The sequence below is a fragment of the Eptesicus fuscus genome, chromosome 1 (assembly GCF_027574615.1).
Source record: "Eptesicus fuscus isolate TK198812 chromosome 1, DD_ASM_mEF_20220401, whole genome shotgun sequence".
Lineage (NCBI taxonomy): Eukaryota > Metazoa > Chordata > Mammalia > Chiroptera > Vespertilionidae > Eptesicus > Eptesicus fuscus.
Genome location: NC_072473.1, coordinates 102831956 through 103120313, shown reverse-complemented (window position 1 = coordinate 103120313; position 288358 = coordinate 102831956). Strand labels below are relative to the sequence as shown.

The window sequence follows — 288358 nt, the reverse complement described above, 5'->3', positions numbered from 1 at the left end:
TTGTCCTTTCTCCATCTCCACCCCCAAACCTTCACTTAATTTTATCTTGAACTGTCTATTTGATTGCAAGTCATCTCAAATCCTTTTTTATATAAAGTATAAAGGAAAAAATAAAATAACAGTCAATAATTCACTGGCCTTGCTTGCTTTCTTAAAGATCTATATCAGCCTTCCTTCATGATGACACTTTGGTTATCTAAAAGCAGCTTAACTTGTGAGGTTGTAAGTAACAATTAATCAATCGATTATTTGGACATGGGAATTTCTGGAGAACTATCCTGATTAACCATCTGTCCCCAGCTAGCAGCAATCTCTGAAAATAGAGTTGTACTGCTTAGAGAACTAATTATGTGCCCCCAAAGGTTGTGTCAGATTATAGGAATTGACATGGACCAAGTAGCAACCCTATCATTAAATGCCTGAGTTTAAAAAATTCATTGAATTTACCTTTTCAAGTAATCTGAACTAAAATCATTGAATATTTTAACTATACCTATATCCAAAAGGATTAAGCATGTTTAACACCTGTGACTAATTGTAGATAAATAAATGGATGGGGGGCGGGAGGAGTAAAGGTTGGTCATTTGTGAAATTTTCTCTTAAAGCCCTGTTAACACATGCAGAAATGTGAAGAAACTTCAGCTGAAAATGACTGAATTGATTTAATGAGAAAGAAAAAGTAGCCAAAGCATAGGCTACTCAGTCAATTTTCAGTTAGGTAAATGGGAGCTGGAGAACAAGAAGAAACCCTAAGAGCAGTGGGAAAGAATAGATCAGGTCTACCTCTTCAGTGTCTTTGTATGTGTCATTCTTCCCACCTGGAAAACCCTTCCTACAATGTTCACACCCACAGTGGTTCTATCACTATTGCTCATTAACTATTCCCTATTTTTAATTGAATTTATTGGGGTTACAATGGTTAATAAAATTATATAGATTTCAGGTGTACAATTCTATAATACATCATCTGTATTTTGCATTGTGTGTTCACTACCCTAAGTCATGTCTCCTTCCATCACCATTTATCCCCCCTCTACTCTCTCCTACCTCCAGTATCCCCATTTCCTTCTGGTAATAATCATACTGTTGTCAGCCTGTAAGGTTTTAGAACCAGCAATTCATCTTTTGGGAATTTATATGAAGAAACCCAAAACACCAATTCGAAATAATATGTTAACCCCTATGTTTATTGCAGCATTGTTTACAATAGCCAAGATTTGGAATAACCCAAGTGTCCATCCGTAGATGAGTGGATAAAAAAGCTATGGTTCAATGTAATACTATGCAGCAGTAAAAAGAAGGATCTCTTTCCCTTTGAGACAGCATGAAGGTACCTGTAGAGTATTATGCTAAGTGAAATAAGCCAGTTAGAGAAAGACAAGTACCATATGACCTCACTTATATGTAGAATCTAAGGAACAAAATAAACTAATGAATTGGAGACAGATTCATGGATACAGTTAACTGACAGCTGTCAGAGGGGAAGGGGAGGGGCTGGGTGAAAAGGGTGAAGGAATTAAGAGGAAAAAAACCCTACCTCATACACAAACTCTTTCCTATTTCATTCCTCATTTTCTTAGTGGTGACCCATTCCTTTTGCGATTAAAAGACAGCGTTCTCATTGGTTAGAGCACTGGTGGCCCACACACTGGAAGGTTGCAGGTTCGATTCCCAGTCAAGGGCACATACCTCAGTTGCAAGTTCGATCCCCAGCCCTGGTATGGGTGCATGTGGGAAGCAACCAATCTATGTGTCTCTCTCACATTGATGTTTCTTTCTGTCTGTCTGTCTCTCTCCTCCTCGTCCCCCTCCCACTCTCTCTAAAAAATCAATTGAGGAGAAAAAATGGCGACTGAATAGAGTCGTGTTTGGAGTCTGGTTCTGGGGCGGAGAGTAGGAGCAGCAGAGGTTCGCAGGGGGAGTGTATGTTGGCAAGCCAAGGGACAACTAAACTCCAGGAGAAGGCGGGGGAGTGCTGGGCAGGGTTCCCCTGACCGTGCAGCACCCACAGGGGCTAGGTCCCCTCCCGGAGCTGCGGGCTCACTGGGCACCTCGCCATCTTGCAAGGAAAAGAGGATTTTATTGGAAACTTGACTTTCCACGACAACTGCAAACACTGAACAGCTGCAAGCACCAGAACACGGGTCCCCTATCGGCACAAACATTCGGATTCAAAGGAACTCTTCACTGCACCACGGAAAGGTCAGATTTCGCCTGAAATAAGGTGTGGTTTCTAATCCCCACGGTGGGTGAGAGAAACACGCAAGCCGCAGGACCGGCAGGAACCGGGAGGTCTGTGCCTAGAAAAATCATCGGCAGTTGGAACTGCCGTGATCCGTGAATGTGGAAGGGGGTCCTCTGAGCAGCTAACAGAAGTGACCTCTTAAAAGCAACTCATTTTAATCTGACGAGGAGGGTCAGACTAAGAATTTTCAAAGGAGTGCAGGCTCCTTAGTCTGGCGCACAGACCCGCTGTCCGCACACTTGGGCTCTTTCCGACTCTGATTACTAAGCCCAATACATAGGAAAACCCAGGTGGAAAAACCCTGAAAGACTGCAGGGGGAAGTTGTTTTTTCGGAACCTGGGGAGCAGAGCTGGGTGTGACCATCGGAGAGGCAGCTCTGAGGCGCACACCTCCACAAACCGGTAGTGAGTGCCATAGAGGGGGGAAAAAAAAAGCTAGAGAGGCCCAGAAGTCAATTCAGAAACACTGCCACCCAGGGGCTGAAACGCTATTGTCTCTGGTGTAATCAAAAATAAATACGAGAAATTAAGACACAGCTGGCTTAAAAAGCAGGACTGGCTTACAACACTGAGGAGCAGTGGAACGAAGCTGAACTGAAATACTGCCCAGACTGGGAAACAGGCATACCAAACAGAATAATAGAGGAAGTGAAGGACAGCTGCTACTGCACATTTTAGTCTTCCTATTTTTTAATTTTAAATTCTTTTTTCAATTTTTTAAAATTGTTTATTCTAATTTTTTATTTTCATTTTTTGCATCTTTTACTTAAGAAACTAATTTTTTTTCTTTTTCCTCACTTGATTTTCACCTTTTTAATTATTACATTTTTATTTTCAATCAGCATTATTATTACTACTAGAGGCCCGGTGCACGAAATTCGCGCACAGAGGGGGGTTGTCCCTCAGCCCAGCCTGTACCCTCTCCAATATGGGACCCCTGGAGGGATGTCCAACTGCCCGTTTACAGGCAGTCGGACATCCCTCTCACAATCCAGGACTGTTGGCTCCCAACTGCTTGCCTGCCTGCCTTCCTGATTGCCCTTAACTGCTTCTGCCTGCCAGCCTGATCACCCCCTAACCACTCTGCTGCCAGCCTGTTTGCCCCCAACTTCCCTCCTCTGCTGGCCTGGTCACCCCTAACTGCCCTCTCCTGCAGGGTTGATCACCTCCAACTGCCCTCCCTTGCAGGCTTGGTCCCTCTCAACTGCCCTCCCTTGCAGGCAGGGTGCCTCCCAACTGTCCTCCCTTGCAGGCTGGGTGCCTCCCAACTGCCCTCTCCTGCTGGCCATCTTGTGATGGCCATCTTGTGTCCACATGGGGACAGGATCTTTGATCACATGGGGGCAGCTATATTGTGTGTTGCAGTGATGATCAATCTGCATATTACTCTTTTATTAGATAGGATAGAGGCCTGGTACAGGGGTGGGGGCCAGCTGGTTTGCCGTGAAGGGCATCCCGGATCAGGCAGGGGTTCCCTTGGGGTGTAGGGCGGCCTGAGCGAGGGGCCTGTGGTGGTTTGCAGGCCGGCCACGTCCCCTGGCAACCCAAGCAGAGGCCCTGGTATCTGGAATTTATTTTCCTTCTACAATTGAAACTTTGTAGCCTGGATCGGAGCCAAGCCTGGGGCTCCCTCACATTTGTGTTGGGTTTATAATTGAAACTTTGTTGCCTTAAGCGGGTGGGCCCGGCCAGGGTGTGCAGAAAGCTTTGCTTCCCCTGTTGCCGGCAGCAACCCTGGCCTGCTCTCTCAAGCTCCATTCTGCCGCCATTTGTTTGAATTTGTTTACCTTCTATAATTGAAACTTTGTAGCTTGAGTGGAGGCTTAGGCCTGGCAAGGGCAGGTGGAAAGCTTGGCTTCCTCTGTTACCTAGGAAACCTTGCTCTCTGTGGCTGAAGCCATCTTGGTTTGGGTTAATTTGCATACTCGCTCTGATTGGATGGTGGGCATGGATTGTGTGTGTGTCGGAGGTATGGTCAATTTGCATATTTGTCTAATATTAGATAGGATAACTATACTTTTTCTTTTAATGTCATTTGATTTTCTCTTTCTTTTATTTTGGGATTAGTGTCCTACATTCTATTTGCATCTTTCCCTTACAATCGTTTTACCCTATCTCAACGCTAACATTATGCCATCACTCTCCTCCTAACCTTTCCCCTTTTGGTCTCCTGTTTATCTTAACCCTTTCTAGCTTTAGATTTTCCCTACTTTTTCAGTTTACCCTCTGCTAAAATTTCACCATACTTATATATCTAATTCCCAACCCCCTGCTCCAAATCCATACAAACCTCTCTCTATGCTACCTAAAAAAAATTATTTTTCTCTCTGGCCTTTTGTTGTTGTTTGCTTGAATGTTGATTAGATTGAATTTTTATGCTTTTTTATGAGATTGTTTTGATTATTCTTTTTGTTTGTTTGGTTGGTTCTTTTGTTTGCTTTGTTTTTGTTTGTTTTTTACTTTTGTTTTCCCTTGCCTCACTTGATATTAGCTGCTGTTGCAGTTTGTATTAATCTCCAGGCTCGTGTTGCTGGAATTTGCTGGGAATAGTGGTTGTTCTAGTGGAGTTTACTCCCCATATATATAGTTTGTTCCCCTTTTCTCTCTTAGTATTGTTTTTGTCTCTCTTACTTTTCTTTTCTTTTCTTTTTTTTTCTGCTCTTTTCCCAAGTTCAGATTCACACTCTTTTTTTTTTGTTGTTCTTTCTTTTTACTCTCCCTCTTCCACTCCTATTCCCTAATTTGTCTTTCTCTGGTGGTTACCTTTATTGGAGGTTATTAATATCGTGAATACAATTCTGTTCAGTGCCTTGTCTGTTGTGCCTGGTTGTGTTGTATTTTGTACCTTTAAATCAATGCCGGAGAGAGAGAGATCTATATAACCAGACATCCGGAGAAGAGAGACCATGGGGAGACAAAGAAATAGCCCCCACAGGAAAGAGAAGCAGGCATCACCAGAAAAGGAAGTAAACGATTTAGAGGCAAACAACCTATCAGAGAAAGAATTCAGAGAAATGGTCATAAGGTGGCTGAAAAGGATGGAAGACAAATTCGACAATATGAGTAAGAACCAAGAAGAAATGAAGAAGAACCAAGAAGAAATGAAAAATGACATCGCTGCTGTAAAGAACTCAATAGAAAGCATCAAGAGTAGACTAGAAGAAGCAGAGGACCTGCATAAGTGAGCTAGAAGACAAGATGGAAAAAAATACACAATTACAACAGCTTCTAGAAACAAAAATTAGAAAGCTTGAGGAGAGCGTAAGGGAACTTCGGGACAACACAAAACAAAACAACATCAGGATAATAGGGGTGCCAGAAGGAAAGGAAACTGAGCAAGGAATAGAAAACCTGTTTGAAGAAATAATAACAGAAAACTTCCCTGATATAGGGAAGAAAAAACTCACACAAATCCAAGAAGCTCACAGAGTTCCAAGCAAAATGAACCCCAAAAGACCGACGCCAAGGCACATTATAGTTAAGTTGGCAAACACCAACGACAAAGTAAGAATCTTACAAGCGGCCAGAGAGAGACAGACAGTTACATACAAAGGAACCCCCATCAGACTAGCAACTGATTTCTCAACAGAAACTCATCAGGCCAGAAGGGAATGGAATGAAATATACCAAGTCATGCAAAGGAAGGGTCTAAATCCAAGAATACTGTACCCAGCAAGGCTATCAATCAAAATTGAAGGTGAAATCTGGAGCTTCACAGACAAAAAAGGACTAAGGGAGTTTATCACCACCAAACCAGCAATGAAAGAAATGCTAAAGGGTCTGCTGTAAAAAAAAAAAAAAGAAAAAAGAAAGAAAGAAATAGGAAGCAAAGAAGGAACACAGGGGTATAGAATAAAAATGGCGTCAAATAAGTACCTATCAATAATAACTTAAATGTAAATGGATTGAATGCCCCAATCAAAAGACACAGGGTAACAGACTGGATAAGAAAACAAAACCCAGATATCTGCTGTCTACAGGAAACCCACCTCAAAAAAAAGGATGCATACAGACTGAGAGTAAAGGGCTGGAAAAAGGTTTTCCAGGCAAATGGAAATGAAAAAAAAGCTGGGGTTGCAATACTTATATCTGACAAATTAGATCTCAAAGTGAAGGACATAACAAGAGATAATGAAGGCCACTTCATAATACTAAAGGGAGAAATCCAACAAGAAGAAATAACTCTGGTAAACATATATGCACCCAATACAGGAGCACCAAGATACATTAAAAAACTCCTGGAAGATATCAAAGGAGAGATTGACAGTAATACAATCATAGTAGGAGACTTCAATACCCCACTATCACCATTGGACAAATCCTCTAAACAAAAAATCAGCAAAGAAACATCAATCCTAAATGACTCACTAGAACAGATGGAATTAATCGACATCTTCAGAACATTTCACCCCAAAGCCACAGAATATACATTCTTCTCAAGTGCACATGGGTCATTTTCAAAGATAGACCATATGTTAGGACATAGGCAAAGTCTCTCCAAATTCAAGAAGATAGAAATCATATCAAGTATCTTCTCAGATCACAGTGGCATAAAACTGGAAATCAACTACAATAAAAACAACCCAAAGAAATCAAACACTTGGAGACTAAACAGCATTCTATTAAACCATGACTGGGTTACCAAAGACATCAAGGAAGAAATAAAAAACATCATGGCAACAAACGACAATGAAAACACAACAATCCAAAATCTATGGGACACAGCGAAAGCAGTCCTGAGAGGGAAGTTCATAGCTCTACAAGCCTACTGCAAAAAAACAAGAAACAATGGTAATAAATTACCTAACCCAACAACTCAAAGAGTTAGAGAGAGAGCAACAAGATAAGCCCAGTGTAAGCAGAAGGAAAGAAATAATAAAGATCAGAGTGGAGATAAACGACATAGAGACCAAAGAAACAATACAAAAGATCAACAAAACCAAGAGCTGGTTCTTTGAAAGGATAAACAAGATTGATGAACCTCTAGCCAGGCTCACCAAGAAGCAAAGAGAGAGGACCCAAATAAACAAAATCAGAAATGAAAGAGGTGAAATAACAACAGACCCCGATGAAATACAAAGGATTGTTACAAAATACTACGAACAACTCTATTCCAACAAACTGGACAACCTAGAGGAAATGGACATATTCCTAGACAAATACAACCTTCCAAAACTCAATCAGGAAGAATCTAAACAACTCAACAGGCCAGTAACTATGGAAGAAATTGAAGCAGTCATCAAAAAGCTTCCGGCAAACAAAAGCCCAGGACCAGACGGCTTCACAGGAGAGTTTTACCAAACTTTCAAGGAAGAACTAAAACCTATCCTCCTCAGACTATTCCAAAAAATGCAAGAGGAAGGAACACTTCCAGGCTCCTTCTATGAAGCAAGCATCACCCTAATACCAAAACCAGATAAAGACAACACAATGAAAGAGAATTATAAGCCAATATCCCTCATGAACATAGATGCCAAAATCCTCAACAAAATCCTAGCAAATCGGCTCCAGCAATACATCAGAAAGATCATACATCATGACCAAGTAGGATTTATCCCAGGAATGCAAGGATGGTACAATATCCGCAAATCAATAAACGTGATACATCACATAAACAAATTGAGAGATAAAAATCACATAATCATATCAATAGATGCAGAAAAAGCATTTGACAAAATCCAACACCCTTTCTTGATAAAAACTCTCAACAAGGTGGGAATAGAAGGCTCATAACTCAACATAATAAAAGCTATTTATGATAAACCCACAGCAAACATCATACTCAATGGGCAAAAACTAAAACCATTTCCCCTAAGAACAGGAGCAAGACAGGGATGCCCACTCTCACCACTCCTGTTTGACATAGTACTGGAAGTATTAGCTATCGCAATTAGGCAAGAAGAAGAAATAAGAGGCATCCAAATTGGAAAAGAAGAAGTGAAGCTGTCCTTATTTGCAGATGACATGATATTGTACATAAAAAACCCAAAAGATTCCATAAAAAAACTAATAGACTTAATAAATGAATTCGGCAATGTAGCAGGATACAAAATTAACGCCAAGAAATCTATGGCATTTCTATACACCAATAGTGAACTTACAGAAAGAGAGACTAAAAAAGCAATCCCATTTACCATCGCACCAAAAAAATTAAGATACCTAGGAATAAACTTAACTAAGGAGGTAAAAGACCTATACGCAGAAAACTACAGGACACTGAAAAAAGAGATAGAGGAAGACGTAAACAGATGGAAGAACATACCATGTTCATGGATTGGTAGAATCAACATCATTAAAATGTCCATACTACCCAAAGCAATCTACAGATTCAATTCACTCCCCATCAAAATACCAACAGCATATTTCACAGACCTAGAAAGAACTCTCCAAAAATTCATCTGGAATAAAAAAAGACCCTGAATAGCCACAGCAATCCTGAGAAAGAAGAATAAAGTAGGAGGGATCTCAATACCAGATTTCAAGCTGTATTACAAAGCCACTGTTCTCAAAACAGCCTGGTACAGGCACAAGAACAGACATATTGATCAATGGAACAGAATAGGGAATCCAGAAATTGACCCAAACCACTATGCTCAATTAATATTTGACAAAGCAGGCATGAACATACAATGGAGTCAAGATAGTCTCTTCAATAAATGGTGTTGGGAAAATTGGACAGATACATGCAAAAAACTGAAACTAGATCACCAACTTACACCATACACAAAAATAAACTCAAAATGGATACAGGACTTAAACATAAGACGGGAAACCATAAAAATACTAGAGAAATCCACAGGCAACAAAATCTCAGACATATGCCAAAAGAACTTCTTCACTGACACTGCCCCTAGGGAAATGGAAGCTAAAGAGAAAATTAACAAATGGGACTACATCAAAATAAAAAGCTTTTTTACAGCAAAAGAAACCATCAACAAAACAACAAGAAAGCCCACTGCATGGGAGAACATATTTGCAAATGCTATCACTGATAAAGGTTTAATCTCCAACATCTACAGGCAGCTTATGCAACTTAATAAAAGGAAGATAAATGATCCAATAAAAAAAATGGGCAACGGACCTTAACAGAATATTTTCAAAAGAAGAGAGAAGGAAGGCCAAGAGACACATGAAAACATGTTCAAAGTCAGTTATTATCTGAGAGATGCAAATCAAAACAACAATGAGGTACCATCTCACACCTGTCAGAATGGCTATCATCAACAAATCAACAAACAACAAGTGTTGGCAAGGATGTGGAAAAAAAGGAACCCTCGTGCACTGCTGGTGGGAATGCAGACTGGTGCAGCCACTGTGGAGAACAGTATGGAGTTTCCTCAAAAAACTGAAAATGGAACACCCATTTGACCCAGTAATCCCACTCCTGGGAATATATCCGAAGAAACTAGAAACACCAATCAGAAAGGATATATGCACCACTATGTTCATAGCAGAACAATTTACAATAGCTAAGATTTGGAAACAGCCTAGGTGCCCATCAGCAGATGACTGGATCAGAAAACTGTGGTACATCTACACAATGGAATACTATGATGCCATAAAAAAGAAGGAATTCTTCATTTGCAGCAACCTGGATGGAAGTGGAGAACATTATGCTAAGTGAAATAAGCCAGTCAATGAAAGAAAAATACCACATGATCTCACTCATTTATGGATAATAAAGAACATTATAAACTGATGAACAAAAAGATAGATACAGAGACAGTAAAGCATCAAACAGACTTTCAAATTACAGGGGGAAAGTTAGGGAGAGGTGGGGGAGATAAGAAATCAATCAAAGTGCTTATATGCATGCATATAAGCATAAACAATGGATGCAAAACTCGGGGGGGTGAGGGCATGTATGGGTGTGGGGTTGGGGGGGCAATGGTAAGATATGTACACATATAATACCTCAATAAAAAAAATGTCAAAAAATAAAAAAAAATAATAAATAAATAAATAAATAAATAAATAAATAAATAAATAAATAAATTGAAAGAATATCCTTGGGTGAGGATTAACAAAACAATACAAAAGAAGACAGGAAGGGAACATAGAAATCAAGACAAAGAAATGCAGTGTTGGGAATAAGGAAATGGAGGTCAAGTGCAGTTGAGCTTTGACATGGTTTTCCCTGGCTGGTGATGGGTTATACTGAGATGTGTAAGGAGGTCTTCAGTCCAGTTTGGCTCCTACAGTGGAGGAGCATATTAAGGGATGGCAGAGGTAAATGAGGTGAAATTATCTTGTCTGGTTCCAGAAGCATCTGGTGTGGCCCAAGAGCTCGAGCATAATGTCATTATGGAAGAAGAGAGCCAGGAGTAGACCAAAAAAATCTTAACTCTGTGTATGTGAGAGAAGAGACAGAGATGGCTCCCAGAGGTTAACTCTTTCCATTATGCCCCCATAAATAGTTTGCTAGATTTTGCAAATAAATATATAGGACCCCCAATTAAATTTTAATTTCAAATAAACAATAACTGGTTTTAGCATAAGTAAACCCCAAATATGGAATGGGACATACTTTTACTAAAATAATTGCTGTTTATTTGAAATTTAAATTTATCTGGGCAACCCTACTGAGGAGTGTTTAAGAACTTGAGTATTGGAGTCAAACAGAACTGGATTTGAAAACAGCTCCACTGGGCAAGTCACTTAATTTTGTGTGTATTTGCCTCCGTTTCCTCACATGTAAATTGGGAACAATAATAGGCCTACTGTGAAGACAGTAGTTACTCAGAGAACATTAGTTTGTTATTATCCAGAAGCCTATCAAGGGATACAATAACTGGATCAGAAAGGTGGTAGTAAACAACTTGCTCAGCTTTGATTGTGACCTTTATACAAATGAGGCCCAGAAGCAATATCTCTAACAAACTCTTCCTCCACTGGCTGCTGATAGACCAACTTCCACAGCATCTCAGACTGTCCAAGGCAAATACAGTATCTTCTCAGATGATAACTCCTCAAGACAACTGTGTCTGTTCACAGAATCATCCTTCTCCTGGGCTCAAAATCTATGAGTCATCTCTGCCATTTCCTCTTCCATGACCCCACATCTAATATATTTGGTTGAATTAACTACTTTCAGTTTGCATGTTAATTTCCTTTCAATACTGTAAGACTATGAAATTCTGACTTGGTGTTATAACCATGCTCTTCTTGGTACACACACATGCTGCTTATTTGATCAATACTTCTTTTAGAAGCAGGAAATATTTTTATTGATTTTGGTATAAATGCCATAGCCATGGCTTCCTTCATATAAGAAAACAATAATGTGAACCTTGGTTATTGGGAAGGTCACAGACCTTGGATCTGAGCTAAAGGCCTCCATTTTATAAATATATATCACAGACTTAAAACCTCTTCTACATTCTTAACCACTTCAGGCATGTTTCTACACAACCTGATCGAATTGCTTTTGCAACCGTACCCTACGCCTACACAGAATATCTGCCAGTTCATAGACATACCTTTCATTTTCTACCTCCATGTTTCTTTGATTTTTGTTCTCCTTCAAATTCACATTTTGGAGCTCTACATCAAGTGATATAACATACCTTAAATCATCTCATTTATTGCTCATACCCAATCTGTGAAGTGATTGTTATCACCATCTTCATGTTATACATGAGGAAACAGGCTGAGAAGTTTAGTGACTTAATCAAAGACACATGCTACTGAATTTCAGGTTTTGGATCTGAACTCAAATTCCCCCACCTAAATCCCATATTCTTTCCACTACACCACACAGCTTTCCTTGGATACAAAGTGCCTTCAACTGTACCCCATTCCAAATATTAATCTACGAAAATGCCTTTTTATAGTCTCCTTCAAATACTAGCTCCATAAAGTCTTCACTGATAACCGAATCCAAAAATGAGCTCTTGTTATACTGATTTCTTTAGCATGTCCTCTGCCCATTCAGTCATTCAATGAACAACTGCGTAACTACTGTGTGCTAGCTTCCACAGGACATGACACAGAAGAGACACTAACTTCTCATGGGTCATATATTTTTATGGTTTATATAATAAAATCATAGAATGATAGTTTTAAATTTCATGTCATTTAAAATCCTTATTTTATAGATCAGTAAACTCATACACATGAAGTTCAGTGTCAGGCCTTCATAAGCAGAGCCCAGACTAAAGGGCTCCATCTACACTTCTCATCAACATTGTATCCATGATTTTTTTTTATTAATAGCTGTCAGCAACTTGAGGACAAGAACTGTGTGTGAATCATCTTTGTATCTCCTTTAGCATTAGCACAGCCATTCCAAAAGCAAGTAGAATATATGATAATGGTGGCAAATAGGACAGATAGATTATCTACACCCTTAGATCCCAAATGGGCAAAAGAGCTAGATATTTAACATTTATAAAACTTGTTACAATTCAAAGTATTCCCCACATTTCTCAGCAAGGGAGTTTTCACAAATAATGGATATATATACTGCAGAACTAAGCTTGTGGAATCACATATTTAAAAAAAATAGAAAATGTTGTTTTCTATAATAACCTATAATTGTTCATTGTTTCTCCATTAATTCAATTCCTAAAATTACAAATAGCATATTATTACCTAAACGTATCTGAAAGCTATATACCTATTAACTTCAATCACGAAGAAGTCACCTTAAATGGAAAAAGAAGAAGAAAATTCCTCTGAGTAGCCAAAATAGATTTTATGAAGTATAGGAACTAAAGAAATATATTACATTGAATCTTTGTTTGTTCATTCCACAGTGGCTCAATGTTCACCCTTTCCCTGTGCAATGAGCTCACTCTGGGATTCTTAAGACTTAGTTTGGGCACATTTCAGACATATAATTTTCATATCCTGTAGGCAATGTAAAGCAGCAAACAGAAGGTATAAAAGGTTGGCCTGAAGTAGGCTATTTCATCCCACTCTCATAGTTCACTGTAATTCCAACAGCCACAGGAATATGCCATAAATGCTAAAGAATGGACACAATGCAATGTCAGTCTGTCGGTTATGGTATTTCATAACATCTGTGAACTTTGTTATATATAAACACACTGTGCAAGAGAACTTGGGTTCCTTCTTAGCAGCAGCCAGACTACAGTGGCCAAAGTCAGAAATTGTTCATTTATCTTTCTGTATTTTAAAAAACAGAATCATTATTTTTGTGTAAGTGAGGGCACTAAATTGCTACCCACCTTTAAATTTTTCAGCTTGTGAACAATCTCTGTGTGGATTATTTTTTTTACCAGCAGGGGCAGGTTAAAACAAGGAAGTAGTAAAAACGTCCAAGTCTTCACTAGAGGGGCTGAGCCTTTTAGAATGTGATTTTAGTGGCAAGGTCTCATTTAGAAAGGTCTGGAAATAGTGTCTAACATTTAGGAAAATGTTAAACTTAGGAAACACAAGTGACAAAAAGGAAACACACCCTACAGGACTGGCCCTTGCACAGTGGCTTCAAGAACTGAGAGAGAAACTCGGCAATGTCTGTACCACTGCACACTGACAACAAATATTTTTTGCCATGAAATCATACACGGCATATGTTCATAATAAGAAGACATCTACAGATCAACTCAGAGAGAGCTGATTGCTTATTCTTTGTTGCAATGAAACTGATGTCTTAAAAGCATTCATTGTTTTTGTGTGGAAATCATCATAGGTAAATCTAAGTCTTTGGCCAGATCAGGGAATGGGCAGAGGACAGCCAACTCCCCACTGCAGCTGCCACTGAGATCCAGAAAAGATGGGTGTGAGGGCTTGAAGGAACATACCATACCACTTAGTATTCTCCCAGGAAGCTGAATAAACAACAAACTATGAATGAAGCTCACCTTTTTCGCCCATCCCCAAAACCCCTCCCTTCTGATAGCTATCAATCTGTTCTCTGTATCCATGAGTCTGTCTCCACCTTGTTAGTTTATTTTGTCTACATGTAAGTGAAATCATATAGTACTTGTCTTTGATACCTTGTATTTTAATTTCAAATGAACAAGGCATAATTTTTAGTATTCATATGTCCAAAATAGTTTTATCTTTCTGTATTTAAAAGACAAAATCATTACCTGTTGGGATATCGTTATACTAAGTATATATATATATATATATATATATATATATATATATATATATATATATATTCATGGTTTATCTGAAATTTGAATTCAACTGGGTGTCCTGTATTGCTATTTGCTAAATCTGGCAATCCCACTGGGGCAGAAATGACAAATATTTTAAGAATTTCACTCTGAGGTTGTTTAGCTGTACTTATGTGGTAGGCAGTTAGACAGGCTTGACAAAGGAAGGATAATGAGCCAGGTACAGAAGATCACCAGGGCAGAAAGTCTTGGGTGTCTAGCAAAGGACAATTGTTGGGTGGAACCTCGCCACCAGGGTGACCTTTCTTCCCCTAGCATATCACTGGTCATGTGGTTTAGACCTCCTGACCTTTTTCTCCCTAAAGATACGATTCTAGGCCTCAGCTGTATTTCAGCTCCTGGCCCAGAAAAGCAGCAAAACCAGACAAGTGGCACCAAAGCTGGCCTCAGGATCAGCTGCATTGAATAATGACCCCCTGTCCTGGCACCAACCAATAAATCAGTGGACACTACAACCCTGAAAAGGACACACCTGGAAAGCTGCTGAATATTCTATTGAGATCTACCCCTGGGATTGCCCCTAATATCCCCACTCTTAAAACCCTTAACACAGAGGACCCTGCACGCTCTCCCTCCTGGGAGAACGCCAGTGCCTTTCCCTTCCCCATCCCCCCCTAGATGTGTTACCATTACCTTCCTCACTCCCAAGCTCCAAGGACCCTTTCTTTACCTCTACAACTTCTTTTCTAAGCCAATTTCTTCTACCTCGGCGATTTTCCAAATAAATGTTCTCATAGTTTGAGTCTGGGCTCTGAATTCTTTCTTAGCTGAAACTCAAATACGGAGGTTGCTGAACCCAGGTCTGGCCCAACCCCACCAGTCTAACATCTGGTGCCATTTCTGCCGCCTACAACACTAGGGTGTGAACCCCTTCAGGGCTGCCACTAACCTATACCAGTTTGAGTTAATTATTAAAAGATGCCCCTTTCTTACAGGACCAAGCAAGGGTACAAGGCAGAGTGGCTCATAGGCTCAATATCTGCCCCCATTTTCTTCTCAATCCTGCCTCCTTTCCATGTCTTCAAACTTCAGCAAAGAAGACTACACACAGCCCCAGGTCAAAGGTATGAGGAACTGTAAAGTCCTGACCCCCACCCCTGAACACACACCCAGTGCAGGACTTATGTGAAAAAATGCAGGAAAAGAGAAGCATGATGATTTCAGGGGATAAGCCTCAAAGCAATGATCAAATGGCCACATAGAATTCAGATGTAACTAACTGTCAAGAATCCCCAGATATTGGAAGGAGTCTAGGCTGCCCACTTTGTATTGAGGGAACTAGAGTCTATTATAAATGCCAGGGTAAAATTCAGTGATGGGACAATTTGGGCATATGAACATGGTTATATAACTAAACAGGGATGCAGAAGAGTGATGAGGATTTAGAGATCAGGAAGAAAGAGGAACTCCTACTCAGACTTTAAGACAGGCCAACTGTTATATACATGCTCTGTAAAACTTTTCCTAAAGGCTCTAGGCAGAATTCATTCCTTCTTCTTTGTGCTCCATTATTTCTGACACAAACCTCTATTAAGCCACAGGGAAAGAAACAATCAGAATATAAAGTGCAACTCTCTCTCTCCAACTAGATTATGAATTTGAATGTGTCGATGTAAGAAATGTCCAAACCTGTAGAGAATTTTTATGAATTCATTAGAACCAAACTGATAACATATGCTGGGAAGCAAGATCTCATATACTCCAGAGAATAACAGTTTTGCAGATTCTTTTATGCATTTGAATTTAAGGATTTAAGGAGGAAATTTAAGGAAAGTTATAAGGTTGGGAAAAGCAAGGCAGGGATTGGATTACATGATAATTTAAAAAATTATGTGCTTTCTTGAGGGAGTTTAAAATTTATTTCAAAAGTGTGTTAACACAGATACGTAGAAACAATGGACAGCTTGCTTAAGGCAAAGATAAACCTTTTTAAAAAATGTTTATTATTAATAGTATTACAGATGTCTCCCATTTTCTCCTCCCTTTACCCCCCTCCCAGCCCTTACCCACTCCCCAGGTCTTCACTACCCTATTGCCCATGTCCATGGGCTATGCATATATATATATATATATATATATATATATATATATATATATGGCTAATATGCAAATAGACCAGAACAACTGAACAACCAGTCACTATGATGTGCACTGACCACCAGGGGGCACGTGCAGAACATAGCAGGCATTGGCAACAGGCAGCAGAGTGCAGAACAAGGCAGTCATTGGTGGAGCAGGTGAGCAGGGGTGCCAGACCAAAGTGGGGTACTGGTTGCTGTCATTGGGGCAGGCCTCTGGTGATTACTGAAAATTCTTTGCTCCTGTGCACTGTGGTCCCGTCTGGCACTCACACCTACTGCTGGTGCCAGCCCCACTCACACCCGCTGCTAGCACCGGAGCTGCCGCTCGCACCCATTGCCAGCATCCAGTGCCAGCCCCAGCCGCTTGGCGCCGTCAGCGGGTGCGAGCAGCGGCTGCGAGCAGCGGGTGCTGGCCCCGATCACCCCTCAGGGCTTCTCCACCTCCCACTGCTCCTGAGGAGTGATAGAGGTAGCATCTGCCACTGGCACCCACTGATGGTGCCAGCCCCAATCACTTCACACCATCAGCGGGTGTGAGCAGGGCTGGCTCCATCAGCAGGTGGGAGCAGCGGCAGCAGGAGCGGGGCTGCTGGCAGACAGGGGACCAGGGGCTGTGGCAGGAGGGGCCGTATGGGGGCATGGAGGATGGGCCAAGACCCACCCCTGTGCCAACTGCAGCTTTTCGACCCACAGTTCATTTCAAGTTGCACAAATTCATGCACTGGGCTCCTAGTAAGTATGCAAGTTCTTTGGTTTATCTCTTCTTGTCCCCCCACATCAAAGTATGTCAATCTGTTCTGTGCCTCCCTGCTTCGGGTCTTATTTTGTTGGTCAACTCATTTTGTTCATTAGATTCCACAAATAAATGAGATCATGTGATATTTGTCTTTCTCAGTTTGGCTTATTTCACTTAGCATAATATTTTCCAGGTCCATCCATGCTGTCCAAAGGGTAAGAGATCCCTCTTCTTATAGCTGTATAGTATTCCATTGTGTAAATGCCCCACAGCTTTTTTATCCATTAATCTACCGATGTGCACTTGAGCTATTTCCAAATCTTAGCTATTGTAAATAACACTGCTATGAACATAGGGGTGCATATATTCTTTCTGATTGGTGTTTTGGGGTTTTTAGGCTATATTCCCAGAAGTGAGATCGCTGGGTCAAACGGAAGTTCCATTTTTAATTTTTTGAGGAAACTCCATATTATTTTCCATAGTGGCTACATGAAAAAAAATGCTCAAAGTCACTAATCATCAGAGAAATGCAAATTAAAACCACAATGAGATATCACTTCACACCTGTCAGAATAGCTACCATCAAAAAGTCCACAAACAACAAGTGCTGCTGACAAGGATGTGGAGAAAAGGGAACACTAGTTCACTGCTGTTGGGAATGCAGAAAGGTAAACCTTTTATTAAAAAGTTTTATACCTGGAACATGACTACCCACCATACCAGGTTAGGAATTTATGATCAGATAACCTTCTGAGGTTACTTTCCATAGAACTTATTTTCCTCCACAAAAGGGAGCAAATATGTTACCCCAAAATATGCTTCTTTGGCAGAAGCACTATTTTTTTTCTAGACACTTGGTCTATTTTATTTTTTTAATTTTATTTTTCAATTGCAGTTTACATTGAATATTGTATTAGTTTCAAATGTATAGCATAGTGGTTATGTAGTAGGAAGTTACTCAGATATGAGCAGAGCAAGAATAATGGGCCAATTACAGAAGTTCACCAAGGAAGAAAGACCTAGGTGCCTAGCAATGAGCAGAACTGAGAAAACAATAACCTCACCCCCAGGGTAATCTTTCCTCCCCTGGCATATCTCTGGTTATGCAGTTTGGAGCCTCCCCTGACCTTTCCTCCAGTGGCATGTTGCTGGTCATGCAGTAGACTCCCTTGGAGGAGGAACCAGGGGTTCCTCCTATTCAATCCCTTGGACAACCACTCCTTTAATCATTAACCCGTAGGGATAACATCTAGGCCTCAGTTGTGTTTCAGCTCCAGGCCCAGAAAAGCAGCAAAACCAGACAAGCAATGCCATGGATGACATCAGGACCAGCTGCAATGACTAATGACTTCCCCTGCCCTGGTACTAGCCAATCAGTGGAGATTACAACCCTGAGAGGACATACCTGGAAAGCTGCTGAATATCCTATCGGGATCCTTCTCTGACACCCCCAGATAAATACTCTCAAGACAGAGGACCCAGTGTGTCTCTCTCTATGGAGCATAGCCACACCTTGCCCCACCTCCTTCTCTCAGGCGCCTTTTCCTGGCCACTCTCTTTCTCCTAAGTTCCAAGGGCCCTTCTTTTGCCTCTGTAACTTGTTTCCTGAGCTCATTTTTTTCCCCTACTGCTCACTTATTCTACCTCTGTGATTCTCTAAATAATTTTCTCTTATAGTTTTGATATCAGTGTTATTAATCCAGTTATTAATTAATTAACAGGAAAGGAGCAAAGGGAAGGTCAGATAATATGGGCATGCCATTTGTGCCAGAAAGCTGCAGTTTAACACTCCCCAGGTCTGTTCCCTGCAAATCCTGAGAGAAGGGACTGGACAAAGAAAGCATAGATACATAACCTATAAAGTCTAGGTGATGTAAAGAAGGTAATTACCTATCAATCACACTTGGGAGCAGGTCATTGGCCAGAATAGATGTGCCTTCTGCAAGGGCATGAAATCTGAGATACATGAGCTCCTGCACAAAAGGAGTTTTCTCTCTTAACCCTCTAGCTCTCTTGGGATTCTTGTTGCAGGGGGTGTACTCTCATGCTCTGCACATGCCCAATTGTCCCACAGCCATGTGGATCCCACACAATGGACTAATGGATTACAACTAGCCTGATGCTCTGCCAGACCCAGCTTCACTATGGGATGGAAACTGGACACTGGCTTTGGTTGTAGCTCTAATGGATCCATAGCTTCACATTTCCCATGATTGGTTTCAGGGAAATGGGACTTTGCAAACCAAGGGATATAACTCTATGCAAATACAAATCACTCATTCTCCCATCCAAATCTTAGAAAATTATTTTTTTATTTTTTTTACCCTCACCTGAGGATATTTTTACCATTGATTTTTGAGAGAGAGAGAGAGAGAGAGAGAGAGAGAGAGAGAGAGAGAGAGAGAGACATGATGCAAGAGAGACACATTGACTGGTTGCCTCACACACGTGCCCCCACTGGGGTGGGGGATTGAACCTGCAACCAAAGTATGTGCCCTTGAATGGAAATTGAACCCCAAACCAGTGGTCGGCAAACTCATTAGTCAACAGAGCCAAATATCAACAGTAAAACGATTGAAATTTCTTTTGAGAGCCAAATTTTTTAAACTTAAACTTCTTCTAATGCCACTTCTTCAAAATAGACTCGCTGAGGCCGTGGTATTTTGTGGAAGAGCCACACTCCAGGAGCCAAAGAGCCGCATGTGGCTTGCGAGCCGCAGTTTGCCGACCACGGCCACAAACCCTTCAGTCTGCAGGCTGACACTCTGACCACTGAGCAAAACTAGTCAGGGCTAAAAAATTCTTTTTCTCAAGATATCATAAGAACCCCACTCCCACTAACAACAGAGAAATTCCACCCTAACAAATTCTCCCATAACAGTTTGAGTCTTGGCTCTGAATTCTTTTGGGGGCAGAACTCAAGTACCAAGATTGCTGAAAAAAGATCTGGTCTGACTCCACTGGTCTAATACCAGGTGCCTTTTCACTGCCTACAATGAGACATTTATAACACTTATGAGGTGATCCCTATCCCTCTACCCCATAAGTTTAGTACCCACCTGGCATCATACATATTTACTACAATATTATTGACTATATTTCCTATGACTATTTTGTAACTGCCAATTTGTACTTCTTAACCCCTTACCTATGAGTTTATTTCTTGTTTATTTTTAGATTCTACATGTAAGTGAAATCATATGGTATTTGCCTTTCTCTGTCTGACTTATTTCACTTAGCATAATACCTTCTAGGTCCATCCATGTTGTAACAAATGTCATATGGCTGAGTATTATTCCATTGTATATATGTACCACTTCTTTATTTAATCATCTACGGATGTGTGATAGGCAGTTAGACAGACATGAGCAGAGCAAGGACAATGGACCAGGTAAAGAAGGTCACCAGGGTGGAAAGCTCCAGGTGCTTAGCAGAGAACAACTGTAGGGTAGGGTGGGACCTTGCCCCCAGCCTGACCTTTCCTCCTCTAGCATATCACTAGTCATGTAGTTTGGATCCCCTGGTCCAGTGGTCAGCAAATTCATTAGTCAACAGAGCCAAATATCAACAGTACAAATTTCTTTTGAGAGCCAAATTTTTTAAACTTAAACTTCTTCTAACACCACTTCTTCAAAATAGACTCGCCCAGGCCATGGCATTTTGTGGAAGAGCCACACTCAAGGGGCCAAATAGCCGCATGTGGCTCGCGAGCCACAGTTTGCCAACCATGGCTCTGGTCTTTCCTCCCTAGAAATAACATATAGGCCTCAGTGTATTTCAGCTTCAGTCTCACATAAGCAATAAAACCAGCCTCGGCTGACCTCAGGACCAGCTGCATTGAATAATGAACCTTTGCCCTGGCACCTACCAATCAATCAGTGGAGACCTAGACCCTGAAAGGACACACCTGGAAAGCTGCTGAATATTCAATTGAGATGTTCCCCCTGGGACCTCCCCTAAACTCTCCAACCTTAGGATGAAGGACCTAGAGCTCTCTCCCTCCAGGGAGCATGACTGTGGCTTTCCCTTTCCCTTCCCTTTCCTCCTCCCCCAGTCATAGTAGCATTACCTTCCTCACTCCCAAGCTCCAAGGGCCCTTCCTTTACCTCTATAACTTGTTTCCTAAGCCCATTTATTCTATGAATTACTTCTACCTCTGTGATTTTATAAATAAATGTTCTCTTATAGTTTGAACCTTTACTCTGAATTCTTTCCTAGCCAGAACTCAAATACCGAGGTTGCTGAACCCAGCTCCAGTCTGAACCCATAGGTCTAACCCTACCAGTCTAACACCTGGTGCCTTCCCACTGGCTACAACAAATGGACACTTAGGTTGTTTCCATATCTTGGTTATTGTAAATAATGCTTCAATGAACATAGAGATGCATGTATCTTTTCGAATTTTAGATTTCTTCAGATAAATACCCAGAAGTGAGATTTGTTAGTTATATGGTAGTTCTGGTTTTAGTTTTTTGAGGAACCCTCATACTGTTTTCCAAAGTGGCTGCACCAATTTGCAAGGCAGAAGCTTTGAAAACCAGTAAAATATGTTATGTAGATTAAATCCTTGCACATTTGTTCCCCATGTCCATAGAAAACAAAAGAAAAGCGTAGACATCTCAAATGCAAGATGAGCGAAATAGGCTAATCACAAGGAAGAACGGAAACAACTGGGTAATTATCCTATGATATGGACTGTTTAAATAGAAAAAATAGTTTTTAATTTAGTTTAGTCAGTTTAGTATGGTCCTACCTCAAGGTCCCTTGCTGATGTAGAATCCTGTTTTTCATGACATTGAATTATAAGTGTGATAGAATCAATAGCATTACTATTTTTCTAATCCAATAAAATAGATCACTATTCAAATTATAATGCTATAACCATGGCCAGGAGAACTGACATTTTGGGAACGTGCATAAGAAAATACAGCCCCGGGGAGGAACCAACATTGCGGCATAGGTAAACACCTGTACTTGCTGCCTCTCACAACCACATCAAAATTACAACTAAAATACAGAACAACTATCATCCAGAACTGCGGGAAAGCTGGCTGAGTGGAAGTTCTACAACTAGAGGTAAAGAAGAAAGCTCTTTGAGACTGGTAGGAAGTGTGGAGGTGCGGAACAGGCTGGTACACGGGTGCACTGCTTTTTTAATCAGGAGGGAGATACAAGCTCCCACTTACTCTGAGCTCCAGTGCCAGGCAAGACTCTGGGGGACACAGACACATACAGGGAGAAACTGAACTGTCTGGCATCGGAACAGGTATGGGAGGGAAGCTTTCTTTCAGATGGAGGTGTTCACAGTGGTCATTTTTCCTGCACTGGGATCTCTCTGGTGCAGGGCTGACTGGCAGCCATTGCTGTTTGCTCCACCCAGGAGATTCCCTGAGACCATGCCCCACCCAATTTACAAACCCCCCCCCCCCCCCGCAAGCTGTGCACAGCAACTTTGGCATATGAATGGCCTGTCCTTTCTCAGCCTAAAACCTGTCAAACAGGCAGCAGCAGCAGTAGCAACAGCCTGCCTTGCTACAAAGCTGGGCCTCGTCTGGGTACTTTCAAACCCAGTACAAGGAGGAATCTTCAGATCTCTCTGTAGCTCCTGCTGGGTGGCCCCAGGCAGTGGCTGACTTTGCACCTACTTGGAGATCCAAGAGCCAGTGTACCCAGTGGTCAGTGTGAGACCATACCAGATTACAACTCTTCACATCCGTAAGTGATACACTCAAGGGGCAGACTCAGTGAGCACCAAAGCCCCACTGAAGCAAGTCCTGCACAGCAGCTCTTCCATTGTAGTTGCAGCTGGTCCTCACAGCCAATTGGCCTGGAGGTCAATTCCTCCCAGTGATACCAATAGCAATGAAAGCTTAACTACAACAAGACTGTGCACACAGCCCACAAAGGGATGCACCAAGAGTGTCCACTTCAGGTGACTGGGGAGGCTGAGCCACTGGGCCCTATAGGATGCCAACCACAAAAGGCCACTCTATCAACTCAAGGAGACTTACAAGCTACACAAGACATAGAAACAAACACAGGGAAGCAGCCAAAATGTGGAGACAAAGAAAATCTCACAAATGAAAGAAATGGATGAAAGCAAAATACTGGATATAGAGTTCAAAACCACAGTTATAAGGTTACTCAAGAATCTTTTAGAAACCTCTGAGGAACTTAGTGAGCCCGTCAAGGATCTCAGTGAGAATGCAAAAAACAAAAAATGGAAAAGGACCAATCAGAAATTAAGCATACATTGACTGAAATAAAGAATAATATACAGAGATTCAACAATAGACTAGAGGATCCCAAGAATCAAGTCAAAGATTTGAAGTATGAGGAAGCAAAAGACACCCAACCAGAAAAGCAAAAAGAGAAAAGAACCCAAAAATATGAAGACAGTGTAAGGAGCCTCCTGGGGCAACTTCAAGTGTACCAAAATCCAAATTATGGGGGTGCCAGAAACTGATTACACAAATAGCTGCAAGGAAAGGTGGTGAGTGTAGAGGTGGGGAGAGTATAGGGATTTATGAGAATCTATGAAAATGGGAACTACACTAATCTTTTGGGTATCTCCATTTATTTTTTTAATTTAATAAATCTTTATTGTTTAGATTATTACAATTGTTTCTCTCCCCCCCCCATAGCTCCCCTCCACCCGGTTCCCACCCCACCCTCTGTCCTTACCTCCCCGCCACTGTCCTCATCCATAGGTGTACACTTTTTGTCCAGTCTCTTCCCTCACCCCCATACCACTTTCCCTTTGAGAATTGTCAGTCCACTCCCCTTCTATGCCCCTGATTCTGTTATATTCACCAGTTTATTCTGTTCATCAGATTTTTTATTCACTTGATTTTTAGATTCACTTGTTGAGAGATATGTTTTTGTTGTCACTTTGTTGTTCATAATTTTTATCTTTACCTTTTTCTTCTTCTTCCTCTTCTTGCCACTCCCTTCTGGCCTACATAGTTTCTGTTGAGAAATCAGCTGACAGTTGTATGCGTACTCCCTTGTATGTAACTAACTGTTTTTCTCTTGCTGCTTTTAAGATTCTCTCTTTATCTTTTGCCCTTGGCATTTTAATTATGTGTCTTGGTGTGGTCCTCCTTGGATTCCTTTTGTTTGGGGTTCTGTGCACTTCCTGGACTTGTAAGACTATTTCTTTCACCAGGTGGGGAAAGTTTTCTGTCATTATTTCTTCAAATAGGTTTTCAGTATCTTGCTTTCTCTCTCCCCCATAATTCGGATGTTGGTACACTTAAGGTTGTCCCAGAGGCTCCTTATACTATCTTCAAATTTTTGGATTCTTTTTGCTTTTCTGGATGAGTGTTATTTGCTTCTTTGTATTTCAAATCTTTGACTTGATTCTTGTGGTCCTCTAGTCTGCTGTTGGGTCTCTGTATAATATTTTTTATTTCAGTCAGTGTATGTTTAATTTCTACTTGGTCCTTTTTTATATCCTCAAGGGTCTCGCTAAATTTATTGGCCTTTTCTAGAAAATTCTTGAAAAACCTTATAACCGTGGTTTTGAACTGTATATCCAGTCATTTGCTTTCCTCCATTTCTTTCATTTGTGATCTGTTTCTTTGTCTCCGCATTTTTGCTGCTTCCCTGAGTTGGTAGAGTAGCTTTGTGTGGTGGGTGTCCTATAGGGCACAGTGGCTCAGCCTCCCCAGTTACCTGAGGTAGACACTCTTGGTACACCCCTTTGTGGACTGTGTGCTCAGCCTTGTTGAAGTTAAGTCTTCATTGTTGTTGGTATCACTGGGAGGATTTGACCTCCAGGCCAATTGGTTGTGAGGATCAGCTGTGTCTATGCTGGAAGAACTTCTGTGCTGGAGACACTCTTATGAGACAAGACTTGCAAAATTGCAAAAGCCTCTGTGCTCAGCTTGAATGGGGCGGAGTTTCAGGGCAGAGCAGACAGCCTTGGTTTCCCGTCAGCCCTGCCCTATGAGGCCCCTGCGTCTCAGTGTCCCTTGCTAATCACTGCAAGCACCTCTGAGAGAAAGCTGCCAGACAGTCCAGTTTCTCCCAAAATGAGTCGGGGTTCCCAGAAACTTGCCCGGAACTGGAGTTCAGCACAGTCAGGAGCTTCCATCTCCCTTCTGCTTTAGAAAGCCAGCCACGCACTCAGCCACCCATGCATTCAGCAGTCAGTCCTCTCTGAGCGCGCGCGTGCCTCTGGACCTCTGCCTTCCGCAGCTCCCGAGTCTCAGTGTGCTTTCTCTTTTCCTGACAGTCCAGATTTCCCCTGAATAAGTCTGGTTTCCCAGAGTCTCGCCCGGGACTGGAGTTCAGTGCACTCGGGGGCTTCCGTCTCCCTCCCGCTTTAGAAAGCCAGCCGTGCACTCAGCCACCCGTGCACACAGCCGCCCATCCTCTCCGCGTGCACGTCTCCATACCTCAGCCTTTTGCAGCTCCTCTGAGTCTCAATGTGCTTTCCTTTTTTCTTCTAGTTGTAGAATTTCCACTCAGCCAGCTTTCCTGCGGTTCTGGATGGTGTCCGTTTTGTCTCTTATTTGTAGTTTTCATATTGTTGTGCAAGGCAGCAGTTTAGGTGTTTACCTATGCCGCCATTTGATTTCTCTCCTGGGTGTCACCATTTAGATGTTCAACCAGCACCACAAACCCAACATATTCAAAATCAAGCAAATCTCCACTTTCAAATCAATGACTTCAGGTGACTTCTCTATTTCTATGAGTGAGTCTATTCAGCAACTCACCCAAGCTTACAAATTTTCTGTAATCTTCCACTTTCGAATCAATGACTCCAGGTGATTTCTCTATTTCTAGGAGTGACTCTATTCAACTAGTCACTTAAGCTTGCAAACTTGCTGTCATCTTTGTTTCTTCTATCCCTTAGTCCCAATAGTCAGTCAATCACCAACTCAGAGTCAATTTAGTTCTCCAATATGTCTGTCAGTCCTGTCTTCCCTATTCTTCTCCCACTGACACCAGAGTAGGCCAGACCCACATCATCTCTACCTAGACCAATGTAGTGGTCTAACCACCTTCCACACTTCCAAGGTATTCTATACAGTACTATCCAGCTAGCATTCATTTTTTAAATCCTTTATTGTTTAAAGTATTACATATGTCTCTTTCTTCCCAATTGACCTCTCCCCAGTCATTCCCACCCACCAGCACATTCCTCACCCCCCCCTACTATCTGTGTCCCATGGGTTATGCTTATATGCATGCACACAAGTCTCTCACTCCCTCACCCACTTTCCCTCTAAGGTTGGATGATCTGTTCGATGCTTCTATGTCTCTGGATTATTTTAGTTCATCAGTTTATGTTGTTTATTATATTAAATGAGTGAGATCATGTGATATTTATCTTTCTATGACTGGCTTATTTTGCTTAGCATAATGCTCTCCAGTTCCATCCATGCTGTTGCAAATGGTAAGAGTTCCTTCTTTTTTTCCCCCTTTATTGATTAAGGTATTACAAATGTGTCCTTACCCCCCATTATCTCCCCATCCCCCACTCATGCCCTCACCCCCTGGTGTCTGTGTCCATTGGTTAGGCTTATATGCATGCATACAAGTCCTTTGGATGATCTCTCCCCCTTAGTCCCACCCTACCCTTGCCTTCCCTCTGAGGTTTGAGCATCTGATCGATGCTTCTCTGCCTCTAGATCTATTTTTGTACATCAGTTTGTGTTGTTCATTATAGTCCACAAACGAGTGAGATCATGTGATATTTATCTTTCCTTGATTGGCTTATTTCACTTAGCATAATTCTCTCCAGCTCCATGCATGCTGTTACAAATGGTAGGATTCCCTTCCTTTTTACAGCAGCATAGTATTCCATTGCGTAGATGTGCCAAAGTTTTTTAATCCAATCATCTGCTGATTGGAACTTAAGCTGCTTCCAAATCTTAGCTATTGTAAATTGTGCTGCTATTAACATAGGGGTGCATATATCCTTTCTGACTGCTGTTTCTGGTTTTTTGGGGATATATTCCTAGAAGTGGTATTACTGGGTCAAATGGAAGTTCCATTTTTAGTTTTTTGAGGAAACTCCATACTGTTCTGCATAATGGCTGAACCAGTCTGCATTCCCACCAGCAATGCATAAGGGTTCCTTTTTCTCTGTATCCTCGCCAGCATTTGTCATTTGTTGATGATAGCCATTCTAACAGATGTGAGATGGTACCTCATTGTTGTTTTGATTTGCATCTCTCAGACGATTAGGGACATTGAGCATGTTTTCATGTCTCTTGGCCTTCCTTATGTCTTCTTTTGAAAAGTATCTATTGAGGTCCTTTGCCCATTTTTTATTGGATTGTTTGTCTTCCTTTTATCAATTTGTGTGAGTTCCCTGTAAATGTTGGAGATTAAACCCTTATCGGAGATATGGTTGGCAAAAATGTTCTCCCATGAAGTGTTGATGGTTTCTTTTGCTGTGCAGAAGCTTTCTATTTTGATGTAGTCCCATTTTTTTATTTTCCCTTTAGATTCCATTGCCCTAGGAGTGGTATTGGTGAAGAAATTGCTTAGGCATATGTCTGAGATTTTGTTGCCTTTGGATTCCTCTAATATTTTTATGTTTTCCCAACTTACGTTTAAGTTGGTGGTCTAGTTTCATTTTTTTGCATGTGTCTGACCAAATTTCCCAACAGCATTTATTGAAGAGAATGTCTTGACTCCATTGTATGTTCCTGCCTCCTTTGTCAAATATTAATTGGGCATAGTGGTTTGGATCGATTTCAGGGTTCTCTATTCTATTCCATTGATCTATATGCCTGTTCTTGTGCCAGTACCAGGCAGTTTTTTTAAAAAAATAAATCTTTATTGTTTAGATTATTACAGATGTTCCTCTTTTTTCACCCCACAGCTCCCCTCAACCTGGTTCCCCACCCCTCCACCCCATGCCTTTACCCCCCGCCACTGTCCTCATCCATAGGTGTAAGATTTTTGTCCAATCTCTTCCCACACCCCTCATTCCCCCTTCTCCCCGAGAATTATCAGTCCACTCCCCTTCTATGCCCCTGATTCTGTTATATTCTCCAGTTTATTCTGTTCAACAGATTTTTATTCACTTGATTTTTAGATTCACTTGTTGAGAGATATGTTTTTGTTGCCACTTTGTTGTTCATAATTTTTATCTTTACCTTTTTCTTCTTCTTTCTCTTCTTAAAGGATACCCTTCAGCATTTCATATAATCCAGGTTTGGTGGTGATGAGCTCCTTTAGTTTTTTTCTTGTCTGTGAAGCTCTTTATCTGACTTTTAATTATGAATGATAGCTTTGCTGGGTAGAGTAATCTTGGTTGTAGGTTCTTGCCATTCATCACTTTGAATATTTCTTGCCACTCCCTTCTGGCCTGCATAGTTTCTGTTGATAAATCAGCTGACAGTTGTATGGGTACTTCCTTGTATGTAACTAAACTGTTTTTCTCTTGCTGCTTTTAAGATTCTCTCTTTTTCTTTTTCCCTTGGCATTTTAATTGTGTGTTGGTGTGATCCTCTTTGGATTCCTCTTGTTTGGGGTTCTCTGTGCTTCCTGGACTTGTAAGTCTATTTCTATCACCAGGGAGGGGAAGTTTTCTGTCATTATTTCTTCAAATAGGTTTTTAATATCTTGCTCTCTCTCTTCTTCTGGCACCCCCATAATTCAGATGTTGGTAAGCTTGAAGTTGTCCCAGAGGTTCCTTACACTATCTTCAAATTTTTGGATTCTTTTTTATTTTTGCTTTTCCAGTTGGGTATTTTTTGCTTCCTCGTATTTCAAATCTTTGACTTGATTTTTCGGATCCTCTGATCTGTTGAATTTCTGTACATTATTCTTTATTTCAGACAGTGTATGCTTAATTTCTAACTGGTCCTTTTCAATTTTTTAATTTTTTATTTTTTTGGCATTCTCATTATGATCCTTGAAGGTCTCACTAAGTTCCTCAGAGGTTTCTAGAAGATTCTTGAGTAACCTTATAACTATGGTTTTGAACTCTATATCCAGTAGTTTGCTTTCCTCCATTTCTTTCATTCATGGCATGTTTCATTGTCTCCGCATTATGGCAGTTTCCCTGTGTTGATAGAGTGGCCTTGTGTGGTAGGTGTCCTATAGGGCCCAGTGGCTCAGCCTCCCCAATCACTTGAGGTGGACACTCTTGCTACACCCATTTGTGGGCTGGGTGCACAGTCTTTTTGTAGTTAAGCCTTTGTTGCTATTGGTATCACTGGGAGGAATTGACCTCCTGGCCACTTGGCTGTGAGGACCCGCTGTGTCGATAATGGAAGAACTGCTGTGCTGAAGACACCCTTATGGAGCAGGACTTGCTTAAGTGGGGCTTTGATGCTCACTGAGTCTGCCTCTTGAGTGTGTCACTTATGGATGTGAGGAGTTGCAATCTGATATCATCTCACACTGACCACTAGGTACCCTGGCTCCTAGATCTCCAAGGAGGTGCAAAGTCAACCATTGCCTGAGGCCATCCAGCAGGAACTACAGAGAGATCTGCAGATTTCTCCACTTTGTTTGGTCTTTGGAAGTTTTGGAGCTCTCTCACCCAGCTGCAGTTTGTTAGTTTAGGATGCGAAAGGACAAGCCATTCATATGCAAAAGCCACTGCGCACAGCTTCGGTGGGGTTGTAAATTGGGTGTGGCAGGGTCTCAGGGAGTCACCAGGGCAGAGCAAACAGCAATGGCTGCCAGTCAGCCATCTAAGCATCTCAGTGTCTCTGCGTCTCCGTGTCTCCTCATCCCCATGACCTGCAGCCCCACACAGTAACAATGATCTCTGCGAGCACCTCTGCAAAAAAGCCACCCTCACTTTCTGACCCAATGCCAGACAGTCCAGTTTCTCCTGGTAGGATTCTGGGTTCCCAGAGTCTCATGGAAACTGGAGTTCAGAGCAGTTGGGAGTTTAATAACAGGCACCCAGTTGCCATCCTGGTTCACGTGCCTCCATAACTCTGCTTTTCTGCACCTCTGCACCTCCTACCCAGTCTCAATGCACTTTTTTCTTTCCATCTAGTTGTAGAACTTCTACTCATCCAGTTTTCCCATGGTTCTGGATGATAGCCATTTTGTCTTTTAGTTGTAGTTTTGGTGTGGTTGTGAGAGGCAGCATGTACAGGTGTATACCTTATGCTGCCATCTTGGTTTCCAGTACCAGTCAGTTTGGAGTACAGTGGCTTTGTAATACATCTTGATATCTGGTATTGAGATCCCTCCTACTTTGTTCTTCTTTCTCAGGATCACTGCAGCTATTCAGGTTTTGTATTTTTTATTCCAGATGACTTTTTGGAGATTTCTTTCTAGATCTGTGAAATAAGCTGTTAATATTTTAATGGGGAGTATATTGAATCTATACACTGAGTGGACAGATTATTATGATCTCTGAATGCACAATAATCTGACCACTCAGTATATGTGTGTGTGTGTAGATATATAGATAGATATATAGATATATAGATATATAGATATATAGATATATAGATATATAGATATATAGATATATATAGATATATAGATATATAGATATATAGATATATAGATATATAGATATATAGATATATAGATATATAGATATATAGATATATAGATATATAGATATATAGATATATAGATATATATTAGAGGCCTGGTGCATGAATTCATGCATGATGGGTGGGGTCCGGCAAGCCTGGCCAGGGGAAGGGGACATGGGCGGTTGGCTGGCCAGCCTGCTGGTTGAACTCCTGGTCGAGTGAACAATTTGCATATTAGCCTTTTATTATATAGCATATACACTGAGTGGCCAGATTATTATGCGTTCAGAGATCATAATAATCTGACCACTCAGTATAGATTGCTTTGGGTAGTATGGACATTTTAATGATGTTGATTCTACCAATCCATGAACACGGTATGTTCTTCCATTTGTTTATTTCTTCCTCTATCTCTTTTTTCAATGACCTGTAGGTTTTCACGTACAGGTCTTTTACCTCCTTAGTTAAGTTTATTCCTAGGTATCTTAATTCTTTTTGTGCGATGGTAAATGAGATTGCTTTTTTAGTCTCTCTTTCTGTAAGTTCACTATTGGTGTATAGAAATGCCATAGATTTATTGGCATTAAATTTGTATCCTGTTACATTGCCAAATTCATTTATTAAGTCTACTAATTTTTTTGATGGAGTCTTTAGGGTTTTCTATGTACAGTATCATGTCATCTGTGAATAAGGACAGTTTTAATTCTTTTCCAATTTGGATGCCTTTTATTTCCTTTTCTTGTTTGATCACAATGGCTAGTACCTCCAGTACTATGTCAAACAGGAGTGGTGAGCGTGGGCATCCTTTCTTGTTCCTGTTCTTAGGGAAAATGGTTTTAGTTTTTGCCCATTGAGTATGATGTTGGCTGTAGGTTTTCCATATATGGCTTTTATTATGTTGAGGTTTGATCCTTCTATTCCCACCTTGCTGAGAGTTTTTATCAAGAGAGGGTACTGATTCTGATAAATGCTTTTTCTGCACAATTAATATGACTATGTGATTTTTATCTCTCAATTTGTTTATGTGATGTATCACGTTTATTGATTTGTGGATATTGTAACATCCTTGCATCCCCAGGATAAATCCTACTTAGTCATGGTGTATGATCTTTCTGATGCACTGCTGGATCTGATTTGCTATAATTTTGTTGAGGATTTTGGCATCTGTGTTCATAAGGGATATTGGCATGTAATTATCTTTCATTGTGTTTTCTTTATCTGGTTTTGGTATTAGGGTGATGCTGGCTTCATAGAATGAGCTTGGAAGTGTTCCTTCCTCTTGAATTTTTTTGAATAGTCTGAGGATAGGTTTTAGTTCTTCCTTGAATGTTTGGTAAAACTTCCCTGTGAAGCCTTCTGGCCCCGGGCTGTTGTTTGCTGGAAGCTTTTTGATGACTGCTTCAATTTCTTCCATAGTTATCAGCCAATTCAGGTTCTTAGATTCTTCCTGATTGAGTTTTGAAAGGTTATATTTTTCTAGGAATATGTCCATTTCCTCCAGGTTGTCTAGTTTGGTGGAATAGAGTTGTTCATAGTATTTTTTCATAATCCTTTGTATTTCTGTGGGGTCTGTTGTTATTTCGCCTCTTTCATTTCTGATTTTGTTTATTTGGGTCCTCTCTCTTTGCTTCTTAGTGAGCCTGGCTAGAGGTTCATCGATCTTATTTATCCTTTCAAAGAACCAGCTCTTGGTTTCATTGATCTTTTATATTGTTTTTTTTTTATCTCTATGTCATTTATTTCTGCTCTGAACTTTACTATTTCCTTCCTTCTGGATACTGTGGGCTTTTCTTGTTGCTCTCTTTCTAATTCTTTAAGTTGCAAGGATAGATAATTTATTACCATTTTTTCTTGTTTTTTGAGGTAGGCCTGTAGAGCTATGAACTTCCCTCTCAGGACTGCTTTTATTATGTCCCATAGACTTTGGATTGTTGTGTTTTCATTGTCATTTATTTCCAGAATGCTTTTTATTTCTTCTTTGATCTCTTTGGTAACCAATCATTGTTTAATAGCATGCTCTTTAGCCTCCAAGTGTTTGATTTTTTTCATTGTTTTTATTGTAGTTGGTTTCTAGTTTTATGCCATTGTTATCTGAGAAGATGTTTGTTATGATTTCTATCCCCTTGAATTTGAAGAGACTTTGCCTGTGTCTTAATATGTGGTCTATTTTTGAAAATGTCCCATGTGCACTGGAGAGGAATGTATATTCTGTAGCTTTGGGGTGAAATATTCTGAAGATGTCAATCTGATCTAGTTAGTCATTTAGGATTGCTGTTTCTTTGCCGATTTTTTGTTTAGAGGATTTATCTAGTGTTGTCAGTGGAGTTCCCTACTATGACTGTATTGCTATTGATCTCTCCCTTGATATCTTCCAGAAGTTGTTTTATGTATTTGGTTGCTCCTGTGTTGGGTGCATATATGTTTACTAAAGTTATATCTTCTTGTTGAATTGCTCCCTTTAGTATTATGTATTGGCCTTCCTTATCTATTGTTATGGCCTTTACTTTGAGGTCTATTTTGTCAGATATAAGTATTGCAACCCCAGCTTTTTTCTCATTTCCATTTGCCTGAAAAAATTTTTTCTATCCCTTTACTCTCAGTTTGTGTGAATCCTTTGTTCTGAGATGGGTCTCTTGCAGAGAGCAATTATATGGTTCTTGTACAGCTGGCATTCTAAGTAATAGCTGCCACAGCTGGCATTGGTGTGTACCCCAACATATCTTTCCAGCCTCATTTCTTGTCACTTTACTTTCTCCTACTTTACTGGCACTGTACCTTAAATATGACCCATATTTTTTTTCATCTTTCCTCATGCCTTTATTACTAAGATAAGATGCTTTTTATTTGCTGAGCACATGTAATGAAATACCCATCTCTAGACCCACCATACACTGAGTTTCTTACACTCAATACAGCTCAGTAAATATTTGTTGAATTGAAGTGTGTGGTATTCTATGTTTCATAAAGGGTATCATTAATCCTCAAATTAGGCCTTCAATATAGGTACTGCATTTGGCAGGTGTCTACTAATCTGACTCATACCCCAAAATACACAATTTCTCATGGTTGTCAGCCTTTGGATAACCTAAATGGACCAGGAAATGTGGAAAGAGCTATTTTAGAGCTTTAAGAGCATACCCCTTGCCCAGCAAAGCATACCAGGACATGCAGAAGAAGGCTGTATTCATGAAATTACTTTTGGCACCAGTTTCAACCCCCTGCATCTTGTTCCCCTCTCTACTTGCTCTCTTATGCTTATCTGGCTTCCAGCTAGTACTGCCCTTCTAGTGGGGTGACCTGTTTGATCAATCTTGTGGCTCTTGACCCTCCTGCTTTTCTAACCAGCTATAAATTCCTTTCTTCTTCCAGTCTAAGAACATTCTGAAACATTTCCAAGATACCATTACACTTTGTGTGAGCGCCTTAAGACTAGGAAAAACAGTGCCCTCCCTTTCCAGGAGGGAGCATATATTTAAGGAGCTATTTTCAAATTTTATTCTCAAGTTTGATAGAAATAACTGAAAACCTCTTGTCTTATTTTAGCATGAGCAGTGCAGCTTGCAGATGACTGGGTACACTACCTTCCATTAATTATTCCTGAAATCCTGGGTCCTGTTGTGGAGGCTGTCAGGATCAAAGTTTATTAGCCTTGTAGCAAAATCTCCTCTGAAACTACCATGTTTATTGACCACAGAGGGACTGTGCATTGATTTCCCCCATTGTGTGTGACGTTCTTATAACTTCCCAGCATAAAGCTCCTTGTTGGTACTTTTTCTAGACTGAAAGAGAAAGCATTATCTGCTTCCCCCCATTTTCACCTGCTGAAAATCCTGTCATACTTTTATGCTTCTGAGATGGGTGATAGAAAGGTTTTGTCTAAAGGGCTTCAGGACACTAATCCAGACAAATGGCAGATCTGGTATCAATGAGTTTGCTCTGCTTCTCTGTTTATAGTTGCTGAACAAAAAGTACGGGACCATGAGGAAAATATTTATACATTCATTCCACAAGTATCTAAGGAACTCAAACTATGTGCTAAGTGCAGGGAATCCAGAGGTTGCATCCCTCAAGTAGCTCAGTACAGGAGGTAAGAGCCAAACATCATTTCCTTTTTTATGATCATTCAAAGCATGCATTTCTCAGATTTGGGAGGACCCTATTCAACCTTTTCTCAACAACTACTGCCTTTTTTCCTGCAAGAGAAAATGAGAGTTTTGCTTAGGGAATTTTGCATGTAGAGCCATTGGGCAGATGATAAAAGATTTTCATGGCAGTGGTTTATTATAGCCCCCTCCCCCTTTTTTGCAGAGATTATTCAGCCTTAGTCAATATTCCATCCACTGGAGAATTTGTTTCATTTTTTTTATTTCCTTTGTCTTGTGGAAACACTCTCATCAGGTAACATGAACTTGAAAATGTCCCACTTCCACACATTGTGAGTAGAGAAGGGGTAGAAGGGAGGCCATGTTGCTAAAGAAATACAAGAGGCCAGTCCTGGGACCAGGCCCAGGCTGGCAAGTGAGGGGTCAGAGAAGCGTTCTTAGATGTGATATTTGAGCCAAATCTGAAGTATTGGAGGCACAGGAGAGGAGTGAATGAGGCTAAGAGGACTGTGGTAGAGGAAGGCCTCATTCCAGGCAGAGCAGACAGTAAAACAGTAAAAACAATGGCATTGGGGGAGGAACACAGCTCCAAAATTACTGAACCACTAGCAAGAGATAGGAGATGAAGCTGGCATAGTAGACTGAATTAGGTCACCAAAGAGCTAGCTTTACTTCCTTGGCAAATAAGAACAACATAATGTCTGTAAATGATCTACCTCTGGTATTTAGTAAATCTCTTCAGTGATTTGGGGAATGATTTCTCCCTCGTTGCTATAAAGAATTTCCCAAGTATCCTGGTTGCCCATGTTATTTTGTAGCCTCCTTAAATCACTGCAGATACAACAGGTCCTCAGATAATGTCTTGCTATAATGTTGTTGAGGTGCCATAGGAACCTAATTCTTGTTTATATCAATTAGCCTATGGGAAAACCTACTAATGACATTAAGTGAGGGCTTACCATATTTTAAATGGTGGTGAAAATCCCTGTGTATCCATTGAAAATACGGGGCCCTAGGAAGCCATTAAGACCCTTTTGTGAATGTAAAGTAACAAATGTCCAGTTGCCAAAGAAAACCAGAGGACAAGCTCTCCACTTGGACAAGATGACAGGTGTGGTCTATAATCAAAGGTCTCACAAATGAGAGCAAAGAGAAGCATAACAGGAAGGAAGAGGCCATTGAACTGGCAACAGAGGTCAGCATGGCTCTTTGAAGATGGTAAACAAAGTGATGTAAGGCTGAGGAGAGTCAGAGAGAAGATCCCAGACAGATGTTCATGTAGAAGGAACAGCCAATGGGATACATGGCACCTTGTAGCGTATATTAGTTTCTTGTGGCTGCTGTAATAAATTACCACAAATTTAAAACAACAGAAATTTATTTTCTCACAGTTCTAGAGGCCAGAATTTCAACAGGGGTATACTCCCTCAGGGGACTGTAAGGGTGACTCCTTTCTTGCCTCTTCCAGCTTCTCTTGGCTGTCAGCATTCCTTAGCTTATGGCCACATCATTCCAAAGTCTACTTCCATCTTCACATGGCTTTCTCCTCTATATCTGTGCCTTCTTCTCCTGACTTTTATAAATATACTTGTTATTGGATTTAGGGCCCACCAGAATAACCAGAATGATCTCATCTTGAGATCCTTAACTTAATTACATCTTCAAAGACTTTTTTCAAATAAGGTCACATTCATAGATTCCAGGGATTAGGACATGGACATATATTTTGGGGAGCCACCACCCACCCACTACAACAGTATACAAGGGGGAGAGGCATCCACTCTTTTTATGATTGTAAAGTAGATACATGTTCATTATCAAAGTATAAAGAGTATTTCTAAGCCAAAGAAAAACAAAACCCATCTTTAATTCCACAACCTAGGGACAGCCACTGTTAACAATATGAGAAATTATATTCCATATTTCTATAAATAAATATATATATATATATATATATATATATATATGGCTTCTATGTAATCTGCTATTTTCTAATTATTGATATATTGTGAACATCATCACATGGCATTAAATCTCTTTCAACAACAAAATTTTTACCAGCTGCATGACACACCACCACAAGGTTGTATCACAGTTTAATTAACCAGTTCTGTACTCTTTGGCATTTGGGCCATTCACAATTTTTCACTGTTATAAGTAACACTGAGATGAGAACATTCATGCCAAGAGTGTTGGGGAGGGGGGGAAATAGATCAACCAAAGGATTTGTATGCATGCATATAAGCACACCAATGGACACAAGACACTGGGGGGGGGGTGGAAATGAGGGCATGCGACAGGGGGTGGGGGAGGCTGGTGGTAGGTCAATGGGGAAAAAAAGGAGATATATGTACTAATATATGTAATACTTTAAACAATAAAAAATATTTAAAGAATAATAATAAAAAATAAAAGAATTGGGTTGTCATTGCTGAGCTATGGAGTGCACCTGTGCCACTGCAGTAGGAGAGGACACCTGGAAGCTTGCACCTAGTTCCTCCTGGACTTCGTCCCATGTGCCTTTTCCTTTTGATGATTGTAATCTGTATATTTCCACTGTAATAAACCATAACCATTAGTATAACAAAAACGTAAAAGAATTGGGTTGTATGATACAAAAGGATATTGACTGTGTATATCCGACATTCTGAGTTTTATAGAAAAACACACTGGACTGCACTGAATCAGGCCAGAGTTAGGCCAAGGATTTGGCCTGATGTTCAGAATCACTTTATTAATCTTCCTCTTTCTCAGAAATATGCCTCATTATTCAGCTTCATCTCCTGCCATCTCCTGCCTTATGCTTGTTATTTTCAAGTCTGAGGTAACACAACCTTTGCTTCTTTTTAAATCTTATTAATATTTTATTATTGCTTACCACCTCATCTAGCAAAGCAAACCTCATTATTCAGTGAAGTATAAATACAGCTTTTTATTTTTAGTCCCATAATAAAGCCTGAAATGAATAGCCCTAGAAAAATCTACCATGAGTATTTTCTTTCTCCACATGCACTGAGAAATATATATATTAGAATAAATTCAGGGTAGGAGAGGGATCATGGGTAAAATGAGTAGATACAGAGTTGTTTGTAAAAGCTACTGAGCCTCCTTAACAACCAGAAAAGATAGCCCTCAGATTATTGTGAAAAAGGGAAGTTTATGTTGGAATTACAACAAAGTCAATGCAAACCTATCTCATAGTCTAAACCTATCTAATAAAAGAGTAATATGCAAATTGACCACATCTCTGCTACACCCACAAGCCACGCCCACCAGCCAATCAGGAGCGAGTATGCAAATTAACCCAACCAAGATGGCTGTGTTCAAGGAGAGAGCAAGAGGCTTGGGTTGCCCCCGGCAATGGAGGAAGCCCAGCTTTCCGCCTGCCCTGGCAGGCCCAGGCCTCCGCTCAAGGCTACAAAGTTTCAATTATAGAAGATAAATAAATCCCAGCTACCAGAGCCCCCGCTTGGGTCGCTGGGGGGTGTGGCTGGCCTGCAAACCACCACAGGCCCCTCGCCCAGGCTGCCCCATGCCCCAAGGGAACCCCCACCCTGATCCAGGACACCCGTCAGGGCAAACCAGCCAGCCCCCACCCGTGCACCAGGCCTCTATCCTATCTAATCCTATCTAATGAAAGTATAATATGCAAATTGACCATCACTCCAACACACAAGATGGCTGCCCCCATGTGGTCAAAGATGCCTGCCCCCATGTGGACACAAGATGGCCACCACAAGATGGCCAGCAGGGGAGGGCAGTTGGGAGGAACCAGGTCTGCAAGGGAGGGTAGTTGTGGGCGATCAGGTCAGCAGGGGAGGGCAGTTGGGAGGGAGCAGGCCTGCAAGGGAGGGCAGTTGGGGGTGATCAACCCTGCAGGGGAGGGCAGTTAGGGGTGACCAGGCAGGCACAGGAGGGAAGTTGGAGGCGACCGGGCCTGCAGGGAAGGGCAGTTAGGGGGACCCAGGCCTGCAGGGTAGAGCAATTGGCGGGACCAGGTCTGCAGGGGAGGGCAGTTAGGGGTGACCAGGCCTGCAGGGAGGGCAGTTAGGGGCAAACAGGCTGGCAGGGGAGCAGTTAGGGATCAATCAGGCTGGCAGGGGAGTGGTTAGGGGGTGATCAAACTGGCAGGCAGAAGTGGTTAGGGCAATCAGGAAGGTAGGCAAGCGAGCAGTTGGGAGCCAGCAGTCCTGGGTTATGAGAAGGCATCCCTCGAGTGGTCCCAGATTGGAGAGGGTGCAGGCTGGGCTGAGAGACACACACCCCTGCGCATGAATTTAAACACCGGGCCTCTAGTAAAATTATAAAGAGCATCCAGACTGTTCTTCAAAGAAAATTAGTATTTGCTGAGGAAGCCCATTCTTCTTTTAATTTAAAGTTTATTTTTCAATTACAGTTTAGTATTATTTTGTATTAGTTTCAGGTGTACATCATAGTGGTTAGACAATCATATACCTTACCAAATGTTCCCACCAATATTTCCAGTACCCACTTGGCACCATACATAGTTATTATAATATTAGTGACCAGGCACCTGAAATCGCGTGCGTCCCAGAATCCCTCCTCTCATGCACCTCCCCATGCACACAGTCCCGCCCTCCTGCCCAGAAAGAGTCCCACGGCCACCGCCCCCACTGCCACCCCAGGAGGCGGGACCCAGAAACCTGCCCACAGCACTGGCAGGACCCAGAATCCCACCTGCACCTCCTGTCAAGTCCTCCAGAGTCAAGGCCCCACCCACCTGTTCATGCCTAGCCGCGCACGCTTAGCCGCGCACGCTTAGCCGCGCACGCTTAGCCGCGCATGCCTAGCCATGCACGCAGCCCCGCTCACCTGCATGCACCTTCTGGGCATGCAGCCTCCTGCTGATTAGTTGTTACGGTGTGAGGGAGTCACAACTATTAGCATATTAACTCTTTATTATATAGGATTATTGACTACATTTCCTGTACTGTACTTTACATCCCCATGACTATTTGTGACTACCAAATTGTACTTCTTTTTTAAATGCTTATTTCTTTTCATTAGAGTTTACATTCAATATTATTCTGTATTAGTTTCAGATGTATAGCATAATGGTTAAAAAGTCATATACTTTATAGAGTGGTCATCCAGTGTTTGAAGTACTACCCGAACCCATACATATGGTAGTTATCACAATATCATTGACTATATCTCCCTATGCTGTAATCTACATTTCTGTGACTATTCTGTAATTATCAGTTTGTACTACTTCATCCCTTCACCTTGATCACCCTGCCTCCAATCCCTCTCCTCTCTGGGAAATGTCAGTCTGTTCTCTGTATATATTCATCTGTTTCTATTTTATTTGTTTGTTTATTTTATTAATTAGATTCTACATATAAGTGATATCACATGGTATTTGTCTTTCTCTGACTGACTTATTTTACTGAGCATAATATCCTCTAGGTCCAGCCATGCTGTCATAAATGGCAATATTTCATTCTTTATTATGGCTAAGTAATATTCCATTGTATATATGTACCACACTTTGTTATCCACTCACCTATTGATAGGCGCTTGGGTTGCTTTGAGGAAGTCTATTCTTTTGAAGATCCAGCTTACTTTTTATTGCAAGTTCCTATCTACTTATATCTGTGATTTATAGGATTACTGCCATAGAAATTTGGCCCACAAAATGAACACTCTTTCTGGTTTGGAATTCTGCATTCTTAAAGTGAGAAACTGCTAAAATATTTAAAAACTTATAAAATAAGAACAGTCTTTTTAAAATTATATTTTTATTGATTTCAGAGAGGAAGGGAAAGGAAAAAGAGATAGAAACATTAATGAAGAGAGAATCATTGAACAGCTGCCTCTTGCATGCCCCACACTGAGGATTGAGCCTCCAACCCCGGACATGTGTCCTGACTGGGAATTGAATCATGACCTTCTGGTTCATAGATCGATGCTCAACCACTGAGCCATGCCAGCCAGGCAAAAATAAGGTCAGTCTTGATGTTATCTTTGCATCTGAGTAGCACAAGTAAACAATTCAAAACTGACAGCAATATGCAACACTGGTACATATATACAGTTTTTATTTTATTTTTTTTTTTTTAAATATATATTTTATTGACTTTTACAGAGAGGAAGGGTGAGGGAGAGAGAGTTAGAAATATTGATCAGCTGCCTCCTGCACGCCCCCCACTGGGGATGTGCCCGCAACCAAGGCACATGCCCTTGGCCGGAATCGAACCTGGGACCCTTGAGTCCGCAGGCCGATGCTCCATCCATTGAGCCAAACCGGTTAGGGCCATATATACAGTTTTTAAAAATATGATAAAAGTGCATTTTCATCACTCACTCAGGAAGACTCAAACGGTGATTTCCAAAGGGGTGTGTGTGTGTGTGTGTGTGTGTGTGTGTGTGTGTGTGTTTTCTAGACATGGAAGAGGGAGTTTTTGAGAACTTCAGAAAAACACATTTCAGTCCAAACAATCAATTCAATAGCAGTTTCTGCCATTTTGCAGACTCATATAGTTTATTGCTTTCCACACTGATCTTTGATACAACAGCATGAACACTTAGCCCTTGGATCAGCCAAGAATGCACTTTTAGATTTGTACCATTCAGCATTTTTTTCATCCATCAAATATTTACTATATCCACTATAAATGACCTCAAAATCTAATAGAAGAGGAAACACACAGCTGAAAGTGTATAGCCTGCTAAGTATAGTGATCAAGGTAAGAGCATGGAGGAAGAGCAAATACCTTCCCTGGCTAAGCCATATTCTCTCTTCCAGAGTCCTACCATTTCACTTGGTATCTCAGCTGACAATTCAATGCATAGACTCTTCCCAGCCTGATTATAGGACTAACATTTAGATTTTATTGCTATTGTGCTTACTGTATGATAAATATTTTACATGCATTATCTTATGTAATCCTCACAAACACCATATGAGGTGCATGCAAATTCTATTTCATGGTAGAGAAGATGAATAAATTGCCCAAGATTTCCAGCCCAGCTTGGCCTAACTCCAGAGCTCTGGCTTATTGCATCTCACAAAGCTGACTCTCCAATTTTAAAAAAAGAAAGTGACTAATGGGGTTAAAAACTACAGAGGGGTTGACCAGAGTAAGAAGGGGTCTTTGGATTTCATCATTAGGAAATCACATTTGTGCCCACCTTACTAGTGTCCTAGGGCTGCCATATCAAAGTACCACAAACTGAAGGTCTTAAATAATCATCTCCCAGTTCTGGAGGTTAGACATCTGAGATCAAGGTGTTAGGAGGGTTGGTTCCTTCTAAGGTCTATGACAGAAAATTTGTTCTATGTCCCTAAGGATACAAGCTTCTGGTATCCTTAGGCCTTCATTGGCTTGTAGATGGCCATCTTTTTCCTGTGTCTCTTCGCATTTTCTTCCCTCTGTGTGTGCCAGTTTCCGTGTCCAAATTTCCCCTTTTTTTAAGGACACCGGTTATATTGGATTAAGGCCCACCTTAATTATGTAATTTTGATAATCTCTATAAATACTCTATTTCTAAATTAGGTCACATTCTGAGATATGGGGTTATGAATTCAACATACTTATTTTGGAGGGTCACAATTCAACCCATAGCACACATTGAATGAGCACTTTCAGCTCAGTAGTAACTACAGAATGTAAGGAAGGGACACGGACTGTGATGTAAGGTCACAAGAACTGGCTGGGAGCTAGAGGAGGCTTGAGAACATTTTCCAGATTAGAGGAAAAACTCCAGGAGAACAAGAGTACTTCAGGAACTGTGGAGAGAAGATAACTGGTGGAGCAGAGTCTGGCAGGAAATAGAAGGGAGTGTGGATCCTCAGAAAGTATGTAGGATGCCACTTCTGAAACAAAGGAGGAGGGGAGAAATTTAAACAACTGATATTTATATGCATTTGTGGAGACATCTGCATCACCTCAACCCCAATCTCCCCAGGTTCTCTAGAAGCCTGCCTCATATTTCTTCAATAACTTACACTTATAGTTTTATAAGTGGAGGATGTGCTTTTTTTTATAGCCATTTGATTTGCAGCTCTATAATTGTTGGGTATTGCTTACCACTTGATAAAAAGTATCACAGGAACTTTCCCATAGTCATTTCTAGAAAAAGTGTTTGATTGAGTGAATAAATGAATGCATAAATATAAAGAGGAGTTGTTACATAAAATAATCAGGTCTTGTAGCACACTGATCTGCATGGGTGAGGATAAGCAGTGAAGCAAAGACTTGTGGGCAAAGGCATGGAGAAAGCACTGAGCAGGGTATCAACAAGGCACACACCTCTGCCAGAACACATGATGGAAAACATCCCTCCATTCTCATCTGCTCATATGCTAGTAACAGGACTCTAGAAACAACTGTGAAATCTGTCATCATCATTTCCTACTAAGGTGAGCAACAGGTACATGTGGACCTGAAAACCTCATCATACAATGAGCAGTTTGAAATAAAAGGATGCTTATTTCCTAAAACGTCCGTATTTTAACCCAGCTGTCAAAAGCTGAAGCTACTAGATAAGGGGCAAGTCTTACAAATTGGTGCAAGGTGGGCATTTTTTAAAATGGTTTGGCCTAATTCCAGAGCTCTGGTTTATTGAATCTCACCATGCTGACTCTCTCATTTTAAAAAGGAAAGTGACTAATAGGGTTAAAAAATACAGAGGGTATGACTAGAATGAGTAAGAAGGGGTCTTTGGATTTTGTCATTAGGAAACCATATCTGTGCCCATTGTACTGGTGTCCTAGGGCTGCCATAACAAAACAACACAAACTGGGGGGCTTAAACAACATAAATGTATTGTCTCCCAGTTCTGGAGGCATGGTAACTGGTCATACAGCAGAGTGCCAGTGATTCCAGCAGTGCTTCATGGAGTTGGCCCTAGTGTGCTGACCTGGGACTTGGTAAAGCATGGCTCTTGCCATCTCATCATGTTCGTTTCAGCAAGTTAAAAGAGCTCATTAAGGAAAGTTGAAATGTTTTCCCCTGGATCTTTAAGCAAATCAGTGCAAGGGTACAGAGTGTGACCAGAGGGGCCCCTGTCTCTCCTAATTATGAACATTGGCCATAAGAATATAACTCAAATCAGTGTCATTCCAATAAATTCAATTAAAAAATAAATAAATAAGAGCATAGCTCAGAAAGCAAGTATGACAGCATCACAAGTATTTTTCTCTCCCCAATTTCTCTTAGACTCATACACACTGTATATATTTATGGAAAGAGTTTATATATAGCTTACCTGCCTAAGAGCACTATTTATTCCTTATAAAACATGATATCTTATAATTGAGTACATCATCCATACTCATAATTCTCTAGTTTGAAATAAAAAGTTCTCAAAATCAGTTCCATATGTATGTTTTTGTGTGTGTATGTATCATAACCAAGAGAGCATTTTCTCAAGAGGGGACAAAACTTGATAAGCTTATCCCAAAAAGAAAATAAAGGTTTCAGAAAACCTGACAGGTTCAAACATTAAGCCCTTTCCTTTCAATGTATGACTCAAAGAATGTAATTTTTGAACATTTATATCAAATTACAAAAATTATTATGTAGTCCAACTGCTATACTGCCTATATATAATTCAAATATTCCCTTTTCATAGTAGGGTTCACATTAACAAACAAACCACAGAAACAATGCCTGTGGAGTAAGGCAGTCAGACGATTTACTGTTTTGCTGTCTTTTTGCCCTTCTCCTTTGGGGAGCTAAGAGGCAATTTCCATTGTCTCTATGCACTCTGGTTAACCATGGAAGAATGCTGAATTGAAGTCCAACTGTTGCTCATTCACGCCAGTTAAAGGGGCCTGTGCTTAAATATGCTCCAGGCCATCTTTCAGAAATGAGTCTTTCTGACCAAAATTCTCAGATGGGGAAAAGCACTGAAAATTAATTAGTACTATTCCTAGGTACCACTGAGGATGTTGCAGTGCCACTGCGCTTTAGCAAATCTCACCTGAGACTTGAAGGTATGTTTAGAAATTGTACCAGCTCACTGATTTTCTAAATTGATTCTTACAAATGACAGATTCTAGCAGACAAGTCCAGGGAAGGTAAAAGTTAAAGAACAAAGAACCAACAGTTGGGCTGAACTTTCAAGTCATAATGTACATGGCCTTGACCTTCTGCTTCAGAAGAGATTTGTACAGTAAGGATGGCTCTTCAAACAAGCAAGGATATGAAATCAGCCTCCAAGCTGTCACTTGTGACATGAAATTTAGTGGTGACAGAGGGCATAAATAGTTTAGCTTTTGGGTCCTCTTTTATGTGACCTAATGTTGAATGTGAGAAAAAATGATGTCAAATTTTCAAATGGTTGGTCTCTCTTGGCTCATCTCTATTCTACCATACCTTATCCCCAAAATTAGAAAAAAAGAAGAAATTGGCAATGTACTAAATTGACCTGTCATGATGATGGAGTGCAACAATGTCTTAATTATAACACACTACATACTCTAGAACAAAAAGTGGTTCTGTTATAATATTTGCTTTCACACATCTGTCACTGCCCAATATCTTTGCCATCTTGCAACAAAATATGAGGAAATTATCTACCACCAAATTTCAAAAAGAGTGAGGAGACCCCTTATATACAGTCAATTCTGAAGCCCCTCTCCTAAACCAATGGAGAGTGCAGGTCTAACAGAGTGTTGGGACTCCTGGAAACAAACTTTGTTCTGCATTTACTGTGTAAATCATAAACTTGGGGTTTCTCAGATCACCATACTGGCATCTCTATTTTAGTCTTCTCTGTTAGCTCTTCCCCATCTCTCTGACCTTTACATGTTAGAGAGCCCCAGGGCCCAGTCTTCAAATATCTTCCCTTATCTATTCTTACTCCTTTGGTGAGCTCATCTGTTTCATGTCTTTACATTTAAATTTCATCTGTATGCAGACAAATTACACACACACACACAGGATAGGGAAAAAATAGGTTTACAGTTGTTCATGTGGAAAATAATACAATAAATAAATAAATAATAGAAGAATAAACTGTGTTTCACATACTCACAACTGTAAACCTACCATATATATCATCTAAAGCCCAGCTGTGTATATGCTTAGTAGCTCCACTTGAATATTTAATAAGCATCTCAAATTTAACATGTCCAAAACCCAGACTTTTTTCCTAAAACCCACTCCTCTTCAATTTTTCCCATCTAATTGCTAACAATCCCATCCTTCCTGTTGTTTGGGCAAAATCCTTAGAGTCATCTGACTTCTCACACCCACACCCCATCTATAAGAAAATCCCATTAGTAATACCTTCAGAACACATCTAGAATCCTATTACTCTTACCTCCCTGGTCCAGCTGCCATCATTTCTGCCCTAGATTGCTGCAAAAGCTTCCTCACTGGTCTGCTTCTGCCCTGGATTCTTTAAACCTGTTTTCAGGCAGTGTGATCCAGTTAACACATGTCATCATATCACTTCCCTGTGCAAATCCTTCTACTGGCTTCCAACTTTTTCAAGTCCTTGCACTGGATTACAAGACCCTCCATGATCTGCTCCTCCGTGTGATCTATGACATTGTTTCCTACCATGTTCGGCCTCCCTTACTTAACTCCAAACACCTGGCATTTCACAAACCTAGCTACACATAGATCTATCTCAGGGTCCTTGCACTTGACGTTCTCCCTCTGCCTAGACTGTTCTCTTCCCCAGATATCTGCATGCACTATTCCTTGCCACCCAACTTCAAATGGCACCCTTTCCCATACACCACAGGTGTACTTCCTGCCCCCCTACATTCTTTTGTTTTATTCCATAGAAATTACTACCAACATACCATACATTTTATTTATTGTTTAATTCTGTCTCTCCTTACACTTGAATGTATATTGTATGAGATGAGAGATTTATTCTTTCTTGTCTGCTTCTCTGCTTTATTCTTAGGATATAGAACAGTACCTTGCACATAGTGGGTGCTCAATAAATATTATGTATATGGTTACATATTGGCTTCATAATTAGGCATCACCAGTAGTGGTTGGCACAGTTCGTCATATAACCTTGGGCTCAAGTTCTGTTTCAAGGCATTTTATCTCCATGTTGTTTTCTTAAATAAGCAATCATAAGAAATCATATGTACAGATGGCCAGAGCTCCCTGTCTTTCTGTCTCCTGGAGTGGAACTGGGGTCCAAGGGAGACAGGGTCAATGTGTGTGGCTTCTGGACTCTGAGGCCTGCCTCTTATGTGCAGGGATGTAACCACTGAGACAGCCATTGGTCTGCTGCTTGGATAACCCTCCATTCAGGATGTGCTGGATATGCTGCACAATGAGGTTGATAGCCACTAGATTATCTACACCTCTAGGAATTATCACATCTGCGTATTTTTTTGTAGGCAAGCAGAATTTCTCAAAGGCAGGTTTGACGAAAGTAAGGTACTGGGATAAAATCTGTTCCAGGTCCCTCCCTCTTTCACTTATGTCCCTTAATATTCTGTGGGAGAGCCTAGTGTCTGCATCTGTGTCCACAAAGATCTTTATCTGGAACAGGTCTCGCACCTCTTCAGAGTAAAAGGACAAAATGCCTTCAAGGAGGACCACATCCACAGAGTAGATGGTGACCATCTCCTCCTTCCAGGAATGGGAGTCAAAGTCGTACATGGAAATCTGCACGGTTTTCCCTTCAGTAATTTGAGAGTTTTGAGAATGAGTTCATTGTCAAAAGCATCCAATGGTCAAAATTGAACTGGCCTTTCAGGGCTTTGACCTTCTGCTCCAAGGTGAGGACCCGGTAGAAGCTGTCCTGGCTCAAGATGACCACCTGCTTCTGGCGGTAGTCCACCTTGTTCTGCCCCAAAAGCTGCACAATCTTCCCACAAACAGAGGACTTGCCACTAGCCGAGCCTCCGCTGATACCAATCAGGAAGGGCTTGAAGCCAAAGCCATTGGACTGCTGGTGGTTCTGTGAGGTCTGCTTGCTGTCCGCCACCATGGCTCACGCTGCCCCTCCTCCATGGCTGGTGCGTGGACGCACATGCCCTCGGATGCACATGCCCTCGAACGCACATGCACTCGAACGCACATGCCCTCACTAAATATTCTTTGAATAAATTAAAATTCCAAGGCAACTAGTTAATTCAAGAAAATAAGGTAAATATATTAAAGTAGCTAGATACTGAATAAAATGTTCATTCCAGCCAATTATTCGTGGAGTGTACATGTATATGCATATGCATATGCATATGCATATGTATGTATATGTGTGTATACACACACATTATATATATGGAGAGAGAGACAGACAGAGAGAAACAGAGAGAAAGAGACATAACCCACATCAGTTAGCAGTGAAACAAGAGACAGAAATGGGAATGGGGTGGCTAAGCAGAGAGGCTCCCAGCCCCTGGGGCCCCACCAAAGGTAAGGCCAATTTTGTCGGCCTAATGCTTTATAAAAATAACTTGCAAATTTATGAGGAAGTATTATTGAAAATTCAATAAGCCATTCAACCCCAGGCTAAATATTTTTTTTTCATTTTGTTCATAAAATGGCTATAATTAGTTATAGATATAAACAGAATTACCAAGTCTGATTATTTTTTATCTGATAGTTTATCATCAATAGAAAAAAACATACTAGACTCAATAGAAGGAAAATGATAGATGCTACAGAAAGAAAATGTGGTTTACTACAAATTAATAATCATGTTTGCTCTTTTTACTGTAAAGCCTTGCCACTCATTTCTGTCATTTGAGTAGGAAAGCTATCTTTGCAAAACAAAATTTTAAATTCAGGCACTTCATCTTAACCTACATTTTTTACTGTTTGAAAGTTTTCTTCCCAGGCATATTTTACTGTGACAGGATTTCTTAGATGAAAGCAGAGTTTAAGGTAGGTTACTATATATATCTAATTAAATATTTGAGACAATTGGTCTTCTGATCCAGCAAGAATTCAAAAATTTACTCATTAATTTATTTCTAGTAAAAGTGAAATGAGATGGTTTGAGCAGCAGAACAAAGAATAACTAACCTGGTCTGAACATAAACTCAGCTTCTGGTATAACAGAATGGGATGAAGGCAAGAACACTGCCCAGGACTTAAGAGTCTTGGTTTCCATACTTTTAAGGAAACTCTTTTCCCTGCCTATCTTAAAGGGTTGCTGTGAGACCCAAATATGAAAATGAAGGGGAGTGATCTCTTTCAAATTAAAAATCCTATCCACATATAAGCCAAAGTTCTAGAAGAACTAGAATGATCTTGCTTCTATTTGATTCCTAAGATGAGCAAAATTGAATTATTAAAATGTAGAAAATTTTGGTTCCCAAAGAAAATGAAATGCTTTAAAAAGCAAAAGCAAAAGCTGTGTTGATTCACTCAAAAATTCCTTTTATGTTTCATCTTCTATGATGTATTATCTTTGGAGGCAATATGATGCTTCTCTTCTAAAAATGCCACAGTTTTGAGGATAATAATTTAAGAATTTCAGACAATCCAATGAATTTCTCTTAGAATATCCCTTTTGAAAAATGACCAAGTATAAAGTATAAATCCTTTACCCACAATTTGTGTCATAACAATCGATACCAGAGCGGCTGGCTGACTTATAATTGGCTACATCCTACCAATATGGCTCTTGTTTCTAGAATGCAGGGGGGCAGAAACTACTTTTACAAGAATCATAGATACATATTGAAAGCCAGCTACTTATAAGCACTATTTCCTTATATGTCAAAAACCTTACTATCTAACTTGGGTAGAATGGCAACCTCTTTGCTTCCTTTTATCCATGTAGTCACATTATGCTATGCATTGTACTTCATTTTCCATGGGTTCCTTTTTTCATTTGCAGATTCTTACACAGAAAGAATGCCAAGTGATTATCATTGCACCCCCCAGTTTGAATTGATAAAGAGATTATGTATAACTTAACACATTTCTGCAGCTGAAATATGAAAGTGTTTACTTCACAAATCATCCACTGGTTTGCAACCTAAATCTCAAAACCATAAAATGAAAAAAGTCGAATCCTCTTGCTGTCTGAGCCCCAGTAAACCTGTATAAGTAGGTCAGTCACTACTTCAACATTCCGGCTCGGTAGCCTTTCATGATGCTTTTCTGCTGCCCTTTATTCAAAGGCAGGCAAAATGACTGATAATAGATACAAGTTTTAGCCTACACACTACTATGATATACAGTTGACAGGAATCAAAAAGGAAATAAAAGTACCATTTATTTTATCAAATGCCTATGATGTGACCAGTAATTTATAGACATTATCTCACTTAATTATTCATTCATTAATTTATTCCCAAATGACCTATAAAGGTCAGACAACCCAAAACAAGCACAGCAGACAACGTTCCTACCTTCATGTAGATTACAGTCAAGTTTAAAAAGACATTTAAAAATAATCACACCTTCTGCCACCAGGTAGAACATAATACATCACAACAAATAAATAATTCTGCTCTGATAACTAAATATGGATGTATCACAAAAATCATATTTTAAATGCATAATAGAGCTTCAATAACAATTACTAATAGATAAACTTTACTTTGAGAGAATATACAACCATTCCAAGCCCTGTGCTACAACAAAGAAATAAGGGAGTCCTTCAGCATGGATGGACCTGGAGATTGTTATGCTAAGAGAAATAAGCCAGTCAGAGAAATACAAATACCATATGATCTCACTTATATGTGGAATATGATGAACAAAATAACTGTTGAACAAAATAGAAAAAGATACATGGATACATAGAACAGACTGACAGCTCTCAGAGGGAAGAAAGGGGGGGGGGGAGCTGGATAAAAGAAGGTGAAGGGATTAGCCAAAGAACATATATGTATAACTCATGGACACAGACAACAGTGTGGTTATAGCCCAGAGGAAAAGGGGGTGAGGGCAGGTGGAGGTAGGCAAAGTGGGGATAAATGGGAACGGAAAGAGATATGTTTTGGGCGATGGGTGCAGATGATGTTTTATTGAGTTCTATACTTGAAATCTGTATGGTTTTGTGAACCAATGTCACCCCAATAAATTCAATTAAAAAATAAAGAAAGGAGTCCTTGAAACAGAAGAGGATCCTATAAAGAAATGTGGAAATGCAGAAAGGAAAGAAAAACATAAGAGTGAACTTATATGTGGGTAAATATATATAAATATTGACTTCTCAAAGTAATACCTAGTAAAATTTACATTAAATGACAATAATAACAATGACAATATAAAATGAAAGCAAGCAGAAGGAAGAAAATAACATATCAGGGCAGAAACCAATTAAATTAATAGCAAAACAATAGAGAAAATTTATGAAATAAAAAGCTGGTTCTTCAGAAAAATCAATAAAATTGATAAACCTCTAGCAATACAGATGGGGGGGGCAGGGAGAAAAGAAACAAATTGCCAATATCGGGAATGAAGTAGAGTAGTAGAGGCTATTATTACAGATCCTACAACCATCAAATAAGGAAATACTATAAAAAATATTATGCTTCTAAATTCATTAATTTGGAAGGAAAAAAACTCAAGTAAATTGAAGTTAATCTAAGTGGCTCTAAACCATGAAAGAAATTGAATTCATAATTAACAATTTCCCAAAAAGAAATCTCCACACCCATTTTGTTTCACTGGAGAATTCTAACAAACATATGAAGAATCAACTTTTCATAAATTGTTCCAGAAATTACAAGATGAAAAAGCATTTCCCAACTCATTTTAGAGCCCATTAGTATCATATACCAAAATGAGACAAAGAGTATAAAAAAGAAGGCTAGCGACCAACTATTATTCAGGAAATTACATGCAAAAATCCTCAGCCTCAAGGAAAAAAAAATATACTCAACTAAGTGTAATAATGCATAAATGAAAATATATAAATATTTTTATATATTCATAAATATTCATATATATTTATTAGAGGCCCGGTGCATGAAATTTGTGCATGGGCGGGGGGTGTCCCTTAGCCCAGCCTGCACCCTCTCCAATCAAGGACCCCTTGAGGGATGTCCGACTGCGGGCAGACATCCTTCTCACAATCCAGGACTGCTGGCTCCCAACTGCTTGCCTGCCTCTGCCTGATTGACCCTAACAACTTCTGACTGCCAGCCTGATCCCCCCTAACCACTCCCCTGCAAGCCTGATCGACACCTAACTGCTCCCCGGCCCGCCCGATAGCCCCTAACTGCCCTCCTCTGCTGTCCTGGGAAACCCTAACTGCCCTCCCCTGCCAGCCTGGTCTCCCCCAACTGCCCTCCCCTGCAGGTCTGGGTCCCCCCAACTGTCCTCCCCTGCAGGACTGGGTCCCCCCCAACTGCCCTCCCCTGCAGGCCTGGTCCCCCAAAACTGCCCTCCCCTGCAGGCCTGGGTCCCCCCCCAACTGCCCTCCCCTGCATGCCTGGGTTCCCCCTACTGCACTCCCCTGCAGGCCTTGTCCCCCCCAATTGCCCTCCCCTGCAGGCCAGGTCCCTCCCAACTGTCCTCCCCTGCTGGCCTGGTCTCCCCCAACTGCCCTCCTCTGCTGGCCCTGTCACCCCTAACTGCTCTCCCTACTGGCCTGATTGCCCACAACTGCCCTCCCCTGCAGGCCTTGCCCCCCCCCCCGCAACTGCCCTCCCCTGAAGGCCTGGTCTCCCCCAACTGCCCTCCCCTGCAGGCCTAGATTCCCCCTACTGCCCTCCCCTGCAATTCCTTGTCCCTCTCAACTGCCCTCCCCTGCAGGCCTGTTCCCCCCAACTGCCCTCCCCTGCAGGCATGGGTCCCCCCCGAATGTCCTCCCCTGCAGGCCTGGTCTACCCCAATTGCCCTCCTCTGCTGCCCAGTCACCCCTAACTGCCCTCCCTGCTTCCCTGATCACCCACAACTTCCCTCCCCTTCAGGCCTGGTCCCCCCCAACTGCCCTCCCCTGCATGCCTGGGTTCCCCCCTACTGCCCTCCCTTGCTAGCCTGGTCTCCCCCAACTGCCCTCCTCTGCTGGCCTGCTCACCCCTAACTGCCCACAACTGCCCTCCTCTGCAGACCATCTTGTGGCGGCCATCTGTGTCCACATGGGGGCAGCCATCTTTGATCACATGGGGGCGGCCCTCTTGTGTCTTGGAGTGATGGTCAATTTGCATATTACTCTTTTATTAGATAGGATATATATATATATATATATATATATATATATATATATATATATACTGAGTGGCCAGATTATTATGATCTCTGAACACATAATAATCTGGCCACTCAGTGTATATCCTATATAATAAAAGGCCAATATGCAAATTGTCCCCTCAACTAGGAGTTCAACCAGCAGGCAGACCAGCCAACTGCCCATGTCCCCTCCCCCTGGCCAGGCTTGCCGGACCCCACCCATGCACGAATTCATGCACCAGGCCTCCTGATATATATATATATATATATATATATATATATATATATATATATACTGAGTGGCCAGATTATTATGCATTCAGAGGTCATAATAATCTGGCCACTCAGTATATATATATATATAATCATGACCAAATGGGATTTTTTCTAGATATGCAAGGCTGGTTCAATATCCAATAATAAATTAATGTAATCCACATTATCAAGAAACTAAAGAAAGAAAAATCCTACGATTGCTATATAAATTGACAGAAAAATCAGAGCAAAAGTCAGTATTCATCCATGATAAAAAAAAAAATCTTAGCAAAGGGATATTACCTCAACTCAATAAAGAACATCTACAAAAATCCTACATCTAAATAATACTCGTTTGTAGAAAGCCTGCATGCTTTTCTCAAAAAGGTTAGGATACTAGATTTGATGAACAGTGGCATAGGTAAATGTCAATACTTGCTGCCTCCCACAACCACATCAAAATTACAACTAAAATACAGAACAATCATCATCCAGAACTGCTGGAAAGCTGGCTGAATGGAAGTCCTACAACTGGAGAAGTAAAGAATAAAGCACACTGAGATTGGTAGGAGGTGTGGAGGTGCTGAACGGGCTGGTCCAACACCCACATGGGCCGCTTTTTTAATCAGGAGGGAGATCATCTCTGTTGAGGCTTCCTGGAGGAGCAAGGGGTTCCAGCCTCACACCAGACCCCCAGCCTAGGGTCCCAGAGCAATCTTTAATTTCTTAATAATGTGGATTATACTCAAGAAGTCCCTACAGGCAGTAAGAACTACTGGCTGTAAAAAACAGTGCAGATTGGGGCTTAGTGACACAGAGGCTACTGGAAACCCAGCTGTTCCTCTTAAAAGACCAGCACCATGAACTGAACTTACAAAGTCCTGCTTCCTCTGAGCTCCAGCACCAGGGCAAGGCTTTGGGGGACACAGACATGTACGAGGAGGAACTGGATTGTCTAGCATCAGGCCAGGAACTTGGAGGTGGCTTTCTCTCAGACAGAGGAGCTCACAGAGTTCATTGTTCCTATGCTGGGATCTTCCTGGTCTCAGGACTGACTGGCAGCCATTTCTGTTTGCTCCATCTGGTGATTCCTTAAGATCCTGCCTCATCCAATTTACAATCCCACCCCCAAGCTGTGTGCAGCAGCTTTGCATATGAATGGCCTGTCCTTGCTCAGACTAAAACCTGTCAAACAAGCTGCAGCTGGGACAGGGAGCCCCAAACCTATCAATAAAATGCCCAACACCTGGCACCAGCACCAGCCTGCCTTGCTTCATAGCTGGGCTTCATCTGGGCACTTCCAAACTAGATACAAAGTGGAGGAATCTTCAGATCTCTCTGTAGCTCCTACTGGGTGGCCCCAGGCAGGGGCTAACTTTGCACCTCCCGGGAGACCCAAGAGCCAGTGTACCCAGTGGTCAGTGTCAGACCATACCAGATTACAAATCTACACATCCATTAGCGACACACTCAAGGAGCAGACGCAGTGAGCACCAAAGCCCCGCTGAAGCAAGTCTTGCTCTATAGGGGTGTCTCCTGTACAGCAGCTCTCCTACTGTAGTCACAGCTGGTCATCACAGCCAATTGGCCTGGAGGTCAATTCCTCCCAGTGACACCAATAGCAGTTAAGGCTCAACTACAACAAGACTATGCTCACAGCCCACAAAAGGCTGCACCTAGAGCTCGTAGCTCAGGTGATTGGGGAATCTGAGCCACTGGGCCCTATAGAACACCTACTATACAAGGCCACTCTATCAGCTCAAGGAGACATAACAGCTCTACCCAATACATAGAAACAAACAGAGGGAAGCAGCCAAAATGCAGAGACAAAGAAACATGTTACAAATGAAAGAAATGAAGAAAGCAAACTACTGGATATAGAATTCAAAACCACAGTTATAATGTTACTCAAGAATCTTCTAGAAACCTCCAAAAAAATAGAAAAGGAGTAGTCAGAAATTAAGCATACACTGACTGAAATTTATAATAATAAAAGTATAATATGCTAATTAGACCAGATGTCCTTCCAGAAGACCTTCCAGATGAAGCTGGGGTTGCGAGGGAAGCCTGGGTCCCAGGTACCTGCCAGTGGCTGGAGGGAAGTCTGGGTCCTAGGTGCTTGCTGGTGACTGGAGGGAAGCCTAGGTCCCAGATGCCAGAGGGAAGCTGGTGCTGGAAGCCAGGATAAGGAAAGCCTACTCTTGCATGAATTTCATTCATCACACCTCTAGTAAAGAATAATATACAGGGATTCAACAGTAAAGTAGAGGATTCTGAGAATCAAAGCAATGATTTGAAATACAAGGAAACAAAAAACACCCAACCAGAAGAGCAAAAAGAAAAAAAAAATCCAAAAGTATGAAGATAGTGTAAGGAGCCTCTGGGACAACTTCAAGCATACCAACATTCACATTATGGGGGTGCCAGAAGAAGAGAGAGAGCAAGATATTGAAACCTATTTGAAGAAATAATGACAGAAAACTTCCCCTACCTGGTGAAAGAATTAGACTTACAAGTCCAGGAAGCACAGAGAACCCCAAACAAGAGGAATCCAAAGAGGACCACATCAAGACATATCATAATTAAAATGCCAAGGGCAAAAGACAATGAAAGAATCTTAAAAGCTGCAAGAGAAAAGCAGTTAGTTACCTACAAGGGAATGCCCATATGATTGTCAGCTGATTTCTCAAGAGCAACTATGAAGGCCAGAAGGGAGTGGCAAGAAATATTCAGTTATGAATAGTAAGGACCTACAACCAAGATTACTCTACCCAGCAAAGCTATCATTCAGAATTGAAGGTCAGATAAAGAGCTTCACAGACAAGAAAAAGCTAAAGGAGTTCATCACCACCAAACCAGTATTATCTGAAATGTTGAAGGGTATCCTGTAAGAAGAGGAAGAAGAAGAAAAAGATAAAAAATATGAACAGCAAAATGGCAACAAATACATACCTATCAACAATTGAATCTAAAAATCAAAATAAACTAATAAGAAATCTAATGAACAGAATAAACTGGTGAATAAAATTGAATCAGAGGCATGGAAATGGAACGGACTGATGATTCTCAGAGGGAAGGCAGGGAAGCAATTAAACAAAATTTTATATGCATATATGCATTACCTATGGACACAGACAATAGGATGGTGAAGGCCTGGGGTGGGGTAGTAACTGGGAGGAGAGGGACAATGGGGGGAAAAAGAAGGACATCTGTAATAATCTCTACAATAAAGATTTAAAAATAATAAAGTAAAAATAGGAAAAAATAGACTAGGATCAAGGCAAGGATTTTCTTTAGCTCAGTACTGTGATTCAACCTAGTACCAGAAGCTCTAGAAACTACAGTAGGCAAAATGTATATATAAAGACATACAGACTAGAAATGAAGAAATAAAACTATACCTATTTGCAGATAGCATGAAATTGTAGATTTCTTCACAGAAAATTGCAAGAAATCTACAAAATGAGGAAAAAAACTCCTAGAACTATTAGGTTATTTCATCAACATCAGAAGATACAAAATCAATGCATAAAAATCAATTGCATTCCTATTTACTAATGATGAATATGTAAAAACAGAAATTAAAAATATAACAGCATTTACAATTACCCCAAAGAAAATAAAATAGGGGATTGGAAGATGGTGACCAGCAGGAAGGTAGGGAGAGAGAGAGTGTGAGAGAGTGAGGGAACCATAGAGGAAAGTGTAGACGTGTGTGGTGTGTGTGTGTATGAGCTAGGGACAGTTAGATTCTGCAGGTCTTCCAAGGGGCTGCCAAACCGGGCAGCCTTAGACAGCAGAGCCCTGCGAACAAAGCAGACACTTCTGGGCGGCCAGTGTGGGTACAGAGACCACGCCATCTTGAGAAACAGAGCTGCTTGAGACTAGGATCCTGGCCTCAGCACCACCCAGTTGCATCTCAGATGCAAACCAGGACCCTGCAGCCACTGACAACAGAGAACTGCGACCACAGCTTCAGACCAACAGACAACAAGAATCCAGACTTCCCGGCCACAGATTTCTGTGAGTCAAAGAGCCTATCCCCCTCCCCGCAGGATCGAGGATAGCGCCATAGTAACTGATAGGCCCGCCCCTCACTTGGGCTGCAGCACCCCTATGGGAATTTGAGCTTGGGAGCACATGCACGAACCACAGCGCTGCTACGGAAATTTGAGCCTGCGCATGCACAGAGACTGGAATCTGTTCCCCACAACGCAATCGGGCAACCAAACCCGAAGCTCACACAGGGCGGCAGTGCCACCTGACTTCGTTTCTGGGCAAGCGCTCACGGAAGTTTGCTTTCCTCAGCGCACATGGCAGTCTGTTTTCCACAGTGCACACAGAAGTCTGTTTTCCATAGTGCAGGCATGCCACAGTGCTACTGTGAAACCCAGTCCCCCATGGTGACCAGGACCCAGATTCTCCTGGCAAGAGGCAGAGCTGAGCACCACTGACTTGACTCTGTTTCTTACCATGTGCACCTGGGATCCCTGACTCACAGCGCATTCACACTAAGAGCCAGTGACTCCAATTCTTGGTGCATGCACACAAGGGGACCCTGATTCTCAGCGAAAAACTGCACAAGGCAACAGAGACTCGGATACTTGATTCTTGCTGCAGACACAGGGAAACTCTGACTCTTGGCACACGCTAGGGGACTCATTTTCAGCACACGCCAACAGCACAGTGCAGGCGGGGGTCCATGATTCTAGGTGTGCACACGAGACCACACTGAACACTGGTAACACTGACCCTGGGTGAGCCTGGTTCCCACCAACCAACGGTAGCCACACGTCCTAGTGTCGGAGCACTTCAGTGACACTCTGGTGGTGCGAAGCTCCCACAAAACAAGGCCCAGGTCCACGCAATTAGAAGTTTGAAGCTTCTGGTGATAGTCAGAATGGGGAGATGACACAATATCCAGAGGAAAGAAAATGAGGAGTCACCAAGAAAGGAAATTAGTGAAATTGAAGCATGCAACATGACCAAAATAGTATTCAGAGTAATGGTTGTGGAATTCATACATCAGATGGATGAGAAAATCAACAACTTCTGCAAGAATCAGGAAGAAATGAAAAGTGATATAGCTACAATCAAAAACACCATGGAAAGTTTCAACAGTAGACTAGAAGAAGCAGAGGACCAAATTAGTGAGTTAGAAGATCAGGTACAGAAACAAGCCCAATCTGAACAGAAACTGGAGAAAAAAATTAAAAAGCAGGAGGAAAGCCTAAGGGACCTTTGGGACAACATGAAATGAAGTAACATACATATAATAAGGCTGCCAGAGGACAAGAAGAGCAGCAAGGATTATAAAATCTATTTGAAGAAATAATGACAGAAAACTTCCCTGATATGGGAAAGAAAATAGTTACACAAGTACAGAAAGTCCCAAGCAGGATCAATCACAAAAGACCCACACCAAGACACATCATAATTTCAATGGCAAATATAAATGACAAAGAGAGAATCTTAAAGGTGGCAAGAGAGAGACAGAGGGTTACCTACAAAGGATCCCCCATCAGATTATCAAATGATTTCTCAACAGAAACACATCAAGCTAGAAGGGAATGGAAGGAGGTATACAAAGTGTTGCAAAGCAAAGGACTGAATCCAAGAATACTCTATCCAGCAAGACTATCAATCAAAATTGAAGGGGAAATCAGGATCTTCACAGACAAAAACAGGCTAAGGGAGTGTATCACCACCAAACCAGCAATGCAAGAAATGCTAAAGGGAATACTGTAAAAAAAAGAAATAAAAAGGTAAGAAGGAACACAGACACAAAAATAGATATGACTACAAACAAGTACCTTTCAGTAATAACTTTAAATGTAAATGGACTAAATGCTCCAATCAAAAGACATTGAGTTGCTGAATGGATAAAAAAAAACATGACCCATATGTATGCTCTCTATAAGAGACCCACCTCAGAATGAGAGACTCACACAGATTGAAAGTGAAGGGCTGGAAAAATATCTTTCAGGCAAACGGAAATGAAAAAAAAGCTGGGGTAGCAATACTTATATCTGACAAAATAGACCTCAAAGTGAAGGCAATAACAAGAAATAAGGAAGGTCACTTCATAATACTAAAGGGATCGATACAACAACAAGATATAACCCTGATAAACATATATGCACCCAACGCAGGAGCAACCAAGTACATAACAAAACACCTGGAAGATATCAAGGAAGAGATCAACAACAACACAATCATAGTAGGGGACTTTAATACACCACTGACATCACTGGATAAATCCTCTAGACAAAAAAAGAGCAAAGACACAGCAATCCTAAATGACTCACTAGATCAGATGGACTTAACTGACATCTTCAGAATATTGCATCCCAAAGCCACGGAATGTACGTTCTTCTCAAGTGCACATAGGACATTTTCAAAAATAGACCACATATTGGGTCACAAGCAAAGTCTCCCCAAATTCAAGAAGATTGAAATCATACCAAGCATCTTCTCAGACCACAATGCCATAAAATTAGAAATAAACTACAATAAAAACAATCCAAAAATCTCAAACACTTGGAAGCTGAATAGCATGCTATTAAATAATGACTGGGTTACCAATGAGATCAAAGAAGAAATTAAAAGCATCCTGGAAACTAATGACAACAAAAACACAACAATCCAAAATCTATGGGACACAATGAAAGCAGTCCTGAGAGGGAAGTTCATAGCTCTACAGGCCTACCTCAAAAAGCAAGAAAAAATGGTAGTAAATAATTTAACTCTACAACTCAAAGAATTAGAAAGAGAGCAACAAGAAAAGCCCAGTGTAAGCAGAAGGAAGGAGATAATAAAGATCAGAACAGAAATAAATGACATAAAGACCAAGATATATATATATATATATATATATACAAAATATCAATGAAACCAAGAGCTGGTTCTTTGAAAAGGATAAACAAGACTGATGAACCTCGAGCCAGGCTCACCAAGAAGCAAAGAGAGAGGACCCAAATAAACAAAATCAGAAATGATAGAGGCAAAATAACAACAGACCCCACAGAAATACAAAGGATCATTAAAAAATACTATGAACAATTCTACTCCAACAAACTAGACAACATGGAGGAAATGGCCATATTTCCATATCCTAGAAAAATACAACCTTCCAAAACTCAATCATGAAGATTCTAAAAATCTCAATAGGCTGATAACTATTGATGAAATTGAAGCAGTCATCAAAAAGCTCCCAGCAAACCAAAGCCTGGGGCCAGATGCCTTCACAAGGGAGTTATACCAAACATTCAAGGAAGAAATAAGACCTATCCTCCTCAGACTATTCCAAAAAATTCAAGGGGAAGGAACATTTCCAAGCTCATTCTATGAAGCCAGCATCACCCTAATACCAAAACCAGATAAAGACAACACAATGAAAGAGAATTATAGGCCAATATCCCTCATAAACATAGATAAGAAAATCCTCAACAAAATTCTAGCAAATCAGATGCAGCCATACATCAGAAAGATCATACACCATGACCAAGTAGTTTTTATCCCAGGGATGCTAAGATGGTACAATATCTGCAAATCAATAAACATGATACATCAAATAAACAAATTGAGAGATAAAAATCACATAATCATTTCAATTGATGCAGAAAAAGCATTTGACAAAATCCAACACCCTTTCTTGATAAAAACTCTCAGCAAGGTGGGAATAGAAGGATCATATCTCAACATAATAAAAGCCATATATGAAAAACCCACAGCCAAAATTACTCAATGGACAAAAACTAAAACCATTTCCCCTAAGAACAGGAACAAGACAGGGATGCCCACTTTCACCACTCCTGTTCAACATAGTACTGGAAGTACTAGCCATTGCGATCAGACAAGAAGAAGAAATAAAAGGCATCCAAATTGGAAAAGAAGAAGTAAAACTGTCCTTATTCACAGATGACATGATATTGTACATAGGAAACCCTAAAAACTCCATCAAAAAATTATTAGACTTAATAAATGAATTTGACAATGTAGCAGGATACAAAATTAATGCCAAGAAATCTATGGCATTTATTTACACCAATAGTGAACTTATAGAAAAAGAGACTAAAAAAGCAATCCCATTTACCATCACACCAAAAATATTAAGATACCTAGGAATAAACGTAACTAATAAGGTAAAAAAAACCTATATGCAAACAACTACAGGACACTGAAAAAAGAGATAGAGGAAGACATAAACAGATGGAAGAAAATACTGTGTTCCTAGAATGGTAGAAACAACATCATCAAAATGTCCATACTACCCAAAGCAATCTATAGATTCAATGCACTCCCCATTAAAATACCAATGGCATATTTCACAGACCTAGAACGAACTCTCCAAAAATTCATCTGGAATAAAAAAAGACCCCAAATATCTGCAGCAATCCTGAGAAAGAAGAACAAAGTACGTGGGATCTCAATACCAGATATCAAGCTGTATTACAAAGCCACTGTTCTTTTCTTTTTTAAAAAATATATTTTTTATTGATTTTTACAGGGAGGAAGGGAGAGGGATAGAGAGCTAGAAACATCGATGAGAGAGAAACATCGACCAGCTGCCTCCTGCACACCCCCCCCCTGGGGATGTGCCCGCAACCAAGGTACATGCCCTCGACCGGAATCGAACCTGGGACCTTCCAGTCCGCAGGCCGACGCTCTATCCACTGAGCCAAACCGGCCTCGGCAAGCCACTGTTCTTAAAACAGCCTAGTACTGGCACAAGAACAGATATATAGATCAATGGAAGAGAATAGAGAACCCAGAAATTGACCCAAACCACTATGGCCAATTAATATTTGACAAAGGAGGCATGAACATACAATGGAGTCAAGACAGTCTCTTCAATAAATGGTTTTGGGAAAATTGAACAGATACATGCAAAAAATGAAACTAGACCATCAACTTACACCATACACAAAAATAAACTCTAAATGGATAAAGGACTTAAACATAAGACGGGAAACCATAAAAATACTAGAAGAATCCACTAAGGCAGCAAAATCTCAGACATATGACAAAGGAACTTCTTCACTGATACTGCTCCTAGGGCAATGGAAACTAAAGAGAAAATAAACAAATGGGACTACATCAAAATAAAAAGCTTTTGCGCAGCAAAAGAAACCATCAACAAAACAACAAGAAAGCCCACTGCATGGGAGAACATATTTGCCAAGGTCATCACAGATAAGGGTTTAATCTCCAACATTTACAGGGAACTCATACAACTTAACAAAAGGAAGATAAACAATCCAATCAAAAAATGGACAAAAGACCTAAATAGACACTTTTCGAAGGAGGACAGAAGGAAGGCCAAGAGACATCTGAAAACATGCTCAAAGTCACTAATTATCTGAGAGCTTTAAATCAAAACAACAATGCGGTATCATCTCACACCTGTCAGAATGGCTATCATCAACAAATCAACAAATGACAAGTGTTGGCGAGGATGCAGAGAAAAAGGAACCCTTTGCACTGCTGGTGGGAATGTAGACTGGTGCAGCCACTGTGGAGTACAGTATGGAGTTTCCTCAAAAAACTGAAAATGGAACTCCCATTTGACCCAGTGATCCCACTTCTTGGAATATATCCCAAGAAACTAGAAACACCAATCAGAAAGGATATATGCACCCCTATGTTCATAGCAGCACAATTTACCAAAGCTAAGATTTGGAAACAGCCTAAGTGCCCATCAGTAGATGAGTGGTTTAAAAAACTGTGGTACATCTACACAATGGATTATGACGCTGCAGTAAAAAAGGAGTTCTTTCCATTTGCAACAGCATGAATGGAACTCGAGAGCATTATGCTAAGTGAAATAAGCCAGTCAGAGAAAGATAAATACCACATGATGTCACTCATTTGTGGAATATAATGAACAACATAAACTGATGAACAGAGACAGATCTGGAGACAGAGAAGCATTGATCAGATTGCCAAAACTCAGAGGGAAGATAGGGGAGGGTGGGGGAAAGGAGGAGAGATCAACCAAAGGACTTGTATGCATGAATATAAGCCTAACCAATGGACACGAACACCAGGGGGGTGAGGGCATGAGTCGGGGGGGTGGGGTTGGGGGGTTAATGGAGGGATAAGGACACATATGCAATTCCTTAATCAATAAAGAAATTTAAACAAACAACAAAAAAAAGAAAATAGTTAGGTATACACCTACCAAAATATTTATAAGATCTACTAGCTGTACCCGGCCACGCGTTGCTGTGGCTCAGTCTGGTTAAATGGAAAAGAAAGAAGAGAGAAAGTGCATGTTTCTAATATGTTTAATTTCACAATGCTTGTGGGTATAAAATATTTTTTGTTGTTCCATTGTCTGTGCACATATAGATATTGTCTGGTTTGCCGACTCTAGAACACTCAACATATAATTGTCCATGTGAGAAGCAATCCGTGTCTAGATCTAAACCGTACAATTCTAAAGATTGGCCCAGAGCTTTGTTGATGGTGATTGCAAAGGCCAATTGAATTGGGAATTGCAATCTCTTAAATTGAAATGGCATATCCGTTGGAATCAGGAATGCGAGGAATGAGAACATCTTCACCTTTAAAAGGTCCTGTCAAGATTGTTGCTTCTACGACATTGCTCATTAATTTTTTTACTGCAAGCTGCAAGCCGTTGCAAAGCTTTGGCTGGTTGATATTTTGCAACATGATAATTGGCACACCGATTTTCAATTGCAGTACGTGCGGTGGCATCCCTGGCAGATCGAGTGAATTCAAAAATTCTGTTGGATAATTAACCACTTCATCTGCTTCCACAACAGTGTTGACAGACTTGTGTGTGACTGCCTCGCTTTGAATGTTAGATTGAATAATATTGTTAAATTCATAGACGTCTTTGTTTTTGGCCTCAAGAATAGCTCGTTCACTCAGCCAATAGTGATTCTTATAATTGGCTTGAATATTGGAAAATACTTTTTCAACTAATTCTTCTTTTGACGTCACTAAATTGCAGAAGTTATGAGGCAATGAAATTCATCCTGAGGTCAGACCAACCGGCACCTTTCTGTTCCCAGTTTCCAGCAATTGATGTGAGAATATCTCAGCTGATCGATCATTTTGCAGCTGGACATGCATATTTGTAATTAATTTTAACATCTTTACGTGTTGCCACAAAGTAGAGTATTTCAGGCAAGCATTTATTTCATCCGCTGGTGTCGATCAAAGAATTACAGGTAATGTTTGTCAGAAATCTCCTGCAAGCAATATTAATGGGTTCCCAAATGGTCTGATGTTTCCACGCAAATCTTGCAATGATCGATCAAGAGCCTTGAGCGATTTTTTGTGTGCCATTGTGCATTCATCCCAAACAATAAGTTTGCATTTCTGCAATACTTTTGCCATGTCGGATGCTTTTGAAATATTGCACGTGGGAGTTTCAATGAATTGCATGTTCAATGGCAATTTCAAAGCAGAATGAGCAGTTCTTCCACCTGGTAGCAATGTCCAGACGACGCAAGAGCTAAGGCTATGTCATTTTGGGATCAAATTGCTGCCAGAATCAATCTAATTAGGAACATTTTCCAGTTCCTACTGGCGCATCTAAGAAGATTTCTCCAACCCCATTATTGAAAGTTTGCATTATTTGATCGTAAATGCCTTTTTGCTCAAGCGTTAGCTTAAGAATTTTTGATTGCACATACGACAAAAGATCACCCATATTGTAATTTTGTTCACAACGCAATTCTACATCGAACGAAGCAGCAGCAGATAGATTCAGTGATGGCATTCCCAATTGATTGAGAACTTTATTCGTGATTTCTAAGCACAAATCTTCAATCATTATCAACATTTAAATGGAATAAAATTAGAAATTTGGAAATCGTAAATGGATTATAAATCGGAAACATTGAAATTGAATTGTAAAATATTTAGTATAGCGTTTGTTGCTTTTACATCCAACAGATGGCGCTGTTTTTCAAAAAAAGCATGTTTTTACCTGTCACAGGTGTGACATCTGTATAATAGTAAGTATAAGGTATAAAAAACACGCACGTATTCAAATGCAACGTTGTGTCAACATTTCAAAGCAATCGGTGAAGAACTTTCGGAGATTTAAGATTTTGAACAAACAAACATTTACATTTTTATTTATATAGATATGCTGAAAGTTACAAAATGCTCATGAAAGAAATAAAAAACCTAAGTAAATATAGAGAATATACATGTCCATACCATGGAAATGGACTGAAAAACTCACATAGTGAAGATGTCAATTCCTCCAAATGCATATACAGGTTTAACACAATCTCTATCAAAACCAAGATTTATTTGTAGCTACAGACAAAATTATTTAAAAATTTATATGGAAAGTTATGGGCCCTGGAATATTTAAAGCAATCTTGCCATGGAATATTAAAGTGGGAGGAATAACTCTAACTGATAAAAATCCTTACTATATAGCTATTGTAATCAAGACAGTGTGGCATTGACAGAGGGATAAACACATACAGCAATGGAGCAGAATAAACAACCTAGAAATATACCCAAACCAATCTACTCAACTGATTTGTGAAGAAATTGCACAAGCAATTCAACAGAGGAAGGACAGTATTTTTAAAAAATTGTGCTGGAGGAATCAGACATCCATAGGTAACAAAAATGAAGCTCAACTTAAACCTCATAACTTATACAAAAATTAACTCAAAATGGAGCATGGGTATCAATCTAAAACTGTAAAATATTTTAATAGGAAAATGCTTCAGAATTAACGTTAGTAGAAGACTTCTAAATGTAACACTAAAGGTGTGATCCATTTTTTAAAAATGATAAATTAAACTACTAGTATATAAAAATTCAAAATATTGCCTCTGTGAAAGACCCAGTTAAGAAGATTAAAAGACAAGCTGCAGCCTTGGAGACAATATTTGCAAACCATATAACTGACAAAGGACTCATATCTGCAATATATAAAGAACTCTAAAAATCCAACAATAAAAAATCAAACAGTCTAATTTGAAAATAATCAAAAGACATGAACAGACATTTCACTGAATAGGATACACAGATGTTTAATAAGTAAATTATAAGGTGTTCAACCTCATTAGCCATTAGAAAATTACAAATTAAAACACAATGAATTATTGCTAACCACCTATCAGAATGTCTAAAATAAAAAATAATGACAATACCAAATGCTTTCAATGAACAAGAAACTGGATCTCTTATCCATTGCTGGTGGGAATGTAAAGTGTCATAGCCATTTTGGAAAACAGATTGGAACTTCATTTAAACAACATTCAACTACCATATGATCCAGAAATTACATTCCCAAGCATTTATCTCAGAAAATTAAAAAATCACATACACATAGAAACCTGTAAATTAATGTTCATAGCACATTACTGAAATAGAAAAAAATGGAAATGATCAAAATGTCCCTCAAGCCTGGCCGGCATGGCTGAGTAGTTGAGCATTGATCTATGGACCAAGAGGTCATGGTTCAAGTCCCAGTCAGGGCACATGCCCAGGTTGCAAGCTCTATTCCCAGTAGGGGGCATCAGGAGGCAGCTGATCAATGATTCTCTCTCATCATTGATGTTTCTACCTCTCTCCCTCTCCCTTCTTCTCTGTAATCAATAAAAATATATATTTTTAAAAGTCCCTCAGTAGGTCACTAGTTAAACAGTGATACATTCACACTGTAGAATACTACTCAGCTATAACAAAGGAATTAGCCAATCTTATAAGGTCACATACTCTATGATTCCATGTTCACATTCTCAATATAGAGACTGAAAACTGATTAGTAGTGCCAGGAGTTGGGAATAATTAGAAGGTGAAAGTGGTGTGTGATTATAAAATAGTAGCACAAGGAAGATCTTTGTGGTGAAAAAATTGTTCTGTATGTTGATTTTAGTGGTGGTTACATAAATCTACATGTGATAAAATCATTTAGCATTTGTACACATATATCAATGTCCATTACCTGGTTTTTATATTATACTACATTTATATAAGACTAGAAGCCTGGTGCACAAAATTCGTGCACTGGGGGGGGGGGGTCCCTCAGCCCAGCCTGCCCCCTCTAACAGTCTGGAAACCCTCAGGGGATGTTCTACTGATGTTTTAGGCCTGCTCTCCACAGGGAGTGGGCCTAAGCCGCAGTCTGGCCTCCTTCTGCAGGAAGCAACTGGGCTGATCAGGGGAAGGCGCCACCCCATCACCCCGCTGCTGCTGCCACTGCGGGCTGTCACAGACAATAACGAGGGAATATGCTCATTGACTGCCATGCCCTCAAAGATGGTGGTGCCCACAGCCACAAGATGGCAGCACCCAGTGCCCTCAGCCCCACTGGGATGGCAGGCGCATGGCAAGGCCGGGCCCACCTGCCTCCGGAGTCCCCCAGTCCCCTCAGCCCCTCAGCCACCCAGGACTGGCCCGAGGTGCAAGCAAGCCTCAGATGACAGCTGCCCAGCCAGCGCCCCACATGTTGGCTGCCCAGCTGCCTAGTGCCAGCCTGGGATGCAGGCAAGCCTCGGATATTGGCTGCATAGCCACCCAGGGCTGCCTGAGGTGCAGGCAAACCTCAGATGGCAGCTGCCCAGCTGCCCAGGGACGCCCGAGGCTCAGGTAACCAGGGCCAGCCAAGGCTTGTGCTGCTGGCAGTGGCAGCAGCAGAGGTGTGATGGGGTGTAGCCTTCCCCTGATCACTGGGTCGCCTCCCACTCCTAAGGGCTCCTGGACTGTGAGAGGAGGCAGGCCGGGCTGAGGGACCTCCCCCTCCAGTGCATGAATATATATATATATATATATATATATATATATATATATATACACACACTAGGGGCCCAGTGCACAAAATTTGTGCACTGGGGGGGGGGCGTCTCTCAGCCCGGCCTGCCCCCTCTCACAAACCAGAGCCCTCAGGGGATGTCTTACTGACGACTTAGGCCTGCTCTGTGGGAGGCAACTGGGCTGATCAGGGGAAGGCGCCAGCCCATCACCCTGCTGCTGCAGCCACTGCCAGCCACCACAGCTGCCAAGGTGTTTTCATCAACACGGACTCCAGTCCCTTCACCATGAAAAAATGACAACTTTCTTTAGGCATTTTCAAGATGTGTCTTTCATAGGATATGACCTTCCTTCCTTTCTTCCTTCCTTCCTTTTCTTTCTTTCTTTTCTTTCTTTCTTTCTTTCTTTCTTTCTTTCTTTCTTTCTTTCTTTCTTTCTTTCTTTCTTTCTTTCTTTCTTTCTTTCTTTCTCCTCACCTGAGGATATGTTTCCATTGATTTTTAGAGAGTGTGGAAGAGAGAGGGAGAGACAGAGAGAAACATCAATGTGAGAGGGACACTTTGAATGGTTGCCTGCTGCATGAGCCCTGACCTGGCCCCCGGCCAGGGAGGAGCCTGTAATCTAGGTACATGGTCTTGATCAGAATCAAACCCAGACCCTGTGGTCAGCAGGCCGAGGCTCTATCCACTGAGCCAAACCGGCTAGGGTAGGATATGACATTTCTTAGCTCCTCCAGCAGTGGACCAGTGTCCCAGCCTAATTTGCATATTACGTCTTTATATCTATAGAGATGTAAACATTGGGAATAACTGGGTGAATGGTATATGGGAACCATCTGTACTGCTTTTGCAATTTCCTGATTGCAAAACAAAACTTTGGAAGTTAAGTTTCCCATATTTTTTCTAATTTTAATAAAATTACCAAACCATAGATCCAAGAATCTCAATGAACCCCAAGAATACCTTGGCTCATTATAGTTAAACTAGAGGCCTGGTGCACGAAATTCATGCACGGAATGGGGGGTGTCCCTCAGCTCAGGCTGCACCCTCTCCAATATGGGACCCCTTGAGGGATGTCCAACTGCCTGTTTAGGCCTGATCCCGGTGGGACAGTCGGACATCCATCTCACAATCCAGGACTGCTGGCTCCTACCTGCTCGCCTGCCTGCCTTCCTGATTGCCCCTAAACGCTTCTTCCTGCCAGCCTGATCACCGCCTAACCACTCCCCTGCCAACCTGATTGATGCCTATCTGCTCCCCTGCCAGCCTGTTTGCCCCTAACTGCCCTCCTCTGCAGGCCTGGTCACCCTTAACTGCCCTCCCCTGCAGGCCTGGGTCACCCGTAACTGCCCTTCCCTGCAGGCCTGGTCCCTCCCAATTGTCTTCCCCTGCTGGCCTGATCGTCCACAACTGCCCTCCCTTGCAGACCTGGTCCCTCCCAACTGCCTTCCCCTGCTGGTCATCTTGTGGTGGCCATCTTGTGTCCACATGGGGGCAGGATCTTTGACGACATGGGGGCAGCCATCTTGTGTGTTGGAGTGATGGTCAATCTGCATATTACTCTTTTATTAGATAGGATAGAGGCCTGATACATGGGTGGGGGCCGGCTGGTTTGCCCTGAAGGGTGTCCTGGATCAGGGTGGGGGTTCCCTTGGGGTGTGGGGCAACCTGGGCGAGGGGCCTGTGGTGGTTTGCAGGCTGGCCACACCCCCTTGCAACCCAAGTGGAGGCTCTGGTATCTGGGATTTATTTATCTTCTATAATTGAAACTTTGTAGCCTTAAGCTGAGGCCAAGACAGGCCAGGGTGTGCAGAAAGCTTGGCTTCCTCCATCGCTGTTGGCAACCCTAGCCTCCTGCTCTCTCCAACTCCATGGCTGCCACCATTTCTGTTGGGATTTATTTATCTCCTATAATTGAAAATTTGTAGCCTGGAGTGGAGGTCTCAGCCCACCAAGTTGTGCAGAAAGCTTGGCTTCCTCCATCACTAGGGAAACCCAAGCCTCCCTCCTGCTCGCTCAGTGGCCACAGCCATCTTGGTTGGGGTTAATTTGCATACTCGCTCCTGATTGGCTGGTGGGTGTCACGGAGTGATGGTTAATTTGCATATTACTGTTTTATTAGATAAGATAGCTAAAAGTTAATGTTAAGAAAACTTACTGCCTGCTCATCAGAAACAATGCATGCCAAAAGGTAATAGAATGACATCTTTAATGTGCTGAAAGAAAAAAAACCATCAACCTACAATTGTAGATACAGCAAAATTACTTTTTAAAAATGAGAGAAAAATAGATATATTTTCAAATAAACAAAGGCTGAGAAAATTCAACATAAGAAGACCTAGACTATCAAAATTTTAAAGAAAAATCTTCACAGTGATGAAAACTTATAACAGATTGAAACTTGGATTTACACAAAGAAATGAAGAACATCATAACAGAAAATATGTAGATAAATATAAAATATTTTCTCATTTTTAATTTATTTGTGAAATTACAGATTACTCAAAGCAGGAGTAATAATAATGTAATATAGGATTTACAGCATGTAGAAATAAAATGTATCACAACAACAGCACAAAAATGGTCGGTAAATGTTGATATAATGTTATGGTCCTTAACCAATGGACACAGACACCAGGGGGGTGAGGGCATGAGTGGGGAGGTAGGGAGACAATGGAGGGATAAGGACACATATGTAATACCTTAATCAATAAAGAAAAAATTATATAAAAAATGTTATAGATCTTTTATACTATACTAGAGGCCTGATGCACGCAATTCATGCAAGAGTAGGCCTTCCCCAAGAGACACATGAAAACATGCTCAACGTCACTAATTATCTGAGAGATGCAAATCAAAACAACAATGCGGTACCATCTCACACCTGTCAGAATGGCTATCATCAACAAATCAACAAACGACAAGTGTTGGCGAGGATGCGGAGAAAAAGGAACCCTCATGCACTGCTGGTGGGAATGCAGACTGGTGCAGCCACTGTGGAGAACAGTATGGAGTTTCCTCAAAAAACTGAAAATGGAACTCCCATTTGACCCAGTAATCCCACTCCTACGAATATATAAAGAAACTGGGAACACCAATAAGAAAGGATATATGCACCCCTATGTTCATAGCAGCACAATTTACAATAGCTAAGATCTGGAAACAGCCTAGGTGCCCATCAGCAGATGACTGGATCAGAAAACTATGGTACATCTACACAATGGAATATTATGCTGCCATAAAAAAGAAGGAATTCTTACCATTTGCAGCAACCTGGATGGAATTGGAGAACATTATGTTAAGTGAAATAAGCCAGTCAATGAAAGAAAAATACCACATGATCTCACTCATTTATGGATAATAAAGAACACTATAAACTTGAACAAAAATATAGATACAGAGGCAGTAAAGCATCAAACAGTCTGTCAAATTACAGCAGGAAGGTTAGGGAGAGGTGGGGAAGATAAGAGATCAATCAAAGGACTTGTATGCATGCATATAAGCATAACCAATGGACGCAAAACTCTGGGGGGTGAGGGCATATATGGGAGTGGGGTGGGGGGCAATGGTAAGATATGTACACATATAATACCTTAATAAAAAATAATAATAATAAAATAAATTTTTAAAAAAGAGTAGGCCTTCCTTCCCCTGGCTGTCGGCACTGGCTTCCCTCTGGCACCTGGGACCCGGCTTCCCTCACAGCCCCGGCTTCTTCTGGAAGGTCATCCGGAAGGATATCTGGTCTAATTAGCATATTACACTTTTATTATTATAGATGTGAAGTGAAATAATACATTAAATATTATACAATATTCATTTATATTTATATACATAATATATAGGTATATTTGTATATACATATATTCACACATACATACATGTGTTCTGAGACAAGGTCCATATGATTCAAAATATGAGTACATGGCACAACAAAGTTTATAAACTCCTCATTGTGAGAAAGAACATAAAAGATCCACCAGGTGACTCAAGGTATGTAAGCATTGGGGGTGTTTTAAGGAGAGTGACCAAATGCTTTGTACTTTCCATCTCTTTATCTTTAAACTATACGATAGTAGTGCTCCCTGACAAGGAAAAGATGAATCCCACTGATAAATTTTGCTGCCACAGCAACTGTAGCCATTATACCTCCCCTTATTTTAATGATGTGTCACTTCCTGCTTCAGCCTCAAATCAGGCACAGGGGCAAAAGTCCATGGCATGACAGGTGAAATTTAATGGTGGCTACTGCCTATTCTCTTCACTTAACCTGAGAAGCCATTGCAAATAACCAAAAAAAAAACCACTGAGGGAGACTGACATTGTTTCCCAGAAGTAAATACAGTTCAGCTTGTACTTTGGAACAATTTGTCAACCTTGCTACTTGCACAATCGACTAGCAAAGGTTATGCAGTGCCGGAACATGATCATGGCAGAATCACCAGGCCTCATCACCATCTGTCTTTTAGGATATCTACTCAGTGCTGAATGTACAGGTTTGTTTCCTTTTAAAATATATATTGAGTATGCTTGTCTTTTAGATATAGAAATGTCTGGTGCTATCTTCTTCACTAAATAACGATTATAGAATTTGACAGCAGTGTTTAAGATCCTAGTAATCAGCATGTGTGTTGGCAAGTACTGGTTCTCTGGTATATGTATCTCCTTAATTTTTAAAACTAAATAAATTTACAATGCTTATGGTATATTTTTAATGGACACTTTGAATTTATGATTTGACAATGTAACTCCTCTTATAAAACAGCCATCTCCTTGGTTAAAAAAATTAAAAGTGGGAAAATACTTTAACAAGGAAATAGCAAAATATGGAGAAAAAATTAACTGTTGCTTGGTTACTTTTACTCACCACTTTGAAATCAAAATGGGAAACATTAAAACCACAAAGAATGGTTTTATCTGCACAAAAAGTTTGATTTAAGATATATGATGTATTTCACCCTGGACAGTATAGCTCAGTAGTTAGAATGTTGCCAGTGCACCAATGGGTCATGGCTATGATTCCCGGTCAAGGGCACATACTTTGGTTGCAGGTTCGATTTCCGGCCCTGCTTGGGAGGCAACCAATTGATGTATCTCTCTCACATCACTTTTTCTCTCTCTCTCCTCCTCCCCTCCAGTCTCTCTAAAAATCAATGGAAAAAATATCCTCGTGTGAGGATTAACAACACAAAACAAAAAAAGGATAAATGATGTATTTCAAAATTTTGTAACTATATAATAAGGCATGCCTTTAATTTTATTTTATTTTATTTTTTCCAATTTTTTTTATTAAGGTATTATATGTGTACATATTTTATCATTGCCACCCCCCACCCCACTCCCATATATGCCCTCACCCCCCAGAGTTTTGCATCCGTTGGTTATGCTTATATGCATGCATACAAGTCCTTTGATTGATCTCTTATCTCCCCCACCTTTCCCTAACTTTCCCCCTGTAATTTGAGTCTGTTTGATGCTTTACTGTCTCTGTATCTATCTTTTTGTTCAAGTTTATAATGTTCTTTATTACCCATAAATGAGTGAGATCATGTGATATTTTTCTTTCATTGACTGACTTATTTCACTTAACATAATGTTCTCCAATTCCATCCAGGTTGCTGCAAATGATGAGAATTCCTTCTTTTTTATGGCAGCATAGTATTCCATTGTGTAGATGTACAACAGTTTTCTGATCCAGTCATCTGCTGACGGGCACCTAGGCTGTTTCCAAATCTTAGCTATGGTGAATTGTGCTGCTATGAACATAGGGGTGCATGTATCCTTTCTGATTGGTGTTTCTAGTTTCTTCGGATATATTCCCAGGAGTGAGATTACTGGGTCAAATGGGAGTTCCATTTTCAGTTTTTTGAGGAAGCTCCATACTGTTCTCCACAGTGGCTGCACCAGTCTGCATACCCACCAGCAGTGTACGAGGGTTCCTTTTTCTCCGCATCCTCGCCAACACTTGTTGTTTGTTGATTTGTTGATGATAGCCATTCTGACAGGTGTGAGATGGTACCGCATTGTTGTTTTGATTTGCATCTCTCGGATAATTAGTGACGTTGAGCATGTTTTCATGTGTCTCTTGGCCTTCCTTCTGTCTTCTTTTGAAAAGCTTCTATTTAGGTCTGTTGCCCATTTCTTTATTGGATCATTTATCTTCCTTTTATTAAGTTGTATAAGCTGCATGTAGATGTTGGAGATCAAACCTTTATCAGTGATGCCATTTGCAAATATGTTCTCCCATGCAGTAGGCCTTCTTGTTGTTTTGTTAATGGCTTCTTTTGCTGTGAAAAAGCTTTTTATTTTGATGTAGTCCCATTTGTTAATTTTCTCTTTAGCTTCCATTGCCCTAGGTGCAGTGTCAGTGAAGAATTTCTTTTGGCATATGTCTGAGATTTTGCTACCTGTGTATTGCTCTAGTATTTTTATGGTTTCCCGTCTTATGTTTAAGTCCTGTATCCATTTTGAGTTTATTTTTGTGTATGGCGTAAGTTGGTGATCAAGCTTCATTTTTTTGCATGTATCTGTCCAATTTTCCCAACACCATTTATTGAAGAGACTGTCTTGACTCCATTGTATGTTCATGCCTCCTTTGTCAAATATTAATTGAGCATAGTGGTTTGGGTCAATATCTGGATTCTCTATTCTGTTCCACTGATCTATATGTCTGTTCTTGTGCCAGTACCAGGCTGTTTTGAGAACAGTGGCTTTGTAATACAGCTTGAAATCTGGTATTGAGATCCCTCCTACTTTATTCTTCTTTCGCAGGATTGCTGTGGCTATTCGGGGTCTTTTTTTATTCCAGATGAACTTTTGGAGAGTTCTTTCAAGGTCTGTGAAATATGCCATTGGTATTTTAATGGGGAGTGCATTGAATCTATAGATTGCTTTGGGTAGTATGGACATTTTAATGATGTTGATTCTACCAATCCATGAACATGGTATGTTCTTCCATCTGTTTACGTCTTCCTCTATCTCTTTTTTCAGTGTCCTGTAGTTTTCCGTGTATAGGTCTTTTACCTCCTTAGTTAAGTTTATTCCTAGGTATCTTAATTTTTTTGGTGCGATGGTAAATGGAATTGCCTTTTTAGTCTCTCTGTCTGTAAGTTCACTATTGGTGTATAGAAAGGCCATAGATTTCTTGGCGTTAATTTTGTATCCTGCTACATTGCTAAATTCATTTATTAAGTCTATTAGTTTTTTGACGGAGTCTTTCGGATTTTTTATGTACAATATCATGTCGTCTGCAAATAAAGACAGCTTTACTTGTTCTTTTCCAATTTGGATGCCTTTTATTTCTTCTTCTTGTCTAATTGCAATGGATAATACTTCCAGTACTATGTCAAACAGGAGTGGTGAGAGTGGGCATCCCTGTCTTGTTCCTGTTCTTAGGGGAAATGTTTTTAGTTTTTGTCCATTGAGTATGACGTTTGCTGTGGGTTTATCATATATAGCTTTTATTATGTTGAGGTATGAGCCTTCTATTCCCGCCTTGTTGAGAGTTTTTATCAAGAAAGGTTATTGGATTTTGTCAAATGCTTTTTCTGCATCAATTGATATGACTATGTGATTTTTATCTCTCAATTTGTTTATGTGATGTATCACGTTTATTGATTTGCAGATATTATACCATCCTTGCATTCCTGGGATAAATCCTACTTGGTCATGGTGTATGATCTTTCTGATGTACTGCTGGAGCCGATTTGCTAGAATTTTGTTGAGGATTTTGGCATCTATGTTCATGAGGGATATTGGTCTGTAATTCTCTTTCATTGTGTTGTCTTTATCTGGTTTTGGTATTAGGGTGATGCTGGCTTCATAGAAGGAGCTTGGAAGTGTTCCTTCCTCTTGAATTTTTTGGAATAGTCTGAGGAGGATAGGTTTTAGTTCTTCCTTGAATGTTCGGTAAAACTCTCCTGTGAAGCCGTCAGGCCCCGGGCTTTTGTTTGCCGGAAGCTTCTTGATGACTGCTTCAATTTCGTCCATAGTTATTGGCCTATTGAGCTCTTTAGATTCTTCCTGATTGATTTTTGGAAGGTTATATTTTTCTAGGAATATGTCCATTTCCTCCAGGTTGTCCAGTTTGTTGGAATAGAGTTGTTCGTTGTATTTTGTAACAATCCTTTGTATCTCAGCGGGGTCTGTTGTTATTTCACCTCTTTCATTTCTGATTTTGTTTATTTGGGTCCTCTCTCTTTGCTTCTTGGTGAGCCTGGCTAGAGGTCCATCAATCTTATTTATCCTTTCAAAGAACCACCTCTTGGTTTTGTTGATCTTTTGTATTGTTTCTTTGGTCTCTATGTCATTTATCTCCGCTCTGATCTTTGTTATTTCCTTCCTTCTGGTTACACTGGGCTTTTCTTGCTGCTCTTTTTCTAGCTCTTTGAGTTGTAGGGTTAAGTAATTTATTACCATTGATTCTTGTTTTTTGCAATAGGCTTGTAGAGCTATGAACTTCCCTCTCAAGACTGCTTTCACTGTGTCCCATAGATTTTGGATTGTTGTGTTTTCATTGTCATTTGTTGCCATGATGTTTTTTATTTCTTCCTTGATCTCTCTGGTGACCCAGTCATGGTTTAATAGCATGCTGTTTAGTCTCCAAGTGTTTGATTTCTTTGGATTGTATTTCTTGTAGTTGATTTCCAGTTTTATGCCACTGTGATCTGAGAAGACGCTTGATATAATTTCTATCTTCTTGAATTTGAAGAGACTTTGCCTGTGACCCAGCATATGGTCTATCTTTGAAAATGACCCATGTGCACTTGAGAAGAATGTATATTCTGTGGCTTTGGGGTGAAATGTTCTAAAGATGTCAATTAATTCCATCTGGTCTAGTGATTCATTTAGGATTGCTGTTTCTTTGCTGATTTTTTCTTTAGAGGATTTGTCCAGTGGTGATAGTGGGGTATTAAAGTCTCCTACTATGATTGTATTGCTATTAATCTCTCCCTTGAAATCTTCCAGGAGTTTTTTTATGTATTTCGGTGCTCCTATATTGGGAGCGTATATGTTTACCAGAATTATTTCTTCTTGTTGGATTTCTCCCTTTAGTATTATGAAGTGGCCTTCTTTATCTCTTGCTATGGCATTTACTTTGAGGTCTATTTTGTCAGATATAAGTATTGCTACCCCAGCTTTTTTTTCATTTCCATTTGCCTGAAAGATATTTTTCCATCCCTTCACTTTCAATCTGTGTGAGTCTCTTGTTCTGAGGTGGGTCTCTTGTAGACAGCATATATATGGGTCGTGTTTTTTTATCCATGCAGCTACTCAATATCTTTTGATTGGAGCATTTAGTCCATTTACATTTAAAGATATTACTGAAAGGTATTTGTTTGTGATCATATCTATTTTTGTGTCTATATTCCTTCTTACCTGTTTATTTCTTCTTTTTACAGTATTCCCTTTAGCAATTCTTGCATTGCTGGTTTGGTGGTGATAAACTCCTTAAGCCTTTTTTTATCTGCTAAGCTCCTGATTTCCCCTTCAATTTTGATTGATAGTCTTGCTGGATATGGTATTCTTGGATTCAGTGCTTTGCTTTGCAACACTTTGTATACCTCTGTCCATTCACTTCTAGCTTGTTGTGTTTCTGTTGAGTAATCATTTGACAATCTGATGGGTGTTCCTTTGTAGGTAACTCTCTGTCTCTCTCTTGCCGCCTTTAAGATTCTCTCTTTTTCATTTATATTTGCCATTGAAATTATGACATGTCTTGGTGTGGGTCTTTTGGGGTTGATCCTGCTTGGGACTCTCTGTACTTGCGTAACTTTTATCTTTCCCATATCCGGGAAGTTTTCTGTCATTATTTCTTCAAATAGATTTTCTAATCCCTGCTGCTCTTCTTGTCCTTCTGGCAGCCCTATTATACGCATGTTACTTCGTTTCATGTTGTCCCGAAGCTCCCTTAGGCTTTCCTCCTGCTTTTTAATTTTTTTCTCCATTTGCTGTTGAGATTGAGCTTGTTTCTGTACCTGATCTTCTAACTCACTAATTCGGTCCTCTGCTTCTTGTAGTCTACTGTTGAAACTTTCCATGGTGTTTTTGATTGTAGCTATATCACTTTTCATTTCTTCCTGATTCTTGCATAAGTTGTTGATTTTCTCATCCATCTGATGTATAAATTCCACGACCATTACTCTAAACTCCTTTTCGGTCATGTTGCAAGCTTCAGTTTCACTGATTTCCTTTCTTGGCGACTCCACATTTTCTTTCCTCTGTGAGTTATTTCGTTTCCCCATTCTGGCTATCACCAGAAAGCTCAAGCTTCCGTTTGCGTGGACCTGGGCCGTGTGCTGTGGGGACTTCACTCCACCCGAGTTTCACTGAAGTGCTCTGACACTAGGACGTGTGGCTGCCTTTGGTTGGTGGGAACCAGACTTGCCCAGGGTCAGTGTCCCCAGTGTTCCATGTGGTCTCGTGTGCACACTTAGATTCAGGGGCCCTGTCTGCACCACACTGTTGGTATGTGCCGAAAATGAGATCCTTAGCATGTGCCAGGAGTCAGAGTTTCCCTGTGTCTGCACCAAGACTAGAGTGTCAGAGTCTCTGTTGCCTTGTGCGGTTTCTCGTTGAGACTCAGGGTCCCTATGTGTGCATGCACCAACAATTGGGGTCGCTGGCTCTTAGTGTGAATGCGCTGTGAGTCAGGGATCCCAGGCAGCTGTGTCCGGCGTGCCAAATTCCCTGAAGTGGAGCTGCGACCTGTGTGTGCTCTCTCTACTGAGCCAAACCGGCTAGGGCGCACACTCTTGATTTCCTGAAGGTGAGCTGGCTCTGTGCACTCTACCGGAGTCTGTCCTGCGCGCCAAATTCCCCAAAGGGAAAGCCCCTCTGTGCAAGCACTAAGATTCCCTGAAGGGAGAGCTGTGACCCGCAAGCCAAATTCTCCGAAGGGGAGCCCTCTGTGCGCACTGACAGATTTACCCAACAGGGAGCTGATTCTCTCCTGTGCGCTCGCGTGCGCGCCAAATTCCCTGAGGGGGAGCGAGTCCCTGCGCAAAGCTCTGCGGCTTGGGCGAGAGGCGGATCTATCAGTTAAAATGGCGCTGTCTGCGTGCCTGCGGGGAGGGGGTAGGCTCTTTGACTCACGGAATTCTGCCGGGACGTCTGGATTCTTGTTGTTTGTTGGTCTGAAGCTGTGATAGCAGTTCTCTGTCCCCAGTGGCTGCAGGGTCCTGGTTTGTGTCAGAAGCCAGGATCCAAGTCTCAGGCAGCTCTGTTTCTCAAGATGGCGTGGTCTCCGCGTCCGCAACAGCCGCGGAGATGTGTCCACTTTGTGCGCGGGGCTCCGCTGTCTAGGACTGCCCGGTTATGCAGCCCCTTGGAAGACGTGCAGAATCTAACTGACCCTAGCTTATACACACACACACCACACACGTCTACACTCTTCTCTATGGGTTCCTCACTCACACTCTCTCTCCCTACCTTCCTGCCGGTCGCCATCTTTTCTAGTCCATGCCTTTAATTTTAAAAATCTATAAAATTATATAGCTTCAATTTAAAATTTTAGTTAAAACAGACAAATTTTTCATTTGTAAGTTGTTATTTATCATTAAAATTTTTCACGGATCAGGATGAAATTGTTTTATTTCTGATTTTAAAGCTCTCAGAGTTAATACATGGAGAAACTCAATACTCGAGTTCTTAGGAGAGCAAAGCCAGTCCAAGAATTGACAGGAAGAGTAGAAACTGGTTAATGTTATGTGGATCACTTGTTTTTTTCCACAGCTTTAGTGACTTTATGCACTGTCCCCAAAGGAAAGCACACAGCAAAGAAATTACCTCATTTAGACAAACAGTATGTTCTCACAGGAAGCATTTATCACACTTACTTGTCAGCCTACTATAATCAAATCTAGTAGCTGACAGTGCCAGGATCAGGGATGCCAACCCTAAGCATCCCCAGAAAGCAGATTGACCCCATGGTTCCCACTCCAGACATGATGTCAGACTGAAATGCAGAAATGATGATACAAGAATGCAAAGGTTAAATCAAACTAGCAAAATGGGTAGAGTCCAGGAATAAAGAAATTTAGCAGGAAAACTAAATTAAAGCAGGACATAAAGCTAAGTTTTTACAAAAACCTCTTCAGTGTGAGAACAGCAGGACAAAGGATCCAAGCCCTTCCTTCAGGATAAGTGGTGAGATGATGGAGCTTTTAAGAGGGCTACTGATTGCTCAAAGACCTCAGATGTTGGGGGAAAAGGATAGATATGAAGAAAAAAGAGGAACTGGTATTTCAGAGCTTTGGAAATAATGACTAAAAGAGATAAGCCTAAAAAGAGGTTAGAAATATGATCCTCAAACAATACTGAGGAGAAAGGCAGTGTTATTCTGGAATCATTGGAGTCAAAGATAATAGGCCCTTGAGGAGAAAGCCAGGGGAATTTTCCTAAGGTGGACAGTATTGATGCAGCATTCTTTGCTGCTGTTAAATTGTCATTGGCTTCTAAAAAGCAGTTTTGATGAATGATTTACTGAGATGTTGCAATTTCATGGCTGCTGCTCTTAGGTTTTTTTGAATCAATGTGGATTTTGAAATCAAAATTGTTCTGTTAAACAAATTCAGTTTTGTAAAGTGCATGGACCAAAACTGTCTTTCATTCAGAATGAGTGAATGAAAAGAATGAATAAAACACAACTTCAATGTATATACTTTACAAAACTTTACAATACTGAGTGACTGTTATGGTACCAGGTACTGTGGCAAGGTACTTGGGTCTTGGGGATAAACAAAATTCTCCTCTTTAGCCTAAAGCATCACGAAGTCAGAAGACAGATTTCAATATAATGTGCTAAAGTGTGTACCAGGTGCTAAAGGAGCATGGAAAAAGAAATACATTAACTGGGGAAACACCTGACAGACAATATTTTGAGCTGATTCTTAAAAAGTGAGTAGATTCACTCTTCTTACATGTCTGACCTAGGGCATTCTATGCAGACAGGATCATTCATGTGCAAAGATCCAGATCCACAAAGAATGTGAGGATATTCAATAACTCAGTATGTTTTTAATATTGAATATGACAAGTCAGGCAGGATAGTTAGGCAGAGTCAGGCCATCAGATAATTAAAGTCCTAAACTAAGGAGTATGGACAATAGAAAGCAATGTGTAGTCATCAGAAGTACAAATACCACTAATGGGTTATTTTGCATTCTCAGGCTGACAACATTCTAATCAACTGTTTAGGGAAGGGGTTACAAGACTAGGGGAGACCAGTCTTGAAGTTACTGTAATCATCCAGGGAAAGCAGGAGAGCCTGAACCTGGACATTAGCAGTATAGACAAAGGAGGGAAAGGAATTCAAGTAACATTAAGGAAGTAAAAAAGATATGACTTAACCATCTTGGTATGGGAGGAGAACAGGTTTAGAAAAAGTGTATAGAGTATGTCTTGGACATTTTATGTGATTACTGGACACAACCTAGTGCCTAACAGCATGGACTGTGCATGTGACTGCCAAAGTAGAAATACTGGCTGTGACACTTTAGTGTGTAACCGGGGGCAAATTACTTAGCCTCTGTGAATTTCTGTTTTTCTCAGTCACAAAAAAATGAGAAGGCAGTACCTCTTCATGGGACTGCTATGAGGATGGAATGAAATAATGGATGCAAAGCACTGAGCCCAGTGCCCAACATATCATAAGCATTAATAAACATCAGCTGTCTTTCGTCACATTGCAATGTACAATTAGGGAGCTGGAAAAAAGATCTGGAATTCAGAAGATGTATTTGACTAGAGATAAATATTTGGAATGCACTATTGAATAATAGTAATTACAACCATGTGTATGAGGATCCAGAGAGTGAGCATGGATATTATGGCACCTAGTACAGGGTCTGGTTGTAGTGACTGTTCAGAAAATTGTATTGAAAGAGTCAGGGCTGGATTAGGGTAGGGCATGAGTGTACTTACACACACTGAAAGAGAGTGCCTCCTTCAATTTTGTGTACAAAATGTCTTGTTTACCTCACCCCAGTTCTGACCTTGACAAGGATGGATGGAGTGAAAAGAGAAAAGGCTAAAATTGGAGCCTAGGAGAACTCTGAACATTTAAGGGGCAGGCAGAAGAGGGGAATTAACTGATTCAAGTAGTGAATGAATAACAAGAGTTAAAGTAAAGAAGAGAACCAGAATAGTGATTTCATGGAAAGAGTGTCCTGAAAAGGGAGAGATTAATAATTAGAAATGTTTCAGAGGAGTCAGGAAATACATAAACTCAAAATTATACTTTAGAAAGTCATGGCTGATACTGACAAGTCATTTCATTATATGGATGGCAGTAAAGAAGTGAAAGAGCTACAGAAAAGAGCACTAAAGAGCCAAAAGGAATTGAGAAAATTTTGAGACTATCAGTTTCACAGGTTGACTTATTTAAGACCATCTGCATGAGCAGAAACTAACCTGGACAGCCAATTCACTAAGTCCCATAAATTTGAGATCCAGTTTTATTTTCCAGTAAGGAAGAGAGCAAGTGAGTTAGTAAGGAAGAAGAGAAATAACTGACATATACCAGCCTACACATTTTATTATTTCACTGATCCTATCAACAACACTGTGAAGTACATTCTATATAATAAAAGCCTAACATGCAAATTGTTTGACCGGGAGTTCGACCATTCTCTATGACATGCGCTGACCAGGGGGCGGCACGGAACATGGTGGGTGTCAGCAATGCAGTGCTGGCAATGGGTGGCAGTGGAGGCGCTGCTGGCCCTGATGGGCTTCGGCAAGAGCAGGAACATGGCAGGTGAGCGTGCAGTGCCAGGCCAAGGTGGGTGCAAGCGGGGACCTGATCGCCCCACCAATCGCCCCACAGATGGCAACCAGTGGTGGCAGAAGGGGGCAGGGCCACCACCCAGCTCTGTCCCTGACCAATTGTCCCACAGGCAGGATGGTGGAGTAGGTGAGGGGGCAGTGCCAGGCCACGGCAGGGTACCAGGCCAGGCTGCTGGGCTTCGAGGCTGGGGTGCAAGCTGGGGCCCAATCCCCACAGGCCACCCTGAGGGAACCCACAATGCACGAATTCGTGCACCCAGCCTCTAGTATTCTTTAATACTACTGCTATACCCATATCAAGTTAAGCTTCAAAGATTGTGTGACTTGCCTAAGATCTCACAGCCATCATGTTGTAAATTCAAATTCAGGTGTGTCTGATCTGACTCCAAAATTCTGTTTTCCGCTAGATCACACTATAAATGGATTCAGACATAGATGCTATTATAGATATGTCCAGGACCAAATCCATGAATTGCCTAGCTGGGGTGGACGGCCTGGTAGCGCCTGGGAGGCATCAATATGTGATGGCATCTACCTGCAGCTTGGAAATTGCCTCACAAGGTGCTCAGCTGCCTCAGAAGGGAAGGAAGGCAGCAGATGGCTGCACTGATCTAGTGGTTTGAATTGGAGGGTGTGGCAGCACTGAAAAGGGGTGAAGGGAACTGAGAAAACTGGCATGTGAAGAGAAGAAGTCTAAGCTAAATTTAGGGAAAAAGTGAAGCCCAAGAGTATTTGCTAAACAAGAGAAAAGTAAGGTTGTAAAGGGACTAGAAGGGTCCACAAAGTGAAGAGATGCAATGAAAAGAGAGGAATATAGTTTAGTTTGTTTCTTTTCTTATCCTTTTTTGGAATTAATGAGAAAGCAGCCGCAAAATGCCTTGGAAAGTTCATTTTATAAGGACCTGGTTCTATTCAGATGGTATCAGATAGTCTCTTGAAGAAAGAAATGACTCCAGGTGATATATATATATATAGAAAGAGAAAGAGAGAGAGAGAGAGAGAGAGAGAGAGAGAGAGAGAGATTTGGGAGGAGGGAGGGAGGGAGGAGGAGAATTAGGTTAGAGACCTCAATCCTCTAGAGCTCAGGAATGTCCCTACAGGCTAGGCAGTCATCCTATCTAATAAAAAAGTAATATGCAAATTAACCACCACCCTGCTACACACATAAGCCACACCCACCAGCCAATCAGGGGTAAGTATGCAAATTAACCCAACCAAGATGGCTGTGGCCACAGAGTGAGCAGGAGGCTTGGGTTTCCCTGGCGATGGAGGAAGCCAAGCTTTCCGCACACACTGGCCGGCCCAGGCCTCCACTCAAGGCTACAAAGTTTCAATTATAGAAGATAAATAAATCCCAACAAAAATGGCAGCAACCACGGAGCTGGAGAGAGCAGGAGGCTTGAGTTGCCCCCAGCAAGGTGGAGGAAGCCAAGCTTTAGCAGCCCTGGCCTTCCTTGGCCTTCACTCAAGGCTACAAAGTTTCAATTATAGAAGATAAATAAATCCCAGATACCAGGGCCTCCACTTGGATCGCCAGGGGGCGTGGCCGGCCTGCAAATCACCACAGGCCCCTCACCCAGGCCGCCCTACACCCCAAGGGAACCCCCACCCTGATCCTGGACACCCTTCAGGGCAAACCAGCTGGCCTCCACCTGTGCACCAGGCCTCTATCCTATCTAATAAAAGAGTAATATGCAAATTGATCATCACTCCAATACACAAGATGGCTGCCCCCATGTGGACCCAAGATGGCCACCACAAGATGGTCAGCAGGGGAGGGCAGTTGGGAGGGACCAGGCCTGCAGGGGAGGGCAGTTAGGGGTGACCAGGCCGGTAGAGGAGGGAAGTTGGGGGTGACTGGGCCAGCAGGGAAGGGCAGTTGGGGGCAAACAGGCTGGCAGAGGAGCAGTTAGGCATCAATCAGGCTGGCAGTGGAGTGGTTCGGGGTGATCAGGCTGGCAGGCAGAAGCGGTTAGGGGCAGTCAGGAAGGCAGGCAGGTGAGCAGTTGGGAGTCAGCAGTCCTGGATTGTGAGAGGGATGTCCGACTGCCCGTTTAGGCCCAATTCTACCGGCAGTCGGACATCCCTCGAATGGTCCCAGATTGGAGAGGGTGCAGTCTGGGCTGAGAGACACCCCCCCATGCATGAATTTCATGCACCGGGCCTCTAGTAGCTAAAATAAACCACATCCTGAATCCCAGCAAAAGACATATCACTGGAATTATTACTACAACACATGTCAACTGAAAGTGTTGTGGGTCTAAAGATTTTTAAAAATTAATGCAGTGTTTTTTCTTTTAAAGTTAGTGAGAAAACCTTGGGTTTCATTTGGAGCAGGACCACCAATAGGTTTCTGTTCTTCAAAGAGATATTTGTTGCAAAGTCATTTGGGCAACTGTATCCTGAAAACACAGCCCAGCAAGGGTGATGGATCACCTTGCAAAACATCTGCAATTGGCTATTTTCAAATAATCAAAAAGTGTGAAGTTAACTGCTTATTTAAGAACTTCCTTTTTCACCCAAAGTAAGTTCAAATATAATTGAAAATCTGACCTTTTATTACAGGAGCTCTTTTGACTAAAAGTCAAATTGAATTTTAATTCCTAAATCTCCATGTGTATACAGTACCATGAGAACATCATACATTTTGTCTCCATGCCCCAAAGATAAATTGGCTTTGGGATTACTTGGATTAAAAACAAAACCTTCCCTAAAAGATGTATTTAATTTTCATGATGTTTTATTTTTCCTAAAGCTAAAGACTAGTTCTTTTAAATTTCAGTTTTTCTTGATCGTGAAAATGCCACCAAAATTCTGAATCGACCAAAGAGATACAATTCAGGTAAATTGGAAGAGTTTGTTCAAGGGAACCTTGAGAGAGAATGTAGAGAAGAAAAGTGCAGTTTTGAAGAAGCACGAGAAGTTTTTGAAAACACTGAAAAAACTGTGAGTATTTCCACATAACATCCTTCAGATGCCAAGAATAGTAAACGTAATAAAAAGAGAAACTTCTCTTTGTGATTTTAAAATACCTATACATATATATGTATTATAAATGCTATAAAAGAAAAGGAATCAAATCTAAGACATTTTAAATGCCACCATTAACTTCTCTTTTTCTTTATAGACTGAATTTTGGAAGCAATATGTTGGTAAGCAATTCATTTTATCCTCTAACTTGTATATGAAACATTTGAGAAATATGTATTTTTTTTGTGTGTAAATACATAATACATTAAACTCTGTCAAAAGGGCTCAGATAAGTAAGTTCCATTCTTTTATCCAAGATTGAATACCACAGGTATACCAGCATGAGAAATGTCAGTTGGCAGATAAGCTTACTCCTCCATAGGGCTTCAAAGAGAACATCTGTCCACCCCAGGAAGCTGGAAGGAAGAAAACAGATGACTGCATCTAGGGACTAAATGAGAGTTTGCAATCCCCAGTACAGAATCAGATTATATTGATTGATTTAAATGTTTATTGCTTAAATATCCTTCTCCTTATGATAGCCTATACTGCCCTCCACAATTCCCTGCCTCTCTCTTCTCATTGCTTCACCCCCCATCTCATCTCCTATTGTTCTCACCTCACACACTGGACTCCAGCTATTCTGGACTCCCTGATGCTTCTTGCACACTCTAAGAATGCTCCAATTTTAGAATCTTTGATCTAGCTGTTCCTTTAATGTGGAATGCTCTTTTGCTAGATTTCTCTAGGCTCACTACCTCACCTCTTTTGGGTCTTTGCCCAAATATCACCATCTCAATGAAGCTTACCTTGATCATCTATTAATACTTCAACCCAACCCTCCCATAACCCCTTCACTCTAGATACCATATCCTTCTCTATTATTTTTCATACCACTTTTCACCATTTGAGGTACCATATAATGTTCTTACTTATACTATTTATTATTTATTTTCCCACTTCACTTGATGGCAACCTTCATATTGGTAGCGGTATTCAATTGTTTTGTTTATTGATGTATTCCTAGTACCTCAAACAATATCTGGTAAAGAAGCACTGAGTAAATATTTGTTAAATAAATTTACCACAATAAGGAAAAGTCAAAACTTTAATGACAACCAAGGTTTTTTATCTTTATTGTTGAGATTATTACAGATGTCCTTCTTTTCCCCCCATCCCCCCCTGTACCCAGTTCCCACCCCACCCCTGGCCTTCACCACCCTACTGTCTGTGGTCCATAGGTAATGCATATATGTGTATAAGTTCTTTGGTTACTCTTTCCCTGCCCCACCCCCACTCCCCTTTCCTCTGAGATTCCTCAGTCTGTTCCAACTAAGTTTTAAAGTTAATTTAAAATCCAGCAACAGGATTTTGTGACAGTGTAAATTTTACAGGTTGACTTACTTGAGCAGCAAATTCACTGAATTCCATCAATTTGAGATCCAGTTATAATTTCTAGTTTCTATTCTGGAGGCATTGCTCGGCTTGTTCATATTCTCATAACTCATATTTCTTCCATTTTTGTCTTTAAATCATGGAGGAAGAAGAGGTTTCGTCCATTACATTTGCTTTATCTGCCTTTCCTTGTCCTTGGTAATGAACACTACCATGCCAATTCTCTACTGAGTTATTCCCCTACAGTTAGTCCAAACAAGTCTTCTCATTCTCTATTTCTACTATATTTAAATTTTTGAAGCTTGTGATATATTTTTAAAATACACCAATTCCTAAATCCCCCCAAATATTCTTGGCTGTACTTAAACTCCCATGATCCTTTCATTGCCCACCCCCTGACCTGAGATACCACCCCCCTAGCAAAGGTAGGTCAGTACTTCTTAAGACCCATATTGTAGATGGGCTCCTGCCTTCTAAATCATAGGCAGTGGTTATTGTATGCAGGTAAAGATAATAGGAAACATTAAGGACATGCTTCTGTCACTACTGATTTGTCTACAGAAAAATAAAAGACAAACAAGAACCAAAAAGAAAAATAATAACTCCATGCCTCTTTTCACTTGCAACTGAGTTTCCTAATTGCCCCAAAATAGCCTATGCTAGTTATCACTGTGTAGGCTGCCACATACATCAGGGACACAGGCCTCTCACTCCTGCCCTATTCTGTACCATCAACTCACAACATAAAGCATTCAATCACATTAACCATCATCTGTCAAGTACTTTACAGTTTACAGAGTGTCTGTCACACTTAATCATCATACCAACCATGTGAACAAAATATTATTAGCCTCATTTCACAGAGGAGGAAACTGAGGTTTAGGGAGAATAAAAGACTTGTCAAAGGTCACCTAGTTTGGGAGTCATGAAGCCAACCCCTTTCCTTCAATATTATCCCTCTGAGCCTTCAAATTTAAATGCAGTTACTCATTAAACACTAATCTAGTAGCCTTAAACAGGAACCACTCACTTGGCAAGATCTGGTCCCTTGTCTTTGACTGCTACTTTCTGTGGCTTTGCCTCAGCCTCAAGTACACACAGACATGCACCCAAAGGAGGACTAAATGCAGGATAAAATGACACTCATTTTAAAGATACGTCTCAGCAAATTAGTTGCTGTGTAGCTGGCTGCAAGCCCAGACCCTTTCAGTGAAACATCCTAAATAATTCAGATCCATTGGTCTATAATATAAAGTGGAAATGTAGCTAATTTTTTAGAACAGTTCTGAACATCAATAATAATAATACAAAGATAACATATTTTGCTTTTATACAATTGGAACAAATTGAAGTATTTGTGCAAAAGTACACTGGATCAAGGTTCAGAGAGGACAAGCAGACTTTCCAGAGAGGAACTATTTCTAAGAAGGGATATTAGTCCTTAGTCAATGGGACCTACTAGTAGATACGTGCTACTGACAGAGAATATGACAGACATACTGCTGCTCTCCCTAGAGCAGATAAGGATCTACATGCTAAATGATAAGGAGTTTTGCTCTAAAGTATGACTGATAATTAGAAATTAGTTGACCCTTTTCTCCCATTCTTTCATTCTTATGTCAACTTCATCTTCCACTGTTTTGTTTCTCTTATATTATCTGGTTGATGTAGCTCCCATTTTTTTCTTCAGGGTTGTTTATATTAGCTCAAAGTGCATACAGATCTACCTTCTGGTCCTATTCATCCCTTTCTCCTGAAACTTCCTTAGAAGTATGGAAGGAGGCAGAGCTCTAAGAAACCTGACTTAAAGGTTCCCTTCTCATCCTGACCCTTCCTTCCCCTCTTGCCTATTTCTTTCCCCTGTTTTCTTACCACCAGTGTCTTCAAAGGCTTTCAAGAATTCTATAAATGTAGAAACTTTAGGAAAGGTAGAAAAGAAACATACTCAATCTATACATAAAAGGGACATTTTTAGAAACTTTTCTCTTTAATTCTGTTTATTGGAAGTTGTTTCTCACTTTACCTAGACCTAGGTCTCATTTGGGACCTAACTCATAGAAAGAATATATTTAAGTAGTAACAAATGCTTCTAGCATCTTTTCTATTGTTTCAAACTATAACTGCATATTATATTTAAAAGTTAAATGATAACACAAGGAAGAATGCAGGTTTCCCAGCCCTGGTCGGGGTGCGTGAGGAGGCAACCAATGGATGTGTCTCTTTCACATTGATGTTTCTCTCTGTCTCTTCCTCTCCTTTCCACGCTCCCTAAAAATCAATGGAAAAATACCCTTGGGTGAATATATATATATATATTAGTGGCCCAGTGCATGAATTCATGCATCTTGAAAGGAACTGTGGGACGTGAGGCTGCAGTGGACACAGAGGCAGGTCTCAGCCCATCCTCCATGCCCCTGCCTGGCTATTCGCGTGTGGCCCCCAGTCCCCTGTCTGCCAGAGCCCTGCTCCCACTGCCGTCATTCCCACATGCTGACAGCACTGGCCCTGCTCACACCTGCTGACGAGGCAGAGTGATTGGGGCTGGTGCCAGCTGTGGGTGTGAGTGGGGCCAGTGCTGTCAGTGGGTGTAAGCAGCAGCTGCTGTTCCAATAGCTCCTCAGGAGCAGGGGGAGGTGGAGAAGCCTTCAGGGGTGACTGGGCCAGCAGCTACCACTTGCACCCACTGACGGTGCCGAGCAATCAGGACCAGTGCTGGGCGCCGGCTGCAGGTATGAGCAGCAGATGCAAGTGGGCCCAGCACTGGCAGCAGGTGCAAGTGCTGGGCAGGACCATGGCACAGGCATGAAGAATTTTCAGTAACCACCAGAGGCTCACCCCAATGACAGTGACCGGCGCCCCATCTTTGTCTGGTGCCCCCACTCACCTGCTCCACCATCCTGCCACAGCTGATGCTAGCCATGTTCCGTGCGCACCCCCTGGTGGTCAGCGCACATCATAGTGACTGGTTGTTCAGTTGTTCTGCCCTTTGGTCTATTTGCATATTAGGGTTTTATATATATACTAGAGGCCTGGTGCATGAAATTCGTGCATGGGGGTGTGTGTGTGTATCCCTCAGCCCAGCCTGCACCCACTTCAATCTGGGACCCCTCGAGGGATGTCCAACTGCCCGTTTAGGCCCGATCAATGCCTAACTGCTCCCCTGCCAGCCCGATTGCTCCTAACTGTCCTCCCCTGCCAGCCCGGTCACCCCCAACTGCCCTCCCTTGCAGGCCTGGTCCCTCCCAACTGCCATCCTCTGCTGGCCATCTTGTGGTGGCCATCTTGTGTCCACATGGGGGCAGCCATCTTTGATCACATGGAGGGGGCCATCTTGTGTGTTGGAGTGATGGTCAATTTGCATGTTACTCTTTTATTAGATAGGATATATATATATCACAAGGAAGAAGATGCATTTGCTCCATGCCTAGGCCACCAGTTCCTTGAGTAGATGTACCATATCTGACTCAGCTCACACTGCTAGACCTGTGATAGAGCAGGCTTTGTATGATAATATATATGCCTAAGCAACCATCGCAACCGAACAGACGACCAAACAGGCTGCATGGGGCGACCAGGCCAGCAGGGGCCTTAATGAAGGGCGACCAAACGACCGAGCAGCAGGCTGCATGGGGCGACCAGGCCGGTGGGGGGCAGTTGGGGGCAACCAGGCTGGCAGGGGGGGCAGTAAGGGGTGACCAAGCCAGCAGGGGGAAGTTAGGGGTGACCAGGCCGGTGGGGGGCAGTTGGGGGTGATCAGGCAGGCAAGCAGGCAAGTGAGCAGTTAGGAGCCAGTGGTCCTGGGTTGTGAGAGGGATGTCTGACTGCCAGTTTAGGCCTGATCCCCCGAGGGGTCCTGGATTAGAGTGGGTGCAGGCTGGGCTGAGGGGACCCCCCCATGCACGAATTTCATGCACCAGGCCTCTAGTATAAATAATAATTGTTGAAGTGATGTGATTTGATTTGGAATTAACTCTACCACCATTCTATAAGAAAGGACTAAATATTCCTCTCACTATATACTGAAAAAGTACATTTTTATACTTAAATATTCTTCTCCCTTTCCTTTTCCAGTTACATGAACTATGCACATGCTTTCTTCAAGGTAATTTCTTAGGACAGTGTTAGCCTAAGAACATTTGTCTAGGTTGTTTTTAGAAATGCAGGAAGCCAGGGACACCCTGTAAGCAGCTGGCTTCCAGGTCAAGAGTTCTTCTCTGACCCTAAAATCAGACTCCCCTCACTATGAGTTTGTGCAGGGAGGACCAAGCATTCTAAACAATTTATCTGCTAATTCAACGTCTTAACCTATCTCAAAGATGGAGATCAATGTGAGTCTAATCCATGTTTAAATGGCGGCCTATGCAAAGATGATATTAATTCCTACGAATGTTGGTGTCAAGTTGGATTCGAAGGAAAAAACTGTGAACTAGGTAAGTAACTAGTTTTGGATTACTCATGGTTCAAAATTCACTTTGAAACTGGAAAATACAATATTTATGTAGCATAATTTTCCCTTAAAAACGTATACATTTTTATTGTAATAAAGAATACAATGTAAGATCTACACTTTTAACAAATTTTGAAGTGTTCAACACAGTATTATTAACTACAGGCACAATGTTGTGCAGATGTCCAGATCTTGTATAACAGAAACTATACCCATTGAAGAGCAACTCCCCATTTTCCCTTCCCCATTCTTGGCTTCTATGTTTTTGACATTTTAAACCACTTTATATAATCATGCAGTATTTGTCCTGTGACTTATTTTATTTAGCAAAATGTCCTCCAGTTTCATCCATGTTGTTGCATATGAAGGGATTTCCTTTTTTTAAAGGCTGAATAATATTCCATTGTATAAAACATACTTTCAAAGCTTATAAACATTCATTTTATCTACAGTCATAGTTTCCTGGATGAGGTCAAGAAATTATATTGAGTAATAATATTTGGTGGATAATAAGTAATGATGTTCCACTCACTTATTAATCCTCAATACAACCATATGCAGTCAGTACCATTACTAGTATCCCCTTTCCATGATGATGAGAAAACTATAACTTAAAATCACAGGGGCAAATAAATGGTCAAGCCAGAACTTGAACTTCAGTTTGTCTGACCTAAACCCATGCTTCTAACTAATGTCCACAAAATGCAAAGAAAACTAAACCCATCAACTGAACTCATGACTGAATTGTTATCAAAATAGGCAGTGTAAGTCAAACAACTACAGATTTGAGGTATGGCAAAGTCAGTTCTCTCATATAATAGCCACTTCTTCACACATACCAACTACTATATTTGTTAAAAATCTAAGCTCATACATTGATTACACTGAAAGAGTTACATAATAAATTTAGGTTCAGTATGTATCTTTTCCTCTCATAGCCTATAATATTTTTTTCTGAGATTTTGGCAATTAGAGCTATAAATCCCCAAAGTCCTTTAACTACTTGTTTATTTCCTCTGGATGCAAGATTACTGGTATTGTGATTGTGAAAAGCACACAGTACTGATGACAAATTTTCTTTCTACTCTGAAACTCCAGAAGAATAGAGATGTGATCCTAGGGAGAGAATTTAACATCACAGGTTATATAACTAAGGGCAAAGAGTAGAAAATTAGGAGGACTCTATTAAGGTGTTATAGCAATCCACCTGACACATAGATGAAAAAGGCATACAACAAAATGAAACGCAAGCTGCTGCCTGTGTCCTATTGAGAAAGGGGAAAAAGTCACCTGTAATGTTCAGAAATCCTTTCAGTATTAAAGAGAAATCCATTGATCATCTTCCTTTGAAGTAAAAAAGATAAAAAGGAATAGAAGATAAGAAAAGGAAAAGGTAGCAGGGACAAAACATTTTAAAAGACAGAAAAGAGTGAATGCAGGTGGATGAGCTGGTACATATGGCCTGAATTCCCATTCCCTCAGATTTCCTAGTGAGGGGCAAACTTGGTTTACCTTTCCTGTTGTGTTAATTGGTTCAACATCTCTGAGGTGCCACTTTCATTTGAAAGGTTATAATTTCAAATTCACATTTACTTAGATAAATTTGATCCTGCTATTATGGAATTCTACAGAAATCTTTGAAGTAGTTATTCATTTTCAGCTTAGATACTATAACTATTGACAGTAAGGGAATGAACAACTCAATTAGATTCAGTTAAGAATGAAGAATACATTATAGTAAAGTATAATTGAAAATAGTATTCCTAAATGTCTTTAGTTTAAAAATAAAGACACTGTAAAGGAATAGAATAGCCCTGAGAATGTAAATATGAGCACAAAAATCCCTAAAATGTTTTGCTATATGTGTGAGGCTATGGACCACAAAACAAAAGTACTAAGTCTACAACTGGACCCATTTCAGTCCTCTCAGGTTCCCCACATTTTGAATTGGTTGAACTGCTTCCACCACCAAATCTGGCCTCTGGGTTATATTGATATAACCAGCCCATCTTATCAGGATTTAGAAAAATCCTTCCAGCTCAGTTAGTTCAGAAACAAAGTGGGAATTCTCTCAAAAATCTCTTTATCTCAGACACTAGAGGACAGCAAAAGAGAAAACATACAAACTCCCGTTTAAGCCATTGCTTCAAACTGAACTAAAGAATAATCTAGACTAATCTCAAAAGCTCCTAGATAGCACAGTTTATGGAATACCTGGGCCCCAAGTTTCTTGCCTCATCTTGTCTTGTAAAGGGAAGAGAGATTTCCATTGTTCAGACCTTTTTGTTTTCCTTTTTCCTTGTCTATGAGGCTCCTCTCCAGGGGAGAGATGTACCAACATTCAGGACACACTTTCTAGTTAGAAAAATAACAATTGATTGGCTATTTTGTCCCTTCAGTTAGAATAAGTATCACTGTATGTCCCCAGCTACACATCACATTTGAGTCCTTTACAGATAGATCAAGGTATGTAAAAACTTGGTCATTCCAGTTCCTTCTAAGAATATAAGAGGCATTTTTCTATAGTAATATAGAATGGAAAGAAAGAAAGAAAAAGAAAGAAAGAAAGAAAGAAAGAAAGAAAGAAAGAAAGAAAGAAAGAAAGAAAGAAAGAAAGAAAGAAAGAAAGAAAGAATTTTTTTTCATTATGCTAACACATCACAAACACTACTGACTGATTTGCTATGAATTTCTGTGGAGTGAAGAAAAGAAAATACTTTTAGTTTTAGCTAAACAATAGCATGTTCTATGGTAAACTTGTTTAAACAGAACATCTTTTGTCCAAGCTTTGTTTTTCATATCAGTGAATATATCAAGGTAGAAGGCAGAACAAAATAAAACAGAATGTAACATTTGTGGTAGACATGAGGGGACAAGAAAGAAGAGTTTGTACCAACATGGAGGTAGACTAACACATGTTTTAGGCACTGAGACCAGCCTCAGAACCAGGGAGATCTATATCTAACACAGCGTCTGACATCTAAGTGCTCAATGATTGATGAATGTGTCCCTTAATGACTGTCCCTTAGATCCTGGACTATGGACCTTTCCACTGGATATCCTTGTGCTATTAAACTATTTCCAGAATTTTTAGTCCTTTGTCTAAGGGCAAAAGACTTCTGATTGGACAGCAATATTTCGCACTGAATGTACAAACCAAGCTAGAGAGCAGCAACAACATATTGGGTCACGAAGAGCAAGGACAAATGTTGCAATTCATGGAGAGGTTTAGTTATTTAGTCAAGGGCACAGAATCAGAATTGGGAAAACCACACTGTCTTTACTCATTCCTGTTATGCATGCCCTATACCAAACCAGGCTGGACCTACCACCTACCTCTATTAACTTATCATAATCTCATGTTGACTGAACACTTTATACAGGTGGTATTTGATTTGGCTGAACACTTTAGTACTGTTTGTAGCAACAAAAAACGATAGCTAGTCCCATGTATTCACTATGAGTGAGGAGAAAGGTCTTTAAAAAATAAGTAAAAAGGACCAAGTGACATCTCTCTGGATCATGCACTTAGTGGATTATTGGTAGCAAAGGTTAAAGCTCAGGCTGTTTTCTTTACCTGGCAACAGTTGATTGATGATTGGCCTCCTTTTATTTCCTGAAGTGTCAGTAAGGAACATGAGCTAATTGTTATCTTAGCCTATGCTAGCCTATGTAAAATATAATTCAAATTTTACATCTGTCACTCAAAACTCCATAATATACTCTATAACCATATAGTCACTCTGTTAGCCTAGATTCCCCCTGTAAAAAAATGGAGTTTGCGACACAAGCTTATTTATTAGGGTGTGCAATCCTGGAAGCAAGAGCAAGGGACAAGGGAATGAGGCAATGAGGAAAGGAGAACCAATAATAAGATGAGTCGTCTCTTTATCTGCAACTGATTGTTTTATCTCCTGAGACTGTTTTCCAAGAAGCGATATGAACTGGCTTCAGGATAGTCCATCTAGGGGAGCGAAATAGGTGAAAAAAATTGTCCATAAGCATCTGTCTCCCATGGTCAAAAGTTCAACATATGAGGTAAATACATCTCTAGGTTATATGTGCAGGGTAACCCAGAAAGGTCATGTGGCATCCCTTGGCTCAGCATCAACTGGGAAGTGCCAAGGTAGGAGATGAGAGGCATGCAGTACAGATATGAGCCAAGGCCATTCAACCTGAGGTCAGTGGAAATCAATGCAGAACTGATCACCAACATGCTGGGAGAAGACACAGTGAAGCTGAGAGGAACTTAAGTGGTGTGTAGGAGGTGTCTAATACACTCATTTTCAACCTTTGCATGTCCTAACTGCACTGACAAGTAAATATTTCAATAGAAAGTTGTACTGATGTTGAGCATGTAGGCAAGGCAGAAGGTGTCTTCTATTCATGGTGTTCCTGTACTACTCTATAGACCAGAATAGCCTCAAGGACAGAGCCTGTTTCTCCTAACTCAGCCATCTCAGCTAGCAAGCCCTGAACCATACTACTTCCTGTTACTGAGATGACATAGCAGAAACAAAGGGAAAACATGGTAATTAGAAAATATGCAATAAGATGGTAGAAATAAGTCAAATATATCAGGAACCATAATTAATATGAAATGGTGTTAATTACAATTTTCAGTCTGGAGTTAAAATCAAATTGTATGTTGTTGACAAAAAAGATACCTAAAATAAAATTACACCAGGAGGCTAAAATAAAGGGATGTAATAAGATTATTCAGGTAATCCTAACAAAAAGAAATGAACAAAGCAAAGAAAGATATTTTCTATACTAATAAAAGGGTAATGTGCTAATTAGACCAGACATCTTCCGGACAACCTTCTGGATGTCCTTCCAGACAAAGCCATGGTGGCAGGGGTCAAGGCAGAGGCAGTTAGGGGTGATCAGGCCAGCAGGGGAGTGCAGTTAGGGGGATCAGGCTGGCAGGCAGGTGAGCGGTTAGGAGCCAGCGGTCCCAGATTGTGAGAGGGATGTCTGACTTGAGGGGTCCCGGATTGGAGAGGGTGCAGGCCAGGCTGAGGGACCCGCCCCCCACCCCCCCGTGCATGAATTTCATGCATAGGGCCTCTAGTATGTTAATAAGGGATATTGTGTAGGAGAATAAAGAAAATGTGAACTACTAAAATGCATACTACTAAAATGCATATAATTGTCAACACATAATGTCTTTGACATTTAGCTACCTTAAAGGACCCTATTTCTTTATCTTGTGTTGATACATACCCACCTCAGCTAGATTCAAGTTTCCTTTGATAAATTGGGTTATATTAAAATTATGAACTTCTATTCAGTAAAATATACTATGTAGGCGAAAAGGTAAGTCACAAAGTAGGGTGAGAAATCTGCATCATATGTATCCAGTAACTGGAACTCTCATACACTGCTTGTGGGAATTTAAATGTGTATAATTAAAAACCATAAAAATCTTAGAAGAAAACATAAGAAGTAAAATCCCAGACATCTCTCACATCAATATTTTAGCTAATATGTCTCTGGGGGCAAGGGGAACTCAGGAAAAGATAAACAAATAAAACTACATCAAACTAAACAGCTTCTACACAGCAAAAGAAACCATCAACAAAATGAAAAGGGAACCCACTATATGGGAGAACATATTTGCTAATGACATATGCAATAAGGGGTTAATTTCCAAAATATATAAAGAACTTATACAACTCAACACCAGGAAGACAAACAATCCCATTTAAAAATGGGCAAAGGACCTGAATAGACACTTCTTCAAAGGGGACATATAGATGGCCAAGAGACATGAAGAAGTGCTCAAAGTCACTAATCATCAAAGAGACTCAAATTAAAATGACAATGTGGTATCACCTCACACCTATCAGAATGGCTACTATTGATAAATCAACAAAAAAACAGATGCTGGCAAGGATGTGGAGAAAAAGGAACCGTCATGCACTGCTGGTGGGAATGCAGACTGGTGCAGCCACTATGGAAAACTGTATGGATTTTCCTCAAAAAATTAAAAATGGAACTGCCATTTGACCCAGTGATCTCACTTCTGGGAATACAGCCTAAGAATCCTGAAACACCAATCAGAAAGAATATATGCACTCCTATGCTCATAGCAGCATTATTTACAATAGTCAAGATCTGGAAATGGCCCAAGTGCACATCAGCAGATGAACAGATTTAAAAAAAACAAACAACATGGTACATTTACATAATGGAATACTATTCTGCTTTAAAAGAAAAGGAACTCTTACCCTTTGTGACAGCATGGATAGACCTGGAGAGTATTATGCTAAGCAAAATAAAACAGTCAGAGAAATACAAATACTATATGATCTCACTAATATGTATAATCTAATGAACAAAATAAAATGGAACAAGAAGCATGGAACATACTGTCAGGTGCCAGAGGTAGGGGGTGGGAGTGACTGGATAAGTAAGTTGAAAGGAATAGCTAAAGAACATATATGTGTATCCCATGGACATGGACCATAGTGTGGTGAAGACCAAGGGAGGGGGAGAAGGGAGTAGGTGAAGGTGGGCAAATGTGGGGGGGAGGAATGGGGGAAGGCTGCAATATCAACATTAAAATATTTAAATAAAAATTGTGTACAATTATTTTATAAAACTACTTGGCAGTATCTACTAAACATGAACATAATTTCACTTATAAGTATACTTCCAGGAAATATGTATGCATATGTTACCAAAAAACATATACAAGAATGTTCATAACTGTATCATATAAAAACAAGAGCCCCAAACTGGAAATTCAACTAAATATTCATCAATAGTAAAGTGGATGAATAAAGGTAGTAATATTTATACAATGGTAAACAACACAACATGTAGATGAAGTACTGCTATATAAAATAACAGGGATGAATCTCACAGTCAAAATGTTAAATGAAAGACACAGAAGAGTGCACATTGTGAGCGTCTATTTATATGAAGTTTGTGAACAGGCAAAACTCATTTATTTTTAGAAGTTAGGATAATGGTAATTTTGGAAAGGAGGGGGAGTATAATGACTGAAAGGAGACATTAGGAGAGTTAGGGTGTTGATAATGTCCTATGTATTAATCTGTTTAGTGTTTAAACCAGTGTACCCACTTTGTGAAAAATTCAGACTAAAGTTGTGGGTACTTTTCTAAATATGTGTTATATTTAATAAACATTTAAATTGTAGTCCATGATTTAATGAAAGTAGGATATTCAACCCTTTAGTTTTATGTCAAATCAAATATATTGCTGCCACCATTTTATGCCTTATTAAGAACTTTATTTTATCTTTCTACTCTTAGCTTAAGGTTCCTAGGTTTTTCTCCATGAATGGCCCCAGCTTATATTTGACCTGCACATGAGTCAGTAGTTTCATGTACTTTTTAGAAATGCATGTTAAATGATGCTATTACTGTTGGTTTTGCTTTCTTTCAGATGAAACATGCAGCATTAAGAATGGCAAGTGCAAGCAGTTTTGTACAAAGGGCACAGATAACAAGGTGCTTTGTTCCTGTACTACAGGATACCGACTTGCAGAAGACCAAAAGTCCTGTGAACCAGCAGGTCAAAATCTAAATAAGTTTTTTTCAAAGCTTGGCAGATATATTCTCCAAATCTTCTTTTGAACCATTAGCATTTTAACTAGCCTACATAATTATAATCTCTACTTGTTTTAACTTCATTATGAAATCACAGAAAAGAGGAGTCACATGAATTGGAAAAATTAATTTTTCCAATTGCATCATTTTAAATAGAAATTCTAAATGTCTTTAGTCTGAATTCTTTTCCATGTATCCAATTTTTTTTTACTTTTATATCATAAAGCAATTGATTTTTGTACATATATTTGTAATTCATCCAAATTAATGTAGTAATTCTATGCCATGAAAGATACATAAATGATGGACTGATAGGCTTCTAGTACAAGGATGGGTGAATTTTAAGCATGATTCTGCCAAGGTGTGGCTGGTTTCCTCTGAGAAAGTTATTTCCTATCCTTGGGTCTCAGGCTGAGTTTACACCGTTGGCATCAGAATAGTTCCAACAACCATCCGTTTTAAACCATGCCAGGCTGCTCAGCACAGTCCCTCTATTCAGCAGTGGACAAGGCAGTGTTTCCCAGTCATGTTAACCATGCTGCCATGTTGACAGCTGATTGGTGTATTCAGAACATTACCACTACACACTCATATGCATGAATTCGTGCATGGGTGGGATCTGGCCAGCCTGGCCAGGGGGAGAGGACATGGGCGATTGGCCAGCCTGCTTGCTGGTCGAACTCCTGGTCAAGGGGACAATTTGCATATTAGCCTTTTATTATATAGAATATACACTGAGTGGCCAGATTATTATGCATTCAGAGATCATAATAACCTGGCCACTGCGTGTATATTTGATAAATGAGGGGTCTTTTTGAAATATATACAATTTCTTTCGCATTTCCAAAGCCTGATATCTTATTAAAGATAAGAATTATCTAAAATCCACTTTGGAATCTAGAAGGCATTCTAGTCTTCAAAAGAAATCCTGTTAACAATAAACAGCAGGAGTACCATTTACTTCATTCTAAAGTTAAAGTTACAAGGCACCAATCATCAGATTTTCATTTAGGGACAGTACTTGGAAATAAAACTTTTTAGTAGGAAAAAAAAAATAAAACTAAACAGAAAGTCATTAGACTTTATAAAAGTCTTACAAAATTTGATTCTGGAACTCTTACCCTATTTCTGTAAAGATGATGCATTCTTGAGCCAAATCTTCTTTTCATGAAGGGTTTGAAAGCTTACCATTAAAATAATGTAATTAACCTTTTCGTTTGAGATTATATTAATTGATTTGATTTTTTTAAAAATATTGATGGGTCTGCTTTTCAGAAGTGACAAGGATGGGCCTCATTTTTAATCTTTGTAATATACACTGAGTGGCCAGATTATTATGATCTCTGAATGCACAATAATCTGGCCACTCAGTATATATATATATGTATATGTGTATATACATATACATATATATATATTTTAGAGGCCCAGTGCATGAATTCGTGCATGGGTGGGGTCCGGCCAGCCTGGCCAGGGAGAGGGGACATGGGCAGTTGGCCGGCCTACCTGCTAGTCGAACTCCTGGTCGAGGGGGCAATTTGCATATTAGCCTTTTATTATATAGGATATACACTGAGAAGCCAGATTATTATGCTTTCAGAGATAATAATAATCTGGCCGCTCAGTGTATGTCCTGCTTGCCAATGAGAAATATTCAAATTCTTTTTTTTTTCATTTTTCTAGTGCCATTTCCATGTGGGAGAGTTTCTGTATCACTTAATTCTCTGAAGCTTACTCGTACTGAGACTTTTTTTTCCAATATGGACTCTGAAAATTCTACTGAAGATGAAACAATTTTGGACAACATCACGCAAAGCACCCAACCATTTAACGACTTCATTCGAGTTGTTGGTGGAGAAAATGCCAAACCAGGTCAATTTCCTTGGCAGGTACTCTATATTGATGGTGTATCAAAACTAGAGGGTGGGGCGTGGGGCAGACGGGCCAGGTGGGAGGCTGAGGCTAGGACATTAGGTGTGGGAAGTGTTTAGGCAAGTTTCAGTACTAAGCAACATGAGGAAACCCCCATAGGTGGGGAGCTTGTGAAAGAGAAGTCCAGGGACAGTTACTATACAAGGTCAAGGAGAATTTGGCCTCAATGAAATTGCATAGCAGTATTCCAGACAAGCTATAGTGAGGGCTAGAAGTGAGGTCACAGGTACTGGGGTTCAGGGTACTACTTTAGCTTCAGCCCCTAGACAAAAACTGGTAAACAACAGAAAAGCTCTAGGTCCAGAAAAACTGTATTATTTCTAAGGTATTGTAAAAAGGACTCAAGTAGGAAGAATGAAGACAAGAACTGGGCTATTGGAACCAGTGTATGAGATAGGGGCTGGGTCCAAGCCTGTGGTTCTCAAAGTATAGTAGCATCAGAATCTCCTGAGAACTTGTTAGGAATGCAAATTTTCATGCTACACCTTAGTCCTACCAGATCAGAGTTTCTGGGGGTGGGGCCTAGCAATTTGGAAGCTACAAGCCCTTCAGGTAATTCTAATGCACACTATAATTTGAAATCCAATGGTCCAAATGAAACAATCTTGTTACAGAAGCTAAGGTCCAAAACCACAAACAGTGGAATCATGGTACCTAGTCGCACATTCCTCCAGGTGTGAACTGCAGGCAATACACATGAGGATCATCTGTGTGAATTTTTGAAGTGACAATCAAGAGCTAAATTTGTAACAAAACCTGGGTTGTTACTGGCTATAGCTAAAGTCTAGGGGATTCTATTGGAGAGAAGTAGTAGGTCCCAGAGATCAGGATCTAGGCTGGTCCTTATATAAAGTTGTGCTGTCCAATAAGGTAACTACTAGCCACATGTGGCTATTTAAATTTAACTACCATTAAATCAAATTTAAAATTAATTTCCTCAGTGACACCTGCCACATTTCAAGTGCACAATAGCCACATATGACTACCATATTGGAAAGTGCAGATACAGAACATTTCCATCATTGCAGAAAGTTCTATTGGACAGCACTTATAACAGTTGAGTCTAACATAAAACTCCCTAGTGGCCACAATCATGTGATTTTATAATAATCTCAAGGATGCTTCACTAAATCTCTCTACTGAGGTTTGAACATTTGCCATCAGAGACCAGTAGCTTTAAAGATATTTCAATTATCAAACATGTAGCAATTTAAGCTAGGATCAGGTAAATGTCCCCACGTTTAAAACTACTGGAATTCTTGAGACTAGCTATGTAACTATCTAGAATTCTTCAGATTACCTGAATTTACCCAATATAATGCTTATAATATATTGAACTTATCCCTGGAAGGTAGGGATTTGGCACAGACATTCCAGAGAATAGTGCTAAAGGGTTATAGATTATCACAACCAAAACTTTATATTTTCCTTTCTTTTACCTTTGCTTTTAGCAATATTTGTTGGACTTGATCTTATACACAATAAAATATACTATGTTCCTTTACACCCCCTCTATTCCCTACTTAAGCATCCTACCAGTGCTGTTTCCTTCACTCACTCACATCTTTACTTTCATTCATGACTCTTGATAAGACTAACCTTTGACCTTCTTCATCAACCTCTCCTTGAACAATCCCTCTCGGGTCAGCCACTCTAATTATGCTTTATTCTATTTAACAACTACACTGAGTGTCCAGATTATTATGATCTCTGAACACATAATAATCTGGCCACTCAGTGTATACCCTATATAATAAAAGGCTAATATGCAAATTGTCCCCTCTACCAAGAGTTTGACCAGCAGGCAGGCCGGCCAACCACCCATGTCCCCTCCCCCTGGCCAGTCTGGCCAGACCCCACCCATGCATGAATTCATGCACCGGGCCTCTAACATATATATATACATACACTGAGTGGCCAGATTATTATGCGTTCAGAGATCATAATAATCTGGCTGCTCAGTGTGTCTAATTCTAATTTTATTATTTGTGTTCTTATATATTTTCATTCACTCTATATCCAACTTCCATGGGTAAGTTGCTTAGAACAAAAATTATACTTTATAAGTTTTATCTTCTTTGGGCTTGTGGGACATAAAGCAGTGCTTAGAGTGGAAGACCCAGTCACCCAGGGTGTTTCATTAGCTAAGAAGATGACTTCCCACTCAAAAAAAACACCAGGATTTTTTTTAAATCCCAGAATGCATGCATTGTAGGCTTAGCATTGTTCCCTTGTCATCCCAGAAATGAAATGGCAAATATATTTAAATGAGAGCTAAAAATATGGGGTTTTGTTAAGTCTCAGTATAGTCACATAATCTCTGTTCCCTATGCACCCCTTTTAAGCCAGATGCTTGCCAATGTTTGAACAATGCAAGTCTTTCCTAATAGAAATTTTACTCTAGCAAGCTATTTTTTTTTCTTTTAAGCAAAAGAAACTATTAGATGACAGTTATAGTTGTACTGTGAGGAAGAAGATATAAGTGATACACATCATTTTAAATCTGTCATGTCCTCCTCAATGCACACTTGTAGTTAGTGTACCTGTTATCTCTTTCCAATCAAGCCAAGCTAAGATAATTTGGAATGTTCAAGATCACTTATCCACATATATGCGCATGTGCACACACATGTTCACTCCCTATTTTACTCATATGAATTAAGATTACAGACTGGGGATCTACAAAGTACTAGGTTTTAGTTTTTCCCCAAAAGTGAAGAGCTTATGTACTTTCTTGGATACTTGAGAATGACCCAGTCATATTTCTGCGTTGTTTCCATCCTCACCAGAGGACTGTCCCCACCCACCTCCATGTAGTTTCTCATGAAAGGTTATTTTAGCCGCATTCGGATTCCCTCCCTTCTCATCTTCACGCTTGTTCCAAGGAGCCCACCTTAGTCGCTCCAGTGTGCAGGTCTCTCCGGCATGCATCTGTGTTGAGCAGGGACTTCTTTGTTGAATTATAGCTATTTATTTTGTTGAAATGTTAGGGGAAGAGGACAGACCCACCTTTATGCCGCCATTCCTCTGATGTCACCTCCCAAAAATATGAGATACATTTGAGTATATATAAGTCACTTTAGACTAAGAAATAGAAAGGAAACAAACCAGAATCTCTCATTTGTGGAAGAGCCAGCTCCACCTCATCACAGTTAATGTGCAGGGTGGAACTACTTGATTTGATTGCAAACAAAACTGCAACACACCTGCTGCAGCCCAAGGCATCAAGAGAAAGCAAGCAACAGCTGTGGTTTCAAAGGCCAAAATATTCTATGACAATGAAATAGAAAATACTGTTTAGCAATGCCACCTAGAAAAGAGTGGTTCAAAATGCTGATGCTTCATAAAAAGGGGTGGGAGATAAAGCAACCACTTACGTAAAGAAATCCCCCCCCCAAAAAAAAAAAAAACTGAGAGAGTTGACTTTCATCTGGAGTAATGAACAGTTTGAATGAACTGGAAAGATTTAGTCTGTTAGAGAAAAGGTTTAAGTGAACTCCATACTGTTTTCCACAGTGGCTGCACCAGTCTGTATTCCCACCAGCAGTGCACGAGGGTTCCTTTTTCTCCACATCCTGGCCAGCACTTGTCGCTTGTTGATTTGTTGATGATAGCCATTCTGACAGGTGTGAGATGGTACCTCATTGTCGTTTTTATTTGCATCTCTCAGATGATTAGTGACTTTGAGCATGTTTTCTGGTGAAATCTATTTGAATCATTAGTCTAGTTAACCAGTTATTAAAAAAACAAAAGTGAGCATTGCCTCTGTGCCCAGGAAAATGAAGTAGAGCTTAGGGCTGGATGAATCACATCTGTGAGCATAACAAGCTATACATCATGCAGAAATGATTTTGCTTTTCATATGAGAGAAAATGAGTATGCAAACAGAAAAATATTTTTGTAAAGCTGGAGGTGGCTATTTAAGAAGAATAAAGGTTTACTAAAATCACAGGGAAATGCCAGGTTCAAGTTAAAAGGTTAGGAAGTGAACAAGGCAACAGCTGTTACTCTGGGTTGGCATTATCAATAAAGAGCATCAGAACAGATGTGTATTTTGTAGATTCATGTTGACGTATTTGGTTTGTACCTGTGTGTGTGTCTGAAAGGAAGAAAACAGGCTCCTGTTAGGTCATGACAAACATGAAAATGTTTGACAGGTCAGAACTCAGTTGCCTTGCTCAGAACATACGCTTTCCCATTTTCCCATCATTCTCCAAAGGTATGTCTTAAAAGAACTTGTCCTTGGTCAAGCAGACAGCTCATCCCCAAATAGCTAATATTTAGATAGCTGTGATCTTGAGATAGTCAAGCAAACATTCCACAACCAAGCCTTTTGTGATATCTTTAAATACGAATATATTTTAGGACTTTTTCTTGGCAAAGATGTTTGCTAAAATTTAGGCTCTTTAGGCTTAAAAGGACACAACCGTATTTCTTGATCATCCACCAGAAAGCAATAGAAACTCTGGCAGCAAGTCTTTGGCTGGAATTAGACTGGCTACATCATAGCTTCTGTGCCCAGGGGCTGTGGATATCATTCAGTCTGGCCTTACTAGCCCATTAAGCTGAGAAATGTCTAATTCATTTCTAATACAGAAATGAATTCTTAACCCCAGTTACTTGAACAGAGGTATTCAGTTGTAACCATTAGGACCAATATAGAACAATATTGTCCAAATTTGTTTGATGATGAAAATCACTTGGGGCCAGGGCCAGTTTCGTGAGCTTGTGACCAGTGCACGTTGCACAGGGCCCTGCTTTGCATTTGTGTTTTATAACTCAAGTCCAATGAGACAATGGGGCATACATGGGCTAGGGACTTGATACTTGAATCACTGGTCTCACTTCTCAGTACCACAAGGGAATGGATTCTTGACTTCCCAATCCCATGTCCCCTGGTGCCTCAGACAGCCCTGACTCTCCTTTCTCACACTTGCCCAATGACTACTGCTACCCCCAACCCATAGCACATCTCCTCATCCCCAAGAGCTACCACTGTCATCCTCCTCCTACACAGTCACAGGAAAGGTTAAGTACAGGTGCACATATCCTATGCCATCTTGGGAGGGGGCTTGCCCACATGACATCTCAGGAGCAAGAATGTCACAGAACATTTGGAGGGTGAATGGTGGGAGTGAGCCTCTTGCCCACCTCTATTCCAAGTACTAAGCACATTCTGGCATATAAATTGCAATCCCTTGGGAATCCTCCCTTTGTGGTTGATTGCTGCAGTGGGCCAGTGGCAAGGAAAGATTTATTTACCCTTACCACTACTGGAGCACAGGGCATCAGTCTGGTGGGAGGAGGGTATGGGGCATGTATGCTTGCATGCTAAATTTCAAGATGCAGCCCCTGGGCACCTGTGAGTATCTGCCCTCCCGTATGTATCCCTCATGCCTAAGGGAGCATGACATTAAATAGTAAATTAAAAACACCCTTATATGTTGCCAGAAACCACCGAAGAAAAGGAAAAAATTTGTATTTTAATGTCTTCAATGCCATTTTTCCTGACTTTTGAATGGGGAAAGGGGTCCTGCATTTTCATTTTGCACTGAGCCCCTCAAATTACGTAGCTATATCTGGCCAGAGTGAGCACTTTTCTTATTGTTGACAGTATTATAGATTTCTCCTATTTTCTCCCTTTTTGTCCCCTCCACCCAACCCCACCCCACCCCACCCTGTCTTCCCCATACTATTGTCTGTGTTCATGGGTTATTCATATCAGAGTGAGCAGTTTTAAAACATAGTTCACCAACCATTGGGGATTCTGAAACAGAATTTTTCAAATCTAATTATGCATAGGGATTTTCCAGAGATCTTCATTTTTCTCTCATTCCATCCCCTAAATATTCTTATTAAGCCTGGGTGGGCCTCCAAATCTGCATTTTACAAGCATCCTAGATGATTCTACTGCAATTGGTCCACCAACCACACTTGGAGAAATATTGTATGCTTAGAAACATAGATTCTGAAGCCAGGAAGACTAGGGTTTGCATCTTAGCTTCACCACTAACCTTAGGGTAATTAACATGCATATCTAAACCTCAGTTAGCTCATTAAAAATGGAAATATTAATATCACTCTCAATGTGTTGTATTAGATGTAGATAAAACACTTAGCACAATTATTATTCCATTGTAAGCAACCAATAAATGTTCTAAAATATTTAAGAAGACTATTAAGTCTAGGTGGTTGGTACACTGGGGTTCGTTATATTATGTGAGTTCTCCTATATTTTTACAACTTTTCAAAATAAAAAGCAACAGCTAGGATGAGAGGAAAAGCTAGAGTATGGAAAGGGGGTCAGAAACTTACAATGAGTCAGCCCCATAGGTCTCCAGGTAGGAGGCTGGTGCTTAAGTGTCAAGGATTTATTAGATGTTCAGTAAATTGAATTCAGGACAAAAAGAATCCTCATTAAAACTGTCCCAAGGGTCTTCTCAGACTCACATTGAAAGGAACTGACCATTTCCTTCCCCTAGTTTATGAATGGGCTGACACATGGGGCTATGTGTACTTTATTTAGTAAAAGGGCATCTATTTACAAAAGCTAGTCAGTTCCCAGAAAGGGTTTACCAAATGTTGAGTATGCCCTCTAGTGTTCACCTTCTCAGCTTTCTTCCTTAAGTGGTGGATCAAGGCTCTTGCTTACATTGGAAGTGAAATTCTCCAAGATGATCTAGTCACTGAGGTGGTGAAAATATTCATTGTCCACTCTGATTATGCAATGAATGTGCAGATGAAAGACTGGGGTAGCCTCTTATCTAATAATGCACGGGCTCATAGCAGCGCCCAAATAGTTTTATCCACTGTGCCCCCCCAAAAATAGAACTTTTAGGACAAAGGTAGCTGGCACATCCAGCCAGGGGCAGTCAAATATGGTTAGGAAAAATGGAAGGAGATCTAATAATGCACGGGCTCATAGCAGCGCCCAAACAGTTTTATCCACTGTGCCCCCCCAAAAAATAGAACTTTTAGGACAAAGGTAGCTGGCACATCCAGCCAGGGGCAGTCAAATATGGTTAGGAAAAATGGAAGGAGTTCATGAGTCTTTCTGTTCCTCATTGCCTGTATGGCCATAAACATAGCCGTTATGGAGGCCATAGGTCTCATTTCATAATATTCCTGTTTTAAAAGGGCTTGAAAAAAATCTCCTTTAAAAATCAATGTTTTGAGAGAAACCAAGATGGCAGCATAGGTAAATACCTGAACTGCTGCCTCGCACAACAATTTCAAAACTACAACTAAAAGACAAAACGGACATCATCCAGAACCACTGGAAGGCTGGCTGGGTGGAAATTCTACAACTAGAAGGAAAGAGAAAAGCACACTGAGACTCAGAGGAGCTGCAGAAGTAAAGGCAGAGTTACGGAGGCGCGTGCGCGGAGAGAGGCTGGCAGGTGCACACGCAGAGAGAGCTGGCAACTGAGTACGTGGCTGGCTTTTTCAAGCGGGAGGGAGACAAAAGCTCCCAACTGCCGTGAAGTCCAGTTCCAGGCAAGACTCTGGGGACCCAGACTCATATGGGGAGAAACTGGACTGTCTGGCAGCAGGCAAAACTCGAGGGTGGCTTTCTCTCAGAGATGCTTGCAGCAATTACCGGATTACCATGGGACAATGAGACCAAGGGGCCTCTTAGGGCAGGGCTGACAGGAAGCCATAGCTGTTTGCTCTGCCCTGAGACTCCGCCCCATGCAAGCTGAGCTCAGAGGCTTTTGCATATGAATGGCCTGGTCCTTTGAATTCTAAGCTTACCTAACAAACTGCAGCTGAGTCAGTGAGACCCAGAACATCCAAAAGAAGGCCCAATGCCCCACAACAGCTTGCATTGCTTCACAGCTGGGCCTCACCTGGGCACCTCCAAAACCCAAACAAAGAAGAGAAATCTGCAGATCTCTCTGTAGCTCCTGCTGGGTGGCCTCAGGCAGAGGCTAAATTAGCAACTCCTTGAAGATCCAAGAGCCAGTGTACCCAAGGGTCAGAGTAGGACCATCCAGATTACAATTACTCAGATCCATAAGGGACACACTCAGGGGGCAGACTCAGTGGGCACCAAAGCCCCACTGAAGCAAGTCTTGTCTCATAAGGGTGTCTCCAACACAGAAGTTCTCCCACAGTAGACACAGCTGATCCTCACAGCCAATTGGCCTGGAGGTCAAGTCCTCCAAGTGATACCAACAACAATCAAGACTTAACTAAAACAAGACTGTGCACATAGGGGAGAAAAAAAATGGCGGCGGAATAGACAGAGTGTCCCAAGCCTTGTACTGGAGCAGATAGAAAGAACAGCTGAGGGTTGCACAGAAAGTGTTTGTTGGCAAGTTAAGGGACAGCTATACTCCAGGAGAAGGTGGGGGACTGCTGGATGAGGCTCCCCTGACCAGGCAGGCCCCACTGCGGCTGGGTTCCCTCCTGGAGACCACGCCATCTTGAATAAGAAAGTGGATGTTATCGGCTGCCTGAAAATCTACAACTGCGGCACCCACCGAACAGCTGCAAACCCCAGAACACCAGTCCCCGATTGGCGCAAACACGCGAATTCAGAGGAGCTCTACACTCCACCAAGGAAAGGTCAGATTTCACCTGGGATAAGGTGAGGTCTCTGGTCCTGGCAAGACAGAGAAACATGCACACTGCGGGAGCTGGAGGACCGGGGGAAGTGTGCGCCTTGAAAAATCCGTGGCTGTTGGGGCTGGCGTGATCAGTGAATGTGGAAGGGGATCCTCAGAGCTGCTAACAGAAGGGATCTCTTAAAAGCAAACCATTTTGATCTGACTCAAAAGGACAGCCTAATTTTTTAAAAGTGTGCCGGCTGCTTAGAACCAAGGGGTAAAAAGGAACTGCGCAGGCTTACACGCAGCCCCGGAATTCGCACACTTGCGCTTTTTCCTCTTCAAATCCTTGCTTCTGATTACTAAGCCCACTACATAGGATCACCCAGTTGGGGACACACTAGGAGACTGCAGGAGAAAGTTGTTTTTCTGGAATCTGGGTATCAGAGCGGGGAGTGACCATCGGAGAACCAGCTCTGGGGAAGCCCACTCCGACAAACCTGAATTGAGTGCCACAGGGAAAGCAGGATCCAAGCACAGGCTAGAGAGGCCCTATAGACCAGAGGTCAATCCAGAAACACTGCCACCCAGGGGTTGAATCACACATTGACTCTTGTGTAATCACAAATAAAGGAATACAAGAAATTAAGGCACAATGCCTGCTTAAAAATCAGGACTGGCTTACAACACTGAGGAACAGTGGAATGCAGGGAACTGCAATACTGTCCTGACTGGGAAACAGGCATGCCAAACAAAACAATAGAGGAAGTGAATGACCTTCACTACTGCACATTTTATTTTTTTTTTTTTATTTTTTTCATCTTTTACTTAAGAAACTATTTTTTTATTTTTTCCTCACTTGATTTTACCTTTTTAATTATTACATTTTTATTTTCAATCAGTATTATTACTACTACTAATTTACCTTTTTTAAAAAAATGTGTCATTTTATTTTCTCTTTATATTACTTTGGGATTAGTGTTCTACATTCTATTTTCATCTCTCCTTTAGCATCTTTTTACTCTATCTCAACACTACCTTTATGCCATCACTCTCTTGCAAACTTCCCCTTTTGTTGTCCTGTTTCTCTTACCCTTTTCCTGCTTTAGATTTTCCCTATTCTTTCTTTTTACCCCGTTAAAATTTCACCCTACTTATATATCTAATTTCCAATCCTCTGCTCCAAGTCCATACACACCTATCTCTTCTCTGTCTTCACTATCCAAAAAATTGTTTTTCTTTCTGTCCTTTTGTTGTCATTTGCTTCAATGTTGATTATATCGATTTTTATGCTATTTTGTGAGATTGTTTTGCTTATTCTTTTCTTTTGTTTTGTTTTCTTATTTGCTTTGTTTTTGTTTGTTTTTTGCTTCTGTTTTCCCTAGCCTCGCTTGATATTAGTTGTTATTTGTAGTTTGTATTAATCTCCAGGTACTTATTGCTGGCATTTGTTGGGATTCATGGCTGTTCTATTGGAGTTTTCTCCCCATAAATATAGTTTGTTCCACTTTTCTTTCTCATTCTCTTTCTTTTCTATCTTACTTTTTTTTCCTTTTCCCAATTTCATTTTGGCAATCCTTTCTTTTTTTCTCTCTCTCTTCTTCTTTCTCTCCTATCCCATAATTTTCCTTTCTTGGGTGGTCACCTTTATTTGGGGTAATTAATATCAAAATACTTTCCTGTTCAGTGCCTTGTGCATTGTACCTGGTTGTGTTGTATTTTATGCCTTTAAATCAACACAGGAGAGAGAGAACTACATAACTAGATACCCGGAGAAGAGAGACCATGGGGAGAAAAAGGAACAGCCCGCATATGAAACAAAAGCAGTCATCACCAGAAAAAGAAGTAAACGAAATGGAGGCAAGCAACCAGTAAGAGAAAGAATTCACAGAAATCGTCATAAAGTGGCTGAAAAGAATGGAAGACAAACTTGACAATATGAGTAAGAACCAATAGGAAATGAAGAAGAACCAGGAAGAAATGAAAAATGACATCGCTGCTATAAAGAACTCAATAGAAAGCATAAGAGTAGACTAGAAGAATCAGAGGACCGTATCAGTGAGCTAGAAAACAAGGTAGGAAAAAATACCCAAGTAGAGCAGCTTCTAGAAAAAAAACAAATTAAAAACCAGGAGGAGATCATAAGGGAACGTTGGGACAACACGAAAAGAAATAACATCCACATAATAGGGCTTCCAGAAGGACAGGAAACTGAACAAGGAATAGAAAACCTGTTTTAAGAAATAATTACAGAAAACTTCCATGATATAGGAAAGAAAAAACCCACACAAATCCAAGAAGCTCACAGAGCCCCAAGCAAAATGAACCCCAAAAGACCAACGCCAAGGCACATTATAATTAAATTGGCAAACACCAACAACAAAGTAAGAATCTAAAAAGCAACCAGAGAGAGACAGTAAGTTACCTACAAAGGATCCCCCATCAGATTAGCAAATGTTTTCTCAACAGAAACTCATCAGGCCAGAAGGGAATGGAATGAAATATAAAAAGTCATGCAATGGAAGGGTCTGAATCCAAGAATACTGTACCCAGCAAGGCTATCAATCAAAATTGAAGGTGAAATGAGGACCTTCACAGACAAAAAAGGACTAAGGGAGTTTATTACCACCAAACCAGCAAAGCAAGAAATGCTAAAGGTTCTGCTGTAAAAAAAAAAAAAAAAAAAAAATAGGAAGTGAAGAAAGAACACGGGGATAAAGAATAAAAATGGCGACAAATAAGAACCTTTCAATAACAACTATAAATGTAAATGGATTAAATGCCCCAAACAAAACACATAGGGTAACGGATTGGATAAGAAAACAAGACCCATATATCTGCTGTCTACAAGAAACCCACCTCAGAAAAAAGGATGCACACAGACTAAGGGTGAAGGGATGGAAAAATGTTTCTCAGCAAATGGAAATGAAAAAAAAGCTGGGGTAGCAATACTTATATCTGACAAATTAGATCTCAAAGTGAAGGACATAACAAAAGATAAGGAAGGCCACTTCATAATACTAAAGGGAGCAATCCAACAAGAAGAAATAATTCTGGTAAACATAAACGCACCCAATACAGGATCACCTAAATACATAAAAAAAAAAAAAACTCCTGGAGGATATCAAGGGAGAAATTGACAGAAATACAATCATAGTAGGAGACTTTAACATCCCACTATCACCATTAGACAAATCCTCTAAACAAAAAATCAACAAAAAATCATCAATCCTAAATGACTCCCTAGACCAGAATGAATTAATAGACATCTTCAGAACATTTCACCCCAAAGCCACAGAATATACATTCTTCTCAAGTGCACATGGGTCATTTTCAAAGATAGACCATATAGTGGGTCACAGGCAAAGTCTCTTCAAATACAAGAAGATAGAAATCATATCAAGCATTTTCTCAAATCACAGTGACATAAAACTGGAAATCAACTGCAATAAAAACAATCCAAAAAAATCAGACACATGGAGACTACACAGCATGCTATTAAACAATAACTGGGTTACCAGAGAGATCAAGGAAGAAATAAAAAACATCATGGCCTCAAATGACAATGAAATCACAACAATCCAAAATCTATGGGACACACAGAAAGCAGTCCTGAGAGGAAAGTTCATAGCTCTACAAGCCTATTGCAAAAAACAAGAAACAATGGTAATAAATTACCTAACCCTACAACTCAAAGAGTTAGAAAAAGAGCAGCAAGAAAAGTCCAGTGTAACCAGAAGGAAGGAAATAATAAAGATCAGAGCAGAGATAAACGACATAGAAACCAAAGAAACAATACAAAAGATCAACAAAACCAAGAGCTGGTTCTTTGAAAGGATAAACAAGATTGATGGACCTCTAGCCAGGCTCACCAAGAAGCAAAGAGAGAGGACCCAAATAAGAAAATCAGAAATGAAAGAGGTGAAATAACAATAGAACCCACCGAAATAAAAAGAATTATGAAAAAAATACTATGAACGACACTATTCCAACAAACTGGAAAACCTGGAGGAAATGGATATATTCCTAGAAAAATATAACCTTACAAAACTCAATCAGGAAGAATCTAAACAGCTCAATAGTCCAATAACTATGGAAGAAATTAAAGCGGTCATCAAAAAGCTTACAGCAAACCAAAGCCCAGGGCCAGATGGCTTCACAGGAGAGTTTTACCAAACACTCAAGGAAGAACTAAAACCTATCCTCCTCAGACTATTCCAAAAAATTCAAGAAGAAGGAACACTTCCAAGCTCCTTCTATGAAGCCAGCATCACCCTAATACCAAAACCAGATAAAGACAACACAATGAAAGAGAATTACAGACCAATATCCCTCATGAACATAGATGCCAAAATCCTCAACAAAATTCTAGCAAATCGGCTACAGCAGTACATCAGAAAGATCATACACCATGACCAAGTAGGATTTATCCCAGGAATGCAAGGATGGTACAAGATCCGCAAATCAATAAACGTGATACATCACATAAACAAATTGAGAGATAAAAATCACATAGTCATATCAATTGATGTAGAAAAAGCATTTGACAAAATCCAACACCCTTTCTTGATAAAAACTCTCAGCAAGGTGGGAATAGAAGGCTCATACCTCAACATAATAAAAGCTATAAATGATAAACCCACAGCAAACATCATACTCAATGGACAAAAACTAAAAACATTTCCCCTAAGAACAGGAACAAGACAGGGATGCCCACTCTCACCACTCCTGTTTGACATAGTACTGGAAGTATTAGCCATTGCAATTAGACAAGAAGAAGAAATAAAAGGCATCCAAATTGGAAAAGAAGAAATAAAGCTGTCCTTATTTGCAGATGACATGATATTGTACATAAAAAACCTGAAAGACTCCATCAAAAAACTAATACACTTAATAAATGAATTCGGTAATGTTGCAGGATACAAAATTAACGCCAAGAAATCTATGGCATTTCTATATACCAATAGTGAACTTACAGAAAGAGAGACTAAAAAAGCAATCCCATTTACCATCACACCAAAAAAATTAAGATACCTAGCAATAAACTTAACTAAGGAGGTAAAAGATGTATACACATAAAACTACAGGACACTGAAAAAAGAGTTAGAGCAAGACGTAAACAGACGGAAGAACATACCATGTTCATGGATTGGTAGAATCAACATCATTAAAATGTCCATACTACCCAAAGCAATCTATAGATTCAATGTACTTCCCATTAAAATACCAATGGCATATTTCACAGACCTTGAAAGAACTCTCCAAAAGTTCATCTGGAATAAAAAAAGACCCCGAATAGCCACAGCAATCCTGAGAAAGAAGAATAAAGTAGGTGGGATCTCAATACCATATTTCAAGCTGTATTACAAAGCCACTGTTCTCAAAACAGCCTGTTACTGACACAGGAACAAACATATAGACCAATGGAATAGAATAGAGAATCCAAATATCAACCCAAACTACTATGCACAATTAATATTTTACAAAGGAAGCATGAACATACAATGGAGTCAAGACAGTCTCTTCAATAAATGATGTTGGGAACATTGGACAGATACATGCAAAAAAATGAAACTAGATCACCAACTTACACCATACACATAAATAAACTCAAAATGGATACAGGACTTAAACATAAGACGGAAAACCATAAAAATACTAGAGGAATCCACAGGCAGCAAAATCTCAGACATATGCTGAAAGAACTTCTTCAGTGATACTGCTCCTAGGGCAATGGAAACTAAAGAGAAAATAAACAAATGGGACTACATCAAAATAAAAAGCTTATGCACAGCAAAAGAAACCATCAACAAAGCAACAAGAAAGCCCACTCTATGGGAGAACATATTTGCAAATGTTATCACTATAAAGGTTTAATCTCCAACATCTACAGGCAACCTATATAACTTAATAAAAGAAGATAAATGATCCAATAAAAATATGGGCAACAGACCTAAATAAAATCTTTTTGAATGAAGACAGAAGGAAGGCCAAGAGACACATGAAAACATGCTCAAAGTCACTAATTATCTGAGAGATGAAAATGACAATGCGGAACCATCTCACACCTGTCAGAATGGCAATCATCAACAAATCAACAAACAACAAGTGCTGGAGAGGATGCAGTGAAAATGGAACCCTCGTGCACTGCTGGTGGGAATGCAGACTGGTGCAGCCACTGTGGAGAACAGTATGGAGTTTCCTCAAAAATTAAAAATGGAATTCTCATTTGACCCAGTAATCCCACTTCTAGGAATATATCCTAACAAACTAGAAATACGAGTCAGAAAGGATATATGCACAATTTACAATAGCTAAGATTTGGAAACAGCCTAGGTGCCCGTCAGCAGATGACTGGATCAGAAAACTATGGTACATCTACACAATGGAATATTATGCTGCCATAAAAAATAAGGAATTCTTATCATTTGCAGCAACCTGGATGCAACTGGAGAGCATTATGCTAAGTGAAATAAGCCAGTTAATGAAAGAAAAATACCACATGATCTCACTCATTTCTGGATAATAAAGAACATTATAAACTGATGAACAAAAAGATAGATACACAGGCAGTAAAGCCCCAAACAGACTGTCAAATTTCAGTGGGAAGTTTAGGGAGAGGAGGGGGATCAACTGAAGGACCTGTATGCATGCATATAAGCATAACCAATGGACGCAAGACATTGGGTGGTGAGGGCATGTATGGGAGTGGGGTGGGTGAGGGGGCAATGGGAAGATATGTACACATGTAATACCTTAATAAAAAATGGGGAAAAAAAGACTGTGCACACAGCCCAGGAAGGGGTGCACTAAGAGTGTCCACCTCAGGTAACTGGGGAGGCTGAGCCACTGGGCCCTATAGGACACCTAGCACACAAAGCCACTCTATCAACTCAGGGAAGCAGCCAAAATGTGGAGACAACGAAACAATTCACAAAAGAAAGAAATGGAGGAAAGGAAACAACTGGATATAGAATTCAATACCACGGTTATAAGGTTTTTCAAGAATTTTCTAGAAAGGCCAATAAATTTAGTGAGACCCTCGAGGATATGAAAAAGGACCAACTAGAAATTAAACATACACTGACTGAAATATAAAATAATATACAGAGATCCAACAGCAGACTAGAGGACCACAAGAATCAAGTCAAAGATTTTAAATACAAAGAAGCAAAAAACACCCAACCGGAAAAGCAAAAAGAAAAAAGAATCCAAAAAATTGAAGATAGTGTAAGGAGCCTCTGGGACAACTTCAAGCGTCCCAACATCCAAATTATCGGGGTGTCAGAAGAAGACAGAGATCAAGATACTGAAAACCTATTTGAAGAAATAATGACAGCAAACTTCCCCCACCCGGTGAAAGAAATAGACTTACAAGTCCAGCAAGCACACAGAACCCCCAAACAAAAGGAATCCAAAGAGGACCACACCAAGACACATCATAATTAAAATGCCAAGGGCAAAAGACAAAGAGAGAATATTAAAGGCAGCAAGAGAAAAACAGTTACCTACAAGGGAGCACCCATACGATTGTCAGCTGATTTCTCAACAGAAACTATGCAGGCCAGATGGGAGTGGCAAGAAATATTCAAAGTGATGAATAGCAAGAACCTACAACCAAGATTACTCTACCCAGCAAAGCTATCATTTAAAATTGAAGGTCAGATAAAGAGCTTTACAGATAAGAAAAAGCTAAAGAAGTTCACCACCACCAAACCAGTATTATATGAAATGCTGAATGGTATTCTGTAAGAAGAGGAGAAAGAAGAAAAAGGTAAAGATAAAAATTATGAACAACAAATACATATCTATCAACAAGTGAATCTAAAAATCAAGTGAATAAAAAATCTGATGAACAGAATAAACGTGAATATAATAGAATCAGGGGCATAGAAAGGGAGTGGACTGACAATTCTTGGTGAAAGGGGTGTGGCGTGTGCGGGAAGAGACTGGACAAAAATCTTACACCTATGGATGAGGACAGTCGGGGGGGGGTGGGTAAAGGTAGAGGTTGGGGTGGGAACCGGGCGGAGGGGAGCTATTGGGGCAAGAAAGAGGAACAATTGCAATAATCTGAACAATAAAGATTTATTTAAAAAACTAGAGGCCCGGTGCACGAAATTCGTGCACGGAGGGGGGTTGTCCCTCAGCCCAGCCTGTACCCTCTCCAATATGGGACCCCTTGAGGGATGTCCGACTGCCGGTTTAGGCCCGATCCCATTGGGATCGGGTCGAAACGGGCAGTCGGACATCCCTCTCACAATCCAGGATTGCTGGCGCCCAACTGCTTGCCTGCCTGCCTTCCTGATTGCCCCTAACTGCTTCTGCCTGCAAGCCTGATCACCCCCTAACCACTCTGCTGCCAGCCTGTTTGCCCCCAACTTCCCTCCTCTGCCAGCCTGGTCACCCCTAACTGTCCTCTCTTGCAGGGTTGGTCCCTCTCAACTGCCCTCCCTTGCAGGCAGGGTGCCTTCCAACTGTCCTCTCCTGCTGGCCATCTTGTAGTGGCCATCTTGTGTCCACATGGGGGCAGGATCTTTGACCACATGGGGCAGCTATATTGTGTGTTGCAGTGATGATCAATATGCATATTACTCTTTTATTAGATAGGATAGAGGCCTGGTACAGGGGTGGGGGCCAGCTGGTTTGCCCTGAAGGTCGTTCTGGATCAGGTGGGGGTTCCCTTGTGGTGTGGGGCGGCATGAGCTAGGGGCCTGTGGTGGTTTGCAGGTCAGCCAAGTCCCCTGTCAACCCAAGCGGAGGCCCTGGTATCTGGAATTTATTTTCCTTCTACAATTGAAACTTTGTAGCCTGGAGCAGAGCCAAGCCTGGGGCTCCCTCTGCAGCCGGCAGCCATTTCTGTTGGGGTTATAACTGAAACTTTGTTGCCTTAAGCGGGTGGGCCCGGCCAGTGTGTGCGGAAAGCTTTGCTTCCCCTGTTGCTGGCGGCAACCCTGGCCTGCTCTCTCAAGCTCCATTCTGCCGCCATTTGTTTGAATTTGTTTACCTTCTATAATTGAAACTTTGTAGCTTGAGTGGAGGCTTAGGCCTGGCAAGGGCAGGTGAAAGCTTGGCTTCCTCTGTTACCTAGGAAACCTTGCTCTCTGTGGCTGTAGCCATCTTGGTTTGGGTTAATTTGCATGCTTGCTCTGATTGGATGGTGGGCGTGGCTTGTGGGTGTGTTGGAGTTGTGGTCAATTTGCATATTTGTCTATTATTAGATAGGATAATAACAAAATAAAATAAATCAATGTCTTTTTTTCTTCTAATAACCTGCAGCAAAAAGTATTTCCTTATGCAGGGACAGGATACTCAATAATAATTACTGATCTCAAGGAGTCAAGTCAGTGCATGTCTCAATGTACAATTATTGCAATCAGTGAATCTGATGCACCTGGAAATGGAATCAGAGGGCCCCAGATCTCCAAAAGAAGCAGTTCCCTCATACTGGCCTCATCCAGAGTCTCCCCCGGGCTCTCACTGCATATTCTTTTCAAGACAGTTATAGAAATTGCTTTTTTAATTATCCTCCAGAAATACTAATTCATCTACAATACTAGGTCTGCCAGCAAGCACCTAGAAGCCAACTTTTGCCCACTCCTATAAACAGCACACAATATTTAGTTAGTTTTGAATCAAATATATTTGTAATAAGATTCATAATTTTGTTTCCACAGGTCCTTCTGCATGATAAAATTGAAGGATTCTGTGGAGGTTCCATTGTTAATGAAAAATGGGTCGTAACTGCAGCCCACTGTATCAAACCTGGTGTTAAAATTACCATTATTGCAGGTAAGTAAATAAGGATAGTACTCTACAGCATCACCACATCTTCTATAAGACTAGTATATCATATTTTATGAAGGTCTAATAGGATAATTGTTAAATAACTTGGGCTAGTGGTAGAGGGGCCATGTTTTCAAAACCCAACTTGCTTCGTCCTCTAACTTTTCCAGAGTTCTTTGTTATACCTTTATTAGTACTCACTTCAGTAGGGAACAATTATTTACTGATGTCTCCATTTCCCTACCAGACTGAGCCTTCTCAAAAGCTGTGTCATAACACTGATCTTTGTAACTCTAGTGCCTGGTACAACCTGTAGTGGGCCCTCTAACATTTGAATGAATGGCCAAATGAATGTATTATCTGTGAGCAAAAAGGAATCAAAATATTTGAAATTGAGAAAGTCTAGAATAAAATTCATGAGAAGTAGGTTCATTATCACATGTGAACAATGTAAGACTTTTAACAGCAAGGGTGAACAGAACCATCTCTATGATTGGGTCCTGAACCACTTTTTGATCTAAAAAGTATTCATTGGCCCTCATTACATTTTATCTAAATCATACCAATGTAAGATTGAGAACTTTGACACTTGGCTGCCAATTAATTCAGTGATGCCAAGTGGACACTTTGAAAATCTGTTTCTTTATGTGAAAGGCTATTTGTGACTGAAGAAAAATTTGTTTCCAATGGGTGAAATACCAGTTAAGTAAGTGATGCTAGGTGGACACTTGGAGAATGTGTGTCTCTATGAGAAACACAGTGACTGAAAAAGAAATGTTTTCAATAGGTGAACATAACACCGAGAAGGACGAACCTACAGAGCAAAGGCGAAGTGTGATTCGTGTTATCCCTCACCACAACTACAACGCAACTATTAATAAGTACAGCCATGACATTGCCCTTCTGGAACTGGATGAACCTTTAATGCTAAACAGCTATGTAACACCTATTTGCATCGCTGACAGGGATTACACAAACATCTTCCTCAGATTTGGGTCTGGCTATGTGAGTGGCTGGGGAAAAGTCTTCAACAGAGGGAGATCAGCTTCAATTCTTCAATACCTTAAAGTTCCCCTTGTTGACCGAGCCACATGCCTTCGCTCCACAAAGTTCACCATCTATAATAACATGTTCTGTGCTGGCTTCCATGAGGGAGGTAAAGATTCATGCCAAGGAGATAGTGGGGGACCCCATGTTACTGAAGTGGAAGGAATCAGTTTCTTAACTGGAATTATTAGCTGGGGTGAAGAGTGTGCAGTGAAAGGAAAATATGGAATATATACCAAGGTATCCCGGTATGTTAACTGGATTAAGGAAAAAACAAAGCTCACTTAAAAATGTATCTCCAAGGTTCACATATTTGGGATTAAAAATGAACAAGGTCTTTTATTAACTAATCACTTTCCCCTTTCATCGAGATTTGAACATATACATTCCGTGAATATTGCTTTTTCTCTTTATGGGGAGAAATCTATCTACAATTGATATTTTGTAGAATAAGTAAATTAGAAAATGTAATCACTTGAGAAATATACTGTGGTAATAATTTGTGACCATGAAAAATTGTGAAGTTATTTTCTTCATTCTGATCATCAGGCATTATATTTCTCCACCAGCACCTCCCTGATTCTCCCTCCTTAGCAGCATTCCATGTTCCAGATATATCTTACTTCTCCCACCAAAACATCAATATGTATTAGATCATATCCAGGATATTTGGTCTAGTCCATCACAAGTCCAACAGCACACTCATAAAGGAAGAACACAGGAACATCTGACAGGTTAAAACTCATCAGAAACACTACTTCTTTTTCTGTACTCTTATATCTGCATCCTTTATCTTTTACAACTCTAATCTCTCAATCAGTTTTTCTCTTTCTCTCTCCTCTTTTCCCTACACATAGAGGAGGTAAGGGAAGCATAATACTGTTTTACTGGTATGCACAATGATATGTGTCTATCAAACCCAGACTTACCTTCAGTTTAGTCTTGGATTTGCTTATCTGAGCATAGGGATGAAGGCCTAAAGAACTTAGGGGGAAAGTTCCTCTCAGAGAGTCACATTATTAAATACATACATAATGGAAAGGATGACTTATCAGAATAGTTGCCTACAACCTTGTAATTGTATTGTTATGGAGTTCTGACTAGAGATGGTTCTATGAATTCAAACTGAGATAGTATTGTAACTAAGAAAGCTAAAAAATGTTAACAGAAAGAGATCAGTTTGCAGTCTAGAACTAGTAGAGTCAGCAAGGAAGAATTCATCAGTGTGTCTCCAGTGCTAACCAGGGCTAAAGAAGTTGCCCAGACCAGAGAACAAGAGCATCACGTACCTCTAATTAGTGTATCCCCACAGTGGAGAAGGGTAGAAATGTCTCACAGACATGTCATTCCAATGGGCCAACTAACTCCTCCTTTTCTAGTTTCATGCCCACCAAGCAACATTTTTTTTATTATAATCAAAACTTCTATATTAAATTTTCTAGAGAGTTGCTAACCAACCAGCACAAGTACTTCAGTCTGTTAGACAGAATATTTCCCTTTATGAATTAATAAACTGGTGTTTTGGGTTCAGACCTTGGCTTTTTTAATTTGGTTGATGTGAATCAGTCCCTCTAGCCAAGCCATACTATTGCTGATTTCTTACAAGTTATTCCAGTTAATACTCTAATTTTTCAAAATAAATATCAATAAATGTATTTTTTAACTTCTCAAAATGTGTTTGTTGTTGAATCATTCACAGAAAAGGATCCCAAACAGTACATTCATAAAAACAACCAGAAGAATGTGTACAAAAGCAATATAACACATCAGAGATTTGATGCTCTGTTAGCAATCAACTTTTATATGAGGTTGTGTGGATCCACCTGGGACAACCAAGTTTAAATAGCTGAGAATATGGTCTTGAATAATTCAATCCACCTTTTTGCTTTGATTTCTCCATTTGTATAATGAAATAGTTTGACAGATGCTTTCCAAAGGCCCTTTTTGACCTTGATAATCTGATTATATTCCTTTATTTAAAAATATTCAAGGAGGGATTACTGTGTTCCACACATCGATAGTGTTCATTAAATTTGTGAGTTACATATTTTATGGGTTAACTAAAATAATGTATGTAAATTACTTTGTCAATGCCTACTACATTACTACATAGTAGATGCTCAATAAACGTTAGCTGAATCTGAATCCATGTTTATTCCAGAGTAGGAATGAGTCTTGTATTGAGTGTCATGAAAAGAGGCCATACTTAACTAATGAGTGGGATTGAGATTTCATGAAAAAATAAAATAAAATAAATCAGTTCTTCTATTGTTGGCTAAAGGAGGGAAAGAGGGAGATGACACTAATTGCCCACCTTAGGTTTAAGGAGGATACTAATTAATGCATGGAAACTAGTTACTTCAAATTTGAATGACTAAAGGTCTGTAGACCCAGTGCTCTGCAATCCATAAAAGTGAGCCACCCTGGCCTTGTTGCCATGGGAACCACCCATTCCTTACAAAGGCAGCAGTGGTGGCATGGCATTACACTTTTTTTTTTAATATTTTTATTGAGGTATTATATGTGTACATATCTTACTATTAGGCATTACACTTTCTATGACTGATCTACCCTGTGGCAAAAGGAGAGCTCCTGGGCCCCTAACTCTCTAAACCAACTAACCATTTTTCTATGAGCTTGGCAATGACTGAATTGATCATGAGCCACCTGTAGCATGTTGCCACATTAAACATATGGGTTCTTTAAGCCCACCAAAGAGCCAGCGGCATCAGAGCCAGGCCCTCACTACCCTAGGACATTTGCAGTCATATAAGAATCATTAATGCTTTCAAAATCACTGTAGCTACTTAACCTAAATGGGATGAAGCATGCTGCTGCAGTATTGGAAGTTACAAGAAAAGTGTGTTAATATAGTGCAGTCATTTTAACTTGCTGTTTAAATATAACTGCTTTTGATTCTTTCTGAATATTAGTTGCTTAGTGATAACAGGAACTACGTATAGTCCAATTTTCTCTGCCAAGGAAAAAAGAATGGGTTTTCTCCACAACTCTCCTTAACCATGACAGACCAGTTCACAAAACTGCTTCATTATAATTTTGCAACAACATTTTAATGCAATCTAACAATATCTGATCTACATATGTCAGAGCTGCAAAGTCCCTTAGACACTATACAAACCACTCGGCCCATTTAACAGAGGAGGACATTGAAGCCAAGTAAGGCCAGGCCCAAAATAACAGTTGCAGAGCCAAGACTAGAACTCAGGTCTCCCACTCCATACTATGACAGTATAGTGCTTTCAATTGGAGCACTGTTTATATTTTTAGAGCAGCTGGAGAATTCTGCATTGGTGGTAATCCCTTCAGCAAACCTGGACTGAAAACTGCCTAGGATTCTCAATAGTGATAATTGACAAACAGGTGACCAAATCAAGAAGACCAACAGATAGCCTGAAAAGCAGAGTGGCAGTCAAATAACAGACTGGAGCTATAGTCTCTGACTCATAGCAGGAACTCAGTAAATACACGTGGAATGAACCTATGCTGCTGGCGTCTGGCTTTTAACCCATCTGTGAGCACTGTCATATGTTACATTTGACTTTTAGAGCATGTTTGTCAGTGTCATCTGGCACACAGTCATTCAAGCAACATTTCAACTCACTTCATTGTAACTCTACTGGGTAAGACATATGCAGCACAGAGACAGCAGGCTACTCCAGAAGCTATTGCTTGAGGTTTGAAAGAAAGCTTCAAAAACCCACTGGAGCTGGGATTCTGACAAATTAATATTTAATTTCTCTCAATACACCTCCAATATTTTTCTTAGTTGAGAGATGAATAAAAATAGGAACAGAGATAGTCCTGATTCTAAAGACTTCCTTTTAAAAAGTTGCTTCATTGCAATGTTAAATACGAGATCCTAATCTATAAAAAGTTTCCAACATTGCCGAAAGCGGTTTGGCTCAGTGGATAGAGCGTCGGCCTGCGGACTGAAAGGTCCCAGGTTCAATTCCGGTCAAGGGCATGTACCTTGGTTGTGGGCACATCCCCACTAGGGGTTGTGCAAGAGGCAGCTGATCCATGTTTCTCTCTCATCGATGTTTCTAACTCTCTATCCCTCTCTCTTCCTCTCTGTAAAAAAATCAATAAAATATTTTTTAAAAAAAAGTTTCCAACATAGTAAATCTCCTGGATGTTGTCATTCTTAAACTTTTAGAAATCCTGTAGCATTTAGCTTCTCCAGATCAATAACCATGAAGTGGATTAAGTACTGACCTCATAAAGAAAAAGAAGTCTCATGATTTATACATTACATGCTTCACTAAATATCTACATATAAAAATTTATTTCCCTCTTGGAATATATTACAAAAATAAGCATGCATTTTCATATTAAAACTCAACTCAAGAATGCAACAAGTCTCTGAGAAACTCAGTGCATGCTTGTTAATGATCCAATGTATAAATGAAAAATGCTATTACTGACCACATCGGTGCAAAACTCAGTCATCTAAGGTAGGAATGAGATAGTCATCCTGAACACATAATGGAATATGCCACAGGAGGGGAGGTAGACAAATAGAGAAACCTCCTATATCCATTTCCTGCCAAGGATATAAAAAGAAGTTATCACTAATTTCCAGTAAATGTAAAAAAATATATATTAGCTGAAAAGGCTATGGTTATAGCCCTGGCATTTTTTTCTCCTGTTAAACATTTATTGCTTTTGTTTGTGTTCTCCAGAGCTGTAGTAACCTCTTTTGTCTATGCTTTGTATCTTCATCTTGATAGGTATTTTGTTGTTATACCTTGTTGTTGTTTTTTTTGAGTCAGCTCTTGGGTTTCATTTGGATTTTCAAGTTTTATATCTGAATTAAACTTTCATTCTTGGCCAATAATATTTAATTTCTCTCAATACACCTCCAATATTTTTCACTGTCCATACTATCTTCTATATGCTGTTTCTAGAGTTCTAGATGATCATGCTTAAGATCAGAATCTCTGCTTCCTTAGTTTAGAAAATGTAAATTTGGGTAACATATATACTAAAATGATAGCTACACATTACCTAAAGTTGGGTTATATTTCATAAATCTTAGCATACTCCAAAAAGGAATTCTACTAAACACTTACTATGGGCCTAGCACTATATCTGTTTCATAAGACAGACAGAATCAGTGGTATGCTGGAACAGGCTTTAGAAACTCCTAAATGCCAATTTTGCACATCTCTTTCCAACTCCCAGTTCAAAGACTTAATGTCAATAGTTTCAAATCTGCCATGGTAGATTTACACCATAAATATTGACAGATGCTACAAATACATACTATTAAAGAGACCCAGTTGTTTAACATTTACCAACATACCAATGAACACAATCTAATTATTTGATTAAAAATTCATCATTTTTATAGTCCTGCTACTCAATTATTGAGTGGGTACTAAATATACTATAAATTAAAATGTAAAGTTGTTCAAGGAAGCTAAATGTTCATGAACCAAAAATATTGAATATCAGACCTTTAAAATTGTTCTCAGATGGCAACAGGTAGTATTCAGTAAAATAAAATATTTCCTTAAGTGCAAATATTTTTCATACACAACACTTTCACACATTGTTAAGTCAATGAAGGTTTATTCTGTGGTAGTTTTCTGCTGGTAGTTAGTTCATAGTAATTTGTAATTTATTTATAAAGACTGCAGAAAAGAGTTCTTAACTGTTATTTTCAGCTGGCATAAAGATTTTAAAAATTTCCACAGGCATGTATGAAAGGTAAGTTTGGCACAGGGTTTTACTACATTTCAGTCATCAGGGACAAGGTATTATATTTTACTTTTCCAGTACTGAATTAAGGTGAGCAGAATTTTTTAGTGTAAAATATTTCAGACATATAAAAATGTACAGAGAATAATATCATAAACTTCCAAGTACCAACACTCATCCATTCCTTCTCTTCCCCCACTCATACTTAATTTGGTGTTAATCACTATCCATCATACCCATATACCTTTACTATAAATTATCCTTTATATTTTGTTTTATATATTTTAAAACTTTACAAATGCAATTATATTGTATCTATCCTGCAATGTGTTTCTTGTGAGATTAACTGATGTTGATATGGACAGCTCTGGATCATTCATTTTAATTTCTATCTAGTATTTGATTGTATGATATGCCATGATCTACTTACTTATTCTAGTGTCCATGGTCATTCATGTTGACTACAAATGATTTACTCTTGCAAACAATTCTGCTATAAACATTCTGGCCCATGCCTCCTTGAGGACCTGTGAGTGTTTCTCCAGGGTAGATACTTAGGAGTGAAATTGCTCAGCCATAGAGCATTCACTTCTATTTCACTTGGTATTAGCAAATTGCTCACAAAGAGTTGTGACAATTTATGCTTCCCGTAGCAGTGTGGAAGAATTCTTTTTGCTTCATAGTCTTCCCAAAACACCTGGTGTTTTCAGCAATATAGTGTCAGATTTTTAAGCTACTAATACTCATATTTAAAAATATCAGCTTTGCAATGAATTCAATTATTTTAAAACTAGTTGTAAATGTACAGGTACAGTCTTGTGTCCTCCCTGGGGACAGTAAAGAGATCATTTTAGCTTCTAATATTAAATTTCAAAGTGTCTACTGTGATTTTTCACCTTTAAGTATTTTTATTATGGTTGAAAAATTAGAGCACACTTAATTACTAATATTTTGTTTTCATTTGATTTCTCTCATAGCTTGTCATATAAAAGGTAACAAAATGGGCAAAGGACCTAAATAGATACTTTCCCAAACTTGACAAGGCCAAGATTCATATGAAAAAATTCTCAGTCACTAATCATCAGAGAGATGCAAATTAGAGCAACAGTGAGGTATCACCTCACACATGTCAGAATGGCTACCATCAACAAATGACAAGTGCTGGTGAGGATGTGGACAAAAGGGAACCCTAGTACATTGATGGTGGGAATGCAGACTGGAGCAGCCACTATGGAAAACCGTATGGAGTTTCCTCATAAAAATGGAACTGTCATTTGACCCAGTGATCCCACTTCTAGGAATATATCCTAAGAAACCATAAACACCACTTAGAAAGAACGTAGGCACCCCTATGTGTAGGAAGCAGTTATAGGGTTAAGCCTCAGACTGACCTGCTGGCAAAGTCACAAACAAATCCCAGCTTGGAGGGCACAGCCCTCTAAGCATAATTAAGCTTGATCTTGTGACTGCTCCCTAGATTTTTCCTGGATAGCTAATGGGCTGTGGGAGGTGCTGCCAAAACAAGTGAAACTTACAAGAACATTTTAAATTACCTTGTTTACCTGACTATAAAATAAACCATCAGCTTGCAGTCTGGATCTGTTCTGTGGCCTCAGGCAGGCACAGAAGATCCACCTAGACCCAGCTTATTCTCTTTGTCTGTCTTTTCTTCATCCTTCACCAGCCCTCCCTCAGGCTCGCCAAACCCTTGGCTGTGCTGGCATGGCTCAAGTGGCACCCAACTCGGGGCTGAGTTCTGCCCAAGTGGCACTCAATGTGGGCCTGAGTGTGAGGGAACTGCAATTGTCAGGTGAAAGGACACTCCAGTGAAGCATGTGCAGAAAGCCAAAAGGAAGGTAAGGAGCGCAGTTTAATACTAGCTAGGTGTAAAACATGGGAAATTCAGGATCGCAGGGAAAGAATGTATGTGTATCCATGCTTAAGGCTATGCTCCAAGCAAGGGGCTGTTCTGTGAGGTATGAACAGCTTTTTGATTTTTTGGATTTTGTGAGTAAAATCTGCCCATGGTTTTCTAAGGAAGAAAAGGTAAATATAGAGGCATGGGAGAAGGTAGAAAAACAACTTTGCGATCATTATATAGCTGGAGGTCCAGAGGAAATGCCTGCCTCTATTTTCAGTCTGTGGTCCCTGATTTGGGACTGCCTAGAGCCCACTCCACAAGGGGAGTGGAGGAATGTGGCAGGGAAATGCAAATCTTGGCCAAATTGGGTGATTAGTTACTACTTCGGAAAGTGAAAAAGAAAGAAAAAATTTAAGATCTGTCTTTATCTATTAAGCATGAAAAGAAATTCGGCCAGATATGTTGCTGAAACTTCCCCCGAAGTAAGCAGGATGTGGGGGAAGGGAAACACGTGGTGATCCAATATGGAAGCCCACTCTCTCAGTAGGATAATTTAAAGTTTCCTTTTTCGCCATGAAAAAGTCTTAAAAATTTAGAAATGTGTCTGGAATTTCTGTGCTCATGAGGGGAGAACCTAGCTGTAAGAGAGAATGCGTGCATGGTCCGATTTTGGACATTTAGACTGTCTTAAGCTGGAATATCTCTGCAAAAGCTATAGAAAATGAGAAACCCAGAACTGTGTTTTTTTTTTTTTTTTCCTAAGAAAAACGGCAAAAAAGTCTTCTCAAAAGAAATTCAAGCTAATTCCAGCAACAGGATTCGCATTTCTATAATAAAGAGTAGTTTTCAAAATACTAATGAACCTTGTTAAAAAGTTAACTTTTAAGGCCTTCAAGAAAACCAGTAAATTCTCTGTTATAGAATTTATCTAAAGTAAATGCCTTAAAATAATTGGAATTGGATTTGAATCTCAAAAAATTGTCAAAATATAAATAATGTTATTAATTATAAAGATCTAAATAGCCCAGGTAACTGGCTATGCCCTTTGTTAATGGAAGAAGGGGTAGACGCCATTCCCCCAGCAGACAGGTAATCTAATTTCCTGCCAGGAACCATCTTTGAAATATGTGGTAATTTACATTAGAATAAACCAAACCTGGTTTTCCAGAGCTACTGGCAAATAAAAAGTAAAGTTTAAATTTGCCTCATAAAAAACCTAAAGGACAGAACTGAAGCTACTAATTGATTATGTCTTGTATTTTTCTTTAAAATATAGTGTTATTAATCTAGGAAATGCTAAATATATTTGACTTGCCAGCTTTAAAAATTCAAAGTGCAAATTAAATTGGGAAAAATTATATAGTTGTGGTAATTAAATGCCTAAAGTATAAGAACTTATTTTTGAGAAAATAAAATGTTGTGTTTTCTCTAATAATTAGGAATTCAAAATAAGTTGCTTATGAGATTCTGCTCAAAATGGAAGCTGAATAGAGTCGTGTTTGGAGTCTGGTCCTGGGGCGGAGAGTAGGAGCGGCAGTGGTTCGCAGGGGGAGTGTATTTTGGCAAGCTAAGGGACAGCTAAACTCCAGGAGAAGGCGGGGGAGTGCTGGGCAGGGTTCCCCTGACCGTGCAACACCCACAGGGGCTGGGTCCCCTCCCGGAGCTGCGGGCTCACCGGGCGCCTCGCCATCTTGCAAGGAAAGGAGGATTTTATTGGAAACCTGACTTTCCGCGACAACTGCAAACACTGAACAGCTGTGAGCACCAAAACACCGGTCCCCTATCAGCGCAAACATTTGGATTCAAAGGAACTCTTCACTGCACCACGGAAAGGTCAGATTTTGCCTGAAATAAGGTGTGGTTTCTCGTCCCCGCAGTGGGAGAGGGAAGCGCACGAGCCGCAGGACCGGCTGGACCCGGGAGGTCTGTGCCTAGAAAACTCTGTGGCAGTTGGAGCTGCCATGACCCGTGAATGTGGAAGGGGGTCCTCTGAGCTGCTAACAGAAGTGATCTCTTAAAAGCAACTAATTTTAATCTGACAAGGAGGGTCAGACTAAGAATTTTCAAAGGAGTGCAGGCTCCTTAGTCTTGCGTGCAGACCCACTGTCTGCACACTTGGGCTCTTTCCAACTCTGATTACTAAGCCCAATACATAGGAAAACCCAGTTGGGGAATACCCTGAGAGACTGGAGGGGGAAGTTGTTTTTCCAGAACCTGGGGAGCAGAGCTGGGTGTGACCATCGTAGAGGCAGCTCTGAGGCGCACACCTCCACAAACCAGTAGTGAGTGCCATAGAGGGGAAAAAAAAAAAAAAAAGCTAGAGAGACCTGGAAGTCAATTCAGAAACACTGCCACCCAGGGGCCAAAATGCTAATTGTCTCTGGTGTAATCAAAAATAAATACGAGAAATTAAGACACGGCCAGCTTAAAAATCAGGACTGGCTTACAACACTGAGGAGCAGTGGAACAAAGGGAGCTGAAATACCGCCCAGACTAGGAAATAGGCATACCAAACAGAATAATACAGGAAGTGAATGACAGCCGATACTGCATATTTTAGTCTTCCTATTTTTTATTTTAAATTCTTCTTTTAGATTTTTTTTAATTTTTTTATTCTATTTTTTTATTTTTTATTTTCATTTTTTGCATCTTTTACTTAAGAAACTAAATTTTTATTTTTCCTCACTTGATTTTCACCTTTTGAATTATTACATTTTTATTTTCAATCAGCATTATTATTACTATTATTTTACTTTTTTTTAAATGTCATTTGATTTTCTCTTTCTTTTATTTTGCAATTAGTGTCCTACATTCTATTTGCATCTTTCTCTTACAATCATTTTACCCTATCTCAATGCTAACATTATGCCATCACTCTCCTCCTAACCTTTCCCCTTTTGGTCTCCTGTTTATCTTAACCTTTTCTGGCTTTAGATTTTTCCCTACTTTTTCAGTCAACCCTCTGCTAAAATTTCACCCTACTTATATATCTAATTCCCAACCTCCTGCTCTAAGTCCATATACACCTCTCTCTACGCTACCATAAAAAATTGTTTTTTTCTCTGGCCTTTTGTTGTTGTTTGCTTGAATGTTGATGAGATTGAATTTTTATGCTTTCTTATGAGATTGATTTGATTATTCTTTTTGGTTGGTTGGTTGGTTCTTTTGTTTGCTGTTTTTGTTTGTTTTTTACTTTTGTTTTCCCTTGCCTCACTTGATATTAGTTGGTGTGCAGTTAGTATTAATCTCCAGGCTTGTGTTGCTGGAATTTGCTGGGATTAGTGGTTGTTATGTTGGAGTTTACTCCCCATATATATAGTTTGTTCCCCTTTTCTTTCTTAGTATTGTTCTTGTCTCTCTTACTTTTTTTTTTTTCTTTATTTTCTTCTCTTTTCCCAAGTTCAGATTCACACTCTTTTTTTGTTGTTGTTGTTCTTCTTTTACTCTTCCTCTTCCTCTCCTATTCCCTAATTTGTCTTTCTTAGGTGGTCAACTTTATTGGAGGTTATTAATATCGTGAATACAATTCTGTTCGGTGCCTTGTGTGTTGTGCCTGGTTGTGTTATATTTTGTACCTTTAAATCAATGCCAGAGAGAGAGAACTACATAACCAGACATCCGGAGAAGAGAGACCATGGGGAGACAAAGAAATAGCACCCATAGGAAAGAAAAGCAGGCATCACCAGAAAAGGAAGTAAACGAATTAGAGGCAAACAACCTATCAGAGAAAGATTCATAGAAATGGTCATAAGGTGGCTGACAAGGATGGAAGACAAATTCGACAATATGAGTAAGAACCAAGAGGAAATGAAGAAAAACCAAGAAGAAATGAATAATGACATCGCTGCTGTAAAGAACTCAATAGAGCCGAAACCGGTTTGGCTCAATGGATAGAGCATCGGTCTGTGGACTGAAAGGTCCCAGGTTCGATTCCGGTCAAGGGCATATACATTGGCTGCGGGCACATCCCTGGTAGGGGGTGTGCAGGAGGCAGCTGGTCGATGATTCTCTCTCATCGATGTTTCTAGCTCTCTATCCGTCTCCCTTCCTCTCTGTAAAAAATCAATAAAATATATTAAAGAAAAAAAAAAGAACTCAATAGAAAGCATCAAGGGTGGACTAGAAAAAGCAGAGGACCGCATAAGTGAGCTAAAAGACAAGATGGAAAAAAATACCCAAGTACAACAGCTTCTAGAAACAAAAATTAGAAAGCATGAGGAGAGCCTAAGGGAACTTCAGGACAACACGAAACAAAACAACATCAGGACAATAGGTATCCGAGAAGGAAAGGAAACTGAGCAAGGATTAGAAAACCTGTTTGAAGAAATAATAACAGAAAACTTCCCAGATATAGAGAAGAAAAAACCCACACAAATCCAAGAAGCTCACAGAGTTCCAAGCAAAATGAACCCCAAAAGACCGACGCCAAGGCACATTATAATTAAGTTGGCAAACAACAATGACAAAGTAAAAATGTTAAAAGCGGCCAGAGAGAGACAGATAGTTACATACAAAGGAACCCCCATCAGACTAGCAACTGATTTCTAAACAGAAACTCATCAGGCCAGAGGGAATGGATTGAAATATACAAAGTTATGCAAAGGAAAGGTCTCAATCCAAGAATACTGTACCCAGCAAGGCTATCAATCAAAATTGAAGGTGAAATCAGGAGCTTCACAGACAAAAAAGGACTAAGGGAGTTTATCACCACCAAACCAGCAATGCAAGAAATGCTAAAGGGTCTGCTGTAAAAAAAAGAAAGAAAGAAAGGAAGAAAAAGAAAGAAAGAAAGAAAGAAAGAAAGAAAGAAAGAAAGAAAGAAAGAAAGAAATAGGAAGCAAAGAAGGAACACAAGGGTATAGAATAAAAATGGCGACAAATAAGTACCTATCAATAATAACTTTAAATGTAAATAGAGTGAATGCCCCAATCAAAAGACACAGGGTAACAGATTGGATAAGAAAACAAAACCCATATATCTGCTGTCTAAAGGAAACCCAACTTTAAAAAAAAGGACGCATACAGACTGAGAGTAAAGGGATGGAAAAAGGTTTTCCAGGCGAATGGAAATGAAAATAAAAAGCTGGGGTAGCAATATTTATATCTGACAAATTAGATCTCAAAGTGAAGGACATAACAAGAGATAAGGAAGGCCACTTCATAATACTAAAGGGAGCAATCCAACAAGAAGAAATAACTCAGGTAAACATATATGCACCCAATGCAGGAGCACCAAGATACATTAAAAAACTCCTGGACGATATCAAAGGAGAGATTGACAGCAATACAATCATAGTAGGAGACTTCAATACCCCACTATCACCATTGGACAAATACTCTAAACAAAAAATCAGGAAAGAAACATCAATCCTAAATGACTCACTAGAACAGATGGAATTAATCGACATCTTCAGAACATTTCACCCCAAAGCCACAGAATATACATTCTTCTCAAGTGCACATGGGTCATTTTCAAAGATAGACCATATGTTAGGACATAGGCAAAGTCTCTCCAAATTCAAGAAGATAGAAATCATATCAAGTATCTTCTCAGATCACAGTGGCATAAAACTGGAAATCAACTACAATAAAAACAACCCAAAGAAGTCAAACACATGGAGACTAAACAGCATGTTATTAAACAATGACTGGGTTACCAAAGACATCAAGGAAGAAATAAAAAACATCATGGCAACAAATGCCAATGAAAACACAACAATTCAAAATTTATGGGACACAGTGAAAGCAGTCCTGAGAGGGAAGTTCATAGCTCTACAAGCCTACTGCAAAAAAACAAGAAACTATGGTAATAAATTACCTAACCCAACAACTCAAAGAGTTAGAGAGAGAGCAACAAGAAAAGCCCAGTGTAACCAGAAGGAAAGAAATAATAAAGATCAGAGCGGAGATAAACGACATAGAGACCAAAGAAACAATACAAAAGATCAACAAAACCAAGAGCTGGTTCTTTGAAAGGATAAACAAGATTGATGAAACTCTAGCCAGGCTCACCAAGAAGCAAAGAGAGAGGACCCAAATTAAAAAAAATCAGAAATGAAAGAGGTGAAATAACAACAGACCCCGACGAAATACAAAGGATTGTTACAAAATACTACGAACAACTCTATTCCAACAAACTGGACAACCTGGAGGAAATGGACATATTCCTAGAAAAATACAACCTTCCAAAACTAAATCAGGAAGAATCTAAACATCTCAATAGGCTGATAACTATGGAAGAAATTGAAGCAGTCATCAAAAAGCTTCCAGCAAACAAAAGCACAGGGCCAGGCGGCTTCAAAGGAGAGTTTTACCAAACTTTCAAGGAAGAACTAAAACCTATCTTCCTCAGACTATTCCAAAAAATTAAGAGGAAGGAACACTTCCAGGCTCCTTCTATGAAGCCAGCATCACCCTAATACCAAAACCAGATAAAGACAACACAATGAAAGAGAATTATAGACCAATATCCCTCATGAACATAGATGCCAAAATCCTCAACAAAATTCTAGCAAATCGGCTCCAGCAATACATCAGAAAGATCATACACCATGACCAAGTAGGATTTATCCCAGGAATGCAAGGATGGTACAATATCCACAAATCAATAAACGTGATACATCACAGAAACAAATTGAGAGATAAAAATCACATAGTCATATCAATTGATGCAGAAAAAGCATTTGACAAAATCCAACACCCATTTTTGATAAAAACTCTCAGCAAGCTAGGAATAGAAGGATCAAACCTCAACATAATAAAAACTATATATTATAAACCCACAGCAAACATCATACTCAATGAACAAAAACTAAAAACATTTCCCCTGAGAACAGGAACAAGACAGGGATGCCCACTCTCACCACTCTTGTTTGACATAGTACTGGAAGTTTTAGCTATCGCAATTAGGCAAGAAGAAATAAGAGGCATCCAAATTGGAAAAGAAGAAGTGAAGCTCTCCTTATTTGTAGATGACATGATATTACATAAAAAAACCAAAGGAATCCATCAAGAAACTAATAGACTTAATAAATGAATTCGGCAATGTAGTGGGATACAAAATTAATGCCAAGAAATCTATGGTATTTCTATACACCAATAGTGAACTTACAGAAAGAGAGACTAAAAAAGCAATCCCATTTACCATCGCACCAAAAAAATTAAGATACCTAGGAATAAACTTAACTAAGGAGGTAAAAGATGTATACGCATAAAACTACAGGACACTGAAAAAAGAGTTAGAGCAAGACGTAAACAGATGGAAGAACATACCATGTTCATGGATTGGTAGAATCAACATCATTAAAATGTCCATACTATCCAAAGCAATCTACAGATTTAATGCACTCCCCATCAAAATACCAACAGCATATTTCACAGACCTGGAAAGAACTCTCCAAAAATTCATCTGGAATAAAAAAAGACCCCGGATAGCCACAGCAATCCTGAGAAAGAAGAATAAAGTAGGAGGGATCTCAATACCAGATTTCAAGCTGTATTACCAAGCCACTGTTCTCAAAACAGCCTGGTACTGGCACAAGAACAGCCTTATAGATCAATGGAACAGAATAGAGAATCCAGATATCGATCCAAACCACTATGCTCAATTAATATTTGACAATGGAGGCATGAACATACAATGGAATAAAGACAGTCTCTTCAATAAATGGTGTTGGGAAAATTGGACAGATACATGCAAAAAAATGAAACTAGATCACCAACTTACACCATACACAAAAATAAACTCAAAATGGATACAGGACTTAAACATAAGACGGGAAACCATAAAAATACTAGAGGAATCCACAGGCAACAAAATCTCAGACATATGCCAAAAGAACTTCTTCACTGACACTGCCCCTAGGGAAATGGAAGCTAAAGAGAAAATTAACAAATGGGACTACATCAAAATAAAAAGCTTTTTGACAGCAAAAGAAACCATCAACAAAACAACAAGAAAGCCCACTGCATGGGAGAACATATTTGCAAATGCTATCACTGATAAAGATTTAATCTCCAACATCTACAGGCAGCTTATGCAACTTCATAAAAGGAAGATAAATGATCCAATTAAAAAATGGACAACAGACCTAAACAGAACATTTTCAAAAGAAGACAGAAGGAAGGCCAAGAGACACATGAAAACATGCTCAAAGTCACTTATTATCCGAGAGATGCAAATCAAAACAACAAAGCGGTATCATCTCACACCTGTCAGAATGGCTATCATCAACAAATCAACAAACGACAAGTGTTGGCAAGGATGCAGAGAAAAAGGAACCCTCGTGCACTGCTGGTGTGAATGCAGACTGGTGCAGCCACTGTGGAGAACAGTATGGAGTTTCCTCAAAAAACTGAAAATGGAACACCCATTTGACCCAGTAATCCCACTCCTGGGAATATATCCGAAGAAACTAGAAACACCAATCAGAAAGGATATATGCACCCCTATGTTCATAGCAGCACAATTTACAATAGCTAAGATTTGGAAACAGCCTAGGTGCCCGTCAGCAGATGACTGGATCAGAAAACTGCGGTACATCTACACAATGGTATACTATGCTGCCATAAAAAAAGAAGGAATTCTCATCATTTGCAGCAACCTGGATGGAATTGGAGAACATTATGCTAAGTGAAATAAGCCAGTCAATGAAAGAAAAATACATGATCTCACTCATTTGTGGATAATAAAGAACATTATAAACTGATGAACACAAAGATAGATACAGAGACAGTAAAGCATCAAACAGACTGTCACATTGCAGGGGGAAGGTGAGGGAGAGGTGGGGGAGATAAGAAATCAAATGAAGGACTTGTATGCATGCATATAAGCATAACCAATGGACGCAAAACTCTTGGGGGTGAGGGCATGTATGGGTGTGGGGTGGGGGGGGGGCAATGGTAAGATATGTACACATATAATACCTCAATAAAAAAAATTAATTTAAAAAAATAAAAATAAATAAGTTGCTTATTATTGGTCTAATTAAAAAAGAGGATTAATTCTGTGATCCCAGCCAAAATTTTTCTATGCAAAAACTAGTTTAAAATCTAATTGATATCTTAAGATAATTATAAAAAGTATTATAATATTTAAATCATATATAGATATTTGTTTGATGGTTTTTTTCCATGTTAAAATTTCAAGGCTTTAACAGAGATGATTCTTGGAAAGCTCCAAGGGCCCGGAGTAATACAAGAAATTTATTCTCTCTTCTTAAATGAAATCTTTTTAAATTTAACAGATCTAATATACTTGAAATTGCATGGAAAGCCTTATCAAATAAAAATTAATAAATATACTTTAAATGTTATGAAGTTTTTGGCTTCTAAGAAGGGCAAAATGAAGTAACTAAATATTTATTATAATCCAACAGCAGAATTTAAAATGACAAAAAGCCTGTAGCTGCCTGCATTCTTAATTAAGCTAGAGGTGGGGCAACATTTGCGGCTTGTGAATCAGAATGTAGATACCTGCTCCCGCTTTATCTTTGTGACTCCCCAAATGGGAGAGAGTGCCAAGCATGTAATTAATCATTGCCTAGCTGCCTTTGTGATACTAGGTCCTCCCTTAGAGCTAAAGACAGACAATGGACCCTCATACGCTAGTTCTGCTTTTTAACATTTTTGTCAGCAATATCAAATTTGTCATAAAACTGGTATCCCTTACAACCCTCAAGGTCAAGCAATAGTGGAAAGGGCAAATCGTACTCTTAAAATGCAATTACTAAAACAGAAAGGGGGAGACGGATGTTATGTGTCACCTCAAAACAAACTCAGTCATGTTCTTTATACTTTAATTTTTTGAATTGTGATGCAGAGGGTCATACAGCAGCTGAAAGGCATCGGGCCTCCTGTACAATAGCCTCGTGGGGTAGCCAGATGGAAGGATGCACAAACTGGACAATGGTTTGGATCAGATGATGTGGGGAAGAGGTTGTGTTTGTATCTTTCCAAAAGGAGCAACGCAGCCAATTTTGGTGCCAGAGCGTTACATACGTCACCACAATGGACCCAGAGAAGCTCCTTATCCCATCATTCAAAAGACTGAGAGTTGCCCCGATGACAGAAAAGTGGAAAAGGAAGATGACGAAGGCTATACAAAAGACCGAGGTGCCAACATGGGGTCAGCTGAAGAAGTTAACAACTGAGGCCCAGCAGATGGTAGAAAGGCAAGATGTGGAAGCTACTCCCTCAATCATGTTTCTGGCCATGCTAGCATTGGTTAGCTGCAAGTCTTCTGCAAACTCTTGCGCAGCCAAGTCCGAGGACTCTTGAGTAAAGCAGCAAAAGAAAATTACATTTAGTAGAAAAATGTTACTGTAGTTTGATTTCTCTATTATTGTAGTGTTGCATTGGCATTGTTTTATTAACCCTTTGCATTCGCTTGCTTTTTTCTCGATTCCTTTATTCTACTTGGGATTTAATTTTTTAAATACCCCAGATTTTAAAAAGTGCGGCAGTAAAATAAAAAACTGGAGTTTCTTTTCATACAAACTTATTTATTTGGGTTTTTTTTATATTTCAAATTATTGATACATTCAATAACCGTCACACTCGACATCCGAGTGCAAAAGGTTAATAGCCATGTCTGGGTTTTGCATTTGCATTGTTTTGTTAATGTTTTAATAGTCAGAACTTTGTTCTTGATGTTTAAGTTTTACTTCCATTATTATTAGCTTAAAATTAAAAGAAGGGCGAGATGTAGGAAGCGGTTATAGGGTTAAGCCTCGGACTGACCTGCTGGCAAAGTCACAAACAAGTCCCAGCTTGGAGGGCACAGCCCTCTAAGCATAATTAAGCTTGATCTTGTGACTGCTCCTTAGATCTTTCCTCGGTAGCTAGTGGGTTGTGGGAGGGGCAGCAAGTGCTGCCAAAACAAGTGAAACTTACAACATTGTAAATTATCTTGTTTACCTCTGACTATAAAATAAACCATCAGCTTGCAGGCACAGAACATCCACCTAGACCCAGCTTATTCTCTTTGTCTTTTCTTCATCCTTCACCAGCCCTCCCTTAGGCTCGCCGAACCCTTGGCTGTGCTGGCGTGGCACACCTATGTTCATAGCAGCACATTTTACAATAGCTAAGATTTTGAAGCAGCCTAAGCGTCCATTAGCAGATGAGTGGATAAAAAACTGTGGTACATTTACACAATGGAATACTATGCAGCTTTTAAAAAGAAAGAACTCTTATATGTATGAACCTGGAGGCTATTATACTAAGTGAAATAATCCAGTCAGAGAAAGGTATCACATGATCTCACTCATATGCGGACTCTAATGCAAAAAAATAAACTGATGAATAAAATAGATCCAGAGACATAGAAGCATGGAACAGACTAGTGATGTCAGAGGGAAGGTGGATGTGGGAGTGTGGGAGGGGAGTGATTAACCAGGGAACTTAAATGCATATTTGCATAGCCCATGGACACAGACAATAGAGTGGTGAAGGCCTGGGAGGAGGCAGGTATGGAGTGTAGGGGGTCAATGGAAAAAAAACCCACAAACAAAGGGGACATCTGCAATACTTGCAACAATAAAGATAAATTACAAAAAGAGAACATTCACTATCGAACTAAGATTAAAAACTATTATATAAGAAAATCCTCAGCACATCTAGCTCTCATGCTTCAAATCTTTTTTACTTCGTCTCCTGCTCCATTATATTTTAATTTATTCTTCAGCCTGGTTGTATTTAGTTGGTTATTTTCATAATAATTGAGTTAGTGAGTCTATCTCACAAATACTTAAACAAAATGTACCTTTGAAATGGTTTACATTTTTTGTTTAGCTTAAGGAATACATCCTCACAAAGTTCAACTTCATTGGCCCTTCTCAATATAACATTATATTGTGTTGAAACTGCCTCCTCAGAATTTACTGGGCTAATTTGTACATGTGAAAATGAGGTTATCAACAAATATTGTGTAGACCCTCACCAAGTGAAAGGTAAAACTTGAATATGTCGGAGAAACCAAGATGGCGGCATAGGTGAAACACCTAACCTGCAGCCGGGCACAACAATTTCAAAGGCACAACTAGAGGTCAGAACGGACATCGTCCAGAACCACAGGAGAGCTGGCGGACTGAAATGCCCACAGCTGGGGGGAAGGAGAAGGCCACGGGGACAATCGGGGGAGCCGTAAAAGCCTGAGGTATGGAGAAACTGGCGGAGACACGAGCACGCGCGCCTGCGGGGAGGATGGAGCCTGAGAGGAAGGGGCGGCTGACGGCCTGGCCGGCGTTCACTGGCAGGAAGGAGATAAAGGCTCCGGAATGCGCTAAGCGCCGGCTCCGACTGCACTGAGCGCCAGTTCCGGGCGAAACCCTGGGAAGCCAGGCGCAGGCTGGGGGAATGAATCTGGGCTGTGGGGCGCAGGCACAGAGGAGCGGGGGAAGGCAGAGCTCCAGAGGCGCGCACGGGAAGGGGCGCAAAGGACGGACTGTTGCCTGCGCCACTGAACTGCCCTAGCGGGAAGGAGACATAAGCTCAGGACCGTGCTGAACCCCAGTTCCGACTGCACTGAACCCCAGTTCCGGGCGAAACCCTGAGAAGCCAGGCGCACGCTGGGGGAATGAATTTGGGCTGTGGTGGCGGAGGCACAGAGAAGCGGCGGCTCCAGACGCGCGCACTGGAAGGTGCGCAGAGGACGGACTTTTGCCTGCGCCACTGGGTGGCCCTGCTGGGAAGGAGACAGGGACGCCAGACTGCGCTGAGACCCAGTTCCGACTACACTGAAGCCCAGTTCCAGGCGAGAATCTGGGAGTCCAGATTCATTAGGGGAGGGACTGGACTGTTTGGCAGTGGGCGAAACTCCAGGGCGCGTTTCTCTCGGGGGTGTTTGCGGGGAATACAGAGGGACACAGACACAGGAGCCTCATAGGGCGGGGCTGACAGGAAGCCAAGGTTGTAGGCTCCACCCTGTAGCTCCGCCCCAGCCAAGCTGAGCAGAAGCTTTTTCCTGCTGAGTGCCTCAGGTAGTGGCTGACCCACACTACATTGGAGACCCAGAAACGAGGGCATCTAGTGGTTGGTGTGAGATGACACCAGATTTCAATCACTTGCATAAGGGAGGCATTCTAGAGGCAGACTCAGTAAGCGTCAAGGCATTGCTGCATCAAGACCCGGCCCACAAACATGTCTCCTGCACAGCAACTCTTCCTATATAGACAAAGAGGGTCCTCACGGCCAATTGGCCTGGAGGACAATTCCTCCCAGTGACACCAACAACAATCAAGACTTAACTGTACAAAGGAGGACCAAGATGGAGACATAGGGCGGCAGCCTGATCGTTGCCTACCACAACAATATTGAGACTACGACGGGAGAGCAGAGCAGACACCAGCCAGAAAGACCGGGGGGCTGGCTGAGCAGATGCTCTACAACTAGAATAAAAGAGAGGGGTACGCAGGATGATGCTGATGCCGGTGACCCAAAGTCCACACTTTAAGAACTATGGCTCAGGCGACACAATGGTGGCCTGGAACGTGCTCGGCGCAGTTCCCCCGGCGGTCTCCGGCTGAGGGGACGGCTCCACTCGCTGCCGAGCACGGACAGACGAGCCCCTGGGAGACATGGGGTGGGAGACTCCGTGCTTGCTGACCTCCGAGTCCTTCAAGAATCTCAATGCCCCGAAGTGGCCAGGTGCGCACGCTCAGCGACTGGCCACCGTTGCAGACCCAAGGGCCGACGCAGCGACACCAGACCAGCCCACCGCCGGGCACCGGGCACACCGGAGCCTTGCCGAGCCCGCCGCCCAACGAGTTCTGCGGCAGCCGCCCTGGAGCTCTGAGAAAATGACCGAAGGAATTGCTGAGAGGGAATTGACCAACAGGAATTGGGATCAAGAAGACGAAACCCCGCTGAGACCCGAGTCCAGGCGAGCCTGCGAGCCTCTGGGCTCAGATGTGGTCACACGCCTCTGGGCCTAGGTGAGGCCTCACGCCCCTGGGTTTGGGTGAGGCCACGCGCCCCTGGGTCCAGGTGAAGCTGGATTCCGGGTTCGGGTGAGGCCATGTGCCCCTGGGTCCGGGCGAATCTGAACCCTGGGTCCGGGTGAGGCCGTGGGCCCCTGGATCCGGGTAAGGCTGGGTCCCGAGTACGGGTGAGGCCGTGAGCCCCTGGATCCGGGTGAGACCACGCGACCAGGGGTCTGAGAGAGGTAACGCGCCCCTGGGTCCGGGTGGCTTCGTGCACCTAGGTCCAGGTGAGGCCACGTGCCCCTGGGTCTGAGAGAGGCCACGCACCCCTGGGTCCGGGCGAGACCATGTGTCCCTGGATCCGGGTGGGGCCTCGTGCACCTAGGCCCGGGTGGGGCCGCGTGCCCCTGGGTCTGGGGGAGGCCAGGCGTCCCTGGGTCCGGGTGAGACCGTGTGTCCCTGGATCCGGGTGAGGCCTCGTGCGCCTAGGCCCGGGTGAGGCCACGTGCCCCTGGGTCTGGAGGAGGCCAGGCGTCCCTGGGTCCGGGTGAGACCGTGTGTCCCTGGATCCGGGTGAGGCCTCGTGCGCCTAGGCCCGGGTGAGGCCACGTGCCCCTGGGTCTGGGGGAGGCCAGGCGTCCCTGGGTCCGGGTGAGACCATGTGTCCCTGAATCCGGGTGAGACCTGGTACACCTAGGCATGGGTGAGGTCACGTGCCCCGGGGTCTGAGAGGCCAAGCGTCCCTGGGTCCGGGTGAGACCATGTGTCCCTGGATCTGGGTGAGGCCGCGTGCACCTAGACCCGGGTGAGCCCAAGTGGCCCTGGGTGGGAGAGGCCAAGCGTCCCTGGGTCCGGGTGCGACCATGTGTCCCTGGAGCCGGATGAGGCCTCGTGCACCTAGGCCCGGGTGAGCCCAAGTGGCCCGGGGTCTGGGAGAGGCCAAGCGTCCCTGGATCCGGGTGAGACCATGTGTCCCTGGATCCGGGTGAGGCCTCGTGCACCTAGGCCCGGGTGAGCCCAAGTGGCCCTGGGTCTGGGAGAGGCCAAGCGTCCCTCGGTCCGGGTGAGACCATGTGTCCCTGGATCCGGGTGAGGCCTGGTGCACCTAGGCCCGGGTGAGCCCAAGTGGCCCTGGGTCTGGGAGAGGCCAAGCATCCCTGGGTCCGGGTGAGACCATGTGTCCCTGGATCCGGGTGAGGCCTCGTGCACCTAGGCCCGGGTGAGCCCAAGTGGCCCTGGGTCTGGGAGAGGCCAAGCGTCCCTGGGTCCGGGTGAGACCATGTGTCCCTGGATCCGGTGAGGCCTCGTACACCTAGGCCCGGGTGAGCCCAAGTGGCCCTGGGTCTGGGAGAGGCCAAGCGTCCCTGGGTCCGGGTGCGACCATGTGTCCCTGGATCCGGTTGAGGCCTCGTGCACCTAGGCCCGGGTGAGGTCACGTGCCCCTGGGTCTGGGAGAGGCTAAGCGTCCCTGGGTCCGGGTGAGACCATGCGTCCCTGGATCCGGATGAGGCCTCGTGCACCTAGGCCCGGGTGAGCCCAAGTGGCCCTGGGTCTGGGAGAGGCCAAGCGTCCCTGGGTCCAGGAGAGACCATGTGTCCCTGGAACCAGGTGAGGCCTTGTGCAACTAAGCCCGGGTGAGGCCACGTGCCCCTGGGTCTGGGAGAGGCCAAGTGTCCCTGGGTACGGGTGAAGCCAGATCCTGGGTCCGGGTGAGGCCGTGCGCCCCTGGATCCATCCGGGCGAGGCGGGGTCCCAGGCCCGGGTGAGACTACGCGCCCCTTGGGTATGGGTGAGGCCACGTTCCCCTTAGTCCGGGTGACGCCGTGCCCCTGGGTTCGGCCGAGACCAAACCAGAGGGAGTCGGACCTCCATTACCACCATTTGTCCACCATCCAGAGCTGAGGGGTCAGTGCTGACATGTACACATAAGGAACTACTGGACATTGAAATTGGGTCTCAAAAGAACTGTTGGTCCAGGGGGAAGCTCGCTACAGATTGATTCATTTGCCTGTCAGCATAACTATTATTGCTCGTCTCACATTCAGTTCTTATTAGTATATATCTAGTGACATATGATCTCGCTCATCTAGGGGAAATGATGAACAACATAGACTGAGGAACAAGAACAGAACCAGAAGCAAGGAGGCATCGATCGGACTATCGGGCCTCAGAGGGAGGATAGGGGAGGGTAGGGGGAGGGTGGGGGGAGGGGGAGAGTTCAACCAAAGGACCTGTATGCATGCATATAAGCCTATCCAACGGTTAAGTTCAACAGGGGATTGGGGCATGCGTGGGGAGAGGGGTGGGATGGGAATGGGGGGATGAGGACAAATATGTGACACCTTAATCAATAAAGAAATTTAAAAAAAAAAAAAAAACTTGAATATGTCATGAGCCTTACTACAGAAAATATATGTATTTTGAACTAAAAAGGAATTATGTTTTTTAAAGTGCCTATTGTCACTTTTATTAATTTCCTTTTGTAAAATGTAAAAGGTTCAGGTTTTGTCTTTAATACTGTTTTGTTCCCAAGCATTTTGCTGTCCTTGGGGAGGCGCCATAAGACTAATTGCAAACTGTCTATTTCAAACCAATGTAGGGAAGGGTACTGAAATGTAATAAAGTGATTTCTTTTGAAAATTAAATGCTTGAGACATGATTCATTAAGCATACTACAATTTACTGCCCCTATGGGAAGCAGATTCCTGTGGTCTAGTATATTAATAAGCATTATTATACTTAATAATAAGCATTTTTCAGAGAAATTGTGAAACTGAATTGATTTTTGACTAAACCCAAAACAAAATCATTGACCTAATTTCTCTTCAAGTGTAGCATTTCTTATACACCCTTAGACTTTCAGAAATACACTCTGAAACTTTCTCTTTTCATAGCACAGATGTCAGAGTGGCTTTTATAATAGCTCTCTGTTCTATATTGTGAAATTCATGCATAATTTTGGTAAAATGTCAACAATACATTACTTCTCAGCCAACATAGGAATAAAAATTTAAACAGATTTTAATTTTCAAGGTGTTCTTTGGAAATGGGTTAACATTGATTAATTCACTGATAGTGTTTCCTCGAAAGAGCTCAAAATAAATGTAAAGACAAAAGAAATAACTGACCCTGTGATGGAATGCTCATTAAGACATAAGAAGCAAACTCAGTTTTTAAATAATGGAAGAGTCAACCAAACCAATTTGTTAGATTTTTGTCTTCTAACAAATATTAACACACAAGTTCTGGAACCCAAATAAGTTGTGGAAGAAATCATTAAGTCTGTCAAATTCAGCTATAAGAAGCCTTTGCAAGCAAGCAATGGCTCAGAAAACAACTGCAGGTATCTAGATGTTTTTCAGGTTTCCTTGGGCTTGATTACATGGAAGATTTTTTCAGTGTGTGGAAATATGCACTCATAAATATGGCTATCTAACCCTAGAAACCTCATTTATTGTTATCCTAGATTTGGGTGAAGAAACATTTTGAGCAGAATATTTTACTCTAGTTCTAGTCAGATATCTCTATCTATCTCTATCTCTCTGTATCTCTGTTTGTCTCAGAGAATTCTCTAATTAGGCTAAAGGTTAACATTTAACTAAAAATACTTGTGGTGCCTTTAAAGTATCCCTAGTAATTTAAAGGGAAAGGGTTTTCAATATATAATTGATACTATACTAAGCTGGATATTTTTAATGTGGAATTAATGCTATTACATTTACATTGTAAGTACATTTACAATGTAATTAAATTTGAAGTCTTAAAGGGAAATTGCTGCTTTTTTATAGTAGCACATTTATAGACCAATAAAATAAACACAGTGGAGTTACATATACAAACTTAGCATTCATTGTACAGTGATTAAAATATTAAAAGGCTATAACTGTATGTTTGAATCTATAGCATTTTGTATTGTCATAAATGATTAAAATCCCTAGTTTAATAACAAGAAATTAAAATGTTTTGTGCAGAAAGGCATCATTATTCAAAAGCTTTATTTCCTAATTCTGTCTTCTAACCACAGGATCAGTACACAGAAGAAATAGATTTTAATTTCATTTTGTTCTTATTTTTTCAGAAGCATTAAGTGAAATATCCAGTATATGGCCATTTTCATGAGTGAGTTATAAATCAACCATCATAAACTCCAGCAAGTATACATTAAAAGATTTATAATTTTCAGGTACCTTTGAATAAAATACAACTGGTTTGTTATAGAAATTGTTACATCAAATGACACTATTGGCATAAACTATGATCTTGATATGACACACAAGCCTATTTAAAAGATCAAGTACTTATGTATTATATGGTTATTGAATTTGTTTATTGTAACACATTTCATCAAAAAACGTGCACCTTTTTTTTCATCAAAAAATATGCCAACTTGATAGTAAAACACACAATCCATGATTCAAAAGGCAGCAATTTCAAACCATTGTCTTCAATGGTCCTTGACATAAAATACTCCAAGCATAAATTCAACATTGCATGCAAAAACTGGCCCTGTGCTTTAAAACAAGTCATCACACTGTTTACATATGTAAAAGAAAGACAACTATACATGTATCATTTTCAAAAAATCCTAAGATAAAATATAACTAAAGAAAATTTTTACTAGAACAGATTTTTCCAGAAAATTAAAAAGCAAATAAAGACACTGGAAAGTAGAACTTTGTTACAGGAACACCTCTTGTGCATATATGAATATTTAACTTAAAGCTGTAACGTGTGTCTAAATTGCAATGCATAAAATGTAAACTTTAACACATTCTAACCATAGGATTTTTAGCTTTGGATTTTTTTAAAACTATAAGACAACTCTAGAAACCCTAAATACCAGTCAAAGTGCAAAAGAGGTCCTTCAGAACATATCCCTTTGGTATATTATAGTCGCATAGATAACAAAATTAAATAATAAAATAAACTATTAATTAACGAAGCGGGGGAAAATCTCTGATTATCTTTCCTCCTCTTTGGATTTTTGTTTTGTTCCTGAAAAGTTACAAACAAAATTACAGGTAAGGCTTTTACCTGTAAATGTTCAAAATAATTGCTTTCCAGGGTTTTTTTTAGGTGGAATCTGAATGCATGCCATGAAAAACCATACTTGGAAACAAAGTAACGCTGCACTTTTCACCTGTGGGGAATGGAAGGTATGAAGATACTTCTTGCATGAATGAGACAAACAAACTATGAATGACCAAGTCCACCTCAGTCTTGAGGAAATTCTGTGAATGTCATGGGCAGCATAGGATCATTCTGACTCTTGTGCTGTTTATCTGAAATATTTTTAAGAAATATAATCTAGTCACACCACCAAAGGAAATCTTAATTTTAAAAGTCTATTCATTCTCCTTTAATTCAAGGGGAACTTAGTTTCCTTGAGTTACTCAGAGCAGCATCTACAAAATAATGAAGAAAGATATTAATATTCAAGTGACTTTTAAGACCAAAAATGTTGGCTGTGCTATGATTTCTAACACTAATAATAATCTACATGATGGAATTAGTGAATTTAAGGGAAAATGTGACTCAATACAGCTACATAATTGGCTTTTGAAAGTATTCCAAGTATTAGTCTCTTATATTTTATCTTATTCTAACAAGCATAAATGTGTAACATTGTCAAGTGCTTGATTCAACATGTGTAATGTTTCTTTGTATTTGTTTGATACTCTTCTTTTCTGGTTAGTGTTTTCTCTGCCCTACATAAGAAATTGATAACTGAGACAGGAAAGCATGGATCAGACTGCCAAACCTCAGAGGAAAGGTAGAGGAGGGTGGGGGTAAGGGGAAGAGATCAACCAAAGGACTTGTATGCTGCATATAAGCCTAACCAGTGGTCACGGACAACAGGGGGTTGGGGGCATGCGTGGGGAGGGGTTTGGGATGGGAATGGGGGGATGAGGACAAATATGTGATACCTTAATCAATAAAGAAATTTTAAAAAATAAAATACTTTAACAAAAAACCACATATGGATAAAAAAAAATTGTTAACCACTCAGCCATGAAGATACTGCCTTTTTTTGGTTTTATAAGCTTTATTATTCTAGCTTTAACATTTATGTCTATGATCTAACTCAAATTAATTTGTGTGTATGGAGTGCGGTAGAGGGACAGAGGTTCATTTCTTTTTCTAGATGGATATCTAGTTGCTCCAGCACTATTTGATTAAATAACCTTCCTTTTCCCATTTAGTTGACTTGGCACCTTGATTGGATGTTAATTGATTATGTATATGTGTGTCTACTGAAATCTCTATTTTTCTACATGACACTATTTACTGTAGCCTTATAGGGTATTGAAATCAGGGTATATAAGTCTTCCAAATTTTTGAGATTCTTTTCTAGATTCTTTCCCTCTCTGTATACATTTTCCAATAAACTTGTCTTTATTTTTTTTTCCCAAAAGGGTCTGCTGAGATTTTGATTCCATTAACTCTACAGGTCGATTTGGAGATAACTGACTTTTTAACAACTTTGAGATTTCCAATTCTTGAACATGGTATACTAGTATATCTCTCCCTTTCTTAGGTCATTTTAAATGTATCTAAGCAATGACTTCTGATTGTCAGTATAAAAGTCTTAGATGTTGGTTGTTAGACTTATTTCTATTTCAAATTTTATATTACTAATGTAAATGGTATTGTGTTTTGAAATTTCATTTTTAACACTTGTGGCATGGTATAGAATTAAAATTTACTTTGTATGATGACTTTGTATACTTGGCTTTATAAAATTCATTTATTACTTCTAGTAGGGTCTTTTTGTGTATAGATACCTAATGATTTTGTACATATAAATGATCTGCTAAGCACAACAGTGTTGCCTCTTCTTTTCTAATATTTTTGTTTATCTTTTTATTTTGAATTATGGCACTGGCTAGGATTTCCAGTATCAATGTTGAATAGAAATGGTGTGAGTGAATAATATCCTTGGCTTCTTCTAAATCTTAGGAGAAAAGCTTTCAATATTTTATCGTTAAGTATGATGTTAGCTGTGGTTTTTCACAAGTGTACATTATCAGGTTGAGGAAATTCACTTTATTCTTAGTTTGGGGTGACTTTTTATTATGAATGAGTATATAGTTCTGTCCAGTACTTTTCTGTATTTATTGAAATGATTACATAAATTTCCCCTTCATTGTGTTAATATGGTGAATTATGTTGAATTTTAAGTGTATAATACAAGTATTTAAAGCTATACATTTTATACCTTCCTTATCTGCATCCACAAATTTTGATATGCTCCATTTTCATCCAACTTGAAATAATTCTAATTTATCTTGTGCTTTTACTTATTTGTCCCATGTGTTTAGATTTATGTAATTTAATATCCAAAATTTAGGGATTATTGATTTCTAATATAACAAAAACAAATAAGAAGTGACTCTATTTTGGGGGTTTCCATGTGACCCAATATTCATATTGAGCTCTATCAACCTTAAATTTTATTTCATGTCATAAATGCAATTTGGAACCAAATAAGTTACTCCTGGTCTAATAGATCCATCTAAACACAATGTACCATTACCTGGAATTTAAATACAAATCAAAAACTAGAAATTCAAAGGAAATATTTACATATAATAATAATCTTGTTCACACACAAGTTCACAAACAAGTCTGTTTTCTTTTTGTGTGTGTGCTGCCTTTTTATAGATAGCTCAGTATCACTCACTGTGAAAATCTACAAAAACATTGGTTTATATACAGAAATTTTATTTGAAAGGGTTTTTTTAAAAAATAGAAATGAGGATTAGATTAGTTCTCATTGCTTCATACTACCTTCACATATTAAATCTTGTGTACAGATACAGAGAAGTGTGCATGTGTGTATGTGTGTGTGTGTGTGCGTGTGTGTGTGCATATGTGTATAGCAGAAACCTACCATAAGGATAGAACATATTCTGTGAACTAAGTAAAAACACACTGGTAAAGCATTCTTAGATAGTAAAGCTGATACCTTAAAAGTATTTTATCAGTATTTAGTTCTGAAGGATCTCTTGTAAGACACCACAGTATCGGAAACTTTCAAACCTATGAACCTTGTAAGAAAGAGTTTAACATATTTATTAAATCCTAGCTAACATAGTAGGCTTGCAGCTTTATTTCTAAGTGCAAAGAGGTTCTTAACCTATGCCAATTGCATACTTGGTAAAGCTTTAAAATTTTTAGTCTTTAAACAAATAGTATACAGTCTGTTCATATTATACCTGTAACTTTGGCATTCCAAAACCTATAGTCACCGATTTAAATCTTCAGACTGTTCCCTGGAATCAGATCTTCTTTTCTTCTGTTTAGATTTTTCACCAACCTAAATAATAAATTAATTAGTAGCCAACAATGGTAATATAAGCTAATAAAAAACAAAGACATTACATTCCATTGCAGCTCAAATTTTCCCAAAGCTATTGCACATATTCAAAGACCTTCATGACACTGTTCTTGAGTCTTTTGAGTAACCTACAATGGACTGAGGTTACTAGCAAAAGGGGTTATTATTTTAATGATACATCATTAGTTTTCACCCTCGTATGTATACTCTTCCATCTTTAAAGTCAGAGTACATGGTCAATGTAGCATTTCAGTTAAAGTTATTGACACAATAAAATAATAATTTCATATAAATTTTCTAAGATTTAAGGAAACTTTATTCAGTCCTCTTCCAAACAATATTCCTTCTTGCTTTGGGTTTTCTAAAATTAAACAGTATATTTGGCAGAACCATCTTTGCAATTGGTGCTAAATGAAGTCAGACGCATGATAGGATAAGAATAAAAAGTCCAATATTTGAACTGATAAGAGAAGTGTGACTATGTTGTAAAGGAGCAAAGCATAATAGGCATTCATTAAAAATGTGATTTGATGAATGAATTAAATTATCACATGTAATGCGATCTATAGCCATTACAAAGCCAGATGTATTAGCTAATGTCTGAGCCAAAGGTAAACCACAAAAGCATGCAGACTCATAGCATTTCATTCTTTCAAAGGATTTTTCACTCACCAAAGGTTAATATTCCTTTCAGTGAGCTATATAGGCATGGCTGAAGCAATGAAAATGAAACACTAATAAGAAATGTGATATTTCTGCTTCTTAAGACTGTATAACAAAGATACAAGTAAAGCAGAACATTTGATTAGATACCCATGTGCCCCAGGCAGAGGTCATCACAGGCATGGAGAACACACCTACCATTGACCCTCAGCATCTTCATGGAGAAGCTGAATGACATCTCCATTTTTAATCAGAAGGTCTTCTGAGCCTCTTTTTCTGCAATCTGTTAAGGCTTTATATTTGCCTGCTGACTGAATGGTTGTTTTAAAAAATTACATTATAAACTTGATTGCAAAACTGCTTGCACAATTGCATGTTTTGTGTCAAATAATTATCATAGTACTTCAATGGTAAATGTGATAGCTGCAACAGCTTTGCAGGAACAAACAAACATGAAGCAGTTTGTGATGGGGGGAAAAAGCGGAACATGTGCTTATTTAGCCTGAAGAACTCACTTTTATTTGCAAAAAGAGAGTTACATTATGAACTACACAGAAAATAACAGAGCACAACTAATTTAAGTTACATGAATAATAAGCATATATCCAGAAAAAAAAGAACATTAAGATAATTTTAAAATACTGTTATTTGCAATCTGCTCTCATGAAAAATTTATCTTGGCACATACAAAAGGCAATGGCCCAGAACAAAGATTTGCTTATGCCCCCAAAAGGGTTTCTAGGCTTTATACTGCTTGGCACAGGTAAAAATAATGGGTACAAAAATCTCTGGGTCCAGTACAAGCAGATTAAATGTTGTGCTTTACTTGGCATTAATCTTTTTGCAGCTTTATGTATTTTTTAAAGAATTAAGTTGTGTGTTTTTTATTTTACAGAGGGATGAAGAGGGAGAGAGAAACATTAATGTGAGAGAAACACTGATCAGTTGCCTCCCATACACTCCCCTACTGGGGATCAAGCCCACAACCTAGGTATATGTGCTGCCCAGGAATCAACCACCAACACTTCAGTGCATGGGACAATGCTCAACTAACTGAACAACACTAGCCTGGGGTGCAGCTATATTTTTAACTTGATTCATTAATAACCAAAGTAATCCAAGGCACACTGATTACATTTGGTTACAAAGTAGATTAAGAATAATATATCTCACGTACAAATGTATTCCGAGATATTTCAAGCACAATATCGTACACATCGAATACATGATTTTAAAAAGTTAAGAGGACCATAATTAATTTTTAAGGAAAGAAAAGAAATAACTGTGATGTCGAGACTTTGCACATCCAAAGGAATTAACTTAAAAACAAGATCCACATCACTTGGGATGAATGTCTTTTGAGCAGTACTTTTATCAAATGGGCTAAGGAGCAGACAGGAAAGAGCTACTTGATATTTAATACAGTAGCTTCATCAAAATAGGAGAGCTAACCCCAATACCAGCTCTATGAGAGAAGCAGCACCCATTATTTCTGACTTTTTTTCATTTTATAAAGTGAGGCTAAAAGAGCAGCTCATTGCAACCCATTTTGCTTTGGGGGATCATTCTTTTTTGTATACAATTAACTATTTCTTTGCATGACTTCCTTAGTAGCACAACTTAGGGAATTATTAGGAGAAGAGGAAAACCAATAGATTTTTCTACATTTCCATCCCCTATGATTAAAGCACTAATCAGTTTTGCATATTTGCTTTATTTTCTGAAACTACAGCTGGGAAAATGCTTACTGAAGATTTTATCAGTTCTTGACAATCCCCTCATAGATTGATGTACAGCAAATGTTTAAACTCCAAGTGGCTTCCCCTGACTTTTCACTTGCATCTGGACAACTACCATCCTCAAGCAGTATTAATTAAAGAAATGGAAGTTATTTTTATTATTAGTTTAAACCGGTGGTTCTCAGAGTTTAGGAGACAGACCTTTGGGGGGTTCCTGACACCCTTCCAAGGGTTTGCGAGGTCAATTCCGTATGAAGACATTATTTGCCTTTCACTCTTATCCTCTCACAAGTATACAGTAGAGTTTTCTAATAATTACCTGATATATGATAGCATAACAGACTGAATGCGAAAGCAGATTAAAGAAACTTGCAAAAATATTTTCTCACTAAATCTTGTTTTGAAAAATGTAATTTTTAATAAAAATGTTATTTAAATGAACTTACAATGGGTTTATTGATATTTTAAGAGTGAATAAATAACTATATTTCTTAGTTTTAATTTATAAGATGATAAATATCAATAAATGTAAACAAGGACTCTAGGATTCTCAATAATTTTTAAGAATGTAAAGGATTCTTACTTTAAAAAGTTTGAGCACTTATGGTTAGGTTTAGACAATTAACTCTAGACAAATCTCCCAACAACACTGAGCCTCAGTTTCCTCCTCTGTCCATTGGAGGTAATAAAGCCTGCCCTTCCTCTTAATAATACTATGAATATTAAATGGGAAATATTATAAACTGTAAACTACCATACATCTATGTTTATGGTCACTGTATTATTAGTAGAAAGAACATTCTGTTACTTTTTTAAAGAAAGCATTCAGGTCAATGTTCTGCAGATTTGTGGTTATCCATGCCACTATTCCCATTTCTCAATATTAAAACTGCCAAATTGATTTTGTTGTTCTGAAGGGCATCAAGCAGCAATCCATTACAAAGCATCATTCCAACCCTCCAAGCTGTGACTTCAGAAAATTGGAGATATACCCTAATAGTCCTAATATCCCTCTAATAATCCACTAGGATCGTAACATTGCAAACTACTTAAATAGCAAAAGTAAGTATGACACTTACTTTTACTTTAAAGCAACCTCCTTTAGTTTTATGAGGTGACCTCTTGCTCCAATATGCTGACATTTGGTATCATTAGCACATTTTTCAACAGCCCACTAAAATATATTCCCCACATGTTATTCATTTGTAATGTTTATTTCCTCTATTTTCCAATCTGGAATCTAAACTTTTTTAAAAAGTATATTTGACCCTTCTTTGTTCTTTGATTTTATCTCACATGCCTTGGTTGAAAACACAGTGGTGATGTTTAATTAAATATGAAACTGGTCAATGTATAGAGACTTGGAATGGATGGCTATTCATCTCATCAACTTCAGTAGGAACTCCATGTATAGTACAAATAAGTTCTACTTACAGAGCAAAGTACTTATTGAATGTTCATAATTGTTTCAAAACTTTAGACCATGGAATATACCACAAGGATACTGACAAAAGAATGCCCCTACATACTTCACCTATTTCATCAGTAAAACTGCCTTAAGAGTTTCTATTTATTTATTTTAATTTGTCATTACTAACCAGTAGGGTTCTTTCTTCTCCATTGTCAACATAGGAAGAGGAGAAATAGTTGTTTGACCATGCCTCAGGGCCTTCAGAGATTTCTTCAGTCCAAACTATAAGAAAAACATGGAGGGTGGCAGTTACTTAATGGTGTTAGTCCATCACAAGGAGAGAAGTAAAATCCTATCTAATAAAAGAGTAATATGCAAATTGGCCATACCTCAACTACACCCAAAAGCCACACCCACAAGCCACACCCACCAGCCAATCAGAAGCGAGTATGTAAATTAACCCAACCAAGATGACTACGGCCACGGAGAGAACAGGAGGGAGGCTTGGGCTTCCCCAGCGATGAAGGAAGCCAAGCTTTCCGAACACCCTGGCCAGCCCAAGACTCCACTCCAGGCTACAAAGTTTCAATTATAGAAGATAAATAAATCCCAACAAAAAATGACTGGGGCCAAGGAGCTTGAGAGAGCAAGAGACTAGGGTTGCCCCCGGCGATGGAGGAAGCCAAGCTTTCTGCACACCCTGGCCTGCCTTGGCCTCTGCTTAAGGCTACAAAGTTTCAATTATAGAAGATAAATAAATCCCAACAGAAATGGCTGCCACCATGGAGCGAGCAGAAGGCTTGGCTCTGTTCCAGGCTACAAAGTTTCAATTGTAGAAGATAAATAAATCCCAGATACCAGGGCCTCCACTTGGGTCGCTGGGGGTGTGGTCAACTTTCTCTGACTTTGTTTCTACACCTGCCAAATGAAGACATTGATACTAGGCTCCCTCTTGACTGCTCTGGGGACTATAGCACAAATGAGGTGATGGAAGTGACCTTTAAATGGATAACTGAAAGTTGAGCAATTTTATCATTACTTTTTTTTCCTCAACTAGTAGAGAACTTTTCCAAACAGGCCAGCCTGCAAACCACCATAGGCCCCTCACCCCGGCCACCCCATGCCCCAAAGGAATCCCCACCCTGATCCGGGACACCCTTCAGGGCAAACCAGCTGGCCCCCACCCATGCACCAGGCCTCTATCCTTTCTAATAAAAGAGTAATATGCAGATTGACTGTCACTACAACACACAAGATGGCTGCCCCCATGTGGTCAAAGATCCTGCCCCCATGTGGACACAAGATGGCCACCACAAGATGGCCAGCAGGGGAGGGCAGTTGGGAGGGACCAGGCCTGCAAGGGAGGGCAGTTGGTGGCGATCAAGCCTGCAAAGGAGGGCAGTTAGGGTTGACCAGGCTGGCAGAGGAGGGAAGTTGGGGGTGACCAGGCCTGCAGGGAAGGGCAGTTGGGGAGGACCCAGGCCTGCAGGGGAGAGCAGTTGGGGGGACCAGGCCTACAGGGGAGGACAGTTAGGGATGACCAGGCCTGCAGGGGAGGGCAGTTAGGGGTGACCAGGCCTGCAAGGGAGGGCAGTTAGGGGCAAACAGGCTGGCAGGGGAGCAGTTAGGCATCAATCAGCCTTGCAGGGGAGTGGTTAGGGGGTGATCAGGCTGGCAGGCAGAAGCGGTTAGGGGCAATCAGGAAGGCAGGCAGGCAAGCAGTTGGGAGCCAGCAGTCCTAGATTGTGAGAGGGATCCCAGATTAGAGAGGGTGCAGGCTGGGCTGAGGGAAACCCCTCCTCCCCCCCCCCATGCATGAATTTCGTGCACTGGGCCTCTAGTTTACTATAATAAGCAAGTCTACAGTGATCCAAGAATAGTATCTCCCTATAATAAAACCTCCAATTAGATTGCACTGTTTTCAAATTGCTGATATTTCAGAAATATCACTTCTTTTACTCATTAGGGTGGTTTTAAGTTGGGGTTGGTGAGAGAGTTATTAAAAATAAGTTAGCCCTAGCCAGTTTTGTTCAATGGCTAGAGTGTTGTCCCACAGATTGAAGGGTTGCAGGTTCAATTTCAGTCAAGGGCATGTACCTGGGTTGCAGGCTCGATCCTGGCCCTGGTCAGACTGTGTGCGGGAGGCAACCAATTGATGTGTTTGTCTCTCTTCCCTCTTTTTCTTTCTCCCCATCCCTTCCACTTTCTTTAAAAATCAATGGGGGGAAAATATCCTTGGGTGAGAATTAACAAACAAAATAAAAAATAATAACTTAAATAATATTCTAGAGAATATTTACCTCTTCTTACAGAAAATAATCTCTTCCAAAATTATTTTCTGTAGCCTTTTTATTGGTCCATTCAAATAGCACTTGTATTATTCTACCTAGTAATATTTTTACTTGTCTTTCTCTCTTATTAGGCAGAGATATGTCATATAAGAGCCTTGCACATTAAGATACGAATTAAGCAATCTAATGTAGGCAGAGAATCACAACTTGGCCACACTAAACACTAAACTGTTCATGTAATCTTATAACACTTATGTCAACTTTCTCTGACTTTGTTTCTACACCTGCCAAATGAAGACATTGATACTAGGCTCCCTCTTGACTGCTCTGGGGACTATAGCACAAATGAGGTGATGGAAGTGACCTTTAAATGGATAACTGAAAGTTGAGCAATGTTATCATTACTTTTTTCTCCTCAACTAGTAGAGAACTTTTCCAGATTAGGAACCATCATCATTACTGCATATCAGGCAATCTGTAAGGCATTTCTCCAGGGAGGTCTGTACTGTTGATCCACAGTTGTTTAGGTGATCCTGCTGGATGCTTCTGCAGCACCTTGTACTTCCCTGTCAAAATACTTTTCTCATTTAATTTTAACTGCTTGTTGAATTATCTTTCTTCCTTCCTAGCTTCATGGGGATGGCAGCTGAGAGTATCTTAAACTTTATGCCCAGGGCTTTACACAATTCCTGGCACACAGACTGTGTTATATTTGATGAATTAAACAAATCTTTTGAAATCAGTGTAAATAAAACAATTTGCATTAAAAACTATTCCAGGTATAAATAACTCTATTCATTAAATCTACGGTGAGTAAAGTGTGCATTCCTTTAAGCCAATATGTGTTTTATTCATCTTTCTATCTACACTGTGTAGCAGGGGTTTCCAGACTTGAAAATGCATCAGAAACACTCACATGAAAACTGTACATCACAGTTGGCTGCATTATACTCCCAGAATGTCTGATTCAGAATGTCCTGGCCAGAGCCAGAGAATTAGCCTTCCTTACAAATTCCCAGGTGATGCTAATGCTCCTGATGCAGGGACTGCACTTTGACAATCACTGCTCTGCAGTGCCCACCAGTATCTTGCAAATCCAAGACATATAAGCCTTATAAAAATGCTTTAATTTTGTTTTCTTTATATAAAGATAATAGATGGGTAGATTTTCAAAATGAACAATGAGAGAAAAGAATTTGCACAATCATAAATCTTACCTTTGGATAACCATGACACATACCTGTATTTGTTTCTGCCTGAACTGTCGAGGTTGCCTCATGGACCCCTACCACAGTGCTGGTGTGCTCTGATTTATTTATCCTGGGGACTACAAAAGCTCGCTGTTCCCTTCTGAAATAGTAAATACATAAAAACAAGTGAGTTTTTACATAGTCAAAGAATAATTAGAAATTAAAAATGGTATTTGTTCTACTGGTATCATGTGTCAAGAACATACTCTGAGAATCCATTCAAACAGAGCTAACTCCCCCTCATATAAGTCTGTGTGATAATAGTTCATAACATACAAAAACTTAAATCCTAGGATCCAAGCCAGCAAGGTCTCTCTTTAATATGCAAGGAAAAAAATTACTCCCTTCTTGACCCAAAGCAGGTATATTGCTTAAAATCCCCATAGTATATTATACTGTATATTTGAAATTTGTTAAGAGATGGATCTTAAATGTCCTTAACCCTCCCCCCCCACACACATACACACACACAAGGATAACTGTGTGAGGCAATGGATATATAAATTAGCTTAACTATGGTGAATATTTCACAATGTATATGTACTTTAAATCCTCAAACTGTACTCTTTAAATATATAAAATTTTAATTGTCAACTATAACTTAATAATGTTGGAAAAATATAAACAAAATAATACCTGTTGCTCTGTGAACTTTTAACCTTAATCAATTAAGTAAGATGTATATAAATGACTAAACTTTACTCTGATTAATACTGTTGAGTTTTATCAGCTAATATAAAGTTAATTACTACATGAAATCTAAAGACTTCTATAATATGACAACAGATTTAGTACTGTAAAGATAAAGACTTCTGCAGTGACTTTTAAGTGATTCTCTGAAAGCTCCAGATGAGCCAACACACTTTGCACCTGATTTTAGCAACAAAGAGAAAAGGTATCATTAATAAGCTATTCAATGATCCCTCTATCAGTCAAATGATGCATGGTGGATTTCTGTGCCTAGGCTTTTGAATCAGTGTGGTGAATCTTTCTGCATATCTGTAAATGTTCTGTGGAAACTCCATTTTTTAGGCTTCCTAGAGGCAAAATACAAGGACTAGATCTCTAAACCAGCACTCATCAGTGCTATCTTTTTTGACTGCTACCTTCATCAAAGACTTCATGGTTGTGTCCAAGCACAGATCCCTCCAAGGATCCATACCTCATCTATAACTACATAGAAAGAGAGACCAAGTCACCAGCAAGTGGTCTCCATCAAAAGACCACAAAGCTGTGGGCCAGTAGAGGCTGCCAATCCTTTACCATTCTTAAACTCTCTTTCTCCAATGAGATTAAAGATGTCCAAAAATACGTTGAAGAGAAATTCATGCATGCAGCCACTGTTACGGTAAGCCTATATGCCAGCTCCCCTACACCCCGAATATACTGAGAACAAAGCATTTTAATCGTATTTAGCCCAAACTATTATATTATTTTTAACATCAAGGGGAACAATAACAATAAAGACTATCAGTCTCCAAATATAAGGACAGAACTGAGAAAATGATGTGTTTATGGAATTTGATGTGTTATTGCTAAAAGGGCAGATAGTTTTGTCTGAGATTCTTTAATTACATGGCTTCATGTAACATAGGGAAAATAGAAGATTGTGGAAATAATGTTTCTTAAAGAATAATCATCCAAAAATTCATCTGGAATAAAAAAAAAAGACCCCGAATAGCTGTAGCAATCCTAAGAAAGAAGAACAAAGTAGGTGGGATCTCAATATCAGATATCAAGCTGTATTACAAAGCCACAGTTCTCAAAACAGCCTGGTACTGGCACAAGAACAGACATATAGATCAATGGAATAGAATAGAGAACCCAGAAATTGACCCAAAGCACTATGCCAAATTAATATTTGACAAAGGAGGCAGGAAAACACAATGGAGTCAAGACAGTCTCTTCAATAAATGGTGCTGGAAAATTGGACAGATACATGCAAAAAATGAAACTAGACCACCAACTTACACCATATACAAAAATAAACTCAAAATGGATAAAGGATTTAAACATAAGATGGGAAACAATAAAAATACTAGAGGAATCCACAGGCAGCAAAATCTCAGACTTATGCAAAGCAATTTCTTCACCAATACCACTTCTAGGGCAATGGAAACTAAAGAGAAAATAAACAAATGGGACTACATCAAAATAAAAAGCTTTTGCACAGCAAAAGAAACCATCAACAAAACAACAAGAAAGCCAACAAAGAAACCAAGATGGCAGCATAGGTAAACACCTATACTGCTGCCTCGTACAACAATATCAAAACTAAAAGACAAAACGGACACCATCCAGAACCACAGGAAAGCTGGCTGAGTGGAAATTCTACAACTAGAAGAAAAGGGGAAAGCACATTGAGACTCAGAGGAGCTGCAAAAGGCTGAGGTAGGGAGACGTGCACGTGGAGAGGAAGGGCAGCTATGTGCATGGGTGGCTGAGTGCACGGCTGGCTTTCTAAAGCAGGAGGGAGACAGAAGCTCCCAACAGCACTGAACTCCAGTTCCAGGCAAGTTTCTGGGAACCCCAACTCATTCAGGGAGAAACTGGATTGTCTGCCAGCAGGCAAAAATCAAGGGCGGCTTTCTTCAGTGGTGCTTGCAGCAATTACCAAGGGACACTGAGACCCAGAGGCCTCATAGAGCAGGGATGAAGGGAAGCCAAAGCTGTCTGCTCCACCCTGAAACTCCGCCCCATCCAAGCTGAGCACAGAGGCCTTTGCAATTTTGAAAGTCTTGTCTCATAAGAGTGTCTCCAGCACAGAAGTTCTCAACACAGAAGTCTAAACACAGCTGATCCTCACAGCGAATTGGCCTGGAGGTCAATTCCCCCCAGTGATACCAACAACAATCAAGACATAACTACAACAAAGCTGTACACACAGTCCACAAAGGGGTGCACCAAGAGTGTCCACCTCAGGTAACTGGGGAGGCTGAGCCACTGGGCCCTATAGGACACCTAGCACACAAAGCCACTCTACCAACTCAGGGAAGCAGCAAACATGCAGAGACAAAGAAACAGATCACAAATGAAAGAAATGGAGGAAAGCAAAAGACTGGATATAGAGTTCAAAACCACGTTTATAAGGTTTTTCAAGAATTTCCTAGAAAAGGCCGACAAATTTAGTGAGACCCTCGAGGATATGAAAAAGGACCAACTAGAAATTAAACATACACTGACTGAAATAAAAAATATTATACAGAGACCCAACAGCAGACTAGAGGACCACAAGAATCAAGTCAAAGATTTGAAATACAAAGAAGCAAAAAAAATTCAGCTAGAAAACAAAAAAGAAAAAAGAATTCAAAAAATTGAAGATAGTGTAAGAAGCCTCTAGGACAACCTCAAGCATACCAACATCCAAATTATGGGGGTGCCAGAAGAAGAGAGAGAGAGCAAGATACTGAAAACCTATTTGAAGAAATAATGACAGAAAACTTCCCCCACTTGGTGAAAGAAATAGACTTACAAGTCCAGGAAGTGCACAGAACCCCAAACAAAAGGAATCCAAAGAGGACCACACCAAGACACATCATAATTAAAATGCCAAGAGCAAAAGACAAAGAGAGAATATTAAAAGCAGCAAGAGAAAAACAGTTAATTACCTATAAGGGAGCACCCATATGATTGTCAGCTGATTTCTCAACAGAAACAATGCAGGCCAGATGGGAGTGGCAAGAAATATTCAAAGTGATGAATAGCGAGAACCTACAACCAAGATTACTCTACCCAGTAAAGCTATCATTCAGAATTGAAAGTCAGATAAAGAGCTTCACAGATAAGAAAAAGCTAAAGGAGTTCATCACCACCAAATCAGGATTATCTGAAAGGTATTCTTTAAGAAGAGGACGAAGAAGAAAAAGGTAAAGATAAAAATTATGAACAAAAAACACCTGTCTATCAACAAGTGAATCTAAAAATCAAGTGAATAAAACATCTGATGAACAGAATAAACTTGTGAATATAATAGAACCAGGGGCATAGAAAGGGAGTGGACTGACCATTCTCAGGGGGAAAAAGGTGTGGGGGGTGCAGGAAGAGACTGGACAAAAAGAGTACACCTATGGATGAGGACAGTGGCAGGGAGGTAAGGGCAGAGGGTGGCGTGGGAACCGGGTGGAGGGGAGCTATGGGGCGAAAAAGGAGGAACAATTGTAATAATCTGAGCAATAAAGATTTATTAAATTAAAAATAAATAACAACAAGAAAGCCCACTGCATGGGAGAATATATTTGCCAATGTTATCACCGATTAGGGTTTAATCTCCAACATTTACAGGGAACACATACAACTTAAAAAAAGGAAGATAAACAACCCAATTAAAAAATGGGCAATGGACCTAAATAGATACTTTTCGAAAGAAGACAGAAAGAAGGCCAAGACACATATGAAAACATGCTCAAAGTCACTAATTATCGAGAGATGCAAATCAAAACGACAATGCGGTACCAGCTCACACCGGCCAGAATGGCTATCATCAACAAATCAACAAACCACAAGTGTTGGCGAGGATGCGGAGAAAAAGGAACCCTTATGCACTGCTGGAGGGAATGCAGACTGGTGCAGCCACTGTGGAGAACAGTATGGAGTTTCCTCAAAAAACTAAAAATGGAACTCCCATTTGACCCAGTAATCCCACTTCTAGGAATATATCCCAAGAAATCAGAAACACCATTCAGAAAGGATATATGCACCCGTATTTTCATAGCAGCACAATCCACCATAGCTAAGATTTGGAAACAGCCTAAGTGCCCATCAGCAGATGAGTGGATTAGAAAACTGTGGTACATCTACAAAATGGAATACTATGCTGTGGTAAAAAAAGAAGGAATTCTTACCATTTGCAACAACTTGGATGGAACTGGAGAGCATTATGCTAAGTGAAATAAGTCAGTTAGAGAAAGATAAATATCACATGATCTCACTCATTTATGGAATATAATGAACAACATAAACTGATGAACAAAAACAGATCCAGAGACAGAGAAGCATCGATCAGACCGTCAAACCTCAGAGGAAAGGTAGGGGAGGGTGGGGGTAAGGAGGAGAGATCAACCAAAGGACTTGTATACATTCATATAAGCCTAACCAATGGACATAGACAACAGGGGGTGAGGGCATGAGTGGAGGGTTTGGGGGGTAATGTGGCGATAAGGACACATATATAATACCTTAATCAATAAAGAATTTTTTTAAAAAAAGAATAATCACTTACTCATCATTTTGTTGAGATGAAAGCTGGTCCTGTTCAGTTAACTGATTACGCTGCTGTTGTTCTTTAACTGTGGAATAAAAGAAAGTTTATATAAGCATCATTTAGAAGCCACACTTCTTCCTTCCTTGAAGACCAATGACTCACATGCGTGCACACACACACCCATTCCCATTAAACTTCACAGTCTTGAAATAACCAGAGAGAAAACCAGTCTGAATTTGCAATATGGAAAAGGACTGAACAATTTAATATTTCATTCAAGAAATTTGAGTATATTACTAAAACCACCCTTACCCCAACATTGCCAAGCACTGATTACTTGAGGTCCTAAACAGTTGCTTCTTGGTAAGGACTCAGAATTAATACAGTGGGTTTGATATGTTATTACATTTTCTAGTGTAAAGTTCATTCTCCAGAATAGTTTAAACAAGCCCATGAGTCTTGATCTCTTACTAGGTTAACAAGCCCTTTCATTATAAATAATTTAAAGTAAATATCATTCCCATTCCCTGTAAAACTTTTCACAAAATCTGAGTCAATGAACTTTACTATACTTTTTCTTAAAAAATTCTGGCTTATAAGTTTACCTGTCAGAAGTTCTTGTTGCTTCAATAAAATATTTCTTATTTCTTTTAACCATATCATCTTCACATCAATATTTGAAGCCTAAAGATTTTTAAAAGGGGGAAGAAAAAGACATGTTTCCTCTAAAAAAGATAATTTATATTAAACCAATGTAATTAACTTTATCAAATATGAATCTGAACATGAGTCCTGAACTACCATATTCAAACTCTAACATTTTGATTCTTCAAACTTCTAAGAAGCAAATAAGCAACCATCAAATTAGATGAAATAATAGTCAAAACCATTTTGAAACTGCCTTTAAATAATAACACTCACACTAAATATGAAATATAATATTCAGTTATTTTTTGTAGGAGGTTCTTTTAAAATATAAATGTTTTATGTTTAATTTTTGTAAAATAAAACAAGTTCTATTGTTTCTGAAAAGACAAAATAGATTACTATTGCAGAGTAATCTAGATAACTGATGACAGCATGCAAGCTTCCTTAAATATCCTCCATTTACTTAAAAGATACATTTGTTTAAAGATAGCAAGAAGTCTTAAAACTAAATCAAGCCAAGAAAACATATTTTTATGAAATTGTAGTCACCTAGTAAATCACACAGAATTAAAACAAAGAAAAAGCACTGGGCACTTTAAACAGATAACATCATGGTCACCTGTCACAAGTTGTGATACAAATAATTATTGAAATTACAACATCCTCTTGAAATGTTCTCATTCTTCTACCCTTTACTTAAACAGGTTAGACCTTAACAGCACTTCTGGCCAGAGATTTAACCATAGCTTCAGTAACATAGATCAAGTTTCTATCGTCACATTGCTCTGTCTTGTAATCAGGTACTCTCTGAGTGCCAAGCACAAGAGGAACTCAGAACTGTTATCAATTTGTAACTCGAGAAACCTGATGGGGAAAGAGAAGCACCTGCCAAGCTCTTGGCTATCAGCTATAGTTGATAAATCTCCTAGTGAGGTTGTAAAAACAGAAAACCCTAGAAAGCACCATAGGCATGTGTCGTTTAAAAAAGCCTGTTACTGAAAAAATGTATAACTATACCAGAAAAAAATAATAACTAAATAATATTTAAGTGACCTACATGAAAGGAATGAGAGATTTTATAATGTAACCAAAATGATTTCTAGAAAAACTTTAAATTACCAACCTGGACAATATAAATTTCTTCTTTCCCAGCATACCAGATTTCAAACTTGCGTTTATCTCCTTTTACATATTCAGTGATTCCAACTTCATCCATCTATAATATATAAGTCAAAATTTTCATGAGCATTTTGAATACGAAAATACATTAAACCTACCCCCATCATATTCTAAATAAAATTTCTCATTTGGGCACATTACACATTTTATATTCAAAGAATATGAAATTATATGAAATGATATTTCAATCACAGACCTGAATATTTAAATGTTTTCAGTGAACTATGCACTTATAGTGCAAACTGCATGCCCCATTCCAGTGGTAGAAACAATGGTTATATATCTGAACATTCAAGTAGTCCATCTAAGATTGAATTCTGTTATAAATTAATTGTATACTCTGAAAACAAATTATTATGTCAAAAAGAAGTAAAAGTAAGCAACAACTGTGTGAAAAGATCATCCAACATTAATTTAAATAGTTATTTTTAACAATCATTTGCAAAATAAGTTAATCTTACAACTTATTACTTATCTCTATAGAAATCCTATAAGTTACAAACATCTGATTTATGGGTATGGCAAAACCAGCCAGGTACACAAGGAGCCCCTCCAGTTCCACCATTCTCTCAGCTTCTCTAGAAAACAAATAATCTGTCATGGGAGAATGATGTCTTTTTATAGCCAGTAAAATTTTTATATATAATATCCCTTCCTTACCACAGTTTTTCTTGTCCTTCATATCATTGTGCAAAGCACAGTCTCTTCCATTTTAATTCATTCTGTGCTGCTAATAGCATGGTTAATTCCATTTTGAGCAATTTTACTCCCTTTTACACACATTCTCCTTTAGTCCCCTTCTCCCTTCTCTTTTCTTTCAATTCTTGCTTAGTTATCTAAAGGAATATCTTACTTTCTATTCCACTTATGAGCCCTACAAATGACCCTATTTAGGGCTGATAGGCATTCAAAGTAGTGCTAGTCAGATCTCCATATCAAGGAAAATAAAAAGGATTATACTTAGAAATGAAGTATGACATATAAATAAAAGAGCCTGTGGCATCTACCCTGAATGTAGTCAAGAAAATACTTTCTGAATTTCCAAAAATATCTTAATATTCCTATTCAACCACTCTAACCTACTTTTGCTCAAACATCAGAATTTAAAATAATAATCTCATATTCAATGTCTATTTAAATTGATTTCGCTTCAATACATTACTTTATCCCAATAGCATGATAAGATGGAAAGCGCAAGAGCTTTGGAGTCCAAGAGGCTGAGATTGGAATTGCATCTTTACCATATATATATATATATATATATATATATATATATATATATATATGGTTATGGTTCTTGGTGCAAGTTGCTTAACCTTTCTGAACTTAAGTTTCCTCAACTATAAAATGGGGAGAATACCTATTTCATACAGTTTATATAGGATTAAATAACAGGCATTAAATGTTTTGGTCATACAATGAGCTTTGTAAACTATGAGTTTGCTTTCTCAACTTCGTTGCAACACATATAACGCATCATTATAGATTATATGAGATTTTTCAAGTTACCCTGGAAATATAACCATTATATTTATCAGACAATATTATTCTCAGTTCCAAATTACATGTATACAGAATATTGGTATACATTTATCAAGAACACAAAAACTGGACAGTATACATCAAATAAATTAGAATGGTTGCTACAGGGGTAGAGAGGAGACAAGTGTGGAGAATGGGTTTTAAAAAAGAATGAATGAAGGAATAAAAGAATGAATGAAATGAACAGGCTTCCCACCTTGGTGTAGTGATTGAGAGCATGGACTATAGAGCAATCTGCCTGGGTCTGAAGCTGCACTGCACTAGCTACGTGCTCGTGGGTAAATTACCTCTCTGGAACTTAGCTTTCCCATCCGCAAAATGGGAATAATAGGTTACTTATGGTTCCCACTTATATAAAATTGCTATGTGGATCAAATGAGTTAACAATATTTATAAACACTCAGAACAGTTCATAGCACATAGTAAGCATTGTGTGGTATGTTAATTTTTTAATAGATGATAGCCCTTGCCAGTGTGGCTCAGTTGGCTGAGCATCATCTTGTGCACCAAAAGGTTGTCAGTCAGGGCATATACCTAGGTTGCAAGTTAGATCCCCAGTCAGGCAGGTGTGTACAGGAGGCAATAGATCCACGTTTCTCTCTCACATCGACATTTCTCTCTCAAAAAAAAAATAAATACATATTTTTTAAAATAGATGATGATAATAAATGTATGAACTGAAGTCTCTGTAGAACTCAAATCTCTCCATCTGATTAACCTTAGGGACCTTTCTTTGCATAGAAAGGGCCAATAAAATATAGCACACAATTATTAGAAAGTACATTGTCAGGCCATGGAATTGCAGCTTGTTATAATTAAGTCCACTAACAGTGAGAGAGAAGTTGCTCAGCTATAGAGAGCATATGCATTGATCCTCTATAGCAAGGCGAAGACTGTGAAACCAGGAACCCAGAGTATTACCTAACACAATGACTAGTAATGCTAGCAATTATTTAATTCTGGAATCTCATGATAGGTAAGGAAGAGGAAGTAAGCATAGTGAGGCTTAAGAAATAGCCTACCTTCCATCTTTCTGTTAGAGGCATCACTATTTTCCCAGTAATCCTGGACTAAATCCTTGCATGCGACACTGACTAATCTCTTTTATTAGAAACTAGAGGCCTGGTGCACGAAATTCGTGCATGGAACGGGGGGGTTGTCCCTCAGCCCAGCCTGTACCCTCTCCAATTTAGGACCCCTGGAGGGATTTCCGACTGCCTGTTTAGGCCCGATCCTGGGCCTAAACAGGCAGTCGGACATCCCTCTCACAATCCAGGACTGCTGGCTCCCAACTGCTTGCCTGCCTGCCTTCCTGATTGCCCCTAACCACTTCTGCCTGCCAGCCTGATCACCCCCTAACCACTCTGCTGCCAGCCTGTTTGCCCCCAACTTCCCTCCTCTGCCGGCCTGGTTATCCCTAACTGCCCTCTCCTGCAGGGTTGATCACCTCCAACTGCCCTCCCTTGCAGGTCTGGTCCCTCTCAACTGCCCTCCCTTGCAGGCAGGGTGCCTTCCAACTGTCCTCTCCTGCTGGCCATCTTGTAGTGGCCATCTTGTGTCCACATGGGGGCAGGATCTTTGACCACATGGGGCAGCTATATTGTGTGTTGCAGTGATGATCAATATGCATATTACTCTTTTATTAGATAGGATAGAGGCCTGGTACAGGGGTGGGGGCCAGCTGGTTTGCCCTGAAGGGTGTCCCTGATCAGGGTGGGGTTCCCTTGGGACATGGGGCGGCCTGAGCGAGGGGCCTGTGGTGGTTTTAAGGCCAGCCACGCCCCCTGGCAACCCAAGCAGAGGCCCTGGTATCTGGAATTTATTTTCCTTCTACAATTGAAACTTTGTAGCCTGGAGCGGAGCCAAGCCTGGGGCTCCCTCCTCGGCCAGCAGCCACTTCTGTTGGGGTTATAACTGAAACTTTGTAGCCTTAAGTGAAGGCCTGGGCCCAGCCAGGTTGTGCGGAAAGCTGTGCTTCCCCTGTTGCCGGGGGCAACGCTGGCCTGCTCTCTCAAGCTCCATTCTGCCGTCATTTCTGTTTGAATTTGTTTACCTTCTATAATTGAAACTTTGTAGCTTGAGTGGAGGCTTAGGCCTGGCAAAGGCAGGCAGAAAGCTTGGCTTCCTCTGTTACCTAGGAAACTTTGCTCTCTGTGGCTGTAGCCATCTTGGTTGGGTTAATTTGCATACTCGCTCTGATTGGATGGTGGGCATGGCTTTTGGGTGTGTCGGAGGTATGGCCAATTTGCATATTTGTCTATTATTAGGTAGGATACTAGGAATTATTGGGGAACCAAAGAAAAATCACTCATTTTTTCCTTCAAATGTCAGGTATTTATTTCCTGTATCTAGTAAGTCAACAAGCCCATCTAGCTACATTCCATTGAAATGTTTCTTGCATCTATCCATCTTCTGTTTCTATGGTTACCATTGTAGTTTGAATTCTCATGATTTCATTACCTCACAACAGTCCCTACTTACTCTAATGTATTCTAGAAATATTCTGTTGGTGGGTCCATCATTGTGACAAATTAAAGGTAACATGAAAATTCAATACAAATCAGAAACACTGCATTCAGTATTAAGTAGGTCACCCCACAAGTAAAGAGTTAACCAAATGGATTTAGGTAAAGTACCTTCCCAAGAAGAGATCTGCACTCTGTCCAATATCAGTTGTAAATTCTTTGCTTTTCAACCAATGTTTATTAGAGACATAAAAGACCCTTGGAGATTTGGGGGTTTGAAGGTGGGTTGCTAATATCAAAGGAACAATTGGGCATTTGTTATGAAAAAAAGTGAGAGTTTTAAAGATGTTGTGGCACTCCTGTCAGTTTAGAAGTAAAGCAGGGAAAGAGGACAGCTGGAGACCTAACCCTGGCCAAGAACCTTGTTAGGAATAGCATGGAACTGGTGACCCTTAGAAGAGTCAAAAGCAGGGCCTGCTTATGTAGTAGCCTTCTGACACAAACACCTCAGGCCTATCTCAGGACACATTGCCTGTTCTCTTTATTACTGCTAATAAAAATCTCATCAATTCTCAAATATATACAACAATGAAAGAACATGCACATGAAAAATGACTTGTATGCATGCATATGAGCATAACCAATAGATACAGACAGTAGGAGGGTGAGGGCATGTGCTGGGGGTGGGAATGGCTGGGGAGAGGTCAATGGAGGAAAAAGAAGACTCATGTAATACTTTAAACAATAAAAAACCTAAATTAAAAAAAAAAGAAAAATGACTGAAATGATTGTGGTTGGGGAATCAAGTGTAATAATTTTCTCTACTTTCCAAATTTTTCTATAGCAAATGCTATATTGCTTTTACAATTTAAAACTTGAAAGATAAAATTAATTAGGTGTAAAAAATAAAATTCGCCAATTACAGACTTATGCGAATTGGAAGTTCCTCTTGTCAAACATCAGAACCAGCTGGGAATATCACTGGACTGCCTGTGACTCCCTCAAACATTATTGGTCTCATTTTCATACCAAACTAATATTAGAACAGAACGGTAGTTTGGGTTATAAGAGAGAAGAAAGTAATTTCAAAAGATAGGACAAGACAAGTATGGACAGGATTCAGCTGTAGGTAGGTTTGAATACTGAGGGAGATGCTAGGGAATGGAGGATGGATACAAAAAGGAAGGTGGGGAAGGGCTAAGCACATTTCAGTTTTAAATTACACTAAGGAAGAGGAATAAATTCTTTCCTCATTGTCTCTTGTTATAAAAGCTCCCTGATACCAAGAACTCCACACAGTACCACCAGTGAGAGTACTCATGGAGGAGCCTGGGTCACTTCTCATTATTTCACACTAGGGACACTAGGGAGCCCCCTTGGGGACTGCTTAGGATTGGAGCAAGAGAGAAAAAGGATGGAGGCAAAGCTCTGCCCTGCCTCACTCATATCAGGCAGAGAAATTCTGCTTTACCTGACTTCTATATTAGACATCTACTTAAGATTTTATAGATGGGAGAAGGCAAAATGCATGAAGGGTGTCAGAGGGAAGGAAAACTTCCAGTTATAAAATGAATAAGTCCTCAGGATGTAAGGTATAGCATGATGATTATAATTAATAATATTATGTTGCATATTTGAAAGTCACTAACAGTCCTCGTCACAAGAAAACATTTTAACTGTGTGGTGATAGATGTTAACTAGGATTATTGCAGTGATCATATCACAATGAATACAAATATAAAATCATTGTACACATGAAACTAATATAATGTAATAGGTAAATTATACCTCAATTAAAAATATTGTTTAAACAAAGGGATGTACCACTAAAGTATAAAACCCACTCATTTCAAGTGAAAATTACACAAACGTAAATATATATGTGAAAGAAAATTAGATTATTCAATTCAAATTGTCTTACTTTTAAAGAGCGCTTAAAACTGTATGATGGATATCTACCAGAGCCTTCTCCACTTTCAACACGTCTTTTACAAAAAACAATGGCTTTTTCATACAAGAAAAGGTGCCGCTGCATTGGTTTGAATCTAGCAAAATCCTTCATTTTTGTAGCACCTTTTTTGTGTCCAGTCCAAACACTGAATGCACCCTGCATTATCATCTTGCCCAGCTCATTTAAGTTTCCCTAGAATTAAAAATCAAAACTGATTAGTACAAGGCAGAGCTACATTTAGATTCCTGATATCAACATTACAGTGTTTAGCTTAAACTACTAAAATCCTGATGCATAATTGATATAGTTTGTAAACTTCTTACATTAAAACATGCCATGTGTCAAATAGTTACAAAATTACTATGGGGTATGACATCTAAAAAGCTTCCTTTACCCTGGTTTCATGTTCATGTCTCCATGTGGAGGTAGTTTAGATAGGGAAACTCTCCTCATCTCTTCCTCAATCCTGATTGGTGAGTGACACCTACCAGTCCAAGTTTCTCCACTGGGTGGAGCTACCTCTAAAGATTTTATCTTTTTCTTCAATACCTATCCTGGAATAGGACAAGGAGAAATACTGGGACAATAGGTCTCCTTAGAAGACCCAAACATTCCTTCAAGCAGGATCACACAAGGTCTAGACTTGGGGGTAGGCTTTTGGGGACAAAGGGAGTATCACAAATCAATTTGGCTGGTGACCTGAAGCAATTCTCTCCTTAGCATTATCAGTAATAATGCTGACATTTAGATCTCCATTTGCCTGCCTCTTCTTATTTCTCAATTGGTTCCAAGAGGGGAAGAAAGGTCTGTGAACATGCTTACCCCCTAAAATTGTAACAACCATTAAAATCTACTTACAACATAGCCATTTATTGCAATCTGATGCATAGAGTCATTAACTGACTTCAGTAAATCCAGCATTGTGTCAAGTGCCACCTTTAATTGTTCAGATCCTTCACAGTCTTTACTATATTTTAATAGTTCCTGCAATTAGAAATCAAGAATTAGACTTAATAGTAGGCAGATATTAATAGCTGGAGAAAATGAATACAATTTCAGCCAACATGCTTTCAAGGAGGAGTTCAAAGATGCCACTTTTTTTGAGTAGTTTCTTTCCTATGCTATTTGTCACATTAATACTATATTTAATAACAATGTCAAAATTAGAGAAGAAATGGAATATTGCCTAAACAGTATAAAGCAAGGGACATTCAATGCTTTTAGAGCTGAAGAACAAAGTTTTTAGGACATACTAGAGATTAGTTTGTAAAGCAATCACAATTTTTGGTCCTGTACACACAAAATTTTACTTTTCTCCTTTATTGTTGAAAGTATTACAGATGTCCTCTGTTTGCTTGTTTCTTCCCCATTGATCTCCTCCACCCTGAACCACCCCCAGACCTTCACCATTCTATTGTCTGTGACCCTGGGCTATGCATAGAGCCTGCCTTCCCTCTGAAACTCATCAGTTTGTTTCATGCTTCTATGTTTCTGGATCTATTTTGTTCATCAGTCTATTTTGTTCATTAGATTCTACATATGAGATCATGTGATACTTATCTTTCTCTAACTGGTTTATTTCACTTAGCATAATACCCTCCAGGTCTATCCATGCTATTGCAAATAGTAAGAGTTGTTTGTTTGTTTTTTAAGCTGCATAGTATTCCATTGTGTAAATGTACCACAGTTTTTTTATCGACTCATCTGCTAATGGGCCCTTGGGCTGTTTACAGATCTTAGCTATTTTAAATTGAGCTGGTCTGAACATAGGGGTACATATATTCTTTCTTATTGGTGTTTCTGATTTCTTAGGATATATTCCTAGAATTGGAATCACTGGGTCAAATGGCAGTTCCATATTTAATTTTTGGAGGTATCTCCATACTGTTTTACACAGTGGCTGCACCTGTCTGCATTCCCACCAGAGGTGTACTAGGGTTCCCCTTTCTTCACATCCTTGCCAGCACTTGTCATTTGTTGATTTGCTGATGATAGTGATTCTGACAGGTGTGAGGTCATTGTCATTTTAATTTGCATCTCTCTGATGATTAGTGACTTTGAGCACTTTTTCATATGTCTCTTGGCTTTCTGTATGTCCACTTTAGAGAAGTATCTATTTAGGTCCTTTGCCCATTTTTTAATTGGATTGTTTGTCTTCCTTTTGTTAAGTTGTATGAGTTCCTTATATATTTTGGAAATTAACCCTTTATTAGATGTATCATTGGAAAATATGTTCTCCCATGCAGTGGGCTCTATTTTCATTTTGTTGATGGTTGTTTTGCTGTGCAGAAGCTTTTTATTTTGATGTAGTCCCATTTGTTGATTTTCTCCTTAGTTTCCTTTGCCTAGGAGATGTATCTATAAACATATTGCTATGAGAGATGTCTGAGATTTTTCTGCCTATGCCTTCTAATATTTTTATGGTTTCAAGACTTACATTTAAGTATTTTATCTGTTTTGAGTTTATTCTTGTGTATGGTATAAGTTGGTGGTCTAGTTTCATTTTTTGCATGTACCTGTCCAATTTTCCCAGCACCATTTATTGTAGACTCTGTCTTTACTCCATTGTATGCTCTTGCCTCCTTTGTCAAATATTAATTGAGCATAGTGGCTTGGGTCAATTTCTGGGATCTCTGTTCTTGTGCCAGTATCAGGGTGTTTTGAGAACAGTGGTTTTGTGGTATAACATGATATCTAGTATTGTGATTCCCCCAACTTTGTTCTTCGTAAGATTGCTGCAGCTTTTAGGGGTGTTTTTTTTTTTTTTTGGTTCCATATAAATTTTTGTAGTGTTTGTTCTAGACCTGTGAAATATACCATTGGTATTTTAATAGGTATTGCATTGAATCTATAGATTGCTTTGGGTGATATGGACATTTTAACAATGTTGATTCTATAAATCCATGAACATGATATATTCTTCCACTTGTTTATATCTTCCTCTATCTCTTTTTTTAACATCCTGTAATTTTCTAAGTATAGGTCTTTTACCTCCTTGGCTGAATTTATTCCTAAGTATCTTAATTTTTTGTTGCAATGGTAAATTAGATCTTTTTTTTTTTCATTTCTCTTTCTGAGAGTTCATTATTGGTATATAAAAATGTCATCGATAACTGTGTGCTAATTTTATATTCCGCTACATTGCTGAATTCATTTATTAAATCTAGTAGGTTTTTATGGAGTCTTTATGGTTTTCTATATATAATATCATGTTATCTCTGAATAATGACAATTTTAAGTCCTCCTTTCCAATTTGGATGCCTTTTATTTTTTCTTCTTATCTGATCGCTATGGTTAGGACTTCCAGTACTGAATAAGAGTGCTAAAAGCAGACATCCCTGTCTTGTTCTGGTTCTTAGAGAAAATGGTTTTAGTTTTTGCCCATTGAGTATGATGTTGTGAAAATACATTTTAAAACAAGCTATGCTGTATTTATATTTAACCCAACACTTTCACATTACACAAGGGGTGTGCCATCTTCACTTTCCATTGAGAAGACCCATAATGCAATTGCAAAACTATAAGAAATATTTGCTTAGTTCTTCTTTTTTTTAATATATTTTATTGATTTTTTTACAGAGAGGACGGGAGAGGGATAGAGTGTTAAAAACATCGATGAGAGAAGAAACATCGATCAGCTGCCTCCTGCATACCCCCTACTGGGAATGTGCCCACAACCAAGGTACATGCCCTTGACTGGAATCGAACCTGGGACCCTTCAGTCCGTAGGCCAACACTCTATCCACTGAGCCAAACCAGTCAGGGCTGCTTAGTTCTTCTTAACAACAGTGAAAGTGCTGTAGTAAATGTTATAAATGTCAATGTAACATGTATGTACAATTAAATAGCTAAAGAGACACCAGATATTCTCAACTTTACATCTATGCTTCCAGCACTTGCATAGCCAGTGAGCCAAAGGAACACACTGAGTTGATCCTACTGCTAAACCTAGCCTTCCTAGTCATTGAGTATACCTATTTCTAGTGTTTTCTAGTCTTCTAATCCCTTTTCATGACTTTCGCACATCTGACCCAAAGTAAAGAAACAAATGCTTAATATACTTACCTTCAACAGTAACTGATATTTAGTGAGTCGTTGTACTGGTTTGAGTAAATAGGAATCCAGACCAAGTCTGTGTTTTAATTTTCTTTGACATTCCTGTGATTAAAATATAATTATCAATAAATTTAAATGAAGACATAGTCCTGTGAAAATGCCAAGTGTTCATTGACTAGACCCAATGATGGCAGGTTTCTTACATCACAAGGAAAATTGATGTTATATGTGTTATGACCATTAGAGGCAGTATATTTGAAAAAACTACAGTAAACATTATTTCAAGGATTTGTAAGGTAGAAAATTCAAAATTTCAAAGAATAAATATTTATATATAAATTACCATTGATGTGAAATGTTCAAAAGGCAAGAAAGCAACAAATGACCATAGATGAACATTACTAAAATGTTCTTCAAAATATCCAAGGAAAATAACAGAAGGTTCAGCTCCACAGGCCAAGGCCCAGAAAAGAAATGTTATACTGAATATAAATCAGATTGGGCATGAGAAGAGGTTTTTTTAATATCACAAGAAAAATACAGCCCTCATTAACTGGTTCTATATTCCCTGCCACTATAAATATAAGGGTCATAACTTTGGGTCCTGGGAACATTGTAGGTTCTATAATAAGGCCAAGGTGGGGGCTGTGGAGGATGAAATGTGTGTATAGGAAGTGCAGAATACAAAAGACGTGAAAGAGGTTACACCTATGTAAGATTCAGGACCCCCAACTGGATATGGATAAAACCCAATATATAATCTAATTCAAACAATTATCAATCCTAACCCATGTTGGGAAGCAGCAACATAAGCATGATATTGAAGATTTAGAGTTAAATACCAAAAGAAGTAGCAAAAAGTGGTTGCCTTTGGGGAGCAGCATAAATGTGGTTGTGTGCATGTGTATGTGTGTGCATATGTGTGTATTTTGGGGAGGGTAAAATTGCTTTTTAATCAATATATGTATATGCTGATTAAAGTACTTAAAGTAGTTTAATTTACTTAAAGTAGAAAATGAATTTATAAATAAGAAATATCCCAGTATCTTTCAGAAAGAATATATCCAAAACCTGAATAATTACTATACCTGGAAAAAGGCGCATTCTGAATACTTCTTCCAAATTGCCTCTGATCTGGGTTTATTCTGACAATATTTTGCATACATCTGAAAATCAGTTTTCTGTGATAAAAGCAAGCTCAAATATATTACCAATTATGAACATGTACTTTTCTTATCAAGAAAGTATGAGCAAATGAGGTACCATCTCACACCTGTCAGAATGGCTATCATCAACAAATCAACGAATGACAATTACTGGCGAGGATGCAGAGAAAAAGGAACCCTCATGCACTGCTGGTGGGAATGCAGACTGGTGCAGCCACCGTGGAGAACAGTATGGAGTTTCCTCAAAAAAACTAAAAATGGAACTTCCATTTGACCCAGTGATCCCACTTCTAGGAATATATCCCAAGAAACCAGAAACACCAATCAGAAAGGATATATGCACCCCTATGTTCATAGCAGCACAATTCACCATAGCTAAGATTTGGAAACAGCCTAGATGCCCATCAGCAGATGAGTGGATTAGAAAACTGTGGTACATCTACACAATGGAATACTATGCTGCTGTAAAAAGGAAGGAATGCCTACCATTTGCAACAGCATGGATGGAGCTGGAGAGCATTATGCTTAAGTGAAATAAGTCAGTCAGAGAAAGATAAATATCACATGATCTCACTCATTTGCGGATTATAATGAACAACTTAAACTGATGAACAACAGATCCAGAGACAGAGAAGCATCGATCAGACCATCAAACCTCAGAGGGAAGGTAAGGGAGGGTGGGGGTAAAGGGGAGAGATCAACCAAAAGACTAGTATGCATGCATATAAGCATAACCAATGGACAGAGACAGCAGGGGGGTGAGGGCATGTACAGGAGTGGGGTGGGGGGGCAATGAGGGGATATGGACACATATGTAATACCTTAATCAATAAAAAAAAAAAAGTATGAGCAAGAGTGAGTGTGGCTAAGCATTATAGGGAATGTGGCCTAAAGTGCTGCCACACTGGCAGCTGGTCAGGAACCCTCTTTATAGTCCAAGAACAGCATGTCCATCAGAACAGATAGACACATAATTATCCAAGTAATTTCACAGCTTCTACTTACCAAGTTTGAGAGTTAGAGGGAGAAAAGCCTTCTCTGAATGAACTATAAAAGCAAACTCATATTTTCACAACTGTGAGCTAATAGGTTACCAAGAAATATGCTCTTCCTATGGTGTTAGTCACTCGATTGCATGGTGAGTGAATTTGTAGCTAACTTCCAAGGTCCTTGATTTATCATTGAGACATATTATTGTACCATGACCCATTAGACATCTGCCCATGCTATAGTCTCTCTCCCTGGAACCATCTTTATTTGAGCCTTATCTAATGGGATGCCTCTTACTCACTCTTTAACATTCATCTCATGAGTCATTTCTTCTATAAAGCCATTATTTATATCTCTGGTCTATGTAAGATTCACTTCTCCTTGGCCCCTATAGAATCATTTGTCTATCTCCAACATAACACAACTCACACTGTACACAATGGGTTCCCTATTTTTCTCTGTGAATAGTCTTGGGCTTGGTACCCACATAGCCTAGCATAGTGGTTGATGCATAGTATGTTCTCAGTAGATGGCTGTTAAACAAATAAACATATCATAAGGCATGTATTAAACTACCACTGGTTACCAAGGTCTCTGCTAACCTTATGAAAGATACTAGTACAAAGATATATAGGCTATGAACCCTTCCTCAAAAAGTTTTCCATCAAGTGGAGAAAGAATTCATGAATATATGTAAAGATGCATAGTAAATGTAAAATCCCCAATGAATACCTTGGTCATTAAGTCTGACAGGAGTCCAAAGGAAAGAGATACTGCTGCTGCTTAGGGGAAAATATGAGCATAGTTTAAATGTGTTTCAATTTAGGATATGTTGAGAAAGGTAATAACACAAATTTATTTCTTAACCTTATTATTTTCTCAGTCCATAAATACTTTCTCAGATATATATTAGGAAGCTTTCAATAATCTCCCCTATACAATTGACTCTCAAATTAAGATAGAACTGATATTTCAGGAACAGGAAAAACTAGATAAGCAGAGAACATTCTGAGAGGAAACTCTAATGGAGGAGAGTATGATTACAAAACTTGAGAAGTCCACTGCATTAAGTATACTCTTGGGACATGGAGAAATGAGCTTCCCTGAATGATCTCATAGAATAAACAAAACAAACAACAACAACAAAAAAAAATAGCTCTCTGTGTTGCAAAGTTCCTGTGATAGATGCCTTGGGTCTGAAAGCCAGACTACATTTGATTCTACTAAGACTTCACATGTATTAGAAGGGAATACCAAGGCATCTTAGGCTAAATATTAACCAAGCCAAGAATGGTTGTGCTAAGATGATTCCCAACTCTCACATCTTCATAGCTTGGATGGTCCTTGAACTCCTGGGATCACCCAGGGGTCAGTGGACACAAGCTGAGCTATTGAAGCATTTGCTAGCACAGAACACAATGGCCATTTACATGCTCTCGATATCCTATTGCACCAGTTTCTGTAACAAAACCTGGTTTAGCATTAAATACTTGCTTGAGTGATGTCTCCTCTAAAAATATAAAGACATAAAGAACAATACCTACCTTTTCTCTAAATCTGTTCTTATAAAATTAGCTGCTATTTTGGTGGTCCATATTTATATATATTTAAATAATAATTGAACTAACCCTTTCCAGGAAACAAAGTCCAACTCTTTCTGGAGCATCAATGCAATTTTCCAGACTGCTCATGAAAAGGCTATGAAAATTTCAGAGAGAAAAAATAATATGTTTATGGAAAATAAATTGGTCAATAACCCTTTAAATAATATCATGAAATATAAAATTCAATTCAGCAATTACATACTTGCTATGGAATTCATATATTTCTGCCATATTTCCAAAGAGAACATCCTTTTTATTTCTCAGGAGAGGTGGCATAAGATCAAACATCTCTGGATTATCCATCTCTGCTTTATAGCCCTACCCAAAATAAATACATTTATTCAGTTAAAAAAAGATTCACATTAACAGTTGATTGGCCCACCAAAGGTGTATGTACAACAAAATGTATAGGGGATTAGTGGGTGAAGCTGCTTGTAATTTTAACATTAAATTTTTATTTCCCAAAACTATACATTATCATTATTTTTTAGAAAGTAGGACAAGGAAGTGAAGATTTCCTACTCAATGTGTAAAATAAAATGATAACTCATTGGCCTTCAGGGTACTTTATAGTATAGGAAACAAAATAGAAACCAAGTATGAAAAATTATATTAAAGGTCATTAACTTCTACTTAAGCTAGCAACAAGTGTTTAGGTTTTTTCAAACCAAATTCACACTATGACATTTGTATGAAATGAATGTTTTTCTCCCAGTTCTAGATCTTTACATCACACTCTCTAAATAGTACCATGGGAATAATATGAACAATCTGCTGTATCACTAAGAGAACAACTTCTCTCCTCTATAATACATTATGAATCCACAATTCTTACTCCTGAGGGAGAACCTGAATACCCATATCTGACAAACATGCAGTCTCAAACCATAGCAGAAATACCCACTGCTGTCACGTGACAATCAAGGAAGCATACATGAAGAGAAGACTGCCCTAACACTTCCTAACAGATGTAGCAGGGGAGTATTCAGGAAAAGATGGGAAAATACAATTTGACTCCCTTACCAACAAAACAGTAAACAGCTCGCGAACATAAATCTTCTCGGTCTGTATCAACTCATTTAGGACATGGCTAAAATGAAAAGATCATATTTATCAATTATTTTATTGTTTTAGAATTGTAATGCAATATTTCAGTTATCATTATAAATTGTCTAATGTAAAAATTGTTAATATACAGGAACTACCAATAGTTTTGGTTTTATTATAAAAATGTAAAATTGATTCTATGGTTTCTAGAATAAGTACCACCACAAGATTTACCACAAGATTCTAAAATATATTTAAAAGAATGAGGAACAGCACTCAGGACTTATTTTTAAATGAAAAAAAAAAACAAAACCTTTATTTCTAACTGACTAAGTTTAAGAATCAATTTACTAAAATCTTACAAATTCTATTCCCAAAAATCTGGGAAATACTTTTGGGGAGGGGCAACACAGTTTCTTAGTTGTAGTTCCCTCTCTATCTCCCTCTCCCTCTAAAAGAAATATTCGAAATTTAGGCATAATTTTTCCGTTTTCCCAGTAATGTTCTGATATTTTCCAAGACATTAAGTGGGTTTATTATACAGGGTTTCCCAATTATAAATCATACTTAAGTTTCTGTAGTAATTTTGATTACCAGCTCTTTATAATAAAACTAGAGGCCCAATGCACAAAATTCGTGCAAGAGTAGGCCTTCCTTGCCCCGGCTGCCAGCACCGGCTTTCCTCTATCCCCTAACAGGCACCTGGGACCCAGGCTTCCCTCGCAGCCCCAGCTTCTTCTGGAAGGTCATTCAGAAGGACGTCCGGTCTAATTAGCATATTATGCTTTTATTATTATTGATACATTTTCCTTCCAAAGCAATTTCCAACTGACATTGTATTTAAAATTTGTTTCCTCACTCCCCACTATAAGTAATCCTTTTAATTTAACTTCTATCTTTAGCCTCTTTTTTTATTTTTTACCTTTTAATCATTAATCTTTAAAAATCTTTAATACACACACATACACACACAGGGTGGAGCAAAGGTAGGTTTATAGTTGTTAATATGGAAAATAATACATTCAATAAATAATAATATAAGCATAAACTCTGTGTTTTGTGTACTCACAACTATAAACCTACTTTTGCCCCACCTTGTATGTATCTACATACACCTTGCTCTAAAATACTGGCTACTTACAACTCTATGATATAAAATTTAAAAGATGAATATATTCATCTCTGGAATGTTAACAGAATACTATCAAAGTGAATAAAACAATGATTATTAACTTGTACAAAATAACATTGTATATATACATAATCCTTTGTAGTTTTTGGAACACTGTCCCATTCACTCTGACTTCATTTACAAAAGAGGAGACTAATATTCTGTAAAGGTCTAGTTAATTTTCAAGTCACATAAACAGAGCATATGTTGACCAGGTCTAAATGCAAGACTTTTGATATTTCATCTAGTGTTCTTTTCATCAAATCCTGTATAATCCCATACTGTGAACTCAAAATCCCAAACATGTTCGCCTTGGACACTGAATCAGTGACTCCTACAAGTAGATGTACATATGTCTGTTAATAAATTAAAAAAAATACTTCTTTAAAACATCCAAGGTATTGTTATTGTTCAAACTGGAGGATGGACCAGAACTTCTCTTCTCTAGACACTCATGCACCACTTCAATCTGAAATGATGAAAATAAGTTAAATTAGCATCTAAGTAGGCATAGTTCTTCTTCAAAAAAATCTAGCTCAAATTAAGTTTTCTCTAGGTCCAAACTGTGTAGATAAATTGAAAAATAACCCTATGATTATTTATTCTTTCAGATATAACTCTGTATGTACTATTACAAAAAACATTTGAGTTGCCTAAGAGGGCAGATTTAAGATAATAATTAGAATTTGCTTTATATATTAAGTAATGTTTCATTTATTTGGCACTTTGGGGAAATGAGGTTATTTCATAAAAAGCTCATTGTGCAAATAACTAAAGTTTATTCATTGAAGAACCAAAATGGCTTGTCAACCTTAATTTGTTTGTTTGTGTTTTTTTTTTAGAGAGAAAAGAAGGGAGGGGGAAAGGGAGGGGAGGGGATGAAAGGAGGGAGGAAGGAAGGGAGGGGAGAGAGAGAGAGAGAGAGAGAGAGAGAGAGAGAGAGAGAGATCCACTTCCTCCTGCATGCCCCCTACTGGGAGTAGGAAACCAGGCAGGTGCCCTCACTGGGAATTGAGCTGGCAACCCTTGGAGCATGGGAGGACGCCCCACCAACTGAGCCACACCAGCCAGGGCTCAACCTTAATGACTTTTTATGGAAACCTTTCTAGGAAATATTACATGAATCCTTGAATTCTTTAACCCAGGATACAGAACATCATTGATCCTTTTCCTACTCACTCAGTGGCATCAATCATGAACATAAATGATATGATAAAATCTAATGATACATTCTAGGACTAGTAAGATGTGCAGAAATGTCTATTGTTTCTTGAAATGACTGTTGCCTGTTCATCTGTCTCTGCTCTCTGCCACATGTCAGTTGTTGCTACAAGTGACCTCCCTGATCCTAAACTGCTAACTTATTTGCAGACTCTATGGGACTTGGACTGCCTTACTGAATCAACTGCATGAGATTTATCACAAAATTAGCATTTTGTTCTTCAGAAGCATCTGAAGCACATTCCAGGGATCCTGGCTGTATTGAACAGCTGAGATGAGCAAAAACCCTAACCTCCAAGTAAGTGTAGCATTACTTTGTAACAACTGGAACCCCAAACCACGTACAAGATCTATCAGCTAAAATGTATTTCCATAGAATATGATATACTTATTACAAGTACAGGTGGAAAGGAACAAACACTTATTGACTATTTTATATATATTGTGCAGGCACAGTCCTAGGTCCATAAAACACATCATCAAATCCTCAAAGCAATTTAGCATGCTATGGCATACTTATCCCCATTTTACAGATGGGAAAACTGAGGCTCAGAGAAGTTTAGCAACAGGGCCAAGGTTCATACCTTGTAAGTAATGAAACAGAGGCAAGCCCATGGTCTGTCACCCTTATCATGTTCCCTCTTTAAGAGTGTGCTTTGATTTATGTCTGCTCAATGTACCAACTATTATCATTTTAATGCTATCATTAGGATTGAAAATACTGCACACTCGACTTATCAGATAGGTATGCATTATTTACTTTTAAACAATTTCTGAAATATAAATTTTTAAAGTTCTGAAACATAAATAACTACTTTTGAATATACAAAGATTGTGCAAATTGACTTGAAGTGGAAGAATGTGTGCATTTTGGAACCTAGTTCACTAGTCATAAATCTCACCAAGAAAATGTACAGAGCCACAGCCTTCTATTTTCCCCTGCAAATGAATAAATACACATAGTGGAATGCGAAGGTAGTTATAAGTTAAAACTAGAACCAAAAGACATGTAGGATGATGAAATTTGGCATTCAACCTGTTTCCTTCTTGAAACCAGAAGTTGTGTCTGTATAACATGATAACCAGGCATGGTATGTAGGTTATTCACTAGCCTGCTGATAATTGTATAAAAGCCTTAGAACACTACCATACACCACATATTTTTCAAAGTACTTCACAAATATTAGAATATTTTATCTATACTAACTCCATAATGAGGGTATCCTATTATTATCCCCATTTTACAGATAAGAAAACTGAGTTCCAAGAACTTACCCAAGGTTATACAGCCAAGTGATGCAGGTGGGATTAAAAGCCAGGCAGTCTAGCTCTATAATCTGTATCACTATGACAAACAGCCTCTTGGCAATATATTCTTGTCTTTATTTACCATCAAGAACACACAAAGAAAATATAGGGCATTGCAATTATGATCAGGCTACTCTCTGCAAATACCAGAATATTGTGGATAACTGAGAAGGACTTATGTATTTATCAAGAAATTAATAGATGTCTTTTTCAGCCCAAAGTATGGTCCATTAGAACCTGCTTCTTACTTGCAGAACTGGAATTACTTATGAAAGAAATCCCCTTTTATAAAAATGTACATCACTTATTTATGTTTATTGAAATGGGGTGTAGGGAAAGAGATGCTGGGACATACATGAAATATTCTACAAAAATTATTCTGCATTTGACCCAAGATTTGAGAAACTACTCATTCATCTGGGGATATGCCAGGACTGCAATTATACACAATGCAGCATCAGCTTTTCCTTTTAGATTAAACAGGCTTTCAAAAGTACCATGGTTGAAAAGATTAAAAATATGGTTTTAAGACCCTATACCTATCCTGGAACTACAGTAATAAAGCCAACTTTGAATTAATTAATGATATTTACTTTTAAGTTGCTCTGATTTTGTTTCCAAGTCTTCTTCCCTGGGAGAGAAATGTGAAAATATTTCAAACCAGAGTGAAAATCAACACTTACATGCATGTTTATTAAACAGAAAGTAATATTACAATGTGTTTATATCAGTATTTTTTAAATCACACTATTCAAAACACTTGAATGTCTAAACTTAGCTATATGATCTCAACTTCTTATTAAGTATACTTTTGCCATTTATCAATCCATTTTCTCCTTTATGAAACATTCACTTGATTACCAAGCAAGCATGAAGCTGAGTGGTAGTACACATAAATTATGTGTAGATGTGTTGTTCATCTTGACACATAAGCATTTACTCAGATTGTAGCTCACTGATTAACTGGGTCACAAAGTTTTGAGAAAACTCTAAACTTAACTAATTACAGCATTTATTTGGCACTTACAAGATGCCCACATTCTTGTAAGCCCTACACAGGCAGTTTCTTTTTCAACCCTCAAATCACCTTAAGAGATAAGTACTACTTCTATCCCCATTTTAAAGATACGTAAGTAAGGTTACTATCTTGTGCAAAAAAGCAGAGGTGGTATTCAAATCTAAATTGTCTACTATCAGAATCTGTGTTTCTAACCACTATATAAAACAACATGTCTGAAGCATGTTAAGGTGCTAAAACGAAAACAAACCAAAAAACAACTTCATCAAAATTCCAAGCTTTAATCTTTCTGTTCTTCCTGTTTAATCTTTCTTTTTCGTTCTGTTTAATCATTCTCTTCTGTTTAAAAAGGGTGAGCCCCTATATTGTTATGCAAGGAGTCCAGATGTTCTGACAAAGCCCAGTGCCTGGTCCACTCAAAGACTAGGTCATTTAAGCTCCTAATTCTCAGAGCTGCTGAAAAGGCTGCCACCCACACAGGCTTTGTAGATCTCTCTTCTCCATGGAAGGAACATACTTTATGTCTTTTCCTCCTCAGCAGGAGCCATTGCAAGGCACATTCAGGGAAAGGTTATTATGCTATTACATTCTCTAAATTTTATACTTCACTTTCATTTATTTAAAAATGCATTATATGTTTTTAGGTTTACATAATCATATATATATAAATTAGACTTACTGGCAATTACTATATAAAATCAATTTCTCAATAAATACTGATGCCCATCACTTTAAAGACACTTGATATAGAGATCTGAACTTATTTACAAACGTAAGTTAGGGATCTTCACTAACTAGCTGTACTAATTAATTCTTGTCAAATACATGAAGAGATGAAAAAAGAGTATTTACAAAAGAAATGCACTTTTTTCTGAAAAGCAATGTAGATGAATTCATTCTTTTAACAATCTAAATATGTATAAACTTTATTGAGTGCCTATACTATATGCTAAGCTCCATATTTGGTACTAGGGATACAAACATAAATTGCACAAAGACCCTGTCCTTATAGAGCTTACAGTCTATCAAGAGAAACACAAAACAGGAAATAACACTAAAGGTGAGACAAAATAACCAGGGACTTGTTATTGCATAGCTTGACTATCCAACTGAACTGGGAAAAGGGGAGGAGAGGCAGGAAGGAAAATATTACCTAAAGGAGGTGGTCTACAGTAGGAAAATTAATGGAGGAGTAGGATCTAGCAAAGGGAAAAGAGAGAGGGAAGGGAACACTGTTCCTGAGAGAGAATAGTATATGTGAAGTCCAAAGGCAAAATAACTAGGGGAATTTGAGAAGGGAAAATGGGCAGTGAGGGAGACTCCTATAGTTGTCAAAGTAATCGATGATATTAACATGGATTAGGGAAGTGGCAGTGAGTGATAGCAATGGGAATGGAAATAAGGGAGGTTTTTTGACTGATTAGAGGTGGGGCATGAGTGAGAAAAGGAAGCCAATGGCACAGGAATCATGGTGCTATTCACTGAGATGAGGAAAATAGGAAGAGCAGGTTTTGCAAGAGAGAAGCAATCACTTTGGGGTATGCTGAGTCTAAGTTGTCTATAGGAAATTCGAGGAGGCAAATTATAAATGCAGGTTTGAAGATTAGGAGAAAGATCTAGACTAGAGTTACAGATTTAGGAACTCAAACCACATTTTACCCCTCACAGACAATGTTCTTCCATAACTTCCCTCTGTATTAAATGTTAATTCAACAAATATGTGTTATATTCTGCTAGGTGCCAGGAGGCAACTGTGCTAGGTACAGGATTCTATTTGATTCAAATTAATAAAAATAAACGCAAAGAGCAAAAAACAGTTTGACTTATTTTATGAAAAATTAGCACTTATGCTTTGATTCGATCCAAACTTATATATCTGGCTTAGTAATTAAACGTCTTGAAGAATTATTTGGAACTGATTGTTATAATCCCCATTACTCACAGAGCAATAGGGTAAAATGAATGATGTTTGTAGCATAAGTAATGCTTTGATTTAATTTATAAACCATGATTTATGATTAATAAAATCATTTATCTAACAATGTCAGTAAGCTGCCTTCTTCCTCATAAATGCACTAGACAGTCTTAAATTGCAGCAAATTCAAGCTACTCCCAACAAATAATTTTATTGCGGATGACACAAGAGTCTATAAAATGAAAATAGAGCTTGATTTATTTTAATAGTGCAACTGTTTTCCTTGTTTTCTACTTATGAGTGGTCATTTGATGAAAGCGCATAATCTACTTTGTTTATATAGTCATTTTCCAAGACTAAGTTTAATACTGACAGAATAATGGACAGTTATTATGAAAAAATAAAGTTAATTGTAGGCAGAATGCAAAACTGAATGCTGATCCTTTTAAATGGTTTTAAATGCCAAACTGGTTTTTCACATACACAAATTCAGAAAATGTACTGATGAAAAGTAATAAAGATGGGTACCTTTCAAAAAAAATGTACATGCCCTAGCCAGTTTGGCTCAGTGGATAGAGCGTCGGCCTGCGGACTCAAGGGTCCCAGGTTCAATTCCAGTCAAGGGCATGTACCTTGGTTGCGGGCATATCCCCAGTAGTGGGTGTGCAGGAGGCAGCTGATTGATGTTTCTCTCTCATCGATGTTTCTAACTCTCTCTCCCTCTCCCTTCCTCTCTGTAAAAAATCAATAAAATATTTTTTAAAATTTACATGCTTGAAAGTATCCAACTCCCACTGCAGAAAGAAAGTGTAACACCATTAAATAAGAATATCAGAGATTAATGAAACAACACAAAGCAATATGCACTTTAGTGATTAAGGCAGTGAGTGGGATTTAGACAGTCTCTTCAGAACCCTGTTTCTCAACCCAAGGTGTGCCACTTCTGGAACCCCTTTCAAGCAGTTGAACTTTTAGAAGACTATAAAGAAAGAAGCCTTAGTCAGATAGTCTTGTTTATTGAGTACTTCTTATGTTCTACATTTTTTTTCTACAAGAACCCTTTGAAGTCAGTAGGTGTCAATGTTCCTATTTTACAGACAAGAAAACTGAGGTTAAAAGAGGTTAAGGGAACTGTCCAAGGTCACATAGACACTAAATGAATGCAGGAATCTGAGATCTTAGGGATATCAACCTGTTCTATTTTTATTCTCAGTTATTGGTTTTTAGCCCCTTTTTGTGTTTTTTATTTTCTTTTTACTTTTCCCCATATTATCAGAGTCAATATTACTTATTTATGGGATTATTCATAGTTTTATTTGTGAGTATATTTTTATGTTTATTAACTATATAACTTTGATCATCTTAGCCTAGTTACTTGTTTTCCTCATCTCTTTTTAATATGATCCATGCTGGGGCTGGGCTGGATTTTTAAACTCATTATGCCTGGCTCAAGCTTTCTCTGAATTTCAAAGTAGTTATCAATAAAGTCGCTGATTCTCTTAGATAAGAGAGACTGAATTTAGTCCTACATTTACCCATTCAACTTAATTAAGGCCCCAAAGCCAAATCACTCTCCCCCTCAAGAGGCCCCAGAGGCTGCTCAAGGGAAACCTTGGAGCAATACAGTCATCTTATTTCCAGAGTAGTTCAACAACATAATGAGGATAATTATTTTATCGCATAGAATGTAGAAAGGAAAATGGATATTACATGATTGAAATAGGTCAACAAAGATTAAAACCAGAAAATGGACTCTCTGACAGGCAAAATTATTCTATTTACTTGCATTTATGTACAACAGACAAGCCATTCTATTATCCAAGCCATTTACTTACTAGAAGCTTATAAGAACCAAGTTATTGTTTATTGAGGTATAAAGTGCATATGCGTGAGTACATGCAGGCACACATGTGTACCAGTTTCATATGCCTTCCTTCTTCCACCTGTTGAAGAAAAGGGTGAATTTGATGCTGGTATAAATGTTCACACTCATTGCAAGTCTGGACTATTCAGTACAGATCTGCAACATCCTGTACTATATTATATCACCACTGTGGAACTATTGTATGATAGTGTCAATTACAACTCCTGCCTTGTGCAATATAATTAAACATGATCAAAGATGTTTAAATAAAATTTCAATTTATCAGGATTGAAGAACGAATTCAGTATTTACATTAAGAGTAACAAAGTAAATAAGAGCAATAAAATAAAAAAAATAAAAGAGGGAATGTAAGAGTCTTTACCAGGTGTAGGTGAAAAAAAGGGTGCTTTAGGTATGATCGCTTTGTTGGAAGCAGGTACCACAAACTGGATTGGCCTCACATGCTCATATTTCAGTTTCTTGAAACCAGCTTGTTGGTTCTCAAATACAGTTCGAATGCTTTCAAGCTTGAGTTGTACAGTCTGAATTTGAATCTACAGGTTGTATAAGAATTTTATGAAATGGGATGATTACAAATACTATCAGATTTCTCAGATTCAAACAGTCCAAAAATTAATGTAGATTTTAAAATATAACTAGAAGGAATTTAGAAGAGTAATGGAGACAGATTAATGTATTATCGCCACATAGTTATAAAAGAAAAATTCATCAAGCAGTCATGAAAAAGGTCACTACATAAAGTGATTTACCCTTCATAAACAAGAAGGGATATTACCTGGAAAAGAAGGCATATTTAGCATCAGAATGCCACCAAGTTAAGCACTGTCACAGTAGTTTGTTATGTTTCTTTTAGTTCTCCATGTTGTAAAAGGCTCCTCAGAGCCATTATAAAGAATATGGGTGGGACTAGGACAAGGTGGTATGGAGTGGATAAGTGGATAAAGCTCAGGGCCCGGCCCAACCCACCACCTACTATAATCAGAGCAATTCAGTACCTAACTGTTTTATAGAGTAGCTGTGTCACCTTGGGCCACAATATTCAATGAAAAGTTACTGTGTGCCAGATAATATTTTAAGTACACTTGATGTACTAGTTATTTAATCCTCATACAACCTAGGAGATAGATACTAATCCATGTTAGAGATGAGGAAACTGAGAGCTTAGGTAATTTGCTAAAGTCATAGAGTAAGTAACTAAACCAGGACACCAAGCTGGGCAGTTTGATTCAGAGTCCGTGCTCTTATCTCTACTGTACTACCTCCCAATTGACACAGGGTTGTGTGTTTGCTCTTATTTTCTCTTCCTCTCCCTCCTTCCATGTTGGTCTTTCCACTTGCTATTTGGTCCTCTCTGATTCATTCTCCACAGAGCATCATGAGTGATGTAAAGTACAGATCTTATCATGTCAGTCCCCTGCTTAAAAACATCCAATGGCTTCCCTTTCCCATCTCATGTCGGGCCACTCCCTGTTTGCTCAGTGTGGTCAGCCAGTCTGCTCTTCGTTCAGGTCCTCAGATGCTCTGTACCCTCTCCTGCCCCAGGGTCTTTGCACTCACCATTCCTCTGTTTGGACAGCTCCTTGCTACCCTTCCACCATTGCCACCCCTTTCCTAGGTAACTTCTGTTTGTCCTTCAGAATTTAATGCCTCTTCCATGGACTGTCTGAGAACATATCAAGCCCCCTCTCACAGCTTGTCTTAACTTTTCTTTCACAGCAAGTGTCATAGTCTCTGATGATTTATTTATGGTATTATCTAATTTAATATTTGCCATTTATATTTGACTATAAGTTCCCTGGGTTAAGGAGCTTCTTTGTCTTGTTAATAGCATATTTCAAGCACATTGTCTGGTTTATAGTAGATGCTTAATAAATATTTGTAAAACAAACAAAAAAAGAATATCTCCTTCTGGCCTTCCTAGACGATTTGACACAGATAAGCTTCCTGGCATCCAGAGAATGACTCGGTTATTGCCACAGCCATGTTTCTGTTTTTCTGGGGCATTTCCTAAGATCTGCCGCTAAACACAGATTTAAATACTGTTCCAATCTTCGCGTCAATTAGACATTTTAGCAGCAAATAGTAACACAAATAAACTTATCTACAGTGTGAAAACAGTGCTTCATGACATCTCCAGTGGGGTGGTACTGAACAAACCTAAAGTTCTCCACCCTACCAACAGCAACTTCCGCCTGCTCCCCACCCCCACCAAGAAGACCCAGATCCTTTCTTTAAACCTTCCTTCTAAAACTGACTAGAAGTGATATCTGTATCCACAGAGCATCTGTTGTTGGTTACTGCAGCACAAAAAAAAAGATGTTTGGCATAGGGTGATCTTGACATTGGCCCAATATTTGCCAATGACAGCTTTGGTCTTTCTCCAAGGATGCACAAGAAAATGTATGTGAGAGCTTGTAGTATGTGAAAAGAGTTTAAAAATAATGGAGTCAGAGCTCAAAAAGGAAATTACTCATAATTAAATAGCAAGAATAAGCCTTTGGATTTTTTGAAGATTAACAGTGACACTGGTATCACCTCTAATCCTTAAGAGCCTGTGTAATTGCAATTTGATATAAAGTTAGCTGTGAAGTAATAAAACTCTTACAATACTAAACCTACGGTAATTATAGTTTTTAAAAATGTGTTTACTTATAAAGAAGCCTCTTATCTTGAGTTCAGGGGATAAAAGTACATCAAATTCATACTGTAGAGTTTTAGTATTAAAGTTTATAAAGGGAAGAGCCATTTCAAGAAAATGTTCAATATCTGAGCATTTTCTTTAGACTGAAACTTATCTATTTCCTGATTAGGTAGAAGACATTCTCCTCCATCACAGCACTGAAGAGCCTGGTGAGCACACTACACACACACACACACACACACACACACACACACACACACATACACATACACAAACACATACACACACACACACACACACACACACACACCATAACTATGAGTAAATGACAACATATATGTTTATCCCTTAAAACAGTGTTTATCAGTTTATCAGTCCCGGCTTCTGTCAATCAGGGTGGGTTAGTTTCAGAGCTATTAAAAAATAAAGATATCTGGGTTGGGTCTCCAGAAACTCTGATTCAGTAGCTCAGGGCCATAAGCCAGGTATTTATATGTTTACAGAGCTCCACGGGTATCTCTGATGCACAACCAAACCTGGGAAGCACTGCACTCATTTCATAACAATGAAATCATTCTGCAGCAGAAGCCTGACCATTCTATCAATACTAATATTTGAGCTGCATGCTATTTTCTGAAAATCAATAACTGAAATATGAAACTCCTAGCAAAATATAAAGTATAATATGAAACCATAATGATTGCTTAGGACAAGGATAAAAGTTTCCTTGCCAGAGAAGATGTGCAGATTAAAATGTTTATGTTCAGCCCTGGCTGGTTTGGCTCAGTCGATAGAGTGTCGGCCTGCGGACTAAAAGGTCCCAGGTTCCATTCCAGTCAAGGGCACATGCCCAGGTTGCAGGCTCGATCACCAGTGGGAGGCGTGCAGGAGGCAGCCAATCAATGATTCTCTCTCATTGATGTTTCTATCTCTCTCTCTCCTTCCTCTCCTTTCCTCTCTGAAATCAATAAAATATATTTTTTAAATGCTCATGTTCAGATGTGATGCCTGTAAATGATAGCCCTATTTTACATTCCACTGCCAGGACCAGATCTTCTCTTCACTGCTTACCCATGAATGGGGTCAGACCCTCAAGCAATGGAGGAATATTTTCCAGTCACTGTTTAATTTTTTACCGCTATAACTATGAAATGTGAAAAGAGTTTCAGGTTTTATCAAAATGCCCCCCAAGGTTTTTTAAAGTGTTCTGTCTGCAAACTATCACTAGAGTAGAGGTTTCAGAAATATACCCAAAATAGAAAGAAGCCATCACAACCACAATCTCAATATTCAGAACAGAGGCCAAAATTCTTATAATACTAACCTGCTATGAATTCTAGAGAGTTAATATGGATTAAATAAGCATAGTCAAACTCAGACCTCTTGCAAATTCCAAAGCTATACCAGACCCTGACCATATAATCTCTGAGAAGGACCCAGGAAAAATATTTATCTTCCTTTTCAGAAATGCATCATGCCACATGACACTACCTGCTGTAGACGTTTATGCATTTTGAAGGTCCAGCTGAGCTGTATCCATTTGTTTTGTGTCTCATTAACCAAAATATCAGAAAGATAATGTAGCTCGGTGCACCTCTGGAAGATCAAATCAAGTGCATAATGGTGATTTGATGCAAGTCTATGTCCATGTAAAATCACAAACTGGACCTTTGCTAACAAATCCTGATTTTAAGAAAGAAGTAAAACAGTAACTGCATGATCTCTATTCAAAGAGGGGGGAAAATAATTAAGAAGCAGATTGATTGAGCAAGGAGATGTTTTGCCAAAAATATGATTTGATATCATACTTTTCAAGGCTGCAAAAAAAAGCTGTTACAGTAATTAGCTATAGCAGTTGATACCAGAAGCTCACGCATTTCTCATGACATAAAAATAAAATTATCCAGCCTCCCAGAATAGGAATGAGATTTGCTTCATGAAGGGTTGTACAGATTTAGAACAGAACCCCATATATCAAATGAAGTACACACCAGCCAAAGAAAGCTAATTGATTTCACACATCCTAGCCTTGGAAATAAATCCACCTGACACCTTTACAGACCTGAAGTGAACCTGTCACAGGGTTTGCATGTCAAAAGGGATCTTAAAGGCCTTGCCTCCACATCAACTGCTGACTCACCCCCACCATAGTGACTGAAACATAATAGGAGTTCAGGAAATGTTTGTCGATGTAAAATAAAGAAACCTGAAACCCCTATGAAGAAGTGCTAGCCTATCTAGTTAGTGGGCAAACCGGGGTCAAAATAGAATTCCAGTGTTGCAAGATGAGAAAGGTCTAGAGATCTGTTGCACAACAATGTGAATACATTAAACACTACTTAACTGTACACTTAAGATGGTTAAAATATTAAATTTTGCCCTGACCGGTTTGGCTCAGTTGATAGAGTGTCGGCCTGCGGACTCAAGGGTCCCAGGTTCGATTCTGGTCAAGAGCATGTACCTTGGTTGGGGGCATATCCCCAGTACGAGATGTGCAGGAGGCAGCTGATGGATATTTCTCTCTCATCGATGTTTCTAGCTCTCTATCCGTCTCCCTTCTTCTCTGTAAAAAAATCAATAAAATATATTTTAAAATATTAAATTTTGTTATGTCTTTCATTACAATTAAAACTGAAAACTATTAAAAAAAACTAACAATAAAACCAAAGGCCCCTAGTGTCTAACCCAGTTTGCCTTCTTTTTCTACTCTACCATAGGGATCTGTAAATTGCCCCACAATCACAAAGATCTACAAGCACAGTTCCAGAACTGGTCACCACAACTGCTACCTCTCAATTTTTGTTTCTTGGTGCCGGTGGTTCACCCATAAAACTATTTGTTTAATGAGAACCCACCTTAAAAACCATGGCCTTGCCCTCTCATACAAAACAGGAGAGCAGGAGGATTGGAAGATGGCTGCCGACTGGAAGGCAGACTGCAAGATAGTGTGTGAGTGAGAAAACAAATGGAGAGTGTGTGGTCGCACGGGGAGTGTTTGTTGGTGAGTTTAGGGACAGCTATACTCCAGGAGACTGTGGGGGACTGCTGGACAGGATTCCCCTGACCAGGCAGACCCCACAGCTTCAGGGTTTGCTCCTGGAACGACCGCCTCGGACACAGAGACCGTGCCATCTTGAAGGGGAAAGTGGATGTTATCGGAAGCCTGAAAAGCCCGGGGAATCTACAACTACGGCAACCACGAACAGCTGAGAACCCGAGAACACCGGTCCCCAAGTGGCGCGAGCACGTGAATTCAGAGGAGCTCTGCACCCCCTCATGGAAAGGTCAGATTTCGCCTGGGATAAGGTGAGGTCTGTGGTCCCGGAAGGAGAGAGAAACAGGCATGCAGGAGCTGGAGGACCTGAGAAAGTCTGTGCCTAGAAAAATCCATGGCTGTTGGGGCTGGCGTGATCCGTGAATGTGGAAGGGGGTCCACAGAGCTGCTAACAGAAGGAAACTCTAAAAAGCAACCCATTTTTATCTGGGCGCAAAAGGACAGCCTAAAAATTTTAAAAGTGTGCCGGCTGCTTAAACCCAAGGGGAAAAAAGACTGCACAGACTTGTGCGCAGCACTGGAGTTTGCACACTTACTCTGGCTCTTTTTATTTTATTTTATTATTATTTATTTTTCCTCGTTAAATCCTTGCTTCTGATTACTAAGCCCAATACATAGGATCACCCAATTGGGGACACTCTAAGAGACTGCAGGGGAAAGTTGTTTTTCTGAAACCTGGGGATCAGAACGGGGAAAAACCATCAGAGAATCAGCTCTGAGGCAACCTCCCCCAAACCAGTATTAAGTGCCACAGGGAAAACAAAACCTAAACACTAGCTAGAAAGGACCTATAGACCCGGAGGTCAATCCAGAAACACTGCCACCCGGGGTTGAATCACAAATTGACTCTTGTGTAAACACAAAAAAAGGAATACAAGAAATTAAGACACACTGCCTGCTTAAAAATCAGGACTAGCTTACAACACTGAGGAGCAGTGGAACGCAGGGAACTTGAATACTGTCCTGACGAAGAAACAGGTGTGTCAAAAAGAATAGTAGAGGAAGTGAATGACCTTCACTAATATACATTTTTATTTTTACTTTTCATCTTTTACTTAAGAAACTAATTTTTTTTTATTTTTCCTCACTTGATTTTATCTTTTTAATTATTACATTTTTATTTTCAATCAGTATTATTACTACTATTATTTTACAGGTTTTTTTAAGTGTCATTTTATTTTCTCCTTATTTTATTTTGGGATTAGTGTTCTACATTCTATTTTCATCTTTCCTTTAGCATCATTTTACTCTATCTCAACTTTATCTTTATACCATCACTCTTTTCCTCACTTTTCCCCTTTTGTTGTCCTGTTCCCCTTACCCTGTTCCTGCTTTAGATTTTCCCTATTCCTTCTTTTTACCCCCTGTTAAAATTTCACCCTACATATATATCTAATTTCCAATCCCTTGCTCCAAGTCCATACATACCTCTCTCTCCTCTTTCTTCACTATCAAATTTTTTTTCTCTCTGTCCTTTTGTTGTTGTTTGCTTGATTGTTGATTATATTGGTTTTTTATGCTTGTTTGTGAGATTGTTTCGCTTTTTCTTTTTGTTTTATTGTTTTGGTTTTTGCTTCTGTTTTCCCACGCCTCACTTGATATTAGTTGTTGTTTGTAGTTTGCATTCATATTCAGGTACTTGTTGCTGGCATGTGTGTGGAGATTAGTGGCTGTTCTATTGGAGTTTTCTCCCATACATAATTATTTCCCCTCTTCTTTCTTATTCTCTCTTTTTTCTCTCTTACTTTTTTTCCTTTTCCCAATTTCATTTTTTCACTCTTTTTTTTTTCTCTTCTCACTTCTCTCATATCCTCTAATTTGCTTTTCTCTGGTGGTCACCTTTATTAGGGGTTATTAATATCGTGAATACATTTGTGTTCAGTGCCTTGTGCATTCTACTTTGTTGTGTTGTATTTTGTGCCTTTAAATCAACACAGGAGAGAGAGCACCACATAACCAGACACCCGGAGAAGAGAGATCATGGGAAGACAAAGAAACAGCCTGCATGTGAAAGAAAAGCAGGAATCACCAGAAAAGGAAGTAAATGAAATGGAGGCAAGCAACCAGTAAGAGAAAGAATTCAGAGAAATGGTCATAAGGTGGATGAAAAGAATAGAAGACAAAATGAGTAAGAACCAATAGGAAATAAAGAAGAACCAGGAAGAAATGAAAAATGACATCGCTGCTGTAAAGAACTCAATAGAAAGCATCAAGGGTATTCTAGAAAAAGGAGAGGACTGCATCAGTGAGCGAGAAGAGAAGGTAGTAAAAAATAACCAAGTAGAGCAGCTTATAGAAAAAAAAATTAAAAAGCAGGAGGAGAGCCTAAGGGAACTTTGGGACAACACGAAACAAAAGACCATCCGAATAATAGGGGTTCCAGAAGAAGAGGAAACTGAGCAAGGAATAGAAAACCTGTATGAAGAAATAATGACAGAAAACTTCCATGATATAGGAAAGAAAAAGCACAGAAATCCAAGAAGCTCACAGAGTCCCAAGCAAAATGAACCCCAAATGACCGATGTCAAGGCACATTATAATTAAGTTGGCAAACACCAACGACAAAGTAAGAATCTTAAAAGCAGCCAGAGAGAGACAGAAAGTTACCTACAAAGGATCCCCCATCAGACTAGTGACTGATTTCTCCACAGAAACACATCAGGCCAAAAGGGAATGGAATGAAATATACGAAGTCCTGCAAAGGAAGGGTCTGAATCGAAGAATACTCTACCAAGCAAGGCTATCAATCAAAATCGAAGGTGAAATCAGGAGCTTCACATACAAAAAAGGACTAAGAGAGTTTATTACCACCAAACCAGCAATGCAAGAAATACTAAAGGGTCTGCTGTAAAAAAAAGAAATAGGAAGCAAAGAAGGAACACAGGGGTAAAGAATAACAATGGCAACAAACAAGTACCTATTAATAATAACTTTAAATGTAAATGGATTAAATGCCCCAATCAAAAGACATCGGGTAACAGATTGGATAAGAAAACATGACCCATATATCTGCTGTCTACAAGAAACCCACCTCAGAAAAAAAGATGCACACAGACTGAGGGTGAAAGGATGGAAAAAGGTTTTTCAGGCGAATGGAAATGAAAAAAAAGCTGGGGTAGCAATACTTATATCTGACAAATTAGATTTCAAAGTGAAGGACATAACAAGAGATAAGGAAGGCCACTTCATAATACTAAAGGGAGCAATCCAACAAGAAGAAATAACTCTGGTAAACATATATGCACCCAATACAGGAGCACCCAAATACATTAAAAAAAACAACTTGGGGATATGAAGGGAGAGATTGACAGCAATACAATCATAGTAGGAGACTTTAGTACCCCACTAACACCATTGGACAAATCCTATAAACAAAAAATCAACAAAAAAACATCAATCCTAAATGACTCACTAGACCAGATGGAATTAATTGACATCTTCAGAACATTTCACCACAAAGCCACATAATATACATTCTTCTCAAGTGCACATGGGTCATTTTCAAAGATAGACCATATATTGGGTCAAAGGCAAAGTCTCTTAAAATTCAAGAAGATATAAATCATATCAAGCATCTTCTCAGACCACAGTGGCATAACACTTGAATTCAACTACAATAAAAACAATCCAAAAAAAATCAGACACACGGAGACTAAATAGCAAGCTATTGAACAATGACTGAGTTACCAGAGAGATCAAAAAAGAAATAAAAAACCTCATGGCAACAAACGACAATGAAAACACAACAATCCAAAATCTATGGGACACAACAAAAGCAGTCTTGAGAGGGAAGTTCATAGCTCTACAAGTCTACTGCAAAAACAAGAAACAATGATAACAAATTACCTAACCCTAAAACTCAAAGAGTAAAAAGGGGGCAACAAGAAAAGCCCAGTGGCCGAAACCGGTTTGGCTCAGTGGATAGAGCGTCGGCCTGCGGACTCAAGGGTCCCAGGTTCGATTCCAGTCAAGGGCATGTACCTTGGTTGCGGGCACATCCCCAGTAGGAGGTGTGCAAGAGGCAGCTGATCGATGTTTCTAACTCTCTATCCCTCTCTCTTCCTCTCTGTAAAAAATCAATAAAATATATTTAAAAAAAAAAAAAAGAAAAGCCCAGTGTAATCAGAAGGAAGGAAATAATAAAGTTCAAAGTGGAGGTCAACGACATAGAGACCAAAAAAAAATCCAAAGATCAACAAAACCAAGAGCTGGTTCTTTGAAAGGATAAACAAGATTGATGAACCTCTAGCCAGGATCACCAAGAAGCAAAGAGAGAGGACCCAAATAAACAAAATCAGAAATGAAAGAGGTGAAATAACAACAGACTCCACCAAAATACAAAGGATTGTTAAAAAATACTATGAACAACTCTATTCCAACAAACTGGCCAATCTGGAGAAAATGGAGATATTCCTAGAAAAATACAACCTTCCAAAACTCAATCAGGAAGAATCTAAACATCTCAATAGGCCAATAACTATGGAAGAAATTGAAGCAGTCATCAAAAAGCTTCCAGCAAACAAAAGCCCAGGGCCAGATGGCTTCACAGGGGAGTTTTACCAAACGTTCAAGGAAGAACTAAAGCCCATCCTCCTCAGAGTATTCCAAAAAAATTCAAGAGGAAGGAACACTTCCAAGTTCATTCTATGAAGCCAGCATCACCCTAATACCAAAACCAGATAAAGACAACACAATGAAAGAGAATTACAGGCCAATATCCCTCATGAACACAGATGCCAAAATCCTCAACAAAATTCTAGCAAATCGGCTCCAGCAGTACATCAGAAAGATCATACACCATGACCAAGTAGGATTTATCCCAGGAATGCAAGGATGGTACAATATCCACAAATTAATAAACGTGATACATCACAGAAACAAATTGAGAGATAAAAATCACATAGTCATATCAATTGATGCAGAAAAAGCATTTGACAAAATCCAACACCCATTTTTGATAAAAACTCTCAGCAAGCTAGGAATAGAAGGATCAAACCTCAACATAATAAAAGTTATATATTATAAACCCACAGCAAACATCATACTCAATGAACAAAAACTAAAAACATTTCCCCTGAGAACAGGAACAAGATAGGGATGCCCAATCTCACCACTCCTGTTTGACATAGTACTGGAAGTATTAGCCATTGCAATTAGACAAGAAGAAGAATTAAAAGGCATACAAATTGGAAAAGAACAAGTAAAGCTGTCTTTATTTGCAGACGACATGATATTGTACATAAAAAATCCGAAAGACACCGTCAAAAAACTAATAGACTTAATGAAAGAATTCGGCAATGTGGCAGGATACAAAATTAACTCCAAGAAATCTATGGCCTTTCTATACACCAATTGTGACCTTACAGAAAGAGAGACTAAAAAAGCAATCCCATTTACCATCGCACCAAAAACATTAAGATACCTAGGAATACACTTAACTAAGGAGGTAAAAGACCTATTCGCGGAAAACTACAGGACACTGAAAAAAGAGATAGAGGAAGATGTAAACAGATGGAAGAAAATACCATGTTCATGGATTGGTAGAATCAACATCATTAAAATGTCCATATTACCCAAAGCAATCTATAGATTCAATGCACTCCCCATTAAAATACCAACGGCATATTTCACAGACCTTGAAAGAACTCTCCAAAAAATCATCTGGAATAAAAAAAGACCCCGAATAGTCACAGCAATCCTGAGAAAGAAGAATAAAGTAGGTGGGATCTCAATACCAGATTTCAAGCTGTATTACAAAGCCACTATTCTCAAAACAGCCTGGTACTGGCACAAGAACAGACATATAGATCAATGGAACAGAATAGAGAATCCAGATATTGACCCAAACCACTATGCTCAATTAATATTTGACAAAGGAGGCATGAACATACAATGGAGTCAAGACAGTCTCTTCAATAAATGGTGTTGGGAAAATTGGACAGATACATGCAAAAAAATGAAGCTAGATCACCAACTTACACCATATACAAAAATAAACTCAAAATGGATACAGGACTTAAACATAAGACGGGAAACCATAAAAATACTAGAGGAATCCACAGGCAGCAAAATCTCAGACATATGCCAAAAAAACTTCTTCACCCATACTCCCCCTAGGGCAATGGAAGCTAAAGAGAAAATAAACAAATGGGACTACATCAAAATAAAAAGCTTTTTTACAGCAAAAGAAACTATCAACAAAACAACAAGAAAGCCCACTGCATGGGAGAACATATTTGCAAATGGTATCACTGATAAAGGTTTAATCTCCAACATCTACAGGGAACTTATACAACTTAATAAAAGGAAGATAAATGATCCAATAAAAAAGTGGGCAACACACCTAAACAGATACTTTTCGAAAGAAGACAGAAAGAAAGCCAAGAGACATATGAAAACATACTCAATGTCACTAATTATCTGACAGATGCAAATCAAAACGACAATGCAGTATCATCTCACACTTGTCAGAATGGCAATCATCAACAAATGACAAGTGCTGGCGAGGATGTGTAGGAAAAGGAACCCTCGTGCACTGCTGGTAGGAATGCAATCTGGTGCAGCCACTGTGGAGAACAGTATGGAGTTTCCTCAAAAAACTAAAAATGGAACTCCCATTTGACCCAGTAATCCCACTTCTAGGAATATATCCCAAGAAACTAGAAACACGAATCAGAAAGGATATATGCACCCCTATATTCATAGCAGCACAATTCACCATAGCTAAGATTTGGAAATAGCCTAAGTGCCCATCAGCAGATGAGTGGATTAGAAAACTATGGTACATCTACACAATGAAATACTACACTGCTATAAAAACAAATGAATTCTTACCATTTGCAGCAGCATGGATGGACCTGGAGAGCATTCTGTTAAGTGAATTAAGCCAGGCAATGAAAGAAAAATACCACATGATCTCACTCACTCAGGAAAATAAAGAACATTATAACCTGATGAACAAAAAGATAGATACAGAGGCAGTAAAGCACCGAACTGTCAAATTAGAGCATGAAGGCTGGGGAGTGTTGGGGAGGGGAGGAAAGAGATCAACCAAAGGACTTGTATGCATGCATATAAGCACACCAATGGACACAAGACACTGGAGGGGCGGGTGATGAGGGCATGCTACAGAGGCTCGGGGAGCCTGGGGGAAGGTCAATGGGGGGAAAAAAAGGAGATATATATACTACTTTATGTAATACTTTAAACAATAAAAAAATAAACTGTTAAAAAAATAAAGAAGGCTAAATTATACAAAAAAAAAAAAAAAAAAAAGGAGAGCAAAGCTCGAGTTTGTTAAGTAGTAAAGCCATAAGTCCAAGGTTTAAGACTGGCAGCTGGCTCTTTTGAGTCATGTATCTCAGGTACTGTGCTGAGTGTTTTATCTACAACACCTAAATGAATCCTTACAATCCACTCTGCAAAGTAGGTCCTTTCATCCCAATTTATAAATTATGACATTGAGGCCTAGAAAATGTAATCAATTTACAGCTAATCAGATTAAGTAGATCTATATGTATTAATGTATGCTGGTTGAAATACATATAACAAATGATGGACATTTAGGGAATTATGTTTTTGTATGTTTCCCTTATTTCCAAGTACCCAAATAGCATTCTTGATAGACATTTTTCTAGCTTCTTCAAAATGATTTATGATCTTGTTCCCACTGGCAGGCCTAAAACATTAGACACCATTATCTCAGAGGCTTCCTACATGATATATGCAGTGTCGCTTCAGGCCCACATTGAACAGAATGGAAAACAGACCAATATTATTGAAAAAATTATATAGACTGCTGCTGAGAGATTACCAATAATCATAATAAGGGTTTCAACCACTGAAAAGCATCAAAATGTAACTATCATACTCCATAAATAAATGAACATCTGAAATGTAATCTTACCTGAGAATTTTCATCTAAGATTTCCAAATGTTTTATTTTTTGTTTTATATGAGCTATAGTCCCTGTGACATCTGCCAACTCTGCTTGTTGATTTAATAGAAGTTCAACTTCACGCACAAGCTAAAAATAGTAATAAAAATTAGTCTTACAAGCAAATAAATATTAAGCATTTCCCTTAATAATCAAGTTGTATAGGAAATGCTATTAAATAAGAATATCAATATGAAAAAATTGAACATATGAAAAATATTTCAGTTATTTTATTCCAGTAATTCATATAATCTGCTAAAATTTAACCTCCTAGATATCAGTGTGTACTGATTATTTATAAAATATCACTATGTACAAATGAAAACATGTATATGTGGACATATGTATAAGTGTATGTATGTATAAGTGTATATACCTATAAATATATATATTCCCTAGCTCTATGGTGAACGGTTCTAGAGACAAAGACCCTTTAGTAGCAATGAGGACTCCTAGCACCCAGATCTTGGTCCTTAACATCATTTCCCAGAGAAAGAATCCAGAGCTTCTGGAAAATGTCTGGTTCCAAGGCTGAGGCTTAGACCATCTTTTTATACTAGAAAGTAAAGAAGTGATAAAATAATGTTTGAACATATCACCAGGACATGGTAGCTAGCTTGAAACACCAAAATAGTTAAAAGCAGTAATAAATTATGAACCATTGAAAATCTAGGCAGCCATGAACCCAAAAATGTAGATAGATAGATAGATAGATAGATAGATAGATAGATAGATAGATGATAGATAGATGGAAAGGCCAAAAAAAAAACACAGCATTTCAGAACTATTATAATAAAGACTATTTAAATCAAGAATGATCAATTGATATTAAACCTATGGTGATCTTTTGATGAGAAGCAAGATATTTGCATGGGCCTAGCTGTTGTGGCTCAGTGGTTGAACATCGACCTATGAACCAGAAGATCACAGTTCGATTCTGGTGAGGGCACATGCCTGGGTTGTAGGCTGGATCCCCACCCAGTAGGGGCCATGCAGGAGGCAGCCGATCAATGATTCTCTCCCATCATTGAAGTGTCTATCTCTCTTACCCTCTCCCTTCCTCTCTGAAATAAATTTATATATTTTTTAAAATATATTTGCATGACCTTAAATTCTCTCCCCACACATTTCCTACTAGATACAAGTGGAAAAAAGTAACTATACAGTGGAGAAATTTAATAGCACCCTGACTGGGTGATCAAAATCTACATCAACAATGAGGGACAGGTAGACTTAATTTCCTCCAGATGTGATACCCTCAGAAGGACACATCACATATGCAGTATTCTAGGTAGTCACACACAGGTTAATCTAATCATGAGAAAATGTCAGACAAACTCAAAAAGAAGATTTTATTTTTAAATAGACGGTATTATACTTTTGTCTATCTATAAGTTAATGTTTTTACTTAATCCCTTCATCTTTTTCACCCAGCCTCCTCTCCCTCCCCTGTGACAGCTATCAGTCTGTTCCATGTATTCATGCCTCTGCTTCTATTTTGTTCATCAGCTTATTTTGTTCATTAGATTCCACATGTCCGTGAAATCACACAATACAATATATAGATGATGTATTATAGAATTATACCTCTGAAACCTTTATAATTTTATTAACTAATGTCACCCCAATAATTTCAATTAAAAATAAAATAAATAAAAAATGAAAAGGACTGTATTATTAAAAATGTCAATGTCATAAAAGACAAAAATGGCTATAGAAATGTTCTAGATTAAAGGCAAGTAAGGAGACATGACAACTTAATGCCATACAAGACTCTCTAGACTGGACCCTGTATTATATATGGAGAAATAAAGGTTGGTTGAAGCATCATCCCGTGCACCGAAGGACCATGGGTTCAATTCCCCATCAGGGCACATACCCAGGTTTTGTGTTCCATCCCCAGTCAGAGTGTGTATGAGAGACAATCAATTGATGTTTCTCTCTCACATTGATGCTTTTTTTTTTCTCTCTCTCTCTAAAAAAAAAAATCAATTTAAAAAAAAAAAAAGGATAGCTGAAGAATGGGTCTCTCTATACAATGGCTCATACAAAGCAAACTGCCTGCAAATAGACTGGTGGTAAAGCACCAAGGAAGCCACTGGCTACCAAAGTCACTCTCAAGCGTACACCTTCTATCAAAGGGGTGAAGAAACCTCATCATTACAGGCCTGGTACCATGGAACTTCCTGAAATTAGACATTAGCAGAAGTTTGCTGAACTTTTGATTCATAAACTTCCCTTCCAGTATCTGGTGTGAGAAACTGCTCAGGACTTCAAAACTGATCTATGCTTCCAGAATGCAGCTATTGGTGCTTTGCAGGAGGCAAGTGAGGCCTATCCAGTTGGCCTTTTTGAAGACACCAACCTGTGTGCTATCCACGCCAAACATGTAACAATTATGCCAAAAGACATCCAGCTAGCACAACACATATGAGGAGAGTGTGCTTAAGAATCCACTAAGATGGGAAACATTTCATTCTGTTTAAAAAAAAAATTCTCTTCTTCCTGTTATTAGTAGTTCTGAGCATTAGATCCCCCCTCCCCCCGCAAGGGTCAAAAGGTACCTAACTATACGCTTGCAAAAAGGGGACAGAAATCAGGTATTAGCAGTATTTCCATTTCCATTTGTGTGAGAATTCTTTTAATATAAATGTGGGGACAAAAAGCATTGATGCAAGTTAAAATGTTTCAGTAAACAAGATTCAGCAGTTCAACTTTATAAAAATGTAAATAAACATGTTAAATTTTTGGACAATGCCACCATTTGGATTTCTTTAAAAACATTAAATTTCTTATTGATGGCAAAAAATGATAGCATCAAGTCAGTTGGCAAAATTGGAATACTGATGGTAGATAATACAAAAGTATCGTATTATTGTTGAATGTACTAAATTTGGTAACCATACTATGATTATGCAACATAATATTACTATTCTGTATATTCAAAAACATCACATTTGACAATATTCAAAATGTTATGAAAGTTTGAAATTGCCAAACAAGTTTTTAAGTTAACTTCCTATATATACAGAGTCTATCTGATGTCAATATGAAATACAAATCATGTCAATGAGATTATAATCCAAGAAGAAACAGAATATAACTGCAGTATAAAAATTTAATATGGATGCAAATTAAGATATATAGAGAGGCATAATAGGTATGTTCAGGAGAAGTGTTACTTTTCCATGTGTTCAGTTGGGGAGGAGGGAGAGACACAAATATCTAGAAGGACCAAGAGCAATTTGACCTATTCTTTCAGGACGATTTCATGGAGTGCATGGCATTTCAAAATCTGTTTGAATCATAGGAGGAAAAGGACTGGTAGTAACTGTGCCCTGTGTCCAAAATGCAGTGCCCCTCAAAGACCTAATCCTGCTAGAACAAATGAAATACCAAGTAAGTAAGCCACTCATTGGTAGAAAAAAAGCTGGCCACATGGAAGACAGAAAAGAAGTGAGTTTTCAAGGATTCCCTGGCAACATAGTATATGAAAGGGACTGTGAGAAGCTTGCACATGATAGCAAAAAGAAGCAACTAAATCTAGGGAAGTAATGGAACTGAAAGGCTGTTCACAGACCGAGCAAAAGATGAATACCAGAGGACTTGGATCTCAGCTAAAGGGCAGTATTCCAGTTATTGAATTTTCAGTAAGTGGACCTTTTGAAAAACATGATCTTCTTCAAAAACATTTTTTGTTTGAAAAATGAACTTTTGCCCATTCATACTCTTGAATTATGGGAAGAAAATTTCCAGCTCAACCAAGATAAAATGAATTTTTCCACACAGAAACATCCAGGGTCTGCTCGTTCTACTAAAATTGCAAATGGGCCCTGGCTGGTTTGGTTCAGTGGATAGAGCATCAGCCTGCAGACTGAAGGGTCCCAGGTTCGATTCAGGGCATGTACCTTGGTTGCGGGCACATCCCCAGTAGGAAGCATGCAGGAGGCAGCTGATCGATGTTTCTCTCTCATCAATGTTTCTAACTCTCTAACCCTCTCCCTCTCTGTAAAAAAATCAATAAAATATATTTTTAAAATAAAATAAAAAATAAAATTGCAAATGGAATTCAAGGCAGTGCAACAGGTTTGGCATCTTCTATTTTTTCCAAGCTCATACCTTTCACTGATATTTTGTGAGGTAACAATGAAAATATTGGATTTGAAGATCTTCTTGATGACTTGTCACAAAATAAAGTAATGGGAGCACCACACTTGGTGGTGGAATATAAACTCAGTTTACTATAATGCAGTGTGCTGATCATGGAAATGGAGGAGCTACATCTTGTTTATAGTCATCTTTTTACTATAATTTTATATACACAACATTAAAAGTACTGGCACATGAGAATCATTGCCTAAATAGTACCTGATAATTTTTAATTATTTGGGTCTTTGATTTATGGCCATGTGACAGTTGAAAACACTAGAGATGATTTTTAAACTCCTGATTTATAACAATGTCTTTTTATGTCTTTAAAAACTATTGCTAATGAATATTATATTATAAAACTCACAATGGGTTCCAATTCAACCTATTTTCTAAGTATTCCATAAATTGAATTTTGAATAACCATTATCAGTATTTGAATCTGCAGTCTTCATAGTAATGAATATTATAAATCTCACAATGGGTTCCAATTCAACCTATTTTCTAAGTATTCCATAAATTGAATTTTGAATAACCATTATCAGTATTTGAATCTGCAGTCAATTATAGATGTTTACTCTTTTAGAGTAAACATCTATAATTGACTTCAGTGGTAACACTTCAACTTAAGCACAAAATTAAATATTTATATTTTCCTTGTTTAGGTAATATTCATACTTACAAAAAAATATTTGCTTTATTTGAGCTACTTTAGAAATATAGCTATTCTTTTATTCTTTTGGGGTTAAAGCATAAGTTCAGAGTTTTTTATTTTAGTCTTGCCTTTAAAGTAAAAAATTAAATAAAGCACCCAGCAGATGTCAACTTAAAAAAAGGAAAATAATTCTGTATCTCTTGAATATATATGATGGATTTTCCAGAAGACTCCAAATAGAATATACTTATAACCTTTTAAATAATTATAACTAAACATGATTTAATTTCATCCATCAGCCTTTTCATAAGTATAAATTGCTGAATCAGAAAAAAAAAACGTTTTGTTAGATCATGTAAAACATAATCAGCAGAGGAATATGGTATTTTTAAAAATCAAGAAGGAAATTGATATTATTTCCTAGGAAAGCTATCCCATAAGCTGAAAGTATTTTATATTTAAAGTAAATTTGAATAACAAACATCAGAGTATACTACAACTTTGTCTTTCTCATATATGTTAGCACATAAGTGCTCTTCTGAAGGGAATGAATGAGCCACAGAAGTAGAAGTCTTGGAATTTAGTAGTTTTTTTTCTTCATTCAAGGTCAAGGTTCACTCACAGTTGCCTCCCCCTCCCCCCGCCCCTGCTCCGCCATCTCTCTGTGGGTTTAAATGATCATTTTGTGAGACTTTTCAATGATCAAGGAATAAAAAGCTCTGACATAATGAAAATAAATGTATAAAGCAATATTTATCCCTGACTGGTGTGGCTCAGTTGATTGGAGTGTCATCCTGAGAACCAAAGGGTCAAGGGTTCAATTCCCGATCAGGTCACAAACCCAGGTTGTGGGTTCAATCCCCAGTCAGGGTGCATGCGGGAAGAAATTGATCGATGTTTTCTCTCTCACATCTCTCTCTCTCTCTCTCTCTCTCTCTCTCTCTCTCTCTCTCTCTCCTTTCCTCTCTCTCAAGTCAATTTTTTGAAGAAAAAAAAAAAGAAATGTTTAACTGACCTCTTGAAAATCCTGCTCAAACTTCCATAGTTGCAGATACTGCTTCATTTTTAGTTGGTGTTTTTCCCAAAATTCATCAAAAGCAATTTCCATATCATGTACTTGAGTCAGCAATCTTAACAAAGAAAAGTCATAGAATTCCTTAAAAACAAAAGCTTGTTTTATAAGTAGGTAGATAAACTGGGTCTGGACATTAAAAATTATAGGCAAAGTCACAGCCTATGACACTTGGTCCAAGTAAAGAACATCCCTGTCCACAGAACCTAGTCTGCAAGCAAATGAACTTCTGTGAGACAATCCAGGAATGAGTTCTTAAATTTCCAAAGATCCAGGAATACTTTAACACTTAACAGATTGCAGCAAAAATGTGTAATTCTCTTTCGAAAGTATAAAATAAGTAACTCTATACCCAAAAGAAAGCACTCACTTATTCACAGTTTGCCAGTCACCACTTAGTTGTTCATGATGTTCAAATCTTGAACTGATAGCTTCTTCAGGGTCAGGCACTTCCAGATTTGATAGCAGAATTTTTCCTTCTTTGGTTACAGCTGTAATATCATTCTGTACAAAGGTACAATAGGGGATGTATCAAATATCTACCAGTAACCTAATCTGAATAACCTGAAGAGAAGGAAGCATATATCTATAGCATGCAGAATAAAAATAGTAGTTTAGAATGGCCTTTGCTTTCATAACTGAAACCATCAAGGAATACCTCAGTACCAAAAGCTGTGAATCTCCAAGAAGCCTCTGCCTGTTGAGATGGATGCTACAATCACTATTTCTATATGATCTTTATAGGCAGAAGTACCCTATGCACCATCTGTAGCCTCCTTCTTTTACTGGTAGAGAGTTCTAAGTTATTCTATTCTACTCTGCTAATATTTTTAATGTACTTCAATAAAACAATAATAGCATAATAAAGTATACCACACTAGAAAGCATACAGTTGCAAATAATATTTAATATATTCAGATATAGTTAGATAAATGCCTTTCCTACTAAAACTTAATTGTTGCCCATCACTGACTGCTTTAAGTATTATGTCCACATCTGGATTAATTAATCTATCATGAAGCATATGCTTCTATTCAGAAGGTTTTAACCTTGGACAGTGGATTCTTCAGGCATGTAAGAGTAATTATGACTTCCTTCAGGAGATCAAAAAATTGGGGTGTACATGTATTTTTGTGGAAACATGTTCCATGACACCACCATCAATATGAATCTATATATATAAAAGCCTAATATGCAAAGTGTCCCCTCAGGAGTTCAACCGGGAGTTCGATTGCTCGCTATGATGTGTGCTGACCATGGCGGGGGTGTGAGGGGCACGGAATGAAGGAAGGCCCCAGCTGGCAGCAAGCAGCTGCTAGGGACCCTACCCATGCCTGATTTTCATGTACTGGGCCTCTAATAAGAACATAAATTTTAAGAGATATTGCCAACTATGTGCCAAACACTATAATACATAAATCATGTACTTTACTTCATTTCATTCTCACAACAGCTCTACAAGGTATGCATGTGTCGTCATCAACCTCATTGTACATATGAAAAAACTGAAACTTTGAAAGGGTAAGCAAATTACCCAACCACACAGCATTTGAGAGACAGAGCATTTTTTCCTTGAACAGTTTTGCTTTTAGATTGTGATTCAGTACCTCAACTAGCCTATTATCATATGAAGAACATGAATTCTACATGGAAGCCTAGTGCTTGTTCAGATCATTCATAAACTTTTTGGGAAAAGTGAATTTAAAGTACTTGGTGACTCAGAAACCTTCACAACCCAACACTCCAGACAACTGGGTAGGAGAGCTAAATCAACTTCTTAGTTATTTTAGAAAACATCAAGAACTAATACTCTATGGAAGAGAAAGTTTACATCCTACCTGTGGCAAGGGGTGTGCCTACTGATACTCACTCTAACTTTCCAAATGAGAGTGGTGCCTTTTCACAGGATAAAGAATATGTAGTAACAAAAATGACTGCAGAGCATTTATAAACTATTCAATTTACAAATAAACAATTTATCAAGAGAACACATGATTTACAAAGGGGACATTTACATTCAACATATCCAGAACATTCTCCTCTTGTATTCTTATTTTTATTAGTGTGCTTTATACTATAATAGTGGGTAGGAAGACAATTAGTTGTCTTCCTACCCACTAATCAGTGTGAAATGGACACACTGAACATCTCTCTAGAAAAAGACCATGGAAAACATTTGTTCATCTCCTCTATCAGACATACCTTCAACAGGTGATACTTTTCAGCACGAATTGCAAGAATTTCTTCTATTGAAGGAATATCTTCTGGTAGGTCTGTCTCAGCTAGCTCGGTTCCAAAGGATTGTAACATTTGAGCCATATCTTTCACTGTGAGGGCAAAATTTTCTATAGCCTGCAAAGAACCAGTGATTCTTTTAATTCTGTGGAAACTCTGCCAACATATCAAAAGCTGGGTCAGTAATTGTATTCACTTTTATTTAGGTCTGAGAGCAAACGCATAAACTACAAACTCTCCTCTGCTAAGGAAAGTTGGTATTGCCCTTGACAATTAACTAACTTTGCATCTAAGCCTCCAAAATCTATAGTCAGGAGAAGAGTCTTCTTGAATGCCTTTTATCTCAATTTCTGTACTCATTTCTTAGACACCAATGAAAACTATTTCTTAAAGATGTCATGTACTGAGTAATTTGTTTTATGACCTTGAAAAATAGTTTTTTCCTTATTCCAGTAAACTCTGTAATTGTAAAATCACTTTATAATAGCTTTACTTCTGAAGATAGATGAGAATATCAAAGTCACTTTATATTTATTATAGTTTATGAACAAATATTAGCATTCCCAGCAAGGTGATAGAATGAGGTGATGAGGGAACATCTACTCACAGCAATTCATTTCAGGTTCTATTGCCCTAAAATGTCAAGTAAGATTTTGTTATTTATTTTGTTTCCAAATCAATTACTCAGAGAAAGAAGGACAACGTATAGAGACCATATAAATCCCAAGTTTACCACACAGCTCAAGGTATCTGCTTTTCTTATTTATAGCGTTTTCAGTTAAAGGCTAGCACTGCTAATTTTCACAATATACCTTCATATGAATGACTAGGACCATTGAATGAAGAATAAACATGAGGAAAATAGAGCTCTGGTTTAATTAAACATCATTTAATTACATCCTTCAGAAGGTTCCTGTGTTTCTGGGATTTGGAGTAAAGATTCTTAGACCACAAACTCACCCCCCCTGTGAGGTGCCAGGCCTTTGCCTATTTGTAAACTTCTGGAACAGAAGGAGTCTTTGCTACAAATATAACTGCCTTAGAAGCACTATTAGGATGGTAAGATTCACAATATGATTTGCATTTTTTAGTCTTCACCCAAGGATATGTTTAGAGAGAGGAAGGGAGGGAGAGAATGGGAGAGAGAGACACAGACAGGCAGAGACAGAGACATTGGATCGGTTGCCTCTCGTACACTCCCTGACTGAGGATAAAACCCACAAACTAGGCATGCACCCTGACTGGGAATCGAACCATATTGGTGTACAGGACAATGCTCCAACCAACTGAGCCACCTGGCCAGGACATGTTCTGTATTTTTTTTTTTGAGGGCTCACCATATGCCAGGCCCCATACTAAACATTTTACAATTGTTATTTCATTTAATCTTCCCAATATCCCTATGAGTTAAAGTATTATTCCCATTTTACAACTGGGAAAACTGAGATTCAGAGAGGTTATATAACTTGTGCAAGGTGACACAGCTAAAAATCATCAGTGCTATGATTTGAATCTCAACCCTTTGTTTCTTCAAGTTACTAAATGGCCACAGAGGGGGTGAACAGAGGAAGACCTCCTTATTTCCTAGGCCTCTCCATCAACTGCCATCCTTAGTGATTCTTCATCATTTCTAGGTATTTCCTATAGAAGAAAATCAAGATATTGACTTATATATGTTTTTTTAAAAAAAATAGGGGCCCCAGAAGTCTGTTTTTCCCAAAGAGGAAAAGAACTCTAGCACTAGGTTTAAAAGCTCACATGAACTACAGGCTCTACAATAAGGGCAAAAGAAACATACATTTCTGAAGATGATCCATTCACTGTGGCAGTACTGCAAGGTGCCGCCTAACTCAGGGGTTAATTGCTTGTCATCAATGTATGTCAGCAAATCACTAACTGAGCTCAGCATAACAACCTATATAAATAAGCAAGAAAGATACTGTTAACTGCCTTTTGTGGCATCCCTCCATTCAACTGTATAATGAACTTTAGCATTCAGTTAGAAGAAATTTATCTTTTATAAATGATTCTAAAAACTCTCTCCTGTATACTCCCCACACATGTATGCAGCACTACCTTCTTCAGGTAATAACAGTTTTCATTTACAAAACATTTATCTGTAAATCAAAATTAATTTCCATAAAAACCCAAACACCTGATTCTCCTTGATCTAATGGTCCACCTTCTGAAAGAATGTTATGCCTGCCACAAAACAAAAGGACTTTATGTAGTCAGTTATAATTTATCAGGAGAGACTAAACTTTGCAAAAATATCAAAATTTATGAGCATTCTATTCCTAGCCCTAAAAACATATAAAAATATCTGTTCTAAAAACAAATACATAATATTCTGAACTAGCTCAGGATGTAAGTTCAAAAACATAAAACACATACTCATTATTTTCTAAAATGAAATGCCTTGATTTTATGCACACATACAGAGTAGGGCAAAAGTAGGTTTACTGTTATTTGTATGAAAAATAAGACAATAATTAATAAACAATACAATAATGAACTCTGTATTCATAACTATAAACCTACTTTTGCCCCACCCTGTATATGTAACATGTGACATATATCTTTTTAAAAAGGAATTGCCCTATTAAAAATTCATTAATCTATTCCTTTAACAGTAGAAGCATATGACTTTCAGGCTTTTTAAATTTACATTTTTGGAAGATAAATTCTATTTCTTTTAAATTCTTCATGAGCACATATAAAACATCAACAGCATGGTACAATATCTTCATGAGAATAAAAGGAACAACACATTTTTTAAAACATACTCTTACCGGTAGTTTGAGCATGAAATCTTCCTGACTAAATCGAAATCCAATGTCTGTGAAAGTTCGTTGAAGAAAACTGGTTGGACGTAGAACCAATATCAAGTGTAAGTTTCCAGGGAAGGAAGCCTATAGAAAGAAAGAACACAGCAAAGAAAGAAAAAAATTGTCAAAACATGTACTCAGCTGAGCACATATCATCAAATTGTAATGAAAGGAAACAAATTTTAAAGTTACAAAAGCCACTAAAAGGGCAAACTTTAAAAATGGATGTTGATAAAATCTAAAAACATGAAAATAAAAATAAAACCAATGTGAGATTATCAGGTTCAGATCTTTGCAATACTCAAGGCATGAAATTTTCTCACACTAAAGTAAGTCCCAAGTTACAAAGAATTAAACTCTTAAGCTTCATTTTAAAGTTAGTTATTTGTACTCAAATTGCATTTATTTCATGTAAGACAGAGTTAGGAGGCAGGTTCCTAGGGTAGCCCTAAAAGTCAAACAGAGATAAAATAATGTACACTTGTAGTAAACAATAGAAGAAAAGTATATTATTAACTCAAATTTTTATTTATATTCAAGCAACATTCACTGAATATCTCCATGTGTCCAACTCCGTGTATTTAAATGAATAAATATCAGGCACTGTTAGCATTCTGTGTGCACAAATTAATAAAATACAGTTCACACCCTTCTTGCAAGAAAATGACAATCTAATAGTGAAGCCCATTAATAACCATTAGCTCTATAGCATGATAAGTTGATAATCAAAACAAAAGAATTAGAATAATATACAACAGGAAGTGGTACTACAGAGCATCCCATACCTAGTAATGTCAAGAAAGGTTTCTAAGCATAAGAAGGAATTAATTGGAACAACAGACTGTCAATCTGGTGCTTCAAAGTTTCCTCAGCTTTTAGAATACTAACACATAGTGGGTGGTCAAAAAGTAATTGCTAAACGAAACCACACAAAAGACAAGGAGGGAACTATGCAAAATTAGTGAGGGATGGACTAGTATAGAATGATAATAGTAAACCACCACATATCAAATGCTTACTAAATGCCAAGTATTTCTGCCAATATTATCATAGTTCCTCTTAATAATAATCATTTGAAGTAGTTACGCTATCCTCTTTTAAAAATAAAGAAAGTGAGGTTCAGAAAGTTTAAGTAAAACTTGACCCAGCTGGTGAAGCATTAATTTGCACCTGAGTCTGTGCTTGTAATCACTATACTACCCCATTCATTCAAGAGTTTCCAATCAGAAAAGCTAAAGCAAAGTAATGCTTGGGTGTAGCAATGGGAGAAGTGCTAAAAGGGTGCTAAAAGGATGGGCAGGAGCCAGGTCAGTTTTCTTCTGGAAGCAAGGGGAGACTTTAAGAGGTTTTCATTTTAGGGGGTATCACTCTGGTTTGTGGTCTGAATTTGAACAAGACTGAAAGCAAGTGAGCTAGGAAGCCAGGGATAAGGAATTCCTGAACTGGGGCAACAATAACAGGGCTAAGGGTAGAATTTGGGAGATACAATCTGCAAGACATGATGATTGAATGTGTCTGATAAGAAAGGAAAAACTAGGAAATCAGTCTCCAGATTTCTGGCTTGAGTAACTGAGTGAATGGTATAACCATCACTGATGTAAGGAACACAAGAGAAACAGGTTTTAAGAGGGGAATAATATACTGATTCCCATTTATGGACATGTTGAGTTGGAAGGGCCAGCAGAACATCCAGATGATGTGCATCAGCAAATGTGTGTATAAGGAAGGAGTGAAAGAAGTGCAGACTGGGAATGCAGAGTGGAATCAGCCTCAAAACAACAGATTAAAGCCTAATAAAGCAAAATATGTCAAGAATGTTTAAAATACAATAATATTTCAGGCATGTTGAAATATTGGTAATTAAACAAAACTATGAAACAAAACTCATTAAGATATTGTGGGGCAGAGGTAATGGGAACACTATACTTTCTGCTCAGTTTGCTCTAAAAAAATCAAGTCTATTAAAAAAAAGAATAATTTTCACTGAGGTATAAGACCTAACCTCTTAGGGAAATGACATTTAAAATGGGAGATTTTAAAAATTCAATTTGAAGTGGTGATAAAACATAAAACAATTAAGTGGCAATGAGAACTAGAGGGAAAGAGAACTGAGTGTCATAAAAGTAAGTAAAAGAGCACAAAATTAAATCAATAATTTAAACAATGATAATAGACACAAATTGGGATGGCTGGCCAACTGGTGAGTCCTCCAGGTGGCCATGTCTCTGCTACCCTCTCCCTTCATGAGAAACTTCTTCCCCTCTGCTATATACTGAATGTTTATGTTTCCCCCAAATTCACATGATAAAACAAGCCCCAAAGTGATGAAATTTGGAGGTGGGGCCTTTGGGAGGTGATTAGGGCATGAGGCTGGAACCCTCATGAATGGGATTAGTACTCTTATAAAAGGGACCCCAAAGAGCCCAACCAGCATGGCTCAGTGGTTGAGCATGGACCTATTAACCTGGAGGTCATGGTTCGATTCCCAGTCAGGGTTGCGGGCTTTATTCCCAGTGTGGGGAGTGCAGGAGGCAGCCAATCAATGATACTTGCTCATTGTTGATTTTCTATCTCTCCCTCCCTCTCCCTTCCTCTCTGAAATCAATAAAAATATTTTAAAGGGGACCCCAAAGAGATCCCTCACCCCTTCTGCCCATATGGGGACACAGAGAAAAGACCTATGAACCAGAAGTGGGCTGTCACCAGACACAGAATCTGTACTTCCAGCTTCTAGAACTATGAGAAATTTCTATTTAAAAGCCACCCAATCTATGGAATTCTGCTATAGCACCCCAAACAAACTAAAAAAAACCTATTACTATTCTCAATATTAGTTCCTAATAAAAACTGTTATCTTTCAACATGATCTTGTTCTTCCAATACCCAATGATTAGTAGTGGGATGAAAATTTGATGTAAGCAGGACCAAAGTCCTATCCTAGGGTTTTTCAAATTAGTGCTGAGGAAAGGAAACTTTAAGAACTACTGGTACTCATGACCCCTGCTGCTCAGGAAAGCTTCAAAGCCAACTTTTATAGAGAAAAAGTAGATACAGAGAGTTCCAATGATAATGTACATTCTAAACTCTATTATGTATATAATATATGTTTTATTTTATTTTAAGAATGGTACACACTTGCCACAATTATTGTAAGAATTAAAATAGTGAATATAAAAGTACTTTTAAATTCTCAAAATATTTAATAAGATAATTTACTTTGGATTCTTAGACCTAGGACAAGCAAGTTTAGGTAGAAATACACTGGAATATGGATAAAGTCTTCCTTAAAGAGAGATGCTGACAAGGGATTTGTGAGAATTCTGGGCCTATTTTTAGATTGAGAACACTGATTCTATTTCTATCCCATTCACTTTAGAAGTTTTTCCTTCTCCTTCACATGGGTAAATTACTAGTATTATTATTATACTTACCTGCTTTGATCCAGCTTATTTTTTCACACTTCAATGGAATTGAAAGTACCCTACTTTTGCCAACACTTAAAGCAAAATTACTTTTATTCTTTCATGGATTCTAGGTTAATGTGGTTGCATCTTCTCTTTGACTTTCTTTAATGTCATATTCTCTGGTATTGAATAGGACATCTGTGGATACAAGACATATGGATGACCAACTTAAAGCCTAAAATTCTCACCCTCTTCCAAAATTGGGGTGGAGGATACTATGAGAACAGAGAAGGCCATGTGACAACCCTCCACCTGAGGTAAGGCCCTGGTCTCTACCCTGCCATTCCTAGGAGAACAAGGCTGTCCCAGCAGCCAGGTCCAGGGACTGCTGATCACATAGCAGGGAACAAAGTACACAGAAGAGAGGAGAACCACGATCCACAAAAACCACAGGGAGGAGTTTCAGTGGGGTTTGGAAGTATACACCTGCTCCTAAGTCAAAGTTCAATGTTTATTAAATCAGTTATTGTTTATTAAATCAGTTATTGTTGCTATTTGATAAAGTAGTTTATCCCAAACATTGACAGCTGTGTAAAATGTTTCTAAAGGTAATTCTAATTCTAATCAGATCATTCTTAAGTAAAACTTTCTGATTAGTTTATTATACAGCCTTCTTCTTTAATTCCTTCAAAATGTTTAGTGACTTAATTATCATTAAAAGCCCATAAAAAGTTGTATTTTCAAAGAAATCTAGATTTCTCTGTGAAACTCCCAAGATTTTTAAAGATGGGAAACAAATTGAAAGTTTGTAAAAACATTAATAAACACAAATATTATATGGTCTAAACAAAACACATCTATGGGTTACTAGTCTGTAAATTCTAAACTAAAGTTTCATATATCTGAACATATGCCAATATCAACATGTACACTTTTCTGACTGTGATCACTGGCTGTGAGAATCTGGAGGAAATAGAGAAATCTTGAGAAATTTTAACCTGAAAGGCCATATGGATTCAAGATGTGTTTGCAGATAGGTATAGAGAGACAGTACTTTTCCTCTATATTCAGATATTTACATAACTAAAAGCTTCAAGATAATCTATTTTAAAGCTAGTATTCAAATGAGCAATCAAAGCATGATGCCAGCATTATCCTAATTCCAAAACCAGATAAAAACACTACAAAGAAAATTACAGGCCAATATCCCTGATGAACATAGAAGCTAAAATCCTACACAAAATATTAACAAATCAGATCCAACAATATAATAAGAAGATCATACACCATGACCAAGTGGGATTCATTCAAAGAATGCAAGGCGGGTATAATATCCACACAAAAAAAAAAATGAGGAGGAACCAAGATGGCGCCATAGGTTAAACACCTAACCTGCAGCCGGGCACAACAATTTCAAAAATACAACTAGAGGTCAGAAAGGACATCGTCCAGAACCACAGGAAAGTTGGTGGACTGAAATGCCCACAGCTGGGGGGAAGGAGAAGGCCACGGGGACAGTCGGGGAAGCCTTAAAAGCCTAAGGTATGGAGAAACGGGCGGAGACACGAGCACTCGCGCCTGCGGGGAGGATGGAACCGGAGAGGAAGGGGCGGCTGATGACCTGGCCGGCGTTCACTGGCAGGAAGGAGATAAAGGCACCGGAGTGCGCTGAGCGCCGGCTCCGATTGCACTGAACCCCATTCCGGGCGAAACCCTGGGAAACTCACTCACTTTCGCAACTCCGCCGCCCCCGCAGGCCGCCCGGCCCGGGACGCTGGGGACACCGCCACAGCGGCGGCGCCCGGAGCCCGGCGGCCTCCCAGCACCCGTCCCCGCCGCGCAGCCCCCGCGCGCCTGGTGCCGCGGGCCGCGCGCCCCGCACACCGGACGGAGGCCCGGGCGCCCTCTCCGTGCACCTCCCGGCGGCGCTAGACTTCAGTAGAGTTGACTGAATTCAAGGGATTAAGAAGTACAAATTGGGGGGACGCCGCGGCGGCGACGCCCGGAACGCGGCGATGGCGGTGCCTGGAGCTCGGCGGCCGCCCAGCTCCCGTCCCCGCCGCGTGGCCCTCGCGTGCCTGGTTCTGCGGGACGCGCGCACCGCGCACCGGACGGAGGCCCGGGCGCCCTTTCCGTGCACCTCCCGGTGGCGCTAGACTTCAGTAGAGTTGACTGAAATGAAGGGATTAAGAAGTACAAATTGGGAAGTTTGAAAAAGATGGCGGCGGAGGTTAAAGGCTGTTCTGTTGCCTCGCACCCAGCGAAATCGGAGGGGATGAGGTGTGGAGGCGCGTGGGTCTGGCTGGTGGCGGGGGAAAGGGGCTTTTGTTCCAAACCTAGGGGAGATTAGCTCTCCATCACCCTGAAATCCATCTTCTGGCGAACCGCGGGAGACCCAGATGCCTGCGGGGAGAGGCGGGACTCTTGCAGAGGTGCACCCAGCAATCAGTGTTTGCTGCGCTGGAGTGCGGAACGAGGGGACTTAGATACGTGGAAGGCAGAAGGATCAGACTCACAGCCATCGCGGCTCGCCGCACCATGGCCTGTTGGAGCCCTGAGACCCCGCCCCGCCCTGGGACCCGCCCCGCACATTTTGAAGACCTGCCCCGCAAGTCTTGCAGGCACACCTGCGCCCCAAGCAACGGCTTATGCATGTGGGTGGCCTGCTCTCTGGCAGCGGACCAGATGAACTGCTGTTCTAGTCAGACTGCTCCAGGGCCACTCAGACAGGAGGAAGAAACTACAGTTTTTGCTGTAATCCTTGCTGAGTGCCTAAGGCAGTAGCTGATCTACACCCCATTGGAGACCCAGAAACGAGGGCATCTAGTGGTCTGTGGGAGATGACACCAGATTTCAACCACGTGCATAAGGGACACATTCAACAGGAATATTCAGTGAGCGCCAAAGCTTTGCTGCACCAAGACCCGGCCCATGAACGTGTCTCCTGCACAGCAACTCTTCCTTTATAGACAAAGAGAGCCCCCCCAGTGACACCAACAACAATCAAGACTTAACTATACAAAGGAGGACCAAGATGGAGGCATAGGGCGGAAGCCTGATTGTTGCCTACCACAACAACTTTGAGACTACGACAAGAGAGCAGAGCAGACACCATCCAAGACCACCATAGGGCTGGCTGAGTAGATGCTCTACAACTAGAATAAAAGAGGGGTATGTGGGATGATGCTGATGCCGGTGACCCAAAGACCACACTTTAAGAACTACGGCTCAGGCGACACAAAAGAACTATGGCTCAGGCGATACAACAGCGGCCTGGAACGTGCTCGGCGCAGTTCCCCCGGCGGTCTCCGGCTGAGGGGACGGCTCCACTGGCAGCCAAGCACGGACAGACGAGCCCCTATGAGACATGGGATGGGAGACTCCGCGCTTGCTGACCTCTGAGTCCGTCAAGAATCTCAACGCCCCGGAAGCGGCCAGGTGCGCATGCTCGGCAACCGGCCACCGATGGAGACCCAAGGGCCGACGCAGCGACGCCAGACCGGCCCACCGCCATGCACCGGGCGCACCAGAGCTTCGCCGAGCCGCCGCCCAACGAGTTCTGCAGCAGCCATACTAGAGCTCTGGAAGGATGGCCAGGGGAATTGCTGAGGGGGGATTGACCAGCAGGAATTGGGATCGGGAAGACGGGGCCCCGCTGAGACCCGGGTGCGGGCGGGGTTGCGCGCCTCTGGGCTAGGGTGTGGTCACACGCCTCTGGGTATAAGTGAGGCCTCACGTCCCTGGGTCTAGGTGAGGCCACATGCCCCTGGGTCCAGGTGAGGCCGGACTCCGGGTCCGGGTGAGGCCATGTGCCCCTGGACCCGGATGACGCTGGATCCCGTGCCCGGGCGAGGCCAAGCGCCCCTGGGTCTGGGAGAGCCCACACACCCCTGGGTCCAGGCGAGACCATGTGTCCCTGGATCCGGGTGAGGCCTCGTGCACCTAGGCCCGGGTGAGCCCAAGTGGCCCTGGGTCTGGGAGAGGCCAAGCGTCCCTGGGTCCGGGTGAGACCATGTGTCCCTGGATCCGGGTGAGACCTCGTGCACCTAGGCCCGGGTGAGGCCACGTGCCCCTGGGTCTGGGAGAGGCCAAGCGTGCCTGGGTCCGGGTGAGACCATGCGTCCCTGGATCTGGATGAGGCCTCGTGCATCTAGGCCCGGGTGAGCCCAAGTGGCCCTGGGTCTGGGAGAGGCCAAGCGTCCCTGGGTCTGGGTGAGACCATGTGTCCCTGGATCCGGATGAGGCCTCGTGCACCTAGGCCCGGGTGAGCCCAAGTGGCCCTGGGTCTGGGAGAGGCCAAGCGTCCCTGGGTCCGGGTGAGACCATGTGTCCCAGGATCCGGGTGAGGCCTCGTGCACCTAGGCCCGGGTGAGCCCAAGTGGCCCTGGGTCTGGGAGAGGCCAAGCGTCCCTGGGTCCGGGTGAGACCATGTGTCCCTGGATCCGGGTGAGGCCTCGTGCACCTAGGCCCGGGTGAGCCCAAGCATCCCTGGGTCCAGGTGAGACCATGTGTCTCTGGATCCGGATGAGGCCTTGTGCAACTAAGCCCGGGTGAGGCCACGTGCCCCTGGGTCTGGGAGAGGCCAAGCGTCCCTGGGTACGGGTGAAGCCAGATCCTGGGTCCGGGTGAGGCCATGCGCCCCTGGATCCATCCGGGTGAGGCTGGGTCCCAGGCCCGGGTGAGACTACGCGCCCCTTGGGTATGGGTGAGGCCACGTGCCCCTTAATCCGGGTGACGCCGTGCCCCTGGGTTCGGCCGAGACCAAACCAGAGGGAGTCGGACCTCCATTACCACCATTTGTCCACCATCCAGAGCTGAGGGGTCAGTGCTGACATGTACACATAAGGAACTACTGGAACAAGAACAGAGGAACAAGACTGAGGAACAAGAACAGAACCAGAAGCAAGGAGGCATCGATCGGACTATCGGGCCTCAGAGGGAGGATAGGGGAGGGTGGGGGGAGGGGGAGAGTTCAACCAAAGGACTTGTGTGCATGCATATGAGCCTATCCAACGGTTAAGTTCAACTGGGGATTGGGGCATGCATGGGGAGAGGGGTGGGATGGGAATGGGGGGATGAGGACAAATATGTGACACCTTAATCAATAAAGAAATATAAAGAAAAAAAATGAACATGACATACCACATAAACAAACTGAAAGACAAAAATCACATGATCTGCCCTAACCGGTTTGGCTCAGTAGATAGAGCATCGGCCTGCAGACTCAAGGGTGTCCCAGGTTCGATTCCGGTCAAGGGCATGTACCTTGGTTGCGGGTACATCACTAGTAGGGAGTGTGCAAGAGGCAGCTGATTGATGTTTCTCTCTCATCGATGTTTCTAACTCTCCATCCCTTCCTCTCTGTAAAAAAATCAATAAAATATATATATATTTTTAAAAATCACATGATCTTATAGATGCAGAAATTAAGCATTTAACAAAATGCAACACCCTTTTTTATAAAAATTCTCAGCTAAGTGGGAATAGAGGGATTATACCTCAACATAATAAAGGTCATATATGTCAAACTTACAACCAACATCATACTCAATGGTCAAAAACTAAAACCATTTCCCCTAAGAATAGAAACAAGATAGTGGTGTCCATCTTCACCACTTTTATTCAACAAACTGCAAGTCTTAGCCACGGTGATCAGACAAGAAGAAAACATAAAAGGCATCCAAATTGGAAAGGATAAAGTAAAACTCGCATTATTTGAAGATGAAATGATACTGTACATAGAAAACTTAACGATTCCACCAAAAAAACTACTAGATTTAATAAACGAATTTGGCAATGTAGCAGGATATAAAATTAACACCTAGAAATCTAGCACATTTTTATACACCAATAATGAATTCTCAGAAAGAGAAACAAAAAAATAATCCCATTAACTACTGCAACAAAAACATTAAGATACCTAGGAATAAACTTAACCAAGGAGATAAAAGACTTGTACTCGGAAAACTACAGGACGTTGAAAAAAGAGATAGAGGAAGATATAAACAAGTAGAAGAATATGCTGTGTTCATGAATTTGTAGAATTAACATCATTAAAATGTCCATACTCTCCAAAGCAATCTAACAGTTTCAATGTAATCCCTATTAATATACCAACAGCATATTTCACAGATTTAGAACAAATACTCCAAAATTTATATGGAACCAAAAAATACCCTGAACAGCTGGAGCAATCTTCAGAAATAAGAACAAAGTTGGAAGGATCACAATATAAATATCAAGCTATAATACAAAGCCACTGTAATCAAAACAGCCTGGTACTGGCACAAGAATAGGCATATAGATCAATGAAACAGAAAAGAAACCCCAGAAACTGACCCAAGCCATTATGCTCAATTAATATTTGACAAAGGAGGCAAGAACATACAGTGGAGTCAAGACAGTCTCTTTGATACTAGTAAATGGTGTTGGGAACATTGGATAGCTACATGCAAAAAAAATGAAACTAGACAACCAACTTACACCATACACAAGAATAAACTCAACATTAATAAAAGAATTAAATGTAAGGCGTGAAACCATAAAAATCCTACAAGAAACCACAGGCAGCAAAATCTCAAGACATCTGTTTGTGGATACATCTCCTAGGGCAAGGGAAACTAAGGAGAAAATAAATAAATAAGACTACGTCAAAATAAAAAGCTTCTGCACAGCAAAAGAAACCATCAACAAAATGAAAAGGGAGCCCACCGTATGGGAGAACATATTTGCTAATGATACATCTGATAAAGGGTTAATATCCAAAAGATATAAGGAACTCATACAACTTAACAAAAGGAAGACAAACAATCCGATTAAAAAATGGCTCTGGCCGGTTTTGCTCAGTGGATAGAGCATTGGCCTGCGGATGGAAGGGTCCCAGGTTCCATTCCGGTCAAGGGCACATGCCTGGGTGGCAGGCTTGATCCCCACTAGGGGGCGTGCAGGAGGCAGCCGATCCATGATTCTCATCAATAATGTTTCTATCTCTCTCCCTCCCCTTCCTCTCTGAAATCAATAAAAAATAATAGATTTTTTTTTAATGGGCAAAGGGCCTGGCTGGTATGGCTCAGTGGTTGAGCGTCGGCATATGAACCAGGAGGTCACATTTTTATTTCGGTCTGGGCACATGCCCAATGGTTCTCTCTCATCATTGATATTTCTATCTCTCTCTCCCTCTCCCTTCCTCTCTGAAATCAATGAAAATAATTTTTTAAATGGGCAAAGGACCTAAATAGACACTTTTCCAAAGTGGACATACAGATGCTCAAGAGACATATGAAAAAGTGCTCAAAATCATTAATTATCAGAGAGATGCAAATTAAAAGGAGAGATGCAAATTAAAAGGACAATTACTTCACATCCGTCAGAATGGCTATCATCAACAAATCAACAAACAACAAGTGCTGGCTAGGATGTGGAGAAAAGGGAACCTTCGTATACTGCTGGTGGGGATGCAGACTGGTGCAGCCACTGTGGAGAACAGTATGGAGTTTCCTCAAAAAATTAAATATGGAGCTTCCATTTGACCAAGTGATCCCAATTCTAGGAATATATTCTAAAAAACCAGAAACACCACTCAGAAAGAATATATTCATAATAGCATAATTTACGATAGCCAAGATCTGGAAACAGCCCAGATGCTTATCAGGAGATAAAAAAGCTGTGGTACAGTTAGATAATATATACTAAGTGGCTGTAAAAAAGAAGGAACTATTACCCTTTGAAGCAGCATGGAGTGACCTGGAGAGTATTATGCTAAGTGGAATAAGCCAGTCAGAGGAAGACAAGTATCACATGATCGAACTCATATGTGGAATTTAATAAACAAAATAAACTGATGAACAAAATAGGTCCAGAGACATAGCAGCATGGAACAAATTGATAAATCTCAGAGAGAAGGCAGGGTGGGTAGGTGGGTGGGAAGAGTTCAACCAAAGAACTTGTATGCATATATGTATAACGCATGGATACAGACAATAGGGTAGTGAAGGCCTGGGGTAGGAAGTGGGGACAGGCTAGAAGGGGCCAATGGGGAAATAAAGGGCACATATGTAATACTTCCAACAAGAAAGATTTTTTTAAATGGGTAATCAAATAGCATATCACATAACATAAACAGTATCAGATGCATGCATATAAATCACAGCAAATATATCTCGAATCCATTGAGCTTTCCCATTTTGGTTTGGAGAAACTACATTCCTAAATTCTTGGGTAAGCTGCTTTAAGGATCTCTAATCTGTATGGTTATATAAACATGAAACGGCACAATTTCTATGTTCACTAAAATCAAACCCTAGATTTTAAAATTGTAAATAATTTTTGAGAACTTGTCAAAATAGGAAAGCGATGTGGGCAACTGTCAGTCTTGTTTTATTTTGTTGTTATTTCTTTTTAAAAAAAATAGCATGAGAGAAGAAGCAGTATTGCTTTTAGCTTTATTGCAGGAATTGTTTTTTGGAGTTCCAACATGTGACTGCTTAAAGGCACTCAAGTAAAAACCGAGTATGTTGCCCATTTTCATAAAGCTCAGAGCCATTTCTCTGATCACTCAATGTGCATGGCCTGCCCAACCCTCTACAGCAGTTCTTACTGGTTCTTCAGGTTCATGGGCACATAATTAGCTTTCTCTGCTCTTTCCCTCCAAGAGAAGAGATTTATTCCCTTCTCCTCATGTGTTCTCTCAGCTCACCCAGTTATATGGCCTTATAGCAGTAAGGACAGCAGTAACAACACCAAAAGGTATAAACTCGATACATCATTTCACTACAAAAGTGTAGAAATTAACATTGCACTGCAACATGGAACTCAGAGGTCCTAAAATGTGCCTTCAGCTTGTTGCTATTGCCTCGTTTAACAGGCGCTGCACACGGCTTGCATATAGGTCATGAAATTGAATTTATACAGTGAAGTCTGGAGGCAGGGTCTCTGGCAAGAGGGATAATTGTGAATGCAGCAAGAGAGAGTACCTTTTGTGCAGTACCTAAAAGAGGCAATTCATACACCCTATGCACACTTTTCAGTCATTCTAGTTATTTAAAATTGTCTAAAATGGCTTATATAATATAAAAGTTTGGTTGCTTTAATATAAAAACAATTTACATTCTTATAGCTTTTTAAAATATGTAGCATAAGGAAATGCAGTAACAATTAGAGGGGACCCTTGACTGAAAGCTTAGTACATATGTACTAGGCTTGTTACAGATATTACCCTATTTAGCTTGCATAATATTGAAGTGAAATAGGTATGATAGAGTTTTTACAAATGAGCAAATTGAAGCACAGTGGTGCAATAACTTGCCCAAGATTACACCTAGGAAGCAGTGGTACTCAGGCTTTCCTGAATCCTAAGGGCAAGCTCTCTTCAGGATACATAACACTTTTCAGGACATATACTTAACAATGCATAGACTGAATGCACACACAGACTAGCTGCCTAGCATTTAGGAATGACTTGACATTGACATCTATAAAATGGGACAAATATTAACAGTCAAATTGTTAGAAACAATCCAATATCATGGAACCTACTAAACAAAACTATCCTATCTAATAAAAGAGTAATATGCAAATTGACCGTACCTCCACTACACCCACAAGCCATGCCCACCAGCCAATCAGGAGTAAGTATGCAAATTAACACAACCAAGATGGCTGCGGCCACTGAGAGAGCAGGAGGCTTGGGTTTCCCCAGCAATGGAGGAAGCCAAGCTTTCCGCCTGCCCTGGCCTGCCTTGGACTCCGCTTAAGGCTACAAAGTTTCAATTATAGAAGATAAATAAATCCCAACAAAAATGGCGGCAGTCACAGAGCTGGAGAGAGCAGGAGGCTTGAGTTGCCCCCAGCGATGGAGCAAGCCAAGTTTCCGCAGGCCTGGCCTGCCTTGGCCTCAGCTTAAGGCTACAAAGTTTCAATTATAGAAAATAAATAAATTCCAACAAAAATGGCTGTGGCCATGGAGCAAGCAGGACTCTTGGCTCCACTAAAGGCTACCAAGTTTCAGTTATAGAAGATAAATAAATCCCAGATACCAGGAACTCTGCTTGGGTCGCTGGGGGGCGTGGCCAGCCTGCAAACCACCACAGGCCCCTCACCCAGGCCGCCCCACGCTCCAAGAGAACCCCCACCCTGATCTGGGAAACCCTTCAGGGCAAACCAGCTGGCCCCCACCCGTGCACCAGGCCTCTATCCTATCTCATCTTATCTAATAAAAGAATAATATGCAAATTGACCATCACTAACACACAAGATGGCTGCCCCCATGTGGTCAAAGATGATTGCCCCCATGTGGACACAAGATGGCCACCACAAGATGGCCAGCAGGGGAGGGCAGTTGGGAGGGACCAGGCCTGCAAGGGAGGGCAGTTGGTAGCGATCAAGCCTGCAAGGGAGGGCAGTTAGAGTTGACCAGGCTGGCAGAGGAGGGAAGTTGGGGGTGACCAGGCCTGCAGGGAAGGGCAAATGGGGGGACCCAGGCCTGCAGGGGAGAGCAGTTGGGGGGACCAGGCCTACAGGGGAGGACAGTTAGGGCAAACAGGCTGGCAGGGGAGCAGTTAGGCATCAATTAAGCTGTCAGGGCAGTTGGGAGGGACCAGGTCTGCAAGGGAGGGTAGTTGTGGGCGATCAGGTCAGCAGGGGAGGGCAGTTGGGAGGGACCAGGCCTGCAAGGGAGGGCAGTTGGGGGCGATCAAGCCTGCAGGGGAGGGCAGTTAGGGGCAAAGAGGCTGGCAGGGGAGCAGTTAGGCATCAATCAGGCTGGCAGGGGAGTGGTTAGCGGGTGATCAGGTTGGCAGGCAGAAGCAGTTAGGGGCAATCAGGAAGGCGGGCAGGCGAGCAGTTAGGAGCCAGCAGTCCTGGATTGTGAGAGGGATGTCCGACTGCCCGTTTAGACCCGATCCTACTGGGATTGGGCCTAAACGGGCAGTCGGACATCCCTCGAGGGATCCCAGATTGGAGAGGGTGCAGGCTGGGCTGAGGGACACACACCCCCATGCACGAAATTCATGCACCAGACCTCTAGTTATAACCTAATATCATAAATAACATAATGTTGAGTTGTTGGCATGTGTTTGACCTTAATAGGGTTCAAACTATCTGTTTAGAACAGACTGGGGAAAATTTCATAACTCAAGCTGTAGAGAAGAGTTTCCAAGGCCATGACCTACTTACCTCCATACTCTTCCATACCCCACCCCACCACACTTTAAGAGTACAGAAAGTATGAGTTACTTTACAGATCACCAAAAAACTTGCAAATACTCCTTCCTTGTGGTTTGCCTTTCTTGTCACATATCCATTCTCATCTTCTCCTTCTCACTTGGCCACAGTCATTACAATTTCCAACAAGTAACCAATTTAATTCTCTCTTTGGACTTTAAATCCACTGTACCATCCTTTTGGGTACTACCTATCATAGCCTCCAGAATCAGGCCAACTCTAGAGATCCTCCAAGGTTAAACCATTGTGTCACCAGATGAGTTTAAGATTTTTCACTCTGGCCGAAACCGGTTTGGCTCAGTGGATAGAGTGTCGGCCTGCGGACTGAAAGGTCTCAGGTTCGATTCCGGTCAAGGGCATGTACCTTGGTTGCAGGCACATCCCCAGTAAGGGGTGTGCAGGAGGCAGCTGATCGATGTTTCTCTCTCATTGATGTTTCTAACTCTGTATCTCTCTCCCTTCCTCTCTGTAAAAAAATCAATAAAATATATTTTAAAAAATGATTTTTCACTCTGGTCAAGCACTATCCATGTAAGCAAAACAAATATGTCTTCCACTATAATTCTGGGCTTCAGATTTAACCTAATAAATTTAATTTTAAGATATTTGTTCTTAGGGGCCTCTTCAACTAATTCATTTAAGAGAATAATGGACTAATCATCTGAGAGATGCAAATCAAACAACAATGAGGTACCATCTCACACCTGTCAGAATGGGTATCATCAACAAATCCACAAACGACAAGTGCTGGCGAAGATGCGGAGAAAAAGGAACCCTCAAGCACTGCTAGTGGGAATGCAGATTGATGCAGCCATTGTGGAGAACAGTATGGGATTTCCTCAAAAAGTTAAAAATGGAACTCGCATTCGACCCAGTAATCCCACTTCTAGGAATATATCCCAAGAAACCAGAAACACCAATCAGAAAGGACATATGCACCCCTATGTTCATAGCAGCACAATTCACCATAGCTATGATTTGGAAACAGCCTAAGTGCCCATCAGCAGATGAGTGGATTAAAAAACTGTGGTACATCTATACAATGGAATACTACACTGCTGTAAAAAGAGAAAGAACTCTTACCATTTGCAACAGCATGGATGGACATGGAAAGCATTATGCTAAGCGAAATAAGCCAATCAGAGAAAGATAAATATCACATGATCTCACTCATATGTGGAATATCCTGAACATAAACAGATGAACTAAAATAGATCCAGCGACATAGAAGCATCGAACAGACCATCCAACCTCAGGGTGAAGGCGCGGGGGGGGGGGGGGGCACGGGTGGGTAGAGATCAACCAGAGGACTTATATGCATGCATATAAGCATAACCCATGGACACAGTCAGTAGGGGGGGAGGGGCATGTGCTGGGAGGTGGGAGGTGGGAATGAGCAGGGAGAGCTCAATGGGGGAAAAGGATTAATATGTAATACTTTAAACAATAAAAAAAGTTTTTTTAAAAAGAGAATAATGGAAGAAACAAAGAAAGGTAATAAAAACATATGCTTTTGAATAAGGCTCAAATATCATCTCCTTTATGAGGCCTTCCCCGCCAACTAGAAGTTATTTTATATTAGTTCTGTATGAACATGTCCTATCACTTTGACCAAGTAATCCCACTTCTAGGAATATATCCTAAGAAACCAGAAACTCCACTCAGAAAGAATATATTCATAGCAGCATAATTTACAATAGCCAAGATCTGGAAGCAACCCAGATGCCTATCAGTAGATAAGTGGATAAAAAAGCTGTGGTACGGTTACACAATATATACTCTACTAGGTAACTCTTTCAGTTCAGTAGCCACTCCATATTTATTTACCTTTGTAACCTATATTGTGTGTAACACAGTACTAGATATGTCTCTTAAATGATTATTTCTGTGCTATATTTATTTGTATATATATTTATAGATATACTAGAGGCCCGGTGCACAAAATTCGTGCACGGAGGGGGGTTGTCCCTCAGCCCAGCCTGTACCCTCTCCAATATGGGACCCCTCAAGGGATGTCTGACTGCCCGTTTTGGCCCGATCCTGGTGGGCAGTTGGATCCCTAAATGGGCAGTCGGACATCCCTCTCACAATCCAGGACTGCTGGCTCCCAACTGCTTGCCTGCCTGCCTTCCTGATTGCCCCTAACCACTTCTGCCTGCCAGCCTGATCACCCCCTAACCACTATGCTGCCAGCCTGTTTGCCCCTAACTTCCCTCCTCTGCCAGCCTGGTCACCCCTAACTGCCCTCTCCTGCAGGGTTGATCACCTCCAACTTCCCTCCCTTGCAGGCCTGGTCCTTCTCAACTGCCCTTCCTTGCAGGCTGGATGCCTCCCAACTGCCCTCTCCTGCTGGCCATCTTGTGGTGGCCATCTTGTGTCCACATGGGTGCAGGATCTTTGACCACATGGGGGCAGCTATATTGTGTGTTGCAGTGATGATCAATCTGCACATTACTCTTTTATTAGATAGGATAGAGGCCTGGTACAGGGGTGGGGGCCAGCTGGTTTGCCCTAAAGGGTGTCCTGGATCAGGTGGGGGTTTCCTTGGGGCATGGGGCAGCCTGAGTGAGGGGCCTGTGGTGGTTTGCAGGCTGGCCACGCCCCCTGGCAACCCAAGTGCAGGCCCTGGTATCTGGACTTTATTTTCCTTCTACAATGGAAATTTTTTTTGACATTTTTTTTATTGAGGTATTATATGTGTACATATCTTACCATTGCCCCCACACCCCACACCCATACATGCCCTCACCCCCCAGAGTTTTGCGTCCATTGTTTATGCTTATATGCATGCATACAAGTCCTTCATTTGATTTCTTATCTCCCCCACCTCTCCCTAACTTTCCCCCTGTAATTTGAAAGTCTGTTTGATGCTTTACTGTCTCTGTATCTATCTTTTTGTTCATCAGTTTATAACGTTCTTTATTTACAATTGAAATTTTGTAGCCTGGAGCGGAGCCAAGCCTGGGACTCCCTCCTAGGCCAGCAGCCATTTGTGTTGGGGTTATAATTGAAACTTTGTTGCCTTAAGCGGGTGGGCCCGGCCAGGGTGTGTGGAAAGCTTTGCTTCCCCTGTTGCCGGTGGCAACCCTGGCCTGCTCTCTCAAGCTCCATTCTGCCGCCATTTGTTTGAATTTGTTTACCTTCTATAATTGAAACTTTGTAGCTTGAGTGGAGGCTTAGGCCTGGCAAGGGCAGGTGGAAAGCTTGGTTTCCTCTGTTACCTAGGAAACCTTGCTCTCTGTGGCTGTAGCCATCTTGGTTTGGGTTAATTTGCATGCTCGCTCTGATTGGATGGTGGGTGTGGCTTGTGGGTGTGTCGGAGGTATGGTCAATTTGCATATTTGTCTATTATTAGGTAGGATATATATCCTATCTAATAATAGAGTAATATGCAAATTAACCATACCTCCGCGACAAAATGGCGACCCCCATAGCCACAAGATGGCGGCACCCAGTCCGCTCAGCTCCACTGCTGGAGTGTCCAGCCTGTCGGCAGGAACAACGAAGCTGGATCCACCTCCGGAGGGGTTTTTGATCTGCCCCCAGACACAGCAGTAAGAGCCAGGACAGCAGGGCATGGAGGCTTTCCTGGCAGTGGGGAAGCCCCAGGCCCTGCAAACAGAGCCGGGCCGGGACTGCAGGGAATGGCGGCTTCCATGGCAGCGGGGAAGCCCCAAGCCCTGCAGACAGAGCCGGGCCGGGACTGCAGGGCATGGCGGCTTCCCTGGCAGCGGGGAAGCCCCAGGCCCTGCAGACAGAGCCGGGCCGGGACTGCAGGGAATGGCGGCTTCCCTGGCAGCGGGGAAGCCCCAGGCCCTGCAGACAGAGCCGGGCCGGGACTGCAGGGAATGGCGGCTTCCCTGGCAGCGGGTAAGCCCCAGGCCCTGCAGACAGAGCCGGGCCGGGACTGCAGGAATGGCGGCTTCCACGGCAGCAGGGAAGACCCAGGCCCTGCAGACAGAGCCGGGCCAGGACAGCAGGGCATGGTGGGTTCCCTGGCAGCGGGGAACCCCGGGGCCCTTCAGACAGAGCCCGGCCGGGACAGCAGGGCATGGCGGCTTCCCTGGCAACGGGGAAGCTGCAGGCTCTGCAGACAGAACCAAAACAGCAGGGCATGGAGGCTTCCCTGGCAGCGGGGAAGCCCCAGGCCCTGCAAACAGAGCCAGGCCGGGACTACAGGGCATGGCGGCTTCCGCGGCAGCGGGGAAGCCCCAGGCCCTGCAGACAGAGCCTGGACAAGAGGGCATGGGGGCTTCCTTAGTGTGTCAGTGTCCTCAAAGCCCCCAGCCTGGCAGACAGAGCACACTGCAGGGCATTGGGGCTTCTTTCACATGGTGCATGGGGAGGCCAGCAGAAAGCAGAGAGCAGGGCATGGGGGCTTCATCTCCATGGCTGCAGCGAAACCTCCAGGCCCATAGAGAGCAGAGAACCACGGGGAGTGGGCCTAAGCCATCAGTAGGACATCCCCTGATAGCTTCTGGATTGTAGAGGGTGCAGGTTGAAACTAAGTTCAGCACTGAGAATATATATATATATATATATAAACTATGTAGGAACTTTCTGAAAGCTTAAGTCAGTTACGTTTGATAACAAAAGTACTAATGTCAGTTGTACCCAATACTGCAAAGCACCTACACAGGCATTTATTGTGCACCATAAATTGTCTATTAAAAGTCTGAATCTATTATTCCCATAATACAAAACCATGTGTAGAGCTAAAGATACAATTTTGTCAAAATAAAAATTCATATATTAAACCGTAATTGTAAAATAGCATTCTGTGGTAAGAGCATTTTTAGAATATAACACATTTACTCACCCACTGATGGTCACATCAGTAACAAAATCCTTACTTGTTTTTTCACTTATCTTACTTTTGATTGCAAATGTCATTTTTAATGTCTGATTTTTACTTTCTTATTCTTTGTGTGTGTTGTCTCAGCATTTTTAATGATCAAGGATTAAATTTTAAATAATAATATCAATAATGCTATCTTAAGTTTTGAACGAAAAAGAGGGGCATTTAAACCCTGTTGATAACCAGTTAGTTGTTAAATAAGCTAGCTTTATTTTGCATTTCCCCCAAAGATATCTAAATATAACTTTAGAAATTTGTTGGGAATTTAGTATACAAGTGAGCTAATGAAGGTATGATTTTAGGAAGAAAAATGTTGGAAACATATCAGCAAAGAGAGATTTCTAAATTCTAGCCTATAATGAAAAGTCAGTCACTCTTTTTTCCTTAAAAAATAAGAAGTTGTCAACCTGCTAGAATTCTATATCTTTAAAGTTTTAATTTGGGGAAGAATTAACATCAGAAAGACTGAATCATTAACCTTTACATTTTTTTTTTACTTATATAGTAACACCCAGGAAAGACTTCCTTTTAAATACTGATGAAGTCATCTCCAGACCTTATCCATTATATCATATTCTACTTGACCATGGTGAAAGACTGAATCCTTTTGTCAGATGTTATTTTAACTAGTGACTTAAATCTACTCTGCCAAACGATTCAAAATTGTTTATACAGTCTTAAATAACATGACTAACAGTACTTCCTCATAAAAACTTGATTACATTTAGATTTTGAAATTACATTCTATGTTTCCCTATGTCAACATCACTGTAAATCACATCAATGCAATCCATGCAAATACAAGTCTGGATTCTCTTATCTGTCCTTAAAAGCCCCATTCAGCAGTTTGTGCTATAGCACCATGCTGCAGCATTCCTGCACTTGAACTTGGGAACAGGCTTTCCAGGACTGCAGGCAGAGCCCTTACCGCATTCCTTTTGAACCTCATCTTGCCTCTCGGGGGAGTTGCTTCTGCCATCTCGTCTATACACAACAACACTCTTCTTTTCCAATTGTCAATGAAACATTGATGAAATATGAGCTGCTTCTTGGGTAGTATTGAAAAGCGGCAGCCAAAAATCTCTATCAAACAAAGCTACCGTTAGCTGTAGCTGCTTCCATTACCACCGTGGCAGCACTATAAGAAAACCACTATCCCTGATTAGTCAGCTGACAAATCCTTCCCTGCTGCTCATTGTAATTCAGAGTTGACACATCCCCAATTACTTAGCCTGATTGAACCTCATGGATTAGTTTATGCTGGAATTCTCAAGATGGTCAGGCATGTCCTGAGAGTGGAGGAAGAAGAAAAAACGACTCTCCAAGGGCTTGATGGGACTGGCTTTCTCCTCTGCTCAGTTTGATTTTTAAGGTGGAATGCTAAGAATCTTTGTGAAGGTAGTATTAACTGACACCTTGATCCTTGTCCTACCTTGGTCTGTGACTTAAAATTCAATTATGGGTGTTTTTTTTTTTTATTAAGTCTGTTATGTGTTTAAGCCTTGTGGAAGTTTACAGGTTTTAATTTTTTTCCTGATAATAATCTAGAAAGAACATAACATGCAAATGTTTTAAGATGGATATGATTATCACCCAAATTAACATTTCCCCAAAATGTGTAACTAAAAAAAATCTTGTCTCCTATCATGAATTATGAAGTATAACCTAATTGCATAGTGTATTTTGGAATCTACATATTGAGATCTTCAAATTGAATCATAAAATTATTTCATAGGCACTCATTTAAAATAATATACCAAAGACAGACTTATCTATACGATGGCAATTTTCACCAGAATCCTTTCTGAATGCCAGCCTTTGCTCTTGAAATTAGTTTGTATTCAGCATTTACCTTTATTACAAACAGTGCCAAATGGCTACTAATGGTTGAGATACAATTAATGTGATCTTGAGTATAGGTATAGAAACTACCACAAGCAGAAATGTTAAAAAGAAACACATAAAATAATCTATAGCCAGTTACACGTTACCGTCACCTATACCCCCACTTTATGCCAGTGCCATCAATTTGGCAGTTATGAGAATAAAGGTAACCTGACTGCCCAGCTCTTTGCTGAACATGGTTCATTCCTCCCGTTAACACAGCATTCCTAGAAAAACAGAAAGGGGAGCATTACCTCCCCAAAACAAGTCAGTATTCCTCTGTTAACCCTAAATCAATAGGATCACAACTGAATCTTATATTTCTCTTTTAGGAAAAACAAGACTCTATTACAAGAAACCAATTTGATTAATACAAAATAGCTTTTACTTCATTTAGCCCCATTGATGGGGCTCAACAGTATATGGAGGGTAGATTTACTCTCTCCAAAGGAATTTTACCTTTTTCTTAAAAACACCGAATTTATTTGTCTATCCACAATTCATTTGGAAATTGATAGAAAGCAGGAGATGGAAAAGGCACCAACTGAAATTCATGAAAATTCAATTTAACCTTGCCTCTTTTTATTACTTAGCCATTTGACCTCACCTAACCTGTCCAAAGTGTGTACCTCCATGTAATTCCCTATCTGCAAGACAATTAGGACATCTGCCTGGAGTACTTAATCAGGAAATAAAGAGAATCAACATTACTTTAAAAATGTGACTACTGCCCTAACTGGTTTGGCTCAGTGGATAGAGTGTCGGCCTGCGGACTCAAGGGTCCCAGGTTTGATTCCGGTCAAGGGCATGTACCTTGGTTGCTGGCACATCCCCAGTAGGGGGTGTGCAGGAGGCAGCTGATCGATGTTTCTCTCTCATCGATGTTTCTAACTCTCTATCCCTCTCCCTTCCTCTCTATAAAAAATCAATAAAATATATTTTTTTAAAATGTGACTACTTTTGAAAAGGCAAAAAGATATTATACAAAGTCAAGGATTTGTAATTTTATTTGAGCAACTTGTGTGAATCAACTCTTCTCTCCATTGCTTATGATTAAACACCTCGGTTAAAGAAATTAAAAAAAAAAAAAAAAACAAGTTGCTGACTTACCTAAGATGAGTAGTAATTCATACTGGGTATGAAAAGAATAATAATCTCATTCATTTCACCACTGAGTTCAGTATACAGCTGACCCTTAAACAATGCAGGATTAGTGGCCCAAGCACCCATGTAGTCTAAAATATCTATTCTAATAAAAGGGTAATACGCTAATTAGACCAGACATCTTCCAGACAAAGCCACAGTGGCAGGGGCCCAGGCAGAGGTGGTTAGGGGCAATCAGGCTGGCAGGGGTGAGCAGTTAGGTGGCAATCAGGCCGGCAGTGGGGAGCAGTTGGGGGCGATCAGGCCAGCAAGGAAGGGCAGTTAGGGGCAATCAGGCCAGCAAGGGAGGGCAGTTAGGAGAATCAGGCCGGCAGGCAGAGGTAGTTAAGGGCAATCAGGCAGGCAGGCAGGCGAGCGATTAGGAGCCAGCAGTCCCAGATTGTGAAAGGGATGTCCGACTGTCGGGATCAGGCCTAAACCAGCAGTCAGACATCCCCCAAAGGGTTCTGGATTGGACAGGGTGCAGGCCGGGCTGAGGGACACCCCCCCATGCATGAATTTCATGCACCAGGCCTCTAGTATATATATAACTTTTGACTGCCCAAAACTTAACTACTGATAGCCTAATGTTGACTGGAAGTCTTACCCATAATATAAACAGAAGATTAACACATATTTTCATATTATATATGTTATATACTATATTCTTAAAATAAAGTAAGATAGAGAAAAGAAAAATTTATTAAGAGAAAGGAAAAGAAAGTACATTTATGGTATTCATTGAAAAAAAAATACGTATGTAAGTGAACGCACATAGTTCAAAGCCGTGTGTTGTTCAAGTATCAACTGGATTTTTTACACTTGTTAGCAACTTAGTATAGTAAAAAGAACCCAGGCTCAGAAGCCTAACAACCTAGATTTTTGTCTTGCATTGACAAATCAACTTTCTCTGCTGGGTGTGGCCTCCTGTGTCAGTCAGGAGACAAATAAGAATTTCAGATGGTTGATGATGTTAGACTCCCAAAGAAAAAATATATTGATTCCCAGCTACTCTGGTCTGATTGAAAGTTGATGACATGGTACTTCCACAGACAGCCCTACTATTGCCAGCTCAGAAGGAGTCTACAGCTTCTTCATCTCCCTCCTCTTTTATGAAAGAGAAGTTTCAAACAATGCCGTTATATCCAGGTGAGCCTAACAATGTAAAAGATCATCTTCCCTGTGGGCAGGATTGCGTCTCTCACAATGTTTCCTTTAGGGAAACTGTTTTATCTGGATCTTAGAAAGCTGGGGACTAGATCCCAAAAAGTGATATATGTCATTTTATATGTGACTCACTTCCTAACTCTATCCCAGGTGTGAGGTGTGGGGGGAACCTGGAAAGATACACTTGTTAAAAAAGTGCTTATTTTTGGATGGTTGGATTATTAACTACTGTTTTAAACTTTCTTCTTTATACTTTTCCATATTACAATGAATATACAACACAGCTATTTCCAGTTTTAAAAGTTCCCATAAAAACTTTCCTTGCTCTGAAAGTCATAAGGAACCACGAGTCTCTTCCACTCATAACAGGAACCATTAACTACTCATTCTTTCCCATTAGGTTTTATTTTGGGTGGAGTTGTTTAGCTCAATCTCCTGTACCATCTCTTCTTCCTACTTTCCCACCTCACCATCACATCTATTTTATTGTCTCCATCAGTAATTATTCATCTCCATCAGTACCAAAATATTCTATATCCCCACAAACAGAACATATAATGTAAAACAAAAATAAGTTACTAAAAATGCATTTGTACTTACAGAGATTTTTTGGAGAGAGATTTTGATAGAAGACCATGTATCCAATCTTCGATCAAGAATAATGGTAAACCGAGAGTCAGATCCATTTTTCCTGCAAAATAAGAGAAAATAATATGTACTTATTAGTAATAATCCAAATTTGCTAGATACATCCTTACTTCTGATTATTTCATTTAATTTGATGTCTTAATTAAAGACAGTTTTGGATTTGGAAGCTATCACAAAGTGCTACCTTGGAAAACCAATTTATTCCATGACTCACTATTTAAAATATCTTTTTCAGCATTAATGTCAATGTTTAAAATAGACAACTGACAGTGTAATGCAGATAGGTTACTAAAATGGATTTGGAATACTGCAATCATGGGTATGGGTAAACCTTATAGACAGCTCTCTTTCATGACATCAGATTTAACTTTCCATGGTAATCCACCATAAGCCAACAATCATTCATTTATTCATTCATTCAGAAAAATACTATTAAATATGTTTTAATCTTTTGTCTACCATTTTAGGGAATGCAGTTTAGTGGATAACAACTTTTTTTATTGTTAAATGATCTTTAATTGAAACATTTTCCTTTGTAGTTCTTAACTAGCAGGGCATTCCACTCCACCACTGTTGATGTCATCTATGATGTCATGAGGGTTGCAGCCATCAACATTGCAGCCCACAAACTGGGCAGTCCCCAGGATCTCCATAATGGTTTCAGAGAGTTATATAGTTAAACATCAGTACCACATCTGTCAGAAAATGTTAATAATCTCATCAAAAATAATATTTCCACTCTGCTTAATGCAGTTTTTCTCCCTTCTTTCTGCCTCTTGGAAGTTCTTTGAGGGCTTTGATGATCAGGGCAGAGGCAGAAGGTACTACCTTAATATGGGCCTGTTTGTTCTGCATGATCAGTTTCACTAATCTGCATGGTCAGTTTGTTCTGCATGGTCAGTTTCAGTAATCTCCAGACTCTTCCAATCAACAATTGCTCTAGCCATGTAAATACCAACATTTTTTTGGAGTCAGACACAGGAGGTTGATCTTGGGGACCAAGGCAGATGTGGCACCAACTTCCTCACTGTAGCAGCTAAGGTATATAACTTTGATTTCATTAGGGTTGAACTTCGACAGCATGGTGGAGGCAGCAGGTATTGGATGAACCCAGAATAGAGACAACCAAAGAAAGTTACACCTAAGCCTCCTCCAAGCCAAAAGCTTTTCAAAAGCTAGAATTTATATTTGCCCTAAAATGACCATTTTCAAGCTTCAAGGGGTGTTCTGTAAATTTAGTTTTTTAGAATTTGATATTTGTCCAGGAGACTCTTCACAATTTTACCTTCCTAGATTTGTGCCCCCTTAGTCTTCAGGATAAGCAACTGTAAAATGTTTCCTTTAACAAATTTATCTTCAACCTAAATAAGATCTTTAAGGGAGCTTTTGAAAGATTCTCTCTTAAAGTGTTCAAGTCTCAAATGTTCTCCAATATCAATAAGTTCCTCCTAATATATTACAACTAGAGGCCCGGTGCACAAAATTTGTGCACTGGGCGGGGGGGGGGGTGTTTGTCCCTCAGCCTGTTCCCTCTCCAATTACTCACCTGCCTGCCTGCCTGATTACCCCTAACCACTTCTGCCTGCCAGCCTGATCACCCCCTAACCACTCCCCTGCCGGCCTGATCATCCCCAACTGCCCTCGCCTGCTGGCCCGATTGCCCCCAACTGCCCTCCCTGCAGGCCCGGTAACCAGCAACCGCCCTCCCCTGCCGGCCCAGTTGCCCCCAACTGCCCTCCCCTGCCGGCCTGGTCATCCCCAACTGCCCTCCCCTGTAGCCCTGGTCCCTCCAAACTGCCCTCCCCTGCTGTCTTGGTTGCCCCTAACTGCCCTCCCCTGCTGGCCTGATCACCCACAACTGCCCTCCCCTGCTGGCCATCTTGTGGTGGCCATCTTTGACCACATGGGGGTGGCCATCTTGTGTAAGGGTGTGAGGGTCAATTTGCATATTACCTCTTTACTATATAGGATATCACTTTTGAGTCTATTTAACATTTAGTCTTCTTATTTTACCCTTGGAAGAACTGAAGAATAGCTGCCCTCACTCTTGACTAGTAAGATTTCCTTTTGTACAAATTAAAGCTTTATATACTATTGTAAATTTCAACTTAAGTTCTTCATGGGGACAAATATTTCTAGACCCCCAATTTTGTATTAAGAAATCCCCCATATAATTTTTATAGCTATTTAGTTAGCTGAATGCTTCCCCTTCTATTTCTTATCTACTCTGAAGGTGATTCTTATGATCATTTACAATAATAATAATAGTCATACTTAAAAGCCATTGACCTGTTATTATATTCATATGGTTATGTAATATAAAACAAATTGAAAACTGTTAGGAAATCCCATACCTTGCAATAGATGTCAAATATGTCAGTACTTTTGTTATCACTTCTTCTGGTATGCATCTGAAATTACAATTTTCTGGAAATGTAATGATCCAAGCATTGTCCTTTCCCCGGCCACCTAAAATAGTATTTAAAAATCAAGCAAATTAATAATTTGTGTGACAATAATGCAAGAAAGATCATTTTTAAATATGAGAGGAGCAGTTAGGAGAGAGTTTTTGGCCAATGTAACTTTTATAAGGGTGATACCTCTACATAAACCAAAATGTCACCATGCTCCTAAGTTTACTAGAAAAAAGTGACAAAGTAGATCTTAAATGGATATGGGGGTGGAGAACAAAGTAAGTGAATATAGTTAGAAGAAAATATCATGGAATGTACAATCAAAAATATAGTTGATACCTTAAATTGGACAACCAAGGATATTGGGAAATAACTGTTTCTTTAGCAATACTAAGACTTAATTTAAAATGGATAATTGGCGGTTTAACAGCAAGTGGAAACCTTTATATAATCAACCACCTCCTAGAGTCATGATGGGCATGAAAGAATAGAGGAAATAAGTGATATTCTAATAGATTTGTGAAGACACAACATAAGCAATAATAGCAACAATGGTATAGAAATCCTACCAATGCAAAGAGAGACTGACAATAAATTCTCTGTGGGTTAAAATTCAAATGCACACCCTATTCCATGACCCTCTCTGCAGCCTGGAGCATGAGGAATATTGAGAATGAAAGCCACCTATGTGCAGGGATAAACCTTACACATCCTTAAGGTTGCACTCTAAACCCAGCCTAGCACATGTGCACAGAATACTAGCTTAATAAACATTTAGTGCTAAGTGGTGACTGAAAAAAATTTTAGGAGGAAAGTTGTAGGGTGGCCTTAGAGTTTAGCTTGCTAATAGAAAATTTTAAAGAGGTTTAGTTGTAATTCTTACTTGGCTGAATTTAAGTGACTAAAGATATAAGGATATAAAAATTCAATGTACAATAAAATATGACAATGGCAAAGGAGAGAGAGTGGAATTATAAATATTCAACCCAAAAGAAAGTAGAAATGGAAGGAAAAAAAATAATGGGACAAATAGTACAATAGTATATGTAAACCCAGCTATATGACTAATCACTTTAAATGTACATGATCTTAACACCCCAATTAAAAGTTAGTGGTTGTCACCTAACTGGTTTGGCTCAGTGAATAGAGCATCAGCCTGCGGACTGAAGGGTCCCAGGTTCGATTCCGGTCAAGGGCATGTACCTTGGTTGCAGGCACATCCCCAGTAGGGAGTGTGCAAGAGGCAGCTGAATCGATCTTTCTCTCTCATCGATGTTTCTAACTCTCTATCCCTCTCCTTTCCTTTCTGTAAAAAATCAATAAAATATATATATTTTTAAAAAGTTAGTGGTTGTCAAATTGGACAAAAAATTAAGACCCAAATATATGCAGTACTGCCTAAAAGAAACACATTTTAAATACAAAGGCACACATGCATTAAAAGCAAATGGATAGAAAAAGATATGCCATGTTAAAATTACTCAATGGAAGCTAGTTTTCAAAAAAGTAGATTTCGGAATCAAGAATATTACCAAATATTAAAAAGATCATCTGATTATCAAACGCCAATAAATACATCAAAAGGAGATAACAACGATCCTAAATGATTATGTACCTGAATTACAGAGCGTTAAAACACATGAAACAAAAACTGATAGAACTAGGAGAAATAAACAAATCTACAATTTTAGTCAGAAATGCCACAACCTCTCTTAATTATTTATAGAACAAGTATACAGGAAATTTGCAAGGATACAGTACACCTGAACAATAGTCTCAACTAATATGACCTTACATTTATAGAACACTTCAACCAACAAATCACACATTCTCCAATGCATTTGGAAAGTGATAAAATTAATTCTTTGCCTTAATCTTTACCAAGAGAAATATGAGTGAGAATTCCCATTCCCAAATTATCTTTTGAATCAAAATAATCCAAATTACTAATTCAAATGATGATAAATCTTCACTATATAATAGACTTAAGGTGCAGAATTTTTAAGGAAGATTTATCATGGAGAATTATGGCATATAAGCAAGAGTCTTAAAGGAACTCAAAGGAGAAATGGTACAACTCTGAACCAAGAGATTTAGTGTATCACTAAACAAAGAGCCCCTATAGGTAGGTTACAGTGTAGAACTAGTAATATAAATAATATATAATACTTTAACATAACCTATATCTTGTATACAATATAACACAGACTTGCCAAGTAAGTTGGTAAGCACTCTAGTTAAAGACAGAATGAATTAGCATTTAGACAAACCAAAGAAAAGAATGCAAGGTTCTTATAAGGGTAAATTACTAGTATCATCTACTAATCTATAAACTGTTATTATCCCTGTGCACCTACAAGTGCTGTACTAGGTAGTAAGTTTGTAACTAAAGAACGCAAGAGATATTTTAATTCTAAATTGGGAAATTTTAATATTTTCCCCATTGGAAACTCTTTCTTTAAAAGAAAACATATGCAGAAACCTTTCGAAAACAAATACAAAAAGCAGATAAGGAAGGACTTGTAGAGAGGGGTCTGGGTGAGGAATAAGCCCTCATGGCAATTCTATTTGGAACACAGTTTGGAAAACACTGGTGAGCTTCAGTAAAATCCCCCAAACTCAACAGTGATAGTATGTCACACGTTTATACCACTTATAAAATAAAGCATAGCCCTAGCCGGTTTGGCTCAGTGGATAGAGCATCGGCCTGCAGACTGAAAGGTTCCAGGTTCGATTCCTGGTCAGGGCACATGCTCAGGTTGCGGGCTCCATCCCCAGTAGGGGCATTGCAGGAGGCAGCTGATCAATTATTTTTTCTCATCACTGATGTTTCTGTCTCTCTTTCCCTCTTCCTTCCTCTCTGAAATAAATAAAAAATATACTTAAAAAATAAAAAGTAATTAATTAAATAAAGCATAAAAATACATTAAGTCACCACTAATTCACAATTACCACTAATTATAATCATTAAAGCAGAGGCTACATTGAAGTGCCCAATTAAGATCATCTATAAAGTAAATGCTTGTTTAGTAAACTTGAGAATGTAGGTATCATTTTAGGAGAAAAAATTAAACTACTTAAAAGAAATGTTTGTTTCATGTATTCTCAACACTAAATACGCATTCATTTTCATACAAACAATGCATATATCTTGTAAATTTTTATGTTTTATATAATATATACTATTTAATAGTATAGTCAAATTACTCTAACACCTGAAAGCAATTAGTTTGTCTTTAAGCAAAACTTTCCTTAGATATCTGACCAAGTCAAAAGGAAAGGGGTGCTTATATCTCTAAAAATATGTAATGCTGTTGAGAAGCATTATTCACAGTAGCCAGAAGGCAGAAGCAATCCAAGTATCAATCAACAGATGAATGAACAAAATGTAGTATATACATAATATGGAATAACTTATTCCACCTTAAATAGAAAGGAAGTCTTGCAATATTCTACAACATGGAAGGACCTGGAAGACATTATGCTGTCAAATAAGCCAGTCACAGGAGGATAAATACTGTATGATTCCACTTATATGAGGTACCTAGAGTAGTCAAATTCATAGACATAGAAAGTAGAATGAAGGTTGCCAGGGGCTGGGAAAGGAAGAAATGGGAAGTTATTTTTTTTAATGAATACAGAGTTTCAATTTTGCAATATGAAGAGTTCTGGAGACCAATGGTGATGACGGTTGCACAACAATGAGAATGTAATTAATGCCACTGAAGTGTATACTTAAAATTGATTAAAATGATAAACTATGTGTATTTTATCAAACATTTTTAAGGGAGTATGGAGAAGACGGCAGCTGGAAGGACGGCAGTGAGGGAGAGAGTGTGAGTGAGGGAGGGAGCAAAAGGGGAATGCATGGACATGTGGGGTCTGTGTGTGTGTGTGTGTGTGTGTGTGTGTGTGTGTGTGTGCATGTGTAAGGGACAGTTAGATTCCACAGGACTTTTGGGGATTAGTGGAGCAGGCTCCCCTAGCCAGGCAGCCTCTGCCACTGCTACAATCTCTCCTGGGGTGGCTAGCTCTGCTAGCTCTGTCGCAGAGGCCATGCTATCTTGAAGGGGAGAGCTGCTGTGACTGGGAGCCCAGCCTCATCTCCACCCAGGGAGCCCTCAGACACTACCTGGGACCCTACAGCCACTCCAGCCAGGGACCTGCTGCCTTGGCTGCAGACTCACAAACACTGAAATGCCAGACTCCCTGGCCATGGGCTCTTGTGAGTTCCAGAGCATGCTCCCCCCGCTGCCAGCCAGACGCTTTAGCCCCAGGCACCACCACTGTGTACAAACAGCCAAGCCTTACATAGCAACTCCAGGCTCCATGACCATGCACGAACAGCCAAGCCTTATGCAGCAGCCCAGATGCCACAACTGCACTAGCTGACACCAAGCCCAATGTAGCAACCCCGGGGGCCGCAACCGAGTGTGAGCAACCAAGCCCTATGCAGCAACACTGGTGTCTCATGCAGCAACTCCAGGTGGCACTACCATGCAAATCACCACCAAGCTCAACAAATCGACCCTGGGACTCGTGACCATGTGATCTGCTGCCAAGCCTGCCTCTGAAGTCACCGCCCCAGTGCAACTTGACGCCAAAATCCTTCAGTGAGAGCAAAAATGGGGAGACAAAGAAACAACCCCCAAAGGAAAGAAAAGGAAGAATCACCAGAAAAGGAACTAAATGAAACAAAGGCACACAATTTGTCAGAAAAAGAATTTAGAATAAGGGACATACAGTTCATAAATTGGATGCATGAGAAAATCAACAACTTATATAAGAATCAAAAGGAAATAGAGTAATATATCTCCAATAAAAAACACTATGGGACAACCAAAATGGTAGCATAGGTAAACACCTGTACTTGCTGCATCCCACAACCACATCAAAACTCCAATTAAAATACAAAACAAATATCATCCAGGACCACAGGAAACCTGGTTGAGTGGAAGTTCTACAAATAGAAGGAAAGAAAAAAACGCATTGAGACTGGTAGGAGGTGCGGAGGTGTGGAAGTGCGGAGGTACAGAGGCATGAACGAAATGGGATGGCAACTAGGTGCACTGTTGTTGTTTTCAATCAGGAGGGAGATACAAGCTCCCAATTGCTCTGAACTCCAGTTCCGGGTGAGACTCTGGGGACCCTGACTCATGCAGGGAGAAACTGGACTGTCTGACATCGGGCAGGAACGCGAGGGCGGCTTTCTCTCAGAGGTGCTCGCAGTGATCATTGTTCCTGCATTGAACCGCAGGACACAGAGACCCAGGGACCTCTCCAGAGCAGGGCGGACTGGCAGCCATTGCTGTTTGATCCACCCTGGTGATTTCCTGAGATCCCCACCCCACACAATTTATAACCCCACCCAAGCTGTGCGCAGTGGCTTCTGCATATGAATGGCGTGTCCCTCTTGCAACCTAAAACCTAATTGACAATAATACAATCATAGTAGGGGACTATAACACCCCAACGATAATAACTGGATAAATCCTCAGGATAAAAATCAGGGAAAAAACAGCAATCCTAAATGACTCACTAGATCAAATGGACTTAATTGACATCTTCAGAAAATACCACCCCATAGCTACGGAATACACATTCATCACAAGTGCACATGGGATATTTTCAAAGATAGACCACATACTGGGTCACGAGCAAAGGCTCTCCAAATTCAAGAAGATTGAAATCATATCAAGCATCTTCTAAGGCCACAATGGCATAATATTAGAAATCAAATACAATAAAAACAATTTAAAAAATCAAACACTTGTAAGCTGAATAGCATGCTATTAAACAATGATTGGGTTACAAAAGACATAAAAGAAGAAATTAAAAATGTCCTGAAAACGAAAGACAATGAAAACACAACAATCCAAAATCTGTGGGACACAGTGAAAGCAGTCCTGAGAAGGAAGTTCGTAGCTCTACAGACCTACCTCAAAAAACAAGACAATGGTAATAAATTATCTAACCCTACAACTTAAAGAATTAGAAAGAGCAACAAGAAAAGGCCAGAGTGAGCAGAAGAAAGAAGATAATAAAGATCAGAACAGAAATAAATGATTTAGAGACCAAAAAAAATTCCAAAATCAATGAAACCAAGAGCTAGTTCTTTCACCAAGAAGCAAAGAGAGAGGACCCAAATAAACAAAATCAGAAATGAAAGAGGTGAAGTAACAACCAACCAACAGACATACAAAAGATTGTAAAAAAGTACTACGAACAACTCTATTCCAACAAACTGGTCGACCTTGATGAAATGGACATACTCCTAGAAAAACACAAGCTTCCAAAACTCAGTCAGGAAGAATGAAAAACCTGAATAGTCCAATAACTACTGATGAAATTGAAACTTTAATCAAATAATTTCCAGCAAACAAAAGCCATGGTTTAGATGGCTTTACAGGTGAGTTTTACCAAACATTCAAAGAACTAAAATCTATCCTTCTCAGACAATTCCAAAAAATTCATGAGGAAGGCACACTTCCAAGCTCTTTCTATCAAGCCAGCATCACCCTAATCTCAAAACCAGATAAAGACACTACAAAGAAAGAGAATTACAGGCCAATATCCGTGATGTACATAGATACTAAAATCCTCAACAAAATTCTAGCAAATTAGATAGAGCACTTCATTAGAAAGATCATACACCAAGACCAAGTGGGATTTATTCCAGGAATGCAAAGATGGTACAATATCTGCAAATCAATAAACATGATACATCACATAAACAAATTGACAGATAAAAATCATATAATCAATTGATGCAGAAAAAGCATTTGACAAAATCCAACATGCTTTTCTGATGAAAACACTCAGCAAAGTGGGAATAGAGGGATCATCCTTCAACATAATAAAAGCCTTATATGACAAACCTACAGCCAACATCATACTCAATGGGCAAAAACTAAAACCATTTCCCCTAAGAACAGGAACAAGACAGGGATGCCCACTTTCACCACTCCTGTTCAACATAGTACTGGAATTGCTAGCCACAGTGATCAGACAAGAAGAAGAAATAAAAGGCATCCAAATAGGAAAAGAAGTAAAACTGTCCTTATTCACAGATGACATGATACTGTACATGGAAAACCCTAAATACTCCATCAAAAAACTATGACTTAATAAATGAATTTAGCAATGTAACAGGATACAAAATTAGTGCCAAGAAATCTATGGCATTTTTCTACACCCATAGTGAACTTACAGAAAGAGAGATTTAAAAAACAATACCATTTACCATTGCACCAAAAAAATTAAGATACCTAGGAATAAACTTAACTAAGGAGGTAAAAGACCTGTACTTGGAAAACTACAAGATACTGAAAAAAGAGATAGAGAAAGACATATACAGATGGAAGAACATACCGTGTTCATGGATTGGCAGAATCAACATCATTAAAATGTCCATACTACCCAAAACAATCTATACACTGAGTGGCCAAATTATGATCTCTGAACGCATAATAATCTGGCCACTCAGTGTATATCCTATATAATAAAAGGCTAATAAGCAAATTGTCCCCTTGACCAGGAGTTCAACCAGCAGGCAGGCTGGCCAATAGCCCATGTCCCCTCGCCCTGGCCAAGCCGGCCGGACCCCACCCATGAACAAATTCATGCAACAGGCCTCTAATATATATATATATATATATATATATATATATATATATATATATACTGAGTGGCCAGATTATTATGCATTCAGAGATCATAATAATCTGGCCACTCAGTGTAAATTCAATGCAATCCCCATTAAAATACCAATAGCATAGTTCACAGACCTAGAACAAATTCTCGAAAAAATTCATCTGGAATAAAAAAAGACCTCCAGTAGCTGCAGCAATCCTGAGAAAGAAAAGCAATGTAGGAGGGATCTCAATACCAGATTTCAAGCTGTATTACAAAGCCACTGTTCTCAAAACAGCCTGGCACTAGCACAAGAACAGACATATAGACCAATGGAATAGAATAGAGAACCCAGAAATTGACCCAAACCACTATGCTCAATTAATATTTGACAAAGGAGGCAAAAGCATACAATGGAGTCAAGACAGTCTCTTCAATGAATGGTTTTGGGAAAATTGGACAGATACATGGAAAAAAGGAAACTAGACCACCAACTTACATCATACACAAAAAATAAACTCAAAATGGATAAAGGACTTAAATGTAAGATGGGAAAACAAAAATATTGGAGGAATCCACAGGCAGCGAAATCTCAGACATATGCTGAAGCAATATCTTCACTGATACAGCTCCTAGTGCAATGGAAACTAAAGAGAAAATAAACAAATGGGACTACATAAAATTTAACCCTTTGCACTCGCTTGCTTTTTTTCTCGATTCCTTTATTCTAATGCTAAACGTGTCGAGTCACACTCGACATCCGAGTGCAAAAGGATGCACAACCAAAGAAACCATTCACAAAACGACAAGAAAGCCCACTGCATGGGAGAACATATTTGCCAATGTTATCTCCAATAAGGGTTTAATCTCCAACATTTACTGGGAACTCATACAACTTAACAAAAGGAAGAAAAACAACCCAATCAAAAAATGGGCAATGGATCTAAATAGATACTTTTCAAAAGAGGACATAAGGAAGGCCAAGAGACATATGAAAACATGCTCAAAGTCACTAATCATCCAAGAGATGCAAATCAAACAACAATGAAGTACCATCTCACACCTGTCAAAATGGCTACCATCAACAAATCAACAAACGAAGTGCTGGTGAGGATACAGACAAAAAGGAACCCTTTTGCACTGCTGTTGGGAATGCAGACTGGTGCAGCCACAGTATGGCATTTCCTCAAAAAATTAAAATGGAACCTCCATTTGACCCAGTAATCCCACTTCTCAGACTATATCTCAAGAAATCAGAAACACCAATCAGAAAGGATATATGCACTCCTATGTTCATAGCAGCACAATGTACAATAGCTAAGATTTGGAAACACCCTAAGTTCCCATCAGCAGATGTGTGGATTAGAAATCTATGGTACATCTACACAATGGAATACTATGCTGCGGTAAAAAAGAAGAAATTCTTACCATTTGCAACAGCATGGATGCAACTGGAGAGAATTATGCTAAATGAAATAAGTTAGTCAGAGAAAGATAAATATCACATGATCTCACTCATTTGTGGAATATAATGAACATAAACTGATGAACAAAAACAGATCTAGAGACAAAGAAGCATCGATCAGATGCTCAAACCTCAGAGGGGAGTTTGGGGGTAAGGGGGAGAGATCAACCAAAGGACTTGTATGCATGCATATAAGCCTCACCAATAGACACAGACACCAGGGGGGTGAGGGCAAGAGTTGGGGGTGCAGAGCAATGGGTGAATAAGGACACATATGTAATACCTTAATCAATAAAGAAAAAAACAATAAAAAAATAGAACCAGAGTTTTAGAAGCATCAAACAGACTGTCCGATCTATGAGGGGAGTGAGGGGGTAAAAGATCAACCAAATGACTTGTATTCATTTATATGAGCATAATCAATGGACACAGACAATAGGGGAGTGGGGGCATGTGCTGGTGGCCGGGGAGCATTCACTGGGTAAAAAGGGCGACTTATGTAATATTTTAAACAATAAAGAATATAAAATTATTTTTAATTATATACAAATGCATATACATATACAACCACAGATACATATTTTAGAAAAGTAAACTTCTTTTATCATGTGTAAATGAAATCCGTAAATAAAACAACTTAGTACCTGCTATTTGATTAAATGAGTGATTTGACAGAATCCTCTTATATAATAAAGAGGTAATATGTTGCCGAAACCGGTTTGGCTCAGTGGATAGAGCGTCGGCCTGCGGACTCAAGGGTCCCAGGTTCGATTCTGGTCAAGGGCATGTACCTTGGTTGCGGGCACATCCCCAGTAGGGGGTGTGCAAGAGGCAGCTGATTGATGTTTCTCTCTCATCGATGTTTCTAACTCTCTATTCCTCTCTCTTCCTCTCTGTAAAAAATCAATAAAATATATTTAAAAAAAAAAAAAAAAAAAAGAGGTAATATGCAAATTGACCATCACTCCAACACACAAGATGGCCACAACCCATGTGGACACAAGATGGCCACCACAAGATGGCCTGCAGGGAAGGGCAGTTGGGGTGATCAGGCCAGCAGGGGAGGGCAGTTGGGGGGACTATGCCTACAGGGGAAAGCAGTTGGGGGCGACCAGGACTGCAGGGGAGGGCAGTTGGGGGGGACCAGGTCTGCAGGGGAGGGTAGTTGGAGGGGAACAGGCCATCGGGAGAGGGCAGTTGGAAGGGACCAAACCTGTGAGGGAGGGCAGTTGGGGGCGATCTGGCCTGCAGGGTAGGGCAGTTGGGAAGACCAGGCCTGCAGGGGAGGGCAGTTGGGGGGAACCAGGCCTGCAGGGGAGAGCAGTTGGAGATGACCAGGCCAGCAGGGGAGAGCAGTTAGGGGCAACCAGGGCTACAGGGGAGGGCAGTTGGAAGTGACCAGGCCTGCAGGGGAGGGCAGTTGGGGGCAACAAGGCCTTTAGGGGAGGGCAGTTGGAGGAAACCAGGCCTGCAGGGGAGGACAGTTAGGAGTGACCAGGCCTGCAGGGGAGGGCAGTTATGGGTTACCAGGTTGACAAAGGAGGGCAGTTAGGGGTGACTAGGCCAGCAGGGGTGGGCAATGCAGGGCAATCGGGCTGGCAGGGGAGTGGTTAGGGGGTGATCAGGCTGGCAGGCAGAAGCAGTTAGGGGCAATCAGGCAGGCAGGCAGGTGAGCAGTTGGGAGCCAGCAGTCCTGTATTGTGAGAGGGATGATCAAATGCCCATTTAGGCCTGGTGGGATCAGGCCTAAACGGGCCGTCAGACATCCATCGAGGGGTCCCAGATTGGAGAGGGTGCAGGCTGGGCTGAAGGACACCCACCCCTCGTTCACACTGGGCCTCTAGTCTGTATAATAAAAACCCAGTTTTCATAATGCCATAATGACCAAAGACCCAGTGGTCATAACGCTGTAATAACCAAAGTCACCAGGAGGGAGTGGATGCTGTGTCCTGTGGCACAGGCGGGACTTAACTCTGGATCCCGCAGCATGCCAGGTCTGGGTCTCATGTGATTTCACATGCTGGGCTTCTAGTTAGTAATAAACATTTATGTAATCAGAGTACAGTAAAGGAAAAAATCTCAAATATGCCCCCTTAGTTGCCCCTCTCTAACCCAGCCAGCATCCACCTAGGACAGTGGTTCTCAACCTTTCAAATGCCACGACCCTTTAATACAGTTCCTCATGTTGCAGTGACCCCCAATCATAAAAATATTTTTGTTGGAGACCAATGGAGAAAATGGCGACGGAATAGAGTCGGGTTTGGAGTCTGTTCCTGGGGCGGAGAGTCGGAGCAGCAGAGGCTCGCAGAGGGAGTGTATGAGGGCAAGCCAAGGGACAGCTAAACTCCAGGAGAAGGCGGGGGAGTGCTGGGCAGTGTTCCTCCGACCGCGCAGCACCCACAGGGGCTGGGTCCCCTCCTGGAGCTGCGGGCTCGCCGGGCGCCTCGCCATCTTGCAAGGAAAGGAGGATTTTCTTGGAAACCTGACTTTCCGCGACAACTGCAAACACTGAACTGCTGGGAGCACCAGACCACCGGTCCCCTATCAGCGCAAACATCCGGATTCAAAGAAACTCTTCACTGCACCACGGAAAGGTCAGATTTCGCCTGAAATGAGGGGCGGTTTCTAATCCCCGCGGTGGGTGAGGGAAGCGCTGGGTGAGGGAAGCGCGGCAGCCGCAGGACCGCAGGACCGGCAGGAGCCGGAAGGTCTGTGCCTAGAAAAATCGGCGGCAGTTGGAACTGCCCTGATCCGTGAATGAGGAGGGGGGTCTTCTGAGCTGCTAACAGAAGTGACCTCTTGAAAGCAACTCATTTTAATCTGACGAGGAGGGTCAGACTAAGAATTTTCAAAGGAGTGCAGGCTCCTTAGTCTGGGGCACAGACCCACGGTCCGCACACCTGGGCTCTTTCCGACTCTGATTGCTAAGCCCAACACATAGAAAAACCCAGGTGGAAACCCTGAAAGACTGCAGGGGGAAGGTGTTTTTTCGGAACCTGGGGACCAGAGCTGCGTGTGACCATCAGAGAGGCAGCTCTGAGGCGCATACCTCCACAAACCGGTAGTGAGTGCCATAGAGGGGAAAAAAAAAAAAAAAAGAAAAAAGAGCTAGAGAGGCCCGGAAGTCAATTCAGAAACACTGCCACCCAGGGGCTGAAACGCTAATTGTCTCTGGTGTAATTAAAAATAAATACGAGAAATTAAGACACGGCTGGCTTAAAAAGCAGGACTGGCTTCCAACACTGAGGAGACCTGGAATGAAGCTGAACTGAAATACCGCCCAGACTGGGAAAAAGGCGTACCAAACAGAATAATAGAGGAAGTGAATGACAGCCGCTACTGCACATTTTAGTCTTCCTATTTTTTAATTTTCAATTCTTTTTTCAATTTTTAAAATTTTTTATTCTCATATTTTTTTATTTTCATTTTTTGCATCTTTTACTTAAGAAACTAATTTTTTTTTCTTTTTCCTCACTCGATTTTCACCTTTTTAATTATTACATTTTTATTTTCAATCAACACTATTATTACTATTATTTTACTTTTTTTTTTTTTTTAATGTCATTTGATTTTCTCTTTCTTTTTTTTTTTTTGGATTAGTGTCCTACATTCGATTTGCATCTTTCCCTTACAATCGCTTTACCCTATCTCAAAGCTAACATTATGCCATCACTCTCCTCCTAACCTTTCCCATTTTGGTCCCCAGTTTATCTTAACCCTTTCTGGCTTTAGATTTTCCCTACTTTTTCAGTTTACTCCCTGCTAAAACTTCACCCTACTTATATATCTAATTCCCAACTCCCTGCTCCAAATCCATACAAACCTCTCTCTACGCTACCTTAAAAAAATTATTTTTCTCTCGGGCCTTTTGTTGTTGTTTGCTTGAATGTTGATTAGATTGAATTTTTATGCTTTTTTATGAGATAGTTTTGATTATTCTTTTTGTTGGTTTGGTTGGTTCTTTTGTTTGCTTTGTTTTTGTTTGTTTTTTACTTTTGTTTTCCCTTGCCTCACTTGATATTATCTGCTGTTGCAGTTTGTATTAATCTCCAGGCTCGTGTTGCTGGAATTTGCTGGGAATAGTGGTTGTTCTAGTGGAGTTTACTCCCCATATATATAGTTTGTTCCCCTTTTCTCTCTTAGTATCATTCTTGTCTCTCTTACTTTTTTTCTTTTATTTTTCTTTTCTGTTATTTCTTTTTCTTTTCTTTCTTTCTGCTCTTTTCCCAAGTTCAGATTCACACTCGTTGTTTTTTTTGTTTTGTTTTGTTTTTTTTGTTGTTGTTGTTCTTTCTTTTTACTCTCCCTCTTCCACTCCTATTCCCTAATTTGTCTTTCTCTGGTGGTTACCTTTATTGGAGGTTATTAATATCGTGAATACAATTCTGTTCAGTGCCTTGTCTGTTGTGCCTGGTTGTGTTGTATTTTATACCTTTAAATCAACGCCAGAGAGAGAAATCTATATAACCAGACATCCAGAGAAGAGAGACCATGGGGAGACAAAGAAACAGCCCCCACAGGAAAGAGAAACAGGCATCACCAGAAAAGGAAGTAAACGATTTAGAGGCAAACAACCTATCAGAGAAAGAATTCAGAGAAATGGTCATAGGGTGGCTGAAAAGGATGGAAGACAAATTCGACAATATGAGTAAGAACCAAGAAGAAATGAAGAAGAACCAAGAAGAAATGAAAAATGACATCGCTGCTGTAAAGAACTCAATAGAAAGCATCAAGAGTAGACTAGATGAAGCAGAGGACCGCATAAGTGAGCTAGAAGACAAGATGGAAAAAAATACCCAATTACAACAGCTTCTAGAAACAAAAATTAGAAAGATTGAGGAGAGCGTAAGGGAACTTCGGGACAATACAAAACAAAACAACATCAGGATAATAGGGGTGCCAGAAGGAAAGGAAACTGAGCAAGGAATAGAAAACCTGTTTGAAGAAATAATAACAGAAAACTTCCCTGATATAGGGAAGAAAAAACCCATACAAATCCAAGAAGCTCACAGAGTTCCAAGCAAAATGAACCCCAAAAGACCGACGCCAAGGCACATTATAGTTAAGTTGGCAAACACCAACGACAAAGTAAGAATCTTACAAGCGGCCAGAGAGAGACAGACAGTTACATACAAAGGAACCCCCATCAGACTAGCAACTGATTTCTCAACAGAAACTCATCAGGCCAGAAGGGAATGGAATGAAATATACCAAGTCATGCAAAGGAAGGGTCTAAATCCAAGAATATTGTACCCAGCAAGGCTATCAATCAAAATTGAAGGTGAAATCAGGAGCTTCACAGACAAAAAAGGACTAAGGGAGTTTATCACCACCAAACCAGCAATGAAAGAAATGCTAAAGGGTCTGCTGTAAAAAAAAAAAGAAAGAAATAGGAAGCAAAGAAGGTACACAGGGGTATAGAATAAAAATGGTGTCAAATAAGTACCTATCAATAATAACTTTAAATGTAAATGGATTGAATGCCCCAATCAAAAGACACAGGGTAACAGACTGGATAAGAAAACAAAACCCAGATATCTGCTGTCTACAGGAAACCCACCTCAAAAAAAAGGATGCATACAGACTGAGAGTAAAGGGATGGAAAAAGGTTTTCCAGGCAAATGGAAATGAAAAAAAAGCTGGGGTTGCAATACTTATATCTGACAAATTAGATCTCAAAGTGAAGGACATAACAAGAGATAATGAAGGCCACTTCATAATACTAAAGGGAGAAATCCAACAAGAAGAAATAACTCTGGTAAACATATATGCACCCAATACAGGAGCACCAAGATACATTAAAAAACTCCTGGAAGATATCAAAGGAGAGATTGACAGTAATACAATCATAGTAGGAGACTTCAATACCCCACTATCACCATTGGACAAATCCTCTAAACAAAAAATCAGCAAAGAAACATCAAACCTAAATGACTCACTAGAACAGATGGAATTAATCGACATCTTCAGAACATTTCACCCCAAAGCCACAGAATATACATTCTTCTCAAGTGCACATGGGTCATTTTCAAAGATAGACCATATGTTAGGTCACAGGCAAAGTCTCTACAAATTCAAGAAGATAGAAATCATATCAAGTATCTTCTCAGATCACAGTGGCATAAAACTGGAAATCAACTACAATAAAAACAACCCAAAGAAATCAAATACTTGGAGACTAAACAGCATGTTATTAAACCATGACTGGGTTACCAAAGACATCAAGGAAGAAATAAAAAACATCATGGCAACAAACGACAATGAAAACACAACAATCCAAAATCTATGGGACACAATGAAAGCAGTCCTGAGAGGGAAGTTCATAGCTCTACAAGCCTACTTCAAAAAACAAGAAACAATGGTAATAAATTACCTAACCCAACAACTCAAAGAGTTAGAGAGAGAGCAACAAGATAAGCCTAGTGTAAGCAGAAGGAAAGAAATAATAAAGATCAGAGCGGAGATAAACGACATAGAGACCAAAGAAACAATACAAAAGATCAACAAAACCAAGAGCTGGTTCTTTGAAAGGATAAACAAGATTGATGGACCTCTAGCCAGGCTCACCAAGAAGCAAAGAGAGAGGACCCAAATAAACAAAATCAGAAATGAAAGAGGTGAAATAACAACAGATCCCGCTGAGATACAAAGGATTGTTACAAAATACTACGAACAACTCTATTCCAACAAACTGGACAACCTAGAGGAAATCGACATATTCCTAGAAAAATACAACCTTCCAAAACTTAATCAGGAAGATTCTAAACAGCTCAACATGCCAGTAACTATGGAAGAAATTGAAGCAGTCATCAAAAAGCTTCCAGCAAACAAAAGCCCGGGGCCAGATGGCTTCACAGGAGAGTTTTATCAAACTTTCAAGGAAGAACTAAAACCTATCCTCCTCAGACTATTCCAAAAAATTCAAGAGGAAGGAACACTTCCAGGCTCCTTCTATGAAGCCAGCATCACCCTAATACCAAAACCAGATAAAGACAACTCAATGAAAGAGAATTACAGGCCAATATCCCTCATGAACATTGATGCCAAAATCCTCAACAAAATTCTAGCAAATCGGCTCCAGCAATACATCAGAAAGATCATACACCATGACCAAGTAGGATTTATTCCAGGAATGCAAGGATGGTACAATATCCGCAAATCAATAAACGTGATACATCACATAAACAAATTGAGAGATAAAAATCACATAGTCATATCAATAGATGCAGAAAAAGCATTTGACAAAATCCAACACCCTTTCTTGATAAAAACTCTCAACAAGGTGGGAATAGAAGGCTCGTACCTCAACATAATAAAAGCTATTTATGATAAACCCACAGCAAACATCATACTCAATGGGCAAAAACTAAAACCATTTCCCCTAAGAACAGGAACAAGACAGGGATGCCCACTCTCACCACTCCTGTTTGACATAGTACTGGAAGTATTAGCTATCGCAATTAGGCAAGAAGAAGAAATAAGAGGCATCCAAATTGGAAAAGAAGAAGTGAAGCTGTCCTTATTTGCAGATGACATGATATTGTACATAAAAAACCCAAAAGATTCCATCAAAAAACTAATAGACTTAATAAATGAATTCGGCAATGTAGCGGGATATAAAATTAACGCCAGGAAATCTATGGCTTTTCTATACACCAATAATGAACTTACAGAAAGAGAGACTAAAAAAGCAATCCCATTTACCATCGCACCAAAAAAATTAAGATACCTAGGAATAAACTTAACTAAGGAGGTAAAAGACCTATACGCAGAAAACTACAGGACACTGAAAAAAGAGATAGAGGAAGACGTAAACAGATGGAAGAATATACCATGTTCCTGGATTGGTAGAATCAACATCATTAAAATGTCCATACTACCCAAAGCAATCTACAGATTCAATGCACTCCCCATCAAAATACCAACAGCATATTTCACAGACCTAGAAAGAACTCTCCAAAAATTCATCTGGAATAAAAAAAGACCCCGACTAGCCTCAGCAATCCTCAGAAAGAAGAATAAAGTAGGTGGGATCTCAATACCAGATTTCAAGCTGTATTACAAAGCCACTGTTCTCAAAACAGCCTGGTACTGGCACAAGAACAGACATATTGATCAATGGAACAGAATAGAGAACCCAGATATCGACCCAAACCACTATGCTCAATTAATATTTGACAAAGGAGGCATGAACATACAATGGAGTCAAGACAGTCTCTTCAATAAATGGTGTTGGGTAAACTGGACAGATACATGCAAAAAAATGAAACTAGATCACCAACTTACACCATACACAAAAATAAACTCAAAATGGATACAGGACTTAAACATAAGACGGGAAACCATAAAAATACTAGAGGACTCCACAGGCAACAAAATCTCAGACATATGCCAAAAGAACTTCTTCACTGACACTGCCCCTAGGGCAATGGAAGCTAAAGAGAAAATTAACAAATGGGACTACATCAAAATAAAAAGCTTTTTTACAGCAAAAGAAACCATCAACAAAACAACAAGAAAGCCCACCGCATGGGAAAACATATTTGCAAATGCTATCACTGATAAAGGTTTAATCTCCAACATCTACAGGCAGCTTATGCAACTTAATAAGAGGAAGATAAATGATCCAATAAAAAAATGGGCAACAGACCTAAACAGAATATTTTCAAAAGAAGACAGAAGGAAGGCCAAGAGACACATGAAAACATGTTCAAAGTCACTTATTATCCGAGAGATGCAAATCAAAACAACAATGAGGTACCATCTCACACCTGTCAGAATGGCTATCATCAACAAATCAACAAACAACAAGTGTTGGCGAGGATGCGGAGAAAAAGGAACCCTCGTGCACTGCTGGTGGGAATGCAGACTGGTGCAGCCACTGTGGAGAACAGTATGGAGTTTCCTCAAAAAAATGAAAATGGAACTCCCATTTGACCCAGTAATCCCACTCCTGGGAATATATCCGAAGAAACTAGAAACACCAATCAGAAAGGATATATGCACCACTATGTTCATAGCAGCACAATTTACAATAGCTAAGATTTGGAAACAGCCTAGGTGCCCATCAGCAGATGACTGGATCGGAAAACTGTGGTACATCTACACAATGGAATACTATGCTGCCATAAAAAAGAAGGAATTCTCATCATTTGCAGCAACCTGGATGGAATTGGAGAACATTATGCTAAGTGAAATAAGCCAGTCAATGAAAGAAAAATACCACATGATCTCACTCATTTAGGGATAGTAAAGAACATTATAAAGTGGTGAACAAAAAGATAGATACAGAGACAGTAAAGCATCAAACAGACTTTCAAAGTACAGGGGGAAAGTTTGGGAAAGGTGGGGGAGTTATGAAATCAAACGAAGGACTTGTATGCATACATATAAGCATAAACAATGGACGCAAAACTCTGGGGGGGGGGGGGCATGTGTGGGTGGGGGGTGGGGGGTAATAGTAAGATATGTACACATATAATACCTCAATAAAAATATTTAAAAAAAAAATATATAATGAACTCATAAAAAAAAAAATATATTTTTGTTGCTATGAAAGTAGATATATTCTACTTTCACCTATCATGCACTTCTAAAGACTTAGCTGAAAGTCAATACACAAAGGTGGTAAGATTGGTTTTAATCACATATCTAATGTATTGAAAAACCTGCAATTATTCTCTAAATGTCTATTTTTTAGCAACTATTTACACATGTATAAGTGTTTATTAAAAGTGTCTCTCTCTTTCTCCCTCTCTCTCTCTCTCTCTCTCTCTCTCTCTCTCTCTCTCACTCACACACACACACACACACACACACACACACACTAATAAGGACCAAACTAACTTTGCTAATAGATTCATACATTTACCTCATCTAAATATATGTAAAAGTCTGCTTACCGGACAAAAATGCAATGTCTTGCATTAAGAAATGACTGATGTCCTTTACACAGAGATGCAGCTCAGAATCTATGACAAATAAGAAAGAGAAATGACATATATGTTAAAGTACAGCTAGAACCATACCCGTGGTTGCACATTGTGCTAAAAAGAATTCCAGGGGTCCCACAGATCTGTGTCCACAGACACGCTGCTGGTCTTCCCTTTTTTACTCTTCAGCTACATGGAAGGGAAATCTCACTGTTGAAAACATCACTGAGTAAGTAGGACCAGTGTCCTAGTTCTCAGAATCTGTGCCCAGGATATAAACTACTCTCATTCACCAGAAAGCCAGGAGCAAAGGTCCAAACTCTGGATATATAAGATGTCCCTAAAAACTGTATACGCATAGATTTTTGAGAGCTCAATTGATGTTTCTTTATTTTCAGATTTAACCCATTGGAATTAATAATTATTCAAAGTGTGTATACATATTTGGGACACCTGCATATTTAAAGGTAGATAGCCATGGAGGCACTAGGATAGATAGTCACAGAGACACTAGCAGACTATCTTCTACTTATGATAATGCCTTTTATGCCACAAAACTTTATTAGAAATTACAAATCACTTCTCAGATCTCTTATCTTATTAAATCCTTAAAATAACCTGAAAGGAAGGTATTATTATTATTATCCCATTTTATAAGTCAGGAAAAGAGTTAGAGAGTAAGTACGGTGAAACATGTGGCTTTCGAGTCAGACAGACCTGAATTCAAATCTCAATTTGTTGCATTTACTGGCTGAACAAACAAGTGCAAGTTACTTAGCCTCTCTGAGCCTGTTTCCTCACTTGTAAACTGGGCATAATAGCATCTACCTCAGAGGGTGCTGTGCCAACTAAATGCAAAATACCTGACATAATAATAGGTCTTTTATAAACATTATCATATTAACTCACCTTTGATCATTACAGTAGAACAATATCCTTGCACTCATTGTTCAATGTTTTAGTTGTCCCTGATCTTAAGTGCTGATGTCTGATGTTCAATTCTAGTGAACTCTATAGGAGCCAAAAACCAAAGTCCACTACCTGCCTCTGGTCCATGAGCAAGAATAACTTTTTAAAATAAAACAGGTCATCAAACTAGGCTATTTTGGATTATTGGTTTTAATGCCTGTGGTTTCACATCTCTTACAGAAGCCATATTTTCCACTTGTCTCTGATATAAAAGGCATTCAAAGACCTACTCTCTGGTGGTGTCAGGCAGATGACACATTACTCTTCTTAGTGCTCCTCAAACCATACACTATGGATGTGGCTTATCAGGGTCAACCCTGCTCAAGGGCATGACAAAAACAAGTTCTCAATGGGTCCACACTAGACACTTGAATAGGGTAACTGTTACAAAATGACCCACCCATCATCCTCCCCCAATTGAAACATAAAGCAATTAATTAAAAAAAATATTTTCATAAAATCTATGCCATTAAAAATCTGCTTAAAAATCAATTCCTAAAAATGTCTTGTAATGTTTTTAAAATGAGGCTCCTGGTATGTCCCAAGCCAAGGAGTACAATTCCACATTTTTATGTCTTTATATCCAAACTGCCCAATACAGTTATTTTTTCAGTGTTACATGTTTCCTCAGATAAAAGAATGTGCTTCTGTCAGCCACAAATATGTGTCCCACAATGACATTTTTAGACATGGAGACATAGAAGAAGGGTAAGAATAGGAATAATGCAAAGAAGACTAGAACTCTCTCTGCCCTTCAAGGCCTGTAAAAGTGGCAATGCCACAAATGTTTTCTGCCATTTAAATAAGAGCATTAGGCCTGGCTGATGTGGCTCAGTGGTTGAGCATCAACCAGGAGTCACGGTTTGATTCCCAGTCAGGGTACATGCCTGGTTGCAGGCTCAATCCCCAGTAGGTGTGTGCAGGAGACAGCCGATCAATGGTTGATGTTTCTAACTCTCCCTTCCTCTCTCTGAAATCAATGAAAACATAATTTTTAAAAGATAAAAAACAAGATGTTTATTAAATAAATAAACAAATAAATAAGAGCATTAGGCATTAAAATATTCCTACAGCCCTAACTGATTTGGCTCAGTGGCTAGAGCGTCGGCCTGCAGACTCAAGGGTCCCAGGTTCGATTCCGGTCAAGGGCATGTACCTTGGTTGCGGTCACATCCCCAGTAGGGGGTGTGCAGGAGGCAGCTGATCGATTTTTCTCTCTCATCGATGTTTCTAACGCTCTCTCCCTCTCCCTTCCTCTCTATAAAAAAAAATCAAAAAATATATTTTAAAAAAGTATTCCTACATAATGAAATTCAAATCCCTCCCTGCTTTTATCAGTAAAAGATAAATTCATGAATTTTATTTCAGATGGCAGATCTAGAAGTACTAATATCTGCAACTTCATTCCTCCCACACCATTCAGGTTCCTGCATAGGTACAGAAAGATGTTCATTTACTCTAAATTATGTTAATCCACTTATATAATAAGAGAGGTATCTGGCATAAAATAAAAGGCCAAGGACTGGGAGTGGTAGGCCCTGAGCCTAGGACTGGCTGGGTCAGAGAGCTGCTCTGTGATCCTGAGCAAGTCACTCCCTACCCCTCACCTCATTACCCCATTTTATTTTTTTTCTTTATTGATTAAGGTATTACATATGTGTCCTTATCCCCCCATTGCCCCCCAATCATGCCCTCACTCCCCTGGTGTCTGTGTCCATTGGTTAGGCTTATATGCATGCATATAAGTCCTTTGGTTGAACTCTCCCCTTTACCCCCACCCTCCCCTACCTTCCCTCTGAGGTTTGAGGGTCTGATAGATGCTTCTCATTACCCCATTTTAGAAGTGAGGGTGATACAACAAATGCTTTCTAAGACCCCTTACATTCTGTAAGATCCAACGGCGAGTAATATCCATACATATAAGAAAAAACATACTGATGTTTCTACTGTAAAATGTCTTCCACAACTGAGCCAACAAAATAACATTTCCATACCAATGAAAAAGGATGAAATAACTAAGAGAGAAGTTGGTATTATTTTTAGAAATAATAAAGTCATGGGTCGGAAACAGACTGAAGAGAGAGGAGATAACACATGAGAGGAAACAGAAGATACAGGTTATCACTGAGGAGCTACAAAAAAGAAATAGTGTCAACTTTCTCCAAAGTCAGTACTCTGAGTTCCACCCAGCTTTGTATCTGATGCTCTTGAATTTCTGCACAGATTTACTACTGAAATACAAAAGAACAAATATGATTTATAATGTTCCTCTTGCTGACCCTTTGGACTCTTTTACTACAGAGCATGATAAATGAAAAGCCTGAATCACCAATGCTGGATCACACATTACAGCATGTTCCTTGTTAGCTAGATTCACATTTGATAGGAGGGCTATCAAGCTGTCCCAGGTAGAAAGCTCAATTACTCACAAATGAAAAGCATGCCTTCTCTTTATTTATATGACTAGTTGCTAAACCCCAAAAAGGCCAGTTGAGAAGCCAAAAAAAGAGGCACTAAGATAATAGGTAATCTGACAAACACCCTTAAAAACACCCAGTTGTAGCAGCTTTTCATTTAAGAACCTTGCCGAAGAACCACACGCTTGTAAAATAAAAAACACAAAATCAGGCACAACTAAAAACAAAAGACAAGAACAGTGCTTGCCAATTCATTCATTCCATATATTGATCAGGAAGCAAAAGAAACAAGCTTTTATTGTGAAGTCATCACTAATATTTCTTCTAGAACATGAAAGGTAGTTGTGCAAATGAGGATACAAGCTCCAATTTCAAATATGAAGAAATTTTAAGTCCTACAAGCTGTCAAAATAAATATTTAGGATGGTTCAGAGAGGAGGAAGGTATATCCATTCAATTTTGTTTGTGTCACTTTCAGAGATAGAGAACCTTTGTCATCTTTATACAGGGTACCCTTATCATTTTTAAAAATTTTACATTCCTTAACTTTTTTAAACAAAGATTTATTGAGCACCTACTATATGCCAGCTACTGTTGTAAGTTATAAACAGGTGTTCTAGGTAAAAGCAAAGGCTCATGATCAAGTAAGTTTTGTGAAATATTGGGGTTAAATATACTGAAAAATTTCCTAGCAAATACATATACAAGGATTGCAACTCCTTGTGTGTGTGAGCTATGTATGCAATGTTTCCCAAAACTATATGATTACATACCCATTTGTAGTTGTTTGTTTGGTTGGTTGAGTGTTTCATTGGTTGGCTGGTTGGTTTTGAGAAAGAAGGGAGGGGAGGAGAGCAACAGAACTATAGAGACTCCAGGTGAAGAAGCACTTTATTCTAGAAAATGTAGATGAAATGATGGTTATGGTATATAGAGAAACCCTTTTCTACCATTATTAGAGTTCATTTGAAATACAGCTGAGCATCTCTGTGGCAAGGAAGCTAGAGAGGACAATCAAGCATGTAGTTGGACTGGAATAAATGATCTTTTATGTACCACTTCTCCAAGAATCTCTGCCTCCATAGTTTCAGCATGTATTACCATTCCAAGGAATTTCAATTCTACTGAGTTTATTAATGACTCCCACAGGGAAAATTATAGTTTAGAAAGTTAAGTAAATTGGCATCCATAAGCATTCTCATTTTATAGAAAGCATTTTTACTCCAGATTCTGGTGTATAACAGCAATATTCCAACCCTTGAGTTTTATTTCACAGTGACTCTCTCATGTATATGTATCCCTTCCCAGGGGTTTCTCTTCATATAAAAATGAACAGGAGTCCTGACCATAATGCACACACATGTCATTTTGTCCAGGAAAACAAACTGAATAAAACAGCAAATACCTCTATTCTTAAGTCTTCCGAAAAATAAGAGGCAAAGATGCAGCACAAATAAAATAGAAAGGAAAATAAAGGAAGCATCAACCAGAAAGATACAGTCTCTCCCATAGCAATCAACCAACTGCCACCATCAATATAAAAACAGGGGAAAGTATAGTAAATGATTAGCAATACATGTCATTTGTGGAGCTATGACTTATAAACAACTTGTGAAGCACTGCATAAAGCAGTTTCTAAACATTTTTTTCTGTTCTTAACAATAATCCTTCAAAGTGGATATTAAAAACCTCTTCTTATAGATGAGGAAACAAGCTCCCATTCATGTACTTATTCATTCAAGAAATTCACACTGGAAAATAACCAGGCACCAGCCACTGTTTAGACCCAAGGTAGAATCTAGTAAAAGTTTTTTAGAAGTTGCTTTTATGGTGTCACCTATTTGGTTCTCTAACCACAGACAGGCGATCAAAACTGTGCACTCGGAAGAATACATTCAATTAGCTCTAATGCAACTTATTAACTAGATATGACTCCATACCTCCCATTTTCTTTGAGCAAGAATTTCATCCCAAACCATATTAAGAATGTTTATAAACAATTTTTTAAAGAAACACCATTATTTTTACAGCCTGAAATTCTTAACAATGGTGCTTACTTTTAGGAATCACCTCTTTGAAAGTTCCCTATTGCTGATGTGCATGATTCAGGTAAAATTAGGTTTTGTTTTGAGTCCTAAATCCTGTTGCAAGGCATATGGGATTCTAGGAGTATAATTTTCCCTTTCAACATGAATGTCAGATACACTAGCCCATCTGTAAACAGTAATGATTTAGCACATGCAACAAATTGAAGTGATGTCTTGATATGTGTTTTGCTTTTAAAAGTGAAACAAATAAAAGGTTAATTGTGAAACCATCACAAAATGAATCCCCACTAAACTCAGAAGAACAAACTATGCAGCACTTTGTTCTGCAATAAAGGTACAGTATGAAAGAGACACATAATTCGTACCAACAAAAGAAAAGCAAGATTTTTGCTAAATCCTCCCTCTGTTAACAACCTACCAGACCTCCTTCCAATCCATTGTAATTCAATTCAGCAAACCACTGGGTTTCTATTTGCTCCTCTCTACTAGGTGTTGTGGCCCATTGGAATATGAATAGCTTTTTACTTTAAAAAGCTTAAACAACTATGACATAAACAACTCGCCACAATATAGCCTATAGTATGTGCTAAATCAGAAATAGGGAGGGGAGAAATTATAACATAAAAAGTAAGAGTAAGAAAAAGGAAGGTTTCGTAGATGATGTGACATTTGAGCAGGGCCTTGAAAATTTATTAGGATCCAAATACATGGACAGGGGGATAGATTAGAAATTTCTAGGTAAAAGATACTAGACACTGACACAGGAGTAGTTAAAAAAAATAGGAGACTATATATGGCCTGATATGGTTTGAATTTAGAGCGTGGGCAAGTCTATCTAAAACCAGAAAGCAAGACTAGAAGCTAAAATTGGAGAACTTTGCAGGCCTTCAGAGGAGAGAAAGCTTCTGGAATGTCTTTGATCCAGGATCACTGACTTAACACAAAGGTATTTTCCAAGCAAGCAGCTCTTACAACAGAAAAGCAGGGATGTAGAAACTGGTAGACCCTACAATCAATTAGCTACCAATTTTTGGTGTAGCTTAATGCAATTCACTGAAGGTTCTCTATGGCTCCAGTTGTTTATAAGCACCTATACAATACAAAGCCTGTGGGAAGGGAAATGGAAAGCCCCTCTTTTGTGTTATAAAATCCAAATAACACTTGGTTTGAGTACTATTCTAAGATTTTGCTTTGTATCTGTTTGTTGTAATAAATACTAGTTATGAGTACGAATATATGAGTCCTGTGAGTCCATCTAGTAAGTCATCAAACCTGGGGAAGTCTTGAGGATTCCCAAAACACAATCACTTCCCCAAAGAAAGAAGTGAAACTATCTATATTTATAATATGGTCTTGTATATAAAAATACTAAGGAATTGACACACATACAATAAAACCTTTTAGCACAAACAAGTTCAGCAAGAGTATATAGTATATTAGATCAATATACAAAAATCAATTGTAATTGTATTGTGCAAAGTATAAGGGCAAAACTTGTACTCTGAAACTGCAAAACATTATTGAAAGAAAGTAAAGATGATCTAATTAAATGGAAAGCCATCCAACATTCATGGCCATATATAGTCCCCCTTTTTTTAACTACTCCTGTTGCAACATTCCCTTAATTGTATACAGATTCTAAGCAATCCCTATCATAATCTTAGCTGGATTTTTTTTCCTCCAGAAATTGACAAGTTGATCCTAAAATTTATATAAATGTGTGGGAGACAGATTAACCAAAACAGTCTTGAAAAAAATAAATAAATAAAGTTTGAGGACTCATACTTCCAAAGCTACAATAATAAACGAGAGAGTAGTAGTAGCATAATCCTATATAATAAAACCCTAATATGCAAATTGACTGAACAGCGGACCAACCAGCAGAATGACCAGTCGCTATAACATGCACTGACCACCAGGGGGCAGATGCTCAATGCAGGAGTTGCCCCCTGGGAAGGAGGCAACTGGTGGGTGCCAATGGGGGCCTCCCCCCCCCATCATCCCACCCGCCTGTCGCCCCACAGATGGCCCTGATCGCCAGCTAGGCCTAGGGACCCTACCCTATATATTGAGAACAGTCTCTTAGATTTAAAAATTAAAATCTTGCAAGCCTACTCTAACACCGAAAAAAAAGGATGATGCAGCAATGACATGCATGGACTCTGGCTCCAATTACTTAACTTCTCTCTGCTTCAGTTTTTCCACCCATAAGATGGGGGAAATGGTATTACTGCCTCAGAAGGATCATGTTATGTACTACTTTTTATAATGAGGGCAAAAAAATGTAGCTGCCCATACAACAGCAAGATGCCTTTCACCTGTATGAAAAGTATGGTCACTGGTGCATGCAGCATCCCGGATTGTAAGAGGGATGGCTGACTGCCGGTTTAGGCCCAAGATCCCCTGAGGGTGTCCCGGATTGTGAGAGGACGCAGGCCAGGCTGAGGGGACCCCCCCCCATTCATAAATTTCATGCACTGGTCCTCTAGTGATAGATATAAAGATCAATGGAATAGAATTGAGAGTCCAAAAATTAGCCCATGTATTTAAAGTCAATTGATTTTTTTAACAAGTACAAAACAATTCAATGAGGAAAGAATAGCCTTTTCAACAAATGGTAATGGGACAACAGGATACCCACACTCAAAAGAATGAAGTTGAACCCCTATTTTACACCATATACAAAAAATAACTCACAGTGAATCAAACATTGAAATATAAGAGCTAAAACAATAGCATTCTTAAAATAAAAGAATAAATCTTTGTGACCTTGCATTAAGCAAAAACCTTCATACATATGACATCAAAATCAAAGCAAAAATAAAAAAAACCATAAATTTTGGCTTTGATAAAATTTAAATCTTTGTGATTCAAAGGACACTAACAAGAAAATAAAAAGATAATCCACAAGAAGGGAGAATATATTTGTGAATTATCTGCTAAGGAATAAGTATCTGCTAAGGAATTATCTGCTAAGGAATATTTGTGAATTATCTGCTAAGGAATGAGGAACATAAAGAACACTTACTAATCAATAATGAAAGAGCAAATAACAATTAAAATGGGCAAAGAATTTGAATAGACACATCTCCAAAGAAGATATAAAAATGGCAATAAGCACATGCAAAGATGCTCAACATCATTTAGTCATTATGAAATGCACATGAAAACAGTGAGATACACACTTCACACCCATGGAGATGGCTGTAATTAAAAAATGGACAATAATAAGTGTTAGTATGTGGACAAATTAGAACCCTCATACACTGTTCATGGGAATGCAAGATGGTTCAGCTCCTGTGTAAAATAGCTGTGCAATTCCTCAAAAAGTTTTTAAAAAGTTACCATATGACCAAGCAATTCTACTTCTAGGTATATACCCAAAAAAAATGAAAACATACGTCTACATCTGTATATAAATATTAATAGCATTATTCATAATAACCAAAAGGTGGAAAAAACACAAATGCCCATCAACTGAAGGATGGATAAACAAAATGTGGTATATCCATACAATGGAATGTTTTTCAGCAATAAAAAGTAACAAAGGCCGAAACCGGTTTGGCTCAGTGGATAGAGCGTCGGCCTGCGGACTCAAAGGTCCCGGGTTCGATTCCGGTCAAGGGCATGTATCTTGGTTGCGGGCACGTCCCCAGTAGGGGGTGTGCAGGAGGCAGCTGGTCGATGTTTCTCTCTCATCGATGTTTCTAACTCTCTATCCCTCTCTCTTCCTCTCTGTAAAAAATCAATAAAATATATTAAAAAAAAAAAAAGTAACAAAGGACTGATACACACAACAACATAAATGAATCATGAAAATATATTGCTAAGTGTAAGAAGTGACAAATTTTGATTTAATTTACATGAAATATCCAAAATAGACATATATAGAGAGAGACAGAAAGTAGATTAGTGGTTGGTTAAAAATAGGGGTATGGGATGATTGGGGACTGACCACTGAAGGGCACAGGGTTTCTTTTATGAATAATAAAATGTCCTAAAACCGATTGCAGTGATGGTTACAATCTGTGAACGTGCTAATAAAAACATTGAATGTTACACTTCAAATGGGTAAATTGTATGGTATGTGAATTATATCTCAATAAAACTGTTACAAAAAAACAAATAAAGGAAAGTGAAGTTTGCAACAAAAAAAGTTCATTTGAGCATAGGATGTACTTTCTGCATTTCTCCTTCCAAAGGAATTTAATCATAAAAAACAAATAGAAGGGAGATCAAGTTTTAGAAATATATGTTAAAGGAAAAAAAGTGAAGGTTGAGCATAAAGATAAACCACAATGATATCACAGAAAGTTAACATGGTTGTTATATTTGGGTGTTATTTTGAGTGATTTATACATAAAATTCTTATTTTTTTGTTCGGCCAGTGTTGCTCAGTGGTTGAGCATCACCCCATGCACCAGGAGTTTGCTGACTCGATTCCCAGTCACGAAGCATGCCTGGGTGCTGGCTTGATCCCTAGTAGGGGGTGTGCTGGAGGCAGCCAATCAATATTTCTATCTCTTTCTCCCTTCCTCTCTCTGAAATCAATAAAAACATATTTTTTAAAAATCTGATTTTTTAACATAAATAAGTATTTCTCATAGAGGTAATTAGCATAGTATTTTTGAGTGCATGCTCCTGAGAGAGATTGCCTGGATTCCAATTCCACCTCTAACACTTGGAAGTTTTATGGCATTGGACAAGCTTGCATAAACTATGTATCAGTTTCACTTACTGGTAAAATGAGGAAAATGGTAATACCTAGTTCATGGGGTTACTGTAATGTTAGAGTTGTTAATACATGTAAACACTTGGAACAGTGCCTAGTATATGGTAAATGCTCAATAAGTAGTACTAGTAGTCATTGTTATAGAAAAAATAATAACATCATAATTTAAAATATTCAGTGTACAAGTAAGCATCCAGGTAGTAGCAGACAATGACTGGGTTAGCATTATGCTTATGCAAAGACTAGAGGCCCGGTGCATGAAATTCGTGTGGGGGGGGGGTGTCCCTCAGCCCAACCTGCACCTTCTCCAATCTGGGACCCCTCAAAGGATGTCCGACTGCCCATTTAGGCCCGATCCCGTTTAGGCAGTCGGACATCCCTCTCACAATCCAGGACTGCTGGCTCCCAACTGCTCACCTGCCTGCTTTCCTGATTGCCCCTAACCACTTCTGCCTGCCAGCCTGATCACCCCCTAACCACTCCCCTGACAGCTTGATTGATGCCTAACTGCTCCCCTGCCAGCCTGTTTGCCCCTAACTGCCCTCCCCTGCAGGCCTGGTCACCCCTAACTGCCCTCCCCTGCAGGCTTGGATCCCTCCAACTGCCCTTCCCTGCAGGCCTGGTCGCCCCCAACTTCCCTCCTCTGCCGGCCTAGTCACCCCTAACTGCCCTCCCCTGCAGGCTTGATCACCCCCAACTGCCCTCCCTTGCAGGCCTGGTCCCTCCCAACTGCCCTCCACTGCTGGCCATCTTGTGGTGGCCATCTTGTGTCCATATGGGGGCAGCCATCTTTGACCACATGGGGGCAGCCATCTTGTGTGTTGGAGTGATGGTGAATTTGCATATTACTCTTTTATTAGATAGAATAGAGGCCTGGTGCATGGGTGAGGGCCAGCTGGTTTGCCCTGAAGGGTGTCCCAGATCAAGGTGGGGGTTCCCTTGGGGTGTGGGGCAGCCTGGGTGAGGGGCCTGTGGTGGTTTGCAGGCTGGCCACGCCCCCCAGTGACCCATGTGGAGGTCCAGGTATCTGGGATTTGTTTATCTTCTATAATTAAAACTTTGTAGCTTTGAGCAGAGCCAAGAGTCCCGCTCGCTCCCTGGCCGCAGCCATTTTTGTTGGGATTTATTTATCTTCTATAATTGAAACTTTGTAGCCTTAAGTGGAGGCCAAGGCAGGCCAGTGCTGCGGAAACTTGGCTTCCTCCATTGCCTGAGAAACCCAAGCCTCCTACTCGCTCTGTGGCCGCAGCCATCTTGGTTGGGTTAATTTGCATATTCACTCCTGATTGGCTGTTGGGCGTGGCTTGTAGGTGTAGCAGAGTGGTGGTTAATTTGAATATTACTCTTTTATTAGATAGCATTTTAATTCTCACCTTCCCCCATCACAGCTGCTTCAAGAGGAAAAGGGGGACAGGCAGAGTTAAAGGAGGGTAAAAGAAGGATAAATGGTGGCCAGAATACCATTCCCATCTTTCAGTTCATCTGCAAAAAGGGGAATAAGACTATGGTTCCTTAGCCATATATCAGGTCTTATATACAAGGAACACTCTTAAATTATATCACATCTGAATATAAAATTGAACTTTCAAGTCTAAAAAAACATGAAGGAGCTTCTCTTATTGGTCACAATGGGGACTGAAAATCCTGAAAAATCTTCCTGCTACAAAACACAAAAACATAGTGGAAAAAATAAATTTAAAGCCTTTCTAATGCATGGCTGAGCTGGCAAAAAAAAGACAAGGAAATTCTCAGAGTTCAAAACCACTACTAGGGCAAAAGTCCTGAGAAATAAGACAACTAAGAACAGTCATTGCCCCCGAGCATCTGCCAATTCCCAGGTGACTTACAATTTGGTTTTAACGGTCATGCACTAGAGAAGATTCAAAACCTACAGCATTAGGATCACATCAGAGAAAATACAGGAAAATATCTGTATGGCCTGTGGGTAGGATAGAATTTTTAATTAGGATACAAGAAACACAAACCGTAAAGGAAAAGACTGATAATTTAGGCAACATTAAATTAAAACTTTGTTTTCATCCAAAGACATCATAAAAAATAAGACAAGCCACAAATTGTGTAGATATTTGTTATACATATAAGTGACAAATACTATCAAGAATATATAAAAGATTCTGTGTTAATTTTAAAAAAGACAAACCACTAAGTAGAAAAATGGAAAAAAAAATAACACAAGCATTTTACAGAAGAAACAGGAATGGCCAATAAACATCTGCAGAGATCTTCAGTGCATTTGTAATGTGTGAAATGCAAATGTCAAGGAAAGTAAGATAATCTTTTATACCCACCAGTTAAGCATCAATTTTAAAATAATCAACATTAGCAAGGACCTATATGTTTAACAACATAATCACTATAGATATGTTTTGGTTTTGGCCTTGGCTCTTACCATAGATTTCTTTTTTCATAAAACATCCATTTTTTTGAGTTCTTTATTGTTTAAAGTATTACATATGTCTCCTTTTCCGCCCATTGACCTCTCCCCAGCCACCTCCACCACCCAGTACATGCCCTCACCCCCCTAGAGTCCTTGTCCATTGGTTATGCTTATATGCATGCATACAAGTCCTTTCGTTGATCTCTTACCCCCTTCCCTCCCTCCACTGCCTTCCCTCTGAAGTTTGAGGGTCATAAATTATCTATTTTGAAAGAACACCTTAAAAATTGTTTTAGTGGCCCAAACCAGGTGGATCACTTCGTTGGAGTGTCATCCTGTACACCAAAAAGGTTGTGAGTTTGATTCCCAGTCAGGGCACATACCTGAATGGTGTGTTCAAGCCCCAGTCAGGATGCGTATGGTAGGCAACCAATCAATGTTTACCTTTCCCACTGATATTTCTTTTGTTCTCTCTGTCTGTCCCTCTATATATAAAATCAATAAACATATCCTCAGGTGAGGATTTTTAAAAAAATGGTTTTAGTCCTAGCTGGTTTGGCTTAGTGGATAGAGCGTTGGCCTGTGGACCGAAGGGTCCCGGGTTCGATTCCAGTCAAGGGCATATACCTCGGATGCAGGATCCTCCCCAGCCTGGGCCCTGGGTGGGCACGTCCAGGAGGCAACCAATCAATGTGTTTCTCTCACATCGATATTTCTCTCTATCTTTCCCTCTCTCTTCCACTCTCTCTAAAAATCAATGGAAAAAATATCCTCTTGTGAGGATAAAATTTTTTTAAAAAACTGTTTTAGCAATAACTGAAAGAAAATATATCACATAGTTTTACCCCAATAGATCTGAAGAGTAAATACGGTGACTTTACATAGTCTAAAAAGGGGGGGGGGGGGTAATCAGTTAGTTGGGGCAACAAAAATTACAGGAACTCTGAGGTTGCATTAAAGACTTGTATAATGTTAAATCAAAAATTTGGAAGTATTGCCTGAGTATCTACTGGGCATTCAACATCATTTTACCACAATAACACAGCACATAACAATGAATAGTTTCCAACTCAGGGAAGTGCATTCACGAATCTTGCTGTCCTCAGATGCTCAACCTTTAAATTGTGCTTTGAAGGAAGGAACTGTGGAATGATTTTACCCCCAAGTAGCCTGAAATGGAACTCTAGAGAAAGACGGGAAATGAAAGGAAGGAAAGAGTGGATGGAGGGAGAGAATAGGAATACAAAATAGGAACCCCATGGTTCAACAAAATTTTAAGTGTTTTTGTCATTTATCATCCACTCTCCTCATTCATGTATTTTTTTCTTTCAACAAATCTCTGATTGACTCTCATATTATGCCAGGCCCTGTGCAATGATGAGGAAACTGGCCTGGATCTCATGGTTTTCTTCATTTAGGAACAGGAGGCAATTACAGTACAGAGGGCCAAGCCAAATGTTACAAAAATGTTGAGCCAGGATGAGAAAGGATATCTAATACTAAACAGATAAAAACAGATGATGTATTTAAAAAATGAAAGAAAAAAAATAGTTTTGTGGCCTAACCTATGCTGAATACCTCCTGGAACTCACTTTCAGCACAAGTTCCAGGTGATGACTCAATGTTATACTAAGGTCTATGGACTCTTAGCTGCTTCCAAGAACAGGAGCGATCTGCAAGCAAGTTCACCCATTTTTTCACAGAGCAGACACATGTTGCAAGAGATAGGGAATGCTTCATTTCTGTAACTCTTGCAAACACTGATGTTTATGTGTTTATGTGCATGCATATAGTGTACAAATATGGAAATGTTAATAAGTATTGTAGCCAAAATGGCTGATTTTGAAAGTTCACTCTTCCATCTTTAAAATTATGTTAAATCAATATACAATTATGAGGATGCTCACACTGATAAAAAAAACACACAAAAACACATTCAGTGTGGAACCTTTTCTTACTCTTCTCTAGTGCTAAAGCTCTGTTTAGTGACTTGATTATGTGTCTTTTAAAATTGAAAGTCAACAAAAATTGACAAAATCTTTGCAAAATGCTGGAAATATGGTAAACAGGCTTTTAAGATGTATCAGCATCTACTAGAAATATCAGGGGGAACACTTTATAAAGTATATGATTGTCTAATCACTCACTATGCTGTATACCTGAAACCAATACAAAACAATACTGAAAGTAAACTGTAATTGTATTGGCATCATCTTTAAAACTCTACATTATCTGTTATGAAAATAAATGCCTTTGAGAATTAGTTTCCTAGTGTCCCTCTGAAAGCACAGTTTTTAAAAATTCTTCATCCCACAATTTTGAATGTCCCCGATTATTCCTTAACAGCAGAAAGTTGGCGAAAAGGAATGTAAGTCTAGGGGCATCACTTTACTGATACAAATCATCCTCATTCAGTACTCACAATGCAAATGAGCAGAGACATGTATGAACATTAGCATAAAGACAAAATGACAGTCTATAACCACTATAGCCACAGCCACCACTAGATAATTCTTAACATACTAGTTAGCAACATGTAAATATTAACATTAGTCACTTTTTAAGATTTTATTATAACACTAGAGGCCCGGTGCACAAAATTTGTGCGGGGGGGGGGAGGGGGCGTGTGTGTGTCCCCCCGCCCAGCCTGCACTCTGGGACCCCTTGAGGAAGTCCGACTGCCCGTTTAGGCCCAATCCCAAATGGGCAGTCGGACATCCCTCTGACAATATAGGATTGCTGGCTCCCAACCGCTTGCCTGCCTGCCTGCCTGATTGGCCCTAACCGCTTCTGCCTGCCAGCCGGATCACCCCCTGACCACTCCCCTGTCAGCTTGATCGATGCTTAACTGCTCCCCTGCTGGCCTGTTTGCCCCTAACTGCCCTCCCATGTAGGCCTGGTCTCCCCCAACTGCCCTCCTCTGTCAGTCCGATCACTCCTAACTGCCCTCCCCTGCTGGCCTGATCGTCCACAACTGCCCTCCCCTGCAGGCCATCTTGTGGAGGCCATCTTGTGTCCACATGGGGGAAGCTATCTTTGACCACATGGGGGCGGCCATCTTGTGTGTTGGAGTGATGGTTAATTTGCATATTACTTTTTTATTAGATAAGACTAGAGGCCTGGTGCACATATTCATGCACAAGTGGGGTCCCTCAGCCTGGCCTGCAGGATCAGGCCGAAACTGGCTCTCCAACACCTCCCGAGGAGTCCCGGATTGCAAGAGGGCACAGGCCAGGATGAGGGACCCCACTGGTGCATGATCAGGGCCAGGGAGGGACACGGGAGGTTCGCCAGCCAGGGAGGCACCGTGGGAGGGCTCCAGTACATGTCCGGCCTATCTCGCTCAGTCCCAATTGGCCGGATCCCAGCAGCAAGCTAATCTACTGGTGGGAGCGTCTGCCCCCTGGTGGTCGTGCACATCATAGCAGCTGGTCAACTGGTCAACTATCTGCCCCCTGGTGGTCAGTGCACATCATAGAGAGCAGTTGAGTGGCCTTAACATATCATTAGCATATTACGCTTTGATTGGTTGAACGGCCGACCAGTCAATCGGACACTTAGCATATTAAGCTTTTATTATATAGGATCAGGTCTTTGGAGAGCAGCTATTTAAAGCAAAAGCTTTAAAAGTAGACAAGATGACACTCTAATGTCAGAACTCACAATATCCATATAGACATATGACTAAATGTCAGATCTCCCATTTTTTGGCTATTCATCTCTTCTTGGGTTCAGAAAACCTAATTTTTAAATACATAGCATCTGCAAAGGTAATCCAATTAAAACTATTTGCTTTAGCTTATAAGGCATGCAGAATACACATTTGTTAATGGTCCTTGGAATGTGTCAACTAAAGAAGCAAAACTGACCCTCTTTTTTAAACTGACAAGAACAAAATGGCAAATAAAAACAGCGCTGCTGCTTTTTGCTCTGTAACTAATCACATAATCTGGCTTGTAATTGCAAACTAAAAGATGTCCTTCAAATACACATATATTAATTTTAAGTGTCATCAAAGAGTCTAAGAATACCTAATCTCACCACATATTTTAAATAACTTCCTATGGTGTTTCTTATCATCAGACTGTATATTGAACAGCTAATGCTTCAATGTAACTATCAGTGACACAAGAGCACAAATGAAGGCTTGATGAACTAAGACTCCACAGTGTCCCTGGATGTGAACACTCCTAGTGCACAGCTGATGTTGACCCAGTCAGAGTATATTTGAAAGAGCAGCTCAACAACTACCAGACAACTCTGGCACAAAGTTATTGAAAAGCAATGTTACAGTAGCATCTATAATCTTTCTATTTTGCCTAGAAACTTTACAAAGAAAGTCATTAGCAACTTATTAAAAATTAAGTCAGTACATAATGGTATACAATTGTATATAATATATGAAATCTATATATATAAAAGCCAAGCGACCCGAACAGCAGAATGACCAGAATGACCGAAATAACCAGAATGACAGGTCGCTATGACACACATTGTGGTGGTCACATGCTTGACTGAACCCCAATCGCCACCCCCAACCTCTCGTGGCCCCTCCCCATGGCTAGCCCTACCCCCAATTTTCCCCTATCAGGGCATGAGGCTGGACACGACCCATGCACAAATTCATGCACCAGCCCTCTAGTATATATAATATATATGTACACATACATACACATATCTATATATATAAAAGGCTAAGTGACTGACTGTATATCCATCTGACCATCCAACCAACTCACCAGCTGGTATATATGATGCACACTGACAATTTAAAAATAAACATTGACTCATGCATGCATGATACATATAAAGCTCTCGCTGACACCAATCACACGCATGTGTTTTGATCTGTCATTGTCAATCGTTTCTGTTAACATTCTGAAGCTGAAAATAAGTGGTGTCATCAACAGAAAAGGTCTGAAGACCAACTATTGGCACAACGTACCTATGAAGCCAAAAGAAGCCAGTGTTGTCAGCAAAGTGTATCTGAAGACCAACTATTGGCACTTCTATTATAGAGAAAGGGCAAATAGCAATATTAAAATATTTCTTCTAATTAATTTCCTTTCAATGTGCATGAATCCATGCACTGGGCCACTAGTAAAGTATATATGTGACTTCATTCTAAAATGTTATTTCCAGCCCTAGCTGGTTTGGCTCAGTGGATAGAGCATTGGCCTGCAGACTAAAAGGTCCCATGTTTGATTCCGGCCAAGGGCATATGCCCAGGTTGTGGGCTCGATCTCCCCCAGGAGGGGGCATGCTGGAGGCAGCCAATCAATGATTATCTCTCATCATTGATGTTTCTATCTCTCTATCTCTCTCTCTTCCTCTCTGAAATCAATAAAAAATATATTAAAAAGTAAAAATAAAATGTGATTTCTAGAGAAAAAAGTATTTTCAAGGAACTGTTGGAGGGTGGGGGATAGTGATATTTAGAATTTTTAAAAGTTCAAACTTCTACTTCTTACTAATTGAGTAAGAGGTCATTTGAATATCAATAAATTAAAGTAATAATGATGACACTAACTTCATATTTTGAACCTATTGACTCTTTATATCCATAAATATATTTCAGACAAACACTGATCCATTTATTAAATAATATATAAATTAAAATCTCACCCTAACTAATTTTTTGAGTAGCTAGAGGTGGTCTCAGCATGCAATTGGTCCAGTCTATATGAAGGAAATACAGAAAGATTAAAGAAAATTGTATGTACTTATTCAGATATAAGCAGTTTGTTTGAACAATTGTGTAAAGCATGCCCCATTCTCGCCCTGGCTGGTGTGACTATGTTGGTTGACCATCATCCCATGCACCAAGAGATTCCTGGTTGGGGCACATGCCTATGTTGCAGGAGGCACCCAATCGATGTTTCTCTCTTTCCCTCTCCCTTACTCTTTCTCTCTAAAAATCAATTAAAACATAAAAAAAAAGAATGCACCATTCTCAAATACACCAGATTCTTCATGGGTGGTTTTTTTTTTAATACATATTTTTATTGACTTCAGAGAGGAAGGGAGGGGGATAGAGAGATATAAAAATCAATGATGAGAGAGAATGACTGATCGGCTGCCTCCTGTTCACCCCCTACTGGGGATCAAGCCCGCAACCCAGGCATGTGCCCTTGGCTGGAATCGAACCTGGGACCCTTCAGTCTGCAAGCTGATGCTCTATCCACTGAGCCAAACCGTCTAGGGCTCTTCATGAGTTTTATTTAAACGATAAGCCCACTAGGACAATGCTGGGCAAATACTTTCTTTGTGCTAAAAATATACAATAGCATCTTTGTGCTTTATGAAAAGAAAATTTTTAAATTAAAATGTAAATATGACAAAATTACTTTATATTGTATAATTTGTTTCTTGCAGACAGTAGGACTCAGCTAAGCACAGAGGTTACTTTTACTTATTAGTTTATGGGCATGTGTATTGTTTAGATGTTTTACAAATATCATATATAAATTATTTAATTTATACCAGTAAATATAAGAAAATGGGAAAATAAAAGACCCTTGCCAAAAGCAAAAAATAAAATAAAAACCCACACAAAGAATGCAAGTATATAAGGCACTAGGCAAGAAGGAAATAAAGAAGAGGAGAAACTAAGAAGAGAGAGGTTGAAAGGGAGAGAGCCAAAAAGTACATGATAAAAATGAGGTACAGCAAGTAGAAAATTACAGGGAAGTAATCTCCATCCAACAGCTTAATGTCCCAGGTTGCTGGGCCTCGCCTGTTTCTCCTGTAGGTGTTTAATTAAGAACATGGCTATGAAAAGCTTTTCCTTCCTCCCCTCTTCAGATTAAAAACCACCCAACGGAGAGAGCAGGCTTTTCTTATACAGCTGCAAGAGCTGCCATTGTCTCAGGCACTTGCCTAACTATTACAGCCCAATGAATTCATTACACATTGCATAAAAAGAACTAAATGCATATGTGGTGATTTACTGTATGTAAAAATAGGGATAAAAATGTTTTTCCTGCTTAAAGCATCAGCGAATCCACAGCAGAGTTGGCTCAAGCTTATCTGTTTAGCACTGCAATCTTTTTTTCCTAAAAGATTATATCCTGCCATAGGGAGGGGGATTACACACTTGATTGACAAATGGTCTTGTCCAATCTGGAAAGGTCTTTGCAGATTCCTGGTCAATCAAAACACATGCCTCTCATATCTCTTATGTCATCTCACCCTAGTCCCATACAGACTTGCATGCCAAATGCTGAATCACAAAACTAAAGTAATTGAGTTAGTGATTATGCTTCGTGTTGTTTTCATTTGTGCTTTTGTTTTTCCTTGGGACAACTCTTGTGGTTATTTACTTTTTTGTCTCTTAAACTTTTAGGGTGATCTCTAGTATAAACCCATAATATGAATGAATTAATATATTGTAATTCTTCTAAACTCATGAAAACCTTTATATGAATAACCATCCAATATGAGCATTGGTGGTCCACATTCATTACAGTAAATAATTCCCAAACACCTTTCATGTGAATACCCACTATTTGGGGAAACCTCAATTTGTACAACTACAAAAATGATGTTCAGACATTCCCTAAATTTCAATGCAATCCATAGCAAAATCCATAGCAGAAAGTAACAAGCTAATCCTAAAATTATTATGGAAATGCAAGAGTCTCAAAATACAGTCTTGGAAAAGAACAAAGTTGAAAAATTCACACATCCTGATTTCAAAATTTAGTACTCACTAACAGTTATCAAGACAGTGTGATACAGGTGTAGTGATACACTTAAAATTTAAGTCTTAAATAGATAGATCAGGGGAATAAAACTAAGAATCCATAAATAAATTCTTACATCTATGGCCAATTGATTTTAAGTCACGTACCAAGACATTTCAGTTGGAAAATAATATTCTTTTCAACAAATGGTTCAGGGAACACCTGGATATATGCACATGCAAGTGAATGAACTTGGACTCTAACTCACATCATACACAAAAATCAACTCAAAATGGATCAAAGACCTAAATGTAAGAACTAAAACTGTAAAACTCAGATAAACTCATGGATGGACCTAGAGGATATTATACTAAGTGAATTAAGTCAGACAAAGACAAATACAACATGATCTCACTTATACAGGGAATCTAAAACAAAAACAAGTTCATAGATTTTAAAAAACAGATTATTGGTTGGGGGAGTTATTGGGTGAAAAGGGTCAAAAGATACAAACTCCCAGTTATAAAATAAGTAAGTCATGGATATGTAACTTACAGCATGGTCACTATAGTTAGCAATACCATATTGCATATTTGAAAATTGCTAAGATAGTAAATTAGTTCTTAAAATTATTGCAAGAAAAAAATATTTGTGGTGATGGATGTTGACTGGACTTATTGTGGTGATCATTTTGCAATATATAAAAATATTAAATCATATTATACACCTGAAACTGATAATGTTGAATGTCAATTATACCACAAATAAAAAAAATAATTGAGCCCTGGCCAGTGTGGCTCAGTTGATTAGAGCATCTGAAAGTTGTTTGGTACGATTCCTGTTCAGGGCACATAACCCTGTGTGTGTGCCCTGAACACACCGAAAGTTGGTTGGTGTGATTTGCCTGTCAGCAAAACTATTATTGCTCGTCTCACATTCAGTTCTTATAAGTATATCTCTAGTGACACATGATCTCGCTCATCTAGGGGAAATGGTGAACAACATAGACTGATGAACAAGAACAGAACCAGAAACAAGGAGGCATCGATCGGACTATCGGGCCTCTAAGGGAGAATAGGGGAGGTTGGGGGGAGGGGGGAGAGATCAACCAAAGGACTTGTGTGCATGCATATGAGCCTATCCAACGGTTAAGTTCAACAGGGGGTTGGGGCATCCGTGGGGAGGGGTGTGGGATGGGAATGGGGAGATGAGGACAAATATGTGACACCTTAATCAATAAAGAAATTTAAAAAAAAAAAAGAAAAAAAAGTTGGTTGGTGTGATTCCTGTTCAGGGCACATAACCAGGTTGTTGGTTTGATCCTGGTAAGGGTGATCCTGGGAAGCAGCTGATCGATGTTTCTTTCTCACATCAACATTTCACCCTCTCTCTCTCTCTCTCCCTTCCTCTCTCTAAAATCAATAAAATCTTTTTTAAAATAATAATTGAAAACAAAGACTCAAACAAAATAAAAAAAGCACTGGCAGGCATGACTCAGTGATTAGAGTATGGGCCTACACACCAGAGGGTCTCAGGTTTGATTCCCGGTCAAGGGCAGTAACTGTGTTGCAGGTTCATTCCCTGCCAGCACCCCCACATTGGGGCAAATGGGATGGAAACCAGTAGATTGATAGATGTTTCTCTTTTTCCTCTCTGTTTCTCTCTCCCCCTCCCCCTCCCTTCCACTATCTCTAAAAATCAATGGAAAAAATATCCTCAGGTGAGGATTAAAAATAATAATAAGAAGAAGAAGTAATAAAAAGAAATAGGTAAAAACAAGGTACAGAATTGGGAGAAAATACTTGCAAATCAAAGAGAAATGAAAATATATGTCCACAAAAACTGTATAAGAATGTTCATAGCAACATTACTCATAACAGCAACACAAATGTCCATCAACTGAAGAAGAATGGATCACTAAAATGTGGTAATATTCAGCCATGAAGTACTGGCAAGTGCTACAACATGGATGAAACTTGAAAACATTATGCTAAATGAAAGAAGCTAGTCACAAGAGATCACTATATATAAATTTATTTATCTGAATATCTGGAAGAGGCACATCTACAAGAGAAAGGGAGTATATTGTTGGCTGCCAGGACTGGTGGGAAGGGCTGCTGGGAGGAAAGGGGGAGTACCATCTAATGGGTAAGGCTAAGGGGTACAGGTACTTTTTTGGGGAGTAATGGGAATGTTCTAAACTTGTGGTAATGATTGTATAACTCTGTGATTGCTTTAAATGTATACTTTAAATGAGTTAATTGTATGGTAGGTGAATTATATCTCAATAAAGCTGTTTAAAAAAACTAGACTAGCCTAGCCAGTGTGGCATGGTTGGTTGAGCATCAACCTCTGAACCAGGAAGTCATGGTTTAATTCCTGGTCAGGGCACATGACAGGGTTTTGAGCCCAATCGATCCTACAGGAGGCAGCCAATCAATTATTCTCTCTCATCATTGATGTTTCTCTCTCTCTCCCTCTCCCTTCCTCTCTGAAATAAATAAAAATATATTTTAAAAATAAGAAAAAAAAACTAGAACAGGTTTTGCCCATTTGCCTTCTTGTTAATAAAAATCTTTTCTTGCTAGGAGTGGCTTTCCTTTCCTTTTCAGATTAATGCAAAAAAAATTATCTGAAAACATAAAAGTTATAATTTCCATAAAGTTGCTGGTTCATAATTTCCCAGATACAGAATGTACATATGTAAAATATAATTGCTAATATAAAGGCTGCTTTTCCAGTATCTGAAGGGTTAAAAGCTGACAATTTCTTCATGGCAAATGTGACAGTATCATTAATAAATATTTGAAAGTCAGAAAATATAATCTACCATACGAGTAATTTCAATATATTAATATCCTATATGATAAAAGGGTAATATGCAAATTGACTTTAACAGCAGAATGAGAACAACTGCTCAACCAGTCACTATGAGGCGCACTGACCACCTCTCAGTCCCTTTCCCTGGCCAGCAGGCTCCCATCGCCCAATGGTGAATGGGGAATTGGGGGTGGGTGATGGGGGAAGTGGGTGGCGCCAGGCCAAGGCCCCCGCCCCACCAGTCACCCCACACATAGAGAGCAACCTGTGGTGGGGGTGGAGCTGGCGAGCGGAAGGGAATGGCCTACCTCTGGGTCCCTTCACTCCCCCCCATCCCCCAGCCGTCAGGCTCTGATCATCTGATAGTGGGTGGCGATGGGGGCAGGGTCAGCTGTGGGCAGCCAGGGAAGATGGCCCTGATCGCAGGCCAGGCCTAGGGACCATAACCATGCACAAATTTTGTGCGTTGCACCTCTAGTTTCACTATATTTGATCATTCAACTCTTTTATAAGCCCCAAACTTTACTATGAGTGTAAAATGGTGCTTTCTTTCCAATTTACAATCAGGCTTTGGCTTTCCATTAGAATATATATTTTTAAGAAAACTATACCATGAGCCTAGCTGGTTTGACTCAGTGGATAGAGCATCAGCTTGTGGACTAAAGGGTTCCAGGTTCGATTCGGGCCAAGGGCACATGCCTGGGTTGTGGGCTCGATCCCCACCCACCCGCCTGCCCAGTAAGGGGTGTGCAGGAGGCAGCCGATCCATGATTCTCTCTCATCATTGATGTCTCTCTCTCTCTCTCTCTCTCTCTCTCTCTCTCTCTCTCTCTCTCTCTCTCTCCCCCCCTCTCTCCTTCCCTCCCTTCCTCTTTGAAATCAATAAAAATATTTTTTTTTAAAAAAGAAAACTATACCATGTACTGAAAATGACAGGAGGTAATTGAATAAAGGTCTTCTCAATTGGAAAGCAATAGTGGCTGTTTAATATTTCTACTACAGAAAGAAAAAGATGGGAAGAGATTCATCTGTAGCAAAAATTCAAGCCATGAATGACTAACCTACAGATTTCTTGTACCCATAAAGAAGGATCATTCAACAGTGAAGTTGTAGTTTCTCTCTTTGAAAGCTTTAAACATAAACCTCTTCTTTACCCCCAGGCAAAGATTACTGTTGGTTCCAGACTGTGAGCAAAGGAACAAGAGGCAAAGTGACCTGCAAGCATATTTGACAGCACAAACATTTGGACAACAAATCAGAGAAATGAATTATCTTTTTTTTAGCACTGCTTCCTTTCCTCCCCAAATAAATGTTGCTTTGGAAAAGTCATAGATCACCTACAAGTCTTCATTAGTGGGACACAAACCACTTTCTCTTCTGTGTGATCTCTATCTATACTCACTCATCTAGGCTTTAAGTACCTCCTTTAAGGATAATGACTCAGAAATTTATATCCCCAGCCCTGATGCCTTCCTTGAACACGGTTCCTATATCCAATTGCCTACTCAACATCTCCACATGGACAGCTAATAAGCACCTCAAAATTAACAGGTTCCATACCAAACTTCCGATACTCATTGATTTTCCCCATAAACCTGCTAATAACCCTTCCGGCATCTCCATATCTATTAATTACAATTCCTGCCATCCATTTGCTCAAGCCAAAACTCTTAGAGCCATCCTTGACTCTTCTCTTTTTCTCGTACCACATGGACAAACCTTTAGCAAGTCGTTTTGTCTCTACCTTCAAAATATATCTAAAATATGACTACTTCGCAACACCTCCATTATTACCTCAGGTTCAAACCACAATAATCAATTCTAATAGCCTCTTAATTGGTCTCTCCACTTCCACCTTTGTCCCACCTTTAGCCTATTCTACACAGAATCCAGAGAGATGTAAGTCACTCTCAAAACCTTCCTATCACTCCTCATCTAACTCAGGGTAAAAGCCAAAGTCCTTAACAAGCCCTGTATCATCACAGGCTCACATGCACACACCCATGCATGCACACACACCTGAATGCACTCACTGCTTCAGCTACATTGATCCCTTTCTTATTCCTTGAACTTGTCAGTACTCTCATCTCAGGACCTTTACAACTGTCCCCTCTGCCTGGAATACTCTCCCCCTCAGATACCCCTGATGACTTCCTAACCTTCTTTAGGTCCTTGCTCAGTGCCACACCTTCCCATCATTGAAAGTAAGGAGAAGTTGTTCTGATACTTACATCTGTTATAGATAGATAGATGATAGATAGATAGATAGATAGATAGATGATAGATAGATAGATAGATAGATAGATAGATAGATAGATAGATAAAATGAAGAGAGGGTTTGGGTGAAAAATAAATGGGATAAAGTTATGTGAGTGATACTGGTCTCTTAGCTGGAGCTAACTGACTCTGGGACAAGACCTTGGCAACAATAGAAAGGAATACTCATTTTAGCAGCAATCTTATAAGAGGCATCTCTACTTCTGGGCTGACCTCTGCTTCTGCCCTGGGGCAGATGAGGTGCAGTTTTTTTAATGGTGCCTTCAGAGGGTTCTTACCTGAGAATATGCTATAACAGAGACATTAGCTTTCAGTCCTACTGGCAACTTCTAAAACTTACTAGTAAGTGTCTCCTAGTGCCAAGCACTTACAGGCATGTTCCGAGACATGCAATGAATAAAATGTATCTTAATTTTCTTATAGATTTTGAAGACATTTGTTTGTGTTACAAGAAAGTAAAATTTTACAATTCCACAACTGGAATACCTCAATTTACAAGAGAACACAGGTTTTACTGATAACTTAATAAAAGCATCAGCTCTCCAGAGCACAACTAAGAACTAGAAAAAATGGAAATAAAAAGCTTTTATGCAATTGGAATAGATATCAGAGTCCATATACTAAAGTTGATATACATGAGTAGTAGACTGTCATGGTCCTACTCATAGTCTATTTACTTTTTATTTTGCAGACAATTCTAACAAATTTGGTTAATTCGTTTCTTAGCTCATAACAGCACATCAGAAGGAGCAACAAAGGAGGGAGCACAGAGGATTAGGTGGTAACTTCGGGTTGATAGAAACTGTTAAAATAGCAGTAGCAAGAAACGACAGCTAACAGAAAGGGGATATATTAGAAAAACAAGCATTACAAATTAGGAGGCAGAACAATCTGTGTCCAACATAATGAAGGGACAAACAGCCCTCCACAATTTAGGAGCCCTCGAGGCAACACTATACATATATACAGCATATTAAAAAACCCAATGCTATTAAAAGGATAACTTTGAGTCATTAAGAAAAGATGCAATTATTTCCAGATTCAGACATCAGAAAGGCAAATAATCTTTTTGAAAAGCTTTCAACCCAAAATGACTAGAGATTGGGGCAGGGATGAAGCACTGAAAATGCTGAACCTCAATTACCCATAAAATCATTTATGTGAACTACTTGGGGTATAGTGTTGCAGGTAAGTGACTCATCATTATTGGAATACATTGTATACCATACTGCAATGTACATGAACAATTAACTCATTTTGAGCTAAACTCTTGACAAAATAAAATCTGCAGTGAACAGGTTTTCATACCTACTTATCTGAGATTAACTTAGGTCAGTATAGTTTACATTCTTTTGTCCTGCAAGAAATGCAAAACATTTCTTTCTTTTCCCCTCTCCGCCCCCATCATCAGTTAAGGAGAGTGTGAGGGGAGAAAACCTCATTATTTAAGGGCAAGTTCAACAAGCAGTTTTATAGTAAATGTGGGCTACTTCTATGCTAGACTTTCTGAGTTACCAAGATAACCTATATAAGTAGGTTTTAAGAAAGTACTTCACTTCAGTGTTAGATGTTGTTTAATGGATGCCACAGATGAGAGTAAGAAATAAGATTCACTTTTTTTCCAGATCCAGGACTATTGGTCATCTCTCTCTGAATGTTCCACAGAAACCACATACCCAAAACTGAACTCAAAATTTATTCTTCCATTTCCTGCTTTAATTATATCTGCCCCCCCCCCTCCCCGCTCTTCCAGTCACTCTAGCCAGAAACTTGGAATGAACCTAGTCTCCTTCCCTGGTACTCAAACCTCACACCTAGTCACCAAGTCAAATCAACTTTACCCTCTCAATTCCTCAAGCTTCTCTCCTCTACCCCATTCCTAGAACTAACTTGGTCCATGCCATCATCCACTTTTGCCCTGCTTTCTACAACTGCTTTCTAACTGGCTTTTCTATTTGGGTCCTTTTCCTCTGCACTGGATACTCCACACACTATGATATTTGTAAAAGAAGCCCCACCATGCACTGCCACTGTTGACCACTGTGTACAGTGTGCATTGTACAACCCTAGCAAGGGCCAGCCTGTATGAATGGACCTACTAAGGATTTGGTAGTGTACAACAGTACAACCATATGCAGCAGCCTCGCTCTACTTATTCAATATCCCAATGACTCCCCATTACCCTACAAATAAAGTAAAGCCCTTTAATATGCTTTACAAAGCTCCGCCTGATCCACCCCCTGCCTACCTCTCCAAATATCTCTCTCTTGTACTTTCCACAATTTACACTCCACTCATTTAAAACAAAAACTTTCCCAAACCTACTATGCTGTGGCCTTTCTGCTTGTTTTTGTACATATTATTTCCTTTGCCTAGAATACCCCTTGTCCTACCTGTCCCCACCAAACCATCCCCATCCCCATCCCCAGTCCACTGGGAAATATGTATACATCCTTAAAGATTCAATTCACTCATTTGATACTGGTCTCTTAGCTGGTCTCACCCTTTCCCCTGAAGGCTTCCCTTAACTCCCTAAGTGGAGTCAATGTTTCTTTCCTCTTCTGGCTGAGCCATGGGAGATCATACATCAGAGTGTAATTAGTTTATCACACTGTAGCATGTTTCTAAGTAGTCTATAAATGGACATTATTGAAATGTTCTTTCAGAAAGTTCTGTACCACAATGAAAAGCTTTGTAAACATATTTTAAATATATGAATATTTTTAATACATGAAATCCTTTTCACATGTAAGAGTGTCATGTTCTAACAGCATAGGTACAAACCACTTCCAGGACTCTCTGTTGGTCCATACAGAGAGAGATGGCACTGCTAAAAATGCTGAAAAGCAGAAAAGTACTGCAAGCCTGTGTGAAAACATTTAGGTGCTGCGATGCGTCATAATACCCAGGAAAAGGGAGCCTGCCAGCCCTGAATAAGCCTGGGTATTTGGAACGTGTATTGTAGCTACTTCATTTGTGGAAAGATACCACTAAGTCTATTTTTTGGATGACAAACCTCCCAATGCAAGACTTAGCACCTGCTAAACCAAATGAAAATTTGAACAGAGGAAGACATGTTAATCAATGGCAGTACTTGGCAGACTGGTCTGATAAGCTCTGGCTGAACTTAAAAATCCCAGAATTGCACCGCGTTTTCGGGTTGCTCCCGCGCCTCAGTCTGCAGGGTCCCAAAGGAACTGAGACCCTTGGAGCCCAGAACCTGCAGCTCCAACCTCAAAGCTTAGCACCTCAGGTGAGTAAACGTATGTGCATCACAGATGGCAAGTGACCAAGCTCACTTCATGCCTTTCACACCCCTGAAGCACACCGCAACGGCAGCAGAAAAGGTTTTGTGGGTTTGTTGGAGTTTGTTTGTTTGTCCTTTCAGACAAACGAAAGCCCTTGTAGCGAGGACCCCACGAGGCAGGAAGCTCATGGACCAAACAAGAAAGATGCACTAGTCGGGTCGCAGGCGCCACTGCTTCTCTTCAACTCCTCCATCTGCGGTGCAGTCCGTCTCAGAACCCCAGCGCCTTTTTCGACTTGGTCCGCCCCCCCCGCCCGGATGCCCCCCCCCCTCCGTAATATTCAACCCCCCATCATCGCTTTTCCAGCATTCAGGGAATATTCAAGGCAAGTGCGCTCACGGAAAGCTGGCTTCTTCTGGTTTGCCGGAAGCGCAGTTGGAAGATAACCCTCTATCCCCACCTCTCTGGAGACACACAGAAACGAGTAAGGAGAGGGGACCTGAACCAGCCACAGAGGAGACATCCTCACCCCGCTGCTCACACTTTCTCACGGTGCGCCTGCAGCCCGAGGGGGAAGAGGTGCACCCTGCAGCGCAGCAGCAGCAGCCGGAGGAACAAGGGAGCTGGGAGCGCCACCGCAGTGGGGACCGGTGTGCGTGCGCTGGGGGCGAGGGAAGACAAAGTGTGCGCGCCAGCTGGGCAGGCTGAGGAGGGAGTAGGCTAGGAGAGAAGCAAGCTGGTCAGGAGCCGGGGCCACCGGGTGGCGCGCGCAGCAGGGTGCCTACCTGCGATGAAGACCGTCTGCAGGAGACAGAGGTAGCTCTGGCCGTACTGCTCTGCAAAGTTCACGCGCTCAAGGGCCATGGCCATGTCCACCTGCAGAGTGATCGCCTGGGCATTAGGCACGGACACACAGGCGTCCTGGTTCAGGGGCAGATCCGGGGTCCTGCTGCCCAACTCGGTGGTCTGTGGTTCCGAGGCCTGAGGCACGTGCCGCTCCGCCAGACTGGGCGAGCCCAGGTAGGGCCGGGAACCTTCAGCCGCCATCGGCACACGGGAGTCCCGGCTGGGACCGCCACCCCAGCCGTCCGCCTCTGAACTCCGCCCCGCGTCGGTGCCTGAGCTTTCACGCACAGCCCGAGGGGTCCTGACACCAGGCCCGCTTGGTCCTGCTGTGGCCAGCCCTCCCGCCTGAGCCCGCTACTGGGGCCAGGGGCGCCGGAGGCCGCTGAGCGTGGCGCGCCCGGAGCCCGGGAACTTGCTCAGAGTTTGGGGCCCCAGTAGAGTGCTTCTGGCCGCCGCCACCTCGAAGGCAACTCTTCCAGGGTGCGCACACACGCCCCCGCTTAGCTTCCTAGAGGATGGGAGGAGGCGGGGGATGTGGGGGAGGGGCTCAAGTAGCCAAAAGGGAGAACCCCTGTGGCGTCGCCCATTGTCAGGGAGGGAAGGCCGGGCCAGGCTAGC

General features: G+C 39.9%; 2 protein-coding genes and 3 pseudogenes across 3 annotated transcripts; 3 read left to right on the top strand and 2 right to left on the bottom strand.

The window, feature by feature from the left end:
- Window positions 1-46947: 46947 nt before the first annotated feature.
- Window positions 46948-47734, bottom strand: LOC103298463 (uridine-cytidine kinase 2-like; annotated as a pseudogene).
- A 24572-nt stretch (window positions 47735-72306) lies between these two features.
- On the top strand, window positions 72307-120682 carry F9 (coagulation factor IX). Of its 2 annotated transcripts, XM_008155217.3 has the most exons (8): window positions 72307-72394; window positions 85468-85631; window positions 85813-85837; window positions 91367-91480; window positions 98914-99042; window positions 100761-100966; window positions 119239-119353; window positions 120135-120682. In XM_008155217.3, exons 1-8 carry the CDS (start codon window positions 72307-72309, stop codon window positions 120680-120682), a joined length of 1389 nt encoding a protein of 462 aa, XP_008153439.2. The 2 variants fall into 2 exon arrangements, with proteins under 2 accessions (XP_008153439.2, XP_054573489.1); XM_054717514.1 differs by lacking the exon at window positions 91367-91480.
- Window positions 120683-150149: 29467 nt separating this feature from the next.
- On the bottom strand, window positions 150150-287764 carry MCF2 (MCF.2 cell line derived transforming sequence). Its single transcript, XM_054719734.1, is given in 30 exon segments — window positions 150150-150221; window positions 154243-154337; window positions 157587-157696; window positions 162815-162881; window positions 163402-163480; window positions 164568-164660; window positions 170552-170773; window positions 171440-171565; window positions 174647-174739; window positions 175726-175818; window positions 178422-178491; window positions 178600-178715; window positions 179421-179487; window positions 180996-181084; window positions 183738-183775; window positions 188324-188497; window positions 190633-190731; window positions 190734-190809; window positions 192095-192286; window positions 201565-201684; window positions 207414-207528; window positions 207841-207974; window positions 208129-208167; window positions 209673-209822; window positions 211504-211620; window positions 212498-212617; window positions 236810-236900; window positions 239212-239326; window positions 258271-258339; window positions 287680-287764. Coding segments are annotated over 30 exon segments (3126 nt in total).
- LOC103298451 (histone H3.3C-like) lies at window positions 203633-204028 on the top strand (annotated as a pseudogene).
- On the top strand, window positions 205185-205841 carry LOC103298448 (proteasome maturation protein-like; annotated as a pseudogene).
- Window positions 287765-288358: the final 594 nt, after the last annotated feature.

What these genes read in the sequence shown, in the direction of transcription:
- F9 (XM_008155217.3), top strand. Translation starts at nt 72,307, where the DNA reads ATGCAGTGCCGGAACATGATCATGGCAGAATCACCAGGCCTCATCACC. An exon ending in ACTCAGTGCTGAATGTACAG is followed by an intron (nt 72,395 to 85,467) that starts GTTTGTTTCCTT and finishes TTTAAATTTCAG; the next exon opens with TTTTTCTTGATCGTGAAAAT. An exon ending in TTGAAAACACTGAAAAAACT is followed by an intron (nt 85,632 to 85,812) that starts GTGAGTATTTCC and finishes TTTTCTTTATAG; the next exon opens with ACTGAATTTTGGAAGCAATA.